This window comes from Pan paniscus, chromosome 11 (genome assembly GCF_029289425.2).
Source record: "Pan paniscus chromosome 11, NHGRI_mPanPan1-v2.0_pri, whole genome shotgun sequence".
NCBI lineage: Eukaryota > Metazoa > Chordata > Mammalia > Primates > Hominidae > Pan > Pan paniscus.
In genome coordinates this window covers 69189316-69457776 of record NC_073260.2, presented here as the reverse complement: position 1 = coordinate 69457776, position 268461 = coordinate 69189316, and the positions used below count along the sequence as shown (strand labels likewise).

General features: G+C 40.2%; 2 protein-coding genes and 1 non-coding gene across 5 annotated transcripts; 1 reads left to right on the top strand and 2 right to left on the bottom strand.

The window, feature by feature from the left end:
* Window positions 1–35051: 35051 nt before the first annotated feature.
* On the bottom strand, window positions 35052–211211 carry MAMDC2 (MAM domain containing 2). Of its 3 annotated transcripts, XM_003806363.6 has the most exons (14): window positions 210654–211211; window positions 210188–210301; window positions 146177–146448; window positions 144855–144939; window positions 141523–141660; window positions 128241–128497; window positions 123043–123136; window positions 114375–114518; window positions 110850–111115; window positions 85802–85895; window positions 83948–84100; window positions 43414–43673; window positions 36205–36289; window positions 35052–36071 (listed from the first exon to the last, which is right to left on the bottom strand). In XM_003806363.6, the coding sequence occupies exons 1-14, from the start codon at window positions 210685–210687 to the stop codon at window positions 36007–36009; spliced, it is 2061 nt and encodes a 686-aa protein (XP_003806411.1). In that variant the 5' UTR covers window positions 210688–211211; the 3' UTR covers window positions 35052–36006. The 3 variants fall into 3 exon arrangements, with proteins under 3 accessions (XP_003806411.1, XP_034823495.1, XP_054947861.1); XM_034967604.3 differs by lacking the exons at window positions 35052–36071; window positions 36205–36289 and having other exon boundaries at window positions 43575–43673; window positions 83952–84100; XM_055091886.2 differs by lacking the exons at window positions 35052–36071; window positions 36205–36289; window positions 43414–43673 and adding an exon at window positions 78306–78506 and having other exon boundaries at window positions 83952–84100.
* Window positions 44298–45054, bottom strand: LOC112440850 (large ribosomal subunit protein eL24-like). Its single transcript, XM_063593977.1, has one exon. The coding sequence runs from the start codon at window positions 44727–44729 to the stop codon at window positions 44379–44381; it is 351 nt and encodes a 116-aa protein (XP_063450047.1). The 5' UTR covers window positions 44730–45054; the 3' UTR covers window positions 44298–44378.
* Window positions 65514–65704, top strand: LOC112440921 (U2 spliceosomal RNA). The gene has a single exon (XR_003028909.2). It is a non-coding gene; the product is annotated as a U2 spliceosomal RNA (small nuclear RNA).
* Window positions 211212–268461: the final 57250 nt, after the last annotated feature.

Genomic DNA, 268461 nt, shown 5'->3' with positions numbered 1-268461 from the left:
GATGGGTGGGAGGTACGGAAGGCCTCTTAGAGAGGTGGTGGTGTTTAAGATAAACTCTGAAGGACGAGAAGAAACTGTGACGACCTGAGAAAAGAGCACCCCAGGCAAAAGAATTTTGCTGGAACATACCAGTAAGGACAAAAGCTCTGAGGTGGGAAGGCCAGTGTTGCTGCAGAGCAGTGAACAAGGTTGCAGAGCAGAACCTTGTCCATCGTGGAAAAGCCTGAATTTTATTTTTAAAGCAATGGGAAGCCATTGCAAAGTTTTAAGCAGGAGAGGGCCATGTTCTGACTAAAGCTTTTAATTTTTTTATTTGATTTTTTTGAGACAGAGTCTCAGCCAGTCGCCCAGGCTGGAGTGCAGTAGTGCCACCTCAGCTCACTGCAACCTCTGCCTCCCTGGTTCAAGCGGTTCTTCTGCCTCAGCCTCCCAAGTAGCTGGGATTACAGGTGCATGCCACCACAGCTGGCTAATTTTTGTATTTTTAGTAGAGACGAGGTTTCACCATTTTGGCCAGGCTGGTCTGTAACTCCTGACCTCAAGTGATCCGCCCACCTCGGTGTCCCGAAGTGCTGGCACTACAGGCATGAGCCACTGTGCCTGGCCTTAAAGTTTTTAAATAATAATTCTGGTTGCTGTGTGGAAAATGGATTAGAGGGGACCAAGTGTGGAAGTGGAAGGCCACTTAGAAAGCTATTGCAGTAGATCCCTGATTCCTGACTCCTAGACCAAAGCTCCTTTCCCAGGTCTCTGCTGCTTCCTCTCACACAAGGACTCCGCTCCAGAGAAAATAGAGTAAGTAAAAAGTATGTGAACTTGTCGTAGTTACTGGAAATTTTCTTAAATGCAAATGAAAATGAGAGAGACGGGAAGGAAAAATCATTGAAAAAATTCAGACTGCAGAAGCAGCCTACCTGAAAAGTCACAGCAACAGGCAAAAAATAAAACAACCTTGGGAAAACCTCAGGTTGCACCTGGACAGATAGACAGCTTTAAGCACAGATAAACAAGCACAGGAATGGGAGAGTCTCGACTTCATACTCATACAATGGGCCCCAGTAAAAACTGTGAGACTTAATAAGTACATTCCTTTCCGTTTAGGCACACTAAGATACGGAAGCTAGAAGCTTATACAGGGAGGGTGGGGGGATGCCTGCAGCTGCAAGAAAATGTCTGGGAACAGACACAGAAACTTAAGCGACACAAAGCAGCACAGAGCAGCATAAACTAAAAGCCTGCTTATGTGATCAAGGAATTGGGTAAAGGCTGTTAGGAACTCTGCTCTATGCCGATAGCACACCTGGTCCCAACTAAATCTTCAGGCCCTGGGAAGATAAGACACCCCTCCTCACTAGTCCATTTATAAAAACCCTGACGTTTTACTACAACTTGGCAGTCCACTCAGACTCCCCTCTCTAATGCAGAGAGCTTCTTTTCTTTCTTTCACTTATTAAACTTTTGCTCCAACCCCACCTTTGTGTCCACGTTCCTTAATTTTCTTGGACGTGAGGACAAAGAACCCAGGGTACTAGTTCAGACAATGAGAAACTGCTACGTTAAGGTGCGTTGGTGAGACTGCAACAAAAATAAAGAATAATTTTTAAACTGTTCAAATGGCGGTGAGTAACGAAAAAACTCAGTGCTCAGGAGGGCACAATACTGTTCTTCCCTGAGTTGCTAGCATGAATTTTTTGAAAAGTAAAGGCTCTGCTTCAAGAGCTGTAGAAAAGTCAGATTGTTTGATGAAGTTACTACATTTAGGGGAATCTACCCTGATGAACAAATAAGAATTATAGACATTAGTAATGGGAGCTGAGGGCAGGGAGCTAGTCATCATTTTTGTACAATGATCAGTCCTTTTTTTTTCTTCCCTTTTTTGGCAATCAATAGCAACATTTATTTCCTAGATCCCCCAGGAGAGGGGTAAGGAGCCAAGAAACCCCACATTATAAGACTTGCAGCCTCTGAAGTAGCTGTGTGAATAGCATGATTAAATAATTTCAGATTTTCTGTGTCTTCTTGAGTCAGTTTTAATAGGTTGTGCTTTTCAAGTAATTTGTCCTTTTCATCTAAGTTGTCAAACTTATTACATGAAGTTATGTGTTAATATCCATTAACGTTTGCAGCATCTATAGTGATGCTTCCTCTTTCTCACCTGATACTGGTAAATTGTTCATTTCCTCCTCTCATTTATTAATCTAGTAGAGGTTACGTATGTTTTATTAATCTTTTTAAAGGAACAACTTGATTTTTGCTTTTGTTGACTTTTGATTTCATAATTTCTACTTATCTTCGTAATTAACTTTCTGTTAAAGTTTAATTTGTTCTTTCCCCTCCAGCTTTTTAAAATTTGTTCTTTCCCCCTCAGCTTTTTAAAAATTATTTTTTGAATATATATATATTTGTACATATTAATGGGGTACATGTGCAATTTTTTTACATGCGTATGATATGTAATGATTAAGTTAGGGTATTTATAATGTCTATGTGATGGGTCCCTTTCAAGTCTTCCAGCTATTTTGAAAAATACAATAGATAATTGTTAACTATAGTCACTCTACTGTGCTATCAAACATTAGAATGTATTCCTTCTATGTGATTAGTCTTTAGTGAACTAATCAAATTGTGTTTCTAAACTTGAAATTTTAGAATGAGTCCCTGAACTTGTGATGACTTCACAAATGTAGACACTCTACAAGTTTTAAACAGCTACTCAGTCATGCTGTAACACCATCCTTTTAAAAAAGAAATGTTATTGGTTTTAGCTGTGATTACCATAGCAACACATGTTAAATGCAGAAAATTTGGGAAAACACACAGAAAAACACATGCAAAGGAAAAACTTATAATTCCTCTACCCAGGTTAATTGTTAAAATTTTGGTGTATGTTTTGGCATCTTTTTTTCTTGTATACTTGTACCTATGGTCTGTGCCTTTTGTTTTAAAAAAGGATGATTCTGCACAAATTGTTCTATATATACCATATTTACCCCCTCCCCCACTTAATATATTATGAATAACTTTCCATGCCATAATTTTTTTTGTGATATAGTTTTTTTCTGTGATATAGTTTTAAGTAATCACATAGTATTCCATTAAACAAATGTACCATTCTTGATTTAAATAGTTCTCATTTGTTGGATTCTGTATAACTGGAAGTTAGCATGACCAAAGATTCTCTGGCAAACTATACTAGCTCAGTGCTTTTTAACACTTTGAAAATTTCATGCACCTGTCAGAGTATACACATTATCTTGCCACACCTCGATTATTTAATTCCACTTTTGCAAACCATCTTGAAAGAGGTGATTTTAAAAAGGCAGAGAGAGATTTTTGGAAATAGAATATCAACCTGAATTTGATGCTAATTAATGAGTGAGCCACAATAGAGCCGATGCTACTTATCAGCTTAGTCAGACATCAGCTAATAGACATGGCAAAGCAATTGTATTTAACTTTCTGCTGACCAAGGAGTAAGTAACCAGGGCCATTTTGAGTGACAGCCTTCCAATTCTGCAGGAACTTTAAAAACTGACAAATAAAAAGTTGACAGAAATGGGCAGGGTCAAGGATTATGCATGTATTTCACCTCACTATCACAATACACTGTTTTAATTTGGGTTGGTCTGCTCTAAGAAAATACCATAGACTGTGTGGCTTATAAAAATAGAAATTTATTTCTAGCAGTTCTAGAGCTTGAGAGGTGGGAGATCAAGGAACCAGCAGATTTGGTGTGTGGTGAGGGCTTACATCCTCATAGACAGTGCCTTCTCACTGTGTCCTCCCATGGTGGAGAGGAAGAACTCATCTCTGTAGCCTCTTGTAAGGGCACTGATCCTATTTATGGGGGCTCTGCCCTCATGACCTAATCACTTCCCAAAGCCCCCACCTCCTAATACCATCATAATGGGGGTTAAGTTTCAACATATAAATTTTGAAGGGATGCGAACATTTAGACCATAACAACTATCTTCTATGTTCTCTTTTTTGGCTTTACTCCAAGCTTTTGATAATGCTGCCACAAGAAATTGGAACAAGGTGCATGTAATAGAACCCTGTGAGACCGTCTCTAACTGAGGGCATATTACTTTTGCTTTTGGCAAATTCATAAAGTAAATAAGTGAACCTTCATGGCCTGAAAGGGAGGGAAGAAGGCAGATGGTAAAACTCAAGTCCTTGGTACCCAGGACTAAGTCCCATTCTATCCCCCCAAACGCTGAGCAAAACCACACACTTTCTAATCAATCTTGTTAAAGAATTGATGGAACAGATCTAGGCAGGGATTAGGGGTCTGAGGAAAACCAGTGCCCCTCCCACGGAGGAACTAAAACCCCATACAGCAGGCTTCTGCTGGAGATATGAATACCTTCTTGAGAGAATGTTTAAAAATGTTTTTCGTTTTTAAACATTTGTTTCAAACATCATACAAAAGTTTAAAATGATCAAAATGTCTGCTGCTTCTTACTGTAGTAGTATTAACATTGGAACTGCATAGTTTTGGTGGTAGAATTGGTAGTAATTGGTAACTGTAGAATTGGTAGTAATAGCTAATACAACAGCATTTACTACACACCAGCTATGGTTCTAAGCACCTTTACTGATTTCATTTCTATATGCTGGATCAGTGTCTCAACAGACTGGCCTCTTTCTAAAATTTCTATTTATTGGGTGCAAAAACTGACGGAAAGATTCAAAAAAATAATCACAATTAATGTAACATTTCAAGTGTTCTTTGTGATGTGTTACAATAGAGAGCCTAAAGATGAATGGGCCTTTATCGCTTTCAAGGATGTAAAATGAGAAAACAGTATTAAATTGTTCCAGAAGAACTGACCTTCAGTTTCAGAAAGATGAATGAGTTGCTAAAGCACTGTGTAATCTCCTTTCCTGGAAGTCTGTGCTTATTGAACTCACAGTCCTTCTTGCCCAGGGAAGGTCAGGAACATAAGCAGAGCTCTAGGAGGACTTCGGGAGTGGACGAATGTTTCTTCTCCTACCCCGTTACTTCCCAAAGGAAAGAAAATTGGTAGTTGTCAGAACTGTGGTAAAACTTCAGAAACCAGCTACCTAAATTATAAAACGAGTCTTTTGGTATCAGTCTCCTAGAGTGGCACTTTCATCCTAGCATTGTTCTAACAAGCTGGGACGCCGCCGAGCTCCCCCAGAAACGGGCTGGTTTTAAGTTCTCATTTCCACTGCTTTCATTAGTAGATATAATTTTTTTTTAGAATTAAAATTATTTTTGTATTTTTGTTATTTAGGAAATTTGAATATCCAAAAAGCACAGAGCAGAAACCAGTCACCATTCATCCACATTCCTACAATCAAAAAAAATTAACACATGGCAATTTGACATATCTTCTAGTTTTTGTTCTTTCCTATTATCTACTTTTTAAAAAATTACACGTGGGGCCGGGCACAGTGGCTCATGCCTGTAATCCCAGCACTTTGGGAGGCAGGCGGATCACTTGAGGCCGGGAGTTCAAGACCAGCCTGGCCAACATGGCGAAACCCTGTCTCTACTAAAATTACAAAAAGATTAGCTGGGCGTGGTGGTGTGTGCCTGGGGTCCCAGCTACTCAGGAGGCTGAGGCATGAGAATTGCTTGAACCCAGGAGGTGGAGGTTGCAGTGAGCCGAGACTGCCACTGCACTCCAGCCTGGGCAACAGAGTGAGACTCTGCTTCAAAATAAAAAATAAATTACATGTGAAACATATGATTACATTCCCTTTTTAAAAGCGAGAATAATACAAATAAAATTAGTGTGCATTTGACGTTTATCTCTCTCAGTCTTGTTGCTTTATCCTTTATCCTCCAGAGTTAACTACTCGTATGCGCTTGTGCAGTGTATAATGTCCTTTCAGGCCATTTTTGTATTTTACATGCATTTTTTCTATAGAGAATATGTAATAATATTTTGAGTGCAAATGTATTACATAAACACAATATATTAAATACATACATAAATGTATTACTATAAAAATAAACTAAGAATAGTTATATTAAAAAGTATATATCTTGAAATGTGTCCATGTTGATACATATAAATCTAGTTCCCTTTTATTGCTGTAGAGTTTTTATGTGAGTATATGACACTTTATCCATTACTCTACTAATTTGACATATAGATTGCTTCCAGTTTTTCATTTTTACAGTGTTTCAGGGATATGTCTTTATGTACATGTGCAAACATTTCTCTAGGATAGATACCAAAGTTTAGAATTGCTAGACTGTATACCATACTTATTACTCTCCTTCAGTTTCTTGGTATTGTGGATATTATTGCTTGTGGCAAATTTGGTAACTGATAATTTGAGAATTATATCAGTACAGGCTTGACTCAGTGGCCCATGCCTGTAATCTTAGCACTTTGGGACGCCAAGGAGGGTGAATCGCTCGAGCCCAGGATTTGGAGTCCAGCCTGGGCAACATGGCAAAACCTCGTCTCTACTGAAAATGCAAAAACTGTGGGTGGGCACGGTGTCTCACACCTGTAATCCCAGCTCTTAGGGAGGCAGAGGCAGGAGGATAGCCTGAGCCCAGGAGTTTGAGACCTGCCTGGGCAATACAGCAAGACCCATTCTCCACAAAAAGGAAAAAAACAAAAACTGAGGGGGGAGGATCACCTGAGCCTGGGGAGGTTGAGGCTGCAGTGGGCCGTGATGGCACCACTACACTCCAGCCTGGGTGACACAGCAATACCTGGTTTCAAAAAAAAAAAAAAATTATATCAGAACAAAATCTCTCTCATTTCCTCTCTCTACCATTGTCTTTAGTTCATCTCTCTCTCTTTTTTTTCTCCCCATCTCTCTCGCTTCCTCTCTCTACCATTGTATTTAGTTGGTCTCTCTCTGTCTATGTGTGTGTCTCTGTCTCTCTTTCCCTCCCATGCACCTGCACATACACCTACAGACACACATATCTCCTTCACACAGTGTCCTCTCTTTCCTCCACCATATTTTCATTCTATGGGGACTGAAGCTTATATAATTTTTGAAGTATCCTCTGAAAAAATACAAAATTACAAGTACAAATTCTGATTATTCAGAATGGGAGAAAAGCTCACAGTCTCAGCACTGTTGACATTTGGGGTTAGCTAGAGTTCTTTGTTGGGGGAGGTGAGGCACTGTCCTGTGCATTGGAGGATGTTCAACAGCATCCCTGACCTCTACTCACTAGATGTCAGTAGCACCTCCCTTATTTTGACAACCCAAAATGTCCCAGATATTTCCAAATGTCCCTTAAGGGGCAAAATTGCCCTCAGCTGAGAACCATTGCTCTAATTCTACCCATTCTTTTGGCGTATAGATAAAGAACACTCTCCAGTTCCTCTTATGAGTCTAACTTTGTCTAAAATCAGATAATGAAATTAAAATAAATGAAAATGTTCTGTTAATCTTACTTTATGAACATATGTGAAAATATCCAGCAATGTCCAAAAAAAGTAAATATAACATGACTTGAGTTCACTGAAGGAATTCAAGGTTGATTAAATACAAGTAAGTCAAATCAATTAATGTAATTCTTCATATGAAAATATTAAAGGAGAAAGATTAAAGAAGAAAAAGCATTCAATAATTTTCTTTGTTTTAAAGCAAGGCTATCATATACATAATATGTATATTCAGAATGGGAGAAGGAGTTGGAGTCCAGCCTGGGCAACATGGCAAAAATATATATATTATGTATATTATATAATATATAATATGCATTACTTATACATACTATAAATATATATTATTTCAATAGCCTTTGAGGTACAAGTAGCTTTTTATTACATTCAAGTATTATACAGTGGTGACATCTGAGATTTTAGTGCACTCATCACCTGAGTAGTGTACATTGTATCCAATATGCAGTTTGTCACCAGGCTGGAGTGCAGTGGCAAGATCTCAGCTCACTGTAGCCTCAACCTCCTGGGTTTAAGCAATCCTCCCACCTCAGCCCCCCAAGTAGCTGGGACTACAGGCTTGCGCCACCATATTCGGCTAATTTTTTTGTATTTTTTGTAGAGACGGGGTTTTGCCATGTTGCCCAGGCTGGTCTCCAGTTCCTAAGTTCAAGCGATCTGCCTGCCTCAGCCTCCCAAAATGCTAGGATTACAGGCATGAGCCACTGTGCCCAGCCTATGTGCAGCTTTTTATCCCTCACCCCTCTCCCACTCTCCTCTTTCTGAGTCTCCAAAGTTCATTTTACCACTCTGCATGTTTTTGCATACCCATAGCTTAGCTCCCACTTATAAGTGAGAACGCTCTGTATTTGATTTTCCATTCCTGAGTTACTTCACTTAGAATAATGGCCTCCAGCTTCATCCAAGTTGCTGCAAAAGACATTATTTTGTTCTTTTGCTGAATAGTATTCCATGGTGTATATATACCACATTTTATTTTTCCACTCATTGATTGATGGACGCTTAGGTTGGTTTCATATCTTTGCAATTGTGAACATTCAATCATTTTCAACACACGTTCATGGTTAATATTTCTAGGAAACTATGCATAGAAGAAAACTTCCTTTAACCAATAAAAGGCAACTTCAAAAACATTCAGTAAATTCATATTCAGTGATGAATTTTTTAGAAATATTCTCTTTAGTTTAAGAACATTAAGGATGATACTATCACTACTTCTGTTGAGCACTGCATTGAATATCTTAGCCTGCCAAATAAATGAAGAACATAGGATAGAAGAGTTGAAAAGGAAAACCCAGGCCTGGTGCAGTGGCTCACACCTGTAACCTTACACTTTGGGAGGCCAAGGTGGGCAGATCACCTGAGGTCAGGAGTTTGAGACCAGCCTGGCCAACATGGCAGACCCCCGTCTCTACTAAAAATACATTAATTAGCCGGGCGCAGTGACATGCGCCTGTAATCTCAGCTACTTGGGAGGCTGAGTCAGGAGAACTGCTTGAACCCAGGAGGTGGAGGTCGCAGTAAGCCAAGATCTCGCCACTGCACTCCAGCCTGAACGACAAAGCGAGACTCTGTCTCAAAAAAAGGAAAAAAAAAAAGGAAAACCCAAAACTTGTCTTGCTAAGAAGTTTGACCTAATAGCAAAAGAAAATTGTAAGCAGAATAATGCTCCCCGCAAAGTTGTCCACATCCTAATCCTCTAAACTTATGAATTTTCAGATTGATCTGCATCATTTAAAACAAACAGAAGCATAGTATATGGAATATTAGATAATTCCTATAGATCTGTAAAAAAAAAAAAAAAACAAAACAAAACAAAAACCAAAAAAACCCAAATAACCCAGTAGGCAAATAGACAAAATAAGCATTTTTACCCAAGGTGAAATGTGAATGGTCATGGAATATATGGAAATATACTCAATTTCATTAATACTTAGATAAATGCAAATTAAAACCTCCATGAAATACATTTTCACAATTAGAGATAGGCAAAAATTAAAAAGTTGGACACTAGCAAGTTTTGGCACTTAAGTATATTGGTAAGGGTAGCGTGGATTAGTACAGCCAGTGGGAAACAGTTTTTTATCATTTGGTAAGGTGTACATATCCTACAAATCAGCAATGTATATACTAGATACATAACCTAAAGAAATTCTTTCACATGGGTACCTGGGTACCTATAAAAGAGTATTTTAGCCCAATGATTCACAGTAGGAATAATCTAGAAACAACTCAAATATTTATCAACAGTAGAAAGGATTCATAAACTGCAGTATAATCATTTGATGAAATGCCATATCATAGTGAAAATTAATTAACTACAGCTAGAAATTCAACATAACTGAATCTCAAAAATATAATCTTAAGCAAAAAAAGATGAGTTATAGATGAATATATATACAATGATTTTATCTGAACATTTTTTAAAAACCAAAACTAAACAATGTATTGTTAGGGTGCATATATAAGAGTTAGGACTACATAAGAAGAAGTTTAAAAAAAAAGATTAACATGAATTTTAAGAACGTGCTTACCTCTCTGGCAGAGGAAAGGATATGTGATTGGGGAGTAGTACACAGTTTCTAAATTGTTGGTAATGTTCTATTTCTCATGCTGTATCAATGTTACATGAGTGCTCATTTGATTACTATTCCTTAAAATATATATGCATTTTACCTACACACTTTTACAGTTACGTTTCACGTAAAAGGTAAAACATTTTCAATGGGAAAAAAAGAAAATCTTTAATGTATACATATTTAATGGAAAATATGTAATTTACCATATTAATGGATCAAAGGGAAGAAATAATTATCTCAATATATGCAAATAAACATCTGATAAAGTTGAATGTCTATTTGTAATAAACTCTTAGAAAACTAGGAATGAGACTGAAGTTTCTTAACTTGATAACTGCTATATATCAAAAACCTAGAGCATGCATTATAATTAATGAAGATACTTTGCATTCATTCTAATTAAGATCAAAACAAAGGTATCACAATCCTCAGTACTGAAGATCCTAGATAATGCTCTAACATGAGAAAAATCATTAAGAGATTTAAAGATTCTTCGCTGGTTTTTCTCTGCTCACACTTATATATCTCTTGTTCGTCCCTCAACCTGCTCTATGCCCTGGGAGCCTGATTTCTCTGGCCAGTCACATCTAGGCTTGCTTGCCCCCTGACTGATTGGCTGGTGGGAGACTCTAGCAGGAGACTGGAGGGTGGTTGCATTTTGGTAGTGGCTGAGTTCCACCTCCTATGGCCACAGTCCCTATTACACAACACTTTTTCCATGGCTACAACTCTTCCTGGGCTTGGTAACAACTTCCTTGACTCTTCAGGGCTACCTTCTAACTGCCACATAAAATGCAAATAAAAAACAAGACATGAGAATAGCCTGGTATTCTCAACTGACATCGGAAACTGAGAACGCTCATGGAATGTTTGAAGCCCCAATAATAGGCTTTTAGGGTAGGGGTCTCCTTTGCATGCTATCTAATACCTGAGATACTTGCACAAATTATTAATTCTTTCCCTTTTAGATTTTTTAAATTTAATTAATGTTCTTTATATTTTCCTTCCTTTTTATTTTCTTTAGATTTTGTGTTCTTTTTCTAATGTTTTGAGTTGGATGCTTGTCTGAATAATTTTCTTTTTTCTGTTTCAAGTTAATTTTTTTTATTATACTTTAAGTCCTGGGTACATGTGCACAACGTGCAGGTTTGATACATAGGTATACATGTGCCATATTGGTTTGCTGCACCCATCAACTCATCATTTACATTAGATATTTCTCCTAATGCTGTCCCTCCCCAGCCCCACACCCCCTGGCAGGCCCTGGTATGTGATGTTCCCTGCCCTGTGTCCAAGTGATCCCATTGTTCAGTTCCCACCTATGAGTGAGAACATACGGTGTTTGGTTTTCTGTCCTTGTGTACTTTGCTGAGAATGATCATTTCCATCGTCATCCATGTCCCTGCAAAGGACATGAACTCATCCTTTTTTATGGCTGCATAGTATTCTATGGTGTATATGTGCCACATTTTCTTTATCCAGTCTATCATTGAAAGACATTTGGGTTGGTTCCAAGTCTTTGCTATTGTGAACAGTGCCACAATAAACATATGTATGCATGTGTCTTTATAGTAGCATGATTTATAATCCTTTGGGTATATACCTAATAATAGGATTGCTGGGTCAAATGGTAATTCTAGTTCTAGCTCCTTGAGGAATCACCACACTGTCTTCCACAATGGTTGAACTAATTTACACTCCCACCATAGTGCAAAAGCGTTCCTATTTCTCCACATCCTCTCCAGCATCTGTTGTTTCCTGACTTTTTAATGATTGCCATTCTAACTGGTGTGAGATGGTATCTCATTGCGGTTTTGATTTGCATTTCTCTGATGACCAGTGATGATGAGCATTTTTTCATGTGGCTGCTGGCTGCACAGATGTCTTCTTTTGAGAAGTGTCTGTTTATATCCTTTGCCCACTTTCTGATGGGGTTGTTTTTTTCTTCTAAATTCGTTTAAGTTATTTGTAGATTCTAGATATTAGCCCTTTGTCAGATGGATAGATGGCAAAAATTTTCTCCCATTAGGTAGGTTGCCTGTTCACTCTGATGACAGTCTCTTTTGCTGTGCAGAAGCTCTTTAGTTTAATTAGAACCCATTTGTCAATTTTGGCTTTTGTTGCCATTGCTTTTGGTGTTTTAGACATGAAGTCCTTGCCCATGCCTATGTCCTGAATGGTACTGCCTACATTTTCTTGTAGGGTTTTTATAGTTTTAGGTCTAACGTTTAAGTCTTTAATCCATCTTGAATTAATTTTTGTACAAGGTGTAAGGAAGGGATCCAGTTTCAGCTTTCTACATATGGCTAGCCAGTTTTCCCAACACCATTTATTGAATAGGGAATCCTTTCCCCATTTCTTGTTTTTGTCAGGTTTTTGTCAAAGACCAGATGGTTGTAGATGTGCGGTGTTATTTCTGAGGGCTCTGTTCTGTTCCATTGGTCTATATCTCTGTTTTGGTACCAGTACCATGCTGTTTTGGTTACTGTAGCTTGTAGTATAGTTTGAGGTCAGGTAGCGTGATGCCTCCAGCTTTGTTGTTTTGGCTTAGGATTGTCTTGGCAATGTGTGCTCTTTTTTGGTTCCATATGAACTTTAACGTAGTTTTTTCCAATTCTGTGAAGAAAGTCATTGGTAGCTTGATGGGGTTCAATATATATTGAATCTATATATTACTTTGGGCAGTATGGCCATTTTCACAATATCGATTCTTCCTATCCATGAGCATGGAATATTCTTCCATTTGTTTGTGTCCTCTTTTATTTCGTTGAGCAGTGGTTTGTAGTTCTCCTTGAAGAGGTCCTTCACATCCCTTGTAAGTTGGATTCCTAGGTATTTTATTCTCTTTGAAGCAATTGTGAATGGGAGTTCACTCATGATTTGGCTCTCCGTCTGTTAATGGTGTATAGGAATGCTTGTGAAATGGTGTATAGGAATGCTTGCGATTTTTGGACATTGATTTTGTATCCTGAGACTTTGCTGAAGTTGCTTATCAGCTTAAGGAGATTTTGGGCTGAGACAATGGGGTTTTCTAAATATAAGATCATGTCATCTGCAGACAGGGACAATTTGACTCCCTTATTTCCTAATTGAATACCCTTTATTTCTTTCTCTTGTCTGATTACCCTGGCCAGAACTTCCAACACTATGTTGAATAGGAATGGTGAGAGAGGGCATCCTTGGCTTGTGCTGGATTTCAAAGGGAATGCTTCCAGTTTTTTGCCCATTCAGTATGATACTGGCTGTGGGTTTGTAATAAATAGCTCTTATTATTTTGAGGTATGTCACATGAATACCTAGTTTATTGAGAGTTTTTAGCATAAAGGGGTGTTGAATTTTATTGAAGGCCTTTTCTACATCTATTGAGATAATCATGTGGTTTTTGTTGTTGCTTCTGTTTATGTGATGGAATACATTTATTGATTTGCATATGTTGAACCAGCCTTGCATCCCAGTGATGAAGCCGACTTGATCGTGGTGGATAAGCTTTTTGATGTGCTGCTGGATTCGGTTTGCCAGTATTTTATTGAGGATTTTTGCATCGATGTTCATCAGGGATATTGGTCTAAAATTCTCTTTTTTTGTTGTGTCTCTGCCAAGCTTTGGTATCAAGATGATGTTGGTCTCATAAAATGAGTTAGGGAGGATTCCCTCTTTTTCTATTGATTGGAATAGTTTCAGAAGGAATGGTACCAGCTCCTCTTTGTACCGCTGGTAGAATTTGGCTGTGAATCCGTTTGGTCCTGGACTTTTTTGATTGGTAGGCTATTAATTATTGCCTCAATTTCAGAGTCTGTTATTTATCTATTCAGAGATTCCCCTTCTTCCTCGTTTAGTCTTGGGAGGGTGTATGTGTCCAGGAATTTACCCATTTCTTCTTGAGTTTCTAGTTTATTTGCATAGAGGTGTTTATAGTATTCTCTGATGGTAGTTTGTATTTCTGTGGGATCGGTGGTGATATCCCCTTTATCATTTTTTATTGTGTCTATTTGATTTTTCTGTCTTTTCTTCTTTATTAGTCTTGCTAGAGGTCTATAAATCTTGTTGATCTTTTCAAAAAACCAGCTCCTGGATTCCTTGATTTTTTTGAAGGGTTTTTTGTGTCTCTATCTCCTTCAGTTCTTCTCTGATCTTAGTTGTTTCTTGCCTTCTGCTGGATTTTGAATTTGTTTGCTCCTACCTGTCTAGTTGTTTTAATTGTGATGTTAGGGTGTCAATTTTAGATCTTTCCTTCTTTCTCTTGTGGGCATTTAGTGCTATAAATTTCCCTCTACACACTGCTTTAAATGTGTCCCAGAGATTATGGTATGTTGTGTCTTTGTTCTCATTGGTTTTAAGGAACATCTTTATTTCTGCCTTCATTTCATTATTTACACAGTAGTCATTTAGGAGCAAGTTGTTCAGTTTCCATGTAGTTATGCAGTTTTGAGTGAGTTTCTTAACCCTAAGTTCTAATTTCATTGCACTGTGGTCTGAGAGACAGTTTGTTGTGATTTCTGTTGTTTTACATTTGCTGAGGAGTGCTGTATTTGCAATTATGTGGTCAGTTTTAGAATAAGTGCGATGTGGTGCTGAGAAGAATGTATATTCTGTTGATTTGGGGTGGAGAGTTCTGTAGGTATCTATTAGGTCTGCTTGTTGCAGAGCTGAGTTCAAGTCCTGGATATCCTTTTTTAACCTTCTGTCTCATCGATCTGTCTAATACTGACAATGGGGTGTTAAATTCTCCCATTATTATTGTGTGAGAGTCTAAGTCTCTTCGTAGGTCTCTAAGGACTTGCTTTATGAATCTGGTTGTTCCTGTATTGGGTGCATATATGTTTAGGATAGTTAGCTCTTCTTGTTGAATTGATCCCTTTACCATTATGTAATGGGCTCTTTGTTTCTTTTGATCTTTGTTGGTTTAAAGTCTGTTTTATCAGAGACTAGGATTGCAACCCCTGGTTTTCTTTGCTTTCGATTTGCTTAGTAAATTTTCCTCCCTCCCTTTATTTTGAACCTATGTGCGTCTTTGCATGTGAGATGGGTCTCCTGAATACAGCACACTGATGTCTTGACTGTTTTTCCAATTTGCCAGTCTGTGTCTTTCGATTGGGGCATTCAACCTATTTACATTTAAGGTTAATATTGTTACGTGTGAATTTGATCCTGTCATTATGATGTTTACTGGTTATTTTGCCCGTTAATTGATGCAGTTTCGTCATAGCATCGATGGTCTTTACAATTTGGCATGGTTTTTCAGTGGCTTGTTCCAGTTTCTTTCCATGTTTAGTGCTTCCTTCAGGAGCTCTTTTAGGGCAGGCCTGGTGGTGACAAAATCTCTGAGCATTTGCTTGTCTTTAAAGGATTTTATTTCTCCTTCACTTACGCAGCTTAGTTTGGCTGGAAATGAAATTCTGGGTTGAAAATTCTTTAAGAATGTTGAATACTGGCCCCCACTCTCTTCTGGCTTGTAGGTTTTCTGCCGAGAGATCCGCTGTTTGTTTGATGGGCTTCCCTTTTTGGGTAACTCGACCTTTCCCTCTGGCTGCCCTTAACACTTTTTCCTTCATTTCAACCTTGGAGAATCTGACAGTTATGTGTCTTGGAGTTGCTCTTCTCGAGGAGTATCTTTGTGGTGTTCTCTGTATTTCCTGAATTTGAATGTTGGCCTGTCTTGCTAGGTTGGGGAAGTTCTCCTGGATAATATCCTGAAGAGCGTTTTCCAGCTTGGTTCCATTCTCCCCACCACTTTCAGGTACACCAATCAAATGTAGATTTGGTCTTTTCACAGAGTTCCATATTTCTTGGTGGCTTTGTTTGTTTCTTTTACTCTTTTTTCTCTAACCTTGTCTTCTTGCTTTATTTCATTAATTTGATCTTCAATCACTGATACCCTTTCTTCCACTTGATTGAATCAGCTCTTGAAGCTTCTGCATGTGTCGTGAAGTTCCTGTGCCATGGTTTTCATCTCCATCGGATCATTTAAGATCTTCTCTACACTGTTTATTCTAGTTAGCCATTCGTCTAATCTCTTTTCAAGGTTTTTAACGTCTTTGCGATGGGTTCGAACATCCTCCTTTAGCTCCAAGAAATTTGTTATTACCGACCTTCTGAAGCCTACTTCTGTCAGCTCATCAAAGTCATTCTCCGTCCAGCTTTGTTCCGTTGCTGGTGAGGAGCTATGATCCTTTGGAGGAGAAGAGGTGCTCTGATTTTTAGAATTTTCAGCTTTTCTGCTCTGGTTTCTCCCAATCTTTATGATTTTAGCTACCTTTGGTCTTTTATGTTGGTGACCTACAGATAGGATTTTGGTGTAGATGACCTTTTTGTTGATGTTGATGCTATTCCTTTCTGTTTGTTAGTTTTCTTCTAACAGTCAGGTCCCTCAGCTGCAGGTCTGTTGGAGTTTGCTGAAGGTCCATTCCTGACTCTATTTGCCTGGGTATCACCAGTGGAGGCTGCAGAACAGCAAGTGTTGCAGAACAGCAAATACTGCTATCTGATCCTTCCTTTGGAAGCTTTGTCTCAGAGGGGCAACTGCCTATATGAGGTGTCTGTTGGACCCTACTGGAGGTGTTTCCCAGTTAGGCTACACGGGGGTCAGGGACCCACTTGAGGAAGCTGTCTGTCTGTTCTCAGAGCTCAGACACTGTGCTGGGAGAACCACTGTTCTCTTCAGAGCTGTCAGACAGGGACGTTTAAGTTGCAGAAGTTGTCTGCTGCCTTTTATTCAGCTATGCCCTGCCCACAAAGGTGGAGTCTAGAGCAGTAGGCCTTGTTGAGCTGCGGTGGGCTCCTCCCAGTTCGAACTTCCCAGCCACTTTGTATACCTACTCAAGCCTCAGCAATGGCGGATGCCCCTCCCCCAGCCAGGCTGCCCCCTTCGCAGTTCGATCTCAGACTGCTGCGCTAGCAGTGAGCAAGGCTCTGTGGGCGTGGGATCTGCTAAGCCAGGCACAGGAGAGAATCTCCTTGTCTGCCAGTTGCTAAGACCTTGGGAAAAGCACAGTATTTGGGTGGCAGTGTCCCGTTTTTCCAGGTGGTCTGTCACGGCTTCCCTTGGCTAGGAAAGGGAAATCCCCCGACCCCTTGCAATTCCTGAGTGAGGCAATGCCTCGCCCTGCTTCAGCTTGCCCTCCGTGGGCTGCACCCACTGTCCAACCAGTCCCAATGAGATGAACCAGGTACCTCAGTTGGAAATGCAGAAATCACCCGTCTTCTGCATTGATCATGCTGGGAGCTGCAGACTAGAGCTGTTCCTGTTTGGCCATCTTGGAACGCCCTCCTCTTAAGTTAATTTTTGAAGATAATAAAATTCTCTCTGTATTAATTTAGCCACACCTCACAAATTTTGATACATAGTACTTTACCATGATACGTATATATATACACATATTGTCATACATTTATATGCATATCTATAAAATACATGATTTCTTCTTTTTTTTAAATTATACTTCAAGTTCTTTAGTGCATGTGGAGAACGTGCAGGTTTGTTACATAGGTATACACATGCCATGGTCATTTGCTGTACTCATCAACCTGTCATCCACATTAGGTATTTCTCCTAATGCTGTCCCTCCCCTAGGCCCCCACCCCCAAACAGGCCCCGGTGTGTGATGTTCCCTTCCCTGTGTCCATGTGTTCTCATTGATCAACTCTCACTTATGAGTGAGAACATGCAGCATTTGGTTTTCTGTTCTTGTGTTAGTTTGCTGAGAATGATGGTTTCCAGCGTCATCGATGTCCCTCCAAAGGACATGAACTCATTCTTTTTTATGGCTGCATAGTATTCCATGGTGTATATGTGCCACATTTTCTTTATCCAGTCTATTATTGATGGGCATTTGGGTTGGTTCCAAGTATTTGCTATTGTGAACAGTGCCACAATAAACATACGTGTGCATGGTCTTTATAGTAGAATGATTTATAATCCTTTGGGTGTATACTCAATAATAGGATTGCTGGGTCAAATAATATTTCCAGTTCTAGATCCTTGAGGAATCGCCACACTGTCTTCCACAATGGTTGAACTAATTTACACTCCCACCAACAGTGTAAAAACATTTCTATTTCTCCACATCCTCTCCAGCATCTGTTGCTTCCTGACTTTTTAATGATCGCCATTCGGACTGGTGTGAGATGGTATCTTCTCGTGGTTTTGATTTGCATTTCTCTAATGACCACTGATGATGAGCTTTTTTTTTCATATGTTTGTTGGCTGCATAAATGTCTTCTTTTGGGAAGTGTCCGTTCATATCTTTTGCCCACTTTTTGATGGAGTTTTTTTTCTTGTAAATTTGTTTAAGTTCTTTGTAGATTCTGGATATTAGCCCATTGTCAGATGGATAGATGGCAAAAATTTTCTCCCATTATGTAGGTTACCTGTTCACTCTGATGACAGTCTCTTTTGCTGTGCAGAAGTTCTTTAATTAGATCCCATTTGTCAATTTTGGCTTTTGCTGCATTGCTTTTGGTGTTTTAGTCATGAAATCTTTGCTGGTGCCTATGTCCTGAATGTTATTGCCTAGGTTTTCTTCTAGGGTTTTTATGGTTGTAGGTCTTACATTTAACTCTTTAATCCATCTTGAGTTAATTTTTGTATAAGGTGTAAGGAAGGGATCCAGTTTCAGCTTTCTACATAATGGCTAGCCAGTTTTCCCAACACCATTTATTAAATAGGGAATCCTTTTCCCATTGCTTGTTTTTGTGAGGTTTGTCAAAGACCAGATGGTAGTAGATATGTGGTATTATTTCTGAGGCCTCTTTTCTGTTCCATTCGTCTATATCTCTATTTTGGTACCACTGCCACACTGTTTTTGTTACTGTAGCCTTATAGTGTAGTTTGAAGTCAGGTAACGTGATGCCTCCAGCTTTGTTCTTTTCACTTCAGATTGTCTTGGCAATGCGGGCTCTTTTTTGGTTCCATATGAACTTTAAAGTAGTTTTTTCCAATTCTGTGAAGAAAGTCATTGGTAGCTTGATGGAGATAGCATTGAATCTATAAATTACTTTGGGCAGTATGGCCATTTTCATGATATTGATTCTTCCTATCCATGAGCATGGAATGTTTTTCCATTTGTTTGTGTCCTCTCTTATTTTCTTGAGCAGTGGTTTGTAGTTCTCCTTGAAGAGATCCTTCACATCCCTTGTAAGTTGGATTCCTAGGTATTTTATTTTCTTTGAAGCAATTGTGAATGGGAGTTCACTCATGATTTGGCTCTCTGTTTGTCTGGTATTGGTGTATAGGAATGCTTGTGATTTTTTGCACATTGATTTTGTATCCTTAGACTTTGCCGAAGTTGCTTATCAGCTTAAGGAGATTTTGGGCTGAGATGATGGGGTTTTCTAAATATACAATCATGCCATCTGCAAACAGGGACAATTTGACTTCCTCATTTCCTAATTAAATACTCTATTTCTTTCTCTTGCCTGATTGCCCTGGCCAGAACTTCCAAAACTATGTTGAATAGGAATGATGAGGGAGGGCATCCTTGTCTTGTGCCAGTTTTCAAAGGGAATGCTTCCAGTTTTTGCCCATTCAGTATGATGGCTGTGGGTTTGTAATAAATAGCTTTTATGATTTTGATATATGTTTCATCAACGCCTAGTTTATTGAGTTTTTAGCATGAAGGGGTGTTGAATGTTATCAAAGGCCTTTTCTGTATCTATTGAGATAATCATGTGGTTTTTGTCATTGGTTCTGTTTATGTGATGCATTATGTTTATTGATTTGCGTTTGTTGAACCAGACTTGGATCCCAGGGATGAAGGCGACTTGATTGTGGTGGATAAGCTTTTTGATGTGCTGCTGGATTCAGTTTGCCAGTATTTTATTGAGGATTTTCGCACCGTTGTTCATCAGGGATTTTGGCCTGAAATTTTCTTTCTTTCTTGTGTCTCTGCAAGGTTTGGATATCAGGATGATGCTGGCCTCATCAAATGAGTTAGGGAGGATTCCCTCTTTTTCTATTGTTTGGAATAGTTTCAGAAGGAATGGTACCAGCTCCTCTTTGTACCTCTGGTAGAATTTGGCTGTGAATCTGTCTGGTCCTGGGCGTGTTTCGGTTGGTAGGCTATTAATTGCTGCCTCAATTTCAGAATTTGTTATTGGTCTATTCACGGATTCTACTTCTTCCTGATTTAGTCTTTGGAGGGTGTATGTGTCCAGGAACTCACCCATTTCTTCTAGATTTTCTAGTTTTTACATAGAGGTGTTTATAGTATTCTCTGATGGTAGTTTGTATTTCTGTGGGATTGGTGGCGATATCCCCGTTATCATTTTTTATTGCATCTATTTGATTCTTCTCTCCTTTTTTGTTAGTCTGGCTAGTGGTCTATCTGTTTTGTTGATCTTTTCAAAAAATCTGCTCCTGGATTCCTTGATTTTTTTAAGGGGTTTTGTGTCTCTATCTCTTTCAGTTCTGCTCTGATCTTAGTTATTTCTTGTCTTCTTCTAGCTTTTGAATTTGTTTCCTCTTGCTTCTCTAGTTCTTTTAATTGTGATGTTAGGGTGTCGAGTTTAGATCTTTTCTTCTTTCTCTTGTTGGCATTTAATGCTATAAATTTCCCTCTACACACTGTTTTCAATGTGTCCCAGAGTTTCTGGTATGTTGTGTCTTTGTTCTCATTGGTTTCAAAGAACATCTTTATGTCTGCCTTCATTTCATTATTTACCCAGTAGTCATTCAGGAGCAAGTTGTTCAGTTTCCATGTAGTTGTGCGGTTTTGAGTGAGTTTCTTAATCCTGGGTTCTAATTTGATTTCACTGTGGTCTGAGAGACAGTTTTTTGTGATTTCTCTTCTTTTGTATTTCCTGAGGAGTGTTTTACTTTCAATCATGTGGTCGATCTTAGAATAAGTGCGATGTGGTGCTGAGAAGAATGTATATTCTGTTGATTTGGTTTGGAGAGTTTCATAGTTGTCTATTAGGTCTGCTTGGTCCATAGCTGAGTTCAAGTCCTGGATATTCTTGTTAATATTCTGTCTCATTGATCTGTCTAATATTAACAGTGGTGCGTTAAAGTCTCCCACTATTATTGTGTGGGAGTGTAAGTCTCTTTGTAGATCTTTAAGAACTTATTTCATAGATCTGGGTGCTCCTGTATTGGGTGCATATATTTTTAGGATAGTTAGCTCTTCTTGTTGCATTGATTCCTTTACCATTATGTAATGCCCTTCTTTGTCTGTTTTCATCTTTGTTGGTTTAAAGTCTGTTTTATCACAGACTAGGATTGCAACGCTTGTTTTTTTTGTTTGTTTGGTTTTGGTTTTGTTTTGTTTTGCTTTCCATTTGCTTGGTAAATCTTCCTCCATCTCTTCGTTTTGAGCCTATGTGTGTCTTTGCACGTGAGATGGGTCTCCTGAATACAGCACACTGATGGGTCTTGACTCTTTATCCAATTTGCCAGTCTGTGTCTTTTAATTGGAGCATTTAGCCCATTAATATTGTTATGTGTGAATTTGATTCTGTCATTACGATGCTAGCTGGTTATTTTGCCTGTTAGTTGGTGCAGTTTCTTCATAGCATCTATGGTCTTTACGATTTGGCATGTTTTTGCATTGGCTGGTACTGGTTGTTTCTTTCCATGTTTAGTGCTTTCTTCAGGAGCTCTTGTAAGCCAGGCCTGGTGGTGACAAAATCTCTCAGCATTTGCTTGTCTGTAAAGGATTTTAATTCTCCTTCACTTATGAAGCTTAGTTTGGCTTGATATGAAATTCTGGGTTGAAAATTATTTTCTTTAAGAGTGTTGAATACCAGCCCCACTCTCTTCTGGCTTGTAAGGTTTCTGCTGAAAGATCCACCGTTAGTCTGATGGGCTTCCCATTGTGGGTAACCCAACTTTTCTCTCTGGCTTCCCTTAACATTTTTTCCTTCCTTTCAACCTTGGAGAATCTGACAGTTATGTGTCTTGGGGTTGCTCTTCTTGAGGAGAATCTTTGTGGTGTTCTCTGTATTTCCTGAATTTGAATGTTGGCCTGTCTTGCTAGGTTGGGGAAGTTCTCCTGGATAATATCCTGAAGAGTGTTTTTTATCTTGGTTCCATTCTCCTCATCTCTTTCAGGTACACCAATCAAACGTAGATTTGGTCTTTTATATGTGTGTGTGTGTATATATATATATATAATTTTTTTATACTTTAAGTTCTAGGGTACATGTGCACAACATGCATGTTTGTTACATATGTATACGTGTGCCATGTTGGTGTGCTGCACCCATTAACTCATCATTTACATTAGGTATATCTCCTAATGCTGTCCCTCCCCCCTCGCCCCACCCCACAACAGGCCCCAGTATGTGATGTTCCCCTTCCTGTGTCCAAGTGTTCTCATTGTTCAATTCCCACCTATGAGTAAGAACATGCAGTGTTTGGTTTTTTGTCCTTGTGATAGTTTGCTGAGAATGATGGTTTCCAGCTTCATCCATGTCCCTACAAAGGACATGAACTCATCCTTTTTTGTGGCTGCATAGTATTCCATGGTGTATATGTGCCACATTTTCTTAATCCAGTCTATCATTGATGGACATTTGGGTTGGTTCCAAGTCTTTGCTATTGTGAGTAGTGCCGCAATAACCATACGTGTGCATGTGTCTTTATAGCAGCATGATTTATAACCCTTTGGGTATATACCCAGTAATGGGATGGCTGGGTCAAATGGTATTTCTAGTTCTAGATCTTTGAGGAATCGCCACACTGTCTTCCACAATGGTTGAACTAGTTTACAGTCCCACCAACAGTGTAAAAGTGTTCCTATTTCTCCACATCCTCTCCAGCACCTGTTGTTTCCTGACTTTTTAATGATCACCTTTCTAACTGGTGTGAGATGGTATCTCATTGTGGTTTTGATTTGCATTTCTCTGATGGCCAGTGATGATGAGTATTTTTTCATGTGTCTATTGGCTGCATAAATGTCTTCTTTTGAGAAGTGTCTGTTCATATCCTTCGCCCACTTGTTGATGGGGTTGTTTTCTTCTTGTAAATTTATTTGAGTTCTTTGTAGATTCTAGATATTAGCCCTTTGTCAGATGAGTAGATTGCAAAAATTTTCTCCCATTCTGCAGGTTCCTGTTCACTCTGATGGTAGTTTCTTTTGTTGTGCAGAAGCTCTTTAGTTTAATTAGAACCCATTTGTCAATTTTGGCTTTTGTTGCCATTGCTTTTGGTGTTTTAGACATGAAGTCCTTGCCCATGCCTATGTCTTGAATGGTATTGCCTAGGTTTTCTTCTAGGGCTTTTATGGTTTTAGGTCTAACAGTTAAGTCTTTAATCTCTGTTGAATTAATTTTTGTATAAGGTATAAGGAAGGAATCCAGTTTCAGCTTTCTACATATGGCTAGCCAGTTTTCCCGACACCATTTGTTAAATAGGGAATTCTTTCCCCATTTCTTTTTTTTGTCAGGTTTGTCAAAGATCAGAGAGTTGTAGATGTGTGGTGTTATTTCTGAGGGCTCTGTTCTGTTCCATTGGTCCATATCTCTGTTTTGGTACCGTACCATGCTGTTTTCGTAAATGTAGCCTTGTAGTATAGTTTGCAGTCAGGTAGCGTGATGCCTCCAGCTTTGTTCTTTTGGCTTAGGATTGTCTTGGCAATGTGGGCTCTTTTTTGGTTCCATATGAAATTTAACATAGTTTTTTCCAATTCTGTGAAGAAAGTCATTGGTAGCTTGTTGGGGATAGCATTGAATGTATAAATTACCTTGAGCAGTATGACCATTTCCACAATATTGATTCTTCCTATCCATGAGCATGGAATGTTTTTCCAATTGTTTGTGTCCTCTTTTATTTCATTTAGCAGTGGTTTGTAGTTCTCCTTGAAGAGGTCCTTCACATCCCTTGTAAGTTGGATTCCTAGGTATTATATTCTCTTTGAAGCAATTGTGAATGGGAGTTCACTCATGATTTGGCTCTCTGTTTGTCTGTTATTGGTGTATAAGAATGCTTGTGATTTTTGGACATTGGTTTTGTATCCTGAGACTTTGCTGAAGTTGCTTATCAGCTTAAGGAGATTTTGGGCTGAGACAATGGGGTTTTATAGATACACAATCATGTCATCTGCAAACAGGGACAATTTGACTTCCTCTTTTCCTAATTGAATACCCTTTATTTCTTTCTCTTGCCTGATTGCCCTGGCCAGAACTTCCAACACTATGCTGAATAGTCGTGGTGAGAGAGGGCATCCCTGTCTTGTGCCAGTTTTCAAAGGGAATGCTTCCAGTTTTTGCCCATTCAGTATGATATTGGCTGTGGGTGTGTCATAAATAGCTCTTATTATTTTGAGATACGTCCCATCAATACCTAATTTATTGAGAGTTTTTAGCATGAAGGGCTGTTGAATTTTGTCAAAGGCCTTTCATTATCTGTTGAGATAATCATGTGGTTTTTGTCTTCGGTTCTGTGTATATACTGGATTACGTTTATTGATTTGCGTATATTGAACCAGCTTTGCATCCCAGGGATGAAGACCACTTGATCATGGTGGATAAGCTTTTTGATGTGCTGCTGGATTCGGTTTGCCAGTATTTTATTGAGGATTTTTGCATCGATGTTCATCAGGGATATTGGTCTAAAATTCTCTTTTTTTGTTGTGTCTCTGCCAGGCTTTGGTATCAGGATGATGCTGGCCTCCTAAAATGAGTTAGGAAGGATTCTCTCTTTTTCTGTTCATTGTAATAGGTTCAGAAGGAATGGTACCAGCTCCTCCTTGTACCTCTGGTAGAATTCAGCTGTGAATCCATCTTGTCCTGTACTTTTTTTGGTTGGTAAGCTATTAATTATTGCCTGAATTTCAGAGCCTGTTATTGGTCTATTCAGAGATTCAGGTTCTTCCTGGTTTAGTCTCGGGAGGATGTATGTGTCGAGGAATTTATACATTTCTTCTAGATTTTCTAGTTTATTTGCATAGAGGTGTTTATAGTATTCTTTGATGGTAGTTTGTATTTCTGTGGGATCATTGGTGATATCCCCTTTTTCATTTTTTATTGCATCTATTTGATTCTTCTGTCTTTTCTTCTTTATTAGTCTTGCTAGCAGTCTATCAATTTTGTTGATCTTTTCAAAAAACCAGCTCCTGGATTCATTGATTTTTTGAAGGGTTTTTCGTGTCTCTATCTCCTTCAGTTCCGCTCTGATCTTAGTTGTTTCTTGCCTTCTGCTAGCTTTTGAATGTGTTTGCTCTTGCTTCTCTAGTTCTTTTAATTGCGATGTTAGGGTGTCAATTTCAGATCTTTCCTGCTTTCTCTTGTGGGCATTTAGTGCTATAAATTTCCCTCTACACACTTCTTTAAATGTGTCCCAGAGATTCTGGTATGTTGTGTCTTTGTTGTCATTGATTTCAAAGAACATCTTAGTTTCTGCCTTCATTTCGTTATGTACCCAGTAGTCATTCGGGAACAGGTTGTTTAGTTTCCATGTAGTTGAGCGGTTTTGAGTGAGTTTCTTAATCCTGAGTTCTAGTTTGATTGCACTGTGGTCTGAGAGACAGTTTGTTATAATTTCTATTCTTTTACATTTGCTGAGGAGTGCTTTACTTCCAACTATGTGGTCAATTTTGGAATAGGTGCGATGTGCTGAAAAGAATGTATATTCTGTTGATTTGGGGTGGAGAGTTCTGTAGATGTCTATTAGGTCCGTTTGGTACAGAGCTGAATTGAATTCCTGGATATCCTTGTTAACTTTCTGTCTTGTTGATCTGTCTAATGTTGACAGTGGGTTGTTAAAGTCTCCCATTATTATTGTGTGGGAGTCTAAGTCTCTTTGTAGGTCTCTAAGGACTTGCTTTATGAATCTGGATGCTCCTGTATTGGGTGCATATATATTGAGGATAGTGAGCTCTTCTTGTTGACTTGATCCCTTTACTATTATGTAATGGCCTTCTTTGTCTCTTGATCTTTGTTGGTTTAAAGTCTGCTTTATCAGAGACTAGGATTGCAACCCCTGCCTTTTTTTGTTTTCCATTTGCTTGGTAGATCTTCCTCCATCCCTTTATTTTGAGCCTATGTGTGTCTCGGTACTTGTGATGGATTTCCTGAATACAGCACACTGATGGGTCTTGATTCTTTATCCAATTTGCCAGTCTGTGTCTTTTAATTGGAGCATTTAGCCCATTTACATTTAAGGTTAATATTGTTATGTGTGAATTTGATCCTGTCATTATGATGTTAGCTGGTTATTTTGCTCATTAGTTGATGCAGTTTCTTCCTAGCCTTCATGGTCTTTACAATTTGGCATGTTTTTGCAGTGGCTGGTACTGGTTGTTCCTTTCCATGTTTAGTGCTTCCTTCAGGAGCTCTTGTAGGACAGGCCTGGTGGTGACAAAATCTGTCGGCATTTGCTTGTCTGTAAAGGATTTTATTTCTCCTTCACTTGTGAAGCTTAGTTTGGCTGGATATGAAATTCTGGGTTGAAAATTCTTTTCTTTAAGAATGTTGAATATTGGCCCCGACTCTCTTCTGGCTAGTAGAGTTTCTGCCAAGAGATCAGCTGTTAGTCTGATGGGCTTCCCTTTGTGGGTAACCTGACCTTTTTCTCTGGCTGCCCTTAACATTTGTTCCTTCATTTCCACTTTGGTGAATCTGACAATTATGTGTCTTGGAGTTGCTCTTCTCATGGAGTATCTTTGTGGCATTCTCTGTATTTCCTGAATTTGAACGTTGGCCTGCCTTGCTAGGTTGGGGAAGTTCTCCTGGATAACATCCTGCAGAGTGTTTTCCAACTTGGTTCCATTCTCCCTGTCACTTTCTGGTACACCAAGCAGACATAGATTCGGTCTTTTCACATAGTCCCATATTTCTTGGAGGCTTTGTTTGTTTATTTTTACTCTTTTTTCTCTAAACTTCTTTTCTCACTTCATTTCATTCATTTGACCTTCCATCACGGAAACGCTTTCTTCCATTTGATCGAATTGGCTACTGAAGCTTGTGCATTCGTCACATAGTTCTCGTGCCATGGTTTTCAGCTCCATCAGATCCGTTAAGGACTTCTTTGCATTGGTTATTCTAGTTAGCCATTCATCTAATCTTTTTTCAAGGTTTTTAACTTATTTGTGATGGGTTCGAACTTCCTCCTTTAGCTCGGAGAATTTTGATTGTCTGAAGCCTTCTTCTCTCAACTCGTCAAAGTCATTCTCCATCCAGCTTTGTTCTGTTGCTGATGAGGAGCTGCCTTCCTTTGGAGGAGGAGAGGTGCTCTGATTTTTAGAATTTTCAGTTTTTCTGTTCTGTTTTTTCCCCATCTTTGTGGTTTATCTCTTCCTTTGGTCTTTGATGATAGTGATGTACAGATGGGGTTTTGGTATAGATGTCCTTTCTGTTTGTTAGTTTTTCTTTTAAACAGTCAGGACCCTCAGCTGCAGGTCTGTTGGAGTTTGCTGGAGGTCCACTCCAGACTCTGTTTGCCTGGGTATCAGCAGTGGAGGCTGCAGAACTGCGAATATTGCTGAACAGCAAATGTTGCTGTCTGATCGTTCCTCTGGAGGTTTCGTCTCAGAGGGGTACCCGGCTGTGTGAGGTGTCAGTCTGCTCCTATTTGGGGGTGCCTCCCAGATAGGCTTCTTGGGGGTCAGGGACCCACTTGAGGAGGCAGTCTGTCCGTTCTCAGATCTCAAACTCTGTGCTGGGGGAACCACTACTCTCTTCAAAGCTGTCAGACAGGGACATTTAAGTCTGCAGAGGTTTCTGCTGCCTTTTGTTCAGCTATGCCCTGCCCCCAGAGGTGGAGTCTACAGGGGCAGGCAGGCCTCCTTGAGCTATGGTGGGCTCCACCCAGTTCGAGCTTCCTGGCTGCTTTGTTTACCTACTCAAGCCTCAGCAATGGCAGGCGCCCCTCCCCCTGCCTCACTGCCACCTTGCAGTTGGATCTCAGACTGCTGTCCCAGCAGTGAGCAAGGCTCCATGGGCGTGGGACCCTCCGAGCCAGGCGTGGGATATAACCTCCTGGTGTGCCGTTTGCTAAGACCATTGGAAAAGCGCAGTATCAGGGTGGGAGTGTCCTGATTTTCTAGGTGCTGTCTGTCACAGTTTTGCTTGGCTATGAAAGGGTATTCCCTGACCCCTTGTGCTTTCCGGGTGAGGCGATGTCTTGCCCTGCTTCGGCTCACCCTCAGTGCGCTGCATCCACTGTCCTGCACCCACTGTCTGACACTCCCCAGTGAGATGAACCCGGTATGTCAGTTGGAAATGCAGAAATCACCCGTATTCTGCATCGCTCACGCTGGGAGCTGTAGACTGGAGCTGTTCCTATTCAGCCATCTTGGACAGATTTGGTCTTTTCACAGAGTCCCATATTTCTTGGGACTTTGTTTGTTTCTTTTCACTCTTTTTTCTCTAATCTTGTCGTCTTGCTTTATTTCATTGAGTTGATCTTCAATCTCTGATATCCTTTCTTCCACTTGATCGATTCGGCTATTGTGTATGCTTCACAAAGTTCTCGTCCTGTGTTTTTCAGCTCCATCAGGTCATTCATGCTTTTCTCTAAACTGGTTATTCTAGTTAGAAATTTGTCTAACCTTTTTTCAAGATTCTTAGCTTCCTTGCATTGGGTTAGAACATCCTCCTTTAGCTCGGGGGAGTTTGTTATTGCCCACCTTCTGAAGCCTACTTCTGTCAACTTGTCAAACTCGTTCTCCATACATGTTTGTTCCCTTGCTGGCGAGGATTTGGGATCCTTTGGAGGAGAAGAGGTGATCTGGGTTTTGGAATTTTCAGCCTTTTTGTGTTGGTTTCTCCCCATCTTCATAGATTTATCTACCTTTGGTCTTTGAAGTTGGTGACCTTTGGCTGGGGTCTCTGAGTGGACATCCTTTTTATTGAGGTTGATACTGTTCCTTTCTGTTTGTTAATTTTCCTTCTAACAGTCAGTCCCTTCTGATGCAGGTATGCTGGAGTTTGCTGGAGTTCTGCTCCAGAACCTGTCTGCTTGGGTATCACTAGTGGAGGCTGCGGAACAGCAAATATTGCTGCCTGTTCCTTCCTCTGGAAGCTTCGTCCCAGAGGGGCACCTGCCAGATGCCAGCCAGAGCTTTCCTGTTTGAGGTGTCTGTTGGCCCCTACTGGGAGGTGTCTCCTAGTCAGGTACATGGGGGTCATGGACCCACTCGAGGAGGCAGGCTGTCCCTTATCAGAGCTCGAATGCTATCCTGGGAGATCTGCTGCTCTCTTCAGAGCTTACAGGTAGGGACGTTTAAGTCTGCTGAAGTTGCACCCACAACCACCCCTTCCCCAACATGCTCTGTCCCAGGGAGATGGGGGTTTTATCTATAAGTCCCTGACTGGGGCTGTTGCCTTTTTTTCAGAGATGCCCTGCTCAGAGAGGAGGGAATCTAGAGAGGCAGTCTGGCTGCAGTGGCCTTGCTGAGCTGCAGTGGGCTCTGCCCAGTTCAAACTTCTGGGCGGCTTTCTTTACACTGTGAAGGTATAACTGCCTACCTAAGCCTCAGCAATGGCAGTCGCCCCTCCTCCCACCAAGCTGGAGCATCCCAGGTCGAGCTTATACTGCTGTGGTGGTGCAAGAATTTCAAGCTAGTGGATCTCAGCTTGCTGGGCTCCGTGGGGGTGGGACCTGCTGAGCCAGACCACTTGGCTCCCTGGCTTCAGTCCCCTTTCCAGGAGAGTGTCTAGCTGGCATTCCAGGCACCACTGGGGTATGAAAAAAAAACTCCTGTGACTAGCTTGGTGTCTGCCAAATGGCCACCCAGTTTTGTGCTGTAAACTCAGGGCCCTGGTGGTACAGGGTGTAGGTACTGGAGGGAATCTCCTGGTCTGCAGGTTGTGAAGAACGTGGGAAAAGTGCAGTATCTGGGCCTGAGTGCATGGTACAGTCCCTAATGGCTTTACTTGGCTAGGAGAGGCAGTTCCCCAACCCCTTGCACTTTCCCGGTGAGGTGATGCCCCACCCTGCTTCTGTTCCCCCAACTTTGACTGCACCCACTGTCCAACCAGTCCCAATGAGATGACTCAGGTACCTAAGTTGGAAATGCAGAAATCACCCACCTTCTGCATCGATCTCAGTGGGAGCTGCAGACCGGAGCTGTTCCTATTTGGCCATCTTGCCAGCAAAAATACCATGATTTCTTTCTTATCTGAAAATGACATTATTTCGTCCTCATTCTGGTTGAATATTATTTCCTCTTAACATTTTAAGGTTTTTATTTCCCTGTCTTCTCACTTGCTTCATTATTGACGGGTTAGATTTTGTTTAATTTTCATTCATTTGTAGTTCATCTGTCTTTTCATTTTGGTTGCATTTTTCTCTTTGATTTTGGTGTTCCATAATTTCATAAAGTATTTAGGTATAGATTTATTTTTATTTATATTGCTCAGAATTTACTGAACTTCATGATTTTGAACATTTTTATCTATAATCAATTCTGAAACAGTCTCAAATATTCTCCCTTTGAGCATTACCTCTCCCCCATTCTCTTTTTCTGTCACTGATTTCAATACATTGACTCTCATTCCTATTCTTTTTCATGTTTTCCATTTCTTTATCTCTCTGTGCTGTACTCAGCTTTATTACCTTGTATTCCAGTTCATCATTCTCTATTAGATATGCCTAATTGCTTGTTTGTCTTTCACACTAAATTTTTAATTTTATGACTATTATTTATTATATGCAGAAGTTCTATTCGGTTTTTTAAAAATCTACCTGCTTTTTGCTGGGTGCAGTGCCATGTGCCTATAGTCCCCGCTAGTTGAAAGGCTGAGGTAGGAGGATCACTTAAGCCCAGAGTTTCAGGCTATAGCGCACCATGATTGTGCCTATGGATAGCCACTGTACTCCAGTCTGGGCAACATAGTAAGACTCTCTCTCAAAACAAAAACAAAAATGAAAACAAAAACTATCTGCGTTTTCATAGAGTATTGGCTTCGTTATATCTTTTTCTCTAATCATTTTAAAAAACACTTAAAGTGTCTACAAACAATTTTCATCTTATGAAGTCTTGGGTATATAATTCTTCTGTTTCTTAGCAGCTGATTTTTGCTGTTAGTGGATTCTTTCACAAAACGTTCTGTAGTTTTGGATTGTGAGTCTTTCTTTAGAGCAGTTTTATATGTGTGAACTCTGCACAGCCTAGGTTGAGTGCACAGTCCGCTAAAGAATTTTATATTAATTTCAACCAGGTGCCCCAAGAATATCACTGGCCAGGGACATATTCTCACATTAAACTTTGAGCTTGTGGATTCCCAGATCATGAGGTCAGGGTAATTTTGCACTCTAAATTTGTGTAATATAATTAGGAATTCTCAAGGAAGAACTCCTATCCCCCATACCACAGTCTAAATGGAGAGGAGTTGGCATCCTACCAATCTCCCTGTGCTGAAGGAAGATTTCTATTTTTATTTTATTGTCTGGATTTACCCTTTTAGTAAAAATGTAGCTCTTCAAGAGTCTTGGGCTTATTTGTGAAGTCTCTGTTCTATCCTCCCCACCCTTGGCAGGCTCTTTTCTGATCCCTTTATGGCTTAAGAGCCTAAGCCCCCAGGTTACCAAGACTGACAACCTCCCTCCAGGTAGCTTATAGCGTCAGCTTATGTACTTATATCTCTGCTTTTCAGTTCTCTTTTTCAAAGCAGAGGAGGGGTTGCAGAGGGTGTCTGGACATTTCCCTTACTTTCTTACCAGCTTAGGTATTCATTTACAATAAAGGTCGTCAAATTTCACCAAGAATTTTTAAATGTTTTGTCTTGTGTGTGTATGTGTACACATGTATATAGGGGAATGGGGCAGCATTTAGATAATTTATTTTGCCACATAGAGTACCTTCATGTTCTTAAGCATATAAATCTTGCCATGTTTGTTAATTTTTTGAATAAGCAATATGTTTATATGATATCAATAGGTATACATTGTGATGTTTCACTCACCTGCCTTTATGTATCTGTTTTCCATTTCCCCCCACCCTTTCTTGCCATATTTTTTTAATAGTCAGTGGGGTTTTTGATTTGGGTTCGAATTCACCGTGTATTTTTAAATATACAAGTATTCACGGTGCAGCCTGGTTCGTTTATGAAATGTTAGAGGCTGGGATTATCTGGGGAGAGTAATGTCCAGACAAATATATTAAAATGACGAGTGAAATTGTGATGGATCAAAGAGCACCATTATATTCCTTGTGATTTTTGAAACCTACATGCATGTTTGTACTCAACGAAATGCTTTTACTAAGCATTTGTTTATTTAATCCAGAAATCTTTGTTGAGTATGCTAGGCAGTGGGGGTACAAAACTGAGTAAGTGAGCATTCTTGAGGAGATAAACAAGAAGTTAGGTTTAGCAATGGTACATTTTGCTAGGGGCAAGTGGGATTTTGCTAGGGGCAAGTGGAGTGGGAAGAACACAGGGGAAAGCATTACCCAGCTACTAGTCAAAATGAGTTGTACTGTGAGTAATAAAGAAAAAGATGATAAAATGACAAGATTATATGTTTGCTTTATCCTTAAGATGGCACTGTAAACTCACAATTCCTTCGTAGAAAAAGAATACATAAAAATCACCATGATTTATCTGAAATTTCACTGAAACCTTATAAACTGGAATGGCTTCTGTGTGTCTGAGACTGTTGTAGGTGCTCATATTATTCTCGTTTAATCTTTGCAGCAACCTAAGAAGCAGGAATAAGTCTTTGCCCCATTTAGCAGACTAAGAAAAGGAGTCAGAGAGGGTGTAAGTGACTTGCTTCAGTCACATAGCTTGTAAGTGGCAGACCCGAGATTTAAACGGACAGCATAAATCCAGAAACAGGGTCCTTAATCACTGTGCTATATTATCTCTTTATAGTAATCCATATGTTGAAAATGCAGTGTCATTAGAATTATTAGTTACAAAAACTCAGGGTTTTTTTTTTTTTTCCCAGTTCTGGTTAAATCACACAAGTCCCTGGCATGAGACCAAGAAGTCACAGAGCCCAGGTCTTAGCCCTCAGAGTGTGAGAGAAGACATGAAGGCATCAGGGACACTGTGCCAGTGGGCACTGCTGCTTTCCACTGCTCTCCCTAGACTGCAGCCAGAAGGCTGCCTCTGCCCTGCCAGGTCAGATTCCCCCAAGAGACCCTCCCATAGCACCCTGGGCATATGGCCGTTTTGTACTTAGCACTCCGAACTGTGTTGACTGGTTTCTCTCTCTCTCCCTCACTAATCTGTGAGCATTTTTGTAACCTCCATGCTCCGTACAATGCCTGGAGCATAGATTTCTCAAGAAATCTTTGTTGAACCTTTTCTTCCTCCATATTAAACCAGACCCTGCATCACAGGCACTATTTTCTCAGTATTCAGTCCTTCACTCCCTTCTATACACAAATAATCTCCATCCTAGACAGGAAATTATAGGAGAGAAGGCAATCTGTGTGAGAAAGCAATTTCTATTTGAAGCACTTGTGTGTTTAGGTGCTGCTGAGAATTGCAATAAAAGCCAACACTGGGCTTAAATTGTTAAGCAGTATCTGTTAGCTAGCATTTCTTCTCCCTGGGCATTTCTAAACCTGAGAAACCTATAATGTGCTTACTGTCCTTCCATGTATTCATCCATGTGAAATATAGTTAAAATGAAGGTGAAATATAGTTGAAATGAATGCCAAAGGCAACTTGGAAAGGGAAAAGAAGCATCAAACAATCGAATTTTGTCGAAGAAGCATAAATGAGGGAAGGGGAGTTAAGCAGCTCACTTTCCACCTCCTTTTTTTCTCTTAGATTAACTTCAGGTTGTTTCTTAGCAACAACTGGTAAGAATTACCTCCTTTTCTGCTCTAAGCCAATATCCAGTACCCCAACCCCCACCCTCTTTTCCCCCAATTTCCAAAGTTGGCATCCCTAGTAGGATTCCCAGTTTAGCAACCTTAGAGGCAATTTTGGTAGCCAATAAATCCTGTTGAAAGAGGGAAACTTGGAATCTTTGCCTAGAGTGTAAATTGACATTGAGGATGGAGCTGGTAGGAGAGCTGGCACGTTCAGGAGGTGACCTTGTAAGGATAAGAACACAGCTGTGTCAGCGAAACAGACTCTTTGAACAATGTCTGAAAATAGTATTCAACAAATGTTAGCTGTGATTATTACTATGGATTTATGTTACCAGCAAGGAGGCTGGTGAATGACTTTATTCACTCACCACATATTATAACCCCCTTACTAGGTACCAGATACTGTGTTGAGTCCTGAATATGCAATCTTCACTCCTTAATTCAGCAAATACAACTGTAGCTCTGGACAGGAATAATGCTTTGGAGGAATTATGATGCCTGGCCTAGTACGCAGCTGAATAGGTCAACATCTTGAAATCTTCCTTCCCCAATGTTTCAGCTCTGTTTAGGGATTTCCTCCACTATAGGCAGTTAATCATAAATAGAAAGAATTTGATTTGCAAAATTTTGTTTTATTATAAAATTTTATTTTCTCCATAAACTTCAGAATATTTATTTTGTGTAGCTGAGAATTTTTTGTTTTCTTTGCATTCAGAAAGATAATGCTCTTAATAGATTAATTTATGAGTTTGGACACTCTTGAGTGGGAAACCCTCCCAACTTCAAGAAAACAATGGACTTTTGGCTAAAGTAGTAAAGAGGTATGAGCCTTTGAATCAGACCAGACTCTTAAATTCCTCCATTTAACAGATACAAAATCTTGAGTAATTTCTTCACTCTTTTGAGACTCTGTTTCCTTATCTGTGAAAGAGCTAAAATATTTCCATCATCTCACAGAAGTGGGAAAGACATTCATTCATTCAAGTATTTTTTTGTTGCACACTTACTATACCAGACACTTTCTGGGTACTGAGAATACAAAAGTAAACAAAACAGCAAGAAATATTGTACTCTATGTTAGGATATAGAGTTTACATTCTAATGAGATAAAAAATTGAGATTGTCTATGTGAAATAAAGCATGCTATAAAAATTATTGTATCAGTGGAGTAAAAAGAGGTAAGGGAAAATTAAGAGAAAAAAGTAATAATTATTATATTAATGTATAGAGTGCTTATGTCACTAATAAAAAGGCTTAAGCATTTTTTTGTGGCAGAGTAGGGATTCAAATTAGAATCTGCAGTGTTGTAGTGAAGATACTCTGATAAAGACAAATAATGTAGAAATGAGTTAATTGCTAGTGAAAAGATTTTCAAATTATTTTTATTAGGTAATTTTATAATTTCATAGCAGCTGTTAGGATACACAAACATATATATACAATTTTCTAAACAAGTAAATAAAAGCAGTTTAGTATATCTGCCTGAATTCATATTATTCAAAATCTTACCAAAATATTTATTATAAAAATCAGTAAAATTGTTTAACACATTTATAAAAATTGCTGGGTATGTATACATAAACATTTTAAGCTTGCTTTACAAAAAAAAGTTAAATTTCTATCCATGTGCTCATAGTGACTTCAAAGGTAGTTCAAAGGGGGAATAAAGAAGGTAGCATTGCCTTGTAATACAGCATTAATTAATACTGACTTACCCTTGGACATTCATGAAAGATCCTTTGTTATCACATATGGTGAAAATATTAAAAATTAATACTCCATTTCTATGAATAAAACATAGAAAATAAGACTTTATTTTTCCAGACTAACTCATTAGCATGAAAGACTGCATTCATTCTGCAGATATTACTGACACCCCGTATTATTTACTTTAAAAATATTTATGATACTTAAAATTCAAAAGGAAACCTGCAAGACCTATTTTTCTCCCAATACATTCACTGAATGCAGATTTAAATGAGTGCATCTCATTTTGATTGTGCCCTTTGTGTGCTTTAAAATGACTACAATATAGTACATTTGTATTTTTAACTGGTACCAAAATTAAGATGAATGATCTATGCAAAACCAGTAGCCTGTATTTCTAGTAACAGTTGTCATATGCAAAAAGAAAAAAAGAGCCCTGAGTCAGTATGTTTTTGCAAAAGTAATGAAGGAGGGTGCTCTAAAGTCATTTTATAACTTATAAAATTGTTAAGACTGTCCAGTATTCATTTGCTTTGTTTTCATTTTGATTGAAGAGAGGTATGGTTTTCGTCTAGTAAATCCAATTCAGATCATTTCTTAATACTCAATTTCATTTAAGTCCTCAGAATATCCTGATGATTGTTGAGTTGTATCTTCCATTTCTGTCAGGAAAGACAAATATACAATAACAGTATTTTTATTATAGAAAAATATTTAATTTGTATTCTTGTAGTTTGAGACAGTATCGCAAAGTCCATTTTCAGTCAAGCTTATATGATTGGGAAAAAATATTACCTCCACAGGGTCCTGCCTGAAATTTAACATCATCAATGGCAATATCACTTCTTATTGATACTCCTCGAATGGCTTCAAAAATTATCTGAAAGAATAATATGTTTGAATTTAGAAATAGAATCATCCTGATTACAGTGCTGCTCAGGGCAGATCCAGGCTTTGTAGATATGAAAACTTAGATTGCTCTTAAGGATCCCTTTAAGGAAAAAGATACCAAATTACAAATTGAAATCTAGGTATTAAAGAGAATATTTATTTGGAATTTAAAGAAACACAATAAATTACTGAAGCCTTGAAGAGTCAGGTCCCTGTCTTCTGAGATCTCTTTAGGCAATTTCCCAGAAATGCTTGCCTAGAAATGCTTCTTGGTGGTAACCTGGTTTCCTCTTCCCAATTGGAACACTCTTCTCCCAGCATCCCCCAGCACTCACACAGGGTCTGTGAAAGTGAGGGGCTCAGAAACTTAAATTTCCTTTAGCACTCCATAAATCTACCTTTGATACTGCTACTAGGTGGAAAAATTTAATATGACTGATGATACCCATGTGTGAACAGAAAAGCATAATGATGAAGTTTACCAAAGATAATGGTTCACTTATGTTAAATACCATAACATCAAAGACACAGCTCAGGCAGAAGAGAGAATCAGTTTTATAACTTCAGATTCTGAGAAGAAAATAACTGATCAGATATTGTGGTTGTAGGAAAAATAGATTACTTAACCAGCTCTAAGGCTGTCCCAACAATGGTTAACAAATTACTGAATAGTCCAGGGAGGCCCATGGGTAATGAAAGTTGTTCAGAAGACACATTTGCTCTATTCATTTTATAAGCAAATGAGTCTTCATTGGAGTAGTTTATAATTTAAATAAAAAAGAAAGCCCTTAAACAAATTTTATTTAAACCCTCCCTAAAATTAAATAATATAAATTAAATAATATGTTTATAAAGTTATCTTGAAATTAATGTTTCAAAGATGCTTTAGTGACAGACTGGTGGCAAAATACTGTTAATAAAAATGCTAAGGATCCAACTCGTGATGGTGGATTTCAGGTGTCAACTTGACTGGGTTAAGGGATACCCACATCGCTGGTAAAGCATTATTTCTCAGTATGTATGTGAGGGTGTTTCTGAAAGAGATTGGCGTTTGAATTGGTGGACTGAGAAAGGAAGATCTGTCCTCACCCAATGTGAGTGGGGACCATCAAATTGGTTGAGGATGCAGATAGAACAAAAAGGCAGAGGAGAAGCAAATTTGCTCTCTCTTCTGTAACTGGGACACCCGTCTGCTTCTGCCCTTGGACATCAGAACTCTAGGTTCTTCAGTCTTCAGACTTCTGGAATTGTACCAGTGGCACCCTAGGTTCTCAGGCCTTTGGCTGCAGACTAATAGTTATACCATCGGCTTCTCTAGTTCTCAGGCCTTGGGATTTGGACTGAGCTATGGTACCAGCTTTCCTGGTTCTCCAGCTTGTATATAGCAATGGGAACATTTGCTATATACAATGAGATGCTTGAATATAGCATCTCAGCCTTCATAATTATATGAGCCAATTTCTATAATACATCCCCTTTCATATCTCTCTCTCACCTTCTGTGTCTGTCTCTCTCTTTCTCCTCTACTGGTTCGGTTTCTCTGGAGAACACTGATTAATACACAGTGCTAAATAAGAATCCAAATAAATGGCAAGAAGAGGGAAAAAATGTCCTAACACATCTAGATAAAAGGACACCTGAGTGCACATAATAAGCATTTTGGTTCTCTGAACAACAATAAAATCTGTTTTTTTGGCCTTCCAGTCTGTAATGAAAAGAGTAATAAAATTACCTGAAGGAATTATATTCTGAATAGTCTATGATTTGGCCAGACACTTGATTTTATACAACTTTCTCCTCTGAAATTTCTTAATACAGTAGTGATCACCATTTTATAGTACTATGATTTCCCCCTTGTATTATAAATATGTAGTAGTACCTCTTCTTTTTCTACATTGACAATAGGATTAAGCTGACTTATCTTTGCACTTTAAGACTAACCAAATCTATCCAAATCAAATAGCTACTGAGCAAATACTTGTTTATTTAGATAATAGACATAACAAATGTAGGATTAAATAAGATCATATATGTCCTTGGTTCCCAAAGTGTGTGCTGAGGTGCCCCAGGGTGCCCAAGTACATTCATGGGGTGCTGTGGATAGTTTGAAATTTTAAGGGAAACATGGCAATATTCAGTACTTAGCAGACACCATGTGAACTGCTAGCTCAATGTCATTCAAAGTTTTAACATGGGATTGACCTGTATTGCTTTTGATAACATATTTTCATAGAGCTGAGTTTTTTGGTAGCTGCTACAATTAAAAGCAAGCATTGTGTAGAAATCAATGTGGAACATAAAATAAGGGTAGTGTATCCAATCTAATTCCAAGGTTTGGGAAGTTTGTGCCCAACAGGTATATACATTCTATTAGTACATAATTTTAGTTAATAATTAGATAAAATCTTAATTTTTATTTTAAGTATTTTTTCAGATGGCTAAGTTGTTAGAACATAAATACTTAAGTTGTTTGAATCCAAATACTTAATATATGAAACTGTTAGGTGTTTCTTCTGGTATTGCGGCACCAAGAAAAAATTACGATGGGCATCATAAACAAGAAAATTTGGAGACCTGAATCTTTTTTTTTTTTTTTTGAGACAGAGTCTTGCTCTCAAGCTGGAGTGCAGTGGTGCGATATCAGCTCACTGCAACCTCTGCCTCCTGGGCTCAAGTGATCCTCCTGCCTTAGGCGCCTTAGTAGCTGGGACTACAGGCATGCACCACCACACCTGGCTAATTTTTGTACTTTTAGAGGAGACAGGGTTTTGCCATGCTGTCCAGGCTGGTCTCAAACTCCTGGGCTCAAGAAATCCCCCTACTTCAGCCTCCCAAAGTGCTGGGATTATAGGTGTAAGCCACCGCACCCTGCCAACCTGAGTCTTAGCTGAGTATGCAGTGCATAGAAATTCCTAGTAACTGTTAGGCAGTATAATTAATAATATGACTGATGTAAATATTTCAGTGAGCTGGGAATTTGTATAACACTTTACTTCAATGGCATAAAAATCTAAGAAACCAAGGAGGAAAAGTCATGAAAGTGGGGGAGGAGGGATAATCAGGGAATCCAAAGGAAATAGAATGATTTTGTGCTTTTGATCAATAGTGAGTCAGTTTCTGCTTAGCACTAATAAATCCCTTAGGAAGGAGCATGATTAAAAATTTGCCATTTGATGCATTTCTTTTTCCCACAGGGATGATCTAATGAGTGGAATGCCTTTAGGAGGCCACCCACATATTTTCCCCATAGGATCAATCTCAAATGGCAGCAGTACTATCACACTCTAAATACCATTTCTACCTGCCCACCCCCATTCATGCTGTACACATTTACTTCCCTAACTGTGTTCTCTTCCCTGAACTCATCTCATGTCCTATTATTTACTTACAACCATTTGGATTTCTAATAGACATAGAGAACTTAACATGTCCCCCCAGAAGTCTATTAATTTTCTTCCTGCACACACTGCCCTCACTCCAGGTCTGCTCTGTCTCAAGTCTTCCTCATCTCAATAAATGATATCTCAATTCATTTTAGCAATTGCTCATGCCAAAAGCTTTGGAGTCATCTTGGTGTCTCCCTTTCCCTCAGACTCCACATTCTATACATAAGAAGTCTCGTGGGCTTCTGATGACATCTCCTCACCTCTGCTGCATAGCCTAAGCCATCACTCCTCTTGCCAGGGCTACTGCAGCAGCCCCCAAAGTCTCCTTGTCCCATTGCAGTATACTTTACACGCAGTAGCTGGAGTGATCATTTCAAAATCAGATAATATTACCTTAAAGCTGTATGATGGCTTCTTACTACTTTTGGAACAAATTTCAAACTCTTTACCACACCTTCTAAGGATTTTCATGATTATCACAATACTTCTTTGACCTCACCACTTGATCAACTTGACTTCTTCTTCCTCTTATTTTCCTTCCTCTTCTTAATATTATTTTTAATTGATAAATCACAATTTTATACCTTTATGGGGTACAATGTGATATACACACACACACACAAAATGTGGGATGATTAACTCAAGCTAATTAACATATCTGTCACCTCACTTATTTATCACTTTTTTGTGATAAGATGTGAAATTTACTCTCTTAGTTATTTTGAAATATACATTATTGACTGTAGTCATCCTGTGTTCAACAAATCTCAAAAACATATTCCTCTTGTCTATCTGAAACTTTGTAGCCTTTGACCAACAACTCCTCATTCCCTGCTCCTGCTTCCCCCAGCCTCTGGTAACCATCATTCTACTCTCTACTTCCATGAGCTCAGCTTGACTTCTTCATAGCACTTATTATCTGATGTTACACTCGCTCTCTCTCTCTCTCTCTCTCTCTCTATATATATATATATATATTTGTTGTTTGGCTTGCTTTTTTTTTTAGAGACAGGGTCTCAATATGTTGCCAGGCTTATCTCAAACTCCTGGCCTCAAGCAATCCTCCCACCTCGGCCTCCCGAAGTGCTGGGATTACAGATGTGAGCCACTGTGCCCAGCCTTGGCTTGCATTTTCTACCTCCTCCCCACTAGAATGTAAATTCCAAACAAATAAGAACTTTATATATTACATTCATTGCAGTATCTTCAGCACCTAGAATAGTAAATGGACAATACATACTTATTGAGATGAGATATTTTGGTCTCAAACAACAGGAGCTCAGTCTGGATGCCTGATGTAGCTGTTGAGAATACCAGTTCTGCCATGGTGATATGAATTAGTGACTAGGGAGACTTAGGTGAGAATATATTGGTAGAACAGTGATAATATTTTGATACTTTAAAGTTTATAAAACCCTTTCACATACATAATCTCCTTTGACTCTCTAACTCTGCAATGTCAGCACAGCTGACTAGGAATTATTACCCCATTTTGAGAATGTATAAACTCTCAGAGTGTAAAAGATATCTCCAAAATCATGCAGTGCTTGTGACCATCAGGCCAATGAGGATTATTTTGGAACTTCTATGGTAGGAGGCAGTGTAGAACAGTGGCTTAGGGATACAAACTTTGGAACCATGCAGATCTGGTTCTCATTCAGCCACTTATCAGCCAGACATTTACTTTTCCCCACCTGTAAAATGGGGAAACAGGATCAGTTGAAAGAACTTACGTACAGCTCTTAGCACTGTAAGTGCCTGGCATGTAGCAGATGGCTGATCTATGTGCACATGAGTATATCAGTTTTATTAGACACTAGGATGTTTTGGAGCAACTAGTTCAGCCTGGTCTCCCTGGCATCATTTGGATTCCTGAGGGAATCACTAACACAGAGGAGATTCTTGTCTGTTCCATTCTAAGCCAAGGGGGAGGATTCTGGAGTCTTCTTCCCAGACTGTGAGCTGGAAGTCTCCAGGGCGATTCTGCATCATTTGAAGAGCCCTAAATGCCATTTCAGATGCCACACTACTCTGTACTCAAAAAACACTTCAAATAACTACCTCCCCAGTAAGTCTATTATATGCAAGGCCATGTGTCTGATCCCCAAGGCCTAGATGCTGATAAGTTACCTGTCCCCAGAACTCAAATCTTAGAGCACTTGTGCATCAGTATCGCTTGAGAGTTGAACAAAAAATCAGTGCTCAGGTGTCACCCCCAAAGATTTAGATTCATTTAGTCTAGCATAGAGATTCTTTGCCTTTAGCATGCATCAGATTCACCTGGAGGGCTTATTAAAACAGATTTCTGGGGCCCCCAAATCCTGTTTCTGATTCATTCGTTTTAAAGTGGGACCTGAGAATTTGCATTTTAAGTGAATTTGTGTTTCAAGTGAATTTGCATTTCAGGTATTGCTGATGCTGCTGGTACCTGGACCAAACTTTGAGAACCATTTGAATACAGAAGGAGTACCCTAATAGCCTAACAAAATTAATCCATCATCTCTGAATAATGATCAATTATATTAGTAAGTTCCTGAGCCATCCACTTTCTTCTTTCGAACAGACATTAAATCACTATAAAATTATTCCTGAAGCTACCTGTTATTCTTTGCCAAATGTCTAGGTGTTTATCCATGTTGGGATAATGGGCCTTTCCCAGATAATGGCTCATCTTCCCTGTCATTTGCTCTTTAACAATGTAGCACCTTTGACTGCACTGCAACTTGGCCATCTGAACTTCTGCAATTCCTTCCCATTTACATCTGTAGAAAATTATTTTTGGTCATAGGTTGGTGCAAAATAAAACCCTTAATTTGGATATCTCTTCCCAGGAAGATCTGGGTTTAGACAAGGCAGCCAGTGGTTAAAGACGCAGAGTGCTGGTCCAGGAGGTTTATCAGCCAGAAGTAAGAATGAGTAGGAAGGTGTGCCTTTAGTTGGAGGTCACACTTGAGAATTCTACAGAGCAATTTTAAGAACAGTCAGAAATCTGAACGTTATCATCTCCCACAGCTTTCTGGAGCTTTGGCTCATGGTAGGCAGGTAAAATCTGTGGCTATCAGAAGGCAGGTGTGGTTCCCCAGGCTAGACTGGCTGTTCAGCCCCTACCTACTAGAATTTAAAAGGATGTTTCCTATTGCTGCCCAGATTCCTTTATGATAGAGAACATCTAGGATGGACATCTTCTATAGCACATGAGAGGACCTGGGGGAGACCCAGGACTGAGGATCAAGTCTCTCAGTTTCTTTTGCATCAATGCAGTGATGGAGGCAGAGGCATTAAAAAAACAAAACTTACTCTGGACCATACTCACTGTTAAATAGAGGCTTAAGGCAAAAGCTCTTAGATGTATGTGAGTAATGATGAGTAAAAGATGTAGCTGCAACTAATTAGGTAATACCATATTTAGAAGAAAAGACTTCGTTTTGGAGATATGCATGATACATAGAAATATACTTGACACCCATAATGTATCAAGACAAAAATAGATATACTTTTATCATAGAACTGCAAGAAAATCACTTTATGCATAAATTCTCAAAGCTTTCTCTGTCACTGCTTAGATTTAATCAATATATAGACTAATTATGTTTACTCCCTCTTAATCCTGCCTTTATCTATGACCCTGAAAAAGAACAAAATATTCTCTTTGGTAGCAAGAATAAGAAAGAACATCAGAAGCTCCTACACGTTTTCCATTGCTTAGTTCTTATCTCTGTTGGCTTACCTGGTGTTGCCTCTCACAGCTGTATTCAATCAGTGCTCGTAGCCAGGAAATGCTCTGTTCACCTCTTCTCCTCCATAAGAGGGACTCTTCACTGTCTTCTTCCTTTTTCAGATAAACACTCAGCAGGCCAGTGCCCCCTCCATACATGTGGTAGAAAAAGGTCAAGCAGTGTTTTCCAGAGACTCCTCGCAGAGGCCTGGACAAGAGGCGTGCTTTTTGTCCATACACCATATGGGAGGCCTCAATGTACATGTAGTAGCCTTGAGGTGAATGCAAAAGCAGGTATTGTTAAAAAGGACACAAATTACATTTTTTCCTTTCATAATGTTCTTTCAGAGTGTCAAGTCAAGATGATCTGACTAAAAGTACTGATAAAGGGTTTTATAATTTTGAAGAATGCATATTATCTAAGGAGAATGAATAACTTCCAAAAATGAGACCAACAAAATGATTTCTTAAATTTAATGATTTATAATTCAGTTTAATATACAAGAGGTAATTAATATACCAGTATTATGCCACTGATACAGTGATTAACACATCAGAATTTATATTACTTATTCATGGACAATATCCTAAAGCTTCCAGACGTTGGTTTGGAGAGAGAGAGAGAGAGAGTGGGTTTTGTAGTCAAGTAGATCTGGGTTCAAGTCTTGACTATAATATTTGTTGTTTATGTGATTCTGGTCTAATGAATAATCTCTGAACTTACATTCATCATTTTAAGATAAGGGTTAATACCTGTGCTACAGAATTGTGAGAATTAAATAACATAATGACATATGCTCACATGTTATGCATATTCCATTATTTGTTTCCTGTCCTACTTAATTCCTAAAACTTTCTGTGACACTTTTTTTTAGTTTTGAAAACATATTCTGTAATTTTTTTTAATATAATCCAATCTTTATTTAAAAATCTAATCTGCCAGTTTAGCGTTTTCCACCAACTCGGGGAGCTGAAACTTACACAGGCTTCACAATCTTTGGCTTAGGTGCTGCCTTTGTAGGTGCCTTAGCAGTAGCCATAATGGCCCTCTGGAATTTGACTGCTGGGCGAGTTCTTTTCTTTTGAATTTCTTCCGACTCTCCCTTTTTGTGCTTCCTTCTGTGGAGGACAGTCCAGTTTATCTGCCAAGGATTCCTCTTGGAAAGAAATGCCGACTCGCATTTCGCATTAAGAAACTCGAAAACCTTCCCGTCGGTCCTGGCGTAGTGCCTCCCCTGTCCGGGGTAGATCTTGTACCCGCTAAAACTGCACAGCTCAACCTTCGTGGCGACGGCTCCACGGGAAGAGAAAAGATGGCGAAGAGCCATATTCTGTAATATTTTTAAATTGCCTTTCCAATTTCCTTTTCTAATTTTATTTTATTGCTATTTTTAAATTTATTGGCTTCAGGCAGAAACAGGATTAATCGGCATGTAGATAAGGCAGTAGTGTGCTGCAGCCAACTTGTACGGGCTTCCAATAGTCCATTGTATGCATTCTGTCCCAGCTCCAGGTGATTTCACATTGGTAGCTGGAACTGGGCCATGATGGGACTATTTAAACTACAGAAATTGGACATGTATACAAGTCAGTACATCCTTCTCAAAGCCAGTTGGTGTTAAACAATCACTATCATGTCACTGAAGTAAAACTATATATGAATAGTAATGCAAGAGATCTTTTCTAGAGTAATTCACTGGTAACATAATTCTGTGCATCTGAGGCCCATTTTAAAAAAGGCCCTAAACTCTTCACTAGTAGGTATTAACCTTTGATCACTTGATGAAAAGTTTAGACCGCCTCTATTTGAAAAGTACACAAAGAAAGTTTGCATGCAACTTTGTTGCCTTGTTTGGTGTTACATTTGTGTTTGGAATGGATGTATGTGTCTCCCCAAATTCATATGTTGAAGCCCTACCCCTTGTGTGATAGTAATTGGAGATGGGGCACTGGGGAGCTAATTAGGGCTAGATGAGGTCATGAGGCTGAAGCCCTCCTGATGACAATAGTGCCCTTATAAGAAGAGACAGCAGGGAGCTTGTTCTCTCTCTCTCTTCAGGCGCACACACCAAGAAAGGCCATGTGGGCACACAGCAAGATGGTGCCTGTCTGCAAACTAGGAAAAGAGCCCTCACCAGGAACTGAAACAGCTGGCACCTTGATGTTGGACTTTCCAGCCTCCACAACTGTAAGAGGTAAGTTTCTGTTGTTTAAACCTCCTAGTCTATGATATTTTGTTATGGCAGCCCAAGCAAACACCAACATTTGCCAATTTTGATTTATTTTTTACATATATGATGTAAAAAGTAATCTTTACAAAGTATCATATGTCTCATTATTTCATGCAGAAATTGGTGACCAAATCAAGGGGAAAAATAAAGAGATCCCAAATAATACATGCAAATTAAATGGTTTCTTTATAGTTTGAAGTTTAATCAATGAACTCTAATTAATCATTTCCAAAAATATGGCGATCGAGACATCCAAACAAGAATTGGTTGTGGAAGTCCCCTCTATGTGCCTGGGAGGCCTTTCTTCATTCTCTTTTTCTTATTTCTACAAACACAAATCTGAGAAGTTCTATAAGTTTATTAAAACAGTAGGAGAAAGCATCGTTGGTCTTAATAAATTGTGTGCACTGTGCAACCCCTTCCCCCAGTGTTTTACTCTATAAAGTTCTCACCCTGCAAAACTGGGCAGACTCAGGATATGGCCTGCATCAACCAGTCACATATAAGGAATGATGCTGCCCCAAAGAAGCAAAATCAGAGCAGAGTTCTGTGTCTGTCACTTCAGGTTGCCTGTTAACAAGGCGTGGTGCCACCATAGGCTCCACTAGCTGGGGATTCCTGAATGCAGTGAACAAGTAGAAATCAAAACCTCCTTTAGGATACTCTAAAGACTACATATATTTCAGTGCAGTTCAAAAGTAAATTTTAATTAGAAAGCTAATTGGTTTAAATAAGAAATTGAAATTGTGGGAGTTTCTTTGATCTGGTATGTTACATTTGACATCCAGTCAACTTCAGCTTTTCATCTCATTGGCAGTAGTTTCATCCAGATGCATGCTTAAGGGAAATGGCATAGCTGCCAACTTTCCCATGATCTGCTCAAAAATAATAGCAAAAAAACCTGTCAGTGTTCTGCAGTGCTCACCAATGACATCCTCATTATGAACTCGAGTGGTCAGTTTTCAGTCTTTGTCATTTTTGTACCATCAGTAACATTGGACATAGTGGTTTACCACTTCAGAAAGTAGAATTACATTCTTACGTTGGCTTGCAAGACACTGTATTCTCCTGCTTTTTCTCCTTCCTCACTGGTGACTCCTTTGCTGGTCACTTTTTTCACAATTCCACTCTGTCTTTCCTGACCTTTTGACCCTGGAGTGCCCCAAGGTCCAGTTTTTACTTCGCTATTCTTACTTCCTTGATGATCTCATCTTGTTTCAGGGCTTTAAATACCAAATATGATATATCTCAAACTCAAATTTTCAACCTTTTTGCTGAAATCTAGACTTCTTCAAACTGTCTAATGGACATCTCCACTTACTGTCAGGTAGACATCTCACACTGAACATATTCAAAACTCAACTTCCTACCAGCCTGAAGTAGACTAAATATCCAGTCGTTGACACCCAAAACCTGTGAGTCGCACACCACTACTTTCTTTTTCTGATTCTCCACATCAAGGCTATCAGGAATTCCCACTGGCTCTACCTTTAAAATATATCCAGAATCCAGTCACTTCTCTTCTTACCGCCTCCACTGCTATCACCCTGTTCCAAGCTGCTATCATTTCTCGCTTGGATTAATGCAACAGCTTCCCAACTACTCTGTCTGCTTCTACTCTGGTCCCCTGCAATCTCATCTCAAAATTGTATTCATAGTGCTCCTTCTAAAGCAAAAGCAAAATCATACCACTCATTTAAAACCTTCCATTGGGTTAGCATTTCAGAGTGAAAGCTAAAGTCCTTACAATTGGCTTTAGAACCCCATACAGTCTCCCACCTATTCTCTTACCTGTCTCATTCCTACTGGCTTTCTCCTCACTTACTGTGTTGCTTGGCCACACTGGCCTTTGTATTATTCCTGGAATATGGCAGGTATGCTGCTGCCTGAAGGCCTTTGCATGTGCTAAGTCTGGCTCTTCCTCTAGATATTCTCAGGTCTCACTCTCTTACCTCCTTTAAGTCTTTGCTCAGATGTTACCTTTTCTATTAGACCTGTTCTGACTATACTATTCCAAATTGCAGTCCCTCTTCCCTGGCACTCCTCATTCCTTATACCCTAATTTATGTTTTCCATAGTTAATTGCCTCTTAACATACTGTATAATTTTCTTATTTTTATGTTTGCCTGTCTCTTTCCTTTAGAATTCACAAGGATAGAGATTTTTTTCTTGTTTAGTTCACTGCCACATTCCCAGGTCGTAGAACAGTGCTTGGAACATAGTAAATGCTCATTAATATCTGTTGAACGGATGAATGAATGCATTTTTTCCCACAGCTCTAAGCACAAACCAGTTTGACCATTTCTAGGGCACATGGCTCCACTGTAGTCACTCCAAATGTGTGAAGTTCTTGGCAGTGAGATATGCACTTGACTATGATGATCCAAGGCAAACTAGAGAAAATCCCAGTTTTGGTAAAATTAAAGTCTTATCAAAGCAAATCATCTCAGACAAGTTCTACACTATCTGAAGTATTTTTTAGATGAACACATAATTCTTTGAGTTCATTACCTTCATTCTTTCACTGGCAAGCAAATTGGTCCACAAGAAGCACAGGGGGTTTTGCACATTCAATGATGAAAGGAACCTTTTTCTTTTGTACATATTTTCTTTAACATTTTCTAACTTAGGTCAATGTAAACAATACAGATATACATAATCCTAACAGAAGGGTGTGTTTAATTCCATGGAAAGAGAGATCAAGGCATGAAAATGACCATAGTATATCACCTAACTATGTACAAAGGAATCCAATGCTATCCTACACATAAGTTAGTAACATGGTAGATGGAAACAATACCCTAATACATTTAACTTAAAAAAATTCATCCCAAAAGTAATTTTTAAGACAAGAAAAAAATTTTCACACCTGGCTTTGGAGCTCTGAAAAGGCCCACCTGAATCCAAAGTAAAAGACCTTAGCTATAGATGAAATTCTCAATGAGGGGAAAAAGCTCCACTGAAAGATGCTGTCACTGGGAAAGTGGAAAGTAGAGACTAAGGGCCCTGAAACATGAAGTATTTTCAAAATGGAGGGGAAGCAATGAATTCATCATGAGAGAGATGACCTAAGAATTGTCTTTTGTTTAGCGATGATGGCTATGCATTCCTACTGGTAACAGTACAAGTCTTGACCAGGATTATTCTGAGGTCCTGGAAGAGAGGAAACCTCTTAATTATCCCCAGGATCATTCGATTGACTTCTTTCTTTCATGGGCACAATGGACTAATTCATTTAGTTTGTGAGGGTGAAGCACTAGTCTGGTTGACCAGTTCTTCCCAACAGGTTTGGACTCTAACTAAATTAGGGATGGCCTGCACAGCCTCCTCTAACCATCTGTTCTTTGGACCACACACATCTCTACAGATGTGACTCCTGAAGTCTACTATGCTTTCAGTTTATGTGCCCCTGGGCCACAGGTATCAGGCTGAAACTATTCACTAAGGTTTCCAGTTCCAGAAACCTTTGTATTTAGTACCATAAAATAGGAGGAGGTTCCAAGATGGCCAAATAGGAACAGCTACAGTCTACAGCTCCCAGCATGAGTGACGCAGAAGACGGGTGATTTCTGCATTTCCAACTGAGGTACTGGGTTCATCTCACTGGGGCTTATTGGACAGTGGATGCAGCCCACGGAGTGTGAGCCGAAGCAGGGTGGGGCATCGCCTCACCCGGAAAGCGCAAGGGGTCGCAGAATTCCCTTTCCTAGCCAAGGGAAGCCGTGACAAGGGAAACCTGGAAAATCAGGACACTCCCACTCTAATACTGCACTTTTCCAACAGTCTTAGCAAATGGCACACCAGGAGATTATATCCCGTGCATGGCTCAGAGGGTCCCACACCCACAGAGCCTCGCTCACTGCTAACACGGCAGTCTGAAATTGAACTGCAAGGCAGCAGCGAGGCTGGGGAAGGGGCATCCGCCATTGCTGAGGCTTGAGTAGGTACACAAAGCAGCCAGGAAGGGCCAACTGGGTGGAGCCCACCACAGCTCAAGGAGGCCTGCCTGCCTCTGTAGACTCCACCTGTCGGGGCAGGGCATAGCCGAACAAAAGGCAGCAGAAACTTCTGCAGACTTAAACGTCCCTGTCTGACAGCTTTGAAGAGAGTAGTGGTTCTCCCAGCATGGAGTTTGAGATCTGAGAACAGACAGACTGCCTCCTCAAGTGGGTCCCTGACCCCCCAAGTAGCCTAACTGGGAGACACCTCCCAGTAGGGGCCAACTGACATTTAATACAGCTGGGTGCCCCTCTGAGACAAAGCTTCCAGAGGAATGATCAGGCAGCAACATCTGCCATTCTGCAATATTTGCTGTTCTGCAGCCTCCGCTGCTGATACCCAGGCAAACAGAGTCTGGAGTGGACCTCCAGCAAACTCCAACAGACCTGCAGTTGAGGGTCCTGACTGTTAGAAAGAAAACTAACGAACAGAAAGGACATCCACACCAAAACCCCATCTGTACGTTACCATCATCAAAGACCAAAGGTAGATAAAACCACAAAGATAGGGAGAAACCAGAGCAGAAAAGCTGAAAATTCTAAAAATCAGAGCACCTCTTCTATTCCAGAGGAACGTAGCTCCTCATCAGTAACGGAACAAAGCTGGATGGAGAATGACTTTGACGAGTTGAGAGAAGAAGGCTTCAGACGATCGGTAATAACTAATAGCTAAAGGTGGATGTTTGAACCCATTGCAAAGAAGCTAAAAACCTTGAAAAAAGATTAGATGAATGGCTAACTAGAATAAACAGTATAGAGAATACCTTAAATGACCTGATGGAGCTGAAAACCATGGCATGAGAACTATGTGATGCATGCACAAGCTTCAGTAGCTGATTCGATGAAATGGAAGAAAGGTAATCAGTGATTGAAGATCAAATTAATGAAGTGAGAAGAGACGTTTAGAGAAAAAAAGAGTGAAAAGAAATGAACAAAGCCTCCAAGAAATATGGGACTATGTCAAAAGACCAAATCTACATTTGATTGGTGTACCTGAAAGTGACGGGGAGGATGGAACCAAGTTGGAAAACAGTCTTCAGGATATTATCCAGGAGAACTTCCCCAACCTACCAAGGCAAGCCAACATAGAAATTCAGGAAATTCAGAGAACGCCACAAAGATACTCCTCGAGAAGAGCAATCCCAAGACACATAATTGTCAGATTCACCAAAGTGGAAATGGAGGAAAAATGTTAAGGGCAGCCAGAAAGGTCAGGTTACCCATAAAGGGAAGCCCATCAAACTAATAGCTGATCTCTCGGCAGAAACTCTACAAGCCAGAAGAGAGTGGGAGCCAATATTCAACATTCTTAAAGAAAAGAATTTTCAACCCAGAATTTCATATCCAGCCAAACTAAGCTTCATAAGTGAAGGAGAAATAAAATCCTTTATAGACAAACAAATGCTGAGAGGTTTTGTCACTACCAGGCCTGTCTTACAAGAGCTCCTGAAGGAAGCACTAAACATGAAAAGGAACAACCGGTACCAGCCACTGCAAAAACATGCCAAATTGTAAAGACCATCAAGGCTAGGAAGAAACTGCATCAACTAATGAACAAAATAACCAGCTAACATCATGACAGGATCAAATTCACACATAACGATATTAACCTTAAATGTAAATGGGCTAAATGCTCCAATTAAAAGACACAGACTGGCAACTTGGATAAAGAGTCAAGACCCATCAGTGTGCTGTATTCAGGAGACCCATCTCACATGCAAAGACACACATACGCTCAAAATAAAGGGATGGAGGAAGACCTACCAAGCAAATGGAAAACAAGAAAAAGGCAGGGGTTGCAATCCTAGTCTTCGATAAAACAGACTTTAAACCAACAAAGATCAAAAGAGACAAAGAAGGCCATTACATAATGGTAAAGGGATCAAGTCAACAAGAGCTAACTATCCTAAATATATATGCACCCAATACAGGAGCATCCAGATTCATAAAGCAAGTCCTTAGAGACCTACAAAGAGACTTAGACTCACATACAATAATGATGGGAGACTTTAACACCCCACTGTCAACATTAGACAGATCAACGAGACAGAAAGTTAACAAGGATATCCAGGAATTGAACTCATCTCTGCACCAAGCAGACCTAATAGATATCTGCAGAACTCTCCACCCCAAATTAACAGAATATACATTCTTCTCAGCACCACATTGCACTTATTTCAAAATTGACCACATAGTTGGAAGTAAACCATTCCTCAGCAAATGTAAAAGAACAGAAATTATAACAAACTGTCCCTCAGACCACAGTGTAGTCAAACTAGAACTCAGAATTTAAAAACTCACTCAAAACCGCTCAACTACATGGAAACTGAACAACCTGCTCCTGAATGACTATTGGGTACATAACGAAATGAAGGCAGAGATAAAGATGTTCTCTGCAACCAATGGGAACGAAGACACAATATACCAGAATCTCTGGCACACATTTAAAGCAGTGTGTAGAGGGAAATTTATAGCACTAAATGCCCACAAGAGAAAGCAGGAAAGATCTAAAATTGACACCCTAACATCACAATTAAAATAACTAGAGAAGCAAGAGCAAACACATTCAAAAGCTAGCAGAAGGCAAGAAATAACTAAGATCAGAGCAGAACTGAAAGAGATAGAGATACGAAAGACCCTTCAAAAAAATCAGTGAATCCAGGAGCTGGTTTTTTAAAAAGATCAATAAAATAGATAGACCGCTCAGACTAATAAAAAAGAACAGAGAAGAATCAAATAGATGCAATAAAAAATGATAAAGGGAATATCACAACTGATCCTACAGAAATACAAACTACCATCAGAGAATACTATAAACACCTCTATGAAAATAAACTAGAAAATCTAGAAGAAATGGATAAATTCCTCAACACATATGCCCTCCCAAGACTAAACCAGGAAGAAGTTGAATCCCTGAATAGAGGAATAACAGACTCTGAAATTGAGGCAATAATAAATAGCCTACCAACCAAAAAAAGTCCAGGACCAGACGGATTCACAGCCGAATTCTACCAGAGGTACAAAGAGGAGCTGGTACAATTCCTTCTGAAACTATTCGAATCAACAGAAAAAGAGGGAATCCTCCTTAATTCATTTTATGAGGCCAACATCATCCTGATACCAAAGCCTGGCAGAGACACAACAAAAAAGCGAATTTTAGACCAATATGCCTGATGAACATCGATGCAAAAATCCTCAATAAAATACTGGCAAACCGAATCCAGCAGCACATCAAAAAGCTTATCCACCATGAGCAAGTTGGCTTCATCCCTGGGATGCAAGGCTGGTTCAGCATACACAAATCAATAAACATAATCCATCATATAAACAGAACCAAAGACAAAAACCACATGATTATCTCAATAGACACAGAAAAGGCCTTTGACAAAATTCAGCAGCCCTTCATGCTAAAAATTCTTAATAAACTAGGTATTGATGGAACATATCTCAAAATAATAGCTATTTATGACAGACCCACAGCCAGTATACTCAATGGGCAAAACCTGGAAGCATTCCCTTTGAAAACTGGCACAAGACAGGGATGCCCTCTCTCACCACTCCTATTCAGCATAGTGTTGGAAGTTCTGGCCAGGGCAGTCAGGTAAGACAAAGAAATAAAGGGTATTAAGTTAGGAAAAGAGAAAGTCAAATTGTGCCTGTTTGCAGATGGCATGATTGTATATTTAGAAAACCCCATCATCTCAGCCCAAAATCTCCTTAAGCTGATAAGCAACTTCAGCAAAGTCTCAGGATACAAAATCAATGTGCAAAAATCACAAGCATTCCTATACACCAATACCAGACAAACAGAGAGCCAAATCATGAGTGAACTTCCCATTCACAATTGCTTCAAAGAGAATAAAATACCTAGGAATCCATCTTATAAGGGATGTGAAGGACCTCTTCAAGGAGAACTACAAACCACTGCTCAATGAAATAAAAGAGGACACAAACAAATGGAAGGACATTCCATGCTCATGGATAGGAAGAATCAATATCATGAAAATGGCCATACTGCCCAAGGTAATTTATAGATTCAATGCCATCCCCATCAAGCTACCAATGACTTTCTTCACAGAATTGGAAAAAACTACTTTAAAGTTCATGTGGAATCAAAAAAGAGCCCGCAGTGCCAACGCAATCCTAAGCCAAAAGAACAAAGCTGGAAGCATTACGCTACCAGACTGCAAACTATACTACAAGGCTACAGTAACCAAAACAGCATGGTACTGGTACCAAAACAGAGATATAGACCAATGGAACAGAACAGAGCCCTCAGAAATAATACCACACATCTACAACCATCTGATCTTTGACAAACCTGACAAAAACAAGAAATGGGGAAAGGTTTCCCTGTTTAATAAATAGTGCTGGGAAAACTGGCTAGCCATATGTGGAAAGCTGAAACTGGATCCCTTCCTTATACCTTATACAAAAATTAATTCAAGATGGATTAAAAACTTAAATGTTAGACCTAAAACCATAAAAACCCTAGAAGAAAACCTAGGCAATACCATTCAGGACATAGGCATGGGCAAGGACTTCATGTCCAAAACACCAAAAGCAATGGCAACAAAAGACAAAATTGACAAATGGGATCTAATTAAACTAAAGAGCTTCTGCACAGCAAAAGAAACTACCATCAGAGTGAACAGGCAACCTACAAAATGGGAGAAAATTTTCGCAACCTACTCATCTGACAAAGGGCTAATATCCAGAATCTACAATGAACTCAAACAAATGTACAAGAAAAAAACAAACAACCCCATCAAAAAGTGGGCGAAGGACATGAACAGACACTTCTCAAAAGAAGACATTTATGCAGCCAAAAAACACATGAAAAAATGCTCATCATCACTGGCCATCAGAGAAATGCAAATCAAAACCACTATGAGATACCATCTCACACCAGTTAGAATGGCAGTCATTAAAAAGTCAGGAAACAACAGGTGCTGGAGAGGATGTGGAGAAATAGGAACACTTTTACACTGTTGGTGGGACTGTAAACTAGTTCAACCATTGTGGAAGTCAGTGTGGTGATTCCTCAGGGATCTAGAACTAGAAATACCATTTGACCCAGCCATCCCATTACTGGGTATATACCCAAAGGACTATAAATCATGCTGCTATAAAGACACATGCACACGTATGTTTATTGCGGCATTATTCACAATAGCAAAGACTTGGAACCAACCCAAATGTCCATCAATGATAGACTGGATTAAGAAAATGTGGCACATATACACCATGGAATACTATGCAGCCATAAAAAATGATGAGTTCATGTCCTTTGTACGGACATGGATGAAATTGGAAATCATCATTCTCAGTAAACTATCGCAAGATCAAAAAACCAAACACCGCATATTCTCACTCATAGGTGGGAATTGAACAATGAGATCACATGGACACAGGAAGGGGAATATCACACTCTGGGGACTGTGGTGGGGTGGGGGGAGGGGGGAGGGATAGCATTGGGAGATATACCTAATGCTAGATGACGAGTTAGTGGGTGCAGCGCACCAGCATGGCACATGTATACATATGTAACTAACCTGCACAATGTGCACATGTACCCTAAAACTTAAAGTATAATAAAAAAAAACAAACAAAAAAATAAGCTATGGAAAGATTGAAGGATATAGGAGACTTTAATAATCTGGAGCTAATTCCTCAGATAGTTACAGACTCACTGGATAGCATTCCTACATGTCTGAATATCAACTATGAAAATTCTTAAAAGACAGGGACTTGAAATAAACTGGAACTAACAGAGTTGTGATATTCTTTTGTCTCATAGCAAACGTTTATAGATAAATTTCATTATTTAATATTTTATTGTTATTAATATTTCAATCACACAAGAAGTTCTTGTGTTCTTGGAAATGAAGAAGACTTCTACCTTTACTTATTAGCATATTGGAAGAGAAGTTATTTGCCCAAAATACGGAAGATTTATAGGAATATTTAACTGTACTACAAAAGAAAGTGCCGGTGTTTCTTTCTCTGGAAATTGTTAAATGTTGCAGGGTTGCTTTTCTGGAATAGTAGGATCAGGGAGAGAGAACTGAATGACTTTTAATCTATTCACTGGGGGAGTCAGTGGGAGAAAATAGTTGAAGACATTTTCTCACTAACCTGGATAGTTACTCTTGTCTTATATATTCTAGTATCATTTGGCTACAAAATCCCTGTAAACTCCAGGTCAACTAAAACTAATGTTTACAAGGAATTCTGACAGCATAGTATCATATAAATGTTAATAAAATTATAATGGCCAGTACCACCTTGGGAACTTTGTTAAGACTTGTATTATTGTCTCATAATACTGTAGTCTCAAGTTCCACAACCCCCACTGGATGCCTGAAATTGTGGATAGTACCAAACTATATATATATAGTTTGTATATGTCTCTTACTGTTCCTAACTTGTAAATTAAACTTTATTATATATTATATATTATGTGTGTGTGTATATATATATACACACACACATACACACTATGCTTTTTTCTATACTATGTACTTATAATAAAGTTTAATTTACAAGTTAGGAACAGTAAGAGATAAACAACAATAATAAAAAAAAAATTATAAAAATATATTGTAATAAGAGTTATGTACATGTGGTCTTTTCTCTCTCTCCAAATATCTTACTGTACTGTACTCACTATTCTTGTGCTGACGTGAGATAATAAAATGCATTCGTGATGAGATAAAGTGGGACGAATGACCCAGGCATTGTAAAGTAGCGTTAGGCTACTATTGACTTTCTAAGGATACATCAGAAGGAGCAGCATCTGATTTGGGTGATCCTGGATGAATGAGCTATGACGATGTGGATGGCTGGATGTCAGGAGAAGATGATGTCAGTGTTTGGGGATCCTCAATAGTTGAAGGTTTTTGTTTTGTTTTGTTTTGTTTTTGCCAAAAACTTTTGGAAGAGCATTGTAATAGAATGTTATTGTCTCTTTCTTTTTAACTCATTAAAGTGTTGCCAAAGATGTTGTAATCCTTTGATCATACCGGTGACTTTAATGCTGCGTTCCTTCCTAGGATCATATTCCATAATTTTGTCCTTTGATGTCTGTGCAATGTGAAACACTTTGGCAAATTTCAGTAATACCCACACAGCTGGTTTTGCTTCAGTTTCTTCATCTTTCTCTTCCTTTGTAGATAACATGTTCTTCCAATTCCTCATTTGGTAATACTTGAAAACCTTCAATATGTTCTTCCATTTCATCAAGTATGTTGGCAAATCCTCCACCAACTTATCTTGCCGTGTGAATGATTTTCCTAACTTCTTCATCAATCCCCAGAAAGCCTTTAAAATCATTCACAACTTTACTCCATAAGTTCTTCCAGCAGACATTTGCAGTTTCTGGTTTTAATTTGTCCATTGCAGCTTTGATGAATGTTATTGCATCTGTAATAGTGAATGATTTCCAGAACAGATTACATCCAGATTAGGGTCTACATCAATTGCTGATGAAATGTGATCAAATACAAGGCAGTGACAAACTCAGTGATGGTAAAAGGCTGAAGCAGTGAGGTTGTATTCAGAGGCAAAAACACAACCTGAACATTTTCATTTCATTTTTTATAGCAGACAGATTTAGAATGGCTAGGAGCATTGTCTCTTATTAACAGGACTTTAAATTCCAACTCTTTGTCTTCCAAGTAATTTTTTTTATTTCTGGGATAATACATTGGTGGAACCATTTCATAATCAAGATGACTGTCACCCATGCTTTCTGATTATGTTGCCAGAACATGGGCAGTTAATTTTTGTTTTTAAGAGTACTGGGTTCTTTGCTTTGTACACTATCCTGGCTTTATCATATGACCTGAAGCATTGCCACATGGTACCAGAGTTCATCTGTCGTTCCATGTTTTATGCCTTGGTGCCTTCTTTGCACTTTTATGAATGCAGGTTTTATCTTCTTCCAGAAGACTTGAAGATTTGCTTTAGATGGCATCCTTTCTAATTATTTCTTCAACTCTGCTGGAAAGGTAGCAGAACCTTCTTCATTAGCAGATGCAACCTCTTCAGTATTTTTTATGTTTGTCAGTCCAAACCTATTTTTGAATCTATGTAACCATCCCTTACTTGCAGTAAATGGCTTGGTGTCACTTGTTTCAGGGGATCCCTTGCTGAAGTCCTCATGTAGTCTCAATGCTTTCTGTTGCAACATTTTGTCATCAGTTGGAACATGTTTTCTTTTCATGTCTTCCACTCACAAATTTAATGCCTTTTTCATGTTCACTAAATACTTACCATGTACTGTGGCCATAACTTTTGCAGTTTGACGTGCAACAGCAAAACTAGCATAAATTTCTTTTTCCTTCTTCACAATGTCACAGATAGAAGGTGATATGGTGTGGCTGTGTCCCCACCCAAATCTCACCTTGAACTGTAATAATCCCCATGTGCCAAAGGTGGGGCCAAGTGGAGAGAATTGAATCATGAGATTGGTTCCCCCCATACTGTTATGGTGGTAGTGAATAAGTCTCATGAGATCTGCTCGTTTAATAAATGGGAGTTCCCATGCACAAGCTCTCTTGCCTTGCCGCCACATTAAGAAATCCTTTTGTACCTCCTTCATCTTCTGCCATTATTACGAGGCTTCCCCAGCCCTGTGGAACTGTGAGTCCATTAAACCTCCTTTCCTTTATAAATTATCCAGTCTCAAGTATGTCTTTATTAGCAGAGTGAGAACAGACTAATACAGAAGGTTGCATTGTTAATGTAGTCTTTAGCAAACTTAGCATACAATTGTTTTTTCTTTCCTTATCAAGTCGAGAACTTTCACCTTTTCACTTAAAGGAAGCACTTTATGGTTTCTCTTTGGCATATCTGAATTGCCAGAAACACTATGCTTGTGCTTTGGGCCACTAGGAAGTAAAATGAAGGTGACAAACACAAGCACTGTGGTACCAGAACATCTGATAATGGAGATGGCTATTAAGTGACTCATGGTCAGAGAGCATAGACAGCATGGATGATGCTAGTGAAATGGGTGATTCGCATGCTGGGTAGGATGGAGAAGGATGGGGCCGGACAGTGTGAGATTTCATAACACTACTCAGAACTGCACTCAATTTAAAATTTTTGAATTATTTATTTCTGGAATTTTCCATTTAATATTTTCAGACCACGGCTTTTTGCCCTTAGCAAGATCACAGATAAGAGGGGACTACTGTAAGTAGCATCTATGTCAGAAAACTTTCTGTTTCTGCCAGGATAGAGCTACTGAAGTAAATGGTGGCAGGAAATAGTTTGTCAAATCCTGCAGCATCCATCCCACTTTGATGCAAGTCACTATCCATCTGTTACACGTACCTTTATTATGTTATTAAATAGGAGCCAGGTGGTGCGGCTGGATTTGGTTGGTTGGTTTGCTTTTTGGTCTTTATTGTTGTTCTACTAGAATGACTTGTTCTACAAATGTTTCCCAAACTTTAGTCATACAAAAGTTTTTGTGATATTTTTTTGCCTGTCCATATTTGTACTATTATTCATTTAATGTTTTTCTTTAAATAGATTCCATTTTTAGTACATTTATTCAAATAGGAAACTTCATATTAGCCTGAAAATAGACAGCTAGCTGTAAACCTGTGAAATAATGGTTTTGATGTACTGGTTATATATTTTTCTTGTATGTGAATATTACTAACAAATTAGAAAAATACTCATGTACTTACCACTTGAATTACCTGGTGGTAAATGTAATGTAACCTGGGTAATACTGGCCTAAGGTTCCGACAGAATTTCTGGTTTCTACTAACTCATTTTACTTGTACTCATATGTAATAATTTTCTATTTTATAAAAGCACAAATGACAAAACAAGGAGTCCAAGAAAATACTCCAGAGATAAACATCAGAATTTGTAAAAGATTCACTAATTGTAAAAATAATAATAGCATTCAATTCAGTGGAGCTTACATATTATTCTTTTCACAAATACAATCTCAGTTAATCATCAGAGCCACACTATGAGATTAGCAGATGTGAGTCTGTTTATGCTACTATAGCAAAATAACTAAGATTAGATAATGTATAAAGAACAGAAATTTATTTCTTACAGTTTTGGAGGCTGGTAAGTCCAAGATCAAGGTGCCAACAAGTTTGCTTGTCTAACAAGGGCTGCATCTTCCAGAGGGGAGGAACGCTATGTCTTCACATGGTGGATGGCATAAAGGCAAGAGAGTCGAATGCTGCGTGAAACCTTTTTTACAAAGACCTCAATCCCATTCACAAGGGAGGAGCCCTCATTGCCTAATCATCACCTGTTAAGGGTCTTGTCTCTTAATTCTGTTACACTGGCCATTAAGTTTCAACACCTGAAATTTGGAGGAGACACATTCAAATCATAGCAGCAGGTCACTGATTGTTATCTTTATTTTACATATAAGGAAACTGAGGCTCCGCGAAGTCATGTAATTATTCCCCAGGTTATGCAGGCAGCAAATGGCAGAGGCAGCTCATTGTTTGGTCTTTCCATACCATGCTGTACTGTAGAATTTGGAAAGGTTTATTGCATCACCAGTTAGTAAGTCAGGAACTATAGCTCCCTTGGAATTGCTACATATAATGATGTATTGATTCTGATAGACACAAAATAAACTGACATATTTATAGTGTGACTTTTCTGAGCTTCTCTTTTTATTTAATGGATCCATATTGACTGACCAGCTAATGTAGCTGTCTGTAAAACAGCTTTGTAGGCCTCTCCCCTTTCTTTTTCCTCCCTGTATATGTTGTTTCAAGTATAGATGACAGGCTTTAAGAATGGGAAGTGAAAAGGCAGAATTCAATCTACAAATACAGGTATATCTTCAGAAAGTCCCAGAGTGCACCGCATTCATTCAAAAAGAATCTTGTTACCACCAATACCAAACAAATACCCTGTGGTCATCAAGGAGAAAAATACTGTGCTCCTAGCCAAGTCTTGGTGAGTTTATTACTTTACTAATGTATAGCATAGAAAGTTCAGCCATTTTGATATCCCAGTATTACTTTATTGCCTATATATGAAAAGGAGACACAGAAAAGGTTGTTAGGACTAAATGCAATAAATGAGCAAGACAGGCTATAGGAGGTCTCCTTTTCAAATGTAATATGATCATTGCTTAAATTGTACATCTAATTACAGGCAAGCTTCTTGTTGCTATCTCAGGATCCAAGCAGACAATAGTTAATACTCCCTCGAATGGGTTTTATTCAGTGTTTTAATATTTTAAATGCGTATGCTGCCTTAGCTGATCTAGAAGATCCGATCTACCTCCAGATCTATGAACTTGAGTCAATTAAAATTTTCTTGTTATTTTAGAATATATCCTCCATGGAAAAGAAATTTCAGTGACATCAGTGTAAGCAATACTACGTTTATAATATAGATTACTTTCCAAAAAACCTTTAGGTGATTATCAAAGTGGTTTCTCTGATAACTGAACAAAAAAGACAAGTAAATTACTTTATTCCTGTGATGGTTGACAGAGTCTTTGCTTGACTGAACTTCAGTCAGGCTCCTAAACCTTCTCCTAGGCCTATCTTTGTACTTACTTGTAAAATCCAGTGTTAGCAGGAACCCTAATAAGTTAGTTTAGCAAGAACCCCCCACCCTCAATATCTGATCACCCTCAATGTAAGGGTCCTCATCCTCCATCATCCTCCAGGTGGTGTCCAATCACCATGCCTGTCCTCAGCAAGAATCCTGTTAGGCTGGTTTAGCCAGAACCTCCCTCACCCTTGATGTTACTTGTTAGTCATTTTTCATTCACTGACCTTCAACCAACTATTTGACTATAAATTCCCACTTGCCTGCACTTTATTCAAAGTTGAGCCCAACCTCTCTTCCCTACTGCAAAATCCCGTTGCAGTGGTCCCTGTAACTATCGAAATGGTACTGAATCAAGCCTGCCTTACTGTGCTTTAACAAGTATCATTACATAATTTTTTCTTTAACATAGTTGGATGTCACCAATATTTATTACTCAAGATGAGGACTTATAAAGGGAAAGAAGTAGAAAATTCCATGGTCTCTTAGGCAGTTTAAAGCCAAAGGCAATATAAATATAAATTTTTATACTCTTCCCCTCCTACCCCTTGTCAAAGAGCAGCATACTGTGGAATAAGGTAATCTTAGATACAGCAAGGCCTTGGGCAGAACAGTCAGAACATATCAACAGAAGAATATGTTGTAAGAGGCCAGACACACAAATATATCATTCAGAGCACTATGACTGGTTGGCTTGCAGTGCAGAAGAAAGAGTATATTTTGAGTATAATAAGCATGTTCTTAAATAAATAATGCTGAAAAATAAAATACCAAAGACATCCCCTCTGTCTCTGTTAAGTAACTTGTAGCAGAGCTGTACTCTGCTGAGAAAAATTAGAAAAAAAGACAATTTTTTTTAAAGAAAACACCTGTTTTGAAGTTATCAGGGAGATTTCCAAACAGCAAGGACATGAGGGATCAAGATCTAAGAAAAAATGGAAGGTCAGTGAAATGAGCTTAGTATTCTTCAAGATGCTTTCCACCTTGGGGGACTTGCCTGTTCAGTTTAGATGCTATTCAGAGAACAGCTGCCAAGTGGCAGAGAAACCAACAGATCTCACTGGGTTGGGAAGGCAATAACCGAATTTCAGGGCTACCAAAGCAGACAAAACATTCAGGGACAAGTTTTCTGAGAAAAGGGAGGTACGAAAAAGTGATCCCATCACTTGGCAATCTTCTAAGGCATTTGTGAAATTCTTAAATTACGGAGAGTAAGAGGACAAGAAGCCAAATGTAAAACAAAGTGGGATTTTCAGCAATCTCATCAGCTGAAGAGGCAAAAATTGAAGTTTAGTACATACTAAGGAGGAGAGTCCCTAGTTAAATCCGAGATTATATTTTTGGAGGGTATATCCTAGGTTTAGGGCAGAAGCAGAAGTAGGCTAGCAAAACAGAACTACAACACTACCTCAAGTTAGCTTAGTTCTGATTGGACTGAGGTGACTTGCTCTATTCTAGTTGTCTACTGGAGAACAGGTTGAACTCTCTCTAGTGGGAAATACCATCACCCCAGGATTCTATAATTTTTCACTGACAAGTCCATTATTCAGTCAAATTCACCTGATATTATCAAGAAACAGGACCAGAGGGGATGGGGGTGGGGGTAACAGATGACAGAAACAGAACCACAAGTGGCCCACATATGGAGTTATCACACAAGTACTGTAAATAATTATGATTAATAATTCAATAATATGAGCATTTAATTATATGTTTAAGAAAATAGATAAAACAATTACACCAACAAACTCAAATCTGTTCAAAAGCAAAAAAATCGGGGAGGAATATGGAATCTTTGAAATGGTGGAGTAAGGACTTCTGAAAATCTTCTCCATAAAAGCAATGAGAACACTTGCAAAAAAACTGTCACAATAAACTTTTTCAGAATTCTGGGAATTAATCAAAGGCTTTTCACAATCCAAGAGTGCTTTTCCCAAGCACTCTTTGCTTGACTGAACTTCAGTCAGGCTCCTAAACCTGACTAAACCTCCTAAAAATGACTGAACTTTGCTAAGAACAGTGACCTTTTTTCTTGCCCTAATTCCATCTCCATCTCTTATACTCTACAAAAGATGTGAAAGCCAAGAGCTTTATAACTATCTGTTTTAAAAAGCAGTAGCTTAGCAGCCACTGGAAGATACAGAACAGATTTGGAGCCCCCTAAAAGCCCCATCTCTAGAGAACCGGCATTATTTAACCTGTTTAGCACCTTCTGAAAAGCTTCATTCTCAGGGCTTGCCTTTATTTAACCTGATTGAAGTAAATCTTATTCTATATGAACAACTGTATCCACATGGCATTTATCAAAAACAATCAGTTAATTGTTTAATTGTTTAACATTGCAGCTGCCTGAGGTGGCATTGACAGTTGAAGCTAACAAAAGGCTGACCAAAAATAAAAGAAAAAAATTGGGGAATGAGATATCTGTAGGGAGCTTTACAAAGCTCTAACATATTTCTGGAAATCTGAAAGGCCATGTAAATATAAAGAGCTGTACACATCCCCAGAAAAAAAAAAACTGAGAAACTCCTAATCTATCACCTCTGGCTGACCTTTAGGCTCTTCATGAGCAAGAAATGGAGGCTAAGGCAAAGTTGTAAACTTCCCGCTAGAGCACTGAAGACATGACCCAACACAAACACAGAACCTGCTGTGTTCTGGGGGATCTATTGGTTTAAGGCATTTAAGGAAAATCTCAGTTCAATAATTAGTTGACTGTTAAGCTAACAGAGCAGAGCCATACACAACAAAGAATATAGACTACAGAATTAGTCTAGGAAAGTCACTAAGCAAACATACAGCAACAATGACAACAAAAACAAAAACAACAAACAGCAATAACAAAAAAACTATGGGGAGAAGAAGAATCTGTAAAACTGTATTATTCAAAATGTCCAGTTTTCAGCAAAAATTATGAGACACACAAAGAAATAGGAAACTATTGCCCATACACAGGATAAAAAGCAGTCAATAGAAGTTATCCCTGAGGAAGTCAAGACATTGGACTTACCATACAAAGACTTTAAGTCAACTATTACAAATATGTTTAAAGAATTAATGAAAGCCATTTCTAAATAAAGTATGAGAATGATGACTCAATGCATAGAGAGTATCATTAATAATACTACAAATTATAAGTAAGAACCATGTACGAATTACAGATTTGAAAAGTATAATGAAATAAAATATTCATGAGAGGGCCCAGCAGCAGATTAGAACTAGCAGAAGAAAGAATCACTAAACTTGAAGGCAGGTCAATGAGATTATCCAATCTGAAGAACATAAAGAAAAAAAAGATAAAAGAAAAAATGAACAGAGACTCAGAGACCCGTGAGACACACCATCAAGTGTACCAACATATGCATAGTGGAAGTCCCAAAAGGAAGAGAGAGAGAAAGGGGAAGAAAGAACATTTGAAAAATTAATAGCCAAAACCTTTTCAAACCTGATTTTTAAAAATATAAGTCTATACATTCAAGAAAGTCAAAGAACTTCCACTAGGAAAATTCAAGGAGTCACTACTAGAAAAATTACATTTAACTGTTACAAGCCAAAGACAATGAGCAAATCTTTTTAATTAATAAAATTTTTTCTTTGCTAATCAGCTGACTTCAGGGTGAGAATCTTGAAAGCAAGAGAAAAGTGACTCATTATATACAAGAGAACCTCAATAAGATTAACAGCTAACTCCTCATCAGAAACTGTAAAGGCCAGAAGATAGTGAGATGACATATATAAAAGTGTTGAAAGAAAACTAAGAATTCTATATGCAGGAAATCTACCCTTCAAAAACAAAAGGGAACTGATGACACTCTCAAATAAATAAAACTAAATTCATCACTAGCTACTAAAGGAAGTCCTTCAGGCTAAAAGCAAAGTGTACTAGATAGTAACTCAAACTTGTATGAAGAAATAAAAAGTACCAATAAAGATAACTGTGTAGGTAAATATAAAGAACAGAAGAAGTATATTTTTATTTCTCTTATCTTCTGATTTAAAAGACAACCAACTGCATAAAGCAATAATTATAAAACTGTGTCAATGGGCTTATAACACAAAAAGGTGCCATATTCATGATAGAATAATGGAAGGAAGAAATGAAGCATAGTTTTTGTATGCTATGAAATTAAGTTAATATGAACTAGATTATCTTAAGTCAAGTTATTAATCGAGGGCCGGGAGTGGTGGCTCATGCCTGAATCCCAGCACTTTGGGAGGCCGAGGTGAGAGGATGGCTTGAGCCCAGGAGTTTGAGACTAGCCTGGACAGCATGTGAGACCCCACTTCTTTCTAAAAAAAAAAAAAAAAATCAATTGTTTTGATCGCCTCTCAGTGTTTTGGCTAAGATCAAGTGTAGTATCTGTTCTTATAAGTTTAATATCTGATATGTCCTCTATCTGAGGATACTATATTAAATGGGTTTTTGGAGCAGGGAGATGGGATAGGAGCTTACTCTGTCCACTCCAGGCATCGACCTGGTATTGCAGTACCTCCAGGAATGGTGTACCCTCTTTGGGGAATAATAACATTTTTTAAAATTACTTGTAAAAATATTTTTTAAAGATGTTAATTGAAATCCCTAGGGCAACCACTAAGAAAATAACTTAGAAATATATAGTAAAATAAAACAAGAATTAAAATGGTATATTAGAAAATATCTATTTAACATGAAAAACAGTAATAGAATAAAGGAACAAAAAGAAGATGTAATACATACAGAAAACAAATGCCAAAATGCAAACATAAATTCTACCTTATTAATAATTATGTTAATTGTAAATTGTAATTGTTAACACTCTGATCAAATGGTAGAGACTGGTACAATGAATTGAAAAAATGATCCAACTATATGTTGTCTCCAAGAGACACACTTTAGATTCAAATATACAAATAAGTTGAAACTGAAAGATTGGAAAATGATATACCATTCATGCAGTTCCCAAAAAAGAACTGGAGTGGCTACAATAATATCAGACAAAATAGACATGAGATGCCACCTCCCACTTGGGACGACTATAATAAAAAAGAGAAAGTGAGAAATGTTGACAAGGATATGGAGAAACTGAAACCCTAATACACTGCTAGTGGGAATGTAAAATGGTACAGCCACTTTGAAGAAGTCTGGCAATTATTAAATAGTTAAGTATAGAGTTACCATACTATCCAACAGTTCCACTCCCTGGTTTATACCTTGAAGAAAATGAAAACATATGTCCACAGAAAAACTTGTTCACAAATAAAATAGCATCATTATTATAATAGCCAAAAAATGAAAGCAATCCAAATGTTCATCAATTGATAAATTTATAAACCTTGAAAACCTTGTCTTAGTGAAAGAAGCCAGATACAGAAGACCACATATTGTATGATCTGATTTGTATGAAAGGTCTAGATGGGCAAATCTATATAGACAGAAAGTAGATTAGTAGTTTTCTGGGGGTGGGGTAAAGAGGGAAGAGATAGGGAAAGGGAATGGGAGTGACTACTAATGGGTATGGAGTTTCTTTTGAGGTGATAAAAAATGTTCTAGAATTAGATAGTGGTAAGCATTACACAGCTTCATGAGTATATTTAAAACCAATGAATTATATACTTTAAAAAATGAATTATTTGGAATGTAAATTCCATCTCAAAACTATTTAAAAATGAACAAATGGAAATTCTAGAATTGAAAAATAGAATTACAGAAATTAAAAATCAGTTAGTGGGTTTAATAACATACTGAACATCACTAAGATTCAAAAAAAATTTTTTTAATTGGCCAATAGAAAATACCCAAACTAAAGAACTGAGAACAAAAAGAAAGAAAATATTTGTAAGAGAGCATGAAGGATATATAATACATAGTAAGAACTTTTAATGTACATATAATTGGAGTCTCAGAAAGATAGGAGAGACGGTTAGGCAGGGGCAATATTTGACAAGATAAAGATCAAGAAATTTTGAAAACTAGTGAAAGATCTCAGCTCAAAGATTAAAGAAATTTAATGAAACCCAAGCAGAATAACTACAAAGAAGACTACACACATGCATGTTGATATAGTTTGGATATTTGTCCTCTGAAATCTCATGTTGAAATGTGATCCCCAATGTTGGAGATGTGACCTAGTGGGAGATGTTTGGGTCATGGGAGTGGATCCCTCATGAATGGCTTGGTGCCATCCCCTTCATGATTAGTGAGTTTTTGCTCTATTAGTTCACGTAAGAACTGGTTGTTTAAAGAGCCTAGCACCTCCTCCCTGCCTCCCTCTTGCTCTGTCTCACCATGTTGACATGCCTGCTCTGCGTTTGCCTTCCGCTACAAGTAAAATCTTCCTGAGACTTCACCAGAAGCTGAGCTCATGTTGGTGCTATGCTGTTAGAGACTGCAGAACCATGAGCCAAATAAAACACTTTTCTTTATAAATTCTCATCTCAGATATTCCTTTATAACAATGCAAAGTGGACAAATACATATCATACTAAAATGCTGAAAATCAAACATGAGGAGAAAATATTAAATGCACCCAGAGGAAAATAGTACTTTCAAAAAAACAAAAACAAAAACAAAAAACAATTTTAGGACTGACATCTGACTTCTCAATAGATATGATGGAAGCCAGAATTCAGTTGAATTACATCTTTAAATAAATGGCTGTTAAGGAAATAATTGTTCACTTAGAATTCTATTCCCAGAAAAACTATCCTTCAAATGTAAAGGAAAATGACATTCCCAGACAAACAAAAACTGAAAGAAATCAGCAGCAGACATGCACCAAAAATAAAATGAAACAAAACAAAAATAAAAAGCTAGATACAGAAGAAAATTATTCTAGCAAAAGAAAAACACTTCCCGCAAAAGAAAATAATTCAAGAGATAAACATGGAAATGTAGAAAGGAATGAAGATGAATGGGGAAATATGTGAATAAATATAGAATACTTTTTAGGATTTAAAAAATATATAAATATAAAGCAAATACTAGGCTAGTTATGAAAATAATACAACTATCGTAATGTTAGTTGTGAGCTAAAGAAAAAAAACAACTTGTAAAGGAATATAAACAATAAGAACTCAACAAAAAGCGTATATTGAAATCTGGCAAGATGGCCAAATAGGAACAGCTCTGGTCTGCAGCTCCTAGCAAGACCTATGCAGAAGACGAGTGATTTTTGCATTTCCAACTGAGTGGTGCCTGGAACCCCAGCAGGACAGAACCGTTCACTTTCCTGGAAAGGGAGCTGAAGCCAGGGAGCCAAGTTGTCTCACTCAGTGGGTCCCACTCCCATGGAACCCAGCAAGCTAAGAAACACTGGCTTGAAATTCTCAATGCCAGCATAGCAGTCTGATGTTGACCTGGGATGATGGAGTTTGGTGTGAGAGGAGCATCCGTCATTACTGAGGCTTGTGTAGGCAGTTTTTCCCTGACAGTGCTAAGGAGGCCAGGAAGTTCAGACTGGGCAGAACTCACCACAGTGTGGCAAAGCGGTTGTGGCCAGACTGCCTCCCTAGATCACTCCTCACTGGGCAGGATCTCTGAAAGAAAGGCAGCAGCTTATAGATAAAATTCCCATCTCCCTGGGACAGAGCCCCTGGGGGAAGGGGTAGCTGTGGGTGCAGCTTCAGTGGACTTAAATGTCCCTCCCTGCCGGCTCTGAAGAGAACAGTGGATCCTGACAGGGAGGATTCTCCCAGCACAGTGCTCAAGCTCTGCTAAGGGACAGACTACCTTCTCAAGTGGCTCCCTGACTCCCATGCCTGCTGACTGGGAGAGACCTCCCAGCAGGGACCGACAGACACCTCTTATAGGAGAGCTCTGGCTGGCATCTGGCAGGTGGCCCTCTGGGACAAAGCTTCCAGAGAAAGGAGCAGGCAGCAATCTTTGCTGTTCTGCTGCCTCCAATGATGATGCCCAGGCAAACAGGGTCTGGAATGGACCTCCAGCAAACTGCAGCAGACCTGCAGAAGAGGGGCCTGACTGTTAGAAGAAAAACTAACAGACAGAAAACAATAATATCAACATCAACACAAAGGACCCCCACACAAAATCCCCATCCAAAAGTCATCAACTTCAAATATCAAAGGTAGAGAAATCCATGAAGATGAGTAAAAACCAGCACAAAAATGCTGAAAATTCCAAAAATCACAATGCTGCTTCTTCTCTAAATGATCACAACTCTTCTCCAGCAAGGGCACAAAACTGGATGGAGAATGAGTTTGACAAATTGACAAAAGTCGGCTTCAGAAGATAGGTAATAAATTCCTCTGAGGTAAAGGAGCATGTTCTAACCCAATGCAAGGAAGCTGAAAACCTTGATAAAAGGTTACAGGAACTGCTAACTAGAATAACCAGCTTAAAGAAGAACATAAATGACCTGATGGAGCTGAAAAACACAGCATGAGAACTCTGTGAAGCATACACAAGTATCAATAGCCAAATCAATCAAGCAGAAGAAAGAATATCAGAAATTGAAGATCAACTTACTGAAATAAGGCATAAAGACAAGATTAGAGAAAAAAAATGAAAAAGATGATCAAAGCCTCCAAGAAATATGGGACTATGTGGAAAGACCAAATCTATGACTGATTGGTGTACCTGAAAGTGAGGGGAAGAATGGAACCAAGTTGGAAAACATACTTCATGATATTATCCAGGAGAACTTCCCCAACCTAGCAAGACAGGCCAACATTCAAATTCAGGAAATACAGAAAACACCACTAAGATACTCCATGAGAAGAGCAACATGAAGATACATAATCATCAGATTCTCGAAGGTTGAAATGAAAGAAAAATTGTTAAAGGCAGCTACAGAGAAAGGTCAGGTTTCTTAGAAAGGGAAGCCCATCAGACTAACAGTGGATCTCTCTGCAGAAACCCTACAAGCCAGAAGAGAGTAGGGACCAATATTCAACATTCTTAAAGAAAAGAATTTTCAACCCAGAATTTCATATCCAGCCAAACTAAGCTTCATAAGTGAAGGAGAATTAAAATCCTTTACAGACAAGCAAATGCTGAAGGATTTTGTTGCCACCAGGCTTGCCCTACAAGAGCTCCTGAAGGAAGCACTAAATATGGAAAGGAAAAACCAGTACCAGCTACTGCAAATACATACCAAATTGTAAAGAACATCAACACTATGAAGAAACTACATCAAGTAACAGCCACAATAACCAGCTACCATCATAATGACAGAATCAAATTCACACAATGACAGAATCAAATTCACATGACAGAATCAAATAACAATATTAATCTTAAATGTAAACGGGCTAAATGCCCCAATTAAAAGACACAGACTGGCAAATTGGATAGAGTCAAGACCCATCAGTGTGCTGTATTCAGGAGACTCATCTCACATGCAAAGACACACATAGGCTCAAAATAAAAAGATGGAGGAATATTTACCAAGCAAATGCAAAGAAAAAAAAAAGCAAGGGTTGCAATCCTAGTCTCTGATAAAACAGACTTTAAACCAACAAAGATCAAAACAGACAAAGAAGGCCATTACATAATGGTAAAGGGATCAATGCAACAAGAAGAGCTAACTATCCTAAATATATATGCACCCAATACAGGAGTACCCAGATTCATAAAGCAAGTTCCTAAAGACATACAAAGAGACTTAGACTCACACACAGTAATAGTGGAAGACTTTAACACCCCATTGTCAGTATTAGATCAATGAGACAGAAAATTAACAAGGATATCCAGGACTTGAACTCAGCTCTGGACCAAGTGGACCTAATAGATATCTACAGAACTCTCCACCCCAAATCAGGAGAATATACATTCTTCTCAGCAACACATCGCACTTATTCTAAAATTGACCACATAATTGGAAGTAAAACACTCCTCAGTAAATGCAAAAGAACAGAAATCATAACAAACAGTCTTTCAGACCACAGTGCAATCAAATTAGGACTCAGGATTAGGAAACCCACTCAAAACTGCACAACTACATGGAAACTGAACAACCTGCTCCTGAATGACTACTGGGAAAACAACAAAATGAAAGCAGAAATAAAGATGTGTTTTGAAACCAATGAGAACAAAGACACAATGTACCAGAATCTCTGGGACACAGCCAAAGCAGCATTAGAGGGAAATGTATAGCACTAAATGCCCACAGGAGAAAGCAGGAAAGATCTAAAATCGACACCCTAACATCACAATTAAAAGAATTAGACAAGCAAGAGCAAACAAATTCAAAAGCTAGAAGACAAGAAATAATGAAGATCAGAGCAGAGCTGAAGGAGATAGAGACATGAAAGTCCCTTCAAAAAAATCAGTGAATCCAGGAGCTGGTTTTTTAAAAAGATCAATAAAATAGATAGACCGCTCAGACTAATAAAAAAGAACAGAGAAGAATCAAATAGATGCAATAAAAAATGATAAAGGGAATATCACAACTGATCCTACAGAAATACAAACTACCATCAGAGAATACTATAAACACCTCTATGAAAATAAACTAGAAAATCTAGAAGAAATGGATAAATTCCTGGACACATACACCCTCCCAAGACTAAATCAGGAAGAAGTAGAATCCCTGAATAGACCAATAACAAGTTCTGAAATTAAGGCAGTAATTAATAGCCTACCAACCAAAAAAAGCCCAGGACCAGATGGATTCACAGCCAAATTCTACCAGAGGTACAAAGAGGAGCTGGTACCATTCCTTCTGAAATTATTCCAAGCAATAGAAAAAGAGAGACTCCTCCCTAATTCATTTTATGAGGCCGGCATCATTCTGACACCAAAACCTGGCAGAGACACAACAAAAAAAGAAAATTTCAGGCCAATGTCCCTGATGAACATCAATGCAAAAATCCTCAATAAAATACTGACAAACCGAATCCAGCAGCACATCAAAAAGCTTATCCACCACAATCAAGTCAGCTTCATCCCTGGGATACAAGGCTGGTTCGACATAGACAAATCAATAAATGTAATCCATCACATAAACAGAACCAATGACAAAAACCACATGATTATCTCAATAGATGCAGAAAAGGCCTTCGATAAAATTCAACACCGCTTCATGCTAAAAACTCTCAATAAACTAGGTGTTCATGTCCTCAAAATAATAAGAGCTATTTATGACAAACCCATAGCCAATATCATACCGAATGGGGAAAAGCTGGAAGCATTCCCTTTGAAAACTGGCAAAGACAAGGATACCCTCTGTCACCATTCCTATTCAACATAGTATTGGAAGTTCTGTCCAGGGCAATCAGGCAAGAGAAAGAAATAAAAGGTACTCAAATAGGAAGAGAGGAAGTCAAATTGTCTCTATTTGCAGATGACATGATTGTATATTTAGAAAACCCCATTGTCTCAGCCCAAAAACTCCTTAAGCTGATAATCAACTTCAGCAAAGTCTCTGGATACAAAATCAATGTGCAAAAATCACAAGCATCCCTATACACCAATAATAGACAAGCAGAGAGCCAAATAATGAGTGAACTTCCCATTCACAATTGCTACAAAGAAAATAAAATACCAAGGAATACAACTTACAAGGGATGTGAAGGACCTCTTCAAAAAGAACTACAAACCAGTGCTCAAGAAAAATAAGAGAGGACACAAACAAATGGAAAAAAAATTCCATGCTTATCAATAGGAAGAATCAATATCATGAAAATGGCCATACTGCCCAAAGTAATTTATAGATTCAATGCTATTCCCATCAAGCTACCATTGACTTTCTTCACAGAATTAGAAAAAACTACTTTAAATTTCATATGGAACCAAAAAAGAGCCTGTATAGCCAAGACTATCCTAAGCAAAAAGAACAAAGCTGGAGGCATCACGTTACCTGACTTCAGACTATACTACAAGGCTACAGTAACCAAAACAGCATGGTACTGGTGCCAAAACAGACATATAGACCAATGGAACAGAACAGAGGCCTCAGAAATAACACCACACATCTGCAACCATATGATCTTTGACAAACCTGATAAAAACAAGCAATGGGGAAAGGATTCTCTATGTAATAAATGTTGCTGGGAAAACTGGCTAGCCATATGCAGAAAACTGAAACTGGACCCCTTCCTTACACCTTATACAAAATTAACTCAAGTTGGATTAAAGACTTAAATATAAAACCTAAAACCATAAAAACCATGAAGAAAACCTAGGCAATACCATTCAGGACATAGACATGGGCAAAGACTTCATGACTAAAATATCAAAAGCAATTGCAGCAAAAGCCAAAATTGGCAAATGTGATCTGATTAAACTAAAGAGCTTCTGCACAGCAAAAGAAACTGCCATCAGAGTATTCCTACAGAATAGGAGAAAAGTTTTGCAATCTATCAATCTGACAAAGGTCTAATATCTGGAATGTACAGTGAACTTAAACAAATTTACAAGAAAAAACCAACCCCATCAAAAAGTGGCCGAAGGATATGAACAGACACTTCTCAAAAGAAGATGTTTATGCAGCCAACAAACATGAAAAAAAGCTCATCATCACTGGTCATTAGAGAAATGCAAATCAAAAACACAATGAGATACTATCTCATGCCAGTTAGAATGGCAATCATTAAAAAGTCAGAAAACAACAGATGTAGAGAGAGGATGTGGAAAAATAGGAATGCTTTTACACTGTTGGTGGGAGTGTAAATTAGTTCAACCATTGTGGGAGACAGTGTGGCAATTCTTCAAGGATCTAGAACCAGAAATACCATTTGACCCAACAATCCCGTTACTGGGTATATACCCAAAGGATTATAAATCATTCTACTGTAAAGACACATGCACACATATGTTTACTGCAGCACTATTTACAATAGCAAAGACTTGGAACCAACCAAAATGCCCATCAGTGATAGACTGGATAAAGAAAATGTGGCACATATACCCCATGAAATACTATGCAGCCATAAAAAAGAATGAGTTCATGTCCTTTGGAGGGACATGGATGAAGCTGGAAAGCATCATTCTCAGCAGACTAACACAGGAACAGAAAACCAAACACTGCATGTTCTCACTCATAAGTGGGAGTTGAACAATGATAACACATGGACACAGGGAGGGGAGCATCACACACCGGGGCCTGTTGGGGGGTGGGGGGACAAATATCTAATGCATGCAGGGCTTAAAACCTAGATGTTGGGATGATAGGTCCGGCAAAGCACCATCACACATGTATACCTATGTAACAAACCTGCATGTTCTGCACTTGTATCCCAGAAATTAATGTAAAAAAAAAAGGGATATTTTATCCATTTATCCTTTTTTTCTTGCATTTTCAGGTGTTTTGTAGCCAGAGTGCACAGTGATCTCTAGTGTATTTTTTTTTTTGCTAGAAAAAGAGGTCTATAATTCATTTATTTTTCTTCATCTTTCTACACACTATACCCATCCTGGCTGGAATTTTATAGGAGCATATATCTTCTGGCTAAGAGTTTGAAATGTAATATTGAGTTTATGCATTAGATTTTAAAGCTTTTGTTTTTTTTTTTTTTCATTTGTAGAAAGGAATGCCTTAGTTATGTTCCTAATTTTAAGGGAATCTATGCCTTATTTCATTTTATTTTTATTTATTTATTTATTTATTTTTTTGAGATGGAGTCTTGCTCTGTTGCCCAGGCTGGAGTGCAGTGGCATGATCTCGGCTCACTGCAAGCTCCGCCTCCCGGGTTCACACCATTCTCCTGCCTCAGTCTTCCAAGTAGCTGAGACTACAGGCACCCGCCACCACACCCAGCTAATTTTGTGTGTGTGTGTGTGTTTTTAGTAGAGACGAGGTTTCGCCGTGTTAGCCAGGATAGTCTCGATCTCCTGACCTCGTGATCCGCCTGCCTCGGCCTCCCAAAGTGCTGGGATTACAAGTGTGAGCCACCATGCCCGGCCCCACCTCATTTTAGTATTGTTATGTTAGCTAGAGATAGATCTCCAATGTCTTAGTTATAGGTAATTTTGATGAAGTTGGTGGGTACATTTAATTTTAAGTAAATACGTTTTTTACAATAACGTCTTAACCAATGTTTCCTATGATAAGTGTTCTTAGTCTCAAGGTTGTAAGTTGATAATCTTTGGAAATATTAAAACAAAACTGCCAATATTGCACAAAAAAGCCTATATTTTAGACTCCACTTTGTTGGTAATCCTGGGTGACAATATTCTACATGCCAGCCTAGTCACTTACAGTTCTTCGAAAGCTGCCACACTGTTTAATGGCTCCATACTTCACACCAGCCATTCCCTCATCCTGGAATGCTTCCTTCCTCCCTACCATTCTTGATGAACTCACACTCAGATACCCACAAGGAGAGCTAGCTGTGTGGTTTCATTATCTCTAGGACTTAACCCTTATTACTTGACTTATTATAACTCTGGGGCAATTATTTGATGTATAATGCATAGTGGGTATTCAGGAAATGTGGAATAGAACAAGATCCTAGGGATCCTGGACTATATACCATTTCTGATTGCTTTCAGTTATGAGAGGCTTAATTCTTATATACATGTAGCTTATGATGCTGGTTGTTTTAACAAATAAGTGAATGTTTTAGAGGAACCTTTGTTTGTTTATGCATTAATTTTTGAATGGGTAACTGCCATGGTTTGGATGTATCCCCCAAAACTCATGAGTTGGAAACTTGACTCCCCAATGCAGCGGTGTCGAAAGGTAGGGCTTAATGGGAGATGTTTGGGTCATGGGGGCACTGCCCTTGTTAATAGATTAATGTCATTATCATGGGAGTAGGTTCCTTATTAAGGGATGAGTTTGGTTCCCTCTTGCTCTTTCCCTTACCCTCTCTCTGCCCCTTCCACCATGGGATGATGTAGCAAGATGGCTCTCACTAGATATCAGAACCTTGATCTTAGACTTTGCAGCCCCCAGAACTGTAAGGATATAAGTTTCCATTCTATATAAATTGCTCAGTCTCAGGCATTCTGTTATAGCAGCACAAAATGGATTGAGACAGTAACCCTTGTCACATTGCAATCTGAGTGCCAATACATCAGCCACATTGAGCTCACACCATTAGAGGCTAGGACAAAGGAAAACCACTCTTTTGTGGGGTGTAGGATACATAATAAGTGTGTGGGCTACAGCCCTGGGGTTACACTGACAACATTGTTATACAGACACTAGAAATAGATCAGAAAAAGTTTAGATGTTTTCTGCTGGATCAATTCCTAGGAATGTTCCAAAATACCAATCATTGTATTTTCTAAGAGAAGACACTCTGCTTTGGTGTGAAGGGTCTTTGGTTTATGAAAAACTGTGCTTTTCACATATAAGTTGTCACAGCTGTTCCAGGTCATGTGTGGTCTCTTAGTAGCATGTAGGTTTGGAAACCCTAGTGAGGCAGTGTAGGCAGAATATATAGCCATTAGAACCAGACAAATGTGAGATTAAGTCTTTGCTCCACCAGTTACTGCTCCACCAGTAAGTGCTGGCCCTGGAAAAGCACTTAACTTCCCTAAGCTTCAGCTTCCTCCTGCAAAACGTGGGAACTTTCACTTACCTTACAGGTTGTGGAAAGGATGTTGAGGTTCCTAGCACAGTGCCTACACGTGGTAAATGTCCAATATAGTAGTGCCCCCTTTATCTGTTTTTGCCTTCCATGGTTTCGGTTACCCACAGTCAGCTGTGGCCCAAAAATATTACATGGAAAGTTCCAGAAATAAACAATTCATAAGTTTTAAACTATGTTCTGTTGTGAGTAGCATGATGAAATCTTCCACTGTTCCACTCTGTCCCAAGCAGAACACAAATCATCTCTTTGTCCAATGTCTCCATGCTGTCTACACTCTCTGCCTGTGAGTCACTTAGCCATCTTTGTTATCAGACTGACTGTCACGGTATCACAGATCTTGTGTCCAAGTAACCTTTATTTTCTTTAATTATGGCCCCAAAGTGCAAGAGTAGTGATGCTGACAGTTTAGATATGGCAAAGAGAAGCCATAAAGTGCTTCAAGTGAAAAGGTGAAAGGTTGTGACTTAACAAGGAAAGGAAAAATCTGAGGTTGCTGAGATCTACAGTAGGAACAAATCTTCTGTCTGTGAAATTGAGAACAATATATTGTAATTATTCTATTATTGGTCATTGTTAGTGTCTTATTGTGCCTAATTTATAGATTAAGCTTTATTATAGGTATGTATGTATGGGAAAAATATATTGTATATAGGGTTTAATACTGCCTTTGGTTTCAGGCATCCACTAGGCATCGAGGAACATATGCCCTGCAGATAATTGGGAACTACTGTAAATAATCACTGATATTATATTTCCCTAGAAAATCAGTTATTAAAGTAATTTCAAGAACAAGAACAAAACACCTTCAACCTAATGCTATATTTGTAGGTACCCTGGGCACAGTGTAGCAAAACTTATTTTTCTTATTTACATTGTTGTACATGGGAATAAAAAGATATAAGTGGTAAAAGATTTAGTTAGAAAAGTGGAAGGTGTCTTGAGAAATTTTTGAAAATCTATATTGAAGCAAATGAAACAGAGAATAAAGAAGGCAGGCCCTAGAAAAAATTTACTTTAAAAATCAGAATTTTCTGTGTTGTGCACCAGAGAGTTTTATTTAATATGTCAAATATTCACTCAAAATGTTGAACACACTAAGTTTGTGCATTCAAAATTTTCCACAATATATTCATATAATAACATGCACTCTATTTTTGCTATGAAGTATAACCCGAGGCAGCTGAAGCATCTTTCAAAGTTTTTAAGAAGACAAAGCAAACACAACCAAATTATTTTCTTTAGACAAAGCAATACTATGTTAGCTAAAGTGTGTCCACATAACCCAGAAATAATGTCAATACAGGAGTAGAATTAGGAGCAATTTAATATCTACTATATGTGCTTTTGTTAGATTTTCATAGACTGTGTATTTATGAGGAGAAGGTAGGACATGGTCTACTAGTCAAGCAAGCTCAGACTATAACATTATTTTAGCATAATGACATGAGGAGCAGGACAGGGCTTGGTTGTCAGCCATTTAACTTAAGAGTTTACCCTGTTCCTTCAATGTTCAACCCATTGCCCTAAATCCTGGGAGTGGGTTCAATTGTGTCTTCTCCAAAGAGGTATGTTGAAGCCCTAACCCACGTACTAGAATGTGACTGTATTTGGAGATAGAACCTTTTAGGAGGTAATTAAGTCAAAATGGGATTGTTAGGGTGGGCTGTAATTCATTATGACTGGTGAACTTACAAGAAGATACATATCGGGGGTGCACTGGCACAGAGGAAAGGCCATGTGAAGCAAGAAGGCAGCCATCTGCAAGCCAAGGAGAGAAATTTCAGAAGGAACCAACCCTACCGACATCTTGATCTTGGACTTTAAGCTGCCAGAACTGTGAGAAAACAAATTTCTAATGTTTAAGCCACCCAGTCTGAGATATTTTGTTATGGCAGCCCTGGCAAACTACAGTAGTTCCCCCTTATCCTTGAGGGATATGTTCTAAGATCCCTGGTGGATGCCTGAAACTGCTGATACTACTGAACCCTATGTATACTATATATTTTTTCCTATACATACATACTTATGATGAAGTTTAATTTATAAATTAGGCCAAGTAAGAGATTAACAACAAGGAATAATAAAATAAGACAATTATAACAATATGCTAGCATCACTACCCTTACACTTTGCCATTTTTCAGTAGAATAAGGGTTTCTTGAACACAAGCAAGGTTTTATCAGGCTACTCAGAACGTTGCTCTTTCTCTTATACTCATCTAATCCATCATGAAATTCTGTGGCTTGGCTTTCAAAATATATCCGGGATTTGACCACTTATCACCACCCTCATTGCTAATACACAGTTCAATCCATGGTTGCTGGTCAAATGTGCCATCATAGTCAAATCCACTATCATAGTCAAATTTACCATCATAGTTCACCTGGGTTATGTGCAGTAGCCTCTAACAGGGCTCTTTGATTTCACCCTTGCTTCATTTCCACCCCCAGTCTTTCCTCAACACAGTAGCCAGAGCAATCCTTATAAAATTAGATCAGATCGCTTCTCTCCTAAGTTCAACACTCTCCAGTGACTTTCCATTTGAAATAAAGTAAAATCCAAAGTCCTGGCTGGGCACAGTGGCTCATGCCTATAATCCCAGCACTTTGGGAGGCCAAGGTGGATGGATCACCTGAGGTCAGGAGTTCAAGACCAGTCTGACCAACACGGCAAAACCCTGTCTCTACTAAAAAATACAAAAATGAGTGAGCATGGTGGCGGGCACCTGTAATCCCAGCTAGTCGGGAGCCTGAGGCAGGGAGAATTGCTTGAACCCAGGAGGTGGAAGTTGCAGTGAGCTGAGATCACACCACAGCACTCCAGCCTGGGCGACACAGCAAGACTCTATCTCGGAAAAAAAAAAAATCCAAAACCCTTCTAATTAATTATAAGGTCCTCCATGAGCTGGCCTACCATTATTTCTCTGGGTCATTTCCTAGCACTGTCTCCCTAGCTCACTAGGCTATAGCTAAACCAGCCGCCTTGCTGTTCCTAGGACACACTGAGCATGCTTTCACTTATGGGGCTTTGCAATGGCTGTCCCCTCTACCTGGAACATTGCTTTCCAGATATGCTCTTGGTGAGCTACCTCAACTCTTTTCAAGGCTACCTTCCAATGGGCTTCGTTGTGACTCTTCTATTTACATTAGTTAACTCCACCCACATTCTCCTCTCGATTCCCTAACTCCCTCACCTGCTCCATTTTTATTTCTGTAGCAATTATCGCCTTTTAAAATACTGCATAATTATAATTAAGCTTAATATTTCTTGTCTGTCTCCTCTACTAGAAGTTCTGTGAGGGTAAATGCTTGTCTGTTTTGTTCATCTGTGTTTCATGAGTGCCTAAAACAGTACCTGGCACATAGTAGACACTCAATAGCTATTTGCTGAATGAAGGAATAAATGAATAATAGAGCAATAATTAATTGTCATATGCCAGGTCTTATTCTAAGTATGTTTTTTGTTTTTTTTTTTTTTTTTTTTTTTTGAGACGGAGTCTCGCTCTGTCGCCCAGGCTGGAGTGCAGTGGTGCGATCTCGGCTCACTGCAAGCTCCGCCTCCCGGGTTCACGCCATTCTCCTGCCTCAGCCTCCCGAGTAGCTGGGACTACAGGCGCCCGCTACCGCGCCCGGCTAATTTTTTGTATTTTTAGTAGAGACGGGGTTTCACCGTGTTAGCCAGGATGGTCTCGATCTCCTGACCTCGTGATCCGCCCGCCTCGGCCTCCCAAAGTGCTGGGATTACAGGCGTGAGCCACCGCGCCTGGCCTCTAAGTATGTTTTATATCTTGTTTCATTTAAACCTCACCACAGTCTGTGAGGTAGGTATTAATTATTCTTAATACAAAGATAAAGAAAATAGGCTTAGAGAGGTTAAAGGTAGAACTGAGATTTGAACCTAGGCAGTCTAATCCCAAAGCCTTTCAGTTTTTAAATTCAACCACCCTGTGAAGTTAGGAAAATAGGTAAGTGGTTATGATTATTCTCATTTTCTAGATGACAGAACTGAGACTTAGAGATTTTAAGTAACTTTCTCAAGGTGAATGGGAACCTTACCTAGTGAATGGGAAACATTAGGTTGTCCTGATGCCCTAAGTTCCTGGGTTTGTTATAACCTGGCCTGGTGTCTCTCCTTGCCCTTTTCAGGGACTCCTTCCCTTCAGTGCTATTTTTCTATGTCTTCTCTTCCATGTCTAAGGCATTCCACAGTCTTCATTACCCACAGAATTCCCTGTAGTAGTCTACCACAACATAGTTCTCTTTGGTTGTACCTCTTATTAGATCTCTTACTGCTATACCTGACAAAAGGAAGAAAAACTATCAACCTTCTCAAGAAAAATACACATACACATAACATCTAGACTACAATAGACTCTAGCTAAAACTGATTCATTCTTGACTTCAATCCTCTTGCAATAAATAGATACCTTTCCACCATCCCATTTTCTAGGGTCTCACTAATTAATTGGTTAGTTATTATTAAATGTGTCAGTGAAGGCTTATAGATTCATTTATTCATTTGTGCATTCATTCATTCATTCATTCCATAGGCATTTTTGAGCATCTATTTTGTATAAGGCAGAATACTAAATTCTGTGGGGAATCAAAAATGACCTTTATAGTACTATGCCCTCAAGACATTTCCAATCAGAGCCAATGAGATTCAGTTTGGGTATTTTTGTCTGAGTTTTCACTTTCCACTAGATTCAATGTTGAAAGGCCCATGAGACTGCAGTTGCTACAGCCACTGTGTTGCCATGACAGAAGATCCTGTCTAGATTGGAGCCCACCCAGAAAAACCAGCTCAAAGAGGTAGAAAGAGAAAGAGAGAGAGAAACTGGCTCCTGAGGACACAGTTTTAATCCCTGCATCAAGCTGTGCCTGAAGCTAACCCCACAGTAGTCTCTTTCTGTAACAAAGTCCAAAAAAGGATTTTCTTTTCATTTAAGTCAGTTTGAGTTGTATTTTCTGTTATAAGCTTTTAGAATAGTCCTAATACATATAGGCCTTTCTAGTTATATTTTTAACATCCTGATATCTTTCCAGAGATAGCTTCACACATAAGGAACCACCTTAGCATCCTTCACTCAATGCTGAAAGTGAGCATCTGGTCTGCCTTTGGGCCAATGCTAAATCTCTTCAACAGCATCCTTTACCGAAGCAACATTGTCCCAGAATCTGCTGAAGCAGCAAGAAAAGAGGTCAGCAGTAGGACCAAGCTGCATATCTTCTTAGGCAGGAGGGCATCACTATTGAGGCCAAATGGACACTCACTAGCAAGGTGGCTGGAAACAACTGTTCTAGAAAGAACCCAAGGAAAAATTTCCAGGAGGAACCCAAACAGAAAAATCTATGTGGGTTGTATTCTGTAGTGCAAGTACTAAGGGAAGCGGGTGGTCTCAGAGGATTAGCCAGTGAGAACATTGCCAGAAATGGTAAGATGCAGAGGCTCCTGAAAGAGCCAGCATTTAGACATCTGTCATAACAAAGGACATTCAATAGCTAAGAGATCACTTTAAATAGCACCAAATATTTTTAAAGTTCCTTTCTTTTAATCCATCTTCCACCTTCCCTGATTAAAAAGTCATGAAGATGAGGGGCAGGAGGGGAGGTGAAACAAAGAAAATGAAAAAATAGACTGTTTCTTCCTTTATCCTTCCAAACTATGAGTCAGGCCCAAGCTGAGGGAAAGAGAGAAGATTCAGTTGAATGAGAAATGGAAGTTTTGATTTGAACTGGACTTTTGACATACCTGAATATCTAATTGTTCTAATGTCTCAACAGGACTGGGAAGCTAAGGGATTTGCCAAGGCATGGGGAAAAGAGGATCTTTATGTTTGAAGAATGATAGAAAAAATAAAGCTGTTCATTATTACATTCTACCACGTTTAGCCAATTAAACAGGTTTTACTGGAGGTGGTTCTGTGGTAATTATTCCATAGGCTTATCTTGAGTTAGATCAAGCTTGTCCAAACTGCAGCCCACAGGTTGCATGTGGCCCAGAACAGCTTTGAATATGGCCTAACACAAATTTGTAAACTTTCTTAAAACATTATGAGAATTTTTTTTGCAATTTTTTTTAGCTCATCAGCTGTCATTAGCGTTAGTGTATTTTATGTGTGGCCCAAGACAATTCTTCTTCCAATGTGGCCCAGAGAAGCCAAAAGATTAAATATCCCAAGTTAGACCATAAGAAACAGCACAATGCAAATTACCCTCATATTTACTATCATAATGGTTTCTCTAGGAGAATTCATGAGGAAATATCTCTATGAGCTTAGTATCAGGGGTAGTTCTGCTTCTCTGGACCAAGTGTTGTGCTTTTATTCAGTTAGTATACCAAATGGAATGGGGGTGTAAGTGAGAAAGATCCATTCTGTGGAAGGTACTTTTTAATTTATTATTTATTTTTTTCGAGACAGGGCCTTGCTCTGTCACCCAAGCTGGGTGCAATGGCATGAACATGGCTCACTGTAGCCCTGACCTCCTGGGCTCAAGCAATCCTCCTGCCTCAGCCTTCCAAGTAGCTGTGACCACAGGTGCACACCACCACAGCTGGCTAAATTAAAAAAAAATTGTCAAGATAGAGTCTCACTATGTTGTCTAGGCTGGTCTTGAACTCCTAGACTCAAGTAATCCTCTCACCTTGGCCTCCCAAAGTGCTGGGATTATAGGAGTGAGCCACCACACATGGCCTACGGGGCATATTTTGTCCCTGACAATGTTTACAATTGCTGATACATGTTGGTAATATGAAGTAGATGAACTCTTACTCTGTTTTATTGCAGTTTATACATTTTCTACAGAAAATGCACCCCATCATTGCTTATAGCCCACCCACGTGGACTGCTCATTCTGTGAATCATGTTTTACAGGTGAGTTTTGGCTACTGAAAGCTTGGAGTCAAACCTGTATGCCTCTTCCTTTGTCTGCCAATATATTTTGTATATTAGGCCTCGGCCCTGGCTCCAATTTAGATTACCATTTTTTTCCCCTACTTTGTCCCTCTCTTTGACCTTTTAACTTACTTCTATTCTTTGTGTGCAGAACTTTGTAAGCCCTGTTAGATCCTTACTGCAGCAATGTACATAAGCAATGTAATAAACAGGATGATATTCAATGCCCATATCAAATCATCCTGTGTGTGTAGAATCACAAGTGCATTTCATTCTAGACACAAGACATAATTTTGCACATTTCAAAATGCAGTAAACGATTCCTAGAATGCTATTTTAGAAGCTTTCCTTAGGAAACAGCACCACGTGGCATAACTCACCTACCCCAGTAGTGTGATCTCCCTTTGGTCCTGTGTAGGAAGTGGGAGTTTCTCCCCTCCTCCTGTGCCAGCTGCTCCGGTTTCTTTTCTCCTGAGTAAATGTACATTCATCTTGCTCGAAAGTACACTCTCCAGGTGGAGGTGGAAGTTTCTCTGCAAGAAAATAGCAGATGTTGCAATCACTGAGACTCTTTCAATGACTCTGTGTTGCTAGCAGCCCACTCTGCATGTATGAATGTTGTCTGGCCATATGCCATGCGATGGAGAGGCAGCCCCCACTGGTGGCCCACCTACACGGAGCCACTGCTTCCAGCTAGAGGCTGCATTCCACTGCGGGTCCTGCCACAGACATAGAGAACAATCAGATATACAGATCTAAAATACTGGGCTACTTTGAGAAAAAAACTTTCTCTGACTTGTGAATTTTTGTGAATTTCTTTTTATAAAGCTCTGGAAATTATAGGTATATTGCCTTTATGAAAATATGGAAAATAATAAAATTTCATAATGCAGGCACTTTCTTCAGAAATCCTGGATGAGTGAAGGGTATCCTCATAACAACTCCACAGTTGCTTTGTAGGTGGGGGAGAATGTGAGAGTGCTAAATGGACTCCTGGAGGCATAGCTGTGTGGAACAAATGACTTCACTTCTCTGTGCCTTAGAGTTCTTATCTCTAATGTGGGAATATTGATGGTAGTCACTTCATGGGTCTGTGAGGATTAAATGAGATGGTATATGTAAAGTGATCATTTTTAATGTGAAGTTCTCAATAATTAAATTTTAGAACTTATTTTGCCACCCAGAGGTTTATTTTCCTTTTCCCAAATCCAATGTTTATGTCTTTGAATGCTATCTTCAATAACATTCATAATTATTAGAATGGTACTTCTTCCCAATTTATTGGGGACTTTTCCTTTGACTAAACTTGGTTGTACCTCCCTATATCCAGATTCTTAGCTAAATTTTTGTAATAAATAGCTTGTTTCATATGTCTCTTTTGTGATCATTGTTTTACTTCATTTTATTTTACATACAGTACTGGTTAATGAAACCTCATTCTTTCTTCTATGCCTTGAGTGGAATGATTTTTATCTGGGTTGTCCTTGCAGTGCCTGGCAAATTAAGAGACTAAGAACAAATTGTCTTTTAATTAAATAAACATGGAGATTATTCTCCAGCACCAGACTGATACCACGATTTGCCTGTGTGTCAAAGAAATGGATGTCCTATGATGTAGGATGCAATGGTAATTAGCAGATACAGATCAATGATTGGGATTGAGTTATGCACCATTTTCTCATTAGGCGTAATGTATGACACATAGCTAGCTACCATGACTTTATTTTGCTACTATCATCATTGCTTGGTCTATTGTTCCACTGTCATTTAATTCACTTAGAAAATGTTTATTAAAATTTTTAAATTACATGCTTAGCAAGTATCTGTGAAATAAAAATTTCATTAATATTGCTTGAAAATCTGCATTCATGTAAGATAACAAAAACAACAGTAATAGTAATAACTATAGTAGAAGATATTTGTTTTTAAAGCACTGTTTTGTGCCAGGTCTTATGCTAGGAAAATGTATATGTATTATCCCCAATATTCAGGTAGATACCACTAGTTCCCTTCCAAATGAGGATAAAGGGGTTAAGTCACATGTACAAAGACACATATTACACTGGAATCATCATTTCTAAATTTCAAAGCCTGCTACACAGCTCTGCAGGAGACACTTTGTCAACAAAAGCAAAGGATGGACTAGCACAGATGAAATGTATGTGGTTCTCAGCAATACAGGAAATGTATGTATAGGTCAGAGAGACAGAGAGCTAAAATGATTGTTGTCTTACCTGAAGATGAGCAGCTTCCCAATTGTATTGTAATGTCATCCAGGGCTACAAGCCCACAGTCCCAGAAACTTTTGCATAGGCTCATGAAAACCACCTGAAATTCGTAAAAATAAAGCTATGAATTCTGTTAACTGAAAACTGGAAACTCCTAATAACCTGGGATTCACTTAGCACAGCAGGCAAGCATAGGCAAACTACAAGCAGCTCTTCAGCGTCCGTATGAACAACAGAACACAGTGGCAAGAAGAATGGTTACCATCTGCATAAAACCCTGGAATTACTTTTATTACTATTGTTAATTTTTGAGATGGAGTCTCGCTCTGTCGCCAAGGCTGGAGTGTAGTGGTACAATCTTGGCTCACTGCAACCTCTGCCTACTGGGTTCAAGTGATTCTCCTGCCTCAGCCTCCTGAGTAGCTGGGATTACGGACACCCGTCACCATGCCCAGATAATTTTTGTATTTTTAGTAGAGACGGGGTTTCACCATGTTGGCCAGGCTGGTCTCAAACTCCTGACCTCAGGTGATCTGCCTGCCTTGGCCTCCCAAAGTGCTGGGATTACAGTTGTGAGCCACCACACCTGGCCTAGAATTACTTAATATATTTGAGCAGAATATAACGATATATTGTGCATACTAATGCTGAAATTAGTGGCATTTCGTAAAGAATTGACAGGAAGAGTGAGGAAAGCAAGAAGTTAACTGCGTGACAGAGAAAAGCCTGTCAGGTTTTAAACATTTTCCCCAGATAATCCACAAAGTACATATAGACTTGATGGTTTTCTGAGCATTTTTCAAACATTTCCAGTACAAACACTATTGATTTTTTGGAAATGACTTTCTGGCAACATGCTTCATTCACATTGTGAACAAAGTCCTGGTGATTTGCCATCTGGAGGCTTATGTTCCATTTCCAAAGACAAAGATCTATGTTCCCAGTTGGTGTCACTAATAAAAGCCCTAAATGCAGTTATTTTATCAGTCCAAACATTTTTATTGTTGTCTGTGAAGGAAAAACAAATCCATACCCTAAATTATTAAATCTACTGTTCCAGAGAAAGACAGAAAAGTCTTGGATTTCTTTCCATCAGGCAAATTTTAAAGGCTACTTTTCATATATAGGATGAGCTAAGAGACCTTTTAAAAACATTTGTATTAGATTTTCACTGTACTTGCAGATTACAAAGCTGCTTTGAATGTATCACAATGTTTACGTAGCACAAGCTCATTTAGTCCATGTTCATTGAATCCCTCAATTACAAATCTAATTCAAACAGACAAAGGATGATATAACAGAAGTTGAAACCCAACTTACAAATAATGAGAACACTTGATTTTTTTAGGCTCTAGTTTAAAATGTTATGTCTTAAATTTATTGTTTTATCAGTAGGGTTCTTTTCCTTTTTGATGATCAGAGTCATTAGAATATAGAATTTATTTAAAAAGAAATGTAAAGATCATGTGACAGCTTACCAGTATGCAAAATATAAAATGTCTTAATCCAAGACCTTCTGGATAATTACTAATTGTAAGATGTGTGAAGGTTTACTTGCACTGTATTCATATTGCTTTCAATTATAAAAAGGATAGTTTGGACTTGTCACAATGTATAACTATGTATATATACAAAGAACAAAACAAAACAGGGTGGATTTTTTTTTCTCGTTTACTTCTGTTAATTTTCTCATGTTTATAGATTCTAGAGATTATCTGAACATGTAAAATATTTTACTTGCAGAGTTTACTGCTGGGAACTTATTCCCTGTTTGTAAAGCAAAGGTCTGTGTCATCAGCCCTGAATGCAGTTATATTTTAGCAGTAACTTTTTTTGTTATATGGGAAGGAATATTAATCCATCTCATAATTTACTGAATTAATTGTGGTGCAGACAGAAGAGTCTTGGCTTTATTTTATGGGGTGTGGGGGGTAGCTTTAAAGTCTATTTTTCACAAGTATACTAAAAAAGTACCTTTTCAAAATGAATATGTGGTAGTGAAATTGTTCACCATCTAAATCATTACCTACATAAAACTCAAACATTTGGCATGGTAATAAATTCCAAAGAAGAGAAATATTAACATGCTTTCATATGTTTACTATAGCATTGTTTTATAGTGACCATAAAACCATACAAGCAAGTAAGCAAGCAAACACCCAGAATTTTAAAAATAGAGGAAATAAATGAACTACGGCACAATTATCTAAGAAACTGGCCATTGTCAGATTTGATAACTTGGGCATATTATTTCGTAGTACAGAAATATATTCCTCTCATAATGTTAAGTGAAAAAACTAAATAAAATAAGACAAAATAATATCTAGTTCATCTAAAAATAATAGAAAAAGACTGGAAAATTTACCAAATTTACAACAATTATGTTAGACTCATAAAATTATGGGCATTAAACAGAATTTCCCCCTTCTTTCTATATTTATATGTGTGTGTGTATATATATATGTGTATGTATATATATGTGTGTGTGTGTGTGTGTGTATATATATATATATATATATATATTTCTGTTTTTTTTTTTTTTTTTTGAGATGGGAGTTTTGCTCTTGTCACCCAGGCTAGAGTGCAATGATGCGATCTCAGCTCACTGCATCCTCCACCTCCTGGATTCAAGCAATTCTCCTGCCTCAGCCTCCCGAGTAACTGGGATTACAGGCATGTGCCACCACGCCTGGCTAATTTTTGTATTTTTAGCAGAGATGCGGTTTCGCCATGTTGGCCAGGCTGGTCTCGAACACCTGACCTCAGGTGATATCCACCCGCTTGGCCTCCCAAAGTGTTAGGATTACAGGCATGAGCCACCGCACCCAGGCTTTATATTTATATTTGACACAAGAAAAAGGAATCAGGATATTTACAATTAAGATGTGGAATAATCAGTCATTATTATTTCCTAGATGATCTTGTCTATTATGATAGCCACTAGGTACATGTGTCTATTAAAATTAAATTAAAAATTCATGTATTCAGTCACACGAGCCACATTCGAAGATGCTCAGTGGCCACATGCAGCTCATGGTTAACTGAATTGGACACAGCAGGTATGCAGCATTTCCTCATTACAGAAAGTTCTATTGGATAGACTTCCCTGGCTCCTTTTGGATATTCCAAATACTTCGTGAATTGCCACAGTGGGTTGAATGAAATGTTAAACATGTTTTGGACAATAGCAGACGTCTAAGTTGTTCTACCTTAGCGCTTTTTCCACACTTAAAACATTAGCCAGACCATGTGTTGTTCTGTCTGATAAAAGATCCCTAAGGTTAGTCAGCTACTGACTAGGTTCAAATGATGGCCTTAATCCCCAAATTTGCTTGGCAGTTGTCTGTCAGTATTTTAACACAAAAAAGAAGCACAACCAGATCAGCCTGTTTGATCTAACACACTGGATTTTCTGCCTGGCTATTAGTAATGCTGATCATGTCAGCGCTTATTTTGGGGCTGCCATTTTACATTTTGTATGCTCCTTGAGGTGGAGAGGTTATTTTAGGGTAGTTGGTGACTGGACAAGCGGATGAGTGGGTCTGGTTGAGGCAGGACAAAGAATAAGTCAAACATCTTGTCCTGTTCTTAAGGACTTACCCTCTGGGTCCAGTTAAGAACATAACAAGAAGGGAATTAGTCATAGTCTAAATTCTTGAGGGGATTAACCTCTTACTTATAGATCTTTCTTAAAAGCAGTGTTTATTTCATTGTAGGCAGTATTTCGAAGCAAGTGGAACCTCTCTACGACTAGAAAAAATCTTAGCTTAAATGTATATTAATATCTATTTAAGAGGGTACCATACCCTCTTAAATATTAAATATTATATTAAATATTGAATTAAATATTAATTATATTAATTATAGGCTCACATCTATAATCCCAGCACTTTGGGAGGCTGAGACAGTAGGATCACTTGAGGCCAGGAGTTCAAGATCAACCTGGGCAGCATAGAGAGGTTCCATCTCTACAAAAGAATTTTAAAAATTAGCTGTGTGCACTTGTAGTCCAGGTACTTGAAAGGCTGAGGCGGGAAGCTCTCTTGAACCCAGGAGTTGGAGGCTGCAGTGAGCCATGATCACGCCACTGTACTCCAGCCTAGATGACAGAGTGAGACCCTGTCTCTCAAAAACAATTAATTAAAAAAAAGAGGGGGAAAGAAGATGAGGGGCCAAGTAAAGTGATATCCCTTAGAAAGGTATTCCTGATTTTATGCAAATCTCTTAAAAGTTAGGGACAAATTAAATTTATGTAAATCAATGTCTCCATGTACTCAAGATCCCAGTCCTTAGGTTCTGATAATACTTCAAAATGTTTGTCCTGATGGAGAATATTCATAGCCGAGGAAATCTGCCTAGACTGGAAACACAAACAGGCAATGAAAGGAGAGCTGTAAAAACATATTTGCAAAGAAATAATTTTAAATACAGTCAAGGAGGGATCAACAATATTACTTAACTTACTCTCTACTATACTAAAAATACATAGTATACATGCTTTTTAAAATCCACAACAGAGTATTGCTACCTCAGCACTACTGACGTTTTGGGCCAGATAATTCTATGTTATGGAGGACTGCCCTGTGCATTGTAGGATGTTTAGCAGCAACTGTAACCTCTACTCATTAGATGCCAGCATCACTGCCAAGTCGTGACAATCAAAAACTTCTTCAGACATTGCCAAATGTCCACTGGGGGAAAATCTCCCTGAGAACCACTGGTAAAGAGTAGTAGAAAACTGCTGTGTGCGTTATAAAACCTCACTTAACTAAATTCCTGTTATGTGCAGTCCTTGTGCTAGGCACTTTCAGAGCTGGATTTTTTTTTTTTTTTTGAGACAGAGTCTCACTCTGTGCCCAGGCTGGAGTACAGTGGTGTGATCTTGGCTCACTGCAACCTCAGCCTCCTGGGCTCAAGTGATCCCCCTGCTTCAGCCTCCCAAATAGTTGGAACTACAGGCGTGCACCACCACACCCGGCTAATTTTTGTATTTTTTATAGAGACAGGGTTTCACCTTGTTGCCCAGGCTGGTCTCGAACTCCTGGACTCAAGTGATCTGCCTGCCTCAGCCTCCCAGAGTGCTGAGATTACAGGATAAGTCACTGTGACCAGATCTGTTACCTGATTTTTGGATTCACAGTCGATTTCAACCTATTTATTCTCTCCACTCAGAACAAGACTGTTCTAAAAATGGACTAGATTTAGTTTTCTCTTCCTCTACACATCACCAGGTGATTGTTCTAACAAGCGATGAAATATGGGCCAGGCACAGTGGCTCACGCCTATAATCCCAGCACTTTGGGAGGCCAAGGCAGGCGCATCACTTGAGTCAGGAGTTCAAAACCAGCCTGGCCAACATTGCGAAACCTTGTCTCTACATAAATACAAAAATTAGCTGGGCATGGTGGCTCACGCCTGTAGTCCCAGCTAATCAGGAGGCTGAGGCAGGAGAGTCACTTGAACCCAGGAGGCAAAGGTTGCAGTGAGGCAAGATGGTGCCACTTCACTCCAGCCTTCGTGACAGAGCAAGACTCTGTCTAAAAAAAAAAAAAAAAAAGAAAGAAAGAAATATCCAGAAGCCCTGGAAACAAAAGGTAAAGGAGCAGAAATGCAAGGCAGATGGACTAATACCCAAACTGAATAATCATCCCCTGGATTATCAAGGATTTATTGTTCCAATTTCCTGCTTTAGAAAACTGTAATTATTAAAGGGCAATAGAATCTCCTCTTTATTTTCATCTTTCTCCCTTTCAAAAAAACAATGATCTGCTCTCTAGAAACAACATAATGACAGGCAGCAGAACCTAAAAGGTCACTGAGCAAATGCTCCTCATAGTATATAATTTTAAGTCTCTTCTAAAGTTTTTTTTTTTTTTTTGAGGGGGGTGGTTGATTAGGAGGAGGTCTGTGTGGAAACCCACCTACAAGGTTGTGTTAGTCCAAGGGGTCAGACTGCCCCTAGGCCTGTCAAAGTTCATAAAAGTTCCTGGTTAAAGTACCCACGAGTCCAGGTGCCATGGCTCATGCCTGTTCCCAACACTTTGGGAGGCCAAGGCAGGCAGATTGCAGCCAGTTCGAGACCAGCCTGAGCAACATGGCAAAACCCCCTCTCTACTAAAAGTATAAAAAATTAGCTGGGCACGGTGGCGTACACCTGTAGTTCCAGTTACTCAGGAGGTTGAGGTGGAAGGATCACCTCGGCCCGGGAGGTTGAGGCTGCAGTGAACTGTGATCACATCACTGCACTCCAGCCTGGGTGACAGAGTGAGATCCTGTCTTAAAAAAACAAAACAAAACAAAAGTACCCAGGAAAGAAAAAGTAGAGAATCAGGTATGTCAGGAATTCATGTTCTCAAACCAAATCAAGATAGGTTTTAAAATAATCAGGGTTATTGCTTTTCACTTTATAGGATGTTATAGTTTAACAACTACCAAATATAATGAATAGAATTTTGCCAGGAAATGGAGGAAATAAATTTTGTTGGGTGCTGTGAAGTCAAATCAAATCAAATCTTTGTTATATAGTTCAAAAGGACTGTTTGTGTTAAAGAACTAAACACTGGCTGTATTAAATATTTTTTCACTGCCTTTTAGAGTAGATTCCATGACCTGCTTGATAGACATGGTAGACTAGGTTGTTGGGTTAATCCACCATCTACTTTACCAATTGAATGGCCCCATTTAGGCCTGTAATTAGCATGTAAATGATAGCTTCCAGAAATTGCCTTCTATATTTGGATAGAAACATTTCAGTCCTGTGCCAACAATATCATAACTTACCCATTTTCACAAAATGAACCTAGTTAAGTTCTTATTATAAGTGGTAGACCTCAACAATTTCCCAGACGGTTTGATTTTGAGTTAAATTTAACTTTTCTTCTGATGAGGTTAAAATCTTTTGAAATCATTTGCACAGATAAATTTGGTTACGACAACTACAGAGTTGGTGGCATAATTATTCACAAAATTACTATAATCCAGTCAGTGAAATTCCAGAGCCCTTCATTAAGATGCTATTGACACATCTGTAAGATATACTATACGACGTAATTGCGTTCATTTAACTGTTTGACAATAAGTTGAAATAGAGTTTTTAAAAATTTTCAATATTGAGATACTTGGCAAAATGGATGAAATTATTACAAATCCCTGAAGGCAGACTAAGTGAAGCTTTATCTAGAAAAGTAAGTGTGAGGCTTTAGCATTCTTAGAACCTAGCACTGTTTTGAGAAATAGCTGCAAAACTGCAAAAGCATGCCTGCTGCAGATACTATATTTGGTCTTCATCTCCCACAAAAGGCAGAATGACCATGTGTTTTTAAATAAGTTTTTAGCTGACCAATACTTTTTTTCTTAAAGGACCCATCTGGTTAGTTTTTTCTTTTTTAAAAGACCCATCTGATTTAATTCAACTTTTGGCTCTTAGAAGCGACAGAGATCAAGCAGCTTCCAGCTTTTCTCAGTGTGAAAGTCTTTCTGCTCCCAGGAGCCTTCAGGTCTGGGCTAGGGACCACACTGTGATAGAATACAGGCCTGTAGCTGAACTTTTTCATTGCTATTTGGATGGTAAACATCCAAATCTCTCAACTCAAAGATTTCAGAAATCTGCTTTATTTTCTGATCTTTAGGCCACTGTAAGGGGAGGGGAGGTTCCAGAAGGGACCACAGAATCAGCTATTTTTTAGAATGAAGAACAGGTCCAGAGAGCCTGTGATAGCAGCTCACACAACAGCCAGTTGCAGACTCGGGTATGAAACATTACACCCCTTCCTGATCCCTGATAGAATGTATTTCATTATACAGCCCCCTCATTTTCCCTATTTTGCTTTAGGTATCTTAAAATACGATTCTGAGAGACATGATGCAACTCCCCAGTTAATAGCATGGGACCAAACATTTCTTTGACTTGTGTTTACAACAAGCTTCCTGTCATTTTGCCTTACGTTTGTTGATGGAGTATTTTGGTAACTCAGCACAGGAACCTGACTCTTACATAGATTGTGGCTGATTTTCAGAACTGGCTAATGTCGAACCAGCCATAGTATCTCCTCCTTTCCACAGCAGCTCTTCCCTCACCTCAGCCACGTCCTTCTCGCCCTTAGCCGAAGACATCACTGCCCTGCTCTGCACTGAAAATGTAGGCCCCCCAAAAAGAATGCTCACAGCTTCTCCGACATCCACATCTACACCCTTATCTTCACTTGCACCCATTTTCACTTTTCCCCCTTGTTTTGAGAGCAAAGTGTGTCTGATTACAAAGTTCATGTTCTTTTCATGGTGGGACAGAGAAGACTAATCCTACACAATTAATGTTGAAGATGCAAGTGGAAAATAAATGAGAAAAACCTCTGAAAAAAATGAACATTAGACAAAGCTAAGATGACATCATTTTTAATGTTTTAGTCTCTAATTCCCCACCCTAATAATGAAGACATTATTATATTTAATTACCCCATAAAGCTTTCATTATCACTGAAGGAAAATAGGTGCAAATGCCTTCCTGATTTTTACATGTACTCCTCAAGAGGGCAGGTGACCATCTGGTGACTTCTGTTTTTTATTCTTTTTTTTTTCTGGAGACAGGGTCTCCCTCTGTTGCCCAGGCTAGAGTGCAGTAGCGCAATCACGGCTCACTGCAACCTCTCCCTCCTGGATTCGAGGGATTCTCGTATCTCAGCCTCCTGAGTAGCTGGGATTACAAGCATGCGCCACCATGCCTTGCGAATTTTTTTACTTTTAGTAGAGACAGGGTCTTACCATGTTGGCCAGGCTGGTCTTGATCTCCTGGCCTCAAGTCATCTGTCTGCCTCACCCTCCCAAAGTGCTGGGATTACAGGTGTGAGTCACTGTGCCCAGCCAGTCTGGTGATTTCTAATAGGCCTCCGGGCTGCCTGTGATTTTGTGTAAAAAAAATCAGTGCTGGGCTAAAAATACAATGTGGTTTCTCTCTGGCCCACCTCCCATAGGGAGTTCTCCTGGTCAAACACTGCCCTGACAAATGTAATGTAATAAAATGTAAAGACCAATTTAATTGTCATGTCCAAGGATAGGCATTATAATTGGAGTCATTGTTGTGGCTCACTTGGAGTTACAAAAAGGTCAGTCCTGCCAGAAGATAGATTTATAGAATGCAATCCACAAACAGCAAAAAGGAAGAATCTAGGTCCTCCTCTTGCCTCTCAAGGGCTCACTCTGCTCTAGATGAACCCCTCCTGGGCCTGAAGAAGACAGCAAGCACTTTTAGCAATCCTCTGCTAGTAAGAATGCTGACTTTGCCCTACCCACCTCTGAGACATAGAGGCAATTAGCCTGATTTTCATTGATTCCCAAGCCAAAGTGTAGATCCATGAAGTGAAGAAGAGCTGCAGTTTAAAGCTTACATAACTCTTACCCCTTTTTAACCTATGCCACACTTATTTAACCAACCCCTAATAACAGACAATATGGTAGTTTCCACTCTCTATTATAAATATTACTGGAATGAATGATTATAGCTAAATCTTTGTGCATAACCATGATTATTTCCTTATGATAAATCCCTAGATGTAGAATTGTTATGTAGTAAAGTATGCATGTTTGAGCGCTTCCTTTTTTATTCATGTAATTAAATTGTTATTAAAACATTGTGCCAATTTACCCTCATATAAGAGCACATGATAATCCTTATTTCCTTGCATCCTCACCTTTCCAGGGTAATGTTATACGTGTGTGTGTGTGTGTGTGTGTGTGTGTGTGTGTATTATGCATGCACACATATATGTTTATATATATACATATACAGTCATGCACTGCATAATGACATTCCAGTCAATGATGGACTGCATGTACAATGGTAGTTCCATAAGATTATACTACCATATTTTTACTGTACTTCTGTCTCTTTAGATATGTTTAGATACAAAAATACTTACCATTGTGTTGTAACTGTTGCCATTATTTAATACAATAACATGCTGTATAGGTTTAAAGCCCAGGATCTATAGGCTATACCATACAGTCTAGGTGTGTAGTAGGCTATACCATCTAGGTTTGTATAAATATTCTATGATGTCCTCACAAGGACAAAATTGCCTAACAAACACATTTCTTGGAATGTATCCTTATCATTAAGTGATACATGACTGTATATACATATATAAGTACATTTGAATGTATTTATTCAATTATCAATTAAAAATTTTTTCACTTTAGAAAACGTTAATATGTATACATATGTATAGTACATATATTGAAAAATAAATCTTTCACTTAGACCAGAAAACATTTATATGTATATATGTACATATTATATATATTTAAAAATAAATATTTCACTTTAGACCCAAATATGTATATATATATATATATAAATGGGTATATATATTTATACATGCATCTAAAGTGAAAGATTTATGTTTTAATTCATAAATTGAACAATACAAACAGTGTACAGTATAAATACAGCAATTAATATAAACATCATACTCCAGGGTATTATGTTTTTAAAATATTTTGATAGACAAATGTATTATTTCATTACTTTTAAGATTTCTTTGGCTGGGTGTGTTGGCTAACACTTGTAAAGCACTTTGGGAGGTCATACATGGGTGGATCGCTTGAGCCCAGGGGTTTGAGACAAGCTGGGTAATAGTGAGACCCCATTTCTACAAAAAATGCAAAAATTAGCTGTACATGATGGTGCACACCTGTAGTTCCAGCTACTTGGGAGGCTGAGGTGGGAGGATCACCTGACCTTGCAGAGGTCAAGGTTACAGTGAGCTATGATCACACCACTGGACTCCAGCCTGGGTGACAGAGTAAGACCCTGTCTAAAAACATAATGTCTTTGATTATAATGAGGTTGGGTGTATTTGTGCATTTATTTTCTGGTTATATTTCTTTTTTTCTGATTTGCCTGTATATATCCTATCCACTTTCCTATTGCTTAGTTTACCTTTGGCTTATTGATTTATTAGATTTATATATTTATTTTAAATGTATTAAGACTTTGTTGCATATGTTGCAACCTTTTTTTCCCCCTCTGACTTGACATTTGCCTTTCAGATTTGTTTATGTGGCATTCCTCATTTGAATAAAGCAGAACCAAATGTCTTGGTTTGAAGATTGAGATGAAATGGGAGGGCCACAAATAGTAATTTATCTTTGAGCATCGTATAGATACACATGTAACCTGATACTAAACAAAAGTAAATGCTCATGGACTGTCAGTGATGTGGTGGGATATGCCAGAGGGAAGTGATTTGTGGACTCACTGGAGAGAGACTTCTACTAGAAGTAAGTACTAAACAGATAGTGCAGAAAATATCCAGAGAAAGACATACAAGAGGAGGAGGGAAAGGTAGGCATATCTATGCAAAAGGAAATAAGGTATGTTTCCTCTGGTGAAATTAGAGAGTCTTTATTAATGTGTGAATTGTCAATTTCTAATTGCATGAGTTGAGCTTATAGCTCTAGAGGCCAGCAAATACTTATTTGGTCTATGAGCTCAGAAAACCAGAGGATCCCCAGAGAATCTCAATGCGAGCATCAAAAAATAATGTGGCATCACCTAGAATTTGGGAAAATATTTCTTTAAAATGCAATGATTGTAAGGCTGTGAAATATTCACAAGATAGAAGTTTGGAAGTGGGGAAGGGAAGTGGTATTTTCAGGTTCATAAACAAACTTTGGAATAAATGTTTGCCTAATTAAGCTTATTAGTAAAACTATAGGGAAAGAATGCCTGGTCTGTCTTTTCGGATGTCTCCATATTGCTGGGAGAACAAATTGCTGATCCAACAATGTTCCATGAAATTACTCAGAAAAGTCATGAAAGAATGGACTGACATAAACACTATGTTCGTGTAAAGTATGTGTCAGCAACTACCAGTTGTGCTAATCTATCTTCCCAGCAATTTTCTCATAAGTTGGCATGAAACACAGAAGGTCTCAACAAATAACTGAAAGGAAATGAAATAGAAGGAAAACAAGAGTATCTCAGCCTGCCTTACTCATATTTAAAGCAATGTAGAATTCGTGAACTCACAAATGATGCTGAGTTTAGCTTGAAAAACTCAAGAGTAGGTTCCTTTTCCATACTTAGCTCCTTATTCTTTGACATGAAAACTTATTCCACTTGACAGTATAATTTTCCTTGTTCTGTGTACAAAGCCACCTTAATCTGCTCTATAATGTGTTGATTATCTTGTCAGTAATTAATGACCTTTCTATTTCTACTTTGCTCTCAGCTGCTCTGCTTTAATAATGCTGGGACATTAATATCCTGAAGCAGTTCTCTTCCAGTGTTCCCAGACATCATGAAATGTGATAGGAAATTCACCTCCTCTCATGTATCTTGTCTACACTTTGGTTTTCTGCTTCCTTAATCTCTTTATAGCAGGGTGTCTGGCTGTTAGATAGCCAACTATTTATAAATCTCTACAGAAACTTTCTAGACTTGCTCTTCTATTTGAGTGAACTTCTAGAGCTGCCTTTAAAATTTCAGAACCCTAGGTATTTTACATGTAATCATATTGTCATTCTGTAAGGGCATAGTTAAAAAGATTTTAAAAGTGGAAATTTGAATCAAAGACTTAAATTTCAACTTTTTTTTTTTCCTAAAAGGGAAAGATTTTTGTAAGAGAAAATGAAGGAGTAGAGAAAATTACCAACAAGAACCATGTTGCACAATGTTAAAACACAGTTTCTGCTATTAAGATGCCAAAAATATAACAGGAGGTAGAAGAGACCTAGAAGTCATTTTAAAACATGTCCTTGTTTCATAGAAAGGTGACATGACATTCTGATTTACATAGTAAATGCTAGAGTCAGGGCAACTCTTTATATTCCTGAACTAGAGCTCCTTCATTACACAAATACCATTCCAACAAGTAAAACCCAAGTCAATGACTTATAAAAGATTCAAAGAGGAAGAGGCATTTGAGGTAGACATTGAGAGAAGCATAGGACTTTCCTGGGTATGTATAATGATTTCTGCAACAAGATCAATGAGATATACTTTGCTGTTGATAAACGCTGAGGGAGCATTGGAGGAGGAAGGCAGAGGGCAGAAGACAAGGATTTGAGGAATGAGAAGCCACACTGGAGTGAAGACAATAATTGAAGATACGTCTTTCCAGAAGTTTGGAGGCTGAAGGAATGGGAGGGATTGGCAACTTAAATGGGTACTGAGATGAAAGGAAGGTTTATTGTTCATTGGTGTTGAATGCAGGAGACTAACATATATTGGCAGTATGCAAAGGACTAATGGAGATTGAAGATTTACGAGAGAGGGAATAATTTATGAAATAAGTTCCCAGAGGAGGCAGGAAGGTGAGATCAAATGCCTAGATGGGCAGGTTGGTTTTGACGAAGAGCAAGGATAATACTTTCTTTGTCAGATTGATCAGGAGATGAAGAGAGGCAGGTGAAGATTCAGAGAGGAACAGAACTGAAGGAGCTTGTGTTGGATGCCTTTATCCTTTGGGAGATGAACCCATGAGATCACATCCTAAGAATGAGGCAGGGAGGGTCAAGTTGGAAATTTGCGAGTGAAAATAGACCTGAATATCTGGGATGGGGGATGAGGAAAAGTCAACAAGAGATGAGATGCATAAAAGGCTTTCCCAGCAGAATGGAGGGGACAGTGGAGATTAGATTATTAGATTATTTTCTCCAGCTGTGCTGAGAAGACTGGGGTAAAGATGAAAGCTACCCTGGGTTTCCAGGCATTAGGAGGACCAAGGTGGAGAAGCCAGGAAGACCTGCAGGTGGGGAGGGTATGACGTGGAAGCAACCGCATCACTGACCATGATCACAGAATGGAGGCTGGATAAGCTGTGTTGTGGGGCAGGGAAAGGATTGGGATTTGCATGGGGGCTGGTAAAACTTGATTTAGGTTCTTGGGAATAGGAAAAGGCACAGTTTAAGAATGGGAAGCTGTTTCAAAGGGAAGAATCACAGTTCTTGGTTTTAGTAAATACCATCATAAAAAGTTCCAAAACAGGCCAAGCACGGTGGCTCACGCCTGTAATCCCAGCACTTTGGGAGGCTGAGGTGGGAGGAGAGCTTGAGGCCAGGAGTTCATACCAGCCTGAGCTACTTAGTGAGACCCTGTCTTTGCAAAAAATGAAAAATAAATTAGCTGGCTCTGCACCCCAGCTACTTGGGAAGCTGAGGTGGGAGGACTGCTTGAGCCCAGGAGGTGGAGACTGCAGTGAACCATGATCGTGCCACTGCATTCCAACCTGGGCAACAGAGACCCTGTCTCAAAAAAAAAAAAAAAATTGTTCCAAATCGGACTCAGCATACCATAAATGTCTTAATATTCACTCTAGCCAGGTATTCCTGGTTTTAAGTATTGACACTAAAATTCCTTGTGGGACAAATTGCTCAGGTGCTATGCTATAAGGGATTATAGTTTATCTTAGCCAAAGGCAGAAACATTTAGTCTTCCTTTTTCCTTTGATGGAATTATGTTCTTCCTTACCATCAACACCTATTCATTGATAGTATAGTTTTCTGTCTTAACTATTTAGTGGGTTACTAACAGGAGAACCCACTCTGTTCCAGAAATTGCCTTGATGTTAGGAATTAAAAAAACAAAACAAAACAAAAAACATGGAGCCGTATTCTCCAGAAGCTTACATCTGATTTAACGAGACAGGTAAGTACAATTTCAACATAATGCATTAAGTGCTATGAGAGTAGTATGATGGTGATAGGTGCTATACAAGACAAGGGTTCTAGGTTAATTGCTTTGAGAAAATTGCCACCCTTTAACAAGGTTAAACTGGATTCTTTAATGTCGACCTTACTGAGAGTTTCTAATATGTCACTGTGCTTTGTGAATCTTCATGTGTGTGGAGTGGAGATCCAGTCTGCCAAGTTCTGCAAACTCATCTGACAACAGAACTCTTTTTCAATGGAATATCTCAAGGCATTTGTGCTCCATGAGACATAAGATGAGAAGGGCTGACACAAGATTCTCACCTAGTGAAAAAAAAATATGTATTTATATTTTTAAAAACTGGTTGGATGGGGGCTTTCTCCCAAATACATAAATGACTTTGAAGTTTTTTTTTTCAGTCCTATGACAGAGTAAAGATACAGACTTAAAAGGATTTACCATGAAGATTTTAATGACTGCTGGGCTGATTATTAAGCCTGATCCCAGTGAAATGGAATGCCTTTAGTCATTTTCATTTATGGACTGTTTAACGATTTTTCTCCAAAAGAAATATTTAATGAACTCAATATCGAGTTCCTCCCAGTGCTTCTAATTAACAGACCACTGAACGATCTTTGTTAAAGGAAAGGCTAGCTTCAGGCCAGAAGGCGTTGCAGGATCTAATATGTATGCTACCATGGGTGACCAAGCATAAAGATAAACTAAGGATTTGAATATATAAGGGCTAATGTTTGTGTCCATTGTTATGGAATTTCTGACACTCACTCTCTAGTCTTTCCTAATATTTGGCCTTTAGGAAAAGTGTTTTGGACTGAATTGTTCTCTCTCCTCATTATCCTCCTTAATGTGTGAAAGTCTCAATGTAACTGTTGATTACCTGCTCTCTATTTCATAAAGAGGAAAAACAGATCCAGAGGACCATTTCATGATTCATCCTTTTTCAAAACGTTTCTTAAAACATTAAATAAAGTTTTATTATTGTAAACTGTTTATAATTGTATAAAAGCAGCCATTTCTTTAAGAAAGTATCATCTTATTAAAATGAAGGTTTAATTCTGACCTGATTTTTAGTTTAAAGAACTTCAGAGCAAAAATCAGGTGTAGAATTATCCACGTATTAAAGAGATGTTGTCTATAAAACCTTATGGGGATCAGGACTAAGAAAAAAACATTCATTAGTCTTTTTCTCTCTGCTCAGCTAAATTTAATAAATGATATGTGTGGGTACTATGCTAATAACTTTATATGCTAAGAACTTTATATGATGCATTGCCTTTGAGCTTTACCAGATACTATGGATATATGGCTATACTCCTGGTATACCCATTTTACACATGAAAGAAAAGGAAGGCTCAGGAAGGTTACATAACTAGCTCAAACTATAATGCCATTAGTGCCAGCAAACCCACAGCCAAGTGTCTTATGCATTATGCTACATTTTCCTCTAACCCACAGCTTTCCTTTGTCTACATTAAAGCACCCTGAATTTTGGCCCCTCCTAGGAGCCAAAGTTATTTCTAAACTAGAACACCAGAAGGTTAAAAATAAAGTCCAAATTTTTTTCAGGAATCCTGAGAGTTAGGGCTGGACCTGATCCTACACTTTTGATGTTAGCCAGGCGAGGGCTAGGAGGCTTTTTACACTAGGCTTAGTGTAAAAAGCATCAATTCTGGAGTCAAAAAGACCTGGATCTGCTTCTCAGTTCAGCCACTTAATAGCTGTGTAATGTTGAACAATGTCCTTAATTTTCTGCCTGAGCATTCCTCATCTGTTAAATGGCGCTGGACTGCTTTCCTTCCTAGGGAGCTGTGGCATCAAATGAAGTGCTGGAGAGTGTTCAACAACAGCCTAGCCTCTGTTGTTGGAGGCTGTGATAATATCACACAGAATCTGTCCATAAGGCTACTTTGCTAGAATGGTCTGAGGGAAACTCTTAGCATTGCTTCATCCCTATAGTTTCTGCCAAAGATTAAACTACCCAGGGAAGACAGCAAGGGGTTATTAATAAGCAGCCCATTGTCCTTAAAACAGGTTGGATAACTACAAATAGGAGAAAGCAAGGTAAAGCAACATCCAGAGTGGGAGGCCATCAGAAAGGCACAGGGGAGGCAGAAGGCAGGCATCAGGAGTGAGGGAAATAACTGGAGAGAAGCTGAAAGGCTGGCCTTCTTTACAGTTCTGTGCGGGCCGCTGCTCACTCACCTAAGCTCTGGTCACATGTGACAACTCACTGAGAGGTGGAAATAATGTTCATGAAGGCACGTATTGTCTTTGAGTTGGGCCCTCAAGAATCACACCTGACATGCTTTAGAAATGGGTTCAGAGGTCACAAAGCATAGGCAGGTGACACATGTGTGCCAGGCTCTCAGTTTAGGCATTCATTTCTACTAGATCATCTGGGGGACCTTAAGCTAGACTGCATTCTAAAATGTCAAGGACACTGAAAAGAAATACTTTACTTCCCTCACAGGAGTACTGTGAGAATTAAATAACAAAAGGTGCCTACACCCCAAGGCAGGCTTGAAGAGCCTCATTTTCTCCAGGTGCACAAGAACAGGCCTTCCCTAAGATTGGAGAGAGACCTTGACCACCCAGATACCCTGCACTAAAAGGCAGGCTTCAAAGTTGACTAGACCATGATTCAGACCCCAGCTCTGCCACTTCCCAACCCTAGAAAGTCCACCCATTCATTCTTTTATTCATTCATTGACCACATAGGTACCAAACAAAATTTATTGAACAGAATTTTACTGATGACCTACTTTGTACCAGGGCACAGTGCTAGATGCTGTGGATACAGAGATGAACAAGACCGACAAGGTCCCTGTCCTCATGAAGGCTATATTTTCACAGGAAAAGAGATGGACAATAAACAAGTAACAAATAAACAAATGAGATCATTTCAGAATTGGATGTTATACACAAAATAAACTGGGCAAACTAATGGGGAGTAATCTGGGTATGAGGAAAGTGGTTATAAACTGGGCGGCAGTCAGGAATGTTCCTTTCTGAGAGGAAGCACTTGACCTGGGACAAAAGCATGGGAGCCAGCTTGATATGGGAATGGCTAGGGCAGGAGGCACCCCCTGTGCAGAGCACTGGCCCTGGGCTAGGAAAGGCCTTGGGACTCAAGGAACAGAGAGAAGGCCCACTAACTATGTGGACTGTGGGACTCTATGAATGTGGCAGAATGAAGGCAGATGAAGCCAGCAAAGTGGGCAGTGATCCAACTGTGCAGGACCTCAAAAACCACAGTATGGGATGAAGCTTTATTCTGAAGGCCATAGAACAGTTTCACGCAGGGGAGGTCCAAGATTTGATTCCCGTTTCAAAGAAATGATTCTGGCTGCTGCGTCTCTCTCTCTCTCTCTCTCTCTGGAGTATAGAGAGAGTAAGATGGAAGAGAAGATCCAGCTACGAAGATATTGAAGTCATTTAAGTAAGAAATGATGGTGGCTTAGACTAGGGTGGTGGCTGGAGACAGAGAAGTAGACATGTTTGAGATGAATTTTAGGGGTGTCACTGAAGGGTTTCGTCTGGAATTTAGGGAAAAGTGGCAAGGAAACAGGAAGAATCAAACTATTTAAATTTCCTGTAACTTCAGTTTCTTCACCTAAATTTGGTGTTACTGTAGCGTATTAAGGACTGAACAGAGAGCATGTGCTGCCCAGCACAAAGTAGGTACTTGATAAACAGCCAGCTTGTGCCTTGTTCTGACCCAGGTTGAATTCTGAACCTTCTAGAAGTTCCAGCAAGTTCATTTCAGGACTCAGTCATTAGAAATTCCAACTAATACAAAATGTATGCTAAGCTCAATGGGCTCAGAAAAATCTGTTAAACTGTCATCAGTTTGGAAGTAAAGTCAATACTGAGTTATTAAACCACCCACAACAGCCAATATGAAGCTTCCAGACAGACTGTGACACCTGACAAGTGTTGGCCGTATGCTTATTTGGGTGCTCTGTGACTTAAAACTCCTTTCTCAATGGCAAGAATTTTGGAGAAACATGTACTCTCTGTGGACAGAAACCACATGTGGAAAACAGTAGCGTAGGTTTGGGTGTCATAGCTCTGGAAAACTCTTGATCTCTGAAGCCTTGACAGGGGTTCCTGCTTACAGGGTACACATGAGGACTACTGATCTGACTCCAGCTTTCTGAGTCACTCACAATGAAAAAGCTACCTAGGGGCAGGAAGACCATTCATCTAACTCTGTTGCTGCCCAGCTGTATGGTCACAGGAACATCTCCCAGCACTTCAGGGTGGGGGACCTGGGCAGGGACACTACACAGACATATCCTTGCACAGGCCTTTGGCTACCACAAAATCTGCTGGGCTACCATGCCTGGTTTCGGTGCAGCTCAGCTGCATATGAGCCTGAAACACACGGTCTTTCTTATTGCTCTCTTCTTTTTTGCTTTTATTGTGGTTATTCAGAGCAATAGTTCTCTATGTTGGATGCTACAATACCCTGGTGCACTTTATAAAATACTGATTCCCAGGCCCCACACCAAAAGATTCTGACCTAATCAGTATAGTAGATGCACCGCCCAACTGATCCTTCAGGAATGAAGGGCTTATTCTCCCAGTTGCTGAAAGTGTAGCCAGTGGACAGCACTCGGCTTGTTAATAATCTGTGGAAAGTTGCTCGGCATTTCAAGGCAATACCCTCTTCCTGAGGTAGCCAGCATCCAATGACCAATCAATATGGGACTATAAAGACAACATTGCTCTGAAACAGGACAACTCTGAAAGGCCACACCAGTTTCAGAGCTCCCTGTAGGTCAGCTGAGGCCTTCCTTGAGAATGCACTGCAGCCCGACAGCTTCCCCTGCCTGATCCTGCTTCCTTTCCTTCCTTTCCTTCAGTGGTGATCCCATAAACTTCCTGCAAGTAAGTCTCCATCTCAGGGTCTGCTTTCCTTGGTTTGAGGTAACACTTGGACATCAGCATTATAAAGCTCCATAGGTGATTTCTTTTTTTTTTTTTTTTTTTGAGATGGGGTCTTGCTCTGTCACCCAGGCTGGAGTGCAAATCTTGGCTCACTGAAACCTCCATCCACCTCCTGGGTTCAAGCAATTCTCCTGCCTCAGCCTCCAGAGTAGCTGGGACTATAGGCTTGCACCACCATGCCTGGCTAATTAAAAAAAAAAAAAATTTTTTTTTTTTTTGAGATGGAGTCTTGCTCTGTTGCCTAGGCTGGAGTGCAGTGGCGCAATCTCGACTCACTGCAAGATCCACCTCCCGGGTTCACGCCATTCTCCTGACTCAGCCTCCTGAGTAGCTGGGACTACAGGTGCCTGCCACCACGCCCGGCTAATTTTTTGTATTTTTAGTAGAGACGGGGTTTCACCATGTTAGCCAGGATGGTCTCGATCTCCTGACCTCATGATCCGCCCGCCTCGGCCTCCCAAAGTGCTGGGATTACAAGCGTGAACCACCGCGCCTGGCTTTTAAAATATTTTTAAGTAGAGACGGGCTTTTACCATGTTGGCTAGGCTGGTCTCCAACTCCTGACCTCAGATGATATGCCTGTCTCGGCCTCCCAAAGTGCTGGGATTACAGTTGTGAGCCACCATGCCTGGCCCTCCCTAGGTGATTTTAATAAGGGTGAATAACCCCTGCTCAAAAGTCAGAATGTGGCAATCAGTCAACAGACAATTATTGAGCATCAACTGAGTGCCAAGTATATTGCTAGGATTTTGGTCCCAGATGGAAAATTAAGAGAGAAATTAAGAAAACTGACTCTGATTGCAAAGCTAGTAAGTGGCAGACTTGGGGTTTAAAACTAGAGAGATTGCTGTGTCTGTTCTCCTAATCACTATGTTATGCTGTCTCCAAGATGATGGAGGGGAAGCATAGGATGCCAGGGAACCCTAACCTGGCCATGCTGGATAGAAGTGGAGAGTGGGGTCAGAGAAGGATTCTCTGAGGAAGTGATGTTTAAGCTGAGATCTAAATAAGAAGAGTGTAGGCAAAGGCAACAGGGAATGCAATAATCTAAGGTAGGAGAGATCAGAGTGTGTCCCAGGAACTGATTGCTCAGTGTGATTAGAATGGAAAATGCAAGACGTAAACCTGGGGAGGTGGCTGATGCTAGAGCATGCCTTTTCTCTAAAAGCAATAGGAAGCCAAAGGGTCCCTCCAGAGGAGGGTTGCAGCATGATAACTCTACTGCTGGACAGAGACAGATTGCAGGGGAGCAAGAATGAATGGCAGGTGAGGATGGTTTTTAATTTCAATTGTCAGATTCAATTTAAAGACCAATGGTTCTCATCCAAGGATAGGATGACACCTCTAGGGCCATTTGGAAATGTGTGGAAATAATTTTGGTTGTTGCAATAATCACAGATGCTAAACATCCAGTAAGGTGAGAAATGTTCTCACTGCAAAGGCACAACTGTCCTCTTCAAAATGCCAAGGGGGCCCTCATAGGGAAATCATGCAATAAGCAAACACAGAAGGCTTAACTGTAGGAATATAAATGTTCTATGCCATAACAATGTGAAAGTTCAGTAATTGTATATCTGGGAGAATTTGGGAAGTCAAGGGGGTAAGAGAGGTGAAGGGAAATGCGGGGTCGGGGGAGATTTATTCATTTTAACATGGTGGGGTGTCAAGAGGCACTGTCTAAAGTTTATGGATCCAAAAATAAATGGTTTAGTGTACTAAAGTTGTAAAGGGAACCAAGAAAAATGTTCAAAATAAAAACAAAACTAAAAATTACGAGGAAGAGAGAGAAAAGCAGAAGGAATAGTATAAGTTCCTTCTCTTTCATAGTAGGGAGTCAGCCAACACAGCTAAGGTTAATGAATCAAGAAACAGAGGTGGAAATATATTTAGAGTTATAGAGGAAGCCATCAGTGAATCAGGAAGAAAAACCATCAGAAAAACAAGAAGTGGAAGTAGAATTTTAAATATTTATGTATTTATTTATTTATTTTTTGAGATGGAATCTTGCTTTGTTACCCAGGCTGGAGCACAGTGGCATGATCTTGGCTCACTGCAACCTCCACCTCCTGGTGGCACAAGCGATTCTTGTGCCTCAGCCTCCTGAGTAGCTGGGACTACAGGTGTGTACCACCCAGCCTGACTAATTTTTGTATTTTTAGTGGAGATGGAATTTCACCATGTTGGCCAGGCTGGTCTCGAACTCCTAACCACAGGTGATATGCCTGCCTTGGCCTTCCGAAGTGCTAGGATTACAGGCGTGAGCCACCACACCCAGCCAAATGAGGCAGTTAGTTTTGATGTTTATTTATTTATTTTTAGATGGAGTCTTGCTCTGTTGCCCAGGCTGGAGTGCAGTGGCGTGATCTTGGCTCACTGCAACCTCCGCCTCCTGGGTTCAAGTGACTCTCCTGTCTCAGCTTCATGGGTAGCTGGGATTACAGGCACGTGCCACCATGCCTGGCTAATTTTTGTATTTTTTTAGTAGAGATGGGGTTTCACCATGTTGGCCAGGCTGGTCTCGAACTCCTGACCTCAGGTGATCGACTCGCCTCGGTCTCCCAGAGTGTTGTGACTTCAGGTGTGAGCCACTACTCCTGACTGGAAGTGGAATTTTGAGTTCAGCAGTAGGGACTAGTGAGGGAAACTCTGACTTCTCATTTTATCCCTTGTCTTAAATATATTTTTGTATGTTTATGTCTACCTGTATATGTTATATAAGTAAGTGAACTTTAGTTTCCTGCTTACCCAATGCATGCTTCTATGATGGATGTCAAATGGTTCTTTTGCTCTCTGAGAAGCTATTTCTGTCTAACAGGGACCTGCCAAGAACTAAGGGCCACTTTGAGACATGTAGCCAGAGTTTTCTAGTGTTAAACTATACTGTCTCCTCATCTGCACTGGGGCTGAATCCATGACTAGTTCTTTCTGAGTGCTGTAAGAACTTCTCTGCCCCAACTGGGTCTAGATCCATTTTTCCCTAAGTGGTTGTGGGGAACTGTGCAGTTGCTGGGCGGCTTGGTAGTTGGCCTCCAAAGAAGAAAAGGGCAAATTCCTAGGGGCACCCTTATCTGCTAGGAGGCGTGCACCAATTCAGGTATAAGCAGAGACTCACTATAAAGGAATGGGCAGATTCCTAAACAACCCATGTTGTTAATAGAGGATAAAGCAGGGTCGGGGGAGGTGAGTGGAGTGATGAGCAGGAGTTTTCTAGAATACAGCATGGCCTGAATTTTAACCGTCTAAACACTGGCTCAGCTGGGTCTCTATTTGTCATTATTTTTTACAGCAACTGGTAAAACTACTCCTCTGTCTTTTTATGTAGCCCTTCTGTGGGCTTTACATGACATTGCATGGTAGTTAGTTGCTTACATATCTTAATCTTCTATCATCTGTGATCTCTTCTTCTTCAAGGGTAGGATCTGAGCCTCATTCATTTTTATATTCCTTGTACTGAGCATATACCTAATAAACACTGGTTGAGTAAAGAAAACGAATGAATAAATAAATAAATAAATAATTAAATCAAAGCCAAATGAATAAATAAAATGCTTATTTTATCCTCCTTTAAAAAAATCAGCAAAATAGGACATAGAGTGTAACGAAGATTCCATTACTTTCTAGTGCACCCCTGATTGTGGGACTCTGGTATTTGCTTGTGTGTATGTGTGTGCATGTGTGTGTGTACATGCGTGCATGTGTGTGTATTACTATAACTACTTGTAAGAGTTAAATAATTGGTAATGGGAACTCAAGTTAGGTCTTTGGGATCCCTAAGAAGTGCAGAGAAACTTGGATTTCTCCAGTACTAGTAAATCGAAGAGGAAAGTTCAATAATGCTGCTGCAAGAGTCCATCTATAAGATGACATTTATAGGAAGAAAGGCTTGTTCAAAAATTATTTGATATTGTCTAGGCAATGAGCTTAAAGAGCAAGAGTCTAAGCTAAGGGTAGAAACATTGTACCAGAAACACCTGTTTGCTTCCTCTCTCCTCCAGGGAGCTGAGCAATATAGCTCAATTTAGTTAGGTGATCAAAGACTGATAAAATCACGCAAGGAATACTTAACAACACTATCTACTTAATTCGCATACAAATAATAAGAAGCCGTTTCTGTAAGATTGTGGTAAAACTTAGATGCTTCTACTCTGCTAGAGGTATTAGAAATCAGTTTAACTCTTTTAGAAATCAGTAAGTCAAGGAGGTTGCCATGCTATTCCTGCCTAGCAATGGAAAATAGTTTTTCTTCTTACCTAGCAATGGAAACAAAAGATTTTCAGAGATCTTTGATTAACCATGGTAAAGTTTAATGATGTCCTGGAGGGTTTTGTAATGGACTAAAAGTAACCAGGCAATATTGTGATAAGAGTGGTGTACTAGATTTCTTAGGCAGGAAGTTATAGATGGACACAGCTATGATTCTATCCAGATGGTTGTAACCAAGAGAAGTTCGGGCTATGAATGTCTGTGCAGGTTCTACTGTTCCCCCAAGTTTGCAGCTTCCCCAGGGGAGCCTGCACTTTGGGTGACTCCTGGATTTGAATGTGATAGACTCATTCATTCATTCCTTCCTTCCTTCATTCAACAATGTTTATTGAACTACCGCTGTGTGAGTTATCTGAAGGATAGCACTTTCTTATTTTTTCTTTGGGACCCTTTCTTACACGACAGGATACTCAAGAGATATTTGCTGATTGACTGACGCAGGCTGAAACAAAATGGATTTTTCCCACACAGGTTTCATTTTGAGTTGCAGTTGACAGAATTTATTGCATCTGTAAAACTTCTTTAAGTTTATGAGTTGCTAAGCTTGAGAGATTTCAGCTTTCTTTTCCATTCCCCTTGCAATAAAGATCTCTTTTTATATTCTCATTTCTATCAAAAGCAGATGCTGACGGTTCCCTTATGTAAATTCTCTCTGGCTAGGGTGGTGTTGGTTCTATATTTTTTAATGAGCTTCCTCATCCTGTGTTCAGCTAGAGCCTTAGGTTGTTAACCTTAAAGCCTCAATGCAGAACCAGGCTCACTGATTTCACCTTTTAAAAATACTAGCATTCCCGCTAGTGTGTGTATGTGTGTTTGAGCAAGAGGGAGGGAAAGAGAAAGAGAGAGAGAGAATTATGACTAAAGTTTCAAACTAAAGTTCAGCTGTTGAACTTGGACTATTCATGTACTCTCAGTCTTTGAATTAGTCTTAGGGAATTTAAGAGATAAACAAAAAGCAAACTCTCTAGGTGGCTGTGATTCAGAGACCCAGAAAACAGAAAATAACTGAAGGATTAACCTGTATGTGGCTGGGAGTAGGGTGTAAGGGTGAGGCCGTAGGCCTGAACAGAAGGAAAATAATACATCACCAGTTGACAGTAGCTAGACGGACATTCACAAAACTAGTCCAGCAACTGAACATGGATACAGGAGAAATTGGCTCTACTGTACCTTGGTAGGCATGGGCTTCTTAAAGGTGATTTCAGCTTGCATCCAAACACCCCTTGGGGACTCCAACACAGACCAGATCTTCTCTTGAACCACATGGTTCTCTTCAAAGATGTAAACTGCTAGGGTGTCACTCATTTTTAAAAATCCATAGATGGCATAATGAAAACGCAGACAATACTGCAAGTTTCCTGGTAGGGAGGGCCCATAGAGCCTTCCAATGTAGCCAGGCTGAGATGTGAACTTTGTGTTGGCTAGCAGGTAATACCCTGCAAAGAAGATAAAGCATATCAGCAATGCAAAATAATCTAATCTAGATTAGCAAGTGGCAAAATATGATTAAAGTAGAACTAGACGGCAAAGACTATCAGCTATGCTTTAAATGATAGAAAGCATTTTCTAATGTCTGTGGCTTAAGTGACAGAAAATATCCATGTGCCTCTATTGAAATGATACCTCATTCAATTCTAAGTAAACTTTATAAACCAGTACAGATTTTCTATAGAATATGCCCAGATTCCAGTCATTAATTAGGATTTACACTTTTCATGAAACAAAAAGGATGAAGTCATCTTGGAGATACCAGCTGCCTGGGTCAACCATCTGACTTAGATTGTACATTCCGAGGACTGAACCATAGTGAATGGAAGGCCCAGAGCAGATTTTTCCTTATTATCTCCTTAGTGACCGATAGAGATGGTGGGATTTCAGGCTGGCCTGGCAGTCTTTGTGGAAGTTTGTGTGTCTGGGCAGAGCCTACTCCTCTCTTGGTCAAATGTTAAACCTGCCCTTGAAGAGCAGGTTTTTCATCAGATGGATCCTCCCAGGTGCTAAAGATCTATGTTCTTCCTTTATTCCTTCTAAACAACATAAAGAAAAATAAGATCAGGAACCTCCCCCTCCCACCATCCCCATGGTCAATTTAAAATGAGTTCGTGTATCCTGGAAAGCCTGGGCAGAAAAGAAAAAAATAATAACACCTTATTTTTTCTCTTTCTTTTTTCTGCTCCTCCTCCTGTCAGTTTTCTTTTGGGTGCCTCAGTCTTTGTATACAGTTTAGTTTTACCCAGTTATTTAACTCAAAAGAAGAGAAAGACATGCCAGAGCTCTCTATCCCTCCATACACCAAGAGGCCATATGAGGACACAGGATAAGGTGGCCATCTGCAAGCCAGGGAGAGACCCCTCACCAGAAACCACCCTGATGGCACCTTGATTTTGAACTCACAGCCTCCAGAACTGTGAGGAAATAATGTCTGTTGTTTAAGCCACCCAGTCTGTGGTATTTTCTTATAGCTGCCTGAGCAGACTATTATGGATGGCCATACAACAGCCAGAAAAACCTTTTTGAAACCTCAGTTTCATCTGTGTTTTTTCTGCTTAAAACCTCTCAGTGGCTTCTCATGTCATCTATAATAAAATTCCAAATGCTTCCTGTGGCCTGCCACACCCAGAATCTCCCTCTCTGACATCATTTTCCTCCATTCTCCTCATCACCATTCCTCCCCACGGTGCAGCCATACAGACCTTCCTATTCTGCGGTGTGACCAGCTCTTTCCAAATTCGAGGCCTTCACAGATGTTGTTCCCTCTGCCTGGGTCACTCCCACTCTCCCAGCTAATGGCAGCTTCCCTCAGAGAAAATTTCCCTGAATCCTGAACCCAAATTAGATTCTTCCCTCTATTCTGTCTCAGAGCTCACTCTTCATTTCTTTCTACTGTGAAAGAAGGGGATCAGAACATGCCACCCAAACTATGTCACTTTGGCATTTTGATTATTTTGAGGTAAAGTCACTTGAGAAATAGCAGAGGCAGGAAGGATCCTTTGACCTCCCCTTTTCTATTATACTTAAAAGCAGGTCATAAAGTTTCCTGTGAACAAGGTGTTCTCCCTGTGCCAGAAAGGGAAGAACATTCTGTCACTAAAGACTGGGAGTTGACACCAAAATGGATCTGTACAAACAAACCTACTAACATAACCCTCATCTTCCATTGTTTCCTCCATATATTTCCTAGTCACTTTCCCACAATTTACTGCCCCTGGAAACTTAAGCCCCCTGACCCTTTTTTGTCTTGCTACTTCTCCGCAATTTTATCATCCTTTGTTTAAAATGGTGTTGAAGCTTTCAGGCCTATCTGCTTCTTTGGGTCTTCATTGTTTTTATGAAGGCTCCCAAGTGCAAGTCAAAATATTAAATAAAATTTGTATTTTTTTCTTGTTAATCTGTCTTACATCACTTTAATTCTCAGGTCCAAACATGGAACCCAAGAGGGTAGAGGAAAAGTTTTTCCTCCCTGACAGCACTTACCACAACCTGTGCTTATAAGTTTGTTTGTGTATATATTTGTCTAATGTTTCTCTTGCCCTTTGAAAAGATTGTCTGCCAGTGAAGGTGGGATTCATTTCAGATTCGTTCACTATTGTATTCCCCAGGAGTTAATCCGCTTGAATGTTTTATTACTTTGAAAATTGACAAACTGAGAGTATGGTGAGTCTTTTTGTCCCTAAACAGCTCCCCGTTTCATCAGTTCACTGCTCCCAGAATTCAAATGGTTCTCTAGAGATGATTTTCCAGTTAATCAGCCCAAGGTCAGAATAGATTTGGTAGGGCCTTTATTTCTACAGGTGAGGCAACCTCTAAGAAAAGAATACAAAATTACAAGCACAAAATTGTGAGGGCTCTTTCAAGGCCTTTCTCAGGCTGGTAGAAGGCAGGGGCCCTGGAACCTAAGCTTCACCAGCTCCACGGTAAACTCACCTCAGTCTCCAGTATATAAATATGTGTTGAGTAAGTGAATGAGACACTGAACTCCTAGAGATCAAGCTCTTCACACTTGTCTCCACTGGGTTGGGCTCCACAAAGGCTGTCATTGAATTAATAGGTAATCCCTACACAAGGAGCACTCAGACTCCTGTTTCAAAAAGCTCCTTGTAAATATATCCATCAAGTGTCCACTCAACATTTTTTAATAGCTTTTCCCCTCACAATAGATTTTTTAAATTATAGTAAAATATACATGGTATAAAATTTACCATTTATCCATTTGAAAGTGCACAATTCAGCGGCATTTTGAGCATTCACAATGCTGTGCAGCCATCACCACTATGTAGTTCCAGATCATTTTCATCACCCAAAGGCAACCCCATACTTAAACACTCTTATTCCCTCTGCCACAGCCCCTGGCAACCACTGAAATCTGCTTTTTATCTATAGGAATATGTCTCTTCTGGAGATTTCTTATAAATACAATTCAACAGATTTTTTTCCTTAAAGGTATTGCATCTAAAGTGAGTTCCAAAATATTTTACAAGGATTTGCCTGTTTAATTAACTAGCAAATATGTTTGTTAACACGGCAACTTGAATTCCAATTTTTAAAAATGGTCAAACACAAGATTACTGATTGTCTTTGCTTCTTCACAGCTGCCTTTTTTCTTTAAGTCGGTGTCTTTGCAGGTGTGAAGTAGGAATGGCCAATAAAGCTCACGACTACCCAAGATGTCCCCACATAGACAGATCCCTGATTTACCTAAGCCTGTAGTGTGGTCTCCAGCCCGATACATGTTTGGTTTTACTTTCACTCGGGTCCAACCTGGACCTTCTTTATCTTGGTAAAAGTTGCAGAGATCTTGCTCAAAATTGCAGCTGGCTTCCACGGCACTGAACAGAAGTTCTGAGCAAAGGACAAGCAAAGTTAATGACAGTCCCAAAGATCTCAAAGGGCTACATCAACTGGTTGACAGATATTTATATATATACATTTGTACCAGGGGAGACCGAAGAAGTAAAACACAACTAAATATCTTTACCCAAAGGGCATGCTGACAGGTTAGCATCAAACCAACATTTCAACATGACAGGAAAATTGTTCTTTTCCTTTCTAAAGGGAGGGGAGAAAGGAGCACTGTTCACATTATAAAAATGAAGTACCCGACTTCAAAAGAAATTTCCTCCCATGGAAATGCAAATCAAAACCACAATGAGATACCATCTCACACCAGTTAGAATGGCGATCATTAAAAAGTCAGGAAACAACAGGTGCTGGAGAGGATGTGGAGAAACAGGAACACTTTTACACTGTTGGTGGGACTGTAAACTAGTTCAACCATTGTGGAAGTCAGTGTGGCAATTCCTCAGGGATCTAAAACTAGAATTACCAATTGACTCAGCCATCCCATTACTGGGTATATACCCAAAGGACTATAAATCATGCTGCTATAAAGACACATCACACGTATGTTTATTGCGGCACTATTTACAATAGCAAAGACTTGGAACCAACCCAAAATGTCCAACAATGATAGACTGGATTAAGAAAATGTGGCACATATACACCATGGAATACTATGCAGCCATAAAAAATGATGAGTTCATGTCCTTTGTAGGGACATGGATGAAATTGGAAATCATCATTCTCAGTAAACTATCGCAAAGACAAAAACCAAACACCGCATGTTCTCACTCATAGGTGGGAATTGAACAATGAGAACACATGGACACAGGAAGAGGAACATCACACTCTGGGGACTGTTGTGGGGTGGGGGGAGGGGGGAGGGATAGCATTAGGAGATATACCTAATGCTAAACGACGAGTTAATGGGTGCAGCACACCAGCATGGCACATGTATACATATGTAACTAACCTGCACATTGTGCACATGTACCCTAAAACTTAAAGTATAATAATAATAATAATAAATAAATAAAAAGAAATTTCCTGTCATGACTGTGAATGTTTATTCATATACTTCTTCACAATTCACAATTCATTCATAAAAATTTTAAAAGAAAAAAGAGAAAAGGAAGAGATTTTATGGGACTCAATCTGTCTCTAAGATGAAGATTTTAGATATATTTTATAGAAACAATTTTCCTTTGTTGCTCAATCTCTGTGTCAGAAGCACAGCTGATGTCTACTTTGACATCAGTAGTAGGAGCTGATCTGCTTGAAGAAAGTCATCACTCAGTTTAAATTGTGCAGGTCAAAGAGTCACAGTTCTGTCATGGGTACTGCTATTGCTTTGACTTTGCTGAGTTCTGGTATTATTTACCCTGTTCTATAAATACCTCACCCCAGATGGCCTGGAGGGAACATAAAAGATTTCTGCTCTTTGAGAAGACATACAAATGGCCAACAGGTATATTAAAAAAATGTTCAACATCACTAATCAGCAGAGAAATGCAAATTAAAACTACACGATATCATCTTAGTCAGAATGGCTATTATTAAAAAGACAAAAATTAACAGATGTTGGTGAGGATGTGGAGAAAAGGGAACTCTTATACAATGTTAGTGAGAATGTAAACTAGTACAGCCACTGTGGAAAACAGTGTGGAGATTTCTCAAAAAAATGAAAATAGAACTGCCATTTGATCCAGCAATCCCATTACTGGGTATCTACTCAAAGGCAAAGAAATCAATATATCAAAAAGATGATGCACTTGTATGTTTATCTTAGCACTATTAACAGTAGCAAAGATAAGGAAACAACCTCAGTGCCCATCAGCGGATGACTGAATAAAGAAAGTATCATATGTACATACAAACTGGAATACTATTCATCCATAAAAACAATGAAATTATGTCTTTTGCAGCAACATGGTTGGAATTGGAGGTCATTATCTTAGGTGAAACAAGTCAGACACAGAAACACAAATACTACATGCTCTCACTCATAAGTGGGAGCTAAATAATGTGTACACACTGATACAGAGAGTGGAATGATAGGCGGTGGAGACTTAGAAGGGTGAAGGAGTAGGAGGGGGTATGGAAGGTAAGAAATTACTTAATGGGTACAATGTATGTTATGCCAGGATGGATACCCTAAAATCCTCACTTAACACTATGCAATCTATGCCTGTAACAAAACTGTATTTGTACCACATACATTTATACAAATAAAATGCTTCTGCTCTTTTGAGAATAACTTTTAATCCTATCAACAATTGGCTTGTAAATCACGCTGTTCAGATTGCCCTCTTAGAACAGAGGGGATGTGACTGTAGCAGTTGGGATACAGTTGGTGCAGCCAAGTGTGATTCTTGTCTGAATGCTGACATACACGTCTAACAATCTAGGGAGAGAGGACATGTGTTGAATAACTGGAAAATTATCTCTAGGGAAACATTTGGGCTCTAGGAGCAGTGAGCCGATGAAACAGCTCACTATAAAAACTTACTATATTCTCAATTTGTCAATTTCCAAAGCAAGAAAACATTCAGGTGGGTTGAGGAACTGACCCAGATTAAAGTGGATGAAAGAGGCATGACAATCAAATGCTACCAGGGATGCAAGATTCAATCTTGGTCCAGAAGAACAGATATCTATAAAGGTTGTTATTGGGGCAATTGGAAACATTGGTGTATGGACCGAAAGTAAGTTGATAATGTTGTATCAGTATTAAATTTCCTGAACTCCGTAATTATCCTATAGTTATGCTGAAGAATGTGTTTGATTATAAAATACACACTAAAATATTTAATGGTAAAGGGGCATGATGTTTGCAACCTATTCTTAAATGGTAGATAAAGCAAACATGGCAAAATCTTAATTTGTAGAGCTGGGTGAAAAGTATATAGGAGTTCTTTGTAGTTTTCCTGCAGATTTTGTCTGAGTTTGAAATGATAGAAAATTAAAGAGCTCCAAGAAAATTAAATTTTAAAAAGTAACTGATTAACAACACATTACAAAAAAAAAATTAGGTAAAAAGTGTTCCTATATAACTAGAACCTGATTGTATCTCAGGGGATATGCCCTAGGAAGTGCACCAGGAGCAAACCCAGATAAGCCAGACTGGAGAAGAGGAAATGAAGAGAATTCTCAATACTCTAAGATGGGTAGATTAGCCCACACCCTGGTCTGCCTGATTCTGTCAGCACCAGGGTATATCTTTAAGCCCTGAAGATAAAGTCTGTGAAAAATGAACAAGATGTTACATGAACAAGGATCCTTTGACATTCTCCCATGGATATTTGAGACCACAGGAAACCCCATTAAAGTATTCAGTATTAGTCACCCCTCTGCTGCTGGGTAATAAAAAAACAAATAAAAATCCCAAATCTACAGATGGCCGTCTAACTCAGGAAATGGGGTGGCACTGCCAAGTGCCATGCACGAAAACAGTAGGTCAGTGAATTCCTCATCAGGAATGAATCTTCCCCCTTCCTCCTTTTTTTTCATTCTTTGTCCCAGCTAGAGAGGGGAGAAGAAGAAATGAATCTTAAAGCAGTGCTCTTGGGCGACTGCAAGAGAATCTTAACTCAGTTATTAGATGTGTGGGAGGGGGTGGAAGGTGGCATAAAAACGTGAAAGTTTACAGAAGTTTTATTCATAAGCACCAAAACTTGAAAGCAACCAAGCTATGTCCTTCAGTAGGTGAGTAGATACATAAACTGTGGTACATCCAGACAACTAAATATCACTCAGCGCTAAGAAGAAATGAGCTATCAAGCCGCGAAATGATATGGAGTAAACTTAAATACATATTACAAAGTGCAGGAAGCCAGTCTGAAAAGGCTACATACTCTATGATTCCAACTATGTGACATTCTTTAAAAGGCAAAACTATGGGGACAGTAAAAAGAACAGTAATTGCCACGGGTTTGGGGGAAGGAGAGGTGAATAGGCAAAACATAGAGAGTTTTTTGTTTGCTTTTTGTTTTTGAGACAGGGTCCCACTTTGGGGCCCAGGCTGGAGTGCACTGGTGCAATCTTGGCTCACTGTAGCCTCTGCCTCCTGGGTTCAACCTATCCTCCTTCTTTAGCCTCCTAAGAAGCTGGGACCATAGGCATGCACCACCATGCCTGGCTAATTTTTGTATTTTTTGTAGAGACAGTGTTTCACCATGTTGCCCAGGCTTGTCTACAACTCCTGGGCTCAAGCAATCCACCCTCCTTTGCCTCCCAAAGTGCTGGGATTACAGGTGTGCACTACCATGCCTGGCCTGGATATAGAGGGGGTTTTTAGGGCAACGAAAATGTATGATACTACAATGGTGGATACATGTCATTATACATTTGTCCAAATCCATACAGTATACAATACCACGAGTGAATCTTAATCTAAACTATGGACTCTGGGGACAGTGATGTATATGAAGGCACAGGGACTATGAGAGACCTCTGTATCTTCCTCTCAATTTTGCTGTGAACCTAAAACTACACTAAAAAATAATGCCTATCAAAAAAAGCTTAAAAGTAAGCCAGGATCACTTCTCTCCATGGTGATAGACTGAGTCATACAGAAAATATTTTTCTGATGATGTGATTATAATATTTTGCTAATGAATAGATTTGAAATGGATTTTCCTGGGGTCTTGAGGAGGTCTGATAAAAAAAAATCTCAAAAGCATAACTCAGGGGCTAAATCTTTTTCACCTAGAGTGCTGCTTCTACCCTGAGACAGTGTCTGATTCCTGAAGATGGGGCCAGAGGCCTGTCTGTGACCTGAGTGGGTGCAGAGGCTTTGCTTCAAGCTTGTTTCAGAGGTGTTAGTAAAGGGCAGATCACAAATTTAGCTGCTGGGAAGTGCAATGATGTATTTGAAGCATAGGGAGGAATCAGAGGCAGTTGGAAGCCTCTGAGCATCTGTTGATGATCAAGAAAAAAAGAAAAAAGAACTAAAGCCCCTTTAAGCAACTTACCAAAAAGCATCATAATGTAAGGTTTAGTTAATTACTTGCTTTCTGACATTTGGACTTTTTAGAAATGAGAAGCTTTGAAGATAATCTAATTAGCGAGAGTGTGTTGCAGTTTGAGAGTAGTTGGAAACATTTCTCATCGTTTCCTCTGCTCCATGGAGTTCACGGAGAGAAACTCAACATCGGTCCCACAGACTAAAAGGCTCATCAGCCCCTAGAGTACTAAAAGATAGATACTGGGGGCAGTGTGTTCTCTACACTGCTAACCTTGCAGGGTAGTTTTACTCTAGCATGTGCCAGCCCAAAAGCAGGCTGAGACAGCTCAAAGCTGGCTTGGGTAGGAGAGGCAGTGGGACCTGGCACCACACTGAAGACCAATGGGGAAACAAGGGCCAGAGTCACCGACTAGGCTGTGGAGACCCTTGGGGGCATTTAAGATAAGAAAGGCTGGGGCAACCTTAGCTGTAGCCTAGGCAGTAATTGGGCCTGGGTTTCCAAATAGACAGGAGGTTGGGGCAATGTGTTGTCAGTGAATGGCCAATATTGGGATTTAGGTAGTGATTCTCTGAGAGGTGTTCCCATGAGTGTTAGGATATACCCAGTCACTGGGTGTGGGGTGGACCCAAGCCCAGAAAGGAGATTGGGTCTGCATATGGCAGAGCAGTAGAGCTCTCAGTTTGAGGCTGGGCTTTATGGCAGGATTCTAGAAGTGAATGGGATCACCTCTTAGGCATTCAAAGATTTACAGACCAAAAGGAAGGCTTGCTCCCATCTTCTAAACTTTGGGACAGATGTGGTTGTGGAGGGGGAGAGTGAGGGGGCAAAGGGATGGAGAAGAAAGTGGGGGATGGTCTCATGGTCCTCTGGAAGCACCGGGTGTGGGGGGCAGTTCATTGGAGGGCCACATGACATTGCTGTTGAGTACCTGTGACTATGAGATGGGTCTCAGGTCCGGGAGACTGGATTAACTCTAAACGCAACCAGATGGTGGGAACAAGATGCTTTGTATGTTGATATGATTCCTGTCTTAGCCTATTAGGGAGATGAGGGAAGAAAATGCTAGATCCAGCTGGGAAAAGCAGAGACAAGAAGTCTGGAGTTAACCAAGTTAAGGAAAAAACGTTGGCACCTGTTATGAAACAGAAGGGCATAAACTATTTGTGAAATGTAAGATGAAGTATGAAAATTAAAAGGCTCAGCTTCTAAAGACTCAATCTGGCCCACAGCTGCTCAATGAAAGACATAAAGCAGGCTCCAGCTGACACAATCATCAAGCTAGTGCCCTTTGCTGGTTCTCTTTAGTTGCAATCTGACCCACTGTTCTCCAGGGATGGGTGGTCATATTTTGAAAATAAAGTAAATAATACTGTCTCATGATGAAGCATTTTCTGTGTACCGTACTCTGTGCTAAGGCCTTCACAGACATTAATTCATTAACTTTCCCAACAAGTCTATGAAACAGATTCTTCCGTCTTTGCTATAGATGTGGAAAGAGTCTCAAAGAAGTTAAATAACATGACCCATGCCAGATAGCTTGGAAGTGGCAGAATAGGGATGTGAATCCACATTCCTGGTGGATTGAGCATAACACTACGATGATGCAATTAAACCATTTAAAGCCAAGCTGGCATAGTGGGAAGTTCTGAAGATCAGTATGGAGCCTTGGTTAACCGAACTGTATAAGAACTCATATCTGCGGAAGTTCCTGCACAGAAGGAGTCTGTGCTTTGCAGACTGAGGGATCAACAGCCCTCTTAACACATGGTCCTTGTTTTGCTGGAACCTTTCTTTTCCTTTCACCAGACAGACCACCTGTGTAGTAGGAAAGAGCTCACACAAATTCTCTTTTTTTCAAAAGGAGGAGCATTTCTGAACATTACTTGTGGGTGATTCAGTTGGTTCTGTTACTTCCAGCTGCCTCTTCACCCACCCTCTGCCCAGCGCAGATATTAGATAAACACCTCTTCTACCATAGACAAAACAAGGGAATATAAATTTCAGTGTCACTGCCTAGTGATAGAAAAAAGATTTTGTCTAAAAATAATGATAAAGAGGTTATAAAATTACTATGAATGTAATTGAAATATCAACTGATAGGATTAGGGAGGAATCAAATGTAGAGAAGTAAAACAATGTTGGTTTCTGTGTTCTGTCAAATTTAGAGACTCTTTTAATCTTTGATTATTGTTTGGATTAAATCACTAAAAAGTATGTAAATCTAATCTGGTTCTATCTGTTTTACAACCTTTTAAAAAATTAGAATTAGGAAAAATAGTATTCAATTTCAGCAAATTAGTAGATTTCTGTCTAGTTTCGGGGTAACAGTTTAGCTCAAGTTGAAAATATTTTTCCATGTAAACTGTGGCTCACACCTGTAATGCCAGCACTTTGGGAGGACAAAGTGGGAGGATCCCTTGAGCTCAAGAGTTCAAGACCAGCCTGGACAACATAGTGAGACCTCATCTCTACTAAAATAAAAACCAAAACACTAGCCAGTCTCAGCTGCCCAGAAGGCTGAGACAGGAATATCACTTGAGGCCACGAGTTTGAGGCTGTGGTGAGCTGTGACTGCACCACTGCACTCTAGCCTGGGTGACAGAGCGAGACCCCCCAGTTCCCCTTCCCAAAAAAAAAAAAAAAATGTCTTAGTCCCCTGATTTGCGGAATGTATCTGAAATCATATTAAATTACAAACCAACTCTATCTTGAGTGAAAGACCTCAAACGCCAAGTTCATAAATTACTTTCCATGCTACATAACCAAGAATAAGGGCTCACTAATAAGGCGGGGTGACCATAATGTCTCCCTTGGTCTCTCAAGGAAACAAATTCACTAAACAGTAAGGTCAATTTTATTTATCTGGGTTATCATTACTATATTATCCTTCTTATTATAAAAAATTTGCTTTCTAATTCACTTTGAATCAATTTGCTTACCTATTTTTCCAGAGAGTAAAAATAATCCTCTCATTTTAAACATCAAATTTATGAAATCTCAAAACTGATCATGATAAAATAATTTGAGGGTTCATCCTGGAAGTGGAAAGTAATTTAATTAAGAGCACATGCTATTTAGCTAAAACTATCTAGAGATGTCTACCAAATACTAACGTCTTTAAACATGAGACCATTTATAAATTTTGGATACATACAGTTGGAAAGGGTTTTTAAAATATATTATTCTATTCAGTAGATTGTGAGAGCTTTGTCCATCTACCCAGCCACCCATTTATGGGCCCAAGATATCCTCTAAAGAGAAAGATGGAGTGAGTGTGTGAGAATAAGTTAGTATTGTTTAATTTTCTTTTCCTGGAAAGGAAAGATGAAACCTTCCTAAGATAGGACAACTGGCTGATGGTGTCAGAAACATTAGATTCCCTCTGTGAGGGAGGAAAAGAGAGTAATATTCCAGAAAAATGACGTTTGATTAAATAATTTTTTAAGGATGAGAGAAGGGGAAAGATATGAAAATTAAAAGCAATTAAAACAAGTTCTGACCACAAACATCTGTTGAAACAGGAACATCCCAAAATGCAATGACAAATAGAGAATGCTCACCTGTCTGATTCTGGCAGTGAACAGGAGAGAATGAAATATCATCCAGGGCAACATAACCTCCCTTGGGACCATTGAAAGCAACTTCAAAAATAACCTGCAGAGGAAAATGGCATGCTGTCACATGTTCACATATTTTCGGTTTGGCTTAAGTGCTCTTAATGATTTAAAATGACATGTCAATCAAACCAGATGAAACCAAGTTACAAGGACTCATGGAATCAGATTTCCAAATATGAGTTTGGGCAGCACCCTCCTCAACCTACAGTCTCTTTTTGGGAGAATGAAACTGCTATGATCTGAGTGTCTGTGGGACACTCACAAATTCTCAAAAGTCATACGTTGACATATGAACCCCTAAGGGAATGGTAATAGAAGGTGGGGCTTTTTGGGAGGTGATTAGGTTTTGGAATGGGATTGGTACCCTTATAAGTGAGGTCCAAGGGAGCTCATTTGCCCCTTCTGGAATTTGCGGACACAATGAGTAGGTGCTATATGGACCAGGAAACAGGCCCTCAGCGGACGCCAGATCTGCCAATACTTTGATCTAGGACTTCCCAGACTTCAGGACTGTAAGAAATACATTTCTGTTGTTTATAAATTACCTAGTTTATGGTATTTTGTTATAGCAGCCTGAATGGACCAAGACAGAGTCTCTAAAGTTGCCTTTTATTGATGGATATGCCCCTCTTCCTTGAATGTCAGCTGAAGTGCCTATGTCATTTCTGCTAGAACTACAGAACTAATTAGCATTATGAACTTCAATTAAAGGAAAATCAGCTAAGAAAGTAGGCCAGGTTTTTTTTTTTGTTTTTTTTGTTTTGTTTTGTTTTGTTTTTTTACCTCCCTGCCATCCCTCAGGAGCAAACATCCTCTAAGTTCCTTTACTTCTTCCTATATGAACTCTACATCAAGGCCTGGACAAAGATGCAACAGTCAGAGGTGAGAACCCCGATCTCAGCATGTCCAGGTATGTTCCAATGGTTAGAAAGAACATGGGCCAGTGACTTCAACCCCTTTAGTTTTGCTTTCTTCTCTACCAGCAACTTTAACTGTGAGCTCAGTCAACCACCTTCTGCCTGTGACCATGGGGGAATCAGATGTCAGCACAGCCTTCACCTGTGCTGGAAAAACCACCCAGGTGTGCATTCCTCTTGTGTGAGTTAATAACCTGAGAAGACGCAGCATGGAACAGGGCTTGAAACTTCAGTGCCTACAAAGTCCAGGCAAGTAGTAGAAATGCAGAAGTGGGCTTGGTATGGTGCAGCCTCTTGTGAAATAGAGACAGAAACCCTGTCTAAAAGGGCAGCTGTCACTCAGCCTCATCAATTGCTGATATGTGGGAAGTCAGGCCTGTTATGGGTTGACCTGTGTCCCCCTGCATCCCTCACACACAATTCCTGTGTTGAAGTGCCAACCTCTAGTATCTCAGTATGTGACCTTATTTGGGAATAGGGTCACCGCAAATGTAATTAGTTAAGATGAGGTCATGCTGAAGTAGAGTGAGCCTCTAATTTAAACGACTGGTGTCCTTATAAAAAGGAGAAATTTGGATGCAGACACTCTCTCACACACATACACACACACACACACACACACACAGAATGCCATGTGAAAATGAAGGCAGAGAGCTACAAGCCAAGGAATGCCAAAGATTGCCAGCACACCACCAGAAATGGGAGAGAGGCATAGGACAGATTTTCTCTCATGGCCCTCAGAAGGAACAAGCCCTGCCAGCACCTTGATCATGAACTTCTGGCCTCCAGAACAATGACATACAAAATTTCTGTTTCTTAAGCGACCTGTTTTGTGCTACTTTGTTATGGGCAGTCCTAGCAAACAAATACGAGGCCTAATGTCTCTGTATCTAGCAAATTATCAAGAGGATCTGACTCTAGATTTTATCTGAAATCTTTGAGTTTGTCAATGCTGGCAATTAATTCGAAAATTAAAACAAAAATAAAATGAAAAACCCCACTCCACAGCCAGACAGATCACCACTGTGGACTAGATTTGACCTCTAGGCTTCTAGTTTGCAGCTTCTTCTGAATAGAATAGTTTCTTGGAAGCAGACAGACCAGAGTTCAAATCCCATTTTCATCACTTATTAGCTAGGTGGGCCTGGATATATCACTGTATTAGTCTGTTTCAATGCTGCTAATAAAGACATACCGAGACTGGGTAATTTATACTGGAAAAAGAGTTTAATGGACTTACAGTTCCATGTGGCTGGGGAGGCCTCACAATCATGGCAGAAGGCAAAGAGGAGCAAGTCACATCTTATGTGGATGGAAGCAGGCAAAGAGAAGAGAAGAGAGCTTGTGCAGGGAAACTCATCCTTATAAAACTGTCAGATCTTATGAGACTTATTCACTATCACGAGAAAGGCATGAGAAAGAACTGCCCCCATAATTTAATTACCTCCCACTGGGTCCCTCCTACAACACGTGGGAATTCAAGATGAGATTTTGGTGGGGCCACAGCCAAACCATATCAATCAGTTAACCTCCCAGGGTCTCAGTTTTCTTATCTATAAAACACCTGTCTTGTAGGACTGTTGAGGAGATTAAATGAGATAATGTATACAAATATCCGAGCACAGAGTCAGGCACATAACAAGCTCTGAACTAATTTTCTATCTTTTTCTGAAGGTTGGTTGGCCACAGTGGTTCATGCCTGTAATTCCAGCACTTTGAGAGGCTGAGGTGGGTGGATCATTTGAGCTCAGGAGTTTGAGACCAGCCTGGGCAACATGGCGAAACCTCATCTTTACAAAAAATACAAAAATTAGCTGGGTGTGGTGGCACATGCCTGTAGTCCCAACTACTTGGGAGGCTGAGGTGAGAGGACTGCTTGAACCTGGGAGGCAGAGATTGCAGTGAGCCAAGATCACTCCACTGCACTCCAGCCTGGGTGACAGAGTGAGACCCTGTTTCAAAAATATTTTTTTTTTTCTGCAGGTTGACTCCCTCTTGAACTTCTATTCAGGGTCCAGCCTAGCTAGCCACTAATTAGCTTGAGCAGGCCCATTCTTCTCCAGCCCTCGGTTTCTTCATTTTTTGAAAAGAAAAAGAGTTTGGACAAAATAGTTCTTAAAGTACCTTTCACCTTAACAGTAATGGTCCCATAAGGACCTGGTACCTAAACTCTCCAAAATCCACGGGGAAGCCTAGAAGTTTGTCTTTGCCAAGGGGGAAGGGCTATGAAAGAAGGAAAAGATGTGGACTTATGAGAAGGGGCAAATTAACATTACAAACTTAACACAGGTCCATGACATTTAGCTCTCAAGGCACTAGCTGGTAAAGAAAGTGAATGGCAAAATTTACACTGAGCCGGTGGGGAAAGAATGCTATTCCTGATCAGCATTTGCTAATCACAGCCTCTGTGCCAATGTGTTCTCTTGTTCAGACAGTCTCCAATGTTTGTTTTCCTTCTCAAAATTCACTTGAGAATGTGATGACATTAAACTCACTGATTTCTTCAGGACAACTTTCTTTTCCTGATGAGTGAGAGCAAATAACACCAGTGAATAGTTCAGACTAGTAGAGCAAAATCACATGTGTTGACCCAAAGGATGTGTATTGAGGTTTAGTAGTGTCCAGAGTTGTAACTTTTCAAGTATTGATTTTTAAAAATTCAGCAACATTTGATTCAGACAAATGTTGCCCAAGGAGTTTATGGTTGGATGGAAGGAGTTGGTAAAGAGAACGCTGTCAGTGTGTGTGTGGGACTCATCTGACTTTGACGGGAAACTTTTGAAGCAGTACATGCATTTCTTTTCCTCCTCGTAACCCAAACTCACAGAAAATTTTCCACTGGGCTGCAAGAACAAATCGAGACCTGGTTGGACTTTGGGATAGGAAATAGCACACATTCTGCAAGAGACACTGTGCTCTCTCTAGAGTGTTTTTTTTTTGCGGGGGGAGGTGGGGAGGTAAATAGGAAGGGGGTGTGGGGAGAGGCAGGCACGCCATCAGTAGATGAAACACATCAGAAACTAAGACCTAACCCTGTTCTCTGCAGCTCTACATCAGGCTAGCAGATGGCACCACCGAAACCCATCCAGAGGAATAATCTGTTTCTCTGGCACTTTAAAGGGAACTGGAGAAGATATTGCAAAAAGCACAAAGTGAAAAGTGGAGTATATTAATAACTTGGGGTAACCAAGACTCTACTTATAGCTCCAAATCTTTATAGCAATCTTATAGCAACCATATTGCTGCACCCACTGATTCTAGAGGTCCTAAGGGGTCCTCAGACAGAGCTGGGCCTCCTTCCTCAGCTTTCGGTCAGATTTTAGTCCACGAACTTAGTTACTGAGTTCTCTGGCATTCACCAGCTGTGTGACCTAGAAAAAAATGTCCAATTTCTTGGACATTCTGTTTTCTTCCTTCTTGTCTGTAAATACGGAGATAATTTTATCTACTTGGCTGGATAGTCAGTACTGAAAGTACTTGTAGCTTCTGAAATACATACATAGATACAGACATGTGTTCATGTATGGGCTTAGAAAAAGGTCGAAAAGATAGTAGAACTTTAATGTTAGTAGTCCTCCCCTTTGTGAAGTTGGCTGAGGGCATTTTAATTCATTTCATTTCTCTGAATTTTCTAATTCTTCTGCATTGAACACGTCACTTATATAACTGGAAAAAGTTTTAAAATGAAGGCATCAAGCCTTCTTTCAAACTAGGGCCATAATAGCAAGTTTATTTCTGATTTTACGACATTATTTATGCTGCAAAAAAAGAAATGAGTCACTTTTTCTAAAAAAAAAAAAACAAAAACAAAAAACAAAACAGTTCACTCAAGTAAGGAAAACCTTCAAAACTGCTCTCAGGAAGGGTAGCTCAAGACTGAGTTTTACTTGGAGGGTTCTGATCTCCTCTTTTGAACCCTCTGTGACCACAGTGCAAGGTTCAGAAGGAGAGGGTCGCCAAGAAGTCTAGTTGGTTAACTGGCTTTAGCCATATTTGTTCTCATAAAAATGACTCTTGCTAGGAAATGAAGGTGATAAAGGAGGCAGGCAAAGGGGACACAGAGGAAGGGAGAGCAGGAGAGGGGCTGAGGATGAGAAAGAGTACGGTTGAGGCACAGCAGAAAAGACAGACTGAGTGTGAGGCTGCACAGCCTCTCCATCTCCAGCCCTGTGTGTCATGTCTGCAGAGTGCCAGTGCACAGCTGGTGCGCACCAGTACACCTACCTCCATGGGGTAAGGAGCATTGAACTCGACCTCCGCAAGGTTCCAGGCAGCATTCCCTGGCCTGTCTGCTTTCCAGATTTCCTCGTAAAGGCCAGCCACATCCCGAGTGTAAAGGGAAAAGACATTGTCATTCCCCTGCTGGATCTGGTAATAAAATGACAGGCAGCCAGCCATGGGGGCCGTGGTCAACGGGGAGATGAGCTGTGCCACCTCCTGGAAGTGCTTCACATAAACTGAGTCCACGTACATGTAGTGGCCTGAAAATCACAGACAGAGCACAGTGTTAAGAGTTGGGGGTGGGGGAGGGGAAAAGGTCCAGGCGAAATGGTGTGATTCTGCATTCTAAATAATCCAGCGGGAATGGTGAGGAGGAAGTGGATGAGTTACAGCTGACAGAGGTTTGGCCATGAGTGGATGGAGAAATGTTGCAGCTGAGAGATGGGTCCATGGGGTTCATTGCACTCTGCTAAATACAGGATGAGACCATTCCTTTTACTTTCCTTACTTTTGATTCAAGTAAAATATACATAGAGAAAGGTAGATGTGTCATCTGTCAAGTGCTTAAGTTTTCACAAGCTGAACACACCCATGGAGAGAAATAGAACATTACCTGAGAAGCCACTCCCTCGCAATCTTTATTTGAGTCATAAGACTGAAGAGCACACAAAGCTTACCATCTATTCTTAAAAGGGCATGGAGAGACCCTCCTGCACATGTTTACAATTAATGCAAGATGTCACCATGTGTTTTTTGAGTGCAACTAAGATTTTGAATTCCAACTATATGGCAATTTGTGTGTTGTTAATAGCATGCAAGTCAATCGACACTGAAATTTGGAGGAGTGAATGTGTGGTACCACTCTTGGGAGGTCTTTGTGGGCTCTGGACCCAGAGGCTGGCCTCCATTAGGGGCATCTTGGTGAAACACAGAAACCATGTGGCAGAATGGAGACAGCCTTGACTTAGCATTGAAGAGAACTGAGGTTGAATCCTGCTCCACTTCTTACTAGCCCTGTGACCTTCAACAAGTTTCTGAGTATGTCTGGGTCTCAATTTCCTGATCTCTAGAATGACAATCAAATACTTTCCTCATAGAGGCAATGAATATTACATGGAGTCATGTATGTAAAGTGCTTAGCGTGTGCCTGGTACATTGTAGCTGTCTAACAATTACAATGCCATTCACAATTCTAGAACCATGCTTGCCCTATAGCCTGTTTTGTATAAAGGGTAAGCTATCATTGTTAGCAATTTTTTATGAATTCATTTGAGTGATGACAAAGAAGTGCTATTCAATGCAGCTTCAACAGAATGCCCTTTCTGTTTACAAGCTCAGAATAATTACAGCTTAATATCTTCATTTCCATGACATAATTTCTGGTTAATAAGAATTCCTGGCCAGGTGCAGTGACTCATGCCTGTAATCCCAACACTTTGGGAGGCTGAGGCGGGAGCATTGCTTGAGGCCAGGAACTTGAGACCAGCCTGAGCAACATAGTGAGACCCCTGTCTCTACAGAAAAGCTTTCTTAAAATTAGCTGGGCATGGTAGCATGCACCTCTGGTCTTAGCTATTAGGGAGGCTGAGGCAGGAGAATCACTTGAGCCTATGAGTTCAAGGTTGCAGTAAGCTATGATCACACCACTGTACTCCAGCCTGGGTGATAAGCAAGACCCTGTCTCCAAAAAATAAAATAAGGAAATAAAGAATACCTTTTCTCCATTATGAAGAGCAGAGCAGAAACAAATATTAGGAGGAGCATATGCATTTATACACTGGACATTTACTGTGTATCTAGTACATAGCCCGGTATGTGGTGGGCTCTCAACACATGGTTATTTAATGTACAGACATGGTCTCAGAAAGGTCCTCATCTCAACATGGCAGAAGGGAAAAATGGACAGGTCAAAGCTCACTTTCTCCTGGTGGCAAGTTGTTCAACATCCTGAATACCCTGAATAATCTTCTTTGAATATAGTTTACCTTATCGTTTTGCCAAACCACACAACAGTGAATAAACAGAGATTACAAACTCAACTTCTCAGAGGAGGCAGCCAGATTAAGTGTATGAGTGAAGTTGATTGAGTCAGGGAGAAAATAGAGAGTGGTAAATTAGTAGCCAGCATTTGAAATCATATTTCTCCCACATCGAGAAACAGAAATCAAGCTTATCTGGAAAAATAAAAACATCTGATAGTCCTGGGCCCATATTCTTATGCGGCAATAACCGGCTTGGGGTGAGAAGCCTGGCCCCTCACCCCCATGTTCTCCAGCCTCCCTGAGAGAGCAGGGTCTACTGCAGCGGATGCCCAGCACCCAGCCCCATGCTGCAGGCTTTCCCCATCCTAGCCTGGAATTCAGGTTTTCACGGCAAATCTATCCATTTTTAAGGGATGCTTCCTGTGTGGTTTGCTAGGGCTGCTGTCACAAAATACTGCAAAGTGGGAGGCTTCAGCAGCACACATGTATTGCCTCACAGTTCTGGAGTCCAGAAGTCAAGGATCAAGGTGTCAGCAGGGATTGTTCCTTCTCAGGGCCGTGAGGGAAGGATTTGTTCTGGGCCTCTCTCCCGGCTTCTGGTGGTGTGCTGGCAATCTTTGGCATTCCTTGGCTTGAAGGCCTCTGCCTTTATCTTTACATGGCATTCTCCCTGTGTACATTTCTCTCTGTGCCCAAAGTTCCCCTTTTAATCAGGACTGCGGTCATATTGGATTGGAGGCCCACCCTACTCCAGCATGACCTCATCTTACCTAATGACCTCTGCACCCATCTATGTCCAAGCAAGGTCACATTCTAAGTCCTGGGGGTTAGGACTTCAACATTTGAATTTTGACTGTGCACAATTCAACGCCTAACACTCCCCACCATATTTTTTTAAACTTTGTATGCGCCAAATAAACATATCTGCAGGCTGGAAACCACTGTAGGCTCCACTTCGCCACCTCTGGGCAGGAATTTTAAAGGAAGAATCGGAATGACAGACTAGATAGAATCAAAGAATCTCTGATATGGAGGGAAGGTCACTCCTCCATATCCCAAGCTTGGAAACCCTCTAAAGCACTCCTGGTGGCCAGCCAGCCTTGACGAGAACATTCTAGTAGTGGAGAATGCCTATGACCAGTTAGCTTCTGTAATCTGCTTCTGTTCTCTAAGAACTCATGTGAATATCAAAGACAGAGATGAAGTCTTCATTGCCCTTTGTAACATGACTTACCAATGAAACAGAATCTTTTTGTGAGATATGAGCAGGGAGAACTGAGTGGAGGAGAGCTACAATTCTTTGTATTATAATGTATGTGTAATACTTTGTTTCCTGGATACCTAATTGCAGGGGCCACAGAGATCCCCTTTAAGAGAACTTGCTGAAGGAACCATCATTGACTGGGTCTCCAGCCACCTCACCTTTGGACCTGCAGGAGAGTTTGTACCAAGACCACACCACTCTGGGCTGCTCCCAGGCAGTGACCAAGCATAGCAGAGGGGCAGGCCATTCTGTCTGCCATGGGGCCCTTCAGCAGCTCCCATCGGCCCAGGTTCTCCTCTTCCTCAGGGGTCAGGTTTGCGTCCTGAGCTGAAAGTTTTCCCTACCCAGGGCATCTTTATGACTTTTGTGGGCTCATTCCTCCATTAAAAAAAATAAAAATAAATAAAGTAAACTTAACATTTTAGTTTATTACTACATTGGCATAAAGAGGTATATGATGTAGGCTAGAAATTATTATATTCATTTTACCCTTCCAATTTTCAAATAAATAAAATTAAAATATTGTCATGGACCCCTAAAAATGCCATGGCTCCTAGGCACTATGGCTGCTGTGCCCAATAAGGACACTGGGCCTGTCCCCAGCTACTCTGGCTCCTTTCTCCTCAGAGCCTTCATAGCCATCTCTCCCAGGAAATCTCTTTCCCACCTAGTCCCAGCTTACTGTCAGCTTCCACAGCCAGCCTTGTTGTAAATTCATCTTCCTTGCAGATGACAGACATCTGAGAGTTGTCTTTAAAGGGTAGTAACTCACCTGCTGTGTGGACAATATTTTGTGCATTTGCAGCCAAAGTGCCTCACTAGCAACTTGTGCTCAGGATGCTAGGCCAAGTGAACCACAATCACATTTCTGATCCAAAAAGCATCCAGAAAACACAACACGATCTGCCCAAAGTGAGTCAGAGAGGCTGCTGGGAATAAGACCAAGACTGCTGACACTAAGTCTCATACAGAACCACCAGACTAGACCACATGCTCTTGTACCCTTTTTCTTTCCATCATTCATTTGTTGCCAAAGCTGGGTTCTATTTACTGACAATTTGAGCAACATTAAGCTTCTCATTGGGGAACAAAAGGTAGCTCATCATGAGTTTACTATCTCAGTTGAACTGTTAGGGGTGATTCAGAAATTGTCATTCGGGTGTCTGCCCCAGGAGAAGAGGCTGGAGGAATGACAGCCAAACCAGGCTGAGTGTGTCATCAGATACAATCTGTTCTGAGGAAGAGGAGTCAATGGGTAGGTGGCTGCAGGTGCCATTGTATTCTCCTTTCTAAAAACAATGATGGTAGCCTGGAGTTCTTGAAAAATTTTGTCCAGTGTCTGATATTAGGAGAATCTTCCTGCCTAGTTCAATGAACCCAACACTCCTATCTGGCATAGGGCTCTAGAGCTTCCAGAACCTCTGGAAAAGGCTTTTTTTTTTTCTTTGTCAGATCTTTAAGATTCAAGTAGGGTGAAACTAGGTATAGATGGACTTTAAGTAGACAGAATCCTTTAATCTGCCAAATCACTGGAGACCCTGCAGGCCACAGAGATTCTAAAGTATTACAACTTGAACTGAAAATGAAAGAGGTTATATGGGGGAAATGGGTTCCCCCATAAGATTAAAATTGAGAAGCTTATTGCCACTCCTCTACAATCTGTTCTGCTTTGCCATACACAGAGTGAAAATCAATCTATTATTACCTAATTCTGGATTATACACAAAGAGCCCGAGGTTTCTAGGCAAAAAAAAAATTCAAATTCAGTTGAAAGAAAGATCACAGTTCTCAGTCATGCTGCCAGTGCTCAGGCCCCTTCTGGGATGGAGCATGCAGTGCTGGTGTATGCACACTTGCTCCTGAAGAGGCCGTCTGTTCCTTTCTTGCAGCAGCCCTCTGTATTAGCTGAACTTTTCATGTGGAACCAGTGGCCCCTGGTAGTCAGCCATTTCCCCTTGCATTAGGGAAAGAACTTTAAAGGCGGTTCCTGAATGTTTATTTTCAAGCAGTCTGGCTCACCAGCATTCCCCCAAGACTGCCCTTGGCTTGGCCGCGGTGCCAGAGGCATCCTCTGACTCAGCTGTGATGCGCCCTGCTGGCCACATTTGCACTCCAGTTGTGTTGTCTGCTCCAGTGTTGCTGGTTGTCTGGACAAGCTGTCTACCCAGTAGGGCAGACAACCTGGTCTGAAGAGATGTATGCCAGAGGGAAATACCCACTGGTCTGCTGCCATGGTGAGCAGACAGCACCCAAAGATAATGAGTTATGATGCGTGTTTTTCCACCCTATGAGTCTGACAGTTATCTTCACAAGCCTTTAGTTGTAAGGGTTTTGGTGGCCCTTACTATGATAAAGTCAGACTCTAGTCTTTTTATACAGCTTTCAAGGATGACGTAAGCATGAATGAATATTACGTGAGACTTCTCCTATCTGTGCTAAGACCTCAAAGCCCCAAACAATAAGTGACAACAACCTCTATTTTCTAAAGAGTGGTGCTAGACTGTCAATATGCTAAGTGGCAGCCCCTGGCACCTACCCCAGCTCTACAAGTGTTAGCCCATCTCTCCCTTGTAGCCTGTGCATATGAGAAGGCTCGAGATGAATCAGAGAGATTGGAGATGGGGTTTCTATAAAGAGTTGGGTTAGAGCTGCCCTGCTATGTGTTTCCTTTTGACCTCTCCAGGGAAGGCAAGGGGATTGCTTCCCTTTTCTTACCTTGATCTAAAGGAGGGGGCTTAAGCGAACCACTCATGGAAGAGGTAGAGGAAGGAAACTGCCATGTAACCTCATCCCCTCCCTTTTGAGCAGAAATTTCTGAGCTCTGCAGTTGCTCTGGACCTTGAGATGAAGGTGATCAGAGTTCTTGAAAAAGCTTGATCAGTGATACTGGAGTGTGTGTGTGTGATGCAGAGATGGAGCCTGGCACTGGTGCATACATCTAAAGGCAAAAAACTGACTATAGGGACCCGTAGGGGAAGAGTAGAGAAAAAGGAGTTTGTTGCCAGTGAAATGCACTTCCAGAGTTTGAAGGGGCAATTTAGAAGGCAGCTGGGCTACAGTACCTTAAAAGGACTCTTCTCAAGAGAACTGCCTACCAGTGCGGTAATTCCATTAGAAGGGAGCTGGTAGGGCATACCGTGACTTATATGAGCTAAGCAGGATTCACAGATGGTCAGCCAGAGAGTTGCTCATCCCTGTCTGTCAACACTAAAGTGGGATCCCCCATTGGCCATGACAGGAATGCCAGAATTTGGCCATGTGCTGTATGAAGGTCATCAACTCTAGATTAAATAGCAAGAGGCAAGTGAAACCTTTTGTCCCTAGCCTTTGCCTTTCTGTTCCATCCCCACCCTGCCCATTGCCTCCCAACTCTGAAGCAGCCAGAAGCAGTACAGTAAGAGGGAGAAGAAGTAGGGAAGAAAAAGGTGAAGTATGAAGAGACAAAGCACAAACCTTTCTCTCTACTGCTGTTGTGTGGCCCAGTCTCTGGGAAGATCTGAACTAGATGAGACATTGCAGTTGTGACTTGACTGCATCTAATCCTTGAAAATGAAGGTGTTTATTAATACCTGAAAGTAACTGGAAAGCCACAGTAAGTCATCCAAGGGCAGAGAAAGGAAATCCAGCAGACCTTGCACAAAGAAAATGGTAACAAAATTAAGAAAGCTGCTTCCCTACCGAGTACTTACACCACGCACCAAATGGATCAATGCAGAGAGTAAATAAATAAGTCCTGTTAAAATGACTCTTGCTCATTCCAAACTGAAATGAGAAAAGAGTGTCACGAGTCATGGAGAGATGATCCAACCATCTCATGATGTTTGATGGAATTAAATAACTCTAACCTTATTTTAGATTTTGAAACCTTGTCCAGCTTCTTCCAGAATAGCACCACAAGCAGGCTTGGTTTTTTAAATCTTAGCAAAGAGATGCATCCCTCATTATTTTTCCAGCAATCATCTTTTTTTTTTTTTTTTGCTAAGGTATGTAGAAAACAGTAATGATCTGAGCTGTCAGTAGGTTACCTCCTGAAAGATTTTGTTTCACTTCATAAAATATGAATAAAGAAACCCATATGTGATGAATCAGAATTAAGAAAATACAGGATAAAAATCACATCCCCTCCAGTATTCCAAAGATGTCCCATCACAATTCCTACTGCATTATTTTAGTCATTTCCATCATCAGACAATAATTTGGGGGAACAATGCTCATTAAAAACCTTGACTCAATGTTTGGGGCAGATTGTTAGGAACATACAAGGAAATGAAGGAAAACTCATATCACATTGTAGTTTTCAGAAATTACATTCACTCTTTGCTTTTCTACAACACAAAGACTAGCACTCTCCTGGGAAGACTTCCCTCAACCTTCTCTGCAGTTCTGAAATTCCTAAGTAGACAATGAGCTTCCCTTCTACGTGCTGTTTCTCCAGTTTTTACCTGAAAGCAAAGGCAAAAGCTGCGTCCGGTATATGAATGAACACAAGATGAACTCACATAGAGCAAAATCTGCTGTTGTGGGCAGACATCTGAACCATTTAATCTTTACTTTGCCACCCAAATTGATAGAACTCCGGGGAAATCAATATATGCGGTAGAAAGCAAATATGGTAAGAGAGGGAACCTCTTTCCTTTTTAGAGCATTGGAGGGTTTGTTTTGTTTTGTTTTAAAGAATGATACGGATCAAATCTTTGAGTCCTATGGGCAGAGCTTTTCAAATAAAATATTTTAGAGTCTTTTGAACTCATCATTTTTGGCCCTATCTTCTATAGGGGAAAGACTTACAGAGGACTCCAGGCATGAGGACTGTGTGTGTGTGTGTGTGTGTGTGTGTGTGTGTGTGTGTGTGTGTGTGTGTGTGTATGTTGAGTGGGGATGTTGGCTAATGAATGGACAAAATATTAGTCCAAAGGTTGAAGAGAACTTGGAGTGAAATAGCAGGAAAGAGTGGAATGCAGGCAGTCAGGCTTCTTGCTAATCATAAGTAGGAATGTAGCCTGGAACTCAGGGGTTCCTCTGCCATGATCACATACCTTGGGATTCTCAAATGCTCTCCAAATATAAAATAAACCATCCACTCTCATGCCTCTACACTTTTGCACATGCTACATTTGTCTCCCCCTTATGCATCTGGCCAAATTCCAGTTCTACTATTACTTCCTTAAGAGGGCCTTCTCTGTACCCCAAAACCAAGGTAATCTTTTGTCTGTGGTTTCATATCATTTATTTCATACCTCTATTAGTCATACATTACTGTGCATGCTTGCAAGTTTATGTAGCATTTTGGTATTCAGATAATCTGAGAAATGCCATAATGTACATGAGCACAGAACTATATTACAGGTGGTGAGAAATCCTGAAATAAAGAAATCTGTTTAGCTTTCTTTAATGCAGAGTTTCCCCAGTTTATTTGACCACATATCACCTTTGTGTCCCATACAAGGATTAGTTTACTAAAAACTGGTATTATAGGGAAGGACATTTTGGGAAAAGTTGGTTCCTGTAAACTCTTTGAGGTTAATGACTGTTTTTTTTTTTAAAGCATCATTTTTTAAAAATTATACTTTAAATTCTGGGATACATGTGCAGACTGTGCAGGTTTGTTACATAGATACACATGTGCCATGGTGGTTTGCTGCACCCATCAACCCGTCATCTACATTAGGTATTTCTTCTAATGCTATCTCCACCCCCTGACAGACCCTGGTGTGTGATGTTTCCTTCCCTGTGTCCATGTGTTCTCATTGTTCAGCTCCCACTTATGAGTGAGGATGTGTGGTGTTTTTCTGTTCCTGTGTCAGTTTGCTGAGAATGATGGTTTCCAGTTTCATCCATGTCCCTGCAAAGGACATGAACTCATCCTTCTTTATAGCTGCATAGTATTCCATGGTGTATATGTGCCATATTTTCTCTATCCAGAATGACTTTTTTTATGTCACCAGGGTATGCAAGAATGTAAATATAAATACATGTAAAAAGTGCTTATTATGTGTTTGTTGAATGAGTGAAGGAATGAATAATGATCAATGAAGAAGCGTCATTCTGGTGTTGAGGCTCTGACTGGACTTACTATATAATCCCCTGGATGGCTGGAAGGTGCGTAGTCTTCTTAGACTTCCTCCCTTCAGCCCTCAGGTCAGCTTCTTTTTCAGCCCACAGTATTGACATATGGGGACTAAGCAATGCTAGTAGGAAAAGCTGCCTGCCTTGGGGAAGTATTCTAGAATAGCCAAGGAAGAAGAGGAAGAATGGGAAAATAGAGAGAGGGAGATGGGAGGGGAAGAGGGAAGAGAGGCAAGTACTTATGTCAGGGGTGACAGCACCCTACCAGCAAGTCTTAGTGCTTCTCAAGGATGACCACACCACTATGCTTACGTCTTGACCCTTCTGGTCAAGACATTAGAAAATCCAGGGCCTCTTTTTCTCACCCCTTGGTCCCTTTAGTCCTCTTTTTTTTTTTTTTTCTAATGCCAAATGCTATGTGCTTATAAGTATCCAGGAGGGACTCAAGCCATTTTGAAATAGATCTCACTGAATGGTGAACTTGGAGATTTTGGTAAATAGCATTAGGCAAGGAGAGAAAAGTAAAATATTGGAACTCAAATGCATCTTAGAGATCATTGAATTCAAATTGCTCATTTGCAGATGCATCAATGGAGACACTAAGAAGTTAAGGGTTTAGTCAAGGTAATAAAGTACTCTGATAACTGGGCCTGGAGCACAAGTATTTGGACTCCTAGCCTGGGGCTCTTTCTCTATCCCTAGGGACACAAATATAGTCAGAATATTCTATGATTCAGATGGGCATGAGGAAGGACTAGGAGAATTACACTCTTCAAAGGATGAATTGCACTCAGGTAACACAAGCAAATGGATGATTTGACACTAGTCCACTGCTCTGTTGCCTCTTCCAAGAAATATATGTTCTCCCCAGCCAGCTGCCTCTTGCCATCGAGGATGAAAAATGAAACACTGAATAATCACTGAATCATAACATTGGTTACCCACAGGGTTTGACTTTGGAACGAATTTTTAAATGATTTGGGAAAAGTTCTTTAACACTTCCCTGTTGTTAAATTTGCCTCTCTGTGCAACTGTGATAATGACACAAGAAATAATCGTCATTTTGATGCATCAGCCTTTCAAGATCCTTTCTGTTCCTTGTATTAGATTCTTAAGATATGACAGAAAAACAATCTCAAAACTAGCCTATTGTCACACATGAAGAAAAAGTCATCTGGCTTTTCTTTCCTGAAACCCCAAGAGATTGTTAGTTGCTTTACTCATTTACATAAAGCTCTCCAGAGTTGGTGACATTTTGTTATTTTGAGTTAACCCAACTGTCTTTTAAAATACTCATGCAGATTCATGGATTACTTTGCCATGACTGGTTATCATTCACTCTACACAGAGCACTTATTTATAGTGTGGTTCCTACAAAGGGCCCCAAATGAGGATGGGCCACTTATTTATAAGGTAAAAATATGGGCTATCCGTAGAAAAACTCCAATCCTTTGTCACTGTCAAAAGTGCTAAACAGCACTTTGGGAGGCCGAGGCGGGCGGATCACCTAAGGTCAGGAGTTCGAGACCAGCCTGGCCAACATGGGGAAACCCTGTCTTTACTAAAAATACAAAAATTAGCTGGACAAAGTGGTGGGTGTCTGTAATCCCAGCTACTTGGGAGGCTGAGGCAGGGAGAATTGCTTGAACCCGGGAGGTGGAGGTTGCACTGAGCTGAGATTGCACCACTGCACTCCAGCCTGTGCAACAGAGCAAGACTCTGTCTCAAAAAAGAAAAAAAAAAAAGGGCTGAACCTTGCTTTGCTTTTAAAGGTAGGAAGTACATAAACATGCTTTTTTTTTTTTTTGTCTTATCTCAATTTCTTATGTAAGTGACCCCAGATGCATCTGAAGAAACAGTTTCTGGGGGATTCTTCTGTACTCTTGCTCCACCTTTTTACTCTCCATCTATTGAAATAATCTCTGTCATGTTAATCCATCTAAATACACTGCTGTGATGGTGTCTCTCCCCTGCCCAAACACCTGTGTGGCCTCCCATTGTCAATGAAATAAAGTTAAAATCTCTTTCCTGGCATTCCAGGCATTTTAGAATTTGCCCCTGCACTGCTTTCTCAGCCACATCTCTCCCCCCATCCACCCCTTGTAGCACAACCACTGTATCATTGCTCTTAGCTTTTTCTCATCTTTGTCAAAATCATACCCATCCCTGAAATACAGTTTACTTCTTTTATCATGTCTTCTAGGACATCCAAGCAGTGAGGGACCTCTTTTGTCTCTGAATTCCCAACACCTTTCTTTTTTGATGGAGGAAGGAGACCACTCTTATTGCACTTGACACATACCACCCTTTGTTAACATCCATTTGTGGTAGAAATCCCTTTTCCTTTCTTGAAAGCATCTTCCTTGAAGCTGGGAAGGGGCCATAGAGGATCTGTCATTTTAACTGTCATTTACCCCATTATATCTAATGCTGGGTCAAATTAATGAAAATGCTAGATTTAAAGTTGCGTTTGTTTTAAACAGGCAAGCTCCATGAGACTCCAGTCTTTTTATTTGTGGTTACTTATAAAGAGCTTATTCTAAGAAGCCTGAATGTGTTGTAAAAGAAACTTGTCAAATGAAGGTTGCAAAATAGAAGTTGGCCAACAGGGCCTGACCTGCAAGTGTGTTTTATTGGCCCACACTGTGATTTTAGAAAATATTCACCAACTTTTAAAAATTTGGGAAATTTCACACACACAAAAAAATCCCCCGCCTTCCTAATGATCTTGAAACAGCAAAAGATCTGGCAACCCGGGCTTACATTCTCACACAGCAGCAACTCATTGGAGCCAAGTAACCTTTGCACAGGGTCTCTGCCATCTAGTTTGCCGCAGTCCTCACCCAGCCCACATGTCATTTGCTTATACTGTCTGCCTGGCTGTTACAGGGAATTGAACCTGAGACTCTGGATATAAAGGAGAAGATAGAATAGGAGCAAAGAGAACAGTAAGGTTAGGATGAAGACTGTCCAGAGTCAAGATAAGCTGAAGGATGAGCACTTTTGAAAAAAAGAGTTGGAGACATGGTTAAATATATTCAGATGAAGAGAAGCAATAGTGAATGAAGAAAAATGGTAAGAACCATAAAAGGTCATTATGTCTTCAGGCATGGGGACACACTGTCACCATCAACAAATTATTAGGATGAGTATATTACCTCAATATCTATGCGTAAAGGATGAAAAGAGAAAAAGTTAACTGTTTGCAACAGAATAAAAATTCCTGTTCTTGTTCTTGTTGAAAGGCCAGCTGCCAGAAGCTTCTCACTCCGTGGAGACCTTGGAGTCGAGGATGAAATGTCTTACAACTGTGGGGAGACCTAGGCTTTTCCAAAGCCTACCAGGGTCCAGGTGAGAGCAGTGGTAACCCACAAGTAAGTAAGCCCTTGCCCTTGTCTCTCTTCTGTGGAGGACTTCTCCTCAAAGCTGACTTCTCGCTGGTAACACAACCTCACCTCCCATTTTCCTTGCAGAGAAGCAGCCTTCTTGGCCACTAGGGGGGCCTGTTGCACACCACATTCAGAGCTAATCATCAGTATTGGCTCACCTCACTGTCACTTGGGAAGTTCTTAGGACCCATTCCCATCCTTTGATCTATCTTCAGTGAAAAGTAACCTAGGATTTTTCCAGCCTTGTCTTTAGAAATGAGAAATATTAAACAACAAATATACAAGAAAGTAAAGCATAATATGGAAATATGAAAATGCAAGACTAGGCCACAGGTGAAGGAGAACTTTTAATGGGATGGCCTTCCCCTTAGCTACAGAGCTCACAGCTGCAGTTTGTCTCTACCTCACTGTAGATCCTTCCCTACTCTTCTGTCACACCTCCTGGTTCCTACTTAGTTCCTACTCACCCTCCTCCCTCCTCTCTTCCCTGTTGACAGAAGCCACAGCTAGGTCAGTGCAGGAAGTGGGAGGAGTCAGCAGAAAAATTTATCCTGGGAAAAGGACTCTATTTGACCCCAGCTCACCCAGTTCACTCTTGAAGGTGTGATCCTGTGGGAGAATGGAGTGGACATTCCGAATACTTCCTCCTCCAACAAACCAGTTCACATTGGGATTCCAGCGGTTCACAAAGCCACAGAGATGATTTTCTTCAAAGTCACATTCTGGGGAAGGGAAACAAAAACACTTCATGGAGACATAGTCACACCTGGGTACACGCATCCTACTACAGAGTTTGCTCTTAGATATTCAGAAGTTTCTCTCTTCCTTTGCCCACTGCAACCTTTCTACCAGGACCCCCGCACAATTTTGGCCAAGAAGAGAGACAGATCCTGTAATGAATCAAGATTCTAATTCATCATTGGCCCTTTGGATTATGGCCCTTCCACTTATTAGCCATGTCACTTGGAGCATGACTTACCACTTTTTGTAGCCTCTGTGTCTCCATATGTGAAATGGGGACAATGTTCCCACTTCACAGAGCTATTGTAAGTGTGGAGAGCTCCCAGCACAGTGCCAGGCATGTGGTCAGTGCTTGGTACAAGTCAGCTATTTTTATCAGTCACCTCTGTCTCAAAGCACTGTTCAGGGTTATGCTCGTAGCTCTAGAAAATTTTTTCCACAACCCTTTCTTGAATCTAGTGGCCCAGTCCTCCATTCCTTTCTCTTCTCATGATGAACAAGTTGCCCAGAGCTGAGGGACATGTGTCTGAGATGCTAAAATTCCCTGTTTTTCTTATAAATCAGAACCCAGGTAAAATAGGTGGGGCAGATATATCCTAGGTTCTGGTCCCTTTTGCAGCTATTGAGTAGAGAAGAGAGAGAAGATAATCAGATCCCCCTCTTCTACCCTTAGTGTCATTGGCATGTTTGCATGGATATATTGGTCTCCATCAACAATTGTTCCTTAAAAGGGAGCAAGAAACCCACAAGCTAATGCCTCCATTGACCCTTATAATCACACAGTTAAACTAGGAAGTATAATTGTGCTGGCCACTGGCCCCCTGCGGATCCACGTAGCTCTTCTCCACCTGATAGGTCCTGCAGAGGTTGACCTATCTGGACTGTATCAATGGGCTACCCTGCCTTCCATCTCCCTGTTGGATTCGACCAATGGAGGGTGGAAGGAGAATGAAATCAGGGGTTTACTTGCCCAGCAGTCTCCCAGCCAGGTCGCCATGAGTTGGCAAGTCTTGTCAAGCAGCCCTTGTTTGACAAATAGCTATTGTTTACAGGTACTGGAAACTCCTCCTCCCTTGTCCTTTCAGACCAAAAGAAGATAACAGCTCATGAATCATCACTGTTACTAGTCCTGGGTCACAGAGCTGTCCCTTGCTGGCTTCCTTTACCACTCACACCTTTGTGGTCTCTTCAGTGAGCTTCCCTCAAATTACTCAGGTTGACTGTACCCTCTGTTTCCTCCTTCCTGCCAGGATCTTGACTGGTGTAGTCAGCAATGTGTTTTTACATTAGTAAGCACTGAACATTTCTAAGATTTTCATTTTCAATGTTTCCACCACAGTGTCTGCTAGCCAATGCCCTAACATTCAGCGCCAAATGCTGCCTAAGAGTAAAATAAAAAGCAAAATATTCCTCAATATGCCAGGCTCCATTCTGAGCACTTTACATAAATTAACTTATTCAATCCTCAAAGCAGCCCCATGACATAGGCACTGTTACTCACCTCATTTTACAGATGAGCAATGGAGAGAGGCAGAGAAAGTACCCAGAAAGAAAGAAGTCAGAGTGTGATCATAGAGTTTAACAAGATAAAAGTGTTGGCATCCTTTTGTTTTAAACAAATCAGAAGTCACCACATCATTTGAAGAAAGGCAATTAACATGTTTTGGATGTCCAGCACTGTATATACCAATTATTTTCATAACCAGGATATCATTCCTCCTCCTAAGAATCCTAGGAGGGAAGCTTTTTATTCCCATTTTACGGATGCCAAGAGGCTGAGGCTCAGTAAGCTGACTGAGCCAGCAGGTGGCGCTCCACCAGGGGTGTCTGACTTCCCTGTCGTTCACAAGCTGTGCAGATGCCAGGTGGAAGCCCAGTGGGAGGCTCAAGGAAAAGAGCCTGAGCCTCACTGTATCTTCAGAAAATGGTCTGTTTTCTTTCACTTGCCCTAGAGATATCATTGAGGTCAAAACAGACAAGTGAAACGTAAGGGAATTAGCAAAGGCTTTTTTGTTGTTGTTGTCGTTCAGAATATTCTTTGACTCTCCTTTCTCTTCCCCGTCACATTCATTTAGCCTTCAAGAGTTGTCAGTGCTGAAAAATCTCTCAATTCTACTGCCTTTTTCCAATTCCACTGCTAATTCAGTATTACCCTCATTATGCCCCCTCTGTAATGTCACAGCTGCTTCCTAGGGGTTTTCCCACCTGCTATGCATTTTCTTTGTACCCAACTCATTTTCCATGTGGCAGCTGGAGTCATCTGAAAGTGCAGCTGCACACTTCTCCCCTGCTGGCTGACCCACATGATTCAGCAGGTCCAAGCTCCACATCCTGCATCCACACTCTTCCATCACAAACTCCCTTAGCAGTCCTGGTCTTCACTTCAAACACCCTACTCAGCCTCTTGCCTTTGCCTGAACCTGCCCTGTTTCTTTCTCCCAACAGGGGTCTGGCCATGGAGAACCCTTGCCTTCCTACCCTGCACCTCCACTTAACTAAATTCTTCTCCTTCTTGAAACTCCTGCTCCAGTGCACTGTCCCTATTCAGTCCTCTCCAATTTCCTCTCCTCCTCCCTGCGCCTCTCCACTGCACAGCTTGTCCTTCCTCAGCAGTATTTGCCATATGCAGAACTAGCTTCAATGTAGACAAATAGGAACTGAACCACCATAGGACAGGGTTTATCCTTTCTTTATGCCCTCTTGGAAGCTGGCAGATAAGAGACAGCCAACCAACTCTGCTCAAGTGAAATCTAAGTGACAACTGTGATTATTAAGAGGAGAGCCATGGTGTGCCAAGAGAGAAATAAGGGAAAGGAGGTAATACAATGTCTGCTTTTCTGGCACATGCTACAAAAAGCTGAGTTTCCAGCAATTTGTAAATTATTTTAATCAGAATGTGTTGAGGTTAAGGTGGCAGCTCTGAAGTTACAGTTCCTGCGTCTATATTTCTTTCATTAATCCAGACTGTACAGGCAGATTCTAATGAGCCTTCCCACACTAAAGACAAAAAACATACAGTATTCAAATGAATCTAGCAAAGAATTTAAACCAGTATGCATTATGCAGTGCATTCTATAAAATAGTTGGTCTTTAGGATTGATTCAGTTCCCTCTGGCAACAGTAACTTTTAGAAAAAGATTCACAATTTGATTTAATGAAAATGAAGCCCACTTACCAATACAGTAGCCTGTTGTCATCTTGATTTCAAATAGTGCAATGCTGGCTGTGTTTCCCTGTCCTAGTACACCTTCTATTAAAATCTGCACAACATATGGGGAAGAAGGGGAGTTAGACTTCAAAACATCATGTTTCCTTGGTTCAGTATTTCAGCTATTAGTCTGGAGCTGTTCAGCCACTTAAGGCAAAACAGGATTGTTAGTCTCAGCTAATTGCTATTGGATACCAGTTTCACTACGGACTTTACTAAAAGAATGTGTGTGTATATATGTGTGTGCATGCGCATGTGCACATAAACTCATACATCAAAACTTCAAGGTAAATAAGGCATCTGATAGAAGCTCAGAGTCAGCTGTCTTTTCTTCTCTTGCTATCCCAACCACCACCACCTTCAGTGCTTGTGGTAGCACTTGTGGTCCTGTTTCTGAAAGTAATCACTTTTTCTCCTGTGGTTTTAGCCCTATATTCTGCAACTATGCTGGCAGATTTAGGAGGTGATAACTGCTGGGAAGAAGTTGTTAAAGAGAGAACTCAGAGCCCCCATGCTCCATCCTCAACCACTGACTGACAGGGAAGGACTCCAAGCAGACAGTGGGTATTGGAGAGTAAAGTATTTCAAGCCTTTCAAAGAAGTGGGATGGGATAGGAAATTGAAAGATGGATTAGGAATGGGGAATATTTTCATGATGGCTCCATTGTGTCCCCGATGAAATATTTTCAATAAACATCACACTTCATGGCCAGGTGTGTCTGGATCCCATCCTCCTTCCTTATCCAGTCCACACCCAGCTTCACCTTACATTCGCTACCTTCCTTTTCCAGGACTCCCAAAGGAACAACTTCCCTCTTTGAAAAGGAAATGGAACATGTCCTTTAAGTATCTTTTCTCTTTTAAAGTATTTTCACTTTCCTTTTATTATAATCTTTTGTTCAAAATTTGTAGCAAAGAAATGATTAAGAAGATAAACAAACACATAGCACACACAATTTAGAAGGATGAAATAAAATTATAGAAATGAGAATACTCCCTAAAGCCATAGAAAATCTATTTTCATTGAAGAGGTTGATTTAAGCCCCATTTAGATTTTTACAGAAGGCTCATTTAAATAGATGGGAAAGAAATCTGGGAAGAAGCTCTTTTAAGGAATAAACAAAATCTTAATTTCCATTGCTAATATTCTTCTATGGTATGTATCTTATGAAACATCACGTCATAATCCAGGAGATAACTAACCTCCATGTCAGAAGTTTTCATAAGATTTTAGAATAGTATAAAGCAAAGATAATAGGCCTCATGTCTTTCTCCTAAACTCCACCTACCTTGAATTTCTTGGAACTGTTTTGCAAATCCAAGCTGGCTATGAGCCAGCTGTCTGAAGGTTCCTTAGCTGACCAAAGCAAGCGATCAAAGCTTTCATCTTCAAATCTCATGTAGAGGTTCAGCTGGCTGGGATCTGACAGAGACTCCGAAGATGTGGTTATCTGGTAGACCAAGCGGAGGCAGCTCCATTCCTCAGCCTGTAAGTCAGGACTTAGCAGCACAGCTTTCTCCCCCTGCTTGCCAAAGGAGGTATCCACATAAATGTAATGGCCTGGAAAGAGAAAGGAACACAGGAAAAGGATCAATTTTTGTTTGCAACCTGGAAAAATACGTAACTGCAGTTAAGTAAATCTCTGGGCAGATAAACCTGCAGATATATTTTGTCAACCCACTGAAAGTTGCCTGAACACTGGATCACTGGCCTCTTTTGAAAAAATTACAAAGCACTGAGACCATGTTACCAGATGATGACAACAGGCTGGAGCTGAGTGGTGCTGCCTCTTCAGAGGGTGGCATGTGGTCTCCACTTTGCCATAATTGCCATCAGTCCCTCTTCACTCCTCACACTGAGTGTCTCTGCTTTTTATTCTTTTACACCAGGCCCATTTAGCACATTGCATTCATCTCCCTGGTCCCCATAGGCATATGTGTCTGCAGGCTGAGGGACATCAGAATCAGAAGAGCGGCATGACTGAAGTCAGAATAACTGGGTGGACTCAACCTTCTCCTTACATAGCTCTCCCCATTACCTAATGTTTCAATCTGCATTTAACTTGCATCATTATGTAGACTGAATTGATTTGGTTACCTAAGCCTGGATCTTGGGACCTAGGCAGAAAAAGTACATTGTAAGCTATTTTTTATTAAATTAGGAATAAGACTTCCTTCCCTTGACTCTTCCATGACCAAATTTCATAGTTCTGAGAAATAAATGAGGAAACACTTGCAAAACATGTAGCACAGGGCTGGGAAAGCACTGGACACTCTGGGACTAGCAATCGTCCTTCCTTCTCCTCTATCCTCACTTCTCCTTTCGGATTCCCTGCTTCCTCCTTTCTCCTTCTCCTCCTCTCTTCTGTCTTCTTATTCCCCTTTCCCCATCCTTCTCCTCCTCCTTTCCTTTTCCTCTGTTCATTCTCCTTCCCTTCTCCCTCCACCCTCCTAATATTGACAAGTGCTTTCTGCTGGCTGTACAAGATATGAAAAGCATTTCTATAAAAGTTGGTGGGGCATTGAAGCCAAGAACCTTAACTCGAGCCTTCCAAACCCACCTCTGGCCATCTGGTTTCCTATGTCAATGATCCAATTGCCTGTGGGTCTTTGGGGACCTCCTGGGCCTTTCTGGCCTGCAGATTCTCATGCTTTCTCGGAGGGCCCCACATTCATGGCTGTCATTTAACCTGCTGTCTTTCGTCCTGTGGCTTCCACCACGCTGCGTCTGCACTTCGGTCTCCCTAACCCTAAACTCTTACTAGAAAGGATCTGAAAAGCCTCTTTGTTTTGCTTGATGTTCTTCAGCCTGTCCTCCCACGCTTGTTGTCTCAAATGCCCATCCCAGCCTGGATCCTTATATCCGTGGCGAGTACCGACAGGCTAACTGGAGCTCAGATGACGGCCATCCTCACATGAGGGACACAGTTAGGGCATTGTCTTCAGGGATCCTTTCTTGCCGACTGAAGGATTTCAAGATCAAGATCTAACTCTTGCTGGCAATCTTCTTAACATAGCAACCGCCCACTGGGTGCAGATAGCAATTGCTTCTAGATGCCAACCCAGGCACCCTTGTGGAGAAATCTGGCCCTTGCAGCAATTGCTGACACCACCATACCTCCCACGTACAGGCGACACTCACTGCAACTCAGGCCCAAGTGCTGTTCTAAGTGCTTCACGTGCATTTCCAAGGTGAAGGCCTTGTTGGGTTTGACTATTCTAAGCTGGGGCTCTTGAGGCCAACCCTTTTTGGATAAAAGTGCTGCTTCTTGTGGCATGAGGAATGTATTAGCACCATCCTCTTTCCCCACTCTTTGCTACTGCCCCAAAAGAAGGGACTTCAAGCAGGCTGGATTGGGGGGAGATCACGTGAGTACCTCAAACCTTTTCCGAAGAAGTAGAGAGTTGGGACATGGAGTATAAAAGAGGAAAGAAACAAATAAAGACCTTGCTATGTCCTATCAACATTCATATCAAATACCAACTTTGCTGCCATGGGAGGCTCAATTTTCCCTGGGTACTTCCCCAGCCTCCCCTTTTCTCTCCCTCCCCTTTTCCTTTCCCCACTCTAGAAAGGGACAACTCAAAGCAATGCTCTTAAAGTTGAGCCCAGAGTCACCTGGATATCTTGTTCAAATACACATCCCCAGGCCCACCCCTTGAGTTTCCAATCCAGTAGGGCTGGGGTGATGCTGCATTTCTAACAGATTGCATTTCTTGGATGTTCCAGGTGATACTGTTGCTACTGGTCTTTGAGAACTGCTCACTTACAATGTATGGACAGGTAAATAGGGTTCATTCTCCAGCCACCTCTCATCTACCAAAGAAAGTGCAGGCTCCTGTAGCATGTAAAGGAGGCAGGCAACGGTTCTGCTGGAAGGTACAACTCGAATTTAAGTGAATGTGTGTTAAAGCAGGTGCACAGAGTCCATCTGCTGGTGATTATCTTGGCTTTTCAGTGAGTGCCATAAAAAAATTCTCTTGACATTCTCTCTCACCTGATCAGATTTTACTATAAGCTTATGCTAATGTTCTCTTGTCAAGAACCTTTGAGAGCACACACTATATAAAATGTACTATTTTCCTAGACCTAATCATTAGCCCAAGCACCGCCCACCTCCACTATCACTGCCAACTTCAAGACTAATTTTCTAAATTAATCACTACATTTTCCAGGCCTGCTCTGGATACAGCCTTAGAATCCTTCTAAACATAGTGCTCCATGTAACCACTACCAATCAATCTGAGTTGGCACTTGAGTTGAAACTACTTGTTTTCTCTGCTTGTGGCTTCAGTGTAGGGGTATATTTTGTGGTCACGTTATAGCTAAATTGAACTAGAAGAAACATGATATATTTTGAAGAAGTTTTAGAAAATATAGGATGAGGAAGATATTAATGTCAAGGATGTTGCCTTTCCCTGCCTTGTCACTAAGAAAATTGCTATTCTAGAATAAATGTGTGAGTTCTTTTTACTTAAAAAGAATCATTTTACCACCGAGTGAATTAACGAAGTTTTCTTTGGGTGTAAAATGTTTTATTTATTCCATCTTAATCAAATTGATATTTGGAAGTTAACTTTAGACATAATTCGCATTCCATAGAATTCACCCTTTTAATACAATTCAGAGGTTTTTAGCATGTTCATAAATTTGTGCACCATCACCACTATCTAATTCCAGAACATTTTCACCATAACCCCAAAAGGAAACCCTGTATCCATTAGCAGTCATCCCTCATTCTCCCCACCCCTAGCATCTGGAAACCACAAATCTACTTTCTGCCTGTCTGAACTTGCCTATTCTGGAAACTTTATATAAATAGAATTATATAATATGTGTCCCTTTGTGACTAGCTTCTTTCACCTGGCATATTTTCAAGGTTCATCCATGTTGTAGCATGTATTAGAATTTCATTCTTTTTGGGGGCTAATATTCTATTTGATGGATTACCACATTTTATTTATTCATTCATTAGTTGATGGACATTTGGATTGCCTCTCCTTTTTGACTATTATGAATAATCCTGCCATTAACATTTTTATGCAAGTGTTTTTGTATATAAAAATTTCACTTCTCCTAGGTGTATGCCTAGGAGTGGAATTGTTAGGCCACATGGAAATTCTATGTTTAACTTTTTGAAGAACTGCCAAACTGCTTTCTCAAGTGGTTGCATCATTTACATTTCCACCAGCAATGTATGAGAGTTCCAATTTTTCCACATCCTCACCAACACTTGTTATTGCCCATCTTTTTTTTAATTTTAGTGAATTGATGTGAATTGATCTCTGATTATGCTTTTGATTTGCATTTCTCAAGTGACTAATTATGTAGAGCATCTTTCACACGCTTATTGGCCATTAATATACATCTACTTTGGAAAAATGTCTGTTCAAATCGTTTGTCCATTTTAAAAATTGGGTTGTCTTTTTATTGTTGAGTTATAAGAGGTTTTATACATTCTGGATAATAGATCTTATCAAATAGAAAATTTGCAAATATTTTTTCCCATTCTGTGCTTTGTCTTTTCACCTTTTTTTTTTTTAAATGGAGACGGAGTCTTGCTGTGCCGCCCAGGCTGGAATGCAGTGGCGTGATCTCGGCTCACTGCAACCTCCGCCTCCTGGGCTCAAGCAATTCTCCTACCTCAGTCTCCTGATTAGCTGGGACTACAGGTGTACGCTGCCATGCCCTGCTAATTTTTTGTATTTTAGTAGAGACGGGGTTTCACCATGTTGCCCAGACTGGTCTCGAACTCCTGAGCTCAGGCAGTCCGCCCGCCTCGGCCTCCCAAAGTGCTAGGATTACAGGAGTATGCCACCACTCCTGGCCTTCTTTTCACCTTTTTTATGGTATCCTTTGAAATATAAAATTTTTAAATTTTGATGAAGTTTAATTTTCTATTTTTAGTTTTTTTTTTTCTGCCTTTGGCATCATAGCTAAGAAGCCATTCTCAAATTTAAGGTCACGAAGATTTACAGCTATGTTTTTTTCCTCAGAGTTTTATTGTTTCAGCTTTTACGTTTAGATCTTTGATCTAATTTTTGCCCGTTGAATTTTCTTGCCACCATTGTTGAAATCAGTTGAGGATAGATGTGGGGTTTATTTCTGGACTTCTCAATTCGATTCTATTGATCTATGTTTATTCTTATGCCAGTACCACAGAGTCCTCCTTACTGTAGCTGTGTAGTAAGTTTTGAAATTGGGAAGTATGAGACCTCCGACCCATACTCATTTTCAAGATCATTTTGACTATTCTGGGTCCCTTGTATTTCCATATATATTTAAATATCAAAATGGGAATAATGTAGAACACCATAAAGTTCACTGTTTTAACAGTATTCCTTCATTTTTCTTGAATACATGCTCCTGAATGTTATAAGCCTTTGGTTAATTTCCAGAGCTCTTAAAAAGTTGATTTTGACCATTTCTTTTGCTGTTCTCATTGCTTTTATGGGGAGAGGATTCTCTGAGGTCCTTACTTCACCACTCTTGCTGACATACTCCCTTTTCTCATCGTTTAAAACCAATAAGAATACAAAGCAATGCTTCAGAGATGTTAGAGTAAACAAAACAAATGAGAAAAAGGCAAAGAAGGGCAGAAATCACAGGGGGATTGGGAGGTTGACTGTGATGCATCAGGCCAGGGATCTGGGGGAGATTTACCAACCGCAGTGTTGGAGAAATGGCATCAGGAGGAGAGGGAAGGATCCACTTCAAATATGGCTGCCTAGGCAATTGGAACTGATTTACTAGACATTTATTAGAGATGATAAAATCTTTATAAAGGGTCAGAAAAGGGCCATAAACTTCCAAATAGATTTTTTTAAAAAGTAAGTCAGCAATCAAAAACAATCATTAAGCCATCTTGCCAAAAAGTACAGACTCCACGTGCCCTAGGGTCTGAACATGTCTCCTTGTCACATGCAGGCATCAGAAAACAACAGAAAAAGCTTTTCTGTTTAAGTGAAGTCAAGCCATAAATAACTGAGTCTTGAAGTCATGTTCAATCGCTGGACACATCTGCATGGCCAGAACTCAATGTATCGATAACTTCCAATAGCCATGGCACAGCATGGTAGGTCTAAGTCCCACACCATCACTGTGGCAGCATGGTCAGGGCACAAGTCACAAGGGGCTTCTTGGCACCCATGGAATTCTGTTAGCTAATGAATGCCTAATGCCCCGTCCTTCAGGTGTGATAATCATGCTGGGGTGACTGTGTGGTACAGTGGACCCTACTCAGGATTTGTAAATTATAACCTAGGTTTAAAACCTTATGACACACACATAAACTGAATCACTGGCTTCTTTATTTTCAAAATGAGACTAATAAAAGAAGAGAGCCACTTTACATATACATTCAATATGTGGAAAATCAATGTACTTAGAAAAAAACAAACCAACTAAAAACAACCCAACCACTAGTACTACAACACACACACATACGAAATATGTTTTTCATATGAATAGCCACTAAATGGAGTCTATTTCATCTAATGTTTAAATAAGTATATACTTCCATGCAGAAAGAAAACTTGGCCGTGTTGTACATAAAAATGGCATAATACGTATAAAACCATGTACACTGTACTCTGTAATTTAAGGAACTCTTAAGAGCAATTTTGACAATGTATAATTTTCACGTTTTGTGCTGACTTTAGACTGTAAAACTGAAGTGAGATATGACTTCATATCTATAGGGCTGTTGTGAGAACCTGATAAAATGATGTACAGTCATGCATCACTAAACGATGAAGATAGGTTCTGAGAAATCATCACTGGGTGATTTTGTCATTATGCAGGTATTATAGAGTGTACTTCATGAACCTAGATGGAGAGCCTACTACACATGTAAGCTATATGGGACAGCCTATTACTCCTAGGCTACAAACCTGTAACAGTATGTTACTGTACTGAATACTGTAGGCAATTGAAACACAATGATAAGTACTTGTGTATCTAAACACACCTAAACATAGACAAGATATAGTAAAAATACAGCATAAAAGATAAGAAATAGTACATCTGTATAGGGCACTAACTTGCAAGTGGTGTGGGTGAGTCAGTGAGTCAGCAGGGAGGGAATGTGAAGGACTAGGCTATTACTGTACACTACTGTAGACTTATAAACACTGTATACTTAGGCTATTCTGAATTTATATAAAATATTTTTCTTTCTTCAATAATGAATTAACCTTTGTTTACTATAACCTTTTTACTTTATAAATTAAAAAAATTTTTAACATTTGACTCTTTTGTAACAACTGTTAGCTTAAAACACAAACACACTGTACGGTACTGTATAAAATATTTTCTTTCCTTATATCCTTATTATATGAGGTTTTTTCTGATTTAAATATTGTAACATTTTTTACTTTTCAAACTTTTTGTTAAAAACAAAGACACAAACATTCACATTAGCCTAGGGCCTATACAGGATCAGAATCATCACAACGTCACTAGGCTATAGGGAATTTTCAGTTTCATTATGTTATGGGACTACCATCATATATGCCCATCGTTGACCAAAACATTATGCAGGGCATGACTATATATAAAGATGCTTTGTAAATGGTCATGTTAATTGCTAATTTCTGTTCTCATCATCAAAGGCAGGAGTTTTTAGTTATTGCAGAGACAGAGAGAAATGTATATTGCCTTCTTACTTTTTTCCAATATGGATCAGAGAAGATATTTGTTCAGGTAACAGACCAGCAGCACATTTTCAGTGCTGATATGAGAACAGGCCTCATTCGTTTCACTTTAATTGGCCCTTTGATGTTAAAGTCTACAACTTTGTGCTTTTAGTGCTGGGCCCATCCTGGCTAGCCATGCTAAGCAGTCTCCCTCCTTACAGCTAAGCTCCTCTGGTTCTTACCCAAGGCTAATCATCATTTCAAGTGGAATCTGGCATATTTACTCCTGATGTGATTCTGGCTGAAATCTGATGACGCAGGTCTGACAGCAATGCCTACGTCTGTCTTTTGTTTAGAGCTTAGTGCCTTGCATATCTAAGACAAGGACACTGCTTCTTTTTGGCAGCTTCCTTCCCAGGGCTGAAGTCTAGTCCCTGAACTCAAGTGAGGATCTTCCCACTCAATTTTCTGAATGCCTTAACTGTCTGCCACCCTGGATCAGGTCCTGCTGTGGACACAGTATGGTAGAGTGGTTGAATGTGGCTATCACATCAACTTGATGTTGGTTCAAATCTTGGCCACGCCACTTAGAAACAATATCACTTTGGGCAAGTTAATTATATTATCTGAAACTCACTTTCTTCTTTGGTAAAGTGAGGATGTTAAAATACCGATTTTGTAGTCTTTTAAACAAGATTAAATAAGATAATGTAAGTACTTAGCACAGGGCCAAGTTCTTAATAAATGTTAGTGCTCCTATGTCCAGTTAGATGATCCGCATCCTCTTCTGATGGTTACCCCACCTCGTCATCTCACTTTGGACCTCCTTGATACCAATTGCTATTGTTCTACCTGCTGCCCGTTGTGCTTGTGCTCTCTCTCTCTCTCTCTTTCTTTTTGGCAGAGTCTTGCTCTGTCACCCAGACGGGAGTGCAGTGGCGTAACCTCAGCTCACTGCAACCTCCACCTCCCAGGTTCAAGCGATTCTCCTGCCTCGGCCTCCCAAGTAGCTGGAATTACAGGCACCCGGCACCACACCCGGCTAATTTTTGTGTTTTTAGTAGAGATGAGGTTTCACCATGTTGGCCAGGCTGGTCTCGAACTACTGACCTCAGGTGATCCACCCGCCTCGGCCTCCCAAAGTGCTGGGATTACAGGCGTGAACCACCGCGCCTGGCCTGCCCTACCTTTCTGACACCAACTTCTGCCCCCTATGTAGAAGATCTTCCAAGTATCTGTGACTGGATCTATTCTCCCTAGTGCCCGCTCTACTGCTATGGGCATGTCTTTTTATGCTATGACAGTCATCTCTGGGATCTACTAGATAATCAAAGCAGCCTGGACAATAATACATGCAAAGCATCCAGCAAATGTTCATGAAGTTTCTGCAAAGAACAGATTTCTATCATGGAGAGAAGATGCCTCTGTGGAACTGCATCCTCAATTATGTATAAGCCATCAGCTTACATTGTGAAGGAGTGTTTTTTTTTCTTTGCATATCAAAGACTTTCAAAAAAATGAAAAAGTCAAATTTCTCAAAATGTATAGAAAATACAATGGGTATGGGGTTCTCAAAGTTGATCGTGTTATTAGAAAATAAATAATATAGCACTCCTTAAATGTAAAATGATTTTTTAATCTTTGGGACTATTAATATCTGAGTTTTTTTCTCAATTAATCAGATTCACAATGATTTATAAATCTACTGATTACTTCTGGCAGAGAATGGTCTGATCTGAAACTATGTAAGAAAAAAATCACAAATATTTATGACTCACATAAAGTATTCTCATCTTCTGTTTGAAGTTTCCAATTTTACTATTATTTTGTGTTGTTTAATAAATCGCTAATTATATAAATCATAATTTTAATAAAATGATGAACATAACTTTTAAGACTTCAGCTCAAGTCATCTGGTAAGAAACAAAGATTCAAAAACGACTAACATTTGTTGTACTCTGGGTACTAGATTCTTCGCACATGTTCTTCTCCCTTAAGCCTGTCAAATGATCCTATGATGTAGAAATTGCCACTTTACAAATAAGAAAACAGAGATTGACAAAAATTAATTCACCAGTTCAAGGAAACAGCTAGTAAACCAAGCTGAGGCACAAAGTCCATGCCTTTTCCCCTGCACCAGGCTGTCTCCAAATATTTCCTTTTCTGCCTCCTTTATTAATTTATCTTTTCATAATATCATTTTCTTACAGCAGGAAAACAACCTTTTCTTCCTTTTCATTATAGTGGGATCCTGAAGGTATGGATAAATCTATATGGACTTTCATCTGGGCTTCTCCACAAATATTATTTCTACTGATAACACAATAATCTGATTAATTTTTCTACTGCAGTGCCTCAAATCTAAAAGACTTTTAAACATGTCAAGATTTCTAAAATTAGGGCATGTCTTACAATTGATCTATAGTGCACCTCCCCACTCCCTAAAAGGATGTTAGCAAATCTATGGTGCAACTTAGAATCAAGGAATACAAAATAAGATTATTTCACCTGCACTTCGGTTACTGACTGCTGTCAGAGACCCCACAGGCTTGGGCTCAGAGGATGCTATCAAATATTACTGGTAAATCCTGCCAAAGGGTGGTAAGTGGGGCAACATGAAGATAAAGGGTTACAGAGCCACCTGCAGAAGGGTAGCACTGGTGGTCCAGAGACCTCTAGTTATCAGCTTGTACAAGGCACAGTCCATAGTTTCAGTCCAATGTCTTAATAAGTATTTACTAACTTGCAATGTGTACATGTCATGAACAATCCATTTCCATAAAGTGTATGGGCCCCCAGTTGCCAGACAACAAGGTACTTCATATCATGTAACATAAACAAGTCCATCGGGCTTCCAAATCTTCCTGCTGAATTAGAAAGGGTTTCCCCATGGAGTTTCGCAAGGCATATGTCTTTTCAGTGCATGTTTTTTATGGGAATGGCTTCTCTTCACCCCTCTCCTTGCCATATGAAGCCCCTAATATGACACAGATTCAAGAAATTTTTCATTTTCATTCAATGAAAGTACATGAAACTCCTGGCTTTTGGTTAGTTTCCATGGATAAGAGGATGAATGAGACCCAAGAGGTATAAGCTTACATCTAAATCTCCCCAGAAGCCAGCATACTGAGGATGGTTGATTTGCAATGCAACTTTATAGGCAGGTCCCACTTCTAAAGTGTGGTGGGCAAAATTATCTGTAATTGAAAAGGAACAACTAGATACTGTCATCCTATTTTGGTCCCAAGCGGTAAGAAACCCCTCCTAGAATGAAACCTTCTCTAGACCAGCAAAGAGGCTCTTGCACTGGGGAAATATAGCTTTGCTTAAAGAAATAGGGAAGCCTGCATTTATAGAGCAGCACAAAATTACCACGTACAAACTTCCAAGCTATCCCAACGCACAGGGTCATGGGTGGGGTAAGTCCTTTCTTCCTGATGTGGAAATTGAATTTTCGGTGTTCTCAGTATTCCTTGTCAATATCATTTGCCTCAGGAAATTCATTACGCAATCTGTCATTATTATACAATACTTATCTCCAAAAAGAAAAATTTCTTCCTTTTCAAATTCATTTATAAGAAAAAATTTGCTCCTCTCACAAATAAAGACAAAGCTTGGCCGACAACTACAGAACCTCCAGAGAACCTTAATAGGGTGAACCTGGACGAGACCTTGATGTCTAATAAAGGGATCTTGATGAAGATTTTTTTTTCTCTAATGCCACTTAGGATGGAAATGGAAGAAAACAGTGAGGCCTGGGGAGACGCCCTGAATAGAGTGTCACTATTGATTAGCAATATCTGCCTGGTCCTGGGAGAAGACCACATGGGACAGATCATGTCCGACTTCTTCCTTCCTAGTTGACTCAGAAACTTCTCCCACATCTGGGGTGTTTGGCTTTTGGGGAGTAAGGGGAATTTCTACAGGAAGGTTGTGACATTTTTCACCTTAGAGGTGGCCCTTATTTATAAAATCGCATGGCAGCAGCATCAACATCGTGATCTTGAAATGTTCTTTTCCTCTGGATTCCTTGATTCCCCCCTTTAATAGTTTGGCCCCTACCTTCTATCTGCTACTCCTCTATCTTCTCCATGGTATTCTCTACCTTTGTTAGTCTCTTACTTGTTAGTATTTCATTGGGTCTGGGTCTAGCTTCTCTACTTTGATGACTCTTCCTTACCATAACAGTAACTAATTGCCTCCCTAATATCCATTCTCTCCTGCTTCCTCATTACAGAACCCCAATTTGATTGGGGCTGGCAATATGCCCAGCCAAGAGAATGACATTGCTGTGCCACCTTTGCCTTTGGGGTAGCCAGTGACTAAGTTCTAGATGGAGAAAGTTGTTGAATGGGGCTTTCAGGAAAGCTCCTCAAAGAGGGGGCTGACTCAGCTAGTAGGTTTCTTTTGTCCTCTCCTCTCCTCCCTCTTTCTGTCTGAAGTGTGCATGCGATGGACTGGAGTTGCAATGGCCACTTTAAGAACAGGAGGTGACTAGGGTGAAGAATTCATCTTAGTTAGCCTGGGCCTTGCTTAGTTTTAAAATTTAAAGTCCCAGTCTGGTGCAGTGGCTCACACCTGTAATCCCAGCACTTTGGGAGGCTGAGGTGGGAGAATCGTTTGGGCCCAAGAGTTCAAGACCAGCCTGAGGAACATGGCAAAACCCCATCTCTACAGAACATAGAAAAATTAGCCAGGCATGGCACCTGTGGTCCCAGCTACTCAGCAGGCTGAGGTGGGAGAATCACCTGAGCCTGGGGAGGTCGAGGCTGCAGAAAGCTGTGATTGCACCAGTGCAGGCCAGCCCAGGCAAGAGAGCAAGACTGTGTCTCAAAAAAAAGAAAAAAAAACTTTAATTAAATTACATTTAAAGTCCTACGTCCTGGGAACAGGACATGTTTTCTGGGGAAACTGACAGTGTTGTTCATCCTAGCAGGCAACCCTGAAAATGGACATTATCACTGTGAGTGGGATCTAAAAATAGCAGGAGCTGGGTTCCTGATCATATTGTTGAGTCTTCTAACCAGTCTGGACTTCCTATGTCCGCACTTTTCACTAGGAAAGAAAAACAACAAATCCCAATTTAAACCATTATTTAGTTTTTTTCTGCTATAGGCATCCAAATTACTTAACTGACTTCTCCCATGCCTTCCAGCTTCGTTTATACAGAGGTAATTCCCAAGTCTCTCACTCTGGCCTGATCCCCTATCACTTCCAGACTCATGTATCTTTCTGTTAGGCATCTCCACATGGACATGCCATAGGCACTTAAACTCATTCTCTTTCTCCCAAATCCTACTCTCCCAAATCTGAGAGAATGGAATCCCCAGCTATCTAGTGATCAATCAAGAAATCTTAGTGTCTTCATTGATTCCTCCATCTCCCTCCAAAATTCTATCAATCTCAATAACTGAATTTTGAAAATTTCTCTCAAAGTCAACCATTCCTTCAAGTTCCTTCCTCTGATCCAGCTTACAAAAACTATCTTTTGTCTGGATTATTCCAATGCCCTTCTGATACGTCTATCTGCTTCAGTCTTGCCCCAGTCTAATCTAATCTCCACACTACAGCCAGAGTGTTATTTCTGTTATGCCAATCTGCTCACATCATTTCCCAGCCTAAAACACCTGAAGGGGGTCCCCATTGTCCTCAATTTACATGGCCTTGGTGTTCTGGCTCGCATATTTAACCACACCCTTTTCTGCAGCCTACATGGCAGCTACAGAATTTCTTTTAGTTCCTTTAAGCTAAGGTGCCAGGCTCTTTATTGCTTCAGGCCTTCCCACATGCTGTTTCCTTTATCTCGGATACTCTCTTTCATATCCCTTCCCTCCTACATTCCATGCCACTACTGCTCACTTCCTTCTTAGCTCACTGTATACTTCATTATGGTCTTAGCCTAACATATCTACCATGTAAAATTGTGCAGTGTGCAACATATACAACTGTACATGGTGGACCTGTTTAGATACTGCTTTTTTCAGGCAGCCTTTGCTAATCTCTACCTCCAAACATGGTTAGATGTCTTTTTTAAGTCTTCTTTTAATATCAGCATTATAACTTTAATTTTTATTTGTCTGACTACTTGTCCACATTCCTCATTAGGATTTTAAGCATATAGGGGTACCCACTATATCTGCCTGTCTCCTAGTATGTGCTTTCTATATTTTTAAATAAATGGGTAAACTTCTTCCTGATGGTAGGCTTGTTTTATCATGTTTATATATAAAGCTACATTAAAATTCTTTTTTATTATGGAGATCTCCTATTAGGTTTGACTTTCTTGCAAATTACTCAATTTGCTGTTATTCAAGGAAATATAATATTTAATGAGAACTGTAACTTTGCTGGCAACTCACACCACAGTTATTATTTTCACATATACCTCTACTGTTATATTTTCTGAAATACGAATTCTCACTATGTCAGGATACACAAAAGATTGTTGAAATGCACAATTCTCTGCCTTTCTGGAATGCAGAGTTTGTGGGAAGCATTTAGAAAATGTTTCAGTGTGTGACATTTCTAGATTAAAGAGAGCTATAGTTTTATCAGCCTCAAATTTCAAGGAGTCCCAAAGTGCAGAGAGATCAGCAATACATGGAGAAATGGTGAGGTCAGCATTGCTTAGCCGTCTTGAATGCCATTTTGGTTCTCCCTGACAACAGGGAAATTATCCTCATATCATAGCTAACACTGCAAAAGTAGTCTTAAAAGATTACAAAGCATTAAGCCTGGCAAAAACAAAACAAATGCCAGGAGGCAATCTCCAGTGTAAACAATCTGCCAACATTTGAAACCACAACCACAGATGTTTGTTCCACCCTTTGTCATAGGGTCTGTCATAGGGTGTAGCTTTAAGCCCTGCTGGCCCAAGTGGCAGTTTTAGAAGAGAAGTTTACCTTAGCAACCAGCAACAGAAAACCAAGTGATGAACCCACAATGAAAGGTCACATAATATTTGGAAAGGGAGCTTCACTTTATATGGTATTTAACAAAGGATGAAAATATAAGAAAAGGCTGCATTACCTGATAGGGAGTGTTTGTTCTACCAAAGATCAGTTCTCAGAACACATTTTCCACTACATCATTTGTCAGGTAGGGAAGATATTCCTTCTAAACATAGAAATGTCCCTGTATTTAGGCCGAGTGCGGTGGCTTATGCCTGTAATCCCAGCACTTTGGCAAGTCGAGGCGGGTGGATCACTTGAGGTCAGGAGTTCGAAACCAGCCTGACCAACATGGTGAAACCCCATTTCTACTAAAAATAAAAAAATAATAATAATTAGCCAGGCATGGTGGTTGGTGCCTGTAATCCCAGCTACTTGGGAGGCTGAGGAAGGAGAACTGCTTGAACCCGGGAGGTGGAGGTTTCAGTAACCCGAGATCTTACCACTGCCACTCCAGCCTGGGCAACAGAGCAAGGCTCCATCTGAAGAAAAAAAAAAAAAAACTGTCCCTGTATTTAAAATACATGTGGATGATGATGACATCAGAAGATAATGAGTAACTGAATTCACCCTGCAAGTTCCCCAGGTGTACCTGGTATGAAAAAGGTATTCTCCTTCCATAAAATATGTGTCCATTCACAAGACAAGAGATGCTATCTTACCAGTTTTGCTAAGAACACTGCCGTCAGCATGGCTGAATATTTTTTCTCATGTATTGTGCAAGGCAATTCTGTCAAACAAAAGAGTTATATACTTTTCAGCTTCATTTAAGCAAGAAGAAAATAGGAGTTCCTATGAAAATTTCACTATAGTACAGATACATAAATATATATACACACACACATATATACATATGTGTGTATGTATGTATTGGTACACATATATATTTGCTTTGATTTGGACTTTCACATTTCAAGTTCTGCATTTTACATCTATTATAAAGGATAAAAGCAAGTAGGAACAAGAATATTCCATTGAAAAAGAAAACGTAGCAGTGGAGGTAAACACATTTCATTTCATTGCATTATAGAGAAGATATGACTTACGATGATGGGAGCGTAAGATTAGAAATAAGAGTTTAAATGAAGGTAAACCTCATGATATCTGTAAAATGAGCAATCTAATCTAGATTCATGGATATAAAACATTTTTTTTCTCCAAACATAATTGAATACAGAAATCCATCTATTAGCAGAGCAAAGAAGAATGGCTGTGATCACCAGGTAGGCCGAATAGTCTTATATAGCCATTTGTTGTCCAGGGCAATTTTGCCTATTAAGTCTGTTTCCTCCCAGTTAACCTTCCTTCCATGAGCCCCTGAAGCTTGATGTCTGAACTCAGGGATGGTTTGGAAACCCCTACTTAGGCAGTCTTGGGTCTTCTCAAATACTGCAGTCTAATAGCACGTCCTGCCTGCTCTAAAACTGACTCCTGCTCCTTCCATCTGTTTTTCCCAGTTTACAGATCTGGCTTGTGTATTCACTCTCTACATGTCTATGTAAGTAACCACATTTGCATTGGCTGAGAAGTCGTCACTTGCCAAATAGTCTTTATTGAGTTCAAGAGCCAACATGCTCTATGGTCCTTCTAATCCAGCTGTTCTCAACCTTGGCTGCACATGGAATCACTGAGGGAGGCCTTGGTCTGCAGTAAAGCCTACACACCTCCCCAGGTGATTCTAATAGTCAAGCCAGATGTGATAAGCACTCTTCTTATCTGCTTACTCTCCTCCTTCTATTCTAACACAGCTGGACTTCAGCCAGACCATACATTCGTTGATGGCAGGTTTTTGTCTATTTTACTCAGCGCTTTACCTTTAATGCCAAGTAGCATAATAGGTGTTAAATAAATACATGCCAAATTAATTAAGCAGTCTACCCTGCCAGTCATTTACCTAAGGTAAAGATATTTTAAAATAAAGGCAATAAATTTAAGTCCAAGAACAATAAACACTGAAAATGAAGTCCCCATTATTTGGAAATCTTCCTGAAGTCAGAAAGATAAATGTATGACTATGTGCCTAAGGCTTATGAGAAATAAATCACAGTAAAGTTGGGAGAAAACAAGGCAGTAGGTTTCAATAAGTTGGTTGCCATGGAGACTAGGGTTTTGATGACAATAACACTGATAGCAACTGTGTTCATTCCTGACCAATTTAGAGCACTTATCTATTCACAAAGCACTGGGGCATAATTAAGCCTCATAGCAACCCCATGATACAATTGGACAGTTATCATCCTTCATTTCCTAAATCAGGAAGGTCTGGCTCAGAGAGTATCTGCTGCCTAACAAGCAGCCAGATTCCGAATCCCACTCGGATTGCCAAATTAAGCAATTAAAAATACACAAATATGTTCCAAATATCACTAGGGACATACTTACACTAAAAAAATTATTTGATTTTTATTTGAAATTCAAATGTAATAGGGCATCCTGCAACCTCAGGTTCCAGGCCAGTTCTTTATCTGTGAAAAGAGTATTTTAGATTCAAAAGTCATGGTGGACCCTCTTGGATTAAATGGGCTGCACTGTGGCTCCTGCCTTCTCTCCCTGACTCTGAGACTAGGTCTTCCTGAAGGCTTTGCACATGTCCAGCTCTTGGCCTGTGACCTACTCCAGCATAGCAGTGGGCTGAGCCGAGCAAGAAAAGAGGGTGGCAAAAACCACACAAATGATGTCTCTCAGTGTTCCAGGGCCAACTCTCCATGTGGACTCTGTGGGGTTTATTTTTAGTAAGTAATACAGAATGATACATAATTCAAAGATACAAGAAACTGAAGCCAAGCCTTCCTCTTACCCTCAGTTTCTGGGACACCCTTCCAGAGATACTTTATTCATGTATAAACACACACAAACATATCTTTAGATATAGCCTTTTAATTTTCTACAAACAGTTAACATACTATATGCGATTCTGTGCCATGCTGTTCTTCACTGAATATATCTTGGAGATGGTTATATTATCTATCTGTTTCTCTATCTAAAGCTTCCTCATATCTTTAACTGCCACATAGCATAGCTTTCCATTGTATAAATGTACCATAATTTAATTAATTGTTGCCCTTGTGATGCATAATTTTCCAATCTTAAGCTATTAAAAGCAATGTGGTGATAAATCTTCTTGTATTTAGGACTAAGTACGGATTTCTGAGTATAACCATGGAAGAAGACCCTCGAAAGGGAACTGCTGAGTTAAAGGAAATTGCCATTTATACTTTGGCTAAATGTTGCCACACTTTCATTCCTGAAGTTGTGCCAATTTATGTTGGTAGCAACAATGTATTAGAGCACTTTCCCCATCATCATAAATACAGTGTATGTTACTAAACTTTTTGATATTTAAACAATTTGATAGATAAAAAATGGTATCCCAGTGCCATTGTAATTTGGGTTTCTCTCACTATGAGTTAAATTGAACTTTTTTTTTTTTTTTTTTTTTTTTGAGACGGAGTCTCGCTCTGTCGCCCAGGCTGGAGTGCAGTGGCGCGATCTCGGCTCACTGCAGGCTCCGCCCCCCGGGGTTTACGCCATTCTCCTGCCTCAGCCTCCCGAATAGCTGGGACTACAGGCGCCCGCCACGTCGCCCGGCTAATTTTTTGTATTTTTAGTAGAGACGGGGTTTCACCGTGTTAGCCAAGATGGTCTCGATCTCCTGACCTCGTGATCCGCCCGCCTCGGCCTCCCAAAGTGCTGGGATTACAGGCGTGAGCCACCGCGCCCGGCTTTTTTTTTTTTTTTGAGACAGAGTCTTGCTCTGTCACCCAGGCTGGATTGCAGTGGTGTGATCATGACCCACTGCAGCCCTGAACTCCTGGGTTCAAGCAATCCTCCCACCTTAGCCTTCCAAGTAGCTGTAGCTGCAGGCATGAGCCACCACACCAGGCCAATTTTTAAACTTTTTGTAGAGAAATTTTAAACTTTTTGTCTCACTGTGTTGCCAAGGCTGGTCTTGAATTCCTGGCCTCAGGTGATCCTTCTGCCTCAGCCTCTCAAAGTGTTGGGATTACAGGTGTGAGCCACCATGCCCAGATGACATCTTTTTGTATGTTTAAAAGCTACTGATATTTTTATGTGTGTGTGTGTGTGTGTGTGACATCCTTGGCCTATTTTTTTAATTGGGTTGTTGGGCTTTTAGTACTGATTTACAAAAATTCTTTATGTATTAAGAAAATTAACTGGATATCTGTCATCCATGTTGTCATGTTCCCCTAGTTCATTCGTTTTTTGATTCATAATCATTTCAATGCAGAACTTAATGAGTTTTGAAAACACCTTCTATTTACATGAGTATAAGACATATTTAGGTTAAAAAGGATCATTTTCAACAGCATACATGATTATCTCCACAACTATAACAGCTACCATTTGCAGGAGGACTTATTATGGGTCAAGTCATGTGCTAATCACTAAATACTAATTTATTTAAGTAATCACTGCAGTCCTATGAGAAATGTACAATTGAGTCATTGTACCAATAGTTCCTAAGATTTATTTGGACCTAAAGCTAGCCTGAAATAAAATTACTAAACCATATGGAGTTTGTATTTGGTGTATTCCCAACTTTTCCATCCAGCTTCTCTCCTCACCACAACATTTCTTCACTCTTTTCTCTTCCCCTCTCCACCCAGAGTCCCCACTCCCCTCCCCTCATATCTTGTATACATTCTGAGGAAGAGCCTATTTATAATTCCCTAGATTTTCCTGCCAGCTCTCAGCCAGTCCCTACTAGAGTGCACACTGAACAGCTCCCCAAAACTTGTAGAGCACAAAAGCAATTTTTAAGATGCAAAAAATTCAAATATGCATAAAATTAGAGCTACAACTCATTGATATGATAAAGGGCAAGGGATTATTTGCAGAAATGGATGACGTATGAAGCTTCATATTCTGAATGCACATGTTCAGCCCCGTCTAGACTGTGAAGAGCATCAGAAAGCCCCTCTGGAATTTGAAGCATTGTGAATTCTAGAGAACAAGTGCCCAGGATTTGGAGTCAGAAGATGCTGTCCTGGTTTACTCTCTCTGTTAACCATGAGTCCTGGGGTAATAGTGTAGCTGACAGAAAGAGCCTGGATTTTAGAATCAGGTAGCTCTTACTTAGAATAACAACTCAGCCAATCAGTGCATGATTTCAGGAAATGTAATCAACCTCCTCCAAGCCTTAGTTTCTCAGGCGTAAAATGGAGATAATAATATGAACCTCACAGAGACGTTTGTGTAAATTTAATAATATCATGCATGGAAAGTGCCCAGCACAATTCCTGGTGTAGTGTACATTCTCAGTAAAGCATGGTCTCAGATTTTACATCTGTCAAATCATTGTAATACTATGCTATCAAAATATTTTATATTTAAGTCGTAAATAGCAGTTTCCTCAAATTCTATCATTCATGTACCACTTTTGGGGTTTTGCCATATCTGTGCACCAATGGTACTAATATTACTTAATATTTTTCTTTAACTGTACTCATCTTTGAAAAATGTAGCATTTATTTTAGTTGGTTTCAGGAAAATTAGCATATTATCCATGAACTTGGGAGTAGTTGTACTGGTGAATCTAGTATGTTTAAAAATCAATACATAATTATTAAAATAGAAAACTATGGCCACATGCCCCCTGAAATAATCTCATGAACCACCATTGTATGCCTACTACACTTTGGAAAACACTCATTTACGTGAAAGTTTGTTATTATTATATTTTCAACCTTTCCTTTTCAGGACTTGGAAGCTAAGGCCCAGAGAGGAGAAGAAACTTGATCAAAGTCAATCAGACAATGCAGAATCGAGAAAAGTACCTGGACCTCTATGCCCATGCTTCTAGCAGCCAGCCTCCTAAAATACCTCTAGTTGAAGCCAAAGTTAGAATCCTTCTACGAAACTACAGGATTAAAATGGTGATTTTCTGAAGCAATCTTGTTTTGCTCCCATTGTTCTTACCTTTCTTCACCTAGGAGACCTAAAAGGCAGGGTTTTCTTCCCAGAACATGTCTAATAGTGCATACCTGAGATGACCCAGCTATAAGCCTTTCTTGGTTTAACTGTAGGAGCCCAGGGGTAAATGGAATGGAACCAAGGAAGGCAGAGAGATTGGGGTTGTCAACATCATATCCTGTTTAGAGACTTCTGTAAAAGTTGTCTGATCTTGTTTTACTTTCCAAACTAAACACTCTAAAGTGTGTCAAGACTTCTAGATGTTTCTACCCATTGCCTCCAAAAATTTAGATATGTTTAAATTCTATGCCTTTTAAAAAAAATCAAGAAATTCCTAAATACTCCCTAATTGAGAAATAATAAAATTTAAAAGTTCGTAATAGAGAGCAGTTTGGGGACCTACAGAAGTAGCAAGAGTGCAGGCAGCTCTGCAATGGGTTCTCTTGCCTTTGTTTCTAAGTATCAAACTCAGAAACCAACTAAGGGTTGAGGATGTTGCAGTAGATGCATGTTGTCTGTGCCTTCTTAGTATCCATCCCCCGACATTTCTGGTTAACAGTATCCTGGTTTTTCTTTGGAAAATCTGCCCTTCCTTATTTTCAGTCCAAATGATTTGAATGGGGCTGACTCTGACCCTTAACTCCCTTTCCAGGAATGGTTACATGACCCAGGCTTGACCAATCAGATCATCCAAACCCTTTGCCACAGTGATTGGTCCAGGGATACATGCATGAGCCAGCTCAGGTAAATGAGACTCAATTATAAGAATTTTGTTAGCGCAATTGGGAAAAAGAAGTTTTCTTTCCATGAGAACTATCAGCTATAAGAATGTTGGATGCTTCCATCTGCTGGAGTCCATGAAGAAGGTCCATGAAAATGAAGCCAGCACAACAACACAGAGCTAAGACATACAAAGAGATGGAGATTAAATTGAATGGAACTTTTAAGCCCCTACATGCCCTTGAAGCCAGATATCCCTGAACTTTTAATTTATATTAGTTGATAAAGTCCTTCTTTAGCTTAAGCCAATTTGAATTAGAGTATTTTTCACTTGGGGTCCAAAAGAGCTCTCAATACAAAAGTCTGACTGAGTGCATGATGTGCTGGTTTCAACCTCAAGGGAACAGGGAAAGGGAAAGAAAGAGGCAGAGGTTGTGAACAGGACAGTAGAAGGTGGTCAGGAGACAAATTTCTGGACTCAACTTTGTCCCTACTGTGTGGCCTTGAATAGTGAGTTAACCGCTCCAAGCCTTAGTTTCCCCATCTGGAAAAAAAAGTTAGTGGACAGTCACTAGTTCTCAGACAGAACTCTGTAGCAGCGAGAGGGTAATGGGGATTGAGAGTCCCAGACTTGCATTCTGAGGGACTAGCTCTCCTCTTATCTATATCATATACCAGGTTTTCTTGTAAGGTTTTGTTAGAATGGGTCTCACTGTTAAAATGGATTAGCTGACCATTTCAGTTCTATTTATATTAAAGTCTAAATTGAATCAAGGCTCAGCTGGGGCCCAGTAAGAATGTAGTGCCTGGTTAATAATATTTTCTACTCTATGATAGGAGTTGGCCAGAAGCCAAGGTCAAAAACTCAATCCCTGGAGGGTTTATTTGCTTTCTGCAGACATAAAAAATTGTTAATAACTATGATCTGCATCCCCAATCTTGAGAGCTGTCTTAGAGATGTGGGTCATTGATCACAGAAGGGGCTGGGAAAAGGAATGTGGATGATTCCAAATAGTCATTAGCTCTGCCTTAAATGCCAATACAAACACCACTGCCAATGCTCAAGGCAAGCAACCTCTTCATAGCTAGAACACAGAGGGTGGTGTGCTTGAAGGCTTTTGTTTCTCCTCAAGACAGTGTAGAAAAAGCTGAGAAAACAAAGAGCACTTGTTTCACAATTAACTGCACAACACCTGATGTATATCCACAGTCCTCTAAATTAATATGGATTCGCTTTTCTTTATAAAGACAACATACACATTGTAGTGGAAATCGGATGGGAGGGTAATTTTTATGAAAGCATATAACAGTATTTTTATAAAAATATAAATTATCATTACAGTAAAATATATTAACTTCAAGGCAAGTTTTGACACTATATGCAAGTTTAAAGTATTTCAAATTTTTAAAAAGTGTATCTTAACAAATAAATTTTAGCACCAATTGCCAGAATTGTTGTCCACCACTATAGTCAAAACAATTTTCTTTTCTTTATTTCAACTAAAAATTGTGAATGGGACTAAAGTCTTTATGCAAATATATACTCCAATAATAATATTAATCTTGCCAACAGTAGCTGAATATTTAATTAACTTTAACAAACATGTTGAAAGATAATAAACTAAAAAAACTATTTTTCCTTATAGTCTCTGTATAACTAGGTGCTTTCTCATTAGAAAGCTTATTTTTTCAAAAGTATATATAACATAGGTAATTTATATTAATAAAAAATAAAAAGTTGTAAATTTCTTGAGGTGTAATTTCTCATGTTGATTAACTTCTGATCTCTATCATTTTGCTTACATGTACCATAGATACACAAAAACCAGATGGGGGGCAGGGTAATCAATCTTAGGAGAGGGCAATAGTTAAGTCAGACTAGGCAGAGTCAAGACAAGAGGCAGGCAGAGGGTTAGTTGAGGGCAAGTTATGAATGCCTCAGAACACATCTCAGGATTTGGAAACAAGCAGTAGTCTGGTCAAATCCAAACTGGGAAACACAGATGACGTCAGGATTAGACAAAGTCAGGAGGGCGAGACTAAGCTAGGCAGGAGTATATGTTGACACTGGGAAAAAAGATTCAGTTTTACCAGATGACAAAGAGTTTCAGACAGCACCTTGGATAGCTCCCTGGGTAAGAGGTACTTTGACAAAACTAAGACCCTAAGAAGTAAAGAATCTAATCTTCTAAGCTCCAGACTTCCCAGTTGGCACCACCCCTTGATGGAATGAACTTGGTCCCAAGAGCCTAGGGGAACAAGTTACAAGCATTCACTGGAGGACTTAAAACTCTAGGGACAGTGTCTATGCCCCCACGGTAAAAGGCTGTTGATGGTAATACTGAGGAGAGTTATTGTCTTCCCAAACTTCAGACAATTTGTTTTCCAAATGCCTTATCGCACCTAATTTGGGAACAGAAGATCATCCTAGGACTAGCATTGCTGTGAATGACAAGGGGCCCTGTAGTGTAGCTTTAATGTCTTAATGTTTACCCTTGATTTCTTATTGTCTATTTTGGGTTCTTATATTTACAGATTAAAGGAAGTGTGATATAGTAAATTATGTATCTGTTAGATGTAATAAAATTCTATATTAAAACAAGTTTAATTTTCCCCATCACTGCAATTTCAGAATAGTAAAGTTCATGATTTTTAAAAAATCCCTGGGTGTGACATTCATTCAGGCCTCTGTTGCCAGACTTTTCCCCTTTCTGGCCACGTACTGTTACCAGTGGAGAAAAGTTGCCTTCAGCTGACTCCTCACTAGTAGAGCCTAACAATTCAAGTTCAAAGATATATCATTTATCTCAACATCCTTTGGTTGTACTTGCCTTATAGTTTCAGTGGATCATAATAACTGGGAAGCCAATCTCATTCCAAATGGCTTATTCACTGAATTGAAAGCACATTTAGATTATTAATCAAGTTAATAAAAGATTTGTATAAAATTAACCTAGGAAAGGAATCAGGCAGAGGGAGGAAAATAAAGACATTGTTAGTGGAGTAAAGTTTAGGCAGGGGGTGAGGTGAGAAAAAAGAACCACTGGGGATACCTATCTAGCATGTGATTGTGACTATATGGAGCCCATGGCATGATGACGTGGAACCAGCTCTGAGTTCATTCATTCTGCAATATTTGTTGAGCATCTACTCTATATCAGGTACTGTTCTAGTCCCTGGAGATAGATCTGTAAACAAAACAGATTTTCATGGCATTAGTTATTCTTTTCTGGCAATCTTAAGTCAGGTCACCTTGAGTGAGAACTGTCTGGGTGACAATTCTTCAGAGACTATGGCCAAGATACAACATAAGGAGGTAGCTAAATAGGAAGTCAGACCTGCAAACAGATACATGAAAGACCTGAGTGAGAGATTTAAGGGTTATGAGTCTCCTGTCTCGTAGAAACCTCACAGTATATACTTTGAGAAGTGCCAGGTGAGCAGAAGAAGATTCCAACATATTTTTATGCCAAGGAGGAGTTGATACATTAGAAAACACATAGGTGATACTTAGTTGGGTTTCTTTGTGTGGCTCGAGATCACAAAATATTAACATTGGAAAAGACTTGAGAAGTCATTGAGGCTAACTAACTCCCTCTCTCAATTATTCTTAAGTCTCTTAGCTAATTAGTGGTAAAGCCAGGACATGCTCATCTTTACTGAAATTGAGGCAAGATGTTTCTTTGTGTCCCTCCCACATTTAATTGTGTCTGGCTAAAGAATCTCCTTGATAATAGCAAATTGAACCCACATTAATATGTATAAACTTAAAGTACTACAGGGCATTCATTTTTTATTTTTCCTTGGGCCCCTGATAGGCTGGACTTTGGCTTGGGAAAAAGGTATTAAAAAAAAAAAAGAAAGGAAGGAAGGAAGAAATCATGCGTAAGCATGCAAAGAGGAACACAGCCAAGGGAATGGAATGCAATGCCTGACCTGGAGCTCTCTGGCTTCTTTCAGTGAGAAGTGCCATCCTTCTCTTCAGTTACAACTCCCTTCTGACATGTGACTTATTGCTTTTATACAGAATAGATTGTCATAAGTGGTGGATTGGACAGGACTTGCTTTGGCTTAGGAGACATATTATATCCATGCAAAAAAAATTTTCACTGAACTATGGATCCCTTAATTGCTTTAGCTATAGAATGAGCAACACTTTTTTTTAATAAAAGCAACGATATATGAACTATTTTCTAAAACTCTAGTACAAAACAAATATAACTTTAAAAAATGAAAATGAGAGAATCCCATAGATATACACTGTAAAATGAAAATATTGATTTATTATAGTACTGCTAAACATCAGTGGTACAATATAAAGAGAGAAGGGAGGGCAACAGTGGACAAACCACCCATTCATATCTGAAAATGAGACAATAGCAGCCACTGCTGCCTTCCACAGTTTTCAAAAGTTGGCCAGGTTGGCTATTATGGCTTCTGATTTTACTTATAAAATAAAATGTCCTATGATTCCTTTTTGTTTTTTCCGTCTTTAGCAGGAGATGCTAGGCACTAAACATGCTTTGAAATTTTACAGATGATAGGTAGTGTCTTCTAGAATATTTCCATTGTATCTTAATTTTTTTTACATTTTCAACATTCCTTTTGGACAATGTAGTGGGGGAGAGGCATTTATTAGAAAGTTCTGACTTGCAGGTGGCATTGTATTATGCGCCAAGAGTGAACCAGATACAGGAAGTTGCTCCTTAAGCTTGCAGGTCTGAAAGAACAAGGAATTGCCTCTCTTCAAAGGCAAGTAACTTCCGTGATTGACACTTTTCTCTCATCAGCCCTCCAACAGTAATTATGCCAGAAACAGACCCAAACCTGGGCTAGTCACTTGTAGCAGGCTCTCTGGACATAAGGCTGTAATCACACCTGACTTTCCTTTCAGATAAGAAGTCCAGCCACTTCTTTAATTTATCGGATTATAAGGTAGAGGATATATATATTTAAAAATACCCCAATAGTCTTGCAGAGGTTAGAAGACGATAGCACTCCAAACTAGAAACAATTGAGTAAAAGCATAAAAAACTAGTGATATTAAATGAAAGACCATCCTTTCATTCACTTTTTAAATATGTGAATTACAGACTTACTTCCATAGGCAAATCATATTAGACTGAAGCTTGGCTTTTGAAGATGCCTTTTTTAAAAGAGTTTTTTTACCTAATGAATTTGACATTTCCAGAACAACTATAATTCATAGAGATTTCTGTAGCTTACATAAGGGCTGTTACCCACACCATCTTATCTGAGCTCCCCAGCAATCATTTAAGAGGATATTATTATTCCATGTTCTCTATATCATTTATTTATTTATAGAGACAGGGTCTTGCTATGTTGCCCAGGCTGGTTGTAAACTCATGGACTCAGCCACATTCTGTATATCCTAACACTTCACAGTTTGTATCAAGAAGCAAGATGGAAATTCCTATAAGCATTTGTTTCTTCTCTTTTATTTTCCCTGCCCCACAGGCCTAAGCCACACTCATCTTGTGGATGACACTGGAGCTGTGACAGTCTGTTCTGTCCAGGCTGGGTGTCTTTTATTTTTATTGGAAATAAGATTATCACAGGTAAGAACATCTGGCATAGGCATAGTAGGTGGCGGGTAAGAATTAGGTGATTTGATTGTAATTGGTTAGCTTCCTTAGATATTCCCAGGAGGAAGTAATGGCCTCAGGGGGCCTCCAGAAAAAAAAAAGATCTCATGAAATTTCTTTCGCTTGGTGGATTGAGCCTGGGGCTAGCTCATATGATGACTATGGGACCTTCAATTTGCTGAATCTATCCACAAGCTTCTACACTCTTTGGGAGATTGGTTAAAAGTCTCTTGAAGACACCAAGACTTCAAGAGAAGTCTTGAGTTCTTCAGACTGAGAACTTGTAAGGCAGTTTCATTGTTTTTGAAGGGTTTTTTAATATCCCCTAATTTTACTTGTGTTCGTCTATCTGTGGAAATGTGTGGTATGTACACACACACAAACCATACTACAGACAAACTCATAATATGAAACATTAAAGTTTTGTTTCTGCTGTTCTGAATATGCTTTGGTGCATGGAGACCTGGCAGGACTATAAAAATAAGGTATAACAAACTCATCCCAAGCAAGGGGCAGGAGAGGACAGTGCCTCCCTGGTCATCAATTACAATGACACATTCGAAGCCTAAGTCAGCTCTCCACTCACAGATTTGGACATTCCCTCCCCCTCCAGGACGGTTCTTGTGGCTTTCCATTGCTCTTGAGCCCAAGATAAACATCCTCAAGATCTGACTTAGCATCTATCACTAGACCAAACCACATTACCTCATTTTCCTCTTCCCTGCCTACTCCCAAATTAAATCTTACTCCTGGCCTGCCCTTCTTCCCCTTCCCTGTCCCATCAAGCTCTCTCCTTTGCGTCAAACAAACAGCTGACAGTCTCTCTTCAGCCAGACTCTCAAAAATCAAACAAAAAAGGTAATTTTCAGCCCTATGTAAACCATTTGGCTCAACAAACATTTATTATTAAGTGCCTACTTTATGCCAGGCAGAAAACAAAACACATCAAAGGGCCTACCTCAGTGAGCTGACAGTCTACTGTGGAAGTATTATGTTCCAGGGATGCCTGAGTCAGGGCACCTAACCGGACCAGTAACCCCAAATCTCTCTTCATTTGACAGTGGAGGATTTTTAAAAATTAGGGGTTTCCACACTGTTTTTCACAAAATAGGAACTAGACCTGTTTGGGGATTAAAACCTTCCTGACCATTTAGAAACTCTGCAATATTTTCCATTCCTCGATGTTCAGTTTGCACTTGGCCACAAGACGTGGTTTAGGAAGAGCTGTTGGCCGCTAACTCAACACAGATTGGCAATGACACATGGAAACCTAGGAAACTGACTGTGTAAACAAACAATACTCCCAAATACACACGCAGCCCAACCAACTGCCCCTGCAAACACCACCACTGCAGAGCAAGGCACTTTTTTCTTCCTTTTTTCTTAACAGAGGACCTTAAGGTAAAAAATAAAAATAAAAATTTCCAGCAACCGGAAAATTAAATAGATTATGATCCATATTACAGACTGTTAGGCAACTATTTAAAATAATGAGTTAGATCTCTGTTGACCTGGAAATGTCACATGTATGAATGTGCAGATCTCTATAGACTTGGAAATGTCACATGCATGAATGTGTGTGGATATATGTACACGTACATGTATAGTGCTACAGCATATAAAAACATAGGTACACTTTCATAAGCTTTAAAAATAATGTTTCTACATACATAGAGTGATTGTGGAAAGATGCATGCAGCACGCTGCTTTGATAATATTAGCTACCTCGAGGAGATGGGAAGAGGAAGACTATTAATCTATTAATTAGTCATTTATCCCCCATATTCTGTATTATTTGAATGGTCATAAAGGCATGAATGGTTTGGTCATTTAAAATAACCAATAGTGTATTAAAGCAAAAACAGGAGATGGAGAAAATACTATCTGCCCTACAAAATGAATGATACATTTAAATTATTTCAACATACACAAAGTAAATAAGAATAGTATTTTGCAATAACACTTGTAATTACACAACATCTAACCACCAAGAAGCTCTGTTTGCAGACAAACTTTCATTCAGTTTTAATCGACTGCAGCTGCACATGCTCCCACTCAGCCAGATAAAGGGCAGGTGTGTTTTGCTTATGTTGGGGACAGGCCGAAGGCACACCTGTCAAACAACTTCTGCAAGGTTGCACAGTGAGCTGTGGATCCCAGGGAAGTCCTCTGAAACTCACCCATTCATGTGTTCATGCTGGGTCTCTGGTTTGCAAAGGACAGATTTATTATGACATCTGAGAATAAACAAGTAGCCATTTTCCTATCAAAAACTCAGAAGTGGCCATTACATGTGCAGTTTAGAAGCAATTAGTCCAGTGCTCACAAATAACTCATGGAGGCTGACCAGAAAGCAAACCCCCTTGGCTTTGATTCATAACCCCCCAGCAGACCACCCACACTGTATGCTTAAGGACCATGTGTGCTCATCAACAAAACAATAAGATCTGACAGTCTAGGGCTGTTTATACTCATGGTGCTCTGCTGGGTGGCTCACTCAGTAGGAGAGAATAGTTAAGGTCATTCTTATAGCAGTTTATAATGTCATGAATTTGTTCCTTGAATAAGCCCTTTGAGAGCTTCTGTGTCTCAACATCAGAAAATCATCCTAGATCCATACTTGTACACAACAGTCTGTGCCAGTGAGATTCATTCTTTTGGGAGCTCTGCTAATAATGCACGGTAAGTGAGCCAATAGTCATCTATAGCATCTCAGGGCTTCCCCTTGGGGTGGAGGGTCAAGTAAAGCATGGTTTATTACCAATGAGTGTGCATCAGAGGCCAGGAGTTGGTGACCCAGTTGGGTGTCTTGACAACAAAACACACCAGCTAGGGGGAGGCTGGAGTGAAGACAAATTCCAGAAGATGGCTCCCTCTGTGCTAACCCTGAGGTCTTGGGATTCTCAGATGGACAGTTTGTGAAGTAAAGATCAATTGGAGCTGGTCACCTGAAGCAGGCTGGGTTTGCTGTGGGCCATCCAACATCCCCACTTCCTAAGGAGGTAGAATTCCTAAGGGAAGGAGGGCAATAATTCTGAGTGTGCGAGGCCTGGGGATGAGGATTTTTGTTGGCAGGACATGGCAGCTTGCATGATAGGCTTGACTACCCATTGTTTCTTAATTAACAGCTGAGAAAAGAAAAGAATTTTCATCGGAGGAATGCAAATCCTTTAAAATTTTCAGGTCCAGAGAGATATTAAAAGGAGGTAGCAATTACATCCTACTCCCGGCTTTGAGCTATGTTTTCATGTCTTGAAACTGCTTGCTATTGCCCAGGTAGCTATAAATTAACCTAATCATGCTACACAGGGTACTACAACCCACACCCTATACCTTAACAATGTATATAGCCAATCACTAATCAACATTATTTCTGTAAACCAATAAGAATTCCTAACTTTGTGTTAGCTCACTCCGTGTCCCCTTTCTTCACCTTTAAAAACTTGCTTATAACAAAGGTCAATGGAGCTCATATCCAAGGTTGCTTGAGTCTGAGTCTTCTGGGCAGCTGTCCTCACTTGGCTTGTGAAACGTTTAAATTATATTTTGTGCCTCAGCCTCTTCACTTTTTAGGTTGACGTAGCATAAAACATTATGTGGGCACTTTGAAAAATACCACTGAAGGGGCCTAAGGTAAAACATGAACATTCTGAAGGAGAGAAACAGGGGGTAAGAGGGAGTTATCAGATTGATTTAAGGTTAGGAAGATACACAGATTAAATGGTGTGTGCTCTTACAGAGTCACCTTGGATATCCATCCTGCATTCAAGATGATTTTGCAAAAGCAAATGAACCCCTAATTGTCATGATCTCACACATTGTGCACTGTAGCAGTTTTTTTTCTATTTCCTAATAAAAATTATAAGTAGGAATGAGTGGAGTTGACTTTTGAGTGGGTAGAGTGAAGTCTCTGAAATTAATTAATTGATTCTGAGTTTCAAGGGACACATACATACAAATGAAGTTTTCTCACCTGTGAATATTACATGCAGTGTTGTAACTTCACACCTTTTGTTGTTTGGGCTGGGCTTTCATACTAGCTTGCCTCTCCTGGACTGAATCCCGGCTTTGTTTCTTGCAAATGGACCAACACAGTCAAGAAAGGCTTGGCATTGACATCTCTGGTTCATGAAAACCAATAAGAAAGTCCAAATGGCCTGCACCTCTCAGAACATCCAAAGAGGAAGCAAGGGTCAATGATAACTATTCTCTAAGATGGGCATGTGATGCATACAGCACTAACATGACACTACCATCATCTCAATTTCTCATGAAGGTAGAGTTCAGAAATTATAATTCCTGATGCCTATTCCATGCATCACGGAGCCATGCTGTCTAAATGTCAGCCACTAGCCATTTAAATATGGCTATTTACATTTAAACTAACTGAAAGGAAATAAAATTAAACATTTTGTTTCTCAGTCATACCAGCCACATCTCTACTGCTCAATAGCCCCATTGGGCAAGCAGCTATAGTACAGAACAGCCCAGGTACCCAACATTTCTATTATCACAGAAAGTTCTATTGGACATCGCTGGTCCAGTTTAACCTTGGATATAACCTTGGGCCTTTATGATGAGAATCATCCACCAAGCTAGAACAATTAAAGTGTCAAGAGGAAGGGAGGAAGAAGGAGGGTTTCACCTCTGTTGCGTATCAGCTACTCCTTCATTCTTTGACGTGATGAATTTATACTTTTTCAGTCTTACAAGAAGTCTGTGAAAACATAGCCTCAAGCCCTCGCCACATTCTGGAGCCACTACTAACCATAAGAGAACCTAGAATAAATTAATCCAGGCCCCAAACACAGGAAGATGACAGGGTTTTCATTGTGCTAACAGATCATCTATTATTTAAACTACTTCCTGATGCTGACATATTATTTAAGTAAAGAAAAAGAGTGACCTGGCATTTGGGTTTCTCTCCTCTAACTTGTGAAGAATTCTAAGGTCTGCCTTCCTGGAGTTTCACAGCCATATATGACAATCTCCAAGGGAACGCTCTGTGCTGCTTTTGCTCTAACAAACTGCTTTGCTAACCCTGAGCCTTGACACCTAGTTTAATAGGTAAGGCTGAAGGGACTATTTTTAGAGAACAATCTGTTATTGAAACTCCCTCATGTTTCCACTCAAGAGTATAAGCATTCTCTAGAGTACAAAATAAAACATTCTACCACAAGCAAGTGATCCAAATTCAAGAGGAGAGAGGCATCATACAGTGTCGGAAGAAGAGCACCAATCCTCCAAAACACTTAAAAAAAAGTTTGTTCCCCAAAACAATCCAGTCTAGGACTGAGGCAGCATGTTTTCCAATTGAAAAGGATGAAGAAGTCAGTGCCATCTCAGAATCATTCTACACTCCAAATCTAGGTTTACCATCTCTAAAGGGATGGAATAAGACGTTTTTCTTTGCCACCAAATTGGTGAACAGGATCCATTGCCTAGGGAAGAGAGGCCCTAAGTATCGCCATTAATTTTTTTTTTTTTTTTTTTTGAGGCAGAGTCTCATGCTATTGCCCAGGTTGAAGTGCACTAGTGTGACCTTGGCTCACTGCAACCTCTGCCACCCCTATTCCAGCAATTCTCCTGCCTCAGTCTCCTGAGTAGCTGAGACTACAGGTGCCTGCCACCACACTTGGCTAAATTTTGTATTTTTAGTAAAGACGGGGTTTTGCTATGTTGGCTAGTCTGGTCTTGAACTCCTGACCTCGTGATCTGCCCGCCTCAGCCTCCCAAAGTGCTGGGATTACAGGCGTGAGCCACCACACCCAGCCCCTCCATTAATTTTAAAGACAACTATCAGGGAGCCTTCAACAGCTCAGGGCTTAGGAAAAGGGGCCAGAGCTGACTCAACTGCCCCCACCTGCCATCACAGCCCTGAGACTCAGCCTTTGTAATGTCACTGGGCATTTTGGGGAGCACACTGTTCCTGGTGAGAGGGAATTCTCTTGCCTGCATGTCCAGGGACACTGTTACATATCTTATATTTTCCCTTTGCAACATGTGCTGAAGATTTCCCTCCATCAGTACTTAGTGATTGCCTGCATTCTTCCAGACAGCAGCACAGTGTGCCACTACATGGATGGGCTCATCCTGGTCTCCTTTGCTGGACACTTGGGGTGCTTACAATATTTTGCTGGTGTCAATAATGCCACTATGAGTAACTTTGTACATTTCATACACATGTAATTGTAGTTGTAGGCTAGATTTCTGGAAGTGGGACTGCTGCATCCCAGGGCCAATGCATCTGTAATCTTGGTAGACATTGCCACGTTCCCCCTCATTGGGTTGTAAACTGTTGCTTTCTTGCCATCAATGTGCTAATATAAATGTCTATTTCCTCACGGCTTCCCACACAATCCTCAACCCAGGAAGTTTACTGTACCTTAAAACTTGTAAGTAACATTTCCTAAAGTGTCTAAAAATCACCAGAGGGAGTTTGTTTAAAATGAAGATCCTTATAATCCACCTGCAGATATTCTGATCTGGTAGCCTGGCTTAAAGCCTAGGAAACTGCATTTTAAACAAATATTGTAGCGATTCTGGTGCAGGTGATTTCATGACCAATGTTTTTATAAGGGATTCAGAGGCTAGAACATCCCTGCCGAATCACAGATGTGGGTTTTGCAGGCTGAGCTGCAAAGGTGGTGCTGTTGCAGGGGTTAGGGTTCTGGATTTGAAATCCATACTGCCCAGGTTTGAACCATGGCTTCATTGCTTGCTAGATGTGTGCTCTGGGGCAAGTTACTTCATCTCTGTGTGCTGTTGTTTTGTCTGTAAACTAGGGCTAATAGTATTATTGCTTTTAGGATTCAGTGAGCTAAACGTTGTAAACACTTTCAATAATGGGTGGTTTCTTCTTATATGGTAGAAACTGCTAGCTATCAACCTCAGTATCAATTTTCCCCATCTTCCATGGTAACAGAACTCCTGATTTTGGCTGGGCACATCCACTAGAATAAACACTATTTTTCAGCATTCTTTGCAGCTCTTTGTGGCTGGCCAGTGAGAGAGAGCAAGACAGGCTACATAATTCAAGGGATCCATGCAAAAAGAAAATGCAGGGCTCTTTGCTGAAAAAGTAGGAAAAGGGTGCTATTAACAGTATTAAATATAAAGCTTTTTCATTTCTTCCAGGATCTCTCTCTTGACCTGTCATGATGATTTTTATTTGCCATTTTATGTTGCTCCCTCAAGCGCACAGACACTTGTCAGGCAAGAGGAGTCCCTCACTTTGGCGACTCAGTAAAACACAGCCTCTGGGGTTTTCTTCTGGGTTCCCCATGCTACCACATGCCAGCTCTGTATTCAGTGCCTTGGTGGCGGCTGGGAAAGCAAGCCAGGCATCTCCTCTGCCTACTGTCTTGCTGTCCCAACCCCCTGCAGACAGTGACCTTTAAGGGTACTGCAGCCTCTGCACACTGGGACAGGTGAGGCATCCAGGTGAGAGAGCCACTTACCCTCAGGGTGTTGCCCACTTTGTTTGCACATGCCCCATTGTCCCCTTGGATTTCAGTTACAGAACAGACTCAAACATACATCTCTTAAGAATTTCAAAATGGTTTAACTGTCTGCTTTTCACTGCAGCAGTCACATGCCCATGGAACCTTAAAAGTTGCATAAGTTTTATGTGCATCTTGTAGGAAATGCCCTTAAAAATTATCTTTACCTTCCATCTTCTGCCTGAAATACATTCATAATAGATGGAGAATTTGCCACTGCCTGAGACCATGAGGATAAGGGCCACACTTAGGAATGGCTAAGCATGAGTTAGAAGGAGCCTGGATGTCAAACAGCATCCTTTCATTTAAAGCTATTAAGGGCAGGGTTCTTACCCTGGGGTCGAGGATTTGATTCCAGAGGTTCATGACATCATACACAAACTATTACATGTCTGTTTTTCTGGGGAGAGAATCCATGGCTTTCATCAGATTCTCAAAAGGGCTCATGACCCCAGGAGTTTAAGAAACATGGCTGGAGGACAGAGCTTTGAACAGCTGCAGACAGAGTTCTCTTTGGCTGTTTACATGTTGAAGTAATCACAGGCACTGTTAAGATCAATGTAAGATGTAGAAGAGACAAACATGGATAAGACACCATCAGGACTGGAATGATGAGAGAAGAGGCTTGTGGCCAGGCCAGGAGAGAAACTCTAACCCCTTCCTTCCCAGCACTCATCTTGGTGAGATGAGATTCATGGTTTATACCAGAACCATCAACAACTTTGACTTGATCACTATTTGAAAATTGCTAGGATCCTGTATATAATTCACATTATTTGAAAGCTGCTAGCATACTGCCTATAAATCACTGCAGAATAGTAGTTTTTTCCAACTAGTCTTTTCAATGTCCTTGGCCAAAACCCAGAGTTCATGAGACCCTTTAGTAGCTTAAGGAGAGGTATCCAAGCTGCAGAGATCACATTGACATTTGAAGTGACCATTCAGGAATCTGGACAAGATAAAGTGAGAGTCCACTCCACAGGAATTTCCTCTTGGGATGAATCAGCCCCTACACCAGCTCTTATTTTTGTTTTGGTTTTAAAACAACTAGGAACCTTTATTATAAATATTCAGTGCTCTTCAGGTACAAGATGTACAAGTACCACAAATTAAAACAAACTTGGCTTATCAGAAGTGAAAGCCTTCTTCCTTTTAAACCACATATTTTCAGATACTTAAGCTTGGCAAGACATTTGCAGATATGTAAGCTTTACTTGCACTGCCTATTTGTCATTTCCTTACACAAATCTCTGTTGCATCTTACATAGAAATAATAGGCTGGATTCAGTGGCTCATACCTGTAATCCCAGCACTTTGGGAGGCCAAGGTGGGGGATCACTTGAGGTCAGGAATTTGCAACTAGCCTGGCCAACATGGTGAAACTCCCTCTCTACTAAAAATACAAAAATTAGCTGGTGTGGTGGCATATGCCTGTAATCCCAGCTACTCGGGAGGCTGAGGCAGGAGAATCGCTTGAACCTGGCAGGCGGAGGTTGCAGTGAGCCGAGATTGCACCACTGCACTCCAGTGGATAGAGCGAGACTCTGTCTCCAAATAAGAAAAAAAAAATAGAATGAAAATGTGTTTTCATCGTTTTTTTAAAAAATTTGCTTTTTTTGCCTTTAATTTTTAGTGTACTTTTTTTTGTCTTAACCTTTTCTTTTCTTAAATGGCAGAGATAGACACAATTATTTAGCTCAAAGAGACAATACAGTCTCATGGTGAAGAATCCACACTCCCTAGATTCAAATTCAACTCAATATAGCCTGGGCAAGTTACTTAACTTTTTTCACCGTGCCACCATTTCCTCATCTATCAGTGGGGATAATAATAATACCAATGTCCAGCTCATAGATTTGTTGTGAGGATTCAATGAATTATGGCTGGTATATAGAAAACATTGATAAGTATAAAGCTACTACTATTATTCTATTAGATACAGTATCACCATTCTAAAATTAAGAGCATTTGTAATCTATGTTGGAAAGGACTAGAATTCAGGGTGAATTCTTGAGTTCTTACCTTGAGGAAAGAAGCCTCAGCCAGATTCAGGAATGTACTCATTGGAAACTTGGGCTTTAGGCAGATCAGTCACCCCACAGTGGGACTGGTGATCATGGTGAACCACATTTATTTGAGCACCTCCCGGGTTATGCTGAGGTGACACTGATGGTCAGGAAAACATGATACATTGTTCTTTACATCAGAATTTAAAACAAAATAAACTAGGTGAGGGTCAGTATCTTCTACCTTCCCCAAATTACCAAAACACTAAAGACTTTCTAATAATAAATAAATCTGAAATTATTATTGTCAGTCATATTGATAGCATCTACTTAATTGACAGCTGATCTTTAATAAACTCAATAAGGTTTTAATACTGAGCAGTACCTCAAATAGTCTAAACGAGGGCTCTTTTAAACATTTTACATTTGAATTTTAAAATTCAGCCTCTCAAGTTACCTCCTTCATATTGTATTTTGTAATGTACTTGTAATATGCTTCCAGAAACTTTTAGGTAAATTAAAGAGAAACGCCAATTTCATTTTTGGTCCCTTCCTTCAGCCTTTGTTCATCTATTCATAAGTAATATTCTCCAAGCTCACATGCTCTCCCTCTGCCCCCCAACTTATTATTTTTTTTTAAATATTGTCTGTGTGCATTCTCTCCAGAATTGCTGGCTGTTGATACTCTTTCCCATCAACTCCCCAAATGGAAATGCTTTCAACCACTGCAGAAGTAAAAAATTACCCAAAGGCTGTATGATGCAAACTCTTTCTTTGGCTTTATCTTACTGATAAGAATAAAAATAACACCTCACGTATGTATAGAATATTAAGGTTCACAAAACACTTTGTGTCTCCACTGCCTTCATTAACCTCACCACAATCCAGGGAAATAAGTAAGGCATATGACAATTCAGCTCAGAGAAGTTAAATAAGCAGTCATTTCAATCCTATGAAATTAGAAGATCATAAAAATATTTTCACCAAAACCCTAGACTTATGATTCATGCTTGGTTCCTTAGCTAATTATTTCTACTTGCATGGAAAAAAAATAGAGTAACTTCTGAATTCTGGAACCCCTGGGCTGTAGCACAGACTCTTCAATCAGGGAATTTTCTGATTTGTGAAAGGAAACTATGACATCTTACGTAAATCTAGTACTACTCTCGAGTTTTCCTTCATCTCACGGTTGGTCTTCCTTACAAGGAATAGATACTTAAAACGTATGGTAAAGCACACACTATTAACCCAACACAATCCAAGTTAACTCTATCAAAACCAGTACCAAAAAGGCCTCTCATTCTGACCTTCTGAAAACTGTCTGTGGAGGAATTCCACTAGGTCCTTTTTCATTTCCCATTTATAGAGTTCTGGACGGTGGATATTTGGCATTAAAAGGTTAGTATAAATAAATGACCATTGATATGCAAATATTTAATTGATCATGATTTTTTGAAGGCCTTGCAAATAGCAACACTATTTATTGAAATACTTTTTAGTGACGTTATATATTTATATCTCAGAATATTTACCTTAAAAAGGAGGGAGGAAAAAATTGACTGTAGAAATGGCAGAAAAATATATTCTGCTATAGAATATATATAGGAAAATAGGCAAATAAGAAATGGGATAAGACAGTAAGTACAGTAGGCAAGGATCTATGACAAATCAATACCTATAAAGATGGACCCAAAATGGACTGAAGTTTGAATATAATTCAGTACTCAACTTGCAGGCCACAAGACTATATCATAGATGAAATATATTGTTATAAGATCTTCTTGTCTCTCTAATCAATCAAACATTCAATTAGTAGGAAGTTACTGAACACCTACTATGTGCTCAGCCATGCATATTCAATGATGCAAATCTCTGGATGTTGCTCAACACCTACAGATATTTATACTACACTGCAGTGAGTGGGGTTTTGTAGAGCTGATGGCTCAAACTCCCTACCTTTTACCTTACTTCTTTAAAACAATAAGCTCAGATTAAGATAAGGAAACTCCGCTCTCCAAAAAAGAGGGTGATTCCTCAAACTGTTGATAAGGACTGAGCCAAATTTTCTTTTCTTAGCAGTGGAGTGAAAAGTCTATAAGGCCATATGGAGTTAGCCTTTTTCTCTTTCTCTTTCCACATGCCTGGAGTGAAAAGGTCCAGGACCAGTCTTCCATAGGATAAAGATAGACCTTGCTTTTTCTCCTCCCGAGGAGCAGTCAGGCCCATGCCCATTTTGTGCCTGGATATTTCTTAGGAAGCTCAAGAAATCACAGAGTTACTGGCCGAGGAAGGATTTAGGTATTAGTGAATCTCCCACATAGTATGTTGGTTTCTAACAATGCACAGTGAAAATACAACCTCACTCACCCTACACTATTTCCAAAGTTCAGCTCATCCCTTTTGCAAACACCTCCCCCTGAGTGGGATCTTGGAGCAGTCTCAGGCAGGGTTGCAAAAAGACACATTGAGACTGTTATTCTTAGTTGAGGAATATGTCAAGAGGAATAAATTCTTCTTCAGCCAAGACCATGCTGACATGAAAACGATGTCCTAGGAAACAAGGCGAGAACAACCAAAAGAACAAATGTTTCTGGCTGAAATTCTTCTCCAACTCTTCCTGTAACTCTTCAGGAGCAAGAAATTCCAGAAAGCAAAGCCATTCCCTCCCAGGGGCTAAAGTGTGGATAGGGACCAATGCTAAATATTGACAATCATCTTCAAAAAGTTCTCCATCTCAGGAGTTGGAACCTTTTCCCTTTTCTATTTTGAAACAAACTTTGGACTATTTTTAGCCTCTACTAGCCATTAAGGAACAAAGTAGCTTTCAATGTTAAAACTTATCAGGTATCCCATTCTAAATAAATTATCCAAAGACTGTCCATATTCAAAAATTTGCTTTTGACCCTATCATCTATAAAGTGTTTACAATGACAAGCCTTGGCTATTTGATACACAAAAACTTTGAGGCTCCTGAGGCTTATGTTAACATTACGTTAGCCAACAAAGCAGGTGGAGATAACAGCTGCATAAGAAAGTTGTGCTATAATTCGAGAAACACTTAAAATACCTGTGGCTATAATAAATATAATTACTATTAATAATCATGTGGCTCTTTACACTTGACCAGGAAAGTAATAACTATGTTAACAGAAAAACAAAACAGGAACAACAAGAATAATAACTCTTTTGGTGTGCATGCAACTGAAATGGCACACATGAGATGAAAAATCTGTGACAGAAAGAGAAGGTACTGTCCAGGGGATTCATAAGCCAAGGCTGAATCTCGGGTTTCCTCAGCTTATTCCTCTCTTGTGCACACACAATCCTTTTACTGGGTTCTGCCCCTTCCAAGCAATAGCAAATTCTTCCACACTGTTGTTTGCTGCAATCACATTGAACCATTCTTTTATTGGAATAAATTTTGTTACCTATTTTTGAGGCTTTGCCTTATATCTGCCTTGCTTTACCTAACTTTTAAATCATACCCATTCATTACAGCATTGTAATGTCTACCTCTTTAAGAAAACTTTTCTGCTGTCCTCTGTCCCCTAATAAAACTCTTCCGTTCTTTGGACCTTGAGACATGCTTGTATCTGTCCTGTTGCACATATCACATTTGTCCCGGAATTTAGATGTTTGTTTCCTGTTCCCTATTGCCTTTTTTTTTTTTTTTTTTTTTTTTTTGTGATGGAGGGAGTCTCACTCTGTCACCCAGGCTGGAATGCAGTGGCGCAATCTCACTGCAACCTCTGCCTCCCGGGTTCAAGCAATTCTCCTGCCTCAGCCTCCCAAGTAGCTAGGATTACAGGTGCCTGCCACCACGCCCGGCTAATTTGTTGTTGTTGTTGTATTTTTAGTAGAGACGGGGTTTCACTGTGTTGGCCAGGCTGGTCTCAAACTCCTACCTCAAGTGATCTACCCACCATGGCCTCCCAAAGTCCTGGGATTACAGGCATGAGCCACTGTACCTAGCCCCCTATTGGCTTTTAGTCTTTTGAAGAAAAGGTCCCTGCCTCCGCTGTCATTGAATCCTATCCAATCCAGTGCTCCCTACCCCCACAGAGGAGGTGCTCAATAAATGCTGTTGCACTTGATCCCCAACTCCAGGCTGTGCCTCAAAATACAGGCTACTCTAGATGCAGAGTCATTATCGTGCCTTTTAAGAAGTAGCATCTGTGCCCAGAATACTCATAAAATAGCCCTTTGCCTATTTCACAAGTTAACCAAAATAAATATTTTTCCCTTTTTTATAGTCTCTCATACTTTTGAGATGTCAAAACTGTCAAGCTTAACTCTTCTCTGGATTCTCTTTATAAGTCCTATACCAGCTCACAATGGTAGCATGCTTTAAAGTTTGTAATTTGTATCAGCTCAAATGAGTTCATTTGAGCCACACAGGACTCTTTATGGGATACACAGATTAGGGATTCTCTTCATTTTAAAGATGTTGAAAATAAAATGTAGACAAGTCCTTGTATAAGATCACATGGCTCAGCACATTCAGACCTGCATGGGGCTGCCCAAGGTGGCACACTGAGGTCTGCTTCTCTGATCTAGTGACTCAATGAGGAGTTTTTGTCATGGCAACACCACACTGGTGGGCCATACTGGCAGGCAGGCCTATTGCACCTAGAAAGAGTGTCTAAGAGATGTTTTCCTCATAAACAATGTGATTTTCTTAAATTATCCAAATGAGCTGCATCTCCCACTTACATCGCCAAACTGAAAGATCCTATCCTTAGAAAATAAACACATGTAAGATCATACCAGCCAATGACTGGCCCCTAGGATCACCTGAGCTCCTTTTCAGATGAAAGAGCTTGGAATCGATTACTTTTTGCTCACTGTACACTTTTTGTCCTGTACTTGATAACTTTGCTGAAGGTAGGGATATAGGCAACCTTTTTCCTAAAATGTGTAAGGTAAATGAGTTCCACTGCAGAGCCATTTGATGGGATTGTTGGTAGCTGCCCGGAAATCTACTGGAAGCTGTATCTGAGCAAGCAGAAAAGAGTACCCTGACAATATCTATGCCACAGATGAGGGACAGGGAGTGTCCCTCCATGGGATGTGGAGATGCTGTGCTGCAGATCCCTCTTCAGGACTGAAGGGCTTATTACTCCAGATGGTGGGACAGCCACTGGAAAGCAGCCCTCCCCTGGTCAGCCCTCTCTGGGGAATGGCTTCAGTGAAAATAGCTGGCACATCCAAGATCACATGCCTTTTTCTGGATACTAGACACAGGGTTTAACCCTCTTTCCCCGACTTGGAAAAACACAAAAGGGTCATCCCGGAGCTAGAACATCCATGAAGTAGGCTGGGGCCTTCACTGAGGTTGCATTGCCACACAATTTCTCCCTCTGTCCAGTCCTGATTCTTCCCTTTCTCTTCCTCAGGTGTTGATCCCAGGAGCACCCTCTCATAAACTTCCTACTTGCTAATCTCCTTGGGGTTTGCTTCTAGGGAACCCACCTGCAACAAGGAGGAGTGACAGAGATCCCAGATATTGATGAACTTAATTCATTAATTTATTAATTGAGTTGTTTATGTGTTACTTTATCGGCAAATCTCATTGACTTTATTCTTCAAATATATCCTTAATAAGACCACTTCCCACTTATCTCTACTGTGACCCACCAGCACCATTGCTAGTACATACTTTTAGCACCAGCATGCAATTTTGCAAAAGACAGATGAATTGTAGAAAAACCCCCACTCTGGGATGCCAATTAGAAAAAGATAGCTTTTCCTTTTGGCTGGCACAACCCCTGGCTTGATGAGTAAAGCCAGATGCCTTTGGGTAGTGAACAACCTGTACCATCATACACCATGGCCCTGCAGTAACCCTTCCTAAGCCACTATGATCTCTTGTCTGAACTGTAACCTCTAGCTGCCCCCCTACCTCCCCTTCGCCCTTGCACAGTATACTACCTACACCAGCCTGCGAGATTCTTCTAAAAGGAAAAGAGACGTGACCTTCCTCTTCTCAAAGTCACCCAGTTCCCACTTATTCAGGTAAATCCTGTTAGTTCCTAAGTGCTCTGGCCTGGCTACCTCTTGCTTCATTTTCTACTACTCTGTCTTGCTCCTATTCACTCTGTTCCAGGCACACTGGCTTCTTGACAGTTCTTCATATTCACCAAGCACCCCCTTTCCTCAGGGACTTTGCCCTTGCTTTCCCCTCTGCCTGGAGCACTTGGATCCTGGAGAGTCGCATGTCTGGCTGCCCCATTTCCCTTGGGTCTCTGCTGAGCTGTGACAGAGGTCTTTCTGAACTGCCCCAATCTTCCTTCATACCTATCCTCTTACCCTAATTTTTCATAGGACACGATACCGTATATGATTATTTATGTGTTTGTGAATGTCATGTTTCCCCTTACCAGAATATAAGTTTCAGGAGAGTCGGAACTTTGTTTCATTCACTACTATATCCCAGGCCCTACATTATGATTTGAAATACTGTGGGTATCAATAGATTCTCTTGAAAGGAAAAATGACTAAATAAACAAACTTGCTCAAGAACAACATTTGGCATCCACTAAAACTTCTGCAAACATGCAAGGAATAGGAGGGTGAAAAAACAATGGGAAAATGTTCATTAGGGCTATGCAATGTAAGAATCATGAGCTTTGGTAATTGTTACAAAAATAACAAGTGAAATTGTGAAATAATTTTGGTAGAAACACAGTGTACTCCACTCAATGTCTCAACCCAATGACCAGGCCAGGGATTGGAGTGAAGTACACGTTTTCTACCAAAATGCAACATCATAATTTTACATGGTTTTTCTGCCTTATTCTAACTTTCAGGGGCCTCCATGTATTAAAAAAAAAAAAAAAAAAGGAGGTGGGGCTTTGACTCCTGCTTGGATGAGACACAGTTTATTCTCTTAGATGAAAATTACATCATTTTTCCAATTAGGATTTTTCAAAGCCACCAGAATAGAAATGTGCTTTAGGCATCTCCTAAAGCAAAGCCATTTAAAATAGACTAAAATACTATTTTAAACTACCCAAATATTTACATATGGATAGATTAGTAGTCATCAAAACTCTTGATTTTCTGGACAGAAAGAGGGATTCTTAAGCTGGAATATGTTTTATTTTAATCCGTGACATTTTGTGCAACATAAATAGCAAATCCTATCAATATGGAGAAGTTGAATGTACTAGAATGTTCACCACAAAACACCTTTTCAAAGGCAAAAATGAGTTTTCAATAATAAGGTTCTATTTTACACTTGCCTTCAAGATTTAGAAAACCGATACAAATGGTTTTTGGATAAGTAGCTCGTAATCCCTGTTAGTCGTTTCTCTAGAATGTTTCCTGTGTGATTTTGACAGAGGGAGGTTTTACTGATTGATTCTTTCATTATATTTCATATAGACAGATGGAGCTAAGATTAAGTATTTTCCCTAAATATTAATTCACATGAAGCTCTTGAATGTTGTTTCCACTCAAGTTACAATGGCTTGGCATATTCTTGATTTTATTTTGCTTTATTTTGTTTTGCAGCATGAGGTTATATAGACAAACTACTAACCCAGGTTTCTTACTGACTGGCTGCTGGCTGCTCTCTGGACTGATTGTGTTACCTTACACAAGTCATTTGACTCTCTGGGACCTCAGTTTCCTCATTAGACAACTAGAGGGTTCTGCCCAGAGGCCTTTGGAGTACCTTCCAGCATACACATTCTGTAGTTCCTCATTTACATGTGTTATGCAGTAAAATTTTTGCCATTTAGGAAGTTGGAGGCACATGGCATGGGTGGAAACAGAAAATTATCTGTAAAAGCTGTTTCCTAAAGATGGATTACAAACACTCACACACACTCACACACACTCACACACACACCCCTTCTCTTTGTCTCCAAGTGCAAACGCAGTTTCAGAAATTACACAAGAAATTGCTTGTAGTGGTTCCTTATAGACAGTGGGATTGGGATTTGGAGGAAAAGAAGGGAGTTTTAAAATTTTAATTCATATGTCCGGTGAAGGAATGGAAAACTGAACATTGTATATTCTCATTCATATGGGGGAGCTAAGCTATAAGGACGCACAGGCATAAGAGTGATACAATGGACTTTGGGGACTCAGGTGGAAAGGGGGTGAGGGATAAAAGACCACAAATTGGGTTCAGTGTACACTGCTCGGGTGATGGGGCACAAAAATCTCATAAATCACCACCAAAGAACCTACTCATGTAACCAAACACCACCTGTTCCCCAATAACCTATGGAAAAAAATTTTTTTTAAAATTCTTATGTCCTTATATTGTTTTAAAATTATTATATATATATATACATCATTTTTATAAAGAAAAGGTTTTCTTATTGTCAATAGAGATGTGAGACTCACATTTGATTTATTCTTCATACACTTCTTTTTTTAAAAAAATAAAGAATGCTTATCCCTTTGTAATTCAGCAAAAATCAATAAAGATCTTTTTCAGTAAAATTTTATTTTTTCAGGTGGCTTCCATTTAATCAGTGGTGTGGCACATCTAAAAGAGAACAGGCTTTGGAATGAAGCCCACTTGGGTACAAATGCCAGATGCAATATTTAAAAACATACACTTCAGGCAGCTTATTTGAGCCCCAATTTTCTTATCTGTAAAATGGGAATGATAATAATGATACCTAATTACAGGCTTGTAATCTGTTCAACAGATTATAAATAATTAGAATAAAGTGTCTAGCAAGTATATGGCACAAAGTAGGTTCCAGTGATAACTCTTAATAATACTATTATCACTTTCTTGTTTTATCTTTTAACATCTAATGGTAAATGAAGAGACATTAAGTTATAAGATAAATTAACATTATTTTCAAAAGATGTCTATCTAAATACTTAGTTCTGAAATACAGTAGTAAATAACGTTCTTATATTTTTCTTTTATTTACTTATTAAATACATATTTCCCAAGCATCTACTATGCGCCCAGTATTGGATGAGGCACTACAAAGATGAACAAGGACACGCACATCACGAACTATGCTCACTCCATCTCTCATTCAGGCCTCTGCTCAGCACTTTCCTCTTTAGAGAGTCTTTTCCTGCCCACCTGAGCCAAAACAGCTACCTTTTGCTGTCATATTTCTCTCCATCTCCACAAACCTTATACCACTTGGCTCATCTTACTGTTGTTTGCCTATTTATTTTTTTTTTCTTTTGAGACAGAGTCTCACTCTGTTGCCCAGGCTGAAGTGCAGTGGCGTGATCTCAGCTCTGCAGCCTCCACCTCCCAGGTTCAAGTGATTCTCCTGTCTCAGTCTCCCAAGTAGCCGGGACTACAGGTGCCTGCCATCACGCCTGGCTGCTTTTTGTATGTATAGTACAGACGGGGTTTCACCATGTTGGCCAGGCTGGTCTCAAACTCCTGACCTCAGGTGATCCGCCCACCTCAGCCTCCCAAAATGCTAGAATTACACCTAGTCATTTATTTTAAGTTCCCCTCACCATAACCCATGCTCCCAGTGAGACAGATGTTATTTTGCTCTCTGTTGAGTTCCCATCACCTGGCATCTGAAGATGCTCAGTAGATACTTGTTGAATGAATAAAAAAATCCGTTTTTGCTGAAAACTGCTAAGTTTTTGTAGATTGTGCCTGTTTACATAGAGTACACCTAGGCAGTAGAATTTATTCTGATGGAAATAGCTCCTTCTCTTCAACAGCCAGACCCAGAGCTCCAACCCTGGTGCTCCAGTTAAGAAGGCCACATTTACAGGAAAGAAGAAAAACTGTTCTGCCCAGTTCCTGGCTGTTACACCACTGAGGGCTTTTCTTGTCTCTAACTTTCAGCTTCTAGTCAGTCTGACAGCTTGCGGACTTGAAGCTTGTTTTCTACATTTTAATTCTGTTGACTCTGGGGAGAAATGTCTTCAGGGAGAGACTAAAGTTCCCATGAAAGTGTTGATTTGTTCTGCAACTGAGCCTGTCTGCTGAGAGGAGAAGCTGCCCAATGTACACTTGGACCCAGGATTTCTGTTTTACTAAATGTTATTGGGAACGCAAGTCCATTTCACTTACAGATTCCCTCATCTGGCTAAGTAGTGTCCCAAATACAAACAATGAAAACAGCATGGAAAAATGGGTTTAAATGGAAGCAAATTAGACCTGCTGATCTGATCTTTTTGTTTGGTATAAAGCTTTTTGTTAGCTATAAATTATGGTGGTGACTTAGATATAGATTTAGTATGCTCAAACCTAAAAAACTTTCTTTTTCCTATAGCTCATCTCTTACAATCCTTCAATTAATAACTCAAAAATATTTACTGAGCTCCTATTGCCTCCCTAGCCCTGGTAGAGGGCTGGGAATGGTAGAGGAGACATAGATAAACATATAAAGAGATAGTGTGTGTGTGTGTGTATACATATCATATGTATATATCAGTGTATCCAAGTGTATCCTTCCAAAACAACTACTCTAATTTTTTGAAATTAAAAAAATCAGAAAAGAGGAAAAAATGATAAAATGAAACAGCAAGCATAGAAATTCCAAAATCTTAGACAACCAATGGCAGTTTTTAATTTAAACTTCTGTTAAGAAAACTCTCCCTATTGGGTAGACTGCTGCTCAGGCTGGTAGGGAAGCTGGACTCTGGCCGTTCTTCAAGGCTTGAGTGTGACCATTACAGCTGAATCCCATTACAGCTGAATCCCATTACAGCTGAATCAACATCTTCATGGTCAGATGGACAACAGGAAAGGCCAAGGGTTTTAGTCCACCTGATTCATCCATGAGTTCTGAATGGCAGCATTTCACTGGATACTTAATCACATGTTTAGCTCATGAGAGCCAAACACCAATTCTACAACCTATACATTCGACAAGTTTTCAGTGCTTTTTACAGGACTGGGACTAGGGTGAGCCAACTGCAGGATCAGAAGCCATCTCTGTCTTCATTTAAAATTCTGTCATTTTGCTCATCATGGAATTTTTGCATTAATTTTGAGTTTTTAAATAGTGTATTAAAATATTATTTATCTTGATCATTTGATTTTTGGCACCATCTTAAATTTTGCACCCAAGGAGAATGCCTCATTTTCCTCACCTTAGTCCAGTTCCTGGTTTGTTATGTGCAGAGCACTTCACTAAGACCCTACAGGGGATGAAGAGAAGGAAGAGATATGGATGCCAACCTCTAGAGCCTAATAGGAGGGGAAAGATATGTTCTGAAAGAATACCAATACAGTGAAAGAGTGATAAGTACTTTAAGAGGGATCTGAAAATAATCACAGTGCTTTGGGAGGCAGGATAGACACCATGACAAGACTTCCTGCCCCAGCCCTGCCACTTCTAGCTGTGTGATGTCAGGCAGACACCATTTAACCACCAGAAACTTCTGCGTCCTCATTTGTGAACTAGAAGGAATGTCACTCACCTCGGAGGGTGGTTGTGTGAACCAAGGTAAAGTGTGCAAAAATTGTAGGGGCCCATGATAAATGGCAGTAATTGGTAGCTGTGGTTCTATTTAAGTGGGCCTGGGGAACACAGATCTAAACTCTTGGTTGTAATACTGGCTATCCCACATCTCCATAGAGAGGCAGGTATAGAAATGCAACACACTGTGCATTTGCATAAGGATGCATGAAAATTAGGGCCAGCCACTCACATCCATTCATTGGCTTTCTTTTTCCAAACTGCTTTGGGAGCTGCACACTGAGTTCTGTGTTATTTGGGATCCTAAAAGAAAAATCCATGATGATGAGAGAGAGTGTTTTCCATGTTACCTGAAGTTTGAGTACCATGATGGGTTCCAGGTATCAGTGGCTTATCTTAGGGGAAGGGAAGAGAATTAAGACAATTGTTTAAACAATTCATTCAACCAATTCAACATCTGGGACTGGGAAGACCTAGCCACAGATTAGTTAAGGATTTCTCTCTGTCTCTCTCTCTTTCTCTCTCTCTCTGACACAGACAGACAGACACACACACACACACACACCTTCTTACTCATGACTGGGCAGTGTCTTGGAATTTAGTATCTGCATGTTATATATCTTTTCTTTGCTGCAGGAATTGCTTTCTAGATTTGTCAAAAGAAGAAAATGCTATCCTGTTTCTGGGAAATAAATCTGTTTTCCCAGTGGAACACTCATTCGAACCAGCAGACAAGGACAGTTGGGGGTGCCATAACAGCAGGATGAAAGCATAACTGAAAAATTCATTTTTTCTATTCACTGCTTCTGCCTAGATACATCCCTGAGGGAAGCACATCGCTTATGCAGGAAGTCTCCATGATGCTCGAGCTCATCTGTTATTTCTTTTTATTTAAAAAAGCCTGACAAGGTGTCAGCCTTCATAGATTGCTAAGGCTGAATTGCCACAGGGACTAAGATTCATTCATCCATTTGTCAAACATATTCTGAGTGTCTCTCTAGTGCCAAACACTGTGTTGGGCACAGGAGAATCTGGTGACACAAGTGAGAGGGATTCTTTGCTTCGAGTTTAACAGGGTTGATAGACAATAAACACAAAGCTTAGAGTTCAGCAGGGTTGATAGACAATGAACAAATAATTAAATCCACAAGAAAAATATCAGAGAGCCAATGTCCTAGTGAAAGAATTACAATCAGGTGACTGTGAGGAAGATTGAACTTAAGGTCGATCTTAGCTCAGGAGAGAAGCTAACATTTCAACCAAGGCTTGAATGAAGAGACACAGAATGTTGTGTGAAGGTCTGAAGGAAGAGGGTTCCAGACATGCATAGGAAATGGCACTAGTGCACACCCTTACCTATTTAATTCATCAGTGAATCAAGTGTACTGAGCCTTCAGTCAAGGGAGCTCATGAATTGGGTATTTGGGTGTGGCAGTGTAGGCTTCACAAGAACATAGCCTTTGATCTCAGCCCCTTAGCCTCTAATAGATCCTAACATAGCCATCAGCCATTACACTGTCTCTGGAAAAAATGATGAAGAAATCTATTTTCAAGGATTGAGGCCAAAAAGAACTGAATGTTGTAGCAGAAGCTTTCTCTCTACCTGTACTTTATTGAAACTGTCTTTGAACTGTGGAACATGGCGTTGGTTTTGTGATAATGGCACTAGATTACCTGAATGAATGAGGAAAGAACTTGTTCTAGGCTTGGGAAAGCAAGTCATAAAGAACCAAGAGCCAGCGGGAGGAGGAAACAGGGGAGGGGGTCATGAAAGAAGAGCTTAACACGAAGGATAATAGAACACAGGTCATTATTCTCCTGTGGCTTCCTAATGCACATGTTCATGTCCCATAGCATGAACTTTGGAAATGTTAAAACAAACTATCTAAACCCTAGTTTCTTCATTTGTAAGGGGTACCTTCCTCACTGGGTTGTAAGAATTAAATGAGAGACGCATGCTCGTATGCCATGGGTCAAGAGACATTGCCCACTACAGGATGGAAAGACAGAAGACTGATCTCACTCCTCTGCCTTTATCCCACGGTTGAAGGATTTTCCCTCTTCTCAGGCTTCTGTGGTGTTTCCTGCTTCACCTCGCTACCCGTTTGAGTTCATATGCCTTTTTGCATAACCCAAGCAGGCAAATATTACATTTTCATTTTTCTTTGTATAAGGATACTTCACTCATTTTCAAAACAAGTCCATCAAGATGATCAAGAAACATAGTTCTACTGGAATTTGTCCAGAGAATGTAGGTCAGTCGTGGGGATCCTCTGAGTGTGAGACTCTCACAGGAGTTCTCAAGTTAATCTCATTTGGAACTTGGAACCAAGCAGAAAATTCTTGTTGTTCCAGGGCACTGTGCCATTTCTAAAGAAAATGATGGATTTCAAATTTTCCCAAGTTAGAACTCATTTCCTCAAATAAGAATTCAATTCTCCCTGTGTATGGGAGAACCTAGAAGAACTAATGTTTCTACATGCTTCTCTTAGTCACTCACATCAGAACTCAAGTAGAAAAGTTTCTTACCTCAAAGTGCAGCAGAAAATAAATGAACGTTGCAATTGCTGTATCCCTCACAGAAGGCAGGCAGGAGCCAGGAAATCTGTTACAAAATATAGCCCTGCTGCCTAGGATCTTGAAGACCTGCAGGCTTCTGTCTGCCTCACCTGTCTCAACCGTAAAATGGGGATAAAAAACGACCCACCCTCACCAGGCCCTTGGGAGGGTTAAACTAATTAATAATATAAAACACGGAGAACAATATATACCCAAAAGAAATCACTCCATATGGGTTATCTATTTTTATAACTATTATTATTTCTATCACAAGGACCCTTTGAGACCCCATGTCAAGAGAGGATGTAAACAGAGAGATGACAAAGCAGAATGGTTATGTTCTTAGTCTTCGGAGATAAACCTAGGTTAAAATCCAGGCTCCACCAATAACTTGCTCTACGACTTTGGGAATGTTAAAAAAATTCTAAATCCCAATTTCTTCATCTGTAAAGAACATCTTCTTCATAGGGGGATTATAAGAATTAAATAAGATGATGCATGTCCTGCACTCAGCACAGTGTTTGGTGATAATTGCTCAATAATTGTTCAATAAAATAATTGTCATTATTCATATTCCTCTTGAATCTTCAAGTTCAATGCCAACATGCCCACTCAGTGCTCTACAAATGCTTGCAAATGTCACTTTGGTCTTTGAGCTTATTTTTAGCAACTCAAATGAAATCTAAGGATAAAAATTTTTAAATGATTATCAAGGTATCTACTTTCAAATACTGAAATAAAACATGCCAGGCATCACCCTTAGCTCCCAGCTGAGGGTACCTGGATGGCAAGTCCTTCTGCAGCACACCTGGTGGTTTGTGATGGAAACTTAAAGGAGAATGAAATGAAATCTCAGATGGTCTCTCTCCAGGCTTTTTCCTTTGTCAACGTCTCCAAGGAAAAGTCTTTGAATCACTTGAGTCTAAAATCCAGTGCCTTTTGTGCATGACTGTGATTCACTGCACATTAGGATGGAAATAATGGCAAATATCATCTATTTCTCCAAGACCAATTAATTTTCTAAGAATTCTTAGACTACTAGGCTAATATTGTGCTCAGCAAGAGATCGCTCATAAATGTGTCCAAACTTATTTTATGACAGGAATATGCTCCCCAAAGTACAAATGACTTCCTAATAACCATCTTGACAAATTAAAGGGGTTAATTAAAAATATAAAACATTTTGCACCCTTTTCATCTTCTAGCAGTTTTTATTGTGAGCAGCTGAGTTTGCGGAGAGACAAGAAGCTTGAGGAATATTCTGAGGCAACTGAGCTGTCTGCTTTAAGCTGTTACACACATAGGTCACCCTCATCCTCTCTCAAAAGCTGCATAATAGCGTACTTGATAGGCAAGAGGGCCACTTGGATCAAATTTGATCATGACAGAAATTAAGACATCATTGGTAATTATTGATATGTTCTTTAATAGGGGATGGTGTGTAAAAACCTGGGATTGATTTCTAACAGTTAGCAGAATTTTCTTTTGAATTCAATACTCTTTAAAGCAACAGTCCCCAAACTTTTTGGCACCAGGGACTGGTTTGTGGGAGACAATTTTCCCACAAACCAGGGGGTGGGAGGATGCTTTCAGGATGATTCAACCACATTACATTTATTGTGCACTTTATTTCTACTATTATTCATTGCAATATATAATGTAATGATTATACAATTCACCATAATGTAGAATCAGTGGGTGCCCTGAGCTTGTTTTTCTGCAACTAGAAAGTTGCATCTAGGGGCGATGGGAGGCAGTGACAGATTATCAGGCATTAGATTCTCATAAGGAGCACGCAACCTAGATCCTTTACATGTTCAAATTACGTAGGGTTCCCATTCCTATGAGAATATAATGCCGCTGCTGATCTGGTAGGAGGTGAAGCTCAGGAGGTAATGCAAGTGATGGGGAGTGGCCGTAAATACAGATGAAGCCTTGCTTGCCTGCCTGCTGCTCACTCCTGCTGTGTGGCTGGGCTTCTAGTAGACTGGTACCGATCTGTGGCCTGGGGGTTGGGACCCCTGCTTTAAAGCAAGTACTATAAGTCCTAGTCCACAAGCCCAAGAGAAAATGAATCACACCACGTGCCAATACAATGCATCTTCAGATGTGTTATCCCCAACATCACTTATCTTGTATTATACAATATTCAGTACAGAACCATGTATAAGTAGTTTAAATATTTTATATTGACAACATAAGTTGACAACAAAGATACTAAAGTTTAACTCACATTTTCCTCACCAGAATTTATGAAAAAGAAAAAAGATTTTTAGAAACAACAGTGGGATTTCAGATGGCTGTTGCCAATTTTCAGGATTTGTAATGGAAAACCAGAGTTTCTTTCCATAAAGCTTATACTTTAAAGTTGGCTAATATAGGATCAAAACATACTTCAAAAGAAAATTCTCCAACAGTCTACCCTATTATTCACTTTTAATAAAGTCAAAGAAATAGAAGAAATCTGTAGACACTTAGAAAACTTCCTGAGTTGTAGTTTTGGATAGATTGTTTTGGTCATAAAATATTGGTAAACGAAGGAGTCAGCTCCTCACTGAAGTAAAAGCATATTAAAGTCATCCTCTTTATAAGCATAGCCCCAAATAACACTTCAGCTCTCCTTGGCAGTGAGGCAAAAGTTTTTCAAATAAGGAATGGAAATTTCTCTAAGCATCTAGCAAAGTTATATATCACAGGACTGTATAGAAACATTGCCATTCTATTAAGAGTAATAGAATGAAGAAGTACCAAAATTCTTATGTAGAAGGGCAACCAGCTTGCAAAAGCACATTTATTTGTGTACTCTTTTAATTCTTTCACAGTAGGAATAGATGAACTTGAAGTTTAGGAATACTCCTTAAGACTGCCAAAGTATTTTAGGTCAAGCTATAAAATTTCCCTGAAGTTCTCTTCCAAGATTATGCTGAGGATTGAGAAGAGAATCCTTCAAATGGTTCCAAGAGCAAACTCTAATCTGTTATGGAAAAGAAATTAGTAGAAACTACATTTCTCTGTCTCTACTTGATGCCTTCCAAAGGCTCACCACTGCCCAGGAGACACACTAGTTGTAGGTGGGGCCTAGAACTCAGGGAAGGAGTTGTAATGTTGGGACATCATCAACACTGATGATGGAGGCAGAGGTTCCCCACCTTCTGCAGAGAAGCGTACAACTTGCAAGTCTGACTTCCTTGGTGTTCACCTCTGGAATAACAAAAGCATCATCCAACTCCAAGTGAATTAGGACCACGTGAAGTTCAAGCCAGGTGAGCTTGGCTTGATATCCCCACTCTCCCACTCTCCAACTGAGTTGCTTTGGGCACGTTATCCTAATCTCTCTGTGTCTCACACTTTCTCATCTGTAAAATACTGATAATAACCACCTTCAAGATTGTTGTGAAAGTTAAAGATGATGAAAGTATATGTGCTTGTCAGGCACTATTAAATGCTACCTATAGATCACAGACCTGGGCTGCATAGGAAGCTATTGCATGACTATCTCATTAAGTTTCACTGTGCACTTCTCACTGGGAACTACTTCTATAACAGAAATAGAATATATTATACAGTAACATTCCCATAGACCTAAAATATTCTCCTGCAGCTTATAAAAGACTTGTTTTTGTGTTGTTTTGTTTTTTTAAAGAGACAGGGTCTCGCTAAGTCTCCAGGAGTGGTCTTGAACTCCTGGCCTTAAAGTGATAGTCGCCCACCTCAGCCTCCCAAAATGCTGGGATTACAGGGATGAGCTACTATGCCTGGCCTTGTTTTTGTTTTTCAATGAGTAAGTTCCAGGGCACATCATAATTACCACAGATTCAGCCCAAGCTCCTACCTCCCCTGTATTTACAGTAGAAATAAAATTTCACACATTTGAAGTTGACACTCCAGTGCCCACAAGCCACTCAGTGGAGGGTACTTGGAATTATATGGGACAAAGGAATTCCCAGGCTCTTAGGGTTTCTGAATCATCAAAGTGGAACTTGGATCTAATCCAGAGCTAGCAAGGAAGCCCCCCTGTTTTCAATCTTCTTTCTCTGCTGGTCCCTTCCCCTTACTATAGAAACAAGCTCAAGTCCCCCCTTCCTAAAACAAAACAAAACAAAAACAAAAGTAAAAATTTTCATCTCAAAGTTTCTTTGTAGGTATGGTTGAACCCCTTTCTTCTCACATCTAAACTTTTTTTGCTGAGAAGTCTTTACCAACTATTGACATTTCCCATTTGTTCCACCCTACTGCATGGGGCCCCACTGATCACGTCCTCCTTTTGAAACTCCTAACTCCTTTGCTTCTACAATCTTCCACTTTCCTAATTCTTCTCATACATGCCTGGTTCTTTCTGTTTCTTTCATGTCCCCATCTCCTTCCTATACCTAATCCTTAAATGTGAGCTCAAGGCATCTTTTCTTAGCCTCCTGCTGTTATTACTTTATCCATTCTCCTTGGGTGATATCATCTCTGCTCGTAATTTTATCTACTACCTTTCTGCTAAAGGTTCCCATACTCCTGCCCAGACTATACCTGATCTTTAGATTCTTACATCAATGCCCTGCTCGAAGTCTCCACTTGGATGTGTCCCAGGCAGCTCAGAACTGATCATATCTTTTCCTACCCTAAGCATGAAGTTCCTCTTGGAACTCTCCCAACTGTTGGCACCATCAACCAAACAGCTGCCCAAACTAGAAATTTCAGAGTCACTCTTCCTCTGACTCATTACTCCTATCAATCAGTACTCAAGCCCTGCCAACTTAATCCCCTTTAAGTTGCTTTATTTACTGCTTGCCTTTCACACCTAACACCCCTGCCCTAATTCAGGCCCTCATAATCTCTTCCTTAGATACATGGGTAGCCTCCTAATTAGCCTCCCCATTGGCAATTCTATCTCCCTCAAATTGAGCCTCCTCACAGCTCCTGAATGAACAGGCAGGTCCAGCAGTGAAGTAACAAATGTCCAGTGATAAAGTCACACAAATGCCTCTTCCAGAAGTATCTTGCCTACACCTTGCATCTCTGTATTACTCTTGCCCAAATATTGCTGTCTATACTTCCTGTTGATTCTGAGAGCTAACTGACAACCTTCCAATACCTCCTTCACTGCTTGATCAAATGAAAAGCCTTGACTAGCACACAATTCCTTTTCCCTTCTACCACAATTGTGGGTTTTTGTGTCCTCTATTGGCCTAGGGCCGCCACCAAGGGCAGGGACCATGACTGTGAACCCTATGGACTGTGTACTCATGTACTATGTCCTCCAACTACTAACATAGAACATGATGGATAGTAGACACTTAGATGCTTGTTCACAGTATGAATAGTCTGCAGTAGGTTTTTCTGTAAAACATATTATTTATTCATGATGCAATGAAATTATGGTAATGATACCACTTGTTTTATTATCTTATTCTTAGCCTCAGAATCCCATAAAACACATGCAAATTTCTCACAAAGTAGAGAAAGCAAATATCCTGGAAGATCTGACTTGCAAACCTGATCCTCTGCTTTCTCCATTTGTCATAACCATATATAAGAACTTCTTCCCAGAGCAGACAAATATCCTTATGTGCTTTTAACCATCAAGGTGGGTGCTATGGACATCTCACACCTGAGTACCTCAGAAACACCCGCTCTCCATAGCTAGTTCAAAGTCTGGTCATCCATTGCCAAAAAATACTTTCCAGCCCCAGCAGTGCCACTCTCAAGGTTGCATTGTGGTTGTTTGTGATGGCAGAGAGTCAAGGGACTTAGGCATCCCTGATGGGTAAATAATCCAAGAGCTTTTTGTCCATTGGCAAATTAGGAATGAAACAGGCCATGTACTGGTGAGACAAGCTGTAATACTGCTTTGCTGTTATATTTGGAAATTACAGCATAAGCCTTCAAACTCTTTGAAGTCCCATGGTAGGAAGGATTAGTAAACACAACCTCTTTTACTACAGGAAAAAAATGTTAAGGATTTTTTATTTTTTTTCCATCAATCTCAACAATGGCTTTACAGATTGGTTAAATTCAAAGTGTTTGTTGATGCCACATATTATCAGGCATTGTAAGGAGGATGTGATTCCTGTTCTCAGAGACATAACAGTCTGATGAGGTGACAGGGTGGGGACTCTTATCAGGAGATGCCAATAAGAAGACTTACACAGTGGAAAGTGCAGAGAGCCATGGGAAGGGAGGGTTTTCATCTGGAAAAATTATGGAATGTTTTAAGAAAAAGCTGGACCTTAAAGCATAGGTGGGACCTAAATAGATGAGTATGGGACAGGAGAATAGAAAAGCAGCATTATACAGGTAAAGAGAACTTTGCAAATAGAACAAGAAGCAAGTAAGTAAAGGGCATGTTGAATGAACAGCACATTAGAGATTAATGGGAAGGAAGAGGAGAAATGTAATTTGGAGCAAACTGTGAAGGGCCTTGAATGCCAAACAAGGCATTTTGCACATTAGCCTGTGGGTAATTGCTAATCATCAAAAGATACTTAAGACGAGGGCATTTCTTCTTTCTTACATCTGGAGAAGCTGGGGAGTTGAAAGCCATTCCAATACACATTCCTCAACCATGGACACATATCACAATCACCTAGGGAGTCTGTTAGTGTGTGTTGTTTTTTAATGATGCCAAGTCTGGTCCCATTTCTGGACAAATAAATCAGAACCTCTTGGAGTAAGACCTGGATATAGCTTTAAAAAAATTTTTTTTTACCTGTTTTAATTTCCAGCCAGGGCTGAGAACGATTCTGTAGGTGAAACTATATCTATCTATCTGTCTGTCTATCTATCTATCTATCTATCTATCTATCTATATCTATCTATCTAGATAGGTAAATAGATATAAATAGATGGATATGTAATCAAACACTCCAAGAACCTAGACCTGAATGCATAACTACATTTATATGATTTAGTTGGTTAAGAAAAGCATAAGAAAAATTGAAGGAGAGTGCTGGGATAGTTGTTAGACATGAAAATCAGAGTTGACCAACAAGGATACCCAAGACAAGTTTAACTACCTGCTAGCTCTACTTATTGGGATACCCATCACCTCTACTAACATAAATGGATTTCACTCAACTTCTTCAAAACCTAATATTGTTTGATAAGAGATAGAAGTAAGACTGATGCTGGGGTGATTTACCAAAGAGGTTCTGTTATTTTAAGAACCAAAAATTTTAAATGAATATTACACCCCAAGATACAAGTTACCAAAACATGGTAACTATAGGCTAAAAGATTTGAAGATGGCAACAAAAGCATAAAGTCCTCTGACAAAAATTATTTTTTTCCTCCCCACATATTAGCTGACTTCTGCAATTATGGTATGGGAAACATCCTAAAAATCCCTAGGTGTCTTATTAGGGATCAGGCCAGGACTTGGGTAGCCACTTCCCATTCAGCAACTCTAATTTGAGTAGGGAGGAAACCAGATGGGGTGTTGGCCTTCATAAGGAGGAGGCTGCCCAGACACAGCTTACATCCACAGAAGCCAGTAGAGGCTTAGCAGGCAGATATTACCACCCCAGTTGGGTTAAATCTCAAGTGGAGGGGTCAGGCAAGAGAACTCAAGCACCCAGACTGATTGACAGGAAGGCCAAGGGTTAGGATCTTGTCCAAGAACTTAGGAGATGAGAGATCATAGAAGGCACCAGCACCATCACTAATGGAGCCAATTGATGCTGAGGCACTAGCAGGCTGGCGTGGGAGAAAAATGAAGCAGCAAGCAAAGCATTCTTGACAACAACCAATAATTTATAGAGAAAAATGTATCATCTGCTGGGATAGACTACACACTAAGTATGAAACTCAGTGTTATTACTTTATATCCACACCTTGTTCAGCCACACAAAAGTGAGATGAGGCTTACCAGTGCTTAAACTAGAGCCAAATAAGAAAAGTAAGGTTCTTTCTCTGGTTGGAATGAAGAGTAGATGGCATAACTATAAGCAAAAGAAAACCACACTCTCCTTAGGTCCCCAAAAGCTGTTTTGGAAAGCTGTCTGAGTTAGAAAAACTAATGTTTATTTATAAAGTTTATGATGTTGATAAAAGACACATCAAGTAATAGTAAGAATAACATCAGGTTACATGTATAAAGTGCTCACTCTGTGTTGAACATATTAATGTATATAGTCTTCACAACAATCTAATGTGATAGGTACTTTTACTATCTCCATTTTATAGCCAAGGAAACTGAGACATAGAGAGGATAAATAACTTTCCCAAGCCCACACAGCCTGAAAGAGCAGAGCCTGGATTCTAATCCAAGTCACCCAGCTCCAGAGCTTATACTAACCACGAGGCTTAAGCCGTTCTTCATGATAAGGAACTACCTTTGAAGGGGCAGAATGAACCAGGAGCACGTAGGAAAACACTTAAGGATATGTTCGTGATCTAATACAGTCATTCAACAGGTTCTTTCATTCAACAAATATATATCGAGCACCTGCTATGTGCCAGGCTCTTTTCTACATGCTGAAGATCACAGACGGGTGGGATCCCTATACATCTGAAAGAGTGAATACATGTTACATGGTATGGCATAAAATGTAGTGTTTTGTGGCTTTGTTTGGCCCCAAACACTGCATCTTTGGAATCTGAGTTCTTCCACATGTCTGAAATATAATTAGCTCTCTGATGAAGAGTTTCCAACACAACAAAGTTTCAGAGTTTAGAACCCAGAGTGGAGACAGGGATGTTTCCTCCAATGCTGGAGGAAAAAGAACTGGTGGAGAGCCAAGGAGCTGAGGCCCTGTCCAAGGGCTGCCTGACTTGGTCTGTGTATGAGGAGGCAGCACTGGATGACCTCCAAGGCCCAGCTCTAGGATCTGGGTTCCCAGGAAGCAAGGCAGAAGCAAGGCTGCCCTCAGGCACAGCACAGCACAGCACAGCCATGCTCAACCTGAGAGCAGTCACAGCCAGGGCAGCAGTGGGAAATGGCATGTGATACTGCAAGTGTAACTAGGTCACATTTCTGGGGTCGACCATCTCTCCCAGAGGGTGTCAAGGAACATCCCTGACTTGTGCCGATTTCCAGCCCCCATACAATGTGGGGATTGTACTTCTGCTTAGAGAGCTCTAAGAACAACCTGCAGACATAATGCAGGACCAAGTAACCCCATGCAGATGAGCATAACTCGTCCCTGGCCTTATGAACTTTGTGATACCAGGGTGGGATGCTGAATCAGCCCTCCAAAATCAGGAAAGGAGCTGTAGTCTGCAGGAAGAAGACTGGTTCTCCCCTCCCAGGAACCTGGGATCCTTGCCAGATTTGTGGCTCTAGCTGAGCCTCAAGAAATAGCAGGCAGGATTCATCACTGTTAATAATAACTGGCACATGACTGAGTGCAGAACTGAAACGCAGATGGCCAAGGAGCTGAGAGTGTCCTTAAAAGAGAAGGGACAAGTTTGGGTGAAGGAAAGGGTATCAGAGAGACAAACACACACGTATTTACACGTGATTTCGGGACATTCTACCATGCCCCCACCCCACCCCTTCATGATGCCCAACCCTGTAGCCCACCTGCCTGCCTCAGATGCTATCACTCACTCCTGGGTACAAAAGCCATCCAACCTTTTTCTGTATTAGGCGATTTCTCAAACCCTGACTCCTACCGTGGAAAAACAATGCAGGTCTTCTCTGCAACAAGTGCTTTCAATTTCTCTTTTTACCTCCTCTTCACCTGAGACATTTCTGCAGCTGACTTCCTCTTCCAGGTAGCTGAGTGTTCCAAACTCCTAATTAAGGGGCAACACCTAGACTTGGCTTTACCCTGCCTCAGCTCCTCAAGTGGCTTCCTCACAGAGTTCAGTTAAAGGTGCTAAGCCACAATGTCCAAAAATGAGAATGAAGCCAATATCCACTCAATGATTCTTTTGAATTGTGCCTGTTTGGATGCAAGGCCAACCGCATGGTCTCCAAGAATCCTCAGGGCAAAGGACCTCTGCCCCCACAGCTGGCATCAGGAAAATGGAATAAGCAGCCCCAATTTCAGCTGAGGACCACTGCTCAAAGGGGTTTCCAGATCCTCTGAGCTGTGAATAAGGATGATTATTTTTATAGGATAAATGAATGGAGAAAGATTTTCACAGGATAAAACAGATCCCTGGCTGGGCGCGGTGGCTCATGCCTGTAATCCCAGTACTTTGGGAGGTCAAAGCGGGTGGATCACTCAAGGTCAGGAGTTCAAGACCAGCCTGGCCAACATGGTGAAATCCCATCTCTACTAAAAATACAAAAATTAGCCTGGGGTGGTAGCACATGCCTCCTGAGTAGATGGTACTACAGGTGCATGCCCCAGTTACTCCAGAGGCTGAGGCAGGAGAATCGCTTGAACCCGAGAGGCGAAGTTTGCAGTGACCCGAGGTCACGCCATTGGACTCCAGCCTGGGCAACAGAGTGAGACTCCTTCTCAAAGAGACAAAACAAAAAACAAACAAAAACAGATCCCTTCTTTGCCGGATTCAATTCAAACTTAAGATTTAGAAGTGAGTTCAAATTTGAGTCTGACATAGTATCACTTCCCTTGACAAGTTAGGGAAAATTAAAATATTCTACAAAAAGAATAGAGGGAGATCAAGAAAGCAGGACAACCATGGGCAAAATGAGAAAGTAGACAAAACTGGGTTTCAGTGCCCGATCCCCTGTACTGGTGCACCTGGCATTCCCTGGGGGAAACTGCCATTGGGATAAATAACCCAAGCCAACACAATGCCTGGTCAAAACTTACCTATTCTGTGTCCAGTGGAGATAAAGCATATTTTAAAGTGGCCATGAAATAGAGACACTCAAACTGTAATCAGGGACATCTAGGGACTTAATACTCTAAATCAAAGGCATGAACCTCAGAAACTATTTCAGGCAGCAAAGGGGATATTTAGAGACAAGGAGACTTTTCCAACTACCTCCAGATTTGATTCTCCTGTGATGAAACCCCAATTTGCAGATTTGTGTCCCAACTTACCTTCCTTCTCTGGCCTTTTGCATTGTTCTCTCCACAATAAATTAACCTACTGACCATGGACATATAAGAAGTGCATCTGACACATATGTTTATTGCAGCACTATTTACAATAACAAAGACATGGAACCAACCCAAATGCCCATCAGTGATAGACTGGATAAAGAAAATGTAGCACATATACACCATGGAATACTATGCAGCAATACTAAAGAGTGAGTTTATGTCCTTTGCAGGGACATGGATGAAGCTGGAAGCCATCATTCTCAGCAAACTAACACAGGAACAGAAAACCAAACACCTCATGTTCTCATTCATAAGTGGGAGTTGAACAATGAGAACACACGGACACAGGGAGGGGAACATCACACACCGGGGCCTGTTGGGGGTGGGGCGCAAGGGGAGGGAGAGTATTAGGACAAATACCTAAAGCATGCGGGGCTTAAAACCTAGATGACGGGATGATAGGTGCAGCAAACCACCATTCACATTTATACCTGTGTAACAAACCTGCACATTCTGCACATGTATCCCAGAACTTAAAGAAAAAAAAAAAAAAGAAGTGCATGTGGGCAAAAGTCTCTGAAACCCACTACTTTCCATGGTGGATCCAGTACATGAAGGTGAATGGAACCATGGAACCAGTTTCAAAGGGTTTCTGCAGGAAGAAGTGCATTTGCAGAGAAGCTTGTGAACAGCTTGCCAAATTTCAGCCTGGAAGAATTTTATTATCTTTAATTTACCAACCTAGAAATGGGCTTATAAGGGAAATTCTTAGTGATGTCTTAGGCAACCACAGCAATTGCCACACACCTACCTCACTGCCCTGGAGCCTGGAGTACACTGTTACGTCCAAGTTCTGACCTTTGACAAACTGAAGCTGGAACAACTGGAGCCCAACCTGCCTGCTCCACCCTGGAGTGCTCAGAGGAGAATGAATTAACTTCCCCCAGCCAACCCAGTAGTCCCAGTCCTGAGCCAGAAAGCAGTGGCTGTTAGAAAGAATGCAGAAAGCAAAGCCACAGTGCCTTCGTTATACTATTAAACTGTAATCACCTTTTTCTATAAGCATCTTCCTGTTTTCCCTGAAGGGGGACGGTTTAACTGCTGTCCTGGGGCAGAGGTGCCAACTCAGCAGAGAGACTTCCTGTGGGTCTGGGAGGCAGTTGTGTTCAGCACGCTGTGGCATGCCCACTGACCAGAGGCAGGCTGTGAGGGGGCCCCCATCCTGACAGAGGGCCGGAGGCAGGAACTCAGAGACTAACTAAGGCTCCTGGCTTAAGGAATGATGTTGATTTCCTTTTCTCAGGGCCAGCACTACGATGAGGCAAGCCAAGTGCTTAGGGAACAAGACTTAAGTAGCTGTTCACTCTCGGGTCCTGCAAGTAGCTCCTTCACCCTAGTGCCAGACCTACTCAGAGCCAACAACAGCACAGGTTGTGTGTGTGTGTACACGAACTGTGGAAGTCGGCAGTTCTCAAAGTGTAGTCCTGAGACCAGCATCATCAGCATCACCTGGGAACTTGTTAGAAATTCTCAGGCCCCCTGAATCAGACACTCAGGGAGTGGGGCCCAGCAATCTGTGTCTTACAAGCCCACCAGGTGATTCTGATGCAGCTGAGGTTTGAGAAGCCCCGTGCTGGAGGAGAGTGCTCTCCAAAGCCAGTCTCGTGGCATTTCTAAGGCCATCTCCCACAATGCTTCCATACAGCCAGTATAGGGAAAGGGTGAGTGGCAAGATTACAGAGACTTTCCTAAAGCCATCAGCAAGATAGGAATCCCTCGAATAATAAATCAGGAATTGCTTTTTCCCAGCCACCCCTAAGTAAACTGTAGTAGTCAAGACTTGGCAATTGTTGGATAAAGATGGAGATTACTACTGAACCAGTTCCTTCCTGTTTCTTCCTAACTAGACACTCAGAGTTAGCCACTCAGTGACACTGATATGGACTAGCCATTTGAATATTCTATGGCTGAGATTCCTTCCTCTGTAAAATGGGTCCAACATCACCTACCTGTGAGGGTCAGAGAAGCTAATGTATGCAGAACCCTGAGTAGAAGCCTGGGGCAGAGTGAGCTGTGGTGACAGTTCATACATCTAACCAGGGGTTCTGGGCTCCATCCTCCCCCAGGGAGCCAGGTGGGAGGATCTGCGGCCTGAGGACAATTGAGTGGGGAAGGAGGTGAGCTGGTTTCATCTAGGGTACCATGTTTTTTAAAGAAGGCTATTTTCCAATCCAAATAGTCTGTGGGCATCAGGCTTCACTGGTGGTGACAAAAGAGAGAGAGAGAAAGGAAAGAAGGGACACCCAGTGCCGCCTGCCATTGGGTACTGAGAACCACACTTAAAAAAAAAAAAACAAAAAAAACTATATAAAGGCAAGATGACACTTCAGAAGACCCCACATTTAAACTTTGTCCTTGGGACCCAAACAGTATAGAGTAGTAAGACAATGACCACCAGTGAGACAGGGACCCCAGGCATTTGGCAGTGTACATGGTTTCTTTTGTCCAGGGCAGGATTATAAACAGGAGTGTGAGGATGAAATCATGCAGCAAAAAACACTGTCAGGGTCAAGGCAGACGTGATGTCTTAGCACTGACGTCCCATCACAGAATTGTGGAACCATTTCTGCAAAGCTGAAGGAGAACTAGTCCCATCCAACTTTTCCCAACTCACAGACATGTCTCCTGAGGACCAGAAAGGTTGCTGGCCTGCAGAGGCACACAGCTGGTGTGCCTGCAGAGGCCCACAGCGGAGAACAATCATTAGCTGTGCTCCGTTTCTCCCTTCCATTAGGGAGTGCTGGGGTGAGACGCAAATTTTAAGCTTCTACCCATAGGCCAGGTAAACAAAGGGCGGCCTCCCGCCCGCCCCGTGCCTGCCTCGGCCATCCCTTGCAGCACAGCTGAGGGCTTGAAGGAGGATCCATGACTCACACTTTTCTTGCCGCGGAGAATTAACTCCAAGATAACATTACCCATGTGGGAAAAAAAGCAAGCCATCAAGGAAGAAAGTTCACCTCGCGCCCCTCTCCACCGAGCCTCCTTACCTTCCTCATTTAAAATCCACGGCAGAGAGGCCAACACGGAGTCAAAGCCGCAAGTGCTCTCTTCAAAGGCACAGGACCCAGCGGGCAGGTCGAAGGCACCGGCGAGCTGCAGGGCTGCGGGCACAAAGCGAGTTTCAGTTCGAGCTCCACCCAGGAGCGTTTGCACCAACTCGGGGAGCCCCAGGGGGACTACCTGGTGAAAGTGGGGGAAAGACGAGCGGGAGGGGGCGGGAGAGGGATGCAGTACCTGTCCCCCAGCATCCCCGGGCGCCTCCACTGAGCGACCCCACGCCCACGCCCACCCCCACCCCAGGCTTGGCCAGGGGAGGGAGTTAGCGGCTGCGGAGGATCAGGAGGCGCCCTCGGATGGCCCAGCCCAGCACGGTGAGCCGGACCCCCGGGGGCAGCAGGAGCGGGGGCGAGTCGTCAGAGCGCCCCCGGGGTTGTCCCGGGGTCCAGGCCTTACCTTGCAACGCCAGGAGGACGCCCCTTAACAGCATGGTCGCGTTTCAGGGAGGATGACTAGGAAGGGGTGCAAGTTGCCAGCCCGCTGGGACAGGCTGCTCCTAGTGAAAGGGATCGTGGGAGGCGGGGGCGCCGGGGACCCAAGGAGGGAGAAGTCGAGAGGCAAAGCTTGCGCTCTGAGCTGCCCAACTTTGCAGAGCGGCTCCCGGAGCCGAGCGGTATGCTGGAAGGTGCCCGAATGGAGAGCGCCAGCGCCCCGGCGCTGAGCAGCAGCCTCAGGTCAGACCGCGGCCCAGCTGGTCCTGGGCGACGATGGGGCTGGACAGGGAGGAGACAACTGCACACTTTGAAAGGCCAGCCACGACTGGCTGGGAGAGGAGAGGTCGGCCCGCAGTGCCTTCGCTCAGGATTTTAAAGCTTGGGACCAGAGCCCTTGCAGACACTTGGAAGGGGCAGGCCTTCCAGGAGTCCCTCCGCTGGGTTGGGACCGGAGGCGCCCGCCCCGCCCAGCCGCGGTGGGAACTCGCTTATTTCTGGGGACAGCTTCCCTGCATCTGGCTTGTCAGTCCCGCAGGGCTGGCCCTAATTTTAACTTCTTCTCCCCAGAATGAAAGAGGGTGGAATTCTCCAAGGACAGCCTGGAGGAAAATTTGGAAACGGTTGGGTGGAATAAGCTTTATATCTAAGGAGTTTCAGCGTTTACGGTCCAGCAATGCTAACCCTGGAATACCACCCCCACTTTTTTTTGCCGGTGGAATGTCTGGCATGCCTGGTGCTCAGCATTCCCTCCGTCCGGTGAAATGGGGGCATTCCTTCTCTCCAAAGAGCCATGATAGATTGATTAATGGGAGGCTTTAAACTTGGAGGGGGTTGTTGGGGAGGGAGTTACTTCTGAGGAACCTGTTTGCTTTGGGCACTAAGTGGGTCTCCAACAATATTCTTTTCTTGTAAAGAGTTCTTCTTCCTCTCCTCCTTTTCCTCCTCCTCCTCCTCCTTTCTCCCATTTATAATTTTGTGCAGGCAATTTTGTGAGGAGGGCAGTGGTTTTAAAACCCGAGGGTGCATCAGAATCTGCTGAAGGGCCTCACCCTCCGTTTCCGATCCAGTAGCTCTGGAGTGGGCCTGAGAGGCTGCACGTCCCTAATAAGTTTCCAGAGGCTGCTGCTGCCGCAGCGGGTTTGGGACAATACTTTGAGGACCACTGGCCTAACAAACTCCCGTTGAGCCATCAGTTCAACCTGCTCCCATGCCTTCACCTGGCTTCCAGACCGCTGGGTTTCCTGGTCTTTCATTGGCCGCCGCTTCTCGGCCTCTTTGCTGTTACCTCTGTAACCCCTTAACATGAGAGTGCCTCCAAGTTCTTCCCTGTCACTCCTGTTTCTTTCTCTATCCAGCCCCTCAATGCTGTCCTCAAGTCTCATAGTTTTAATGATAGCCTGATAACTCCCACATTTATATTTCTAACCCAGACTACTCACTAACGCCAGACTCTTCGATCTCATTGCCACCTCAACATTTCCAATCGGATGCTTCAGAGCTATTTCATACTTAACAGGTCCCAACATGAAGGCTGCGTATTTCTTCCCAAACCTGCCCCTCCCCTGTGTCTTCCTCATCTCAGTAAAAGAACTATTTTCCTCCAGTTGTTCAGGAGAGAAAACTTGGAGGCATCTTCAGCTCATCCGTTCCTGTCAGACATTGCCAATTTCTATCAGCTCAGGATTCAAAACACAGCAGATGCTGACCATGCTCTGTGCCCATGGTGTTGATGCCTTGGTTGGTCCAAGCTGCCCTTGCCATCAGCCTGGGATACCACAGTGGCCTCCTGACCACGGTCTCCCTTCATTTTCTGCCCTGCCCACCCTACTCTATTCTGAACACACTAGTCAGGGTTATCCTTTTAATACAGAAATTGGGCCATGTCACTCCTTAGCTCAAGACCCAACAAGTTCCCAAGTCATTTAGTAAAGTCCAAAGTCTTCACGATGACCAACCAGGCCCTATAGGACCTGCTCCACCCTTTTCTTTCTTTTCTTGCTTTCCTTCTTTTTCTTTTTTTGGGACAGAATCCCACTCTGTCACCAGGCTGGAGTGTGATCTCTGTTCACTGCAAAGTCCACCTCCCAGGTTCAAGCAATTCTCCTGCCTCAGCCTCCCAAGTAGCTGGGATTACAGGCGTGTGACACCACGCCCAGCTAATTTTTGTATTTTTAGTAGAGACAGGGTTTCACCATGTTGGCCAGGATGGTTTCAATCTCTTGACCTCATGATCCACCTGCCTCAGACTCCCGAAGTGCTGTGATTACAGGCGTGAGCCACCGCACCCAGCCCCACCCTCTTATTTCTCTGACTTCAATCACCCTGCTTACTCTTCTCTAGCCACACAGACCTCTTGCCTGGTCCTCAAACACAGTCCAGCTATCCTTTCAGAATTTCGCACTGGCTGTTCTTTCTGCTCAAAATGCTCTTCCACAAAGAGCCACACAACTCACCGCCTAATGAGGTCTTCACTCAGATGTCACTTTCAGTATTAGAAAATTAGTAACCTTCTCCCTAATAAGGAAAATATGTCTGGAATCCTTTTTTAAAGGTAGGAACAAATTTTCATGTGTTTTCTGTAAACAATGATTCAAATGGTCAAAAATTTATTCATTAATGTGTGCTATTTGGTGTATATGTATCTTTTTTTATTTATATGCTTTGCCTCAGGTAGTAGCTAATAATAACATTTATTGTGTTTACCATTATAAATGTTTTATGTAGATAATCTCATTTAAGCTTCAAAAAATCTCTACAGGATAAATATGTTCATTATCCCCATTTAATAGATGGGGAAACTGAGGCACAGAGTTCAGTGACTGTGGACAGTAGAGACAAAACTCAAACCCAGATCTGCTTTATTCCAAAAGCCTATTTTCTCAACCAGTACAGGACTTCTCTCACTTGGGTCTTATATTCTTTTTTTTTTTGACTTCTTGATCACAGATGGTGCTAAATATCTGATGAATTTCATCACATTACTTAACTAAAAATTCATAGACAGTTATACATCCAGTCAAAACCTCAAAACATTATTTTCAACTAAAGTTTTCAGCAACAATCAAACTGGTGCTCCTTTTTCCAGATACTTATGGAGTATTTCAAAGTTTTAGAATTGCCTTAGATTCATGTCGTATGTTCTAAGTCATAGGAAAATGAAAAACTTCAAAGCCCTAAAGAGATCCTTCCAAAATTTAAAATATGATTTACAACCTTAACGTGACATTGTGTATTGCCACCTATGGGAACAGAATCATACATAAGTACAAACTCAGACCAAATTTTCTATTTTGCATATAATTGTTTGATCCCAAGAATATATGATCCTTAGACATTGGCACAAGTTAGAATGTCTGGGAAGCAGACTCTGATTTGGAGTTTAATGTGCAGGGTGTTTAATCAGGAGTACCTTGGGATCAGTGCCATGGAAGGGAGGGAGAGGAAGCAGGAAAGGGTGGAGGGAGAATTGGAGTTGCAATGCAAATCCCACAAAGCTTCTTTCAATCTCCCAAGGAACTATGGAGTTAAAATGGCCTATCTAACTTGTCTCATGTTAGGCTGAAATGAAAGGGCATTTGTACTGCTGTCTCCATCTGTCACTGGTTGTGGCCTATGCTGGGACAGAAGTGATCTCCAGTGAGGCAGCTCTCTGCACTGGGGAGGATCAGAAGTTGAAGGCCGATGACAATACTCCAAGCCGCTGGGACTAAAAGTCATTTCTTGAAGGGGGATCTGGACAGCATAAAAATGCCTACCACAGACGTTTTGCAGAGAAAGGAAAAGATATTGTATGTGGCCTAAGTCAGGATGCAGGGAAAAAGACTGAGGAGGGAAGCCAGAGAATCTAGAAACTATGTCAACCAACTTCCTTTGGTCACTAATCATAGCACCCACATGGTACCCTCTTATTACTTGGGAAAACAGGATCAGGTCCCAAGGAACCCAGAATGCTATTCTCCAAGATTTAGCTTAAGCAACTGATCAAATAACACATATCAAGTTCTGGCTTACAGAAAGCACTCAGTACTTAGGTATTGTAATAGGTTGAATGGTGGCTCAAAAGATACATCCGTATCCCAGAATCTGCAAATGTGACCTCATTTGGAAAAAGGGACTTTGCTAATTTAATAAAGTTAGGGATCTTGGGATGAGATCATCCTGTATTACCAGGTGGGCCCTAAATCAATGGCAAGCATCCTTATAAGAGTCAGAAGAAAAGGCACAGACACAGGTAGGAAATGGTCACGTAAAGATGGAGATGGCATGTAAAGAGATTGGAGTGATGCAGCCCCAAGCCAAGGAATAACAAATTCTCCCCTGGAGCCCCAGAAGACTGTATTCTGCAGACACCTTGATTTGGGGCTTCTGGCCTCTGAAACTGTGAGAGAATAGCTTTCTGTTCTTTTAAGCCACCTGGTTTGTAGTAATTTGTTCTGGCAATCATAGAAAACTAATATAGAGTGCATTAAGTAAACACATGCCAGGCACTTAACATGCATTATCTCATTTAATCCATGCAATATCCCTATGAGGTGAATATCATTATTGTCCCCATTTTACAGACTAGGAGACAGGACCAGAGGGGGTCAATTAACCTGCTCAAAGTCACATGTCCAGCCAGCATGCAGCAAGGATTTGATCCCAGATGCCCACCTCTCCTGGCTATCCACTATGCTGCCCCTAAATGCTTCCTCCTTACACAGGCCTGTCTCTCCTAATGAGGGCTGCCTACACCACACACAGACACTATGCCCTGCTCTCTCTCTGGGTTCCTGTATGATGCTCACCTCTCACAGAGCCTGCCCATCCTCTCTGCTCTTTGCCAATCTGTTCCTTGCGCCCTCCAGGTACCTTTCACCAGGGGCTCTGCTCCTTGTTGTACCACTTCTAGCCTGGAGATCACCAAGTTCTTGCTTCTAACTTTCTGGGTCAAGGTGAGGAAGATGAAGCATTGCTGCTCCTCTCTATCCAGTGTCTTCCCACATAGCCAGGTGAGGCATTGGGGGGTGTGAGCAAATCTGTGGGAAGAAAGCAAGAAAGCCAGCATTTATGATTGCACCTTTGACTGCACTACAGAGGTTAGCCAATCTCAGAGTCTGTCTTTACTGCCCACTTTCCCTTCTGTTTTCTTTCTCTCCTTGTTAGTCTCACGCAGTGTCATGCCATGATAAGCTCAGCAAACATTTCCTGAGCACCTACTGTGAGCCAGACACTATGCTAGGGGCTGGAAATCCAGGGGTCAAGAAGACACATCCTCTGCTGCTGAGACAGGAGACTGACCCATGAGACAATAATTTCAATAAAATATGTAGATGAGATAGAATAAAGGCTGCAAATATAAAAAGTCTAGAGGCCAAGGAAGTCACGTAAATGAATGGAGTGACCTGGTAACACGGAAGAAATAGGGAGGGATGGAGACTGTGGTTAACTGGAGTAAGTAAGCCCAACTAAAGGGCATTACAGAAACCATCTCTACCCCAACTGCTCATGTTTCAGAAGAAGCCCAATATTCAGATATGTATATAACAGCTCCTGATTTTCAGATGCCATTCCATTCCATTCCATTCCATTCCACTCCATTCCACTCCATTCCACTCCATTCCACTCCATTCCACTCCATTCCATTCCTTTCCATTCCAATCCACTCATGTTGATTCCATTCCATTCTATTGCATTCAAGGCCACTTCATTCCATTCCATTCCAATCCATTCTTTTCAGATCCATTCAGTTTAAATGCATTCCATTCCTTTCCACTCCATTCCATTCCATTCCATGCCATTCCTCTCGAGTTGATTCCATTCCATTCTATTGCATTCCATTCCATTCCATTCCATTCCATTCCATTCCATTCCACTAGAGTTGATTCCATTCCATTCTCTTGCATTCCATTCAATTCCATTCCATTCCAAGAAATTAAAACAATATACTCAAATCCCCATGGGGTAGAACAAAATCTATTGGGAGGTTAAATTCAATTCTTGAGCTGAAGTTTGCAGCATTATGATAGAACCACGGAGACAGAGAGTAGGGTGACTCCCTCCTCACTCCTCCAGAGGAGGTAGCCAGGCACACGGGAGCAATGCCATTCTACAGTAGAGCAAATGGAGGCAGAAAAAGTCTAGGTGACTTTTAACCAAGGCTGTATGTCTCTAGGGCAGTGGTGGGATGAGAAGCCATTAATTATCTCACCTCCTAGTTGGCCAACATTTGGAAACATGGAAAGGACTTTGTATATTCTAGGTCTTGCACAGATGTAAGGTAATTAATAATAAAATTAGTAACATCTTTTGTAGTTATTATACCTTGTTGCATTCTCATTTATCTCATATATATAATCTGTTTTTCTTAATACCTGGGTCTCCTTTAATCTATGCCAAGTCATTGTCTCTGGATTTTTGTCTTTGTTTCTGCCTTTCTCTCTCACTGTCTAATGTACTTTGTATGGGCTCACCTCTATCTCTGTCACTCTACACTGAGTGGTTTTTTTTGTTTTGTTTTTGTTTTTGAGACGGAGTCTCGCTCTGTCGCCCAGACTGGAGTGCGGTGGCACAATCTCCGCTCACTGTAAGCTCCACCTCCCGGGTTGAGGCCGCCGTTCTCCTGCCTCAGCCTCCCGCGGAGCTGGGACTACAGGCGCCCGCCACCGCGCCCGGCTAATTTTTTTTTTTTTTTTTTTTTTGTAGTTTTAGTAGAGACGGGGTTTCACTGTGGTCTTGATCTCCTGACATCGTGATGCGCCCGCCTCGGCCTCCCAAAGTGCTGGGATTACAGGCGTGAGCCACCGCGCCTGGCCTACACTCAGTGTTTTTAAAAAAATCTTTGACATGTTTATTGGAATTACATTAAATGTGTACATTGATTTATAAAGATTGATATATTTACCTTGGTCCATTGATATAAATTTTTGTGTTTTCCAGTAAACTTTAAAAAATATCTTCATGTGAATTTTACCAACTTTATTCTAATTTTATTCAGAAGAAAAGACCAAATATGCACTCCTGCAGTCAGTGGTCTGTGTTGCTTCCATGTCGTCTCTCTCTCTCTGCATACACCCAACAGGCCCCCACTCATTACACACAATCAGGCTAAAACGAGCTGGCAAAATCATTCCAGGCTCTGGGCTTGTCCTGCCAGTGACCTCCGTAGTTGCATTCCAGCAGGAGGTAACTGAAGGCTCTGCCCCGAGGCCAGCGATGGTCCTTGGTTACTGTCCAGCACTGTTGGCCTCTTACTCCCAAAGAGCAGTCATGTGCCTGCTACGGATTTGAATCATCTCCCATGATGCACCAAGACCCAAGGGACAATCAGTCCTTACAAATCTCCTTTTATTACAAAATATATAGCCCACTGTTCAAACTGCCACAGTCAAATGACTGAACCCATAAAGTAGGTACATCTTCTAGAGTGACCATTTTAAAGGAAATAGATACTTCAATAGATGCTTTCTATCATTAATCTTTTCTTCATCAGCTTACTCCGGATCCTAGCTGGGAGTCAGACATCCTTCATTACAGCTTGAATGCAACCTTCTAATTTTTTTTAAATTGAGGTTTTCTGGGCTGACCAGTCACAGTGATAATACTACCACGTTTTGTTGAGTGTCTGTGATGTGCCAGGTGGTTTCATGGTCAATTCATGGAGGAAGAAACTAGGCTCAGAGATTTGATGTGACTTGCTCAAAAGTACAGGGCTGGGGCGGGAGCCAGCTCAAGCTCCTACCAAAGCCCTTATAACCTCAATGCCATCCACCCAACACAGGGAAGGTGTGAGCAGAACTTTGAAATGTCTGGTTCCCAGGTCCCCGGCCTCCTACCTCTACACACAGGCAGTGCTGAGGCCAGGAAGACCAGGGGCTTGGAGAGGGGCGTCAAACAGATTCACCCACAGCCCTCAAAAGGAACAATCCCCCTGACACCAGTGCCACTGATCTTGGTCTTCTGGCCTCCAAAACAGTGAGATAATAAAAATTTCTGTTGTTTAAGCCATCTGGTTTGTGGTACTTAGTTACTACAAACTAATATATTTCTATTCATTTCTCAAGACCCAGTTCAAATGGCCCCTCTCCTATGTTGTTGGTGTGCCTGTGCTGCAGCATGTATGATGCTGTGTCCTAGGCTGTGCAGGCTGCTATAACAACGTATCATACACTGGGTGGCTTATCAACAGCCAAAATATATTTCTCAATTCTGGTGGCTGGGTGTTGGGTAAGGGCCTGATTCTTCACAGATAACGATTTCCTCACTGTATCCTCACATGGCAGAAGAGGCAAGGGTCTCTCTTGGGCCTCTTTTATAAGGGTGCTAAATCCTATTTATGATGGCTCTGCCTGCATGACCTAATCACCTCCCAAAGGTCCCCACTTCTAATGCCATCGTTTCATGGGTGAGGATTCCAGCATATGAATTTGGGGCAGACATAAACATTCATGCCACAGAACGCTGTATGACAATGACTTTGTCTATGTCTCTGTGTTCTGCGATAGAGACTGAGTTTCAAGGGTAGAAAGCAGAGCAAGTGTGTTTTATCTTTGTATCTGCTCCTGTGCTATCTCTATACATGGCTAATTGTAGTCGCTCAAAAGATGTTTGTTGAAGGAAAGTCTAAGGAATAGCATATCCTCATTGGTCCACATGGCCCAAGAACCAGCCTAAGCTGCAGTCCTATGAGTAGAAGAAAAAGAACTACATTTAAATTACCCAGGGGAATATGTATAAAAATGAAATCACAGGTGTGTTCTGGGAGCACAGAGCCAATCTGAAGAGGAGCAACAGACTGAACAGGGAGTAAAAGCAGGCTTGCGGGGGTCAGGGCAGCACATTTGGCAAACCGGAGAAAGGCAGACTCTCAAAAATCCACTTTCATGAGAGGCAGATGAGGCCACAGAGAGAGAACTTAACCTCTGGAAGGAAGTGCCAGGCCTTGGATGTTGGAGGGAAATAGAGACTATGAAACAGCTTGGATCCTGCCACCTGAGTCTGTCCCAGCCCAGCTCCATGGTCTCCTATCTGAGTCCAAGAGTAACACCAGGCTGTTGGGAAAGCCAGAAAAATCTGTTTCCCTAAATCTCTAAAAAAAACACTGGGCCACAAATGGCTCTACAACCTGCATTAATAAGGATTGTGACAGTATTAAAATGAAAGCAGGTGAGCAGCAGTGCCATGCCCCGCTTTGCTACCAACAACCATGACTTTGGCATTTCAGAGTTCATTGCAGTGAGAATGGGCAGCATCGTGGCTGTGTCAGAGGTACAGGCTGGTTTGTGTGCACACATGTTCACCCCTAGGACACCCCCCAGATCCCAGGCGCTAACACTCTGTGTTGCCTATTAGGGTTAAGAGTGAGGAAGAGCACACCAGAATTTGACATATTCTAGCTAATGGTGGCTCCAGAGACTAGGGAGGCCCATGAGCAATTTAGGCTAAACCCAGGTGGTATGCTTTCTCCTTTACAACTTTTGTTTGAGTGCTTTGGCATGGAAACAGGAAAAATAAAGCATTCTGTAGCCAAAAACATTTCCAAGAACAGCAATGAAACCCCAGCTTAGCTTCTGATTCATAATCTCTGACATTATTCATCCGTTAGAGTGGGGATCCACACACAGTGATTTGATTGACATGAACATGAATGGGGTGATATTCATAATAAAGGCCTTGGCACTGAGAGACAGAATGGACACCAACTGGGAGGATGACAGATAGTGAATGTCAGCTCTGAACAGGTGTGTGGGATGTGTGCATGGTGTGCAAAGACACAATAGCATTGAGAAGCTGAGTCACAGGGTTACTGCTAAATCTGGAGGCCTGAAATGCAAACAGGTAGAACACTGGAGACTTAAAAGATGTCAAATGACACTAATTCTTTCCAATTTTCCCAGTACGCAAGGCCCAAACAATTGGTGATAATGAAGAAACTCTACTACCAGACGTTGCGGGATGCCTCAATGACCTAATCCAGCAAATCACAGCTCCAGCTGTCCATGAGCACTGTCTACCATCTGAGGAATTGTTTCTTTTTAATACAAAGACTGGCACTCATCAGATAATAATTTCTGGGATAGAAGCAAAGTATTGGTATTTCTTTAAGTCTCTTGAAGGTGATTCTACTGAGCTGGGATTAAGAACACACTGCCTTAATCCTTTCATCATCAACAAAATTAAATACTGTTACTATTAACAGAAGGAAAGAAAAGCTGTTTAAAGAGAGTGAGAAAGTGTTATACCAGGAATGGGAGCATGATTTTGTCATTGAGACCATGGCCACTGGAGCAAGACCACCTGGGTTCAACTTGTAGCTCTGCCACTTGCTATCTATGAACCTAGGGCACGTTATTTGGTCTCTCTGTGCCTCAGTTTCCTCATCTGTAAGATGGAAATCATAATAGTCACTACCTCACATGGAGATCATGAGTACTAATTGAGTTTATATTGTTAGAGTGCTCAAAAGAGTGTCTGGCATGCCAAGTACTATATAAATATTTATTATTAATTTTCTAACAACTCAAGTTTTTCACAGGTCCAGGCTTGTAGTTGAAATTGATACACAGTCTATCCACCAAAATAGCCTTTTCTATAGTGTCCTGCCTCTTAGGGTGGGAGGCACAGAAACTAGAAATGAAAATTGGACAATTAGTAGCATTGGTGTTCTATCAGAATAGAAGAAACATTCATTCATTCATTCATTTATTTACTTGGAGACAGTCTCGCTCTGTGATCCAGGCTGGAGTGCAGTGGTGCAATCCCAGCTCACTGCAACCTCCACTTCCCTGGTTCAAGCGATTCTCGTGCCTCAGCCCCCCGAGTAGCTGGAATTACAGGCACACACCACCTTGCCTGGCTAATTTTTGTATTTTTAGTACAGACAGGGTTTCACCAGGTTGGCAAGGCTGGTCTCAGACTCCTGACCTCAAGTGGTCTGCCTACCTCGGCCTCCCAATGTGCTGGGATTACAGGCATGAGCCACCACACCCATCCAGAAGAAACATTTAACCTATTGAATGCATACTATTATAAATACCAACAACAGGACATTAAAATAGTAATGGGAAAATAATTTTAGGATTAAAATAGAATTCTTCATTTGATAATACTCGAGGTGGAGCAAACAAAATGGAACGGTGTCTATGAAGAGGCATCTTACAAGATTATTTTTCTAGAGGCTAAAGGAAATTATCTTGGGCACCGGTTATAGCCTGAGGGGCAAGTCTGTCTGTATCTAATAAAAGTGTCTTCTGAAAAAAGAAACAGAGAGGGACCTTTAAAGTGGAGCATCTTGTTTTATGAACAGCTGGAAGTGCCTACAACTCCTCCCCAAACTGAAAAGATTACTTTTACACTATCCATTTTACAATTTTATGTACACATTTTTAAAACTCTTTTGGGATGTGGAAGGTTTATTTATTCAGCCACCCATAGCAAATTCAAATAGACTCCTGGCTATCTAAAAAGCCACAGCACTCGGAATTTCTCCCATGGTGGTGGGGGATGGGGATGCTCCATGGGGAAATTTGTTCCCTCACCTGTAGGCTTCACTCCAAAACAAGGCAATAGGACTGCAATGACTTCTGTGACTCTAGCCATGGTAATGCCTTGCAGTGGGGGGGTTACATTTTGCATCTCTCTAAGCTTCCATACTGGGCCAGCAATATCACTGAATTCTTCCAAGAGAAAATAGCTCCCCAAAAGGTGGCACCCACAGGAATCTCTGCCAGGTTCCCGAGTCTACTGATTCTTGCATTCCACCCCTTCCCTCAAGGTTCAATTCCTTTATTTTAAAATTATATCCTTTAGAAACTTTTTTTTTTAGCAAAGACTTGTGAGAGGTCAATTCTCCTTCTTTTTAAAAACATCAGTCATAAAGGATACTTCTGTTTGATGTAGACTTTTAGATTAAAGTTCTGAGTAAAGATGGTGGATTGAACCACAAATCCAAATTTTGCTTTTCCAGAAATCATATAAAACTACAATGAATATATATTATTTAGAAATGCATGAACCTTTAAGAATATGGGAAATGGGAGAAGAGACAACAACTGACTTCTGGAAGCCGGAAAGAAGATGGGTAAATAAACTAACCCAACATGTCAAAGAAACATTCTAGGCTGACTCAGTTTTAATTTTTTTTTTTCCTAACATAATCTAAACTCCAGGAAATGGTGACACCAGGTAACACTGGAAATGGAATAAAGAGGGCGGCCTAAAATAAGGAGGATTAGAAAAGTTGTTTGAGAATCACCAGCTTTCTAGATTCCCTCAACACCCCACACTCTTGCATGAGTTCTCTTCCCCATCCTAGCAAAAGGATGTTTACTATCTGGAGAGGGTAAAACAGAGATACCCTGTACTTTGAGGGCAAAGACTGAGTTAAGAGCAGGAATCCCACACTGAAGCCAGAAGGAATAGAAGGAGTAAATGAATATGTAGACGCTGAAGGCCAAGACCCCTGCGCTAAGTCCTGTTCATCTACTGAGCTTCCATGGTGATTTGGAAAAATGGAAGAGTCATCTCTGGGGGATTTGACCAGCCCAAAAGGAAAAACTTACACATACCAATATTAAGGTTGACCCCAACAAATGACCCAGCCAGATCACCCTCCAATAAAACTCACTCAGATCTTCCAATTAGCTTTTTACTCACCCACAAGTAAACAAGAGCAGACACCTATTATGAGACGGATGAAGAATGCCTCTAACTTATAAGATAAAGATCAAGCAAACAAACCACAAACAGATAAAAATGACTCAGAGGGAAATTATGAAGGGAAGAGAAAACTTCAAAATAAAACTATTATTAATATCTTCAAAGAGAGAAGCTATGACACTGAATCCCAGGGATGAGGTCAGAATGCTATTTTAAAAAGAACATTCAGAGAACATAAAAGAGCTCTTAGAAATTAAAAACCTGAGGCCTGGCACAGTGGCTCACACCTGTAATCCCAGCATTTGGGAGGCCAAGTCAGGCGGATTGCTTAAGGCCAGGAGTTTGAGACCAGCCTGGCCAATACAGTGAAACTCATCTCTACTAAAAATACAAAAATTAGCTGGGCATAGTGGTGTGTGCCTGTAGTCCCAGCTACTCAGGAGGCTGAGGCAGGAGGATCGCTTGAGCCTGGGAGGCGGAGGTTGCAGTGAGCCGAGATCATGCCTCTGAACTCTAGCCTGGGTGACAGAGTAAGACCTGTCTAAAAAAAAAGAAAGAAGGAAATAAAGAAAAGGAAGGGAGGGAGAGAGGGAGGAAGGGAGGGAAGGGAGGAAGGAGAGACAGAGAGAGAGAGAGGAAGGAAGGAAAAGAAAAGAAGAAAGGAAAGGAAAGGAAGGAAGGAAAAGAAAAGAAAAACCTGATAGTAGAACACAAACATTCAATAGAAAAGTTGGAAGTTGAGGTTGAACCAACCTCTCAGAAAGTAGAGCAAAAAGCAAAGAGAAGAAAAATAAAAGGAAAAGTTATATAAATGTATGTTTAGTTGTGTTTTTATATAGAAAATATAAAACCTTATATTATTTTATAAAACATTATATAAATAGTCTAGGAAGATCAATGTCTGGATTATGAGGATTTAAGAAGAGAATAAGGTGAATAAGAAAAAAATAGAAATAATTTAAGGAAATTTTCTGAATTCAAATACATGAATTTCCAGACTGAAAGGCTCATTAAGTTCTCAGAACAATGAATGAAAATACATTCATAGCAAGGCATTTCATTGTGAAATATCAGAACAATGGGAACGAGATGTTAAAAGCTTTATAAGAGCAAAAGTGAGTCACACTCAAAAGCCAGTTACACTTAGAATAATATAAACACTGATCATTGATCTAAGCAAAATTACAGTATTACTATATTAAAAGCATGAGGGCCCAAAGCAATCTACAGATTCAATGAAATCTCTATCAAAATACCAATAAGATTCTTTACAGAAATATTAAAATGTCCAAAAATTCATATGGAACCACAAAAGACCCAGAATACCCAAAGCTATCGTAAGCAAAAAGAACAAAACTAGAGGAATCATATTACCTGACTTCAAATTATGCTACAGACCTGTAGTAACCAAAACAGTATGGTACTGACATAAAAACAGACACATAGACCAATACAGAACCCAGAAACAAATCCACACACTTACAGTGAACTTATTTTCAACATATGTGCCAAACACCTACAATGAATTTGTTTTTGACAAATGTGCCAAGAACATACACTGGGGAAAAGACAGTCTCTTCAACAAATGGTGCTGGGGAAACTGTATATCCATATGCAGAAGAATGAAACCAGACCCCTATCTCTCGCCATATACAAAAATCAAATCAAAATGGATTAAAGACTTAAATCTATGACCTCAAACTATGAAACTACTACAAGAAAACATTGAGGAAAATCTCCATGACATTGTTCTGGGAAAAAATTTATTGAGCCATACCCCACAAGCACAGACAACCAAAGCAAAAATGGGTAAATGGGATCACACTGAGTTAAAAAGCTTCTGCACAGCAAGGAAACAATCAACAAAGTGAAGAGACAACCCACAGAATGGGAGAAAATATTTATGAACTACCCATCTGACAAGGGATTAATAACCAGAATATATAAGGAGCTTGAACAACTCTATAGGAAAAAGCCTAATAATCCCAGTTCTAGTGACAGTGAGGGAGTTCTCATGAAAGCCGATGGTTTTAAGTGTGCCACTTCCTCGTTCTTTTGCTCTCTCTCCTGGTGCCTTGTGAAGAAGGTGCTTGCTTCTCCTTCATCTTCTGCCATGATTGTAAGTTTCCTGAGGCCTCCACAGCCATGCAGAACTGTGAGTCAATTAAACTTCTTTTCTTTATAAATTACCCAGTCTCAAGCAGTGCCTTGATAGCAGTGTGAAAACAGACTAATACCCCCCTGGACACAAAAATTATAGCCACAAAGATAAAACACTGGAGACACAAGAATAATCTTGTTCAAAGATATGGAATTTTGGAAGGAGACTATAAATAAATGGGCTTTTACTCAGAAAAAAAAGATCTAGGGAGTGGATGTAATAGAATGCTGAGTGTAATATGACTTATTGCCCGTGGATAAGAGAGGTGTGCAATGCCCCAGATTTTAAAGATAAGTGAAACTAATTAAGGCCAGCCAATTCTTCCAGGGATTTTAAAGAAGTGGCCAAATGGGCTCCCCCAATTATTCCTACAGCTCCTGCCCCACTCTTTCTTCCACCATCTCCAGTCTGTATAGGAGAGATTAGAGAGAGAAGAAAGAATCCTGCAAGTTGGGTGTTGCTGGTGAAGGATGAGAGTAGTGGATTTTCCCACCTCTTCCCTTGGGAGAGAAAAAGAAAACTGCCTTTTTCCAAATTCCCCCAATGTAAAAAGGGCTCCATCTATCACTCTTAGAGATCTAGCATCTTATTGACATCTTATTCTTTAGTTTGGGTTCTGTTTAGACAGTGCCCTTGCTGATCTGTGCCTTGTATCTTTATGTACAGAAGAAAAAGAAAGGGGAAAAAAGTGACAGAACAGAGAGAATGCAAATGTGCAGCAGTCAATACTTACCCTATTTGGTGGAAAAAAGATGCATAAGTTTCATGTGGATCCACAAATAGCTAGGCTTAAACTGCTTGCTAGTGCCCCACCTAAAAGTATGACCCATCAAGTAAGAGACTCCAGTAGTTGAAGGCTATGGGATATTCCACTACTGGACAAAACTGGGGGAGGGAGGTGGCAAAGGTCATGTCTGAGTGTATGTCCCAAGCCAGGAGATGGGTCCAGTGACTGTGAACAGCTGGAACCAAGACCGACACCCCCGCCCCCCACGCATGTAAGAACAGGGCCCTCAAATGGCTGCACCTTCAGTAATTAGCATGTTAAGTAGTCTGAACGCAGCCAGGCACAGTGGCTCAAGCCTGTAATCCCAGCACTTTGGGAGGCTGAGGCGGGTGGATTACCTGAGGTCAGGAGTTCGAGACCAGCCTGACCAACATGGTGAAACTCCATCTCTACTAAAAATACAAAAATTAGCCAGGTGTGGTGGCACACTCCTGTAATCTCAGCTACTCGGGAGGCTGAGGCAAAATAATTACTTGAGCCTGGGAGATGGAGGTTGCAGTGAGCCGAGATTGTGCCACTGCACTCCAGCCTGACCGACAGAACGAGAATCTGTCTCAAAAAAAAAAAAAAAAACACTGAACTCAGAGAAGTGTGAATGCAAGCTGGTTTGATTTTTGTTCACCTACAGCTTTCAATCACGCTTTCATGAATCTCCCTTGGCTGTTCTTTAATGATACCTTGTGCAGATTCTACAGTTTTCTGGCCACTTCCATACATTAAAAAAATGTCCACCACCAGCGAGCTGGTATTTACACATGTGCCTAAATACAGAAGGGGAATGATATCTGAGAGAGGACTACAATAACACCCAGTTAGGTGAACATTATTTTTTTCATCCATCCTCCCTGCCCCTACACTACAGAAACTAAGATGACAGGAAAAAGAGAGAAGAGTGAATGTGAAGACAATGCCCTTTCCCCACTCGAAGGCTCTAGAGTAGAAGCCTAGCTGCTGGCATGGGGCAGGGTGAAGACAAATATTCAACTAGTTATTCAATTGAAGTTTTAAACTACCCTGGATTGACTTTATTGGTTGGAAAAATAGGCTTGATGCTAAGCTTCCAGGAACAGTCCAAAATCATGCCACAGAAATGGCTTGATAAACAAATGCTACTGTCACCCTAGAGACCTGGAACCTGACTGCACTGGACCTATTGCAACTGTTAATGTCCCCAAAACTCAGACTCCATTGCCATCACACAATCCTACAAAATGAAAACAGTGAAAAGAGCTTATATCTTTTGCTCATTACTTGGGAATTTAAAGCTCACAGGGGTGCATCTGATTCGTAGAGTCCAGGCCACGTGATTTTATTCTAGCTGAAAGGGAAGCTGGGGATTTGAACTCTGAGTTCTGTATTGCAAGGGCAGAAATTATAACATGGAAGTTTCCCATACTTAGAAAAGCTCTTCAGAAGACGATGGACCACTGCAAATGTGACACAAGCCTATTATGGATATCACTTAAAATAGAACTGATTAACCATTTCATACCCATTAGGATCACTATTATCAAAAAAACAAAAAGAGGTGTTGATGAGAATGTGGAGAAACTGGAGCCTTTGTGTATTGCTAATGAGAATGTAAAACAGTGCAGATGCTGTGGAAAACAGTATCGCTGTTCCTCAAAATTTAAACATAGAATTACCATATGATCCAGCAGTTTCACTTCTAGATATATTGAAAACAAGGACTGATATGGTTTGGCTGTGTCCTCACCAAAATCTCATCTTGAATTGTAGCTCCCGTAATCCCCACATGTCATGTGAGAGACCTGGTGGGAGGTAATTTAATCATGAGGATGGTTACCTTCATGCTATTCTCATGATTGTGAGTTCTCATGAGATCTGATGGTTTTATATGGGGCATTTCCCCCTTTTGCTCGACACTTCTCTGTGCTGCCACCATGTGAAGGAGGACATGTTTGTTTCCCCTTCTGCCATGATTGTAAGTTTCCTGAGGCTTCCCTAGCCATACTGAACTGTGAGTAAATTAAACCTCTTTCCTTTATAAATTACCCAGTCTCAGGTATGTCTTTATTAGCAGCATGAGAATGGACTAATACAGTAAATTGGTACTGCAGATAGTGGGGCACTGCTGTAAAGATACCCAAAAATGTAGAAGCGACTTTGGAATGGGGTAACAGGCAGAGGTTGGAACCATTTGGAGGGCTCAGAAGAAGACAGGAAAATGTGGGAAAGTTTGGAACTTCCTAGAGACTTGGAGGGCCCAGAAGATAGGAAGATGTGGGAAAGTTTGGAACTTCCCAGAGCAGAGACTTGTTGAATGGCTTTGACCAAAATGCTGATAGTGACATGAACAATGAAGTCCAGGCTGAGGTGGTCTCAGATGGAGATGAGGAACCTGTTGGAAACTAGAGTAAAGGTCGCTCTTGCTATTCAAAGAGACTGGCATCATTTTGCCCCTGCCCTAGAGATCTGTAGAACTTTGAACTTGAGAGGGATGATTTAGGGTATCTGGGGAGAGAAATTTCTAAGCGGCAAAGCATTCAAGAGGAAGCAGAGCATAAAAGTCTGGGAAATTTGCAGCCTGACAATGCAATAGGGAAAAAAAAGAAACCATTTTCTGGGGAGAAATTCAAGCTGGCTGCAGAAATTTGCATAAGTAATAAGGAGCCAAATATTAATCACCAAGTCAATGGGGAAAAAGTCTCCAGGGCATTTCAGAGAACTTCACAGCAGCACCTCTCATCACAGGCTGGGAGGCCTAGGAGGGAAACATGGTTTCATGGGCTGGGCCCAGGGCCCCCCTGTTGCTCTGTGCAGCCTCGGGACTTGGTGCTCTACATCTCAGGTGTAGCTAAAAGGGGCCAACAGACAGCTCAGGCTGTTGCTTCAGAGGATGCAAGCCCCAAGCCTTGGCAACTTCCATGTAGTGTTGGTCCTGCAGGTGTGCAGAAGACAAGAATTGAGGTTTGGGAACCTCCACCTAGATTTCAGAGGATGTATGAAAATTCCGGGACGTCCAGGCAGAAGTTTGCTGTAGGGTCAGAGCCCTCATGGAGGATCTCTGCTAGGACAGTGTGGAAGGGAAATGTGAGGTTAGAGCCCCCACACAGAATCCCCACTGGGGCACTGCCTAGTGGAGTTGTGAGAAGAGAGCCACTGTTCTCCAGACCCCAGAATGGTAGATCTACCGACAGCTTGCACCATGTACCTGGAAAAGCCACAGACACTTAATGCCAGCCATGAAAGCAGCAGGGAAGAGGGCATTACCCTGCAAAGCCACAGGGGCAGAGCTGCCCAAGGCCATGGGAGCCCACCTCTTGCATCAGTGTGTCTTGCACGTAAGACTTGGAGTTAAAGAGATCATTTTGGAACTTTAAAATTTAATGACTGCTCTATTGGATTTCAGACTTTCATGGGGCCTGTAACCCTGTTGTTTTGGCCAATTTCTCCAATTTGGAATGGGTGTATTTACCCGATGCCTGTATCCCCATTGTATCAAGGAAGTAACTAACTTGCTTTTGATTTTACAGGCTCATAGGTGGAAGGGACTTACCTTGTCTCAGATGAGACTTTGGACTTGGACTTTTGAGTTAATGCTGGAATGAGTTAAGACTTTGGGGGACTGTTGGAAGGGTATGATTATGTTTTGATACGTGAGGACATGAGATTTGGGAAGGGCTGGGGCAGAATGATATGGTTTGGCTGTCTCCCCACCAAAATCTCATCTTAAATTGTACTTCCCATCATCCCCACATGTCATAGGAGTGACCTAGTGGGAGGCAGTTACCCTCATGCTGTTCTCATGGTCGTGAGTGAGTTCTCATGAGATCTGATGGTTTTATATGGGGCTTTTCTCCCTTTTGCCAGGCATTTCTCCTTGCTGCCAACATTTGAAGGACACGTTTGCTTCCCTTTCTGCAATGATTGTGAGTTTCCTGAGGCTTCCCCAGCCATGCTGAACTGTGAGTCAATTAAACCTCTTTCATTTTTAAATTACCCAGTCTCGGGTATGTCTTTATTAGCCGTGTAAGGGCAGACTAACACAAGGACTCAAACAGGTATTTGTCCATCAATTTTCATAGCAGCCTTATTCACAATAGTCAAAAGGTGGAATCAACAGATGTTTATCAATAGATGAATAAATAATTAAAATGTGTTGTGATGGTTAATTTTATGTGTCAACTTGACTGATCACAGGATGCCCAGATATTTAACTAAACGCTATTCCCTGGTGTGTCTGTGTAGGTGTTTGCAGATGAAACTAGCATTGAATCAGGGAATTTAGGACAGCAGTTTGCCCTCCCCAATGTGGGTGGGCATCATCCAATTTATTGAGGGCCTGAATAGAACAGAAATGTAGAGAAAGGAAGAATTTGGCCCTTCTTACCTGATTGCTAGAGCACAGACATCCATCTTTTCCTGCCCTCAGTGTTTCTAATTCTCAGGCCTTCAGACCCAGACTGAAATTTATGCCATCGGCTGCTCTGGTTCCCAGGCCTTCAGACTTGGACTGAAGCTCACCATTAGCTTTCCTGGGCTCCAGCTTGCAAACAGCAGATTGTGAGATTTCTCAGCCTCCATAATTGTGTGAACCAATTCCTTATAATAAATCTCCTCCTATATATATCCTATTGGTTCTGTTTTTCTGGAGAACCCTGACTAATACATATGGTATATACATAAAATGAAGTATTTTTCAGCCTCAAAAAGCAGTGAAATTCTGATACATGCTACAAACGGATGAACTTTGAAAACATCATGCTAAGTGAAATAAGTTAGATGCAAAAGGGCAAATATTGCATGCTTCCACATATATAAAGTACCCACCATCACATTTATAAAGACAAAAGTAGAATAGTTGTTACCAGGGGGTGAAGGTTAAAGGGGATGGAGAATTATTGTTTAATGGGTACAAAAATTTCATCTGGGAAGATAAAAAATTTGCAGAGATATATAGTGGTGATGATTGTACAACAATATGAATGAACTTAATGTCACTGAATTGTACACTTAAAAATAGCTAAAGTGATAAATTTTACATTATGTACATTTTACCACAATAAAAAATATAATTAATTAATAATTTTGGAAATCAAAATGAAATGGAAATTGACCATTTATTTCATTACCCCTGTACTTTGGTGTTTTTCTAGATGGTGAGATAGAAGAAAAAAGAAAATAAAAAATGATTTTTATTAGATCTTTTGTGTAAGATCTACTGCACAGCAAGGGGCAGGTTATACCAGAGTTATGAGAATTGAATGTTGGGAGTAGAACCCCAAAGAATTTAGATAACATAGAGACAGTCTTGCAGCCAAAGGTCAGCACAGCATATTGAAAGTCTGGGCATTAGAATAACAGTCATCTATGTTCAAGCCTCCCCATTTCAGTGCAATAAAAAAAGACTTAGGAAACCTGGAATCGGCCAGCCATGGTGTCTCACACCTGTAATCCCAGCACTTTGGGAGGCCGAGGAGGGCGGATCACCTGAGGTCAGGAGTTCCAGACCAGCCTGGCCAACATGGTGAAACCCCATCTCTACTAAAAATCAATATTAGCCGGGTGTGGTGGCATGTGCCTGTAATCCCAGCTACCCAGGAGGCTGAGGCAGGAGACTGTTGTACCCAGGAGGCAGAGGTTGCAGTGAGCTGAGATCATGCCATTGCACTCCAGCCTGGGCAATAGAGCAAGACCCTGTCAAAAAAAAAAAAAAAAGGAAAAGAAAAAAAAGAAACCTGGAATCAAGAATAGCCGAATGGGCTTATTGACTACAAAAATATCAAAAATTAGTTTTCTTTTAGAAAGGTTTTTAGATTTATTTTCTTCAGTTCTAAAAAAAGAAAAACCAGTTATTAATAAGGGCAAAAATCAGAGAGAGAGCAACTGAATAATAATTAGCACAGGAAGTTTGGAGCCAAATATTCCCTGATCTCCAACTGACCTTGAGCAAATCGCTTAAGCTCTCTGCTCTTTAGCTTCCCTGGTTCTACAATGAAAATGATAGCTTCCTCACCAAGGTATTGGGAAATTCATCAAATTCACCACTGTCAAGGAAATTATGGTATGCAGAAAGCCAGGGCAGACATTTTGTTCCTTTCAAATACATAGACTATCTATAAAACAATATGTTGAGCAAGAATCACCAAATGTCCAATTGATGCACACAAAATATCCAAATAATAAAATTAGAACTTTATATACAACTGTTAGCGTTTTCTATGTTACGGCTTTCAAAAGTCCAAACACATTGATTCCCAGCTGCACTGCAACTCCACCCTACGTATCTTGCCTCTTGTCCTGGTGACTTATTGGTATCTGATGTTCAGGAGAGGAAATAACTCAGCAAATGGGCAAGAGGGCCAGTCTTCCAGACCTCTAGACTCCCGTTTTTGTTTCCCAATCTTCTTCATCTTAGCGCAACTAACTTGCAACCCTGAATTCAAAGGTATCTTCCTAAGAACCTCTCAAATGCATGATTTACAGATTGCTTTGCAGGTAAAGCAAGCTAACTTGATCCTTTAAATAAAAGTGACCTTGTTACTTTAACAGGAAAATAATAAATCTATCTGAAAGACTTTTAGGCTTCAATTATTTTTCAAGCATCCTTAGTTAATTAAAAGAGGGCAATATACAAAAGAAGATAACCTTTTCGAGATAAACTATAAATACACCATCATTAATGAATTTCATTACAGGAAAGACAAGGCAACAAGCAATTCTAGTTTAGTTCAGCATTTAACTTAAGATGATAGAATGGCAGCTTTGCAGCTAATGTTCTAAGTAGTTAAAATATTTTTACAGGGTCATCCTTTAAAATCTGACATGTGCTTCAAAAATAAATGAATATACTCCAAGGCAATAAGCTTTTGTTTAGACTTTGGGGTCATATTAGTGATTTATCATTCTTGTTTCTGCTACAGATACTTCAGAAATATTAATTAGAAAGAAAGAATTATAGTGCTGACTAGGTCTAACTTACTATATCTTCTTTTGTAGTTATGTGGCTTTTTATTATATTACCCTGTTGAAGGGAAATTTGTTTTACACTGATGACAAACCAAAACAAATCCAGCCTTTGTGGTGGGGGAAAACTGCTGTATTTCTTGAGCACAACTGCATTGTAATGTGCTGACAAATTCAAAGTAACTGCTCTGAGTAATGAATGCATAGGGAAACTCCAGACGAAAGGAACTGGAATGGTAGTGATGGAAAGGAAATACCCTGATTTTATTTTTTCCTAAAAAGTAAGCTTAAGTTCCAAGTGTTTTTCATTCAAGAGTTCCAAATATCTTTCAACGGTGTCACTCCAAAAATGAAAAGAGAGAAAACAAAGAGACATCTGAATGCCCAGTCTGTTCCTCTGAGAAATACATGATTAATTCTCATGATTAACAAGTCTTTGTCCATTCAGCTTGACTGGCTCTGGGCCAGCCTGCTGGGAGGGGTGCTGACTGGGTGTAAAGTTATTATAGCTTCAAGAGTGCAAGGTTTGGCGTCAGACTGCCTGGGTTCGAATCTCAGCTGCGCCACTTAGCAGTTCTTTAACCTCACTGAACCTCAGTTTCTTCTGTCAATGAGAGATGGTGACAATCACAGTCTCCTAGGATGAAGTGAGATAATGTATGTAAAGCACTTAGTGAAGGCCTAACACATAATAAACATTCAATACATGTTAGCCAACTTCTTATTTTTGCTATAAGCTTGGATGATTTAACAACTCCCAAGAGCATAGCCCAATTAGCATTAAAAAATTATTTGGGCAAGGGATGCCCTTATAAGCAAATGAAAAATTTAGTAGAATTCAGTGATTTCTTCCAGGTGCCCAAGGCACTTCCTGGTATAAATCAGAAGCACAAAAACCATATAATCCCAGAAAAATAATGAGAAACTATGATGTGGTCCTTAACACTGGAAAAGCCCTCGGAGGAGGGTGCGAATCAAGTGTGCAGACTTCACAGGCCGGGGAAGAACCAAGTCCTTTTCTTTTGCAGCTGGGAGGTGGATAGCCTCGGGCAAATTTTCAAGCCCATTGCCCTCTACCTGGACTCTGGGCTGTTGCAGGGAGCATGGTGAAAGTGAGGTTTGTGTGGGAGCTGGATGAGGCCTGTGACTGCCAGCTTTTCCCCATTTCCCTGATAACCCGCATGACTCAGCAGAGGCAGCCATAATCCTCCTAGGTACACAAGTCCAGGGACCTGGAAATCTCACCCCTATCTGCCACAGCAGACTCAGCAAGAACTGCCCAGGGAGAGTCTGAGCTCAGATATGCCCACCGCAGGTCCCTATCCACACTACTACAGCTGATGATTTTCGAAAGCACCACCTCCTGGCAGGAGGCCAACCAGCACAAAAATAGAGCATTAAACCAGCAAAGCTAAGGACCCTCATGGAGTCCATTGCACCCTCTGCCACCTCCACCAGAACAGAGGCTGGTATTCATGGCTGAGAGACCCACAGACGGTTCACATCATAGGACTCTGTGCCGACAACCCCCAGTACCAGCCTGGAGCCAGGTAGACTCACTGGGTGGCTAGACCCAGAAGAGAGACAGCAATCACTGCAGTTCAGCTCACAGGAAGTCACATCCATAGGGAAAGGGGAAGAGTACTATATCAAGGGAACATCCTGTAGACAAAAGAATCTGAATAATAGCCTTCAGCCTTAGACCTTCCCTCTGACAGAGCCTACCCAAATGAGAAGGAACCAGAAAACCAACCCAGGTAATGTGACAAAACAAGGCTCTTCAATACCCGCCCAAAATCACACTAGTTCACCAGCAATGGATCCAAGCCAAGAATAATCCCTGATTTACCTGAAAAAGAATTCAGGAAGTTAGTAAGCTAATCAGGGAGGGACCAGAGAAAGGTGAAGCCCAATGCAAGGAAATCCAAAAAATGATACAAGAAGTGAAGGGAGAAATATTCATGGAAATAGATAGCTTAAAGAAAAAACAATAAAAAATTCAGGAAACTTTGGACACACTTTTAGAAATGCGAAATGCTTTGGGAAGTCTCAGCAATAGAATTGAACAAGCAGATGAAAGAAATTCAGAGCTCAAAGACAAAGTCTTCAAATTAACCCAATCCAACAAAAACAAGGAAAAAAGAATAAGAAAATATGAACAAAGCCTCCAAGAAGTCTGGGATTACGTTAAATAACCAAACCTAAGAATAATCAGTGTACCTGAGGAAGAAGAGAATTCTTAACACTTCAAAAAACCCCTCTTTCTACCTCAGTGCCAATACACATTTACACATAAAACTTTGAGTTCATCAGGATTTATACCTAAATGAACAACCATCCAAGAACTGACAAAGTACAATCTATCATTTAGGACAGAACATGAAGGATTTGATTCAGTTAGATTTATTGTGAATATGCTGCGTGACAGCACTTTAGGTGACAGGTGTTAGAGCTGAGATGATAACTAAATTACAGTGAATATTAGTGAAGTAAAGGAAGAATTTAATTGATACCTTCATGTCTCTCTCAAACTGGAGAGTTTTTTTTTTAAGGTAGTAACCCTTTGGGCTCATGAAGAATCCCTGTAACAGTTCTAAATTGTTTTATGTACTTAAAGTAGCTTGAGACTGAGTTAGAACTGCAATGTTAAGATAGCTAGTAGGTATGTTAGAACAAATTAATTATATCCAAAAAGCTCTTCATCTATTTACCACGCACAGTTATTCTGAGATTTACTATGCCATCCAAGTGGGACTCAAGAAACCTAATGAAACTCACTATTTATGCCTATAACACAGCAGTAATATTTTAAGACCATCTCATTAGTAGAAATATTTGCAGTCAACCCATTTGGGATGCCCTTGGAAAAAAATACGTGAAGCGTATCAAAAGAACATAGTTCTCTTTCAGCACAGGGGTTATTTGTCAAAATGTTAGAGCAAATGACAACATTAGATTAGTTCAACTGGTTCATTCTTTCCCCCAGAAAACTATTTAAAGATGTCAGACCACTTAAGAATCTGCTGAGTTTAGAGTGAATTAACACAAGATTGTAAATGGTACTTTGCTTTCAGAGAGAGTAAATATTTAGGAGAAATTAGATGCAAAGATTATTGCCTCTATTTTTCTATCTGGTAGCTTCCAATAAGTTAATGCAGTGCCATCCACACACCTATTTAGCTTTATTACTAAATTTTAAAATGATATCGTGCTTTAAGAAATAAAGAATCTTTAAGAAATAAAGATCTATAAAGCTGCTCAGTTTGCTCAGCCATGCTTGCCCCTACAAATACCCCACGGCTTCTGAAGATAATGTTTATTGGCCATAAGAGAGGGACCTCATTCCTGGGACTGTGAGAATAAGAGAGAATTCAAACGGAAGCATCTCAATACACACAAGATTTTACTCTTTTCCTGTGACACAACCCACTGGCACGTTTAGAGCCTCCCAAGCCCCAGACTGGCTTGCCTCCTTAAAAATTCAGACTCGGTCTTCATTCTAGTGTATTGGTTGAGAGAATGGCCTTAAATTCTCTCTTCTAACATTTACTTCCGGTAAAGAGGGAAATTACTCTTTGGGCCATGGCTTCTTCATCTGTAAAATAGGGATAATAAGAGTAACTACCTCATACAGCTATTAGAAGGACTAAATAAGAAAAACCATGTAAAGCACTTAGAACTGACTAGCACATCATCTTCATTCTTCTGCTTCATGTTCATCGTAGAAGGCACCAAGCTGGGTGCCAGAATTCAATGATGGAAGAGAAGAGGCAGCCTCCCCCCAGGACTCTCACAGGCTAGCTGAGGAGCAGACATGAAAGTGAATCACTGCACTGCTTTCATTGAGACATATCAATGCGGAGGCCATAGGAGATCTCTGCTACTCTGTTAGGGGTTACGCCAGGGATTTCTGAAATGCCCCAGAACTTCACAGGACAGAGATACTTTGGCACACCCTTGAAGGATAAATATTATGTGGATGCCAAAGTAATTGCGGTTTTTGCAATTAAAAGCAATGGCAAAACCCACAATTACTTTTGCACCAACCTATTACAACTTTCCCTTCAGTTAAATGATCTAAAATCTGCCAGGCGTGGTAGCTCACACCTGTAATCCCAACACCTTGGGAGGCCAAGATTGGGGGATCACCTGAGGTCAGGAGTTTGAGACCAGCCTGGCCAACATGGTGAAACCCCATCTCTGCTAAAAATACGAAAATTAGCTGGGCTTGGTGGCAAGGTGCCTGTAATCCAAGCTACTCAGGAAGCTGAGGCACGAGAATCTCTTGAACCCGGGAGGTGGAGGTTGCAGTGAGCCGAGATCACACCATTGCACTCCAGCCTGGGCGAGACGAGCGAAACTACGTCTCAAACAAAATAAAATGACCTAAAATCACATTTGTACTGTTTGCAATTATACCACATTACATAATGCTGCCACATGGAAAAGCCAGGGCAGGCTCACATCACTCAGACGCCCAAGCATAGGGGATTAGAGATTATAGTCTTATTCGGTCTGTGTGTACATAAACGCTGCTACACTTTTTCCCTAGGCCCAAGCTAAGTGACAAAATGTCTCTAGGGTTTTGAGTTGTCCAGAAATTTGGGTCAAACTAGGACTTTAAGAGTTATTGTAATGGCTTTCCTTAGGAGAAAGGTCACATAGAATTCCCTCTTGGCTTGAGAAAAAGTTCGTTTGCATTTATGACACTATAACTCTTAAAACAGAGAGCTTCTCTCTCTATTTTGACCACTGAGAAGCTTGGGAACAAACTGGCCACATGACAATAGCAACGATATAAGGCTGCTTTTTCCTCTTGTTCTGAATTCTTACCCACATCTGATACCTTTGTCATTTAATTTTTATGGCATGCATTTTTGAAACAAGTTCAAATGCTCTCAGAATGCGAAGAAAAAAATGCTTTTAGGACTCTCAAATTTATGAGAAAGTAATTCAGTGGTGCCCTTGAAGAGTGAATATCCCTTCTCCCCCTAAGGCTTCATTCACTTACAGAAAATTTACTCATTGATAGATCTAGGATAACATTTTTAACCATCAGACACCAGGGGGCTGTTTTCCTGTGGGGAAAAAAAGTATCTTAATATAATTTTCTTGCAAAAGAAATCATTCAGACGTATTTGCTAGAGCAAGCAGTCCATGTAGTACTAAACTAGCTAAGGACATATTTGAAGGAGCATGGTGGAGAGGCCAGTGGAAACTCTGAAATCAGGGAGTTGGAGCAGCTCCATCAACTGCCCAACTGGACAGCCACCAGGACCACTTCTCGTAGAGGCTTGCAGGAGACAAACTGTGGCAATGGAAAGAACTAAAAGATTAGGAGATACACACACACACACAATCAAAACAAAACCAATAACACTACAACGTCTGAACAAAAGGCCACTTTTAGGAATTATTTTTTTAACTAGACAACTCCATTTGTACCATGAGGATCAGTATAAAAGTCCAAGTAGTCCCTGCAATTAGAAAAAGATGTTTATATCAAATATCCTCATCAAAATGAGAAGAACTGAAGTGACAGCATTATGTAAAGCCATATAGACACAAGGTTACTGTTGGGGAGGAAAGATGTCTTTCCTCACTAATTGCTGGGTTTATGGCTGAGGCCCCTATAACAAAAGGTAGAAACAAGAGAAAACCATACAAGTGTATTTAAGTTTTACATGATATAGGAGCCTTAAGACCCAAAGAAACAGGGAAACCTATGTATTTTTATGCTAAGTTTAATGAAGAAGTGGATAGCTGTGGCAAAGTATGTTTGGACAAAGAGTGTATGATCTAATGGTAATAAACTGGGAGGATCTTAGCAAGGCCTGTTTGTTCAGATTCTTCTCTGTGCCTCTGTGTCTCTAGAGGCAAGGACATTCCTTTCCTGTGGGTATAGGGGAGCACCTCTGGAATGAAGGTTTTATGACCTGCTTTAGGGGAGTAGAATAAGGGAAAGTGAGAGTGATCTTCCTGCTTCTGCTGTTTTTCCAAATGCCAAGCTGCCATATTTTTGAGTAACATGTCCTGAACCCCATCAATGCATTTCATTCATGTAGCTACACAAACACACACACACCAGCTACATATGGTTCTACTTGGTGTTAGCACATTACATATATTAACTCTTTACCTTTCCCAAGAGGTAGGTTTTAGGTTTTATCACCTCCATTGTCAGGAGATATAGAAGTTAACTAACTTGCTTGGCACACACATGTGTCAGTTGTTGAGCTGAGTTTCCAACCCAGGTTTGGGTAACTCTTTTGTAAAGTATGCAATTTCCACTTGGCCATATGAGTCAGAGAGGTGTATGTAGAAGAAAGACTTGCAGATACCTTGGAAGCCATGAAGAAACAGGGATTTGAAAAAAGCATGCTTTGCTGGCATGGAAGAAATTAATCCCACATCTTCTTTTCCCGATTACTAAAACCTCCTTACAATATTGAAGAAAATCTTGCATGGTTCAGTTTTGACACTGGCCTGAAAAGACTCTATTGGCTGCTTATTTAAGAAATTTATGTTAGGCTGGGTGCAGTGGCTCACGTTTGTAATCCCAGCAGTTTGGGAGGCCAAGGTGGGTGGATCACCTGAGGTCAGGAGTTCAAGACCAGCCTGGCCAACATATAGTGAAACCCATCTCAACTAAAAAATATATAAAAATTAGCTGGGCATGGTGGCTCATGCCTGTAGTGCCAGCTACTTGGGAAGCTGAGGCAGAAGAATCACTTGAACCTGGAAGGCAGAGGTTGCAGTGAGCCGAGATCGCGCCACTGCACTCCAGCGTAGGCGACAGAGTGAGACTCTGTCTCAAAAGCATAGACCAGAAGCTAAAGAAATAGCAGCTATAATTGAGAAGCAGTGCAGGGGTAAGAATCTATTTATAGACAAGGAGGCTAAAGCTGGGGAGACTGAGGGACTTACTCAAGACCACCCGTGGGCTGTGCACGGTGGCTCATGCCTGTAATCCCAGCACTTTGGGAGGCCAACGTGGGCGGATCACAAGGTCAGGAGATTGAGACCATCCTGGCTACATGGTGAAACCCCGTCTCTACTAAAAATACAAAATAATAATAATAATAATAATTAGCCAGGTGTGGTGGTGGGCGCCTGTAGTCCCAGCTACTCAGGAGGCTGAGGCAGGAGAATGGTGTGAACCTGGGAGGCGGAGCTTGCAGTGAGCCAAGATCGCGCCACTGCACTCCAGCTTGGGCAACAGAGCAAGACTTTGTCTCAAAAAAAAAACAAAAAAACAAAAACCCAACAACAACAACAACAAAAACACCTGTGAAGAAAGGGCAGGCCTAGAAACTAAACCCAGGTCATCTGGTGTAAAGTCCAGCATCCTTTTCTCTGAATCTTCTTGGCTTCCAATTGACCATGACACCACTGCATGAGGCTAAGTGTGGCTTGCTTCCCCAACACATCCTTGCAGCTGCTATAACAAGCAGCCTCTGGTGCAGGTGCACTTTAGCTCAGTGAAAACAGCTGGAGGCTCTTCCTGGCAGCTTTGGAAGGAAAATTTCCCCGTCTGTTGGCACGAGTGCATAACAGGTTTTGAAAAGTGCAATTCAGAGCGCTTCTGCTCCTGATTCCCTCTAACCAAACACATGTGTCAGGCAGGTTGCCTGAAGCCCCGATGGGGTGTGATGAACTCCAGGCTGTGTTGTGGTTGAAATGATGGTGATGTAACTGAAGATACCTGGCCTCAATGATAAATGGGGAAATATGTTTATCTGGTATAGTGGTTTGGACAGAGAGAAAGAGAAAGAGATTGATTGAGCTTGCAAGCAGAAAAAGATTCAGATAAAGAAAGAATACTGGGCCCACTTTTTTTTCCAAAGGATTTATAATGAGCTTGCTTATGAGTCATCTGCATCTGAAAGTGAACCCATTTCCTTCATATTGGAATCCTGCAATGCCAGCCTTAAACCAAATTGTGAAATAGGCACTGTTTACTACCCTCGTCTTTCTTTCTGCTTTTCATTCTGCCTTCCAAAGCCCTTTCTTCCTGTCGTCCATTTTTGCAGTGAGGCCAGCCTCCCCAGTCCCCATGCCAGGCATAAGATTCTTCTTTTCCTCTACCTCATCCTCCATCCAAATGCAATTGAGGAAGAAAGCAAAGCAAATGCGATTGATTCACATTAAGTTGTTAATGACCGGCTGGGCACAGTGGCTCATGCCTGTAATCCCAGCACTTTGGGAGGCCGAGGTGGGCAGATAACTTGGGCTCAGGAGTTCAAGACTGGCCTGGGCAACATGGTGAAACCCTGTCTCTACCCAAAATACAAAAAATTAGCTGGGCATGGTGGCTTGTGCCTGTGGTCCCAGCTATTCAGGAGGCTGAGATGGGAGGATCACTTGAGCCTGGGAGGAGGAGGTTGCCGTGAGCCAACATAGCACCACTGCACTCCAGCCTGGGTGACAGAACAAGACCCCATCTCAAAAAGAAAAAAAAATGTGAATGACTGATGGCCTTCCCAAGGTACTCACAGTTTAAGAATTGGCACACTCTACATAGTAAATTTTAGAAAAATTTTCCTCAAGATCTGAACTAGTTTATCTTCACAAAAGCAGATGATTACATTGAATTTAAACTTCCAGTCTCAATACATATTTAAACACTAACCCACTGAAAAAATATTTATTGGCTACCTATGAAATTGAAGGTACTGTGCTGGGGATGAGCTGGTGAAGAAGGAATCCTTCCTTGTATATATTACAGTAAAAGAACCTGCAGTCACCATTAGGAGGAGTCCATTGGTCACCCGGGGCAGCACTGTTCTATTGGTCCAGTGCTTTGTGTCAGAGAAGGAGAAAGGGGGAGGGCAGGGAGACTGGAAGGCTTTGCCAGAAGTGCCCATTCCTGTTGGCTTTGTTCCCCACTCCCTGCCTGACCCCTGAGGCATTTGAGTTTACTATCCTGGTCTGAGAAGATATTCTTGCAATACATATTAGATATATTTTATAATGTTGGAGATGATTTTATAACGCTGGAGATTTTTGTTAAAATATAAAACAATAACAAAATGTTAAAATGCAAAATGTTAAAATATAAAGCGATAACAAAACATTAAAATGCAACATTGAAAAATGAGCTTCCTTAGAGCATGAGGTCACCAAAAGGATTTGTTCCATTCGCTCTACCTTCCCACCCTCCTAAACATGTGTGTGCTAAAAATTAGGAGACCAATGTTTTATTTCTCCTTTTGTGTTCCTTGCAACTTCTGTGACCCCAGACAAGTTACTTTGCCTTTCTAGGTCTGTTTCCTTATCTGTATAGAGAGAATTTGGATTCTAGAACAGTCAAACACTTTTAGGTCAAATAGTGTTCTAACGCTGCTGTAATTCTTTGCTGTCTCACAGACTCCAGCGAGATTTTAATAAAAGACTTTGGCGTTTTTTCACTGGTTACATGACTCAGGAATCTATCCCAAAGAAATACAAAATAAAGGTTGTCAGAGAAAACAGCAGACTTTCATTTCCTGGGTAAAATGCTTCCTCTAGGACCAAAGAATCCCATTATAAAGAAAGCCCAAGGAACTATAGAAGGGTAAAGATCAGCAGAAAGCATAGCTGATCATATGTAGCGTATTTCTAAAAGTGTAAGTTCATATGTACTAGCTGCTTTTTTGGAACCAAAAATGAAATTTAAAGTGTCAAAAGTATTTTTAAAGTTATCTTTTATGTTTCAGATCTCAAAATCACTAAATAAAAATATGGCTTGTCTCATGAGGCTATATTAACAGGTTTCCAAGTAGACAATTTCCCCTACGTAGTTTGAGACTGAGGTCTAGAATTAGGTACTTAGCACAGAAAGGGGAAACTTTTGTACTAGCTTCTCCCTTACTAGAGGGTGGAGAGGTTATGATTCAGGAAAAAAATTTGAAGTCTCTTAGAAGTGAGTGGCTTTTTCAAGAGAAAAAGGAATGATGAGCACACTCAGTGAGGTTTATAGGTGACAAGTCCAAGACAGGAAGTAGCCTGGTGACAGAGGCCACAGCTGGTGGACTAGTCATAAATAGACCAGTGCTTAATTCCCAAGCATGGGCCAGCTTGCAAGTCCCCCTCTCCACATACTGCTATCAGGGATCTATGTATGGGAAAGAGGATAGAAGAAATAATTAGAATCACAAGATACTAGTTAGAGTGTTAGAACCAAAAGAAAATCCAGAGACTTGCTAGCTAGTGTCACTATCTGATTACACAGATGGAGAAATGAGGCCCAAAAAGGGAAAAGACAACCTCAAGCAACTCCCTCCTAGCATAACTGGCTTCCAAACCCAGGTCTTCAAACTCCTAGTCAAATTCACTTTTCACTCAAAAAAAACACAAAAAACAAACAAACAAAAAAACCTTCTTTGAGCAGCAAATCCCTAGGTTTAAAATACTTACAAATACATGACCTAACCTCCCTGAGCTTGCCTGCATGTGGACAATCCAGTAGAACCCCATTCAAGTCAATCTTAATAACATATCAATTGGTATGAAATAATTCACTCTTTCCTTCCTCTGCACACTCTATAAAATATAATTGCTGATGAATGCTGTTATCATTCATCACTGTGATATCAATGTTTAATTTGTCATGTTACCTTTATGAGGAGACTTCAAAAACTTAGTGGAAAAATTGAATTAAAAGATAAAAATAAAAACCATAAACTTTCTCAACATAAGCCCCATGAAGGTCAAGAAGACACTTTTGTAAGTGATGATATCAGCCATTCATTTCATCTGTAAAGAACTGAGGGTCCTGGGAATTTAACCATGTCAGTGCAGTCCTTTTTACATTTTTTTTTAGATGGAGGCTTGCTGTGTTGCCCAGGCTGGAGTGCAGTGGTGCAATCTCGGCTCACTGCAACCTCCACCTCCCAGGTTCAAGTGATTCTCCTGCCTCAGCCTCCCAAGTAGTTGGGATTACAGGTGCACACCACAATGCCCAGCTAATTTTTGTATTTTTAGTAGAGACGGGGTTTCACTATGTTGATCAGGCTGGTCTCAAACTCCTGACTTCGTGATCCAACTGCCTTGGCCTCCCAAAGTGCTGGGATAACAGGTGTGAGCCACCATGCCTGGCCCCTTTTTACATTATTAACTGACCAAAAAATGGGTGCTCCTTAAAGATTTTTTTAAGATTAGGAAATAAACAAACAAAAAAATCAGAAGGAGCCAAATCAGGACTGTAAGGTGGATGCCTAATGATCTCCCATTGAAACTCTTGCAAAATTGCCCTTGTTTGGTGAGAGAAATGAACGGGAGCATTGTTGTGGTGGAAAATGACTCTCTAGTGAAGCTTTCCCAGACGTTTTTCTGTTAAAGTTTTGGCTAACCTTCTCAAAACACTCTCATAATAAGCAGATGTTATTATTCTTTGGCACTCCAGAAAGTCAACAAGCAAAATGCTTTGAGAGTCCAAAAAACTGTTGCCACGACCTTTGCTCTTGACCACTTTTGCTTTGACTGGGCCACTTCCACCTCCTGGTAGCCACTGCTTTGATTGTGCTTTGTCTTCAGGATCATAGTGGTAAGGCCATGTTTCATCTCCTGTTACAATTCTTCAAAGAAATGCATCAGGATCTTGATCCTACTTGTTTAAATTTCCCATTGAAAGCTCTGCTCTTTTCTGCCCCTGATCTAGGTGCAACGATTTTGGCACCCATCAAGTGGAAAGTTTGCTTGATTTTAATTTTCCAGCCAGAATAGGGTAAGCTGAACCAGTTGAGATGTCTATGGTGTTGTGTATTGTTTCTGCTGTTAGTTGTTGGTCCTCTTCAATTAGGGCATAAACAAGATGAATTTTTTCCTCGCAAATTGATGTGCATGGTCTGTTGCGGAGGGCTTCATCTTCAACATCATCTCAACGCTTCTTAAAACAAGTTATCCATTTGTAAATTGCTGATTTCTTTGAGGCATACACTTTTTGTAAATCGTTAATGCTTTCACCATTCTTTCACCAAGCTTCACCATCAATTTGATGTTTGTTTTTGCTTCAATTTCAGCAGAATTCATTTTGCTGTTGTATGGGCTCTTTTCAAACTGATGTCTTATCCTTTTTAGTGCCTCAAGCAAGATCCTGTTCACACGTGTTATAACAAATTAGCATGAGTTTATTTTGGTGCCAAAAAAGACATTGAAAGCCATGCATAATTTTTCCATAGTACACATTTTCCATGAACTTTTTGAACATCCCTTGTATTGTATCCATAAAATGTCTGGGCTGGAAGTTGAGTCCCAGAGACAGTTGCAAAACTAGATTGACTCAAATGGTACACTGTAGTGGGGACCACTTGCAACTTAGAATCATAGGATTACTATCAGTGCAAGAAGGGTCCTGTTGTCATGCTGAGGGGTCAATTGGTGAAGAGGACAGAATTGAGGCACCTTAAGTCAATTCTGCAAATGATAAGATGGGGCTACCACGTAAGTTCAGAATGCTATCAATTCCCAAGTGGCCAATTCCCAACGAAATCCTGACAGTGCCCACAGCCAATGGAAAGACATTATCTACAGCTATGCTCACTCCTAGCGAAGATAAACATTTACCCTCCCTTTCCCCAACTTCTCATTCCTCCCCATCCCCACCTCCCCAATCTCTTTGCCTTGATAAATAGATTTTCTCTATTCATAGTAGAAAAAAGTAGGACTCTGTCAATTCTGTATGTCACGAGGGGCCCCCATTAGGCTTTGCTTCCTGACCAAGCTTTCCTGGTTATATTCCACCTGGACCCCAGCTGTGTGTGTGCTATTACATGGTCTAAGACAAATCAGTCTCTCTGGGTTTCAGTTCCCTCATCTATAAAGTGGACTAGATAATTCCAGGTCTCTAACTCTAAAATTCTCAATATTTAGTAACGTTTTTCTGATCTTACAAGTGGCAGCAAAATTCTAAAACAAAACCTTGTCATTGTTTATTAAATGTATAAGGCAGTAAAGACAGTGAAAGATAAAGTTGTATGTTTTTGAAAAATAATTTCTATTCTTGTGATATACTCTAAACAGTTCATTTTATTCTATCCTCACTGTCCATTACAGACACAAAGACACAAGAAACATCTGAAATTATGGACTAATGTCCACAACAGAACATAATCTTACATTAAGTGAAGTCAATATTAGGTTCCCTATCAACAGGTAGATAACAGCTCCTTCTACACAGACAAAACCTGAATGAAATGATAACTAAGATGGGCCAGTTTTGCATCCCAGAAGATATCATGGGGTAGCCACAGGTGTCTAAGGTGTCTGCAGTTGGGTCATGCATCTATCTATCTATTATCTATCTATCTATCAATCATCTATCTATCATCTATCTGTCTATCATCTATCATCTATCTATCATCTATTCATTTTTGCATTTATTCTTTTATAATTTTTATAACTTAAGGTAGCTTGTGTAAGTTATTTAGCAACCCAAAAATGTTTAAGCATGTCTTTTTTTATTAAGACAAGTTACTAGAGGGTACAAAGTAACAATGAAAAACATTGCAACACTAGGTGTACTGTTCTTCCTTTTGATAGTCATAACTCATGCACTCTTGGAACTCAGCCATACACAGCCAATAATCCAAATTAGGAAACTTCCCATAAAGAACCAGTTGTAATTTAAAATACTACCAAATGTAGCCATCTGTGCATAGGTAGACACTCATTCCCCTACCCGTGGAATAAGAGAAAGGAAAAGTAACAGCCATTAACATTTGCTGTCAATAACATTAACATTAGAAATGTTAGTTCAATGTGTTAATGTTTATCTTGTACACAAACTCTTACATATTTCTTTGGTCTTGAACAATTACGAAGTATATAAAGTAGAGACCCCCTTAAACCCAGACCCACATTTTGGCACAAATGCAACGCTCCCAGAACTGAGCGGTCTGGAGTTATGCATTTTTTTACACACAGAAAATGATCATTCTTGTCCCTTTGCTAGGGACCCTAGCCCACACTTTCCTCTAGGTACCAGAGGAAGCTGCATCTATCTTAGATAAATGCATAGATGGGCAAATCTGAACAGATATTTTTTATTCTACAAAACGTGACAATGTGGTACAACTTGAAAATTCTAATGCTTTCAGCACAGCCCTGGGCTATCACCTTGCTGCTACCTAAAAGAGCCTGAAATCACCTCACATTGGAAATCACCCCACACATATTTTTAATAGCCATGAGACTATACCTCTAGATAAAATGTTCTAGTTCTGTCTGCAGCAGTTTGGCCATAAAGGTTGCGGCCCTCTCCTCACCCATTTTTTTTTTTTCGGTAGAGATGGGATCTCACTATGTTGCCCAGGCTGGTCTCAAACTCCTGGGCTCAAGTGATCCACCCACCTCTGCCTCCTAAAGTGCTGGAATTACACACATGAGCCACATGCCCAGACATCCTTTGCTTTTTCTAAGTTAAAGTGGAATCTGCAAAATCTACTTATGCCAGGTTCAATTTATTGAATGTTTATTGAGCAATTACTATGTAATTGATAGCTCGATAGCTGGCCTAGCAGATGCCAACCATGACTGCACTTTACAATCACCTGGGAAACTTAAGAAAAAAAAAAAGGGATGTGCCAGCACCCAGTGTCTAAGAGATTCTGATTTAATTGGTCTGAAGTGGGATTTAGGCATTAGAGCTCCCCTGATGTTTGTAATGGGCTGCCAGGGTTGAGAACAACTGAACTAGGTCCTGGAGGCACAGAAATGAACATGGCAAGCCCCTTCCCTCATGGTCTTTGGCTAATTTGTGACTGGCACTAACGTTTCACCTTGGGAAAGGCAATCATCAATTTGGGCTTAGGTGACACTGTTTGCAAACGATGGCGATCACTTTGGAAAAAAACATGCACTCTATGCTAGCCAAATGAATAGCCCCACAAGGTTATTTTTTAATTTTTCTGATTTGTTTCAGTGGCTGTTTCTCAAAGGCACAATTTTCTCTCTCAGCTGAAGCAGCCCATTCAACTCTGATAGCCGTTCTCTCCTGCCCAAAGTTCTTTCAGTCCCTAGTTCAGCAACTGGCACAAAGACAACACACCATCAATCTTGGCTCAGCCGCAGTAACCCAGCAGAACTGATCACAGACAGAACATCAATTTTGTCATAGGAGACATGCCTGGCAAGGTGTTTATGACTAAACTGTTTATAAGACTTTACTGCAAATGCTATTGTTAATCACATGGGATAGATTAAAAATATCCCTTTTTTTTTCCTCCTATCCCATTGAGCAGGAATCAGTGATGTGTTTCACCAACTCGGAGCCTGGGACAACCCTGACCGATGTCAGAAGCTTCCCTGGAGTCCAATACAATTGGCCTCTGGGAGCCTGTATCCACGGGTGCCGTTGTGCCACTGGAACCTCCAGAGAGGAGGTAGAGCAGGCATTTCCTGTCTGCTCTCCCCACTACCCCAAACACCACCACCACTGCCTCTGACTTTTTTGTACAAACAAATGTTTGCCTCAATGATCCTGTTTGTAGTTAAGTCCTTTGCTGGCTTCAATCCTGCCCTCAAGCTAAGCCTACTTCCTCTCAGCCCGTACCACAGAACCACTGCTGGTGATAGAAATTACACCAGGGCCATAACCAGCAATTCTGGAGATGGACATTCTCCAATCAGTCTTCCTGTACTCCCCACTTCACCCACCCACATCTGAGCCCAGCATGCACACAATGGGACCCTCTCTCAACTAATGAGATTTCATTTCCATCCCTGTCTTTTCAGGCTTACCCATAATATTCATGGGTTCCAGGGCAAAAGGCCAAATGATGCCTCTCACATTGTTGATGTAAACATTTAAAAATTACAACTCAAATCAACTAACTGTTAAATAACATACATTTTATCCCCCACCTTGATAAATACACACCCTTATAATGACATTTGCTTTTCCTTTTCAGCTACTTAACTGAATTACATTTTTGTATTTTCTACATTTATCATGATTTCAACCTGTACTCATTCCCAATCATATAAAATATTAAAATATAATTTATCGTAAGTACACAAATCTTGAATATATCTTATCAAACATTTAAATTAAATGTTAAAATTTAAAATTATTTTTATGCCTTTGAAATTGCATTTCTACTGAAATATTCAAAATTTTCTATTAAAATTAAAAAGCAAGACACAAATTATACTTCATATCAAAGTGTTGTTAAGTGTTTAAATAATGCAGAAATGATAAAATTTGCTTTTTGCCAAATTTATTTGTCAATAAATATTTTAATAAAATGTAATGTATGCAAAATTCTAGGATTCATCTTGGAGGCCAAGGCGGGTGGGTCATCTGAGGTCAGGAGTTCCAAACCAGCCTGGCCAACATGGTGAAACCCTGTCTCTACTAAAAATACAGAAATTAGCTGGGCATGGTGACAGGCACCTGTAATCCCAGCTAGTGGGGAGGCTGAGGCAGAAGAATCGCTTGAACCCAGGAGGCAGAGGTTGCAGTGAGCTGAGATTGTGCCATTGCACTCCAGCCTGGGCAACAAGAGTGAAACTCCATCTCAAAAAAAAAAAAAAATTCAAGGATTCAATTTCTATCTGGATAGTGAGGTAAACCATCAGCATCATACTTTATACATGCTATGTCTATTTCTACATATATGCACATTTGTGAGAAATATTAATTTTTAAAATCTTTCCAAGCATTCCTTAGATGCCACATGCAACTGCTGCAACTACTATGATAGTTTGTGAGTACCTCTGGTACCACAAATTGTAGCATAAGTAGAAGCAAGAAAATAAACATTGGGTACTATTGGCAAATAATAAATAATCAATAAGAATTTACTATATTCAGGTTGTCTGAGTGGAAGAATTTGACAAGTTAAGTTAATTTGTCTTTTCTTTCACTATGTACTTCCACCATTCAAATGCTCCCAGCACCCTAAAGCAGTGTCTGTCTCTGAAATCACCAGTAGCACAATCCAGAAACCATGGCATTCAAATGAAGTCACATTTTGTAACAATTTTGATTCAGAAACATAAGGCAAGAGATGTAAAGATGCATTCCCTGGGGCTTGATCAGTTAAATCAAAGTATGTGTTTTGGGTTATGGGTCCTGCTGAGTCAGAGCTGAGTATCAGATCTCAACTAACAGAGATACCACTGTCTGTGTGCTCTTAATAAATTCATGTGTGTGTTGGGGTGGTCCTTTAAAGTATGGGACCAGAGAAGAGACGCCTCTTGCCTACGTCTCTCACCACTTGTCAAAGGGCCTGGCTCAGAGCTAGAATAAGTTCTCAACCACAGCTGGGGAAAGATTGCATAATTTAAAATATTTAACATTGGAAATTCTGCTTCCAACCACAGCAAAATAATTGGAATGACACCCCCACCATAACCCATAAACTTAACAGAATATACTAAATAACTGTTTTTAGACATTGAACATCAGGCAGCACAGGACTACGCTCTTGCAGGAAAAGGAAATAAATGAGGTGAGTTGCATGATTGCCCTGGCTTTCTGTCTGGAGTTGCTTTCTGTCTGGAGTGTCACTTTCTGGAAAGTACCATGGGGAGGAGATCCCAAGCAGAGCACAATAGAATCTCTGAGTGGAAGAAACAGACATTGAGGTTCAAGTAGGCAAAGGCAGCTGTCATCTAGGAGGCAAAAAAAAATTCCAGAAATTTGCTCAGAGTTCCTTTCAAGTCCTTTGCCAATACTAAGCCATGAGTTTATAGGATGGAATTCCTATAGGTCAGGCAAAGAATGACTGTGGAACTGTAAACAGAACAATTTCCAGAGCTCACACAGGCCTGGGTGATGTTGAAGTTCTGATCACCCAAGTGATCAGCCTACTCAGGGCATCTGGTAGAACCTCAGAAGAGTCACATCTTAATAATAAAATGAACTAGCTCTGGACTAAAGTTTACTCCACACCTGCCCTAATAGAGCTTTTAAATAGGCTTTGGAAGGATAAAGATGATTAGCAAGTATTGCTATCTACCAAAGCACAGTCTAACACCCTTTATAGAAAGGAAACAAAATCTATTATTCAATATCCCAAAACTCAAAATGTCCAGGATTCAATAAAAAATTATTACTAGCCATGAAAAGCACCAGCAAAATGTGATCCATAACTTAGGAAGAAATCAGTCAATAGAAACAGATCCAGAAATGGCAGAAATAATGGAATTAGCAGACAAAGATATTAAAGTAGCTATTGTAAATATGTTCAAATATATAAAGGAACATAAAACTGAGAAGAGAAATTAAAAATATAAAAAAACCAACAGAAATAAAGAAACTCTAGAAATAAAAATATTCAATGTTTGGGGAAAAAAATTAACCAAATGAAATTAACAGCAAATTGGATAGTGCAGAAGGAAAGATCTGTGAACTCGAAGATGAACCAATCAAAACTATTTAAACTGAAGCACAGAGAGAAAAAAGACTGAACAAATGAACAGAGCTTCAATAATCTTTGGAAAATATCAAGTAGTCTAATATAGATGTAATTGGATTCTCAGAAAGATGGTGGGATATAAAAATATTTCAAGGCCAAGAGAATAAAAAGCCACAGGCTGCTCTTGCAAAAACACATATCTGTTTTTTTTTCAGTCTGGTTTTTTTTTTTTGCAAAACTCATATCTGATGTATTTGCAAACACATATTTGATAAAGGACTTGTACTGAAAATGTAAAAAGAACCCATAAAAATCAACAAGAAAGCAAACAACCCAATTAAAAAATAGGGAAGTAGCTGAACAGACACCTCATCAAAGAAGATGTACAGATGGTAAGTAATCATGTGAAAATATGCTCAACATCATATGTCATTAAGGAATTGCAAATTCAAACAATAAAGTAATACCACTATATACCTAGTAGAGTGGCAAAAATCCAGAAAACTGACAATACCAAATGCTGACAAGAATTTGGAGTTCCTGGAGCCCCAGAAATTTTTATTCACTGTTGGTGGGAATACAAAATGGGACAGTCAGTTTGGAAGACAGTCTGGCAGTTTCTTAAAAATCTAAACATACTCTCACTGTATGATCCAGCAACCATGCTCCTTGATGTTTTCCCAAATGAAATGAGAATTAGTGTCTACATGAAAACCTGCACACAAATGTTTATAGCAGCTTTATTCATAACTGCCCCAAATTGGAAGTAACCAAGATGTCTTTCCAAAGGTGAATGGATTAAAAAAACAACTATTACAGTCTTACAATGGAATATTATTCAGCAATAAAAAGAAATCCACTTTTAGCCATAAAAAATTATGGAGGAAACTTACATGTATATTTCTCTGTGAAAGAAGCAGTCAGAAAAAGCTGTATACTGTATGATTTAACTCTATGACATTTTGGAAAAGGCAAAACCATAGAAACAGCAAAGAGATCAGCAGTTGCCAGGGGCTGGAGAAGGGAGGTAAATAGGTGGAGCTCAAGGGATTGTTAGGGCAGTGAAACTATTCTGTCTGATGCTATAATGGTGGACACATGTCAAAACTCAAACAATGTACAACACAAGAGTGAACCCTAATGTAAGCCATAGACATTAGTTAATAATACTGAATCCATATTGGTCTACAAATTATAAAAGTGTACCACATCATTGCAAGATGTTAATAATAGGGGAAACTGAATGAGGAATGAGAGAGATATGTGGGAACCATCTGTACTATCTGCTCAATTTTGTGTAAACTTCGAACTGCTCTAAAAACCAAGGTCTGGTAATTAAAATTTTTTAAAAAACTGAGACTGAGTGAGGTTGTTCAGTACCACTGTTTGGTGTCATGGTCCAAGCTACAATCCTGGTGCCTTCATTCCAATTTAAGGGCATATTCGTTCCTCACTGGGGCATGGGGAGCAGGAATCTTCCACTACACCAGAGCTGTGTCCCAAGTTACAGATGAAAGCTACACCAGTCAGCTGTTATTGTCATATATGACCATATATGCCAGTTTGCCTGCCATAGTCTTGGTCTATCCCTGTGGCAGCATGAATATTAATAGTGCCCCTATTCAGTCTCAAACATGATCAGTTTGGGACAATTAATTATATGACATCCTACTGAAGCAGACATTTTTGGGGAGCATATTCTACACAGCAAATACTGTGCTAAGACAATTATATGCATTATCTTAAACAATACTTTATCAAGCAGACAGTCACTATCTCTACCTCATAGATGAAGACACTGAGGTACTAAAAAAATCTGAAGATGTAATGGCAAAAAATCTTGAAACTTGATGAAAATCATAAATCCACAGATCCAAGAAGCTCAATGAATCCCAAGCTGTATAAATACACACACACACACACACACACGCACACACACACTCACATACGCTGCTGAAAACCATTGAGGGAGATCGTAAAAGAAGCCAGAGAAAAAAGACACATTACATACAGAGAAACAAATATGAGAATTATCACAGAAATCATCAGAAATTGTGTAAGTGAGATGACAATGGAACATCTTTAAAGTCCTGAAAGAAAAAACTGTAATCAAGAATTTTATATCTAGTGAATGTTTCCTTCAACTAAACAGCACAACCTGCTTCCATTTTCACAAAATTCTAGAAAAGGCCCTGCTAATCTATTGTGACAGAAAGTAGTTCAATGGTTGCCTCACACCAGGAATGGTGGGCGGAGAATAGAACACTGAAGAATTTGGGGGGTGATGAAAACTGTCTTTATCTTGATTAGTAATGAAGGTTTGGAGGTTGTCAGAACAAAAAGGGCAAAGTTGTTCTAAATGCACAGCTATGTATTTAGTGAAAAAGTCATCGAATTGTACGTTCAAAAGAGTTATGTTTAATTAAATTTAATGAAGACCTCAATGAAGTTGATTTTTTAACAAATTATTTTCAACAACTGAAGAAGTTTCTAAGTTTTAGTGCAAATCCTTGGTTGTTCCACCCTAGTTAAAACTCTCTTGCACACATACGTATTCCCTTCCCAGTTCCAGCTGAATAGGAACCTGAAGTTAAGCCTTTGGAAACTGCCCAACAGTCATATATCCTTTTTTATTAGCAAGCTGCCATGTTTTGTCTGAAAAATGATTCCCCAACCCCGCCTCTAGATCCAAACAAATCCAGAACCTCCCCAGATGTGGTCAGAGTTGTCTGATTCCTGAAGCCTGGTTAGATTTACACAGCTTATATTCCACCCACTGAGAGCAAGCTGAAGTCTGATTAGCATCACAATGAGAATAAATGCATGCATTCACTATTTTCATTACTAAATTATAAAGCTCTCTAAATTACACATAACTATTGATTCAGCATGCAATTCAGAAATACCACTGTTTCTCTTTATTACATTCTCCAGAAAATCTAAGGAAAAGATTCTCAAACTCCAAAACTTTTGAGGGCATAAGGATGTTCTGAGTAGCCTCTTTATAATGTAGATACCAACCACCTCCCACCCCCTGCCCACCTCCCTCCAGCCTCCCACCCTGGCTTCTCCTCCTGAATCAGTAGGACTAGAGTGGAGTCTGTTATTTACATCTTAAACAGGCACCTGATTTGGGCTTTCTGAGGACCACACTTTGAGAAATACAGATCAGAGCATTCTAAGTGAGCTAAAGGAATTATCTGAGCACCCCCGGGAACAGAACTAGACCAGAGGCTCACAGAAAAGTCACCTGGGAGCTGAAGCCCAAGAAACTCTTAGAAGCCCCTAAAGGTAAAAATGAGTTTGGAGGTTGTTAGAAAGAAGAACAAAAAGGGCAAAGTTATTTTAAATGGACAGTGCTAGAAGGAAAGGTTCAGACGGGGTTATCAGAAACTAATGATGAATCCTGGCCTCTCATTCCATCCCACCACCCTTTGGGGAACTATAAGACTGATGTGCTCTTGCTTGTTGAAATGCAATACTCTATGTCTTCATCTAACTTGTAATATTTAGTTATCCTATCCCTCTGTGTCTAGGAAGATGGAGGTTAGCATGCAGGAAGTTTGTTAAAGAGTACTCTTGGGGTCAACAGTCATGGGATAAAAAGGATGGAAGTAAGATTGGGTACAAGGAGAATTAATTGGGTTGCAATGCAGACAGCCTCAGCTGATCCCTCAAGGAGCTCTGAAATAGGAATGAGCCCTTCAGCAGCATTGTCTTGAGACAGTTCTTCCTTGACCAGTCATTGGATGTGCCCCAGAAAAGGGTGAAACCTTTGGCAGGGGGTCTCTTCTCAGATGAGGCAATTCCTGAAAAAGGCTGATAGCCAAGGACTGTGTCAACATAACCCTTAGCAGCAGGAAGAATAAGTCCTTAAGGCCCAACATGGGATCTGAGTGCTGTATCATTTATCATTACAACCACTACTCTTCCCCTTGCCTTTTTTTTTTTTTTGATGATGCTTTTTAAGAATCATATCAATGTTTCTGCAGAACATTTTCAACAGAAAAGTTTCCCAATCTACTAGGCTATTGTTGCATATGCCGATGTTCCAAGATGATCTCTTGCTTCCCCTTTCCTTCCTATTCCATCCTGAAAACACTTATTTGTCCTTCAATTGGCAGCTCAAATGTCACCTTCTTGGTGAGGCCTTTTGGTTTCCAACAGCCAACACAAGTTTTCCATCTTCTATGTCCCCAGGGAGCTCCGGCTATCTCAGGAAACAGCTAGTCTGTGCTATTGTTAATGTCCTTTTCACAATTAGAATGTAAAATCCTGGGGGAAAAGACTGGGACACTATTTTATTTGTGTAGCCCCAGCATTCTAGTACAGGCACACCATCAATATTTGTTGAATTAGATCCATCAATATGAACACAGCAATGGCTCCACGATCTCGGTAATGTCAGCCCCTCCTTGTGGTCTTAGGGCCTGGCTAAGATGTGTGGGTATCTGAGGTAAGCCAATGCTTTGACATTCTGTCAATCATTATTTTTTCACTTTGGTCATTTAGTAGGAATAGAGAGAATGAATTTTAAAATGTTTGCTTTCAGAAAGAAATTTAACAGTGCATTTTCCATTGGCCAAAGTAAGACCAGTGTTTTTTAAAAAACCTAAGAAAATGTCACCTATTCTGTATTTCTTGTCCTCTTTTCTTTCGTAAATTTAAAAATTAGTGTGCTTGGATATACACTAAGATAATTAAAATTTGTATAATAAAATAAATCACATACTCTTGATTAAGAAACCACATCATTCATTCTTTAGTTCCAAGTATTTTAGCAGACTGTCAATGTTCAGGTGACTGTACACAAAGTAGTAAAGAGCTATGTATGGGAGCCTGAGACATCTGGCTTTGATTTGCCATTTATCCTAGTGCTGTTTTTGTGCTCTTTATAGACTGGCAGTTGAGGTAGTGCCTGGATAGCCATCCTCATAATCTGACCATAATGAGCTTCAGTTTTCTTACCTACAAAATAAGAAAACTTTCAGAAATTCTAAGATCTCTTCCAGCTGTAGCATTATTTGATTCTATGGCTTTATCTATACAGAAGCACATGATGGATATTTTAATGTTTATTTGATATTTTACATGTAATTTAAAATTTAGACAATGTTGTCATGGAGCATGATTTTTATTTAACAGTAGTTTCGTTTAGGATCTCTCTTTTAGAACAGTCATTCCTATTCTTCTTTGGGCAACCCAACTAAGATTTTGCTACATTAAAGACTTCACATGAATTTATATGATCTAAAGTATTTTTAGCAAGAAATCTGTATGCTAGATAAAGAAAAAAAAGGGATCAAAAGAGGAAATAGGTAACGCAAGGCTGCTACTTAGAAATAAAATAATTTTTAAACCCTGAGATTTAAATCGAGTCCTTACCTGTGGGTCCTGCGTTATGGTACTTTGCAGAGAACAAAAAAGTGGTGCTTGAGAATTGAATTTAATCTCTTCTCTCTCTCACCGAATTCTCACATAATGCATTTTCTGCAGTTACAAATAAAGGGTTTTTTTTTTCTGGGGAACTAGAGATATATGTGGTATCTCTAAGAGGAAATGACAAGAAGCTAAGTTAAATGGCGTGCAAAGAAGAGTGAGCTGGAACAAAATGATGTGTTTTGGGAGATGTATGGCATCCTCAAAAACATCACACTTATGGTTTTCTGGTGTCTGTGAAACTTGGACCAATTCAAAGTGCCATATTTGATAGATTCTGAAAGAACTGAAGAGAAACTGGGTTACTGTTTTTTTTTTCTTTCTTTTTCTACATTCAGTTTTAAAGCTTTATTGCTTTCTGGGAGATAAATTTCTTCTTTTAGCATTATCTATCTCCTTTTACAAGATATATTACTACACTCCTTGGACATTTTGGAGCCAATAACTGTTATTTATTTATTTATTTATTTATTTATTTATTTATTTGGCTGCCTCCTGATCTTACAATGAATCCTTTTAGGCAACATTCTTGAAAAAGAGGAGATTCAGCGATGATGTAGAATCACAGAATTCTGAAACTGGAAAGGGCCCTAGAGAACAAAAGTGGGCAGCTGCATTGCAGCTTTGTTTCACTCTGTATACACAGTAAACCATCCAGGCTAAGTGACATGCAGAGAATGAGCCTTGAGTGGGCAGGAGGACTATTTGGGTCTAGCTCTAATTTTTCAGCCAGGCAGCTGAGGACTATGAACAAATCTCTTAACCTTTGGTTAACTCTCAGTGACCCGCTGCTTAGCCTGGAGCAAAGCATTTAATCTTCAGTTTTCTCATCTGGAAAATGAAGGGTTGCATTAGATAATCTCAAGGGCCTCTTTCAACTGGGAACATTCTGTCCTTTCTTGATGCCACGCCCAAAACTAAAACAGTGTGTATTTCTCTCAACTGCCTGCTTCAATTGCCCATTAACTTAAGAAAACTCAACATAGACAAAAATCTGGAATTTTAAAAGAAATAATTTAGGGGATTGGTATTTGTGGTATAAAAGTACCCTTTCCCTTACAGACATAAATTTCCTTTAAATAATTAACTATTAAATATGTTTTTACTTTATGACAATTAGATTTTCACACAACTTTTCAGGAATGCATGTTTGATAGCAAGTCAAGTGTACCCTCTAATAATTACCACCCTTGATTTTACTATGTTTCTCCCACTCCGAACTCATGTTTCTAGTCTTAGCAATTGTATTAATCCATTTTGCATTGCCATGACAGAATATCTGAGGCTGGGTAATTTACAAAGTAAAGAGAATTATTGGTCTCACGGTTCTGCAAACCATGCAAGAAGTATGGTGTCAGCATCTGATTCTGGTGAGGCCTCAGGAAGTTTACAATCATGGTAGAAGATGAAGCAGTAGTAGGCATGTCATGTGGCAAGAGAGGGAGAAAAATTGAGAGGAGGAGGTGCCAGACTCATTTTTTAACAATCAGATCTCATGGTAATTAATGGAGTGAGAACTCACTCATTACCGCAGGAAGGCACGGAGCCATTCATGAGGGATCTACTCCCATGACCCAAATACCTCCCACCAAGCCCCACCCCCAATACTGAGGATCACATTTCAACATGAGATTTGGAGGGTACAGATATCCAAATGATATCAACAAGGTCTCACCATAACTTTTTATCATTTACAATTTCTTATATACTTTCCATCTCACTTTCTCCTGAGTCATGTAGCTCAGCATCATTTTCTTCTGCATTGACTGCATCCTTTTTTTTCTTGCTTATTATCTTTTTCTCCTACCTTATTATGTTTCCACTGGCTCTTGTAGCTCATCCTGGAATTCCATGGAGTTCACTATGGGACATCTATTCACTCTGAATGTCTAATTTAAGCTTGTCTTGTCTGTTCAGGCAGCTACAACAAAATACTGCATACTGGGTGGCTTACAAACAGTAGAAATTTATTTCTGACAGTTCTGGAGGGGCTGGGAAGTCCAAAATCAAGATGCTGGCAGATTCAGGGTCTGGTGAGGGCCTGCTTCCTAGTTCATAGATGCTTCCTTCTCACTGTGTCCTCTCCTGGTGAAAGGGACAAGGCTGCTCTCTGGAACCTCTTTCAGAAGGGCACTAATCCCATTCATGAAGATTCCACCCCCATGACTAATTACCTCCCAAAGGTCCCATCTCCTCATACCATCACCTTGGGGGTTAGGACTTTAACGTATGAGTTTTGGGGTAGCATAGACATTCAGACTACAGCAAAACTCAACATCAAAATGAGCTCTGCTCCTTTAATCTATATCATTGCTGCTGTTGTGAAACTCAAGTGAAGCTCCTCCCCACAATTTAACACTGAAGTTCAACCCATTCCTTGTTTTCTTCTGAGTTTCAATAGATGAAATAAACACTTTCTATATCCATAGGTAATACATGTCTTTACATCGTCACTGAGACAAATTAGCAATTTTATGAACAAGAAAAATAGGATTTCTCACTTGGATATATTGAATATATTAAGTTCTTTGGAGAAAAGTGCTATAAAACTCTAGAATGTTATCATTGATTTGTTGTCAAGGAGAAAACAATGCTGTTCTTAATTAACTTCTCAAAAAATGTGCAGCATTCCTAAAAGAGAAAAGAGATCCATTTTCCATGAGAGGTCTCAATACTTCAAAAGCCCTACTAGAAATGTATCTCTTGATTCTGAATCTATTAAAGGGGTATATTCTACATTTTGTCACACAGGCTAAGGTCCTCAGAAATTTTTACCTCTAAGTTCTGCGGGGTTTGGTTTTTATGTGCCCACACCACAGTGTCACTTGTCAGGCCATTTTCATAGCAGAAATCCCATTTTAAGGTAGGAAGTTGATTCAATATGGAAATAAAATGCATCATTTTTTTTCCATTAAAGGTGGACATCTACTTCTAGGATTTACTTAACTTGAAATAAGGCTGCAGTCTGTGGTGTCATTCCTAATATGACATTTCCAGCATTTTCTCAAAGTGTTAAGGTTTAACTCTCATACCATCTTGCAAGGATCATTAAATTTAAAGTGAGAAGGCCCCTACAAAATTATCCAATAATTCCCACTCATTGTATAGATGAGAAAGCCAAGGCCCACAGAAACTAAACAACTTTCCCAGAGTCACACAGGAAAGACAAAAACTCAAATGTCTGGATTCTTAGACCAGCGCTTCCTTCCCCAATTCCTTTCCAGGATTCCATTTTGATTTTGGTCTCAGTTGTAACTTTTATGTCAGCAATTCAAGAGTTCTTATGTTCTAATAAGATAGCCTAGTGGATGGTTGTAGCAACAGAGAATAACAGGCACGTACATGTTTAAAGAGACAGCACCCTGATATAGGGCCAAGAGCAATGAGGTAGGTCTCTGAAACTCAAGGTTCTTTCTATTCATGGGTTGCCATGATCAAGTTGTTTAGCCTCGCTGGGTCCGACTGTCCTCAGCTGGAAAATAGAAAGCTAAGGAAGAGATCAAATGAAATAGGGTAGGTGGGAGCAGCTGGCACATATCTGTGTTCAATAATATTTGTTCAATCTGAATTGACCTGATAATTCAGGCACCCAAGGGCAGCATGGGACCTAGAAAATCACTTTAATCCTGATTCCTTTTCTCAACAAATTATTCCAATGTACCCATTCAGTTAAGAAATATTTATTAAGCACCTACTATGTGCCAGCCAGGCACTGTGCTTGGTTCAAGGATAAAATGGTAACAGAAAGACATGGCTATTTTACAGATTGGTAGAAGAGACAGAGAACTAAGCCGCAACGACCTGCTGTGATGACACAGCACAGAGGAGGGGACCTTAACCCAAACCAAGCAGATGTGGGGATGCTCCTCAGAGGAAACCACCTGTGAGCTGAGACTCACAAATAAGGAAGAGTTACCCAGATGGAGGACTAGGAAGAGCATTCCAGGAAGATAAAATACAACATGAAGATCCAGAGGCAAGAGAGTTTAGTACTCTAGAGGAAATGAAAGAAATTGATTATGTTGTGATTAGAATGTGAGGGTGGGAGCTGGAGAAGAGACTGGGGCCAGGTCTTACAAGCCACTTTAATGCACTTGAAGCTTATCCTAAGAGCAATAGAAAATTTCAAAGACTTGTAAGTAACAAAGTGAAACAATTATATAAATGGTTTTCTTGATGAGGAATCAGATTTTTTTTTTAATTTTGAGGGTTTCTTATTGACATAATTATATCTATGCATATTCATTTCCATATTTAAATAACTCCTTCTCATTTGCCCCAAATTCATGTAAAGCATTTCTCAAATTATATCCACCACCATTGGACCTTCACCTTTTAAACAAAAATTACTAGACAAATTGCTTACTTTGCATTCAAAATGACAGCAGGGTCCATAATTACAAGTGACCAGTCAATCAGGATGAAAAAATCCTTAGGAAATAAATGCATGCACTGCAAAACTACAGTTAAAACTTTCAGCATTCAAATGAAGAAGAAAAGGCAGGAATGATTGGGATAGGAAACCAAAGAATAAACAGATGAAAGAAAATGTGAAAATATATTCTAAACAGTGAGCCTATTAAAATCACCACACCCAGCCAATTTGCAAGAGGCAGGCAGTTCTGAAAAGCTGGAGCACCATGAATTAGCTTTGCCAGATAAACTAGGTCTTGCCAAGCAAACTGGGACCTCAGTGGAAAAAAGATAAATTTGTGTTTGCCAGGAGTGATGCCATGACCAACAAACTTTTCCGAAACCTCAGCCTAGAATTTGGCTCTGCCAGTGCACCCAGTGGTGAATCAAGACCCATCCCCTCTGCATTTCGGGGCCAGGAGGGAGCATTACACTTATGTATCAGAAACCTCTGTGAATGGGAGAGCCTGGCCTAATTTCAGTTGGGGTTTGTTTTCCATTATAAAAATCCATGAGCTATTATACTTTCTAGCCAGCTTTATTTGAACATCTTCTACACACTTAACAACCTATAAAGCAAATAGAAATAGTAATCATTTGCAGCAATAGAGTATTTTTCCCTCTAAAAGCCCAAAGCTTCCGATTTTGAGCACAGCATTCTTTGGGGAAAGCACTTCTCTCAAGCTGAAGATTTTATTTTGTCGAATAAAAGGATTTATGGTCCACAAACAATGGGGTTGGTAGCAGATGTAGGAGAAAGAGTTGAACATCAAGAGGCCTTCGGGGTTAGAAATATGATGGCTGTTTTAGGAGATGGGAATAAGGAAAGTAGAAAAGCTCTTTGCAATTTCTGTTAAATTCTAACTTTTAGCACTTAGTTGCTTAATTGCATACATTATACACAACTTTTTAACATTATGCATAAAGCACAAGTTTATTGCCCCCAAATTTGGAACATATAGATAAAAAAGAGAAAATATAATTCCACCACTAAAATAGAATCTCTGCTAATACTTTTGTATCTATCTCTCCAAATTTATTGCTTTAGCTCTCACTTTCTCTTTACACATAACTATGCATTCACAGCCTCATTTTTATGATATGTACATTTATATATCCATACATATGTTAAAATAGGATCATACTTCACATACTATTTCTGAATCTTTTTATTCTTAACAATTGTGAACATTGCCCCTTGGGCTAGAAGCTTGATGAAGGTTGGGATTTTGCTTGTGCTTATGCATTGCTGTTTTCTTTTTCTTTTTTTTCCTGGTCTTTTTTTATTTTTTAATTTCGGTAGCTTTTGGGGTACAAGTGGGTTTTGATTATGTGGATGAATTGTATAGTGGTGAAGTCTGAGATTTTAGTGCACCCATCACCCGAGTAGTGTACATTGTACCAAATACGTAGTTTTTTATCCTTCATCCCCCTCACTCTCCCCCTTTCTGAGTCTCCATAGTCCATTATACCACTTTGTATGCCTTTGTGTACCCATAGCTTAGCTTCTACTTATCAGTGAGTTTTGGTTTTCCATTCCTGATTTACTTCACTTAGAATAAAGGCTTCCAGCTCCATCCAATTTGCTGTAAAATACATTAATTCATTCCTTTTTTAAGGCTGAGTATTATTCTGTGATGTACATAGACCACATTTTTAAAATCCAATCATTGGTGGATGAACACTTAGGCTGGTTCCGTATCTTTGCCACTGTGAACAGTGCTTCAGTAAACATATGCTTGCAGGTGTCTGTGCTGTTTTCTTAGCATTTAGGCTAGTAACCTTCCTATGGTGGATACTCAATATCTATTGACTGAATGGATAACTATTCAGTCATATAACCTTCCTATGGTAGATACTCAGTAAATGTCTATTGATTGGATGAATATAGTTTCATACGAGTCAAGTATAAATATTTATGCATGTGGTATATCAATATATAATACAGTATAAATAAACACACAAATACAATTAGTGTCCTAGTTCTGGCATCTGTATGCGCTAATCCTAACCACCCCAGGTCAAATGCTGCCCTTCTATCAAACCCTCCTCAGGCTTCCCTCTGGCTCTCTCCTTCCTCCTCTCAGTGCTTCCTCAGACTTCCATAGAATATTCTTTACTTCTTTTTGGCACTTAGCACTTTCCATCTTGCTTTATACATATTTAGTCCATGTTCCTCTATCTTGATACAGTGCAGCTTCAGGGTGGCATCTTTGTTCAGTTTATATTTGTAATAATAACAAAATATAATTCTATGTATGTATTAATTATTTAATGTGTGTCAGGGACTATACTAAGTGTTATATGTCCATTATAACCTTTAATATTCTAAATAATCCCATAAAATTGGTATGATTATCTTCATCTTATAGATGAGTTATCTGAGCCTTAGAAAGGCAAAGTGACTTGCCCAAGGCAGAGATGAGCCTCATGCTCAAGGCTGTCTGATTCCAGAATCTGTGCTTTGGATCCACTATCTCCACAGCCTCCTTGCCTATCATCTCCCACTCCCAAGTCATTTGCAACAGTGCCTTGTGTAGATGGTAGTAGATGTCCAATGAATTCTTGTTGAATGAATAAATGAAACATAGATAACAATTGAGCATGAGTTGGTTACTAATGGAAGTGTAAATCCTGAGACTGAGATGTTTATGTAGCTTGGTGTGGGGTCTCAGAGGGAAGTAAAAGCACAGATTTGGGGAAATAGTCCAAAGTGGTTCATGGAATTTTCTCCTATTTGATAGCCAGGAGACATGAGCACAATGAGTCTTTGTCTAGACAAAATTCAAGACAATTTGGAAGGAGATTCCAGTCCAAACACAAGTAAGAACTTGATGGGAAAAATGGTGCTTCTTCAGAAGGGCTGATGTGGTTGGGAGTAATAATTGAATAAATAAAAAATTAGGGACTTAGAATAGGAAAAGTGAAAGTGAGAGTTAAATTAACAAATAATTAGAAATGAGAACATTGGGATAGTGTCAAAAGGAAGGGAAATACAGGGAAAATTCTAGAATCTTGAAGTAGTCAACAGAAACTTGCCACACTATCAGAACGAGTCTTCATTCACTATAAAAAAATGGAGGGATTGACATTGTAACAATTTTCTTTCCAGCCCCGCTAGCTTTGAAACTATAGCAGACACTTCCAGAGCTCCACCTGTATCCCCTTGGCCCTTACTAGTCAGTCTGGCTTCAGGAGACCAGCACCTGCCTGCCTCTGCCTGGAGCCCGCGTGGGTCACAAACCCAAAGGGTGAGAGCATTAAGCCAAGCAGCCCTCAACCACTCACTGGCAGGAGCTGGTGGGTAAATACCCCAGACCCCTTGCCACCCTGATAGAATAACTTGGAGGTACACATTGCACACTACCTCCCAGAGCTCCCCAGAGAGAATAGACTTCATTGCCCCGTGGGAAATTGCTTGATACATATATTTTCTATTGGCTCCTTTATCTTCCCTGTTTCACTTTCTCAATACTCCATCAGTATTTCCTGGGATCACTTCCCAAATAAATTACTTGCCCTGAAATCCTTGTCTGAGAGCCCTGATTCTGTAGGAGGAAGCAGGACACTCTTTAGGAGCAGAACATATACATAGATGCCCCTTACATCTCTGCCTTCTCCCATATGGCAGCTCCCCATTTAGGAATGTTAGCGGAGAAAGGCAGTTAAGAGACCAAAGTCTTGACAATACAGAATGTGAAATCATTTCAGAGTTTGATTCCCTCCTTTTAAAAAGACAAGCCAAAATTAAGTAAGCCCTATGTTTCAGAGCCCCAGCCCCAACACATTTTCCCAAAGCTTTTTTAAAAATGTAGGTCTGCAACTAAACGATATACAGAAAAACCCTATGGTCATATAAGTTTAGGAACTGTTGGGTTAAACAAAGTCCAGATTTTTACAGCAGGAATTTTTCTGACCTTTTGTATGCTAATGAGGTACTCAACATAGCCAAAAGGGGGTTACAGTATGGACCATCAACCAGATTATTTGTTCATGAACCTCTGAAGGGGCCAGCGGGCCACAGAACACACAGAAGGAAACCCTGCCTACCTCCAAAATAATCCATAGATAGCCCATTTACAGTTCACTCTTGTCTCTCAATTCAGCCCCAACTGCAACCACCCTTTCCTCTTTCTGCCTCCATCTGTGGCTGAGGCTTCAAAACAAAAAGTTCTCAGAATTCTTGAAACTTCTTTGCATGCTGCCTGGAATCCATCTTCCACTTTCACACCTGGTGAAATCCTCTTGGTTGATCTTTCCAAATCCACACAGAGATTACTTGCTTTGAGCAAGTTTCCTCAACAACCCTCTTATTCACCTTTGTGTTCCCATGATTTTGCACAGGACCTAGAACCTACATAGCAGGTACTTGTGTGAATGAATTAAAGGAGCATGTGAGTGAAATGAGGTATAAAGAAGTGACCTTGGACAAATCATTTATTTGAGTTCAAAGCAAGGAATAGAATGTGGTCCTCTCATTCATAGCCCACGTTCATCCTCTCTCCACATCCCAGAAATCAAAGATGTTATTTGGAGAATTTGATGATTCTTTTTAAAAGTTGTGGTAAAATGTACATAACATAAATTTTACCTTCTTAATCATTTTAAGGGGACAATTCAGTAATATTAAGTACACTCACATTGCTATGCAAACAATCTCCAGAACTCTTCATGTTTCAAAGCTGAAACTGTGTATACATTGAACGACAACTTTCCATTTTCTTCTCCCCCAACCCCTGACAACCACCATTGTACTTTCTGTCTCTAATCTGACTACTCTCGGTACCTCACATCAGTGGAATTATACAGTGTTTGTCTTTTTATGACTGGCTTATTTCATTTAGCATAATGCCCTCAAGATTCATCCATGGTGTTGCACATACCAGAACTTCCTTTCTTTTTTAAGACTGAATAATATTCCATTATATGTGTATCCCACATTCTGTTTATCCATTCATCCATTGATGGGCACTTGGGTTGCTTCCACCTTTTGGCTATTGTCAATAGTGCTGCTAGGAAGATGGCTGTACAAATATCTCTTCAAGACCCTGATTTCAACTTTTTGTGTGTGTTTGGTGACTCTTTTTGGAGCACACTGAAGTTTTAACATTTTCCTTTACAATCAGAAGGGTGCTAAATAATAACCTAAACTCATGCTTGGTTAGCTATTGCCAGAAGCATAAAACCAGCAATTACAAAACACTGTGTCAGTTAGGACTTTTTGATTACCTGTGACAGAAAACAACTTGCAACAGCCAATGAGGAGATTTATTGGAAAGGTTTGATGGTATCTTGTGGTACCCAATGAAGTGTCAACCCCACAAGAAGAAAGGCACTCCTGGGCCTTAGGAACAGCTGGAACCGTGTGCCCTCTGGATCCTCCATCTCAACATCTCCTCCGTGCTTGCCTGCTCCATTTTTCTCACTGCACACTGGCTCTACCTAGAAGAAAAATGGCATCCAACTCCCCTTACTTTCGCATCTGTGGCTACAGCCTCATAAAGAGACTGGACCAATTCTTTCTCAGTCCCAAATCCAATATCTCATGGAAAAGACTCATTGTCCCTATTTTTGTTAAGCTCCCATTCTACCAATGTTGTGTCTAGGAAGGCATAGTCAAATTGTACAAAACGGCTGCTCCCAGTTCCAGGGGATGGATATGCATATTAGGGAGGGCAGTCAGGTACCAAAATGCCACAAGTACTGAATGACCATAAGTCTACCAGCGCCTCAGTAGAAGGACCACAGGATGGAAGGCAGTGGGGTGAGAACGTCTCCAAAAACCCACATCCCTGATGAACACTCCCATGAGGTAAAAGGGAAGGGATTTTGCAGGCAGCAGTGAGCTCTGGAGTAGAAAAACACATTAATCAAAATCCTGTCTCATCAACTAAATGAATCCACAGATAATGAGGCAGGGAAAAGGCCTGCTAGCCCTGAGATCTCTTTAGACAAGGTTTTTGTGTCATGTGGCAAGTCCAGCAAGAGACCTGAGAAAAGGAAAAGGAAAATTAGGCTTCCCACATTATCAAGCAAGGCCAGAGGCCAAAATTAAAAGGAAATAATAATGACATCCAGAGAGATCCTGGACTGTAACATTTCCAGGAGAGAACACCCAGGCTCAGGTACCTCTGAGACATCTTATGCGATAATGAGTTGGAGAAATGCAGTTGGTCACAGGAAGTGGAAAGAATAGACTAAAACTATTGCTAGGAATCAAAGCTAAACCCCACATCACTAAAGCCCTGTCTCTGGTAAAACGTTTCTCCTGTTTGTTCAATGATTCTGAATGTTAAGTAAGTCTTTCCGGCAGTGGTTCCAGGGTGCTGAAGCAATGACTCTCAGACAGCAAATGAAAAATGAGGGCTGCAAAATTCAGGCAATAATAGAAAATTAAATCTTAACTGAGCTGCTGTAAATATCACAACCAGAAAACAGAGTGCATCAGCAAACTGCACTGGCAGGGAGGGTAATGAATTTCTCCTCTCCGGGCAAAATTTATCAGTGGTGCATAATAGAGTATTCTCGGGTTTGGAGGTGAGGAAGGGGTTGATGAGGAAAGAGGGAGAAAGAAAAACAAGCGATATTTGTAAATTAAAGTATCTCTTTCATAAAGATCACTTTTTCTCAGCCAAAGCCAACAGCCCAGCTCAAATGACCCTTCTATAGTAACTCACCTAATGCAAACTTCCACAGCCCATTAGCTGTATCTCTTGCACTGCACTCAGCATTTTAGGTTATCTGTAGTTATTTGTAGATATGTTTTATCTCCACAATGAGATTATGAACCCCTGGAAGGCAAGGGAGAGGAATTGTTTCCTTTATCCATCTTCATGTACCCCACCACATCCAGAAGAACTAGTATTTATTGACTCTTTCAACGTGCGATGCACCATGTGAGATATTGTAGTGTCATATTCCCATGAGGTCCTTCCAAATACCCTCCAAGGTGAGGAGGACTATCACATGATACCAAAGAGAAGACTGGGGCTCAGAGAGGTAAGTAATTTGCTCCAATTCACACCATGACAGAGCTGAGATTTGAACTTAAGTCTACTGA

Excerpts from the sequence above, each read along its gene's own strand:
- LOC112440850 (XM_063593977.1), bottom strand. The coding sequence starts at position 44,729 with ATGGCTCTTCGCCATCTTTTCTCTTCCCGTGGAGCCGTCGCCACGAAG.
- MAMDC2 (XM_003806363.6), bottom strand. The coding sequence starts at position 210,687 with ATGCTGTTAAGGGGCGTCCTCCTGGCGTTGCAAG. Across the intron at positions 114,519-123,042 it reads TCACTGCCAGAATCAGACAG|AACTTCTGTTCAGTGCCGTG; the intron begins GTGAGCATTCTC and ends TCCTTTGCTCAG. Across the intron at positions 43,674-83,947 it reads AGATCACACTACTGGGGTAG|GCTACTACATGTACATTGAG; the intron begins GTGAGTTATGCC and ends ATTCACCTCAAG.